Source organism: Pezoporus occidentalis, unplaced genomic scaffold (assembly GCF_034315485.1).
Source record: "Pezoporus occidentalis ecotype Australia unplaced genomic scaffold, CSIRO_AGI_Poc_V1 ctg81, whole genome shotgun sequence".
Taxonomy (NCBI): domain Eukaryota; kingdom Metazoa; phylum Chordata; class Aves; order Psittaciformes; family Psittacidae; genus Pezoporus; species Pezoporus occidentalis.
Genome location: NW_026916170.1, coordinates 2,760,480 through 3,006,132, shown reverse-complemented (window position 1 = coordinate 3,006,132; position 245,653 = coordinate 2,760,480). Strand labels below are relative to the sequence as shown.

At 39.4% G+C, this 245,653-nt stretch overlaps 2 protein-coding genes across 9 annotated transcripts; one reads left to right on the top strand and one right to left on the bottom strand.

Moving 5' to 3' along the window:
- The first annotated feature begins 5,899 nt into the window (after positions 1-5,899).
- GPR143 (G protein-coupled receptor 143) lies at positions 5,900-41,930 on the top strand. Of its 3 annotated transcripts, none has more exons than XM_062603642.1 (9): positions 5,900-10,158; positions 10,832-11,257; positions 12,951-13,060; positions 16,011-16,105; positions 17,545-17,637; positions 18,114-18,223; positions 19,466-19,574; positions 22,096-22,213; positions 23,544-24,204. In XM_062603642.1, exons 2-9 carry the CDS (start codon positions 11,014-11,016, stop codon positions 23,841-23,843), a joined length of 1,179 nt encoding a protein of 392 aa, XP_062459626.1. In that variant the 5' UTR covers positions 5,900-10,158; positions 10,832-11,013; the 3' UTR covers positions 23,844-24,204. The 3 variants fall into 3 exon arrangements, with proteins under 3 accessions (XP_062459626.1, XP_062459627.1, XP_062459625.1); XM_062603643.1 differs by lacking the exon at positions 5,900-10,158 and adding an exon at positions 41,790-41,930 and having other exon boundaries at positions 10,169-11,257; positions 23,544-23,784; XM_062603641.1 differs by lacking the exon at positions 5,900-10,158 and having other exon boundaries at positions 10,171-11,257.
- TBL1X (transducin beta like 1 X-linked) lies at positions 36,063-229,315 on the bottom strand. 6 transcript variants are annotated; one of them, XM_062603635.1, is made up of 17 exons: positions 229,176-229,315; positions 175,365-175,436; positions 126,000-126,107; positions 90,891-90,998; positions 73,555-73,700; positions 70,668-70,917; positions 64,368-64,500; positions 55,644-55,785; positions 52,759-52,822; positions 52,565-52,662; positions 50,957-51,017; positions 46,624-46,745; positions 45,101-45,175; positions 44,050-44,177; positions 42,725-42,890; positions 41,835-41,936; positions 36,063-40,500 (listed from the first exon to the last, which is right to left on the bottom strand). In XM_062603635.1, exons 4-17 carry the CDS (start codon positions 90,946-90,948, stop codon positions 40,474-40,476), a joined length of 1,572 nt encoding a protein of 523 aa, XP_062459619.1. In that variant the 5' UTR covers positions 90,949-90,998; positions 126,000-126,107; positions 175,365-175,436; positions 229,176-229,315; the 3' UTR covers positions 36,063-40,473. The 6 variants fall into 6 exon arrangements, with proteins under 6 accessions (XP_062459619.1, XP_062459620.1, XP_062459621.1 ...); XM_062603636.1 differs by lacking the exon at positions 229,176-229,315 and adding an exon at positions 201,966-202,088; XM_062603637.1 differs by lacking the exon at positions 229,176-229,315 and adding an exon at positions 186,151-186,266 and having other exon boundaries at positions 175,365-175,427.
- Between the last annotated feature and the right edge of the window lie 16,338 nt (positions 229,316-245,653).

Genomic DNA, 245,653 nt, shown 5'->3' with positions numbered 1-245,653 from the left:
GTTTTTTTTTCCCCCTCCAGCAGCTGAGAATTTGAAAGGAGAGGCTTCTGACTCATAGTCACAGAGTAAAGACTATGTTTGTTACCACTCCTTTCCCGGAGCTAACCACCAAACATCACAGTTTGGTGGAAAGACAAAGTGCCTCTGCCTCAGCCATTTGAAATTAAAAATTCATGCCCTGGGGCATGCATAGCTCATTGACAATTTGAGCTAAGATGCTGGGCTATAAAATGGAGCAGCTGATCCATGGCACATGTTCTGCTCTGTCAGCTCAGTTACAGGGATTGCAACCTCCAGTAAAGATGCAAAGCAGACTCGTACGTATCCTCAGCGGCACTGGCCAAAATAACCTAGCTATTTGATAACGGTACCAATGCAGCTTCTTATATGTAATCAGCTGCCTGAGTTGCTGGAGAAATACTATGGTAGTCACCAGAGGTGGAAGACATCTTTATAGATAAAAATGTATGTACAGTGTGTTCTCTACACATTGAAGACAAAAAGATTCAAAAAACTATTTTCTGAAGTTTTGTGCGAATACTATGAATCCAGTGAGAATACTGGCAGAACTCAGAGGAAAAATGGGTTATAGGATAGGAGTTATGGAGTTGCATCTTATTCCCAGAGAGCTCTTTACCGACATCAGTTCCACTGGCACAGCAATATTACTGTTGAAATCTGTAGGGCATATCAGGGTGAAGTTTCCTGGCAGGATCAGAGCCTGGGGGCATGATGCTTTCTGTAGCTGAGGTAACTGCTTCATAAACAGGCTACTTTTGATCGGGCAGCATGTAGTAAACACCAACCCTGAGGTTTCCTTTGTTGGTTTGGTTACCAATTTTTACCCATAAGCTCTTAACCTGTTTATTGCTGCTTTTCTAAGACAGCTCCATGCCATCAATCTATTATTTACGTATTTTTTACAGAAAGGGCAAGCCCCTCCTTCATTGCCTATCCCTTCTAAATAGTATTAGCCATCAAATGCAGCCCTCCAGTCATGCAATTCAGCCCACCACATTTCAGCAGTAGCTATTATTAGATCATGGCTTCCCACCTGTACAATGCCTTCCTGCTCCTCCCTCTTTGAAACTCTAGTGTCTTTGAAAATAACCATCACAAAGACCAAAACAATTGAAACAGTGATAAGAAGTTCCTTAGTGGATGGATTTTTTGATCAAGTAACTCAAGGTTTGGCAAGCTGCTGACAGTTTATTGTGGAGTCTGAAAGTCCTGAGAACCTGGAGAAACAGGTTGGGTAGCAGCAGACCGGGAGACAGACATCCTGGCATAGCTGGGAATTAGGAGGGTTTCCTTTGGAAATCTGCCATGTTTTTACTGATGGATTCAGCATAATCATGCTCTTCCACAAAACACTTTGATTTCAACAAATTATCCATTTTCCCAGAATGAAAAATACAATGTTGAAAAACTTCAGCAGGATGTCTCCTGTATGATTCAAGCACTTGTAAAACCTTTCCCAAGTGTGTCGTGTTTCTCCTGCATTGCAAATAGGGCTTCATCAACAAATAATTAGGGCTGAAAAACCTTCAGAAGTTCTTGACCTTTCAGATAAACGTATGTTGAATTCTTCAGTTCTTTAGGACCAAAACCCAAAACCCCCTCAATCCCAACCTTGTGTATTCACTATCTAGGATTTTTCTAAAGCTGATATTTGTGAAAGAATAGCATTTCATATTATACTGTGGTGTTTCTAACCCCATGGAATTTTTTATTCAAAATTTGTTCAGTTCTTATAATCCTTATAACATTACATATTGCTTTATAGATTTATATAAAATATATTTAATTAAGTAAATACATATTATCATATTTTATATATTATTATAATAAATATAAATATATAAATATATAGATTTTTTTATATATTGTATTACATATATGCTTTATACCTCAGAGCAATTTTTTGAGGGTGAGAGCATGCACTGCAGAACAAGCAGAAGCTACGAGTGACCAGGAAAAAAAAAGATGAAGATTTGCTAACAATAATATTCTTTGAGACCTGTTAGACCTGTAGCCAGAGAAGATGAGTCCAGCACAGATTCCTGTAATCCATAGCCTACTTCAGGATTTATAAATTTCATGATTTTGCATGATAACAAGATCGAAAGTCAAAGGAAAGGGTAATAGCAACTCCTCATGCGGTTATAGAGTCAGAATGCAACACTGAGGAGGTGAATAGGTAACCAGCCTTCCCTAGGGATGGGGTTTTCAGCCTGTAGTCAAAATCAGGCACAACTAAAGCCATGCCTTGGACCGTAGTCCCTCTGGTATCTGTATACCTGTTCCTTTTCCGGTTCCTCCATTAGGGCCCTTTGTCAAATCATATTACAGCATCTCAGACTATCACTTTTCAAATAAACGAAAAAGCAGAGTGAGAGCACACAGGCTGAAGCACTGGTACATAACGTCCCGTACTGTTTCATTGTTAGCAGGCTAACTAAACAATGCTTGGACACAGTTTGGGAAATAACATGGGACAGTGACTGTTAGTATGAGATAGTATGTGTGAAACTACCCTTTTTTATTTGGAAAAAAAGAATTCTGCTGTGTATGCATACATATATATATATACGCACACTATATAGCTGTATTTGGTCGTATGTATCTGTGACAACTTCATTAACCTGGAAATTTTTTTGCTTCATGAATTTCTGTTATTTCAGTGATGCATCACTTGTAATATTTATTCTCCCTACTGAATTTCTGGTCATGGTACATTACAGAGTGTTTCTCATTGTCCATCTTCTTAGATAACACATGCCATGTGGTAACATTCACTATACAAACTGTGCTATGCCACTTGCCCTTATGTGTCAAAAACCAGGTACTGGCCCATTTTAATTACATGAGTGACATAGCCTTGGAGGCTTACAAGAAGTCTTTAATGCATTTAAACTCCGATATCACTGCATGTTACGTCTAAATTCTGTACTTGATGAAGATGATTACTGGAGTAGGGGTGGCCAGGAAAAATGCCAAAGGGAGGGTTTCAAATGCTCTTTTTGCAGAGAATGCTCTGAAGACTTTTGAAAAGGTAGATAGACAGCAAGAGGCCAGAGTATGCATGAAAGCAGACAAAAGCCCTGTAATCTGGTATTTTTCACTTGGACTTTGTTTTCATTTTCTAGCTAACCCCAAGCAAACCTTCCTTTTTCTGTCTATCAGTCAGCAATGTCTAAATAAATCTCTCAGTGCATTCTATAAAGAAACACAATTCATTTATTACAAGTGACCTTTCTACTCTCAGCTTGGTTACACAGCACATGAACTGCATCCAGGTGGAGGTCATAGGATGTGGCATATTGTGAGAGTCCATCTATGCATGTGTACAGCATGAAGTAAATGTTGGCTGGGTTTTTTTTGCAGTGCTAAGGCAGTTTGCCCTGAAGTACCAGGTATACACAAGAGGCTATGGTCCAGCAGTGCCAGATCTGTGATACTACATGAATTTGGTGATTTTAGGGCTGATATGTGGCTGGTTTGAGCATGGCCAGAAGTCCAGAAGGCAGAAATTCTGTAGACTGCTGTGCCCCTTTATACTAAAGGTATAGGTGCGGTCTCCTCTCAAGGCAGAACAGTTAGCAGTTTATGGGATGTTTGAGGGAATCCAACTGTCTTACAATGAGAAAAAGTGCCAGATTAACTTTTTCCTGGCTTCTGTTGGACTTTAAAAGGATAATATTGTCAGAGGTACAGCTTTGTTAGCCTGAATTTTGTGTAAAGCATACTCATGTAAGTGGGGCATAGTGAGTAACATCCTGAGGAAACAGATGCCTGGGGCAAGGAAAGGAGGAAGTATTGCTCATCTTCTGTGATAATATAGGTCCTATTACAAACCTAGTTTAATTTCATAGAATCATAGAATAGTTAGGGTTGGAAAGAACCTTAAGATCATCAAGTTCCAGCCCCCCTGCCATGAGCAGGGACATCTCACACTAAACCATATCACCCAAGGCTTCGTCCAAACTGGTCTTGAACACTGCCAGGGATGGAGCATTCACAACCTCCCTGGGCAACCTGTTCCAGTGCCTCACCACCCTCACAGGAAAGCATTTCCTCCTTATATCCAATCTAAACTTCCCCTGTTTAAGTTTTAACCCGTTACCCCTTGTCCTATCACTACAGTCCCTAATGAAGACTCCCTCTCCAGCATCCCTATAGGCCCCCTTCAGATACTGGAAGGCTGCTATGAGGTCTCCACGCAGCCTTCTCTTCTCCAGGCTGAACAGCCCCAGCTTCCTCAGCCTGTCTTCATACAGGAGGTGCTCCAGTCCCCTGATCATCCTCGTGGCCCTTCTCTGGATTTGTTCCAGCAGTTCCATGTCCTTTTTATGTTGAGGACACCAGAACTGCACACAATACTCCAGGTGAGGTCTCACAAGAGCAGAGTAGAGGGGCAGGATCACCTCCTTCGACCTGCTGGTCATGCTTCTTTTGATGCAGCCCAGGATACGGTTGGTTTTCTGGGCTGCCAGCAGACACTGAAGCTGGCTCATGTTCATTTTCTCATCGACCACCACCCCCAAGTCCTCCTCAGGGCTGCTCTGAATCTCTTCTTTGCCCAACCTGTAGCTGTGCCTGGGATTGATCCAACCCAGGTGTAGGACCTTGTACTTGGCATGGTTAAACTTCATGAGGTTGGCATCAGCCCATCTCACAAGTGTGTCAAGGTCCCTCTGGATGGCATTCCTTCCCTCCAGCGTGTCAACTGAACCACACAGCTTGGTGTCATTGGCAAACTTGCTGAGGGCGCACTCAATCCCACTGTCCATGTCAGTGATGAAGATGTTGAACAAGACTGGTCCCAACACCGATCCCTGAGGGACACCACTCGTTACTGGTCTCCAGCTGGGCATTGAGCCATTGACCACAACTCTTTGTGTGCGGTCATCCAGCCAGTTCTTTATCCACCAAGCCAGTTCTTTATCCACCTTAATTTCTTTTCAAAGTCTGAATTATGGTGTATTAGGGTACACAGATTTCTTTTGGAACACTGCATTTTCTGAAGCTGTTTTAGGACCAACCAATATCTTGAAGTCGTGTTCCCAGGAAGGTGGCTAATGGGAGTGGCTGAATTAGCCAAGCTATAATGTAAATGTATAATGCAGTTGTATTGCTCACTTGAATGTAAGCTACTTTGGATATTTAGGGGTTAGTCTCATTACTTTGTCCACCCTGGACTCTGAAGTCCACCTTCAGCAATTCATGATCTTCAGTCCTGAAGAACAGAAAAGTCAAAAAGAGTGGATCTTAAGTGCTTTGTGCACTATAACATTTCTGCTGCTATTACTGCCTTTCCTCTTGATTACCTAAGCCAGCTAAGCCATGCTTTTAAGCTTTCTGCTCATTTCATAAGCTACCAGACAGCAATTTATGGAGCAGACAGTTGCAGATTTCCTTCACACAGTCCGGTGGTGCTGTAGGGTTGACTGCTGGCCATGTGGCTACTGGAATGTAAAGAAACTCATGGAAAGTGATGCTCATGGGACTTCAAAGGGGTGCAATGGCTGGTCTCTGTGGGCTGGACTGGGACTACACACTTTGTCAGAATTCCCTTCAGTACTTGGTTGCCATGTTCAAAAAGACCATCTAACTGGCCATGATACACTGACATTTTTAGCAATTTAATTAAGAGCCTTGGAGAGTTCTTGCATTGTAAGAGATGTGAAATTAGTGCTGTAATATATTTCGATTTGGTTACACAGACTGGCTTGGGAATAGAGGTTTTATGAGATGATTTTCTACTGCTAATGGGCTTTGAAAATGTATTTCTGGGTGGTAGGAGATATAATCTAGCAAGATGATCTTAAGGTCCTTTCCAACCCTAATGATTCTATAATTCTATGATCCCACAGTCTAACAATCATAACAGGGATGTAACAGTATCCCACCTAATTTCTCCTGAGGGAACCAACTAATGTAACCTATAAAAGAGTGCAGAAGTAGCTAGGCCTATGATACTTTGGAAAATACTGCAGACAGGATAGACATTCAACATCTTGTAGGGTACCCTCTACATGCTTACAAACATTAAGATCCAATTTTTAGTTCCTATGCAAACTGTGTCTCATGTAGTCTGTGTAGGTGTGGGACAAGGTCTCTGTATTACATGTATGCTGAAAGGAAGATATCTTTTTGTTCTGTGAATTAATGATTAATGGTGGAATTTGACCAGAAATGTGGCCACAAAATCTGTCTTAATGTGGCTTCAAAGACTGTAATATTCTTAGCATTGGCATAGAGAATTCAGGATTTTGTTCTTCCAATCCCTAAGCAAAAACTATTTTCTCTAGTTTACAGATGCATTTTTCTACTCAGTCATTTTGTACTTCATCCATGTAAACCTCATTTCCTAATTTAAATGCGTAATAGGCACAGTTTCAATAACTAATTTATGTACGTTTCTTCACAAAAGTCAAGTAGGGTAACATTTCCCCACAGAAGGTGTATAAAAAATCTGTAAAATACATGTAACACAATTGCATCAAATATACAGAATTACTGAGCTATTCATTGTACATACTTATGTTTTCATTCTTAAAGGAAACAAAAGAACTCAAACATTATTGTTTTTATGCAAAGGAGACACATTCATTCTCATCCTTTTAAATTAATGTTCAGCACACTTAAATGTAAATGAATAATTTACAACTCTGTAATTATATTAAAATCTCTGAGGGAAGGGAAGCAATACCTCTGTTTTTCTTCCAGTTATTTTTAATGGAGTCTGTAGCTGTTATGGCAGATGTTACCCTTTGAATATCACTATTGTTCCGATATCCCTACCTAATTTACAGAAAAATTGAAATCGAAATAATGGGGTGTGAATTTCCCCATTCATTTCAGTTAGGCATGAAGTGTTAATGCCAGTTTAAAATTAGCTTTAAAAATTAGTACTGATAATTATGGGAGGACACATCTTCTCTTTTCTTCCAAACTAAATATAATTGTGTAAAGTCTGTGTGGATAAAATGAAAAACCATGCTAAGCATGTAGAAGATTTGTATGTTAAGGTCTTTAAAAACATATTGTAGGATGTGTTGGGGAGATCATAACTGGTTTATTGCATCCATTTAGCTTGAAGACAGACTCAACTTTTGTCAATTTGGGATCTGTTAGGTAATGTGTAAAAAGACCATAAGATCATGAATCATTGACAAAATATAGTTTTTTACATTTGTAAGGTATCTAAGATCTTCATTTGGAGCTGTAAATTCAGTGAGTGATGGACTGGACTGTAAACACAAACAGAAATAAATTCTCCTCTGTCTCTATATCCATAAATTCCCTTCCTCTTTTTAAACAACTGCTGTAGTCCCAGATTTAATTAGAACAGTGATTAAAGTATCTGTAACTGCATGCTCAAGCACACTCCTTAACAGCAGAAATGCATGCCTGTCATATTTTTGCAAACCTGTTGCTTTCCCTTAGAAGCAGGCAAGCCCAGGGACTGGACTGAAACATTATGTTCAATGTCCAAGGAGAGCATGAGCAGGTATTTCTAAAAGCTGTGTGTATGGAGTACATGCTTATTCTTATTGCAAGAAGCACAGTATTTTTCCTGTTGCCAATGTACAAAACCAGGACTGGAATTTTCAGTGTTGCGCAATGTGGTACTTATGCTGTGAGCTTGATTGATAGGTATTTGCAATGCCAGGGTTTCTTCTTTTTTTTTTTTTTTTTAATGTTGCTTATATGTGTGCTAATGGTTGTCTGCAAGCTACACCGCTTGCTTAATCAAGATCCTGCTTTGATGCAGAAATGAGACATTCCGTATTTCTGCGTCTGTTTTGTACCACTGGGCAGCAGTGGGAACTGTGTCAGTAATTTCAGAGGCAAGGGAATTAGGACCTGTAGAACAATGTAAGTTTTATTGAATACTGAATAATGTTTCTTAGCAAGGCAAAATAACTCTTCTCTTACTTTCATTAATCTTCTGTTTTCTTTGCCTTTGTCCCCAGCTTTTATCCTCTTATTTTCATAATCATGAGAAGCCAAATTAATCTCGGGTATAAGACTGCCAAACCAGCTTTGAATTTGACTGTTCTGACTCTTTATACTTCTAGCTCAGCAGCAAGGGCCAGAGACTAGCTAGATCTTATCAGCTGAGATATTGGGTGGCTCATTAGTTAGACAGCTCCATCTCCCATTCAGCCTCAGATGCCCACATGTAAAGACACATCTACTCGTATCATGCCTGGTATCCATTCACTCATGACTCACTTTATTTTCTTTTTGTATTAGGTATGCCACAGGTCATATGCTTTGCTTCCAATAAAAATCACTTACTCCATCTGTAAGTAACTGCATAATCAAATCCTGAGAGAGTAGGAGGAAAGGGACCCAGAAGAGCACTCTTCCCCTCAGAGAAGTAAAGCAATAAAAATAGGTGGCAAAAGAGCCAGTGAAACTGTGGAGAGAAAAAGAAAAATTTCCAGAGTGTAAGACTGCAAACTGAGAAATGACAGTAGTTTTAAAATGGTGGAGAGAAGTTAAAATAATAAAGTGGTAGATCCAGAGGGGAAAACTAGAAGATCAGAGTCAGGATCAATGGAAACAAATGATAAGCGGAAAAAGCAAAACATGCAAAACATTCCCATCTGTCAGCCAGAACAAACCATCAGGGTAACAACTTGACATGCTTTTCTGATTTTTGAAGGAAGGAAAATGGCAGCAGAAATAGTGAGGAGGACAATTTAAAAACCTGATAGTGCAAATTAAAGGCTTCTCTTCAGGAGTTTCTGAAATAATCCAAGTTTTGCTGTTCTAATTGTAAACAGGACAATATAAGTTTGCTTTCAAATGAGAGCAAGCATAGTTTAATTTATATGTATTTGCATTGCATATGTGGTGTATGATGGCTTTGTTTTAATAATATTCTGTCTTTATAGAATTCTTTTAATTGTTCTTTAGTAGCCAGGTAGATTGCAATGCAGTATCTTGTCAAAGAGATGGCAACTCTCTGCACTGCTGCTCTAGTGGAGGTGGAGTAAATCCTGAGGAGTCCCAACCTTGTACTGACAACGGAGCTCTTTACTGACCACAGAGCGTAGGTACTCTTCTTTACCTCAACAAGAGTTTGTATTTCTGGAGCAGGCCAGTCTAGTGTGTAACCTTGCTGTCCCCTGCATAGTTTTGTATACATGCCAGTAACAAAACATAGGATTGCAACATCCGGGTCACTCCCCTGTCCTCATCCATGGAGCAAGAAAATCTCTTTATGCTGAAAAGCAGCAAAAACATCCAGCAAAAACATTCAGCTTCAAACTCAGATGCCTGGACTTCAGAGTCTTTGATGATGCCTATGCCTCAGTTCCCATTATAGTTACTGGAGCCTACTCAGTTCACCATGTGCATTTAATTTAGGAAGAGCTGAACAGCTCTCTAGACTGAAGTCTAGACTCTAAGCTTACCTGCTGAAGATCTTGATTGACTACGATGGGAGTGCAGACACCTTGCTGATGTATGGACACCTGCGTGTAGGAGTCTGAATCTGCAAGCTAACATCCTGCTCTTGAGGTGATATAGCCTGGGCAGAGCCCTGGGGAGTCCCTCAGGAGCAGGCTGGGTGGATGCACAATGTGCCTGGCAGCCTGGGCTCCACCTGCCCACCCAAGCCCTAACACTACTGTCCTGCATGAGGAGGCTGCATGGCCACCACCAGTGGTCAGCAGGCTGGTGAGCTTGATGGGTTTGGTCTTGTTCTGGGATCAAGTGTAAGGTATCTTGTATAGTGAAAAACTCAGCAGGTGCCATTTTACTCAGGACTGGTGGATGTTTTCTCTACAATGGGCAAACATACTGTCTGAAGACCCTGTTTTATAACACCTGCATGCAAAACATCCCACTATCATTCACCAGACCTTTACAATTCTGCTAAATTATTCTGGGCCATTTGGAATGAAAAAAATAAACTAAAAAAAGAAATAAAAGGTTTGGTTGTTTATTCTTACAAGGAAAAATTATAAAATCCATGACTGTTATTTAACATCCAGTTCACTGTAGTTCTTTGGCAGTGCTCCCTCCTGTATTTCCTGACCATGTTACTGCAAACAAGCTTTTTGGAGGGGTGACAGCTGACACAGGGAGTTTGAAATGCAGCTGAGACTGGAAGAGTTCCTTTTTGTGTTTATGATTGTATTTGCTGCTATGTCTAATAAGATCCCTGACTTACAAGATACTGTTTAGCTTATAAAGTAAAATCAAACATTACAGGTCCTGTTTTCATATTAAACCCTTACCAAATTTAAAAATAAAAAAATTCTTGAGAAGTCAAACGTTCTGGTATTTTCCATGTCAAGCTGATCCAATGCAAACAGTGCAGACTAAAGAGAAGAATTTTTGTGCTTGTGGTTTAAATAGGATGAGGTTAATATTATCTTCTTAAATGTAATCTTTTTCTACAGTGATAGGATATCATGTTTCTAATTTTAATTAAGAAGATGGGTGGGTTGGATCACTAAAACTGAGATTTGGGTTTAGGGTGTGGAAGTACAGCCCTGCTCCTTCCTATAAAGGCTGGGACTGCTTGTGTCTGGACTCACCTTTTCAATTAATTTTCAGTAATTAAAGGGTGCTGCGTGGGATGGGGATAAAGAGAAACACAATTAAAATGTAATGTTTCTCCTTTGGTATCTGCATCCTTATTTATTTTAAACTACCTTCAATGTTCTGAAGAGTTTAAGTTCCTGTATCACATACTATGCAAGCAGAAATATGTGAGTGAACTGCTGCCAACGACTCTGAGCAAGCATGGGGCATGATTCAGATTACACTGTGTTTTCTTGTTTGAATCTGATCTCCTTGCTAGGAGAGGCTGAGAAAGGCCGCTCTAGGGGATTTACTTCCAGCAGCAGCAGCACATGATCCGTCAATCGCGTGATTCTCACCACCAAGGACTAATGGGGAGGGTGAAGAAAAAGTGAACGCTGCTTTGGGGAAGCAACAGCATTTTCTTCTGCTCGTGGGGACCCTCCATCAGCCAGACGCTTCATGGCTTCTCCCAGGTTAGAAACCTACTGCTGCCCGAACCAGGATGCAGCTACACAGCTAGTGATGAACTTCCAGCCTGAAGTCTTCTGTGGAGTTTGCATTGGCAGCTCCTCCATCAGTCTGCTACTGACCGTCCTGCAGCTTCTGCCGAAGAAGGGACAGAGCCCACGGAAGATGCCCAAAGCCTCCTCCTCTTCCACCATCCTTCTCCTTATCTCCATTTGTGACATCCTTGGTAGCTTAGGTAAGTGCCAGCTTGATGTCCCTTACCCTTTCTGTAGCAGGCTCTTGTTGCTCTGAGGTACCACAACCAAATGAAGATGGTGAGTGAACAGTAGAGATTTCTGAGGGAAACATACTGCATGTATTCACAGGCAGATTTGGGCCAAGTGAGAGCAGTAGGTGATTGGCCTCGGGGGGAGAAAGATCTTGTTTGGTAGTTATATTTTAGAGGTAAAAGCTCTTGACAAATCTACACCAAAATCTGCTTTAAAACATATTAAAATTAAAAACAATGGCAGGTTCTCAGAGTACGGCATAAAAGTAGAGGCGAGGCAGCACATTCAAAACTAAAGCTGACATCAAACACTTAGCCAATCTATAGGACATTTGAAGAACACTTCCTATATGTCTTTAAATTGTCTCAGAAAGAGTTTGCCGTCTTGTTCGCATGCCAGCCACTTCTCTGGGCACATCACATTGACAGCAAATGAGTTTGAATTGCAGCTGTACACAGATCATGCTGGACACAGGCTTTTGAAATGCAAGCAGAGCTCCCTTATCAAGGACAGCCTGCTGTCGGCCCCGTGGCTGATAGGCTGGAGGAATAAAACAACAGAGAATAAAACAAAATTAATGAGTCAAAATGAAACTAATGTGTCTAAATCCGTCCTGTCAGTCTATGGCATTTACTGCCAAATTAGGTATAAATTACCATGACACGTGCTACGAAAAGACAGGATGAGTTTGTTTCTACAATTAACATTTTTTTCCCCCCTTACATTAGGTAAGAGAAGTAGTGCTGTTTTGTAAGTCTTTCTTGCTGCCTGGGAAGGGAGTGGAATTTCAGGTCTTTTCCCCTTTTATACCTAGCCAGGTTCTCTCATGGTACATAGTAAGTACTAATATTAAAACAAATCATAAAGGGGGAAATAAAAAAAGGAAAATATGGGAAAAATGTGCATTCACCTGGAAAAGGTCCTTTCAGTTAGATGAGGACAGCAACAGATAAAGTTATTTTCTCCCTTTCCCTTTCACTGGCAAACTAAAACTATTTGTCCATCACTGTGTTTGAATTAAACTCATTTTGGTGGGTCAGAAACCGTTCCCTCCTAGTGGGAAGCTTGGTGGCTTTGTTCTGCTATATGTTGGTGCTTCAATGCCTATTTCAAGCAAACCCAGAAAATCTCACTAACAAACTCTTAAGTTTGTTTTTTTTTTAAAAAAGTGTATTGTTCCCATGCAGTACCAATACCCTCTTTATGCAGTCCTGTGACAGAGAGGAAGAAAGCTGATTGTACAAGTGAAGACAGTGAAAAGTGGTCAATAACTCTTTTCTGCAATGAGGACTTGCAGAGAAATAAACATTAGTATATGACTGTGCTGGTAAAATTGTAGTTAGCTTCTGCTGTATGTCAATCAGTTAAATGACACCCAATTTATTTTAGGGAAGTGTGTGACAGTATCTGTAAGTAAGTGGGATTTTAATCTACATAACATTTCAAGTCCCATCAGCTTCAGACTCTTGGGTCTACTTTCCCTGAGCAATTACACTAGTGTTTAAATAGTGCAGTCGTTCCTGCTTTGTCCCTCTGCAGCCATAGCCTTCCTTTGGACACATAAAATCTGGGCTGTGATGTGAAATATATGGCAGGGGAGAAGCATGTGACTGAAATCATGCCAGCAGACTCAAAGCATTAATACATTTTTTTCTTCAGGTATGATCTTCAGATCAAGTGTATGGCTAGGCTTCCCAGGTTTCATAGCTAACATTTCTGTGGTGAACGGGACCAGCGTGTGGCCTTCTGTTTTCTGCGTGGGGAGTGCGGTAGGTAAAGAGATCGTCTCCCCTTCTTCCTGTTCCAGGTTGACAGTTCCTCCACGTGGGAAGTCTGAAAGGCACACCACTGCATATGCAAGGAAATTTGGCTGTGAGTCAGAGCCTGGATATGATAGTTTCAGCCTCTGCCACACCCCTGCAAGTGTGGTCATGCCTCCTTTCAAAAGCCTGGATCAGGGCAGGCAGGATGCTAGATGCCACACAGTGCACGTGAGGACACAGGGCAGCATCAGTCACACCGGTCCCAAGCTTTTTGTAGTACTCACTTGTCACAGGAATACTAGGATAGTGGAGGACACACCTGTACCAAAGTCAGGGCTATGGAGGCATAGGGTATGGGTATTCCCAAATGGGCTGTGAAGCCACTGGTTTGGTTTGTGCTGGCACAGCATCACCGATGTCCCAGCAGCTACACAGCATGAAGGTATCTATCATCTGCCCACCTTCTCCAGTAGAAATTATAGCCTGCATGGTGGCAGCAGGGACCAACTGAAGCCAGAAACTTGGGTAGCTCAAATTAGCTTTTGCAGCAGGAGTATCTGTTTTAGACACAGAGGGACTGAAGGATGAATATACCCAAAGATGCAAAGCTGTTGGCAGAAGGTCTGTCCCTGCCATGTAGCATTACAGTTCAGATTGCTGCTAATATGGACATTCATTGACCACATCTGGCCAAGTCTAATTAAGTATCTTCTGGATTAAAACACAGGAATAAGAAAATGTAAATCTGCAAAAGTGCAGATTGAAACTCAATTTCAAATATTACAGTCACAGTACAGTCAAAGACATATAATTTGAGTTTACTGTACAAGAAAAAGGCCATGTTATACCAAAAATGGAGAATGACAATTAAGACGGGTTATCACTTAACATAAAATCAATAGAAACTTACGGTGCCCAATGAATTCATGCATGAGCAGTATTAGCTTTACAGTCCAAAGTTTACAATGTAGAAGATGATATGCTGCATGTAAACAAAATTGTTTTGCCCCGTTAGTTTTAAAATAAAAGTGTGTGCCAAATTGAATTGACTGTACCTTATATGCCTATATAATAACAATTTAGACATGACAGTGTTGTTCCATAGAATTAATTATCAGCTGTATCTATCAATTCTCAGCTCCATCATACATGTTTAAGTTTTCTTATTAGATACAAATGGATTTTTTTTCCTTTGAGGAAGAGAAAACCAGTATCATCAACACCTTATAACAAGAATATCCTATTGAAAACCCATGTTTGCCTATGTCTTAAATTTCAGTTTCTGGCCCTTAACACAAAAAGTAGTATTTTTAAATAGTGATAAAGATACTGCATGCAGACTATTCACTTGTCATTTTGATCTCAGAGTATATGGTGAGCAGCACAGCAGACTACCACAGCTTTTATTTCCCTTTCCTTGGGCTCCAGCAAAGTACTGTAATTTGAGTCATTTGCTAAATTTAGATTTAATTATATTGGAATGAAGAATAACCCTCCTTCTACTCACTTCCCCATACATATTCTCTTCTGAGTTAGTAAAATGTTTCTGTTTCTATTTTATTTTTCTTTTAGTACTATTGTTTTATTTCATTTAACCATAAGCCAATACAGACTCCAAATAGGGAGGCCTTTAGGCATCTCCTTTGAATAACATCCTCTGGTTTGCAGAGGGGTACCATCTCAGGCACTGTAGCAAAATGTGTCATTTTGCTAAAAAGTGAGATAGCGTATGAAGATTTTGGGGGGGGGTTAGTGCATCTGGTTTATATTATTTTTGGAGGCATTCTTGTCTATGTTGGATTTTATGGGTGGAAATACACCACAGTTTATTTTTGTGTGTAAGTGTATAGTAAATTGTGCATTTTTCAACTGCAGCAAATACATGCAGGGGAAGTTACATGCTGAGTGCTATGGGTAAAGTGCATTAGAAAAAACCAGGAATTTTATTTTCTGACCCCTGTGCACTAGGAAAATATCATGGTGTTTGAATTAAATACTGGCTGATTTGTGCTGCAAATGTCTAGAGGAAGGGTCTACACCCATGGTGAAAGGAAATATTCCCCAGCTTGATTAGTCTTTGGAGGAAGGAATGGTAGATCTATATTCGTTGTGGTTTGGCTCAGTAACAAGTATGTTGGTTTCGAGCTGTAAAATAATCCTACTATGGAGCTGTGCTAAAGGATGTCCAGATAAGAACTGAAAGAGAGCTTGGAGGGAAGGTAACCTGAATATTAAAGTAGTTCCAGATTATTACAAAGAGCCAGCTCTTATTGGAAGAAATTTGGCATTGATAAACAGTGGCAAAGCAAGGTCCTTTATATAGACTCATGGGAAAAATGCCTAGGGTCAGCTTATGACCGCTGTGGAATTTAACTTGACTTGAACCTGTACCCTTTGGATTTTTATTGAAGAAATCAGTCAGGGAGTTCAGTATAGGTAATTTTTCCAGAAGGTGAGCGATATTTTTGTTAATGACCTTTTTTTTCTTAATAATCATTCCCTGAATTGGTATCTTGTACATGAGGAATATGCCCATCACATGCAGAACTCACAATACATATGCACACTGTGGTGATGACTGACCTCAGTGATCTTCTTATGCTTCAGTTACTGAGAAACTACTAAAATTTTAACCTAAAATTAAAACTTCCTCACTATAAATTTCTTTGGGCTTCACTCACAACAGTGAAGGTTAGCACTGGAGAGGTAAATAACAGGTCTTCTAAACAACAGAAAAAGCTGTGAAAGCAAATGCTTTTCAATTAGCTTGTGACTTGACCCATTGGCTGTAGTCATGCTGTTCCTGTGATTTTGAGTAAGATTTCATACTTTACAATTTTAGCTGGAAAATGCATTCTTAAAGAACAAATCACCAGGCTAAAGGTTTGAATCCCTCCCCTGTCCCAGGTGGTCCTTGAGAAGCAGCTATGACATCTGGCACTTTTTTCCCCTGCAGATGTGGATCCAGCTATTATATAGTGCTGGCTTCTGGTGGTTGTTTTGCTATGCTGTTGATTCTTATCTGGTGGTAAGAAGATCAGCAGGACTGAGGTACCAGCGTTAAAGCTCTGAATTTGTTGATTTCCTTCCAGCAATGTATATCCATGTTTGTCTGCAGTTATCTAAGTGTGTAAGCGAGGCTTGTACAATTAACTGATGTTCATATGGTTACCAGGTGGAGAAATGGATGAGTGGTGTGCTAAATGCTGAAATTGCCAAGGCAATGCTCAGATACTGATTTGTTTACTTCTAACTCAAATTTAAATGTAGCTGAGTTCATTCAACCTTTGGAAAAACGGGGAGCAGATTGGACTCTATAAACTTTATTGCAGCAAGATAGCTATTTCTGTCCCTACTCTGTACTTAAAATTGATTCTTGCAAGAAAAAAAAAAAAGTGTTAACCTGAAAATAAAAGTGTGTGTAGGGAGGTGTTGAATTTCATACAGTTCATTCCTCCAATTTTCTATCTTATCTCCTTCTCAATACCGTCATTATTACACTTCTGGTCACATTTGTAAAGTTTTAAAGAGGAATTTTACATATTTATTATTTATTTTTCTGCAATGCTTGTAACAGAAGAACCTAAATCCTTTGGAAAGTACCATGCTGGACAGAAAATATGAGGTGTTTCTAAGCTGGCTGTTAGAAGGGCAAAATGACCTTCAGTTGCTACTGCTAAACATGGAATTACGTGACTCTGTTCCCAGATAGTACTGAGCAATCAGGTGTTGGAGACATGGTTTTTCTGGCAGATGTTATCAAAATGGGGATTTTTGAATTAACTTCAGCCTGTGGAGAATAAACCTGATTTTGTGAAGTCACACAGTTCTAGTCTGAAACAGCTGGGACACGCCTTCTTCCCCCACACCTGTTAACCAAAAAACTCATCTCTATTTGGGCTTGATTGTGTTCAAGGCCTGATTGGACAGGGCTTTGAGCAACCTGGTCTACTGAAAGGTGACCCTGCCTGTGGCAGGGGGTTTAGAACTAGATGCTCTTTAAGGACCCTTCCAGCCCAAACCATTATGCAATTCTGTGGTCAGAGTAAACAAAAACTTTCTAACACATAGATCTGAATCTCCCTAAGATGGGAGCAATATCTAACTTGGAAAGTTAAACATAATTTTCTACAGATTACAGGAGAGTGGTTTATTTGACTTTTTAGCTTCACTCTTCAGTTTTAATCCCCTACTTTGCTCTCTGCAGGAGAAACAAAGGATGCAGGGGTTCCTTATGGAGATTTGGGGATAAGGGTTGGAGAATGTGGGACTTCTGTGTTCAAGCCTGAACAACCACTTTGGCTTATCCTGTTGCTGAAGGGACCCCCAGCCCCACCTGCTTTTCTCAGTTTAATGTACTGCTAATGTTGTCCTGCACCCTTTCACAGCTGTAAAGCTCTGTTTCAGTGAGTGTACTATTTTTATGTTGTCATGTGGAAAGTGTAGGGTTTGGTATCTTTAATTATGCCTGTCCTATTTGTTGCCTGCAGTACAATTGTGCTGTACCACATGATGACATGGGGCCTCGCGGTGATGCTCTGTGTGGAGGGAATTACACTGCTTTACTACCCTTCTCTCTCCAGGTAAGCAGGGCTCTGGGAACAGACTGAAAAATCATAGCACTAACTGGTCATCTGACTGTCTTTTGGTCATCTTTAGAGACAGATGTCCAAATGTTGGGCTTTTTTGATCTTTGAAAAGTGTTCCACTGAACCAGTGAGTATTCTAGAAATACCTGCCTGAGTTTTAGGGTATATGCCAGGCAATATAGGCACTTGGGCATGCTACAGGGCTGTGATACACCTTCTGCTAAGAGCCACTCTTCTCCCAGTCCTGGTTTTAGTTTTGCATTTGTTCCTTTGAGAAAAATTCACAGATATTGCATGTTAAAAATCAGCTTTGGGTTGCATGTGAACTGGTGGTAAAGGTCTGTGATTTAAAAGCTTAGCACCTGTTTGCTTCATTCCTTTTATTTTTTTAAGTTAAAGGTAACATAGAATAGCCAGAACTGTCAGCTGTGGGGAAAAAATACACATAAGCTGTTAATAATTTTTTTCAGCTGTGAAAATGGCTTGGAGCATGCAATCCCACACTACATCACAACCTACGCCCCACTCCTGCTAGTGCTGGTGGTCAACCCAATCCTGTTCAGGAGGACAGTATCAGCAGGTATGTTCCTAATGGCCAGCATCAATCAGAATGTGTTACTTAGCAACATAACAGTACTGTAAAGAGTCATGTGTGTGTATTCAGTGATGTGGGACAGCTCCTCATTAACTCATGAAGATACAGCAAAGGGTGGGAACGAGTTGCCTATTGAAATGAAGATACCATCTTGATGGAAAATTAGCCCTAGAGACACTCTGATGACATACTTAAGCTATGCTCTTAAAAACCTTTACTGCAGATTGTCAAAGGTGTTTTTATGTTACGAAATTACTCTTGATTTAAAGTATTGGAAGCAGTGTATAGTGGATGCTTAACTTCTACTTCTTAGCAGCCCTGGAGCTAAAAATAAATAAATAAAATATGATCAGAATTTTATCACTTTTGATTCTGAGATGATGAAACAAATGGGAATTGTACACAACTCAGATGGAATCTTGACGTTCCCATTTAATTTATTATCCAGTGCTTTGAAGAAATCAGACTGAAAAGAGCCACAGATTCAGTGCATTCTTTGCATGTAATATGACCCATGTTAGATGTTTGCAGTACCTGAATTAGTACTTATCTATGCATTGAATACATAAAACAGCAACAGAAGACCTTGCGTTCTCAGTTCAGTCTTCATCCCATGCATCCTGTGTTCCTCAGTAATACTAATTTTCAAAGGAGCAGTTGTTCCTTTAAAAAGTTGTTTCTATAAAAAAATTGCTCTTTTTGGGAAAATGCACACTGAGAATATTTGTGTTTGTGCATATATATATTCCTCGTGATATCTGAACAGCATGTAGCTTAACTGTCTATTTTGCTGACATTACTCCTTGAAGTTTTAGAGGTGTAGCCAATGCTATATCAATTACTCAATGAAATGTAATGTGTATAATAGGATAGAATGTATTTTATTTTACTCTAAACATCACATAATAAATATATCACATTATATAGAAGTTGTAAGCACTGCCTTCTGTTATAAAACGAAAGTGTGCTGACCATACTATTTTCTGTTTTCAGTGGGATTAAGAAAAACCATCTAGTGATCTAGTGGGATATCACTCATTTTAGAAATCCATAATGGATGTACTTTTGAGATTCCTTGATGATGGTCCTTCCAGCTTCTGAACTGCTGCTGGAGACAAATCCATCCATTCCTTTGTTTCTTCTTTATAGACATCTATCTTCTGGATCCTTGTGCCTATAACTAACAAGATACATGTATATTAATGAACGTGATTGTATACTTTCCAGTTGCCTCCTTACTGAAAGGGAGACAAGGAATTTACACAGAGAATGAAAGACGTCTGGGGACAGAGATCCAGATCCGCTTCTTCAAAATTATGCTGGTATTCGTTATTTGGTAAGAGGTGCATTATATTGTTTTAAACTGCCTTTTTTTCCAGCTAGAGTGGATCAGGGATAAGAATAGTCTGATGGGTTGCTTCATTTGTTTTTCTTTGTGCCTGAAAGGGAAGGTGTCTCCAGAAGGAGTTCTAATCCAGTTCACAAAGTAGCTGAATCGCTCCTGTAGCATCAGAAGGCTGCACGGAAATGATAAAAATGTTTAACCAGCAGGAAGATAATAACCCCAAGAAACAATAGCCAAAAAAAGGTTGGGCATAGACTAAAGCTGCCTGGAACAGCAGCTACCCAGCATTGTGGGCTGATTGACAGCTTTCTGTACGCAAGATTTCTCAGAGCTTCTGGTCACCAAACACATCACTGAAAACCTACAGTAAATAAGCTTGTAAGACTGGCTTCATGGCCCTGACTTTGATTATATAATGCTGTCACCTATGTGGTCTGCAGATCCCAAGTGCGTGAAAAAAAGAATGAATACTGACTGGAAACACAAGGTCATATGCCAGAAATCGCCATTTTATTGTGTGTGAAATTTCTGATAATTTAATGAGTTTTGATTGTTTGTTTTTTTGTTTGTTTGTTTGTTTTTGTTTTTTTTTTAAATATTCTATCTTCATTCATGAAAATAGTGCTTTGGGGTAGGACGGGAAAAAGATAGGGAGGAGAGGAGGTAAGGGAACAAGGGAATTGGGGAAAGAGGGAGGGTGCTGCTTCATTCCCATAGCCCCCACTTCTCTGCTTCAACTGCACCATCCAGTGTGAAAGATTCTGGAGTAGTAACTGGAACTGGAGGTTCTAGATACACACAGCAAAACTGTGAAAATGTGTTTTACTGCAATCTCACAGCGATAGATGCACCAGAAGGAGTGGTGGTTTACTCTACAAAGATCTGTGAAGTGATCTAGGAAGAAGCAGTCACTGCTGTGAAGTGTTTACTGCCTACGTGGGTATCACAAGCAGCAGAGGGAGGAATTATATGGTCCTGGAGTAGTGAAATAACTTGGCCAAACTGAACAGTCTCTACAACTACTTAACTTTCTTTATACACAGGGACATTAATGCATGTTACACTGCTTCAAAAGGATGAATAGGGAGAAAGACTGCCTTTTTAACTTCTCCTGGCTGCTGTATACTGGAGAGCTCTGGAGAGAAACAACTGACTTTTCTTGGGGAACATCAGAGTCTGCTTGGCTTGGAAGAGAGGTTTCTAGTGCGATGTGTGGGGTAACCAGAAAGAGAGGGAGACAGCAACAAAGGGTCCTGCAGCATGGCTTTCTGGAAATTGCTGAAATAACAAGGAGCACAGATTTAACCAGGCTTTCAGGGCTGTGGAAAGAAAGTGCCTAGAGGCACCACAGAAGTGTGTTGCAACCTAAGGAATGGTGGCCAGCTTGCTCGTCTTGGAGCAAACATGAAAGAAAAGATCAGTTCCCCAAGGACACAGTGGGGACATTTATTTCCATTATGTCTCGTTCTGGGTTTTCCTATGAAAAAAAATAGTCACAGTTCTAGTTTTGGATTTTGTTCTCACAGTAAAACATAAGCTTTAGAGTGTAAAAACTCTCTCAAAGCTTGCTGTAGGTTAAGACAGAGGCAGTCCCATGCCAGAAGCTAAGATGTCCTTCCATCCCAGAAGTCAAATATGAAATGAGTTAGTCAAAGACAGCAGGTTAGGGCAACAGGGGGTACAAGACATGCCTGCAGATTTAGGAGGGGAGAACAGGAGGTTTTACACTGTGATAAAAACATAATTGCACAAAGGACATGTATAAACCCCTTCAGAAAGTATAACATGGGTGCTGATGGTTTACTTTCTGAAGATGCAGTAGAACTATAAAAAAATGCTGGTTTAGAAGTCATAAGAAATTACAGGTATTTGCTATAACCTTTATTTAGTGTAGAATACCCTCAGTTTCTTTCACAGGGTGAGGCTTGATTATGCTCATCCTTCCTTAGATTACAAATTACCAAAAATATGATGGTATTTTCAAGGGTTTTAAAGTCAACTTTTGTTTTGCTTCACAGTTTTTTTACAGACATTTTTAAAAGCTGTCGTATTCTAGCCCTGAAATTCTAACTCCAGCTAGAGTTCCTGCAGCCTTTTACAACAAGCATGCATATATTTGGTTTCCTTATCTTTGAACACTTCCCTTTTAAGACACAAGCAAAAGAAGTCAGGACTCATGATGTTCCCATTATTGATCACAGTTGTTTATCATCTCAATTTCATCCTACAGTTTACTGTTCTGCATCAAGATCAAATGATCAGGTTCAGTTATTATTTTGGTTGGGTTTGGCTGCTATATTGGTTTCTTTGTCTATGCTTGGGCTAGTAGGTAAGTGTCTGGTTTTTGATCATGATCTCAGAGACCAACTAGTCCCTTCAGATTGAGTCTTAATATTTAAAAAAATCTCACTGTCCTTATTAGTGACCCTATTTTTTATAATTTGAAGTTAAAGCATATTTTACATATACAAAAATATATATATAACCGTCTTGTTCTTTACTCTTGCAATAGCTGGTCATCCAATATCATCAACGAGAGCCTTTTGTTCTATCTTGAAATGCAGCCAGATATCAATGAAAATCCCCTGAAAAACATCAGAAGTGCTGCACTGATCACGTGGATTATTATGGTAGGTCAGCTGTGACATTGCTTAGTTTTAGAAACTGCTTTTTTAAGACTGGTGGAGCAACACCCGCCTAGTGGATGATTCATGATTCTGGGGGATATAAATACCCTGAAAATCAAGGAAGAAAGGCAGAGAGTAAGAGAGAGGAAGGAGCAGTCACTGTGAGCTCTTTTCACGTATAAACTTTGCCAGAAATGTACCAAAAGCCAACTTTTTCTCACATTTACTAGACTATGCATTTTCTCTGTGAGTGATTCCTGCCCATTTTAAGACACATTACAATGATTTCTAGTTTAACCTTGCTGACCTCTGCCATAACACAAGCTGTGAAATTTTTGCTCACGATTCCTGAAGGTTCGCCAGTAAAACAGTCATTTTCTGGTAATTATCTGTTTGTAACCAAAGTTTTTGTTATTATAAAGAATAATTGCATCTTGTATCTTGATGTTTGGATATTTAGGGACAAATACATAAAATATATTGAAAGCAGTGAACCAAAAAATAGCTGTAAGGTGCTAGCCTCTTACTCTACCTTACCCTCTCTTCTCCTATTGGAAAATTTGACAAGGGAATTTTGAGACGCGATATTGCAGGTTCCTTTTCCAAAAGAGTTTATTCTAAAGCTATTGAATACCTGCAAAGCCTGAACATGCTTTGTGTAGTTAAGCCCCTGAGCAGTTTTGTCCTAAAGGGTTAAGAAGTGCTACAGATTTGATACAACCTCCTCCTTTGACAAGGAGAGAACACATCAATGTGACAGGGTCCTTGCTCTTGCTCACCTGGAGAGCAAGAGGTCAGGTCTCTGAACTGAGCTATTTTTTAAATTGGCTGTAAAAATAATTTGCTCTTTTCTCATGAGAAAAACGGTAACAGCTCAAGCCATTTACTTGCCAAGCATCCCAGTACACTGGGAACAGAGACAATTTTTGGGGAAATCCCTTGGGATTTTCTTTTTCAGGGTCTCTCCCTGTTTTTCTGTCGCACTTTGATGGACATTTTCACTGGTTCAGGAGTCTGCAGCAATTCCAGACGGATCAATTCCTGCTATTTTAAAAAACTTGACTGAGTATGCCAGTGTCCACTTTCATGTGTTTGATTTGGCTTCTAGTGAAAAATGTAATATTTGCTTTTGTGAATAAAAAATGTCCAGAGCTTGTGGGGAAAGTTAAAAACACACCAGGGGATTGACCAGCTAAATTAATGCTAGAAATCCATTTGGTGCTTATTGGTCGCTATGGTGGCCTCAGCGTATCAGAACAACGGGTCATCGTATTTTGCTGGAGTTGAAAATGGAGCCTTGCTGGTGTAACTCCTGTTGAACTTCCTTTCCTAGGCGGTTCTTAATCCAATGCAAGGCTTCCTCTTCACGTTAGCATTCTATGGCTGGACAGGATGGAAGGTGGACCTAAAATGGCGAAAAAGAGAAATACCCTGGGAATCAATGTCCTCATCCACTGTGGGTGAAAATACCTATCCCTCACCGGTGAACTACCAGAACAACATCCATGATTCAAAGAAGATAGCAGCAACTGAGAGCCAACAGACTGATGAGGCTATAAGCATGATGTCTGAAGGTAACAGTAGCAGTGACGACAGATTAACTAGGAGCTCTCCCATCTACCAGGGCTGGTAGTTTATAAGTACAGAGCTGGATCCCACTTCTGACATTCCCATGTCATTGTGTGAAACTGTTGCATGCTCTGGAATTAGGTTTGTGCCCAATGGCTTGATGTCATTTCCTATAACTTGTATGTGAGAGAAAGAGGGAGCATGCGAGGCCAAGATATTATGGTTTATATTTTCATTTGCCTTACAGGATATGTGTTAACAGGTATAAAGGCTTGATCCTTTTTCATCGGGAGTGTATCTCTGCAAAGATCAATGTTACTTATGATTGATTTTCATCCATTTTGTTTTAATCTCTCTTGTAACTTCCATGTGGTAGAAGAGTCTTTTGTTTAAATAAATAGACTATTAATATGCTGAGATTTAAATTTCTTGCCTTGCTTGCTTTGCTTAGCATTAAATTCCTCACCAAAAATTACAGCTCTGAGGTTTCTGAGACAATATTTCCAGCCTTGACACTCTGGTAAAACATTAGTGACATCAGCCTTTGATATAAGCACAAATATTTCCTGTTTGTGTAGAATATCACTTACATAGTCTTAATTTAGCTTGTGTATAGGAATTTTCAGTTTGGTTTTGTCTAGGGACCTAACAGCTTAAAAAAAAAGATAAAATCAGGCCCAGCCTAGACTCCATAAACACACCAGAATAACGGTTCCAGTTCACTCCTGGTTCAAGCAAAAATAAACCTTCAAACTGACTGTAATATGGATTCAATTTGATCCTTGTATGAGCCTGTCTACCAGGATTATGACTGTTAAGGGCAGCTGTATTAAGAGATAACATTTGCAAAGAAACACTAGATGATCTGAGTGCTCATCAAAAACCAGAGTAAGTCGAATCAATAGTCCTTTCTCTGAGGTGTGCTCTGTTTTATGTTTTCATCTCCTGAACAAAGAGATACTACATCCATTCTCCTCATCTTTTCAGAGGATTTCACCCTTTTATGGTGCAACACCCTAAGTACCTATATACAAACAATACCCCAGGTAGGTTGAAAGTTAAGAAAAAAATGATGACCACGTCTACCACAGGCTTGTAACTTCATGTCAGAAGTAAAATTAGTACCATTTAAGTTGTTTACAATACAGTTTGACTGATGGCATGGTGGAAGCCCCTTGAGCCCAGGTAGCCTCCCTCCTTTCCTTCAGCATGCGGCCAGGGCTGGGCATAAAACAAAACCTATTTTTAAAACCCTGTTCACATCCCCTTTGGCTGAACTTCACTGGCTGTCCACACCTTTCTTTTCCAACCCAGTTTGGTCCCAGCTATTGTAAAATAAATATCTTGTTAAAGACAGCTGGAAGTTTAGTGCAATAATACGGGAAGTTTAAGCTGCTGTGTTACTGAGGGGACTCCCAGGATGGTTTGAGATGCAGGATCATCAGAAACTATACAGAAAATATATTGATTTGCTGTTTTATATAAATTGCCTTTTAAACTGATCTTTTGACACAACAAAAAATGATCGGATAATTATTTAGGCAGATCATTACAATGCAGTAGAAACCTTTGTGGGTTTATGGCTTTATATTGCTGTTGTAGCTGTCAGAAATACTGGCAGATCACCAGATCTTTCTTTTCACAGTCATTTGTTTCCTAGCTAAGTATGGAGAGAAAGCACAGGGCCTTGGGAGCTGATTGTATCCATCCTTTTGAAACAGAGACCACATTTTCAGTGCAATACTCATCACAACTGCTTTTGAAAGAGCAGGAAAAAGGCAGAGATGGAATTGTTGGTAAACCTTTTCAGATGCTAGGGTGTGGGCCAAGCTACAAAACCCTGAACCCAAATGAACAGGCTCTGGCTTTACAGGAACAATCATGTGGCACAAAAGCACTTGGGAGGTGACAGGCAAGAGGCCCTGTGAGGGCTCAGCCACTAATCCCAGCTTCCTTTGGCCCCTCCGGGGCACACATGGGACAGGGACAGACACGGTGCCTCAGCCCCAGCCCCAGGGCTAGGAGCAGTCCCTGAGCAATGCCTGGTGGCTGCTGGTACTGGAGCACTCCTGTGGCTGGGAGAGCCTCTTGAAAGGTCGCTGCTTTGCTCCCCTGCTTTTCTTGTTCTTGTTCCTTCTAAGTTGTCCTTGGGATGTGTGTGGTGTGTTTGTGTATTAGTAGTCCATTGGGATGTCATCAGGAAAAATCAAGACTCACTTAAGAGCTTAAGAAAGACAATTGACCTAATTCTGATGCACTGAGAAAGTGATATGGGACACTGTAGAGCAAACCAACAGTGCTTTTTAACTTAGAAGTAGGTGTGAGGAGTTTCCTTACTTGCTGTGCCCAGTCTCTGGTGGATGCACATGAGGCATTCCTCCACAGCTTAAAATGGGGTGATAATTGATTCTGCTCATGTGTAACCAGGACCACATTTAATTTCACCCTGCACAGACCTTCTTCTTACCTCACTGTTTAACAGCTCAGGCAAAGCATTGTCTTCTCCAAGAGATGCCAGGGTTGCCCATCTCTTGCATCATTAGTGTGCTGTTGAGGTGCATCTCCCCATTGCCCCTGCTGCCTGTGCTTGCTGCTTGCACATGGGGCAGCCTTGGGCTGCTGCAGCCACCTTCATTTTTGGGGGAAATTAAGGGTGTGCTCCAAGTGTCAGCAAGGGTGCACTGTAGAATCGTTGAATCAACCAGCTTGTGAAAAAGCACAACCATTACGATAGGACTGTCAAGCCCACCACTAAACCATGTCATTAAGGGCAAACTGATCTCCCCTCATGACTGCCTGATGATCTCCAGCCACAGATGCACCTCATCTCCCCCTTCATAGTGGCCCCACACAATACAGATGATGCCCCTACCCCTCATGGCCACCCCTCACAGCCCATGGCTGCCCCTGCTCTCACCTCACAATCTCCCCTGAACTCTCTTGGCTGTCCGTCCTGTCCATCATGATCTACCCTCATCCCTCATGGCTGCCTTTCCTGTCCCCTCATGACACGACTGCACCACCTCTCCCCCCCATAATCTCCCCTCATGGCTGCCCCTTCTCTCCCCTCATGATCTTCTGTCATCGCTGCCTGTGCTCTCCCTTCACTGCTGCCCCTGCTCTCCCCTCACAATCTCCCCTGAACTCTCTTGGCTGTCCGTCCTGTCCCATCATGATCTTGCCTCACGCCTCATGACTGCCCCACATCTCTTCTGTAACACTGACCTAAACACTGTCCTCTGAAGTTTGTCATCCACTCACCACTGAGAGGAACTGTGCTCTTATCAGCACATAGAAAAACATCCATGTTTTCATTCTCATGACAGTTTGTGTCTGCATAGCCCTCATAGCATGTCAATTCCAGTATCTGGATTTCCAGCCTATGGTCACTTCAAATACACGTGTTTCTAGGAGTGTGCTGGCCTCTGCTCTGGTAAATGTGGGAAGTGCTTGTATCTGGCATGAATACTCATTTTCTAAGGTGCCTTTCAAGCATGGCTTGGGTTAACAAGGGAGAGATCCTGTCAATACTGAAGTTCATAGATGCAGTCAGAATCTATGGTCTTCATTTTCCGCTGTCTATGGGAAGGGCTCCCTTCCGCAGTCACATAGCTTGTCAGTTCATGAGCAGGAATGCAGCTGTTTCTGTGGAATAGCAAGGTGTGACTCAAAGAACTAAACAGGGAATGAGAATGAGGTCAGGTATTGCCTAATTAATAAAATACATGTGGCTAAAGTGCTGTTTTGAGAGTACAAAAATCGTCAGTTTACCTTCTTGTAGCTGGGTCATGTGAGAGCGCAACAAAGCCTTTTGGAATTTATTGACATTTAAAAAAAAAATAAAATTTAAAAAGGTAGCTGAATCCACACAGTGAAATAAAATCGCTGTACAGGAATCTCATTAAAAGGTCATCTATGCATACAGGGCAATGCAGCAGAATTGCTTCTGTTTAACACCCTCCACTCCTCCCAGCCAGCTTATCAAATCCATCCACACACTGTAAGTGTTCTCTGTATTCCCCAAAACTTATTTTTAAGCCCTCATGGGTAAAATGAAAACTTCCAGGGTAAGCGTCTTCTCATATCCTGTAATACTTTCTTATACGCTCCTAGCTGTTCTCTGTTGCTGGAAGAGGGCATATAGAACTGGATTTGACCTGCCAGCCTTGTACATTTAATTACCATTTTATTTGGCCAGATGTTCAGGCTAATTGCAAACCAGAACCATAATAGACCACTTGAATAGGCAGACTTCTTGCATACCAAAGCTCTGCATTTATGAGGTCCTCCATATGGCTGAATACCAAAATCCGAACTCCACCTCTCACTAAGCCCTTCCTCTGGTCTTATAGACCAAAGACATGGACAAAGCCAGAAAGTGAAATGCTAAATGCTATATCCCCTCCTCCCTGTATAACAGGACTTGTAATTCAGAAGTTGTCCTTGCGTATTCATTACAGAAAGTTATCTGATCTTCTAACATTTTCTTAATTTTCACAGATTCCTCAAATTTACAGTAATCCCCAATGTAAATCACTAAACCACATGTAGTTAGTTAATGTAATTTTGAAACAAGCCAGATGATGGCTGGCTCACTCATCATTTAAGAAGCAGACACGCATCTATAGGGATATTGAAGCTGACAGCTGAAGAAGATACAGTCCTACTGAGAGAAAAATAGAGAGCACAGTCAAATCGAGGGATGCATCTGAATCTGTTTTCCTGGGTTTTTCATATTCCCTCGGATACACTGTGAGCTGTATGGAAATTTGGTTCTCCCACTGCATCTCTCTAAGCAAACTCATAAGCATTCAGGGCTTTTGAAAGGCTGAATTCAGAGAGCTAAACTCATTGGAGCATTTGTACGTAAAAGTTTCAAAAGGCTGAGAAAATTCACTGAATAGCATTTGAGTTTACAGCAAAACAAAACCCCAAAGCAAACTAAAGCACTTTCTTCCGCACACCTCGCAAGGCTGGGTGCCCTTTTAGCTCTCTCCAGCATCTGTGTTCTCACACTGTACAGGATTGAAAGAGTCCTAGAGAAGAAATCAGACCATCATACCTAAAGAGAGAAGGACTGTAGCCATCCCTAGACCTTTGACAGCCCCATGGTGATGGTTTGTTGTGCGCTCCCAGCTAGCCTACCCTTACAGCTTCTCTGTATGTTTAAACATGTGCAGTGAGGATCTGCTGGGCTGTGAACCTGCATGACTCAATCTGCAGAAAGGACCAGCAGGCACAGGTATGTTTTTGTGTGTGCTGTGTAATTGAAAGCCCTGACAAGATGTTCTGCTTTTAATGGTAACATTAGAGTGAGGGTTGGAAGGGTGAGGGTCTGGGTCACCTTGATGGAGCCCTCCAGGGCCAACAGGGCTCTCTGAATTGGGTCAGACACTATGCAATGGAAACATCTGTGAGACCCAAAGGTGGCATCCACACACAGAAAAGCTTGTGTTTCTGACTAATACAGAAACATGTCTCAGGGGTAGAAAGCTTAGCTCTAAATCTCAGTTTGAATGCCTCCAGGATTAGGAGCTTTTAGAGCCCTGTAAATTAGTTCAGGCTTCTCAGTGTTTTGCAGAAGTGATTATTTTGTGAAGTGATTAGCTGATAACAAAAAAGTAAAGCTGATGGGCTCCTTCAATGCCTCATACATCACATATGTTTGAACAAGTTAGTATAGGATAAGACAGGTCCAGGCCAATTGTATTTATTGGAGGATTCGTTAATGTGATCACTTATAATGCCATAGACCCTAATTTGTTCTTAGTTCTATTTGCTTCTACAGGACTGTGTGGCTGAGCCTACATTTTTCTCATTTTTGTCTTTCAAGTACCTTTTATAAGCAGAATGAGAGGTGAAAATGCAACACTGTGTTAAAGAGCTAACAGAAAAAGGTATCTGTTATTTATTACAGTAGGTTCCTTTTATGCCCAGGTTAGTATAACACCCTTAGTTTTAGAAAAAGCTATAATGTATCTGGGAAGTTGGACTAATATAAAACCAATCCATGGAGTCAGAGCTAGAGTTTGGTTGTGTACAAGCCCAAAGCTGCACAGTGTGGTGAAAGTAACATAGGTGTGTTACTTCCATGTCTGTGTTACTTTCATAGTGAAATATCTGTAGGGAACATTTGTCTCTTTGCAAAGCCAGCACCTTGAGCAGGGGAGACTGGCAATGAGGCAGCTCACTACTGCATGTGGCTGTGTCCTGTCATGAGTGGTGGTTCCTGAGGAGACCATGGGTTTCTTTTTGTGTGCTGGTGTTGTACTGGGATGAGATTCAAGCAGCCTTGATTCAAGCAGCCTTCCTCACTTCTGTGGGAAGGAAACTGGGTCTTATGGGTTGGAGAAGAGCTGTGGCAGATTGAGATCATAGAAACACTGAATAGTTAGGGTTGGAAGGGACCTTAAGATCATCTAGTTCCAACCCCCTGCCATGGGCAGGACACCTCCCACTAGACCAGGTTGCTCAAAGCCCCATCCAACCTGGTCTTGAACATTGCCAGGGATGGGGCATCCATAACTTCCCTGGGCAACCTCTTCCAGTGCCTCACCACCCTCATAGTGAAGGATTTCTCCCTAAGGGGTTCCTCCCTTTGGAAAGCAGGATGATGGCACGTCTATTAACAAAGACAACCTGTGTCAATGAAGCCTTGTCCTGCCCTAGTTTTTCACCAACTTTCCTCTGCCACCCATGACCTACTGAATGCTTTCATACAGCATAGCCAAGAGGGACTCAGAGGGTAAATGGAGGCCTTGGATACCTGCTCTCCAGCTGCCTTTGTTGAGATAACCACCCATTTATGCATCTGTAAGCCTCTTGAAGTCTTGAAACTATGTAAAATCAAATGTGACCTCTTTTATCATGCTTATTAAAAGAGGTAGGTTTTAAAGTCAGGGGTTAAAACAATGCAGCAGGGTTTCTTGTGCAATGTGAGGAACCTGCTGTGTTAGCTGGGTTCTTCTTGCAGAGTCCTCTCCCTTTAGAGGGCACCAAGGCTCAGGACAGCATGAACACACTGGCAGCCATTCATTGCAGCTGTAGCCACATGATAGCATCTGCTTCTTTGCGTGCTACAGCAGATCTTGAATGGATTTCCTTGAGGAAAAGGAAGAAAAGCAACACCACAATTTTCTCTTTAGGCTAAAGCACTTGAGGGAGCACCACATTTTATGTGGCAATGAAAGGATGTTCTCCCACCATGCCCCTGGTCATGCGCCTCCATGTGACAGGGTGACAGGGAGCACAGCATTCTTCCCACCAGCTCTGTCCTCAAGGGACCAGACAGGACTTGCCAAGGATGAGAGGCATTCCCCCAGCCATGCTAAGTACTCTGGGTAACAACCCAGCTCTGCTAATGCCTCATGTCAGGCAGTCAGCCATCTCCTAGGAATGCAATTACACCCAGAACAATATGGCACAGGCTAGATAAGGAGGCTTTTTCCTAAATTCTTGGGATTTTACAGTCTGAAAGCTGGCGTACCTAGATTCCTTCAATGTAATGTCTGAATTAATTTAAAATAAAAAATAAATCACATCTACATTAACAAAATACTTTTTTCCCAAAGACTAAAGACGTTTAAGTAAATATCCTTAAATGCAATAGAGGGATTTCTCCTTTGACTGCTGGGGTCTGATGCTAGTGAGCTCCATGACTTCAGTGGTAATGAGGCTGATGTAGAATAACTGGAGACCCGTGAAAAGCACAAGTGCGTGAGTTGAAGACTCACAGGCAGCCACAAGGGTCTGAGAGTTGTTCCTCTCTTTTAAACACGTTTATCCTCCCACAGGGAGCAGGTTGGTGGGACATGCAGGTGCCCATGTCGCTGCTGCTGCTGTCCCAGTGGAAAGCAGTGACCAAGTGGCAATATGTAATACAATTATTTTTGTTTTCTTTCCTGCTAGAGGTGCTGCTGTGGGTTCAGTTCCTTCTCCCAAGTTACAAGCGATAGGACAAGAGGTAACGGCCTCAAGCTGCACCAGAGAAGGTTCGGAGTGGATGTTAGCAAAAACATTTTCACCAAAAAGGCGGTCAGGCATTGGAACAGGCTGCCCGGGGAAGTGGTGGAGTCACCATTCCTGGAAGTGTTCAAAACCTGTGTAGATGAAGCCCTTAGTGACATGCTGATCTTGGCAGTCCTGGGGTAATGGTTGGACTTGATGACCTTAAAGGTCTTTTCCAACCTAGTTGATTCCATAGTTGTATGATACTGGAACAGATTTGGATTAAGAAATGGGTCAGGGTTTTGGTGTTTTTTCTAAAGGTAAATTTTAGTTAAGGTTTGGCGGGGAAAGCTGTGGGATATATTCTCAGCTTAGAGCTGTGCGCAGACTATGCCCTTTCTCCTCACCCGAGTGCTGATAATTTCTGCTTGTTTCTCTGACACTGCAGAAACAAGAGAACAGGCAGAGATGTGCTAGTTTGTATTGGTAGGAATGGGAGGTTTTGTTGGGAGGGGTCTTCAATGATGTGGGCAGTAAATCTTCTGTTGTCTTCCCCAGTCTCAGGAGGGCTGGTAGAGCTTCTGCAATGATGAAAAATGCTGACTTTTCCCATACCAACACCTTCAATTTCCAAACTGGAAACTGAAATTCTGAACCTGGAGAAATACACCGGAATCTGTCAATATTTTACAGACTCTGGCAGAGAGTCCAGAGCATCTTTATTTATTTTTTTTTTCCTTTATTGACATATTTTTGAACCTCTCTACCCATATCTAGGATATTCTGCTAAAAAAAGCTGATGTTTCTTGTCTGTGAAAAGATTTCTATAGATGTTACTCCAGCCTTCAGCAATGTCTCTGTACTGAGCAGGCCTGGGTAGGAATCCCGTTCTAAAAGTTGGCTATTAGAAAGGGTTGATAATTTTTTAATTGCTTTGATCTGTAGTCTTTGATCAAGTCATGAGACCTGGACCTTTAATGTGGGTAAGAAAAAAAACCACAAGGGCTGTCTGTGTGGGCTGACTGCAGCACAGGCTCTGTGCCTGTGTCATTCTCCATAGAGGAAGGTGCCCGGGTGGAATGATCAGACACGGTCATTTGATTGCACAGGAATTTCTCACTGTTATCCCCAGAGTAGCTTCTGGGAATGAAGCTGCCATGCAGCAGTTGTCCAGGACTTAAAAGACAGCAGCACCATGCTGTGCTCATTCCCCATCAGGTTTCTGTTCCTCTCAGGATTCTGTGATTCTGTGCACACTAAGTGAGGGTGCTCTCTGCAGGTCTCTTGGCAGCTCTTTCAGTCCAGTGGGCAGGACACTGTAGCTGGAAGGATTGCAGAAAGTCTCAAAAACCATTCTAAGGTTTTGGCCTTTCTGTCTTTCCCTTGAAGAAAACAATCAGTTTTTCAGGAACTGCAACACAGCGTGCAGGGACGTGATGCTCCCTTGACTGTGCAGATTTTCAGGAGCCTAGAGGGATAGATTTCCATTTTGGAAGTGCAAGATGGCAGTGCTTCACACCTAAACCCATTCTCGTTTGTGGTGCATTTTTTACTGTGCTGAATTATTCCAGTGAAGGACAAGCATGCCAACTTTGTCCCGTACTTAATGAAAAGGACTTGGAAAGGGGTGAGCAGAATATTTTCTTGAGCATATTATTGAGATATATATTGAATGATTTACACAGTGAAGCCAAGGCTGCTTCTGTATAAGCAGAAGATGTCAGACCTTGAAGCAAGAAAAGAGGATATAGCTGCTTTCCTGTGGTTAGGTTTTGTATTCTTTTGGTTTTGTGACTATATTTGAAAGGAAATAGAAAAAACCTATCATCTCTAAGGAAGCAAAGATCTTCCTTCCTGTTGGGAAGGGAGTCAGCAGGGATGATAAATTCCTTGCCAACTGAGTCATTTCTTCACGTAAGAGACTTCAAAGCTTTAAAAATTACTTTTTGTACCATGGAGGTTAGATATGAAATTGCATAGGCTCTTAATGGATGAAGCTAATCTGTCCCTTGGTGGGTATAGATACATAAAAAGATGGCAGGGAACTAAGGGATTTTGCGTGAGATGCTGCAATATTACATCTTCCCAGAACAGAGCTAACAAATACCTGTTTATTGTATTGCAGGCTGACAGAAGTGAGAAGCAAGTGTTTAGGACTGCTCAATGCAGCTATCAGATACTTTATGGGCTAAGTAAATATTTATAGGATAAATAAAGGAAATCTAAACTACAATTTTGTTTGACAGCCCCACATTTTCTTGAAACGTGCCTGGAAATGACATGACTGAAAATAGTGTTTAAGAAGCAGGTAAAGTGAAAGCTGTTATACAGCACTACCTATTAAAGCTGTAGTCCCTTGTGGCTGCCTCCTTAGCTCTCATGTTCTTTATTTTGTTATGAAGACCGCTCTGGTTCCTGGTCTTGTGGGACCTGAACAAACGTATTTGTCCTACTGCTTGTACAGTTACAGGGAATTAATTGTGCATTAATGCTGGGCAAACTTCAGAGCATGAACTGAGACAACCGGCATGGAAGGGCATTACTTCCTCTTTTTGAGTACTTAATGACATGGTAAGGTGCTCATCAACAGCATATCAGTTTCTCTAGCATCTGAGTCTTCCCAAATGTTGTACATCAATCCTAACTTAATGCTCTAGGTCCTTAAACACCTAAAAATGAGATGATGTGACAGAAAAGACTGTTTGATCTGAGTGGCAATTCCTTTTGAAGGGTTTTCACAATCTTTCAGACTTGGTTAGGTGAACGGGGGCAGCATGTTACATTACATTGTCCCAAGGCAAAACCCCCATGTTTCATGTTTAATTCCCCACTGAGTACCATGTGTACCAGTTAGTAGAATAAAACCCAGTTAAAACCCACCCAACATAAAGCTACTCCCCCCCCCCCCCCAGTGTCCTTTGAGGTGCCAGTGACACGAGCCTCAAGCAGAAAGAGCTCTGAGATGGTTCACATGGGAGCTCCTGCCAGAGGGGATGACTGTGACTCTGCTGCACCAGCTGGAATACCATGAAGTGCTTAAAAAACCTCCATCTGCTCAAGCAAGGGTGAATTTAAACCTTCCTAGCTTAAAGAAAAACTAATTTATTTTGATCAGAACGACAGTCCAATACTTTTTATGTGGAGAAACCTCCTTTTGAGGAAACTTTTTAAAGGAACCTTTTTAAAAGTGACTTAGTTCAACTCAATTGGTTCCTTACCAAGCTGTATAAGTTTCCAATAAATGCATCACTGGTGGTGGGAGAATAAAACTGAACAATAAGCATGTGATGTGAGCAGCCATACAGGTGACCTGGTTGAAGGGAAAAAGTACTGAACAGAAGACGTCAGCTGAAATACTGAGAGAGAAATTGGCTGCCAGCCTGGGTGTTGTGAGCCTGGGACCCAGAAGCATCCTTGAGAAGCACAGCAAGCATCTTTGAAGTGCAGCTGGGTACCTAGAAACCAGAGACATCCTGAGACACCCTCGATGAGCACAAAACCAAGGAGGCTGGAAAAAGGGGAAAACACCCTGAGAAAGCAAGAGTTGGTAACTGACATTGGCTCTTCTAACTGCAAGAACAGGAAAAGTCCTGAAAAATAAACACTGGTCTGAGAGAACAGAAATCATCATCTGCTAGCTGTCCTAGGTGAAACCCAGAAGCTAAAACCATCTACTGGCTGCTCAAAACGGTGGCATCCTACACCCTCTTATGTCTCTATGACTCTACCTGTTGTTCCCTTGTTCCCTCATGGAGCCCACGTCTGGGGCCTATCTGCTTTGTCCTCCCATCTCTGGGATGGTTGGCGCCCTTTCCAGATCTGAGGAATGGGCTTGGTGCATCTAAGCACATGAGATAATCCATTGTATCTGCTGCTACATTATTGGTTTGTTTCATTAGTAGTAACTTTGTTGTAACCTGTAATATATACATGTATATATGTGCATACACACACTTCATAGCTATTATTGGGTGCTGCTATAATCCACTGTTGCTATAATTAACTGCTCCTATATTATAGATTGTTGCTCTACTGTCACTTGCAGATTCTACTTTATAATAACTTGCTATACGTATATATGCAGTTGCTTTCTTGATCATAGGTATACTTGCTAATGGTGGTATTTGTGGTCATCTGTAATAAAGAAAATTTAGAGGATAAAGCCTCAATGCCCTTGTGTATTACAAAACCCTATGAACCCATGGCCATAATCTTTCCTGTGGGCCAGGCAACCCTGGAAATCATGATACCACGTTATAGATTAGTCACTCAACCCCAGCTCTTAAGCACAGGATGCAAAATAGCCAGAAAAGAATAAGGAACAACACGCACAGAATTCTCTAATATCAAAATATAGCAATTTATTCAAGACACTGAATATGATCTGTTGATTCTCTCCTTAAAACAAATGAGCTACAATACACAAGGTGAATTTGAAGAAAGTGTGGGTGGGGAGAAACAAAATAAGGATGGATGTTGTTTCAACAGAACCTGGGAAATGCTGAAATGAGAACCAAGTCTGGCTGCAAGTCTGACACAGACAATAAAAACTGCAGAAGCCAGAATTCAGAATTTCAGTGAGTGGCTGAAAGAACATTTCTGCAATTGACAAAGAACCACATCTTTTAAAAAGGCAAAAAGAGGAAAAAAAAGGAGGAAAAATTAAAAAGGGGAAAGAAAAAGAAACCCCAAAACAAAGCAGACCCTTACATTTGACAAAGTGCACTTCACTTGGCTCTAAAATTAGCAATTTTTTTCTTTTTTTTTTTTTTTAAACAAATTAAAAGGAAATTTCTAAGATGTAGCATGGGGTTAATGTGTGTATAACCCTGTAAGTCAGGCCCTTTAGTGCCCCATAAGGGACCCAGTGTTTTCTACATAAAAGATTCAGTATCCTTCTAACCCACAGAAGTCTGTGGTTTTTCAGAACCATTTTTTCACTTCCAGGCCAGTTCCAGACAGCCAGCAATGACAAACACCCAAAAAATCCTTGGATGGCTTCAGAATCCTGTTTGGTCACACTTCGGTTTCTCAATTTCTCTTCTGTTACGAAGAACTAGAAAAAAACAATCAAAAATGTTGCATGAAAAAGATGATGTCCATCAGCCTGGTGCTTCCTGCTGCTCGGTCACGGGGAAGCCAGGGGATGCCCAGTGGAGGAAAGCGAGAGCTCCCATGAGGGCAGTTCTGTGGGCATAGGCTTAGATATCCACATCGAAGTACAGCCTGGAAAAGCTTCTCTCCCACTGCCCACCTCCTAAAGAAACCAGCTCCTAGGCTACGATTAACTTTCACAGCTACATCTTCAGCATTCCTTAACAGATGCCCTCACTTCAGCTGGAAACTCTCTACTACAGCATCTCTGAGGATTATGTCTTTAGGGTCTTGGGGAGGGGAAGAAAGGCAAACTTCCTTAGCTTCTCACATATGCTGCTTTCTAATCTGATGGTCTGTAGAGAAAACTCTCTGGAGCCTCTCACACGCAGGCTTTGCAAACCACCTGATTTTCAAATTCTTGTTTCTCTTGGCTTCTTACCTCCATGTAGGTAGGCAAAGAAACACAGAAAAATGAAAAAGAAACGGGCATCACAGACACTGACAAGTTATTTGCAGCAGCTATCCCAGGAACAACCATGAGACATGGTCCCTGTAGCCAGCCAGCAGTACGGCGTCATTGAACTCGAACTGAGCAACCTCATCTCTTCAAATCCTGAGGTCTGGTCTATTCAGTCGTTGCTCAAGGGACAGAGGCAAGGCCAAGGCCCATCCGCACTGCCCCCCGCTGCCTATAGCCCAGGAACTTCTGTGTATTACTCTCAGAAATGCCACCAAAAGCAGCGTAGGAAGTTAACTGTGTACACACAATGACTGTAACCAAACCATTGACCCAACCATGCTTTATAAAACCACATTAAACCTTTGTATTCAAATTCAAGTATCTCTTTGAACAAGGAGTCTTTCTTTCTGAGTAGCGACTTTAAATCAGTAGGTACACATGGTTATAAACCAGTACAAAACTGCCATGTGGTTATCTACAGCCCATGTTCTTGGAGCAGAAAATTAAAACCAATACATAAATGCATTCAACATCAAAAATAATCCTTGATGCCTTTCAGGGTCCAGTTCTGTGATATAAATTACAAACAAGCCTGTCATTAGTAACCAAAATCCCATGTAACTGTTTTCACCTCAGGATTGAGTAACCTTTCTAAGAGTTATTTCTTTTCATTCTTGTCTCCTTTCCAAATGTATCTCTAAGAAATGCAGCCGAAGCTGGCAGTGGCTAGTTCTACTGGAAGGACTAAGATACTGTACAGATACAAGCATAAAGAAAGGAAAACACAGGAGAAGAAATGCCATACAGATTCCATGATGCCATGATAATGCCATGGTTCTTGGCAGGTCTTATGCCACCAGTTCAGTCCTAGGGCTCTGGTTTTATGTTTGTTGTTCAGATCACATCACCACTTCCAACAGCTGTGGTCAGATCAAAGGGAAGAGCCTGTGTTAGGGAAACAGCGACTTCAGGCAGGAAGGTACTACATGATGTTAAGGCCGTTCTCTGCTTGTTTTTCTCTCTCTCCTACAAATCCTAGCCTAGTCTGGGGGCTAGAGAACACTCCTCCTTCACTTGGCCAGTTTTGAGGATTTGTCTAAGTAATGGCTGCCACCCCCCCAAGTTGCTTCATAGCTTACAGCATTTTCTGTACACTCTGCCTGTGCATCCTTCTTGGCATCCAGTGTTAGCTCTTAAGAGTAATGCAGTCTTCAGCAGGCATCACTGCCACGTCTAGCTTGCAGTAGGGAAATCTTGTCTGAAGTGAATAGGTTGGTGCTTCGGAAAACTTTCTTGCCATTCCACTCATTTCACCCACTACAACTTTAAGTGGTGTGTACGTTGAGACAGAATTTAGACATCCTTTATCATGTCCCCACCTAATGGAGAGTCCTATGTTGTCTTCTGAGCACCACACTGAGGACACTGTCAAGGCTGAACCTGTCTGGGCAGTGAGCAGAAAAGTGAGAAAAGCACAGATCCAGATGTTTCTTTGTAGCACAGAGTACACGTACAGCTGAGGGTGAGGGCAGCACCACATACTGCCAGATGCAGTGCACGAGCCTGCTTCTAGGTCTGTGCTGACCGTGGATGGAGAGGAGCTTGGCAAAAGTCCATTTTTCAGCTGTGACAGATCCAGTGAATGTATCTTGGTTCAACTGGTCTCCTGAAGTCAGTGGTAAAATCCAATTGACTCACTGGAATAGAAAAAGCTGAGTAGGATGAGTAGTGGAGGACAGCATTGCTCAGCAAAGCCATAGGCAGCCAGTCCCATGTTCTGTATGAAATTTGAGCTACCTCTAACAGAAAGAAGATACACAAACATTTTCCCCTGGTTACTGAGGGTAAATGAAAGCATGGACTCAAGAAAATGAATGCTGCATTTATAGTCTCAGACTTACGTATCCCTTTTAATAAGTGTACATCATCAAACAGTCACAAAAATGAAACGAGACTGCATATAAATGGCTGGCTGCTGGAAGAGGACTCTTAGTAAATGACTGGCATTTATTGTATCAAATGGCATTTTTTCTTAGAGCACTTTCTGAGAGACAAGAGAAAAAGGATACTGCACCTTTCATGTTCCTTGGACTGTGTCATTCTTTTTGCTTGAATTACACAACTGGTCTACATTTGGTGGCCATTTTAGGCTTTTAAAACTGTTTAACATAAAAAATATTTTTTTTCCAAAAATACACTGGGTTCTTTCTGTTAAAAGTCATCTTTCTCCTGTAAAAATCTTCCCCAGCACTGCATTCTTATATAAAGCACTTATTACACAATTTGCTGAAAGTGCCCTTGAGACGCTAAGATCTGAAGCATGGAGGATTTTTTTTCCTTTTAAATGGAGAGAAAGAGAGGGAAAGGAAGAGAAAAGAGAGGAGAAGCAGTCTGTCAAAAATTTTCATTGTCATGTCCACCTGGCTGCATCTACTATGGGCGTACAGGGAAAAAAGAACAAAAAAAAACAACAAAAGGGTAAGAAGAAAGAGGAGAAAAAGAGGAAGGAGAAGCTGGGATTGGAAGGGAGAAATAAAAGGAAAACAAAAGGTTCATCCTAAGCCTGGGATCCTCCAGGCTGTAATATTCCAGCTGATAGAAAAAACCACTGAACAAAAAAAGTAGTCTAGAAAATAGAAAGTGTTGTGATTACAAAGTTGAGCATTTCATCAGTACAAACTGGTCTTTGAACGTCCTTTGGGAGAGCAACTGTAGTGTCCAAATTGGAAGGAAAAAATACAACACCGCATGGAGGAGGATTTTTTTTTTCCCTTTTGGTTTATCACAGCATTTTTCTTTTTTTTTTTTCCTTTTCTTTTATTAATTTTTTTTGGCACAGCTTTTCTTTTTTTTTTTTTTGTTTTTTTGTTTTTTTCCCCAGCCATCAGAGCAAGTTCTCAGACGCAAACCAAACAGTGCAATGCCCAGCTGGTGGCTTCATGCTTCCAAGGCTCAATGTTCCAGGTGAAAACTATTCCCTCCCCCTCTGAAGTGACTGCGTTTTACTCCTCGATGAAGGTTACGGACAAAATACTAGACACCTGTGGCCAGGGAGAGTTCGTTTCACGGTACACTCTAACTTTGTTCAAGTTCGTACAGTTCTGGAGCTGTTAAGAATAGTTTTGAAGAGTGCTTCTCCCCACACATTCACTGCTGGTCCATTTGAAATTTCTTCTAAAACATTTCACTTTTACTTCCGCAGATCTAGAACACAAACCTGGAGAGAAAAGACTCAGCATTAAGAACCATTTCTGAAGGTGACATGAAGTCCCATTCATATACGGCCCTGTACAGAGCTGATCAGTATGTTACACTCACCAGCCTCAAATCAGCTCTATTGGGTACCTGTTTGCATGCACACAAGTACAGGAACAAACCAATGGGGGAGAAAACCCAAGGGAAAACCGTACATTTGACATTGAAAACCATACATCTGACATTTAGCTGGGCTTTCATTGGATTACAAGCAAACATTTTGGTGGCACATCCCAGATAAGACTATGGGCTCTTTTTGGTTGCCAAAATACAGCATCCACTTCCATTTCTGAAATATATCCAAAGTAGATGCAGGCCTGGCAGGCATGACACAGGACTGAGAGTGGACATGCGACCCTCTGGAGTGGCTGCTGAAGCCAGGCAAGGCACCATCTCGGATGACACAACTAAGCTCAAGTAACTGAACCATGTCATAGGTGCACCCTTTGTTAAAACCAGCTGAAAAGTACTGCTTTAAATAGTTATGCCAGCCAGCCATGTAGAAGAGTTATTTTAAAAGGCTGTAGAGTATATGTAACATCTGTGCATTGCCCAGAGAAGCTGTGGCTCCCCCATCCCTGGCAGTGTTCAAGGCAAGGTTGGATGGAACTTGGAGCAACCTGCTCTAGTGGAAGGTATCTCTGCCTGTGGCAGGGCGATTGGACCTAGATGCTATTTAAGGTCCCTTCCAACCTAAACCATTTTATGAGTCTATGATCCACAAGCTGATCATGCTACAATTGAATTTTTTTAAAAGTAACATTAACAAGAAAAATAGTAATGAATAATCAGTATCTATCTCTATGGCAATACTTTTCCTTTACCATGCAATGAAATCTTTAGGCATCATGCTGAAAAAGTCCTCCTTTTGGTACTATTCAAGGGTAAACTTCTGTGGGATAAAACTCCGAAAGCCCCAAGATAACTGTTTATTAGAGCATGGACTGCTGTGATTTCAGCTTCATTAAAAATTGACAGCTGAGATAAATAATAATAGAAACAACACTACTGATGTTCTTATCAAATGTGTATTTAAAAGTCATTCCCATCTTCAGCAACATTTACCTGTTCCACAAACAGTCTTCATTTCCAACAGGAACACCACCTGCTAGTGTATGCCAAACCTTTCAGAACAGGAGCATTTTTAGTATACCACAGAAAGCTACTTATTTATGTCTTGAGCTGCCTACACCTTCTGCTCTGTCCACAGGACTTAATATGGCATGTATGTTTTTTGTTGATATTTTCTAGAAGAGTGATCTCCATCCAGCATCTACAATGTGTAAAGCTCCTTACCGATCCATCTGATGCGCTTGCTCCCACTTTGTCTCCTCTAGCATTCCAGCAGACTTCAAAGATGCCCCCAGTGCCTCGGTAGCTATGTACTAGAGTTCCACTCTACAAAGCAAAACAGTATGCAAAGATTTGATATGGAAGTTCACTTCTTCTCTGTCATGTGGCACTACATTAAAAGAAGAGAGTGGTGGCAAGAGGGAGCTATCACATCACCCAGTTATGGTCATCTCCCTAAGGTGCCTACATTAGGAAACTGGTTGCTGATAATGAAAAGAAACAGGCTCCTCCAGAAAGCAATTTACAGGATTGTCAGATGTCTGGTTTTTGTCAACTCTGTAACAGTAGAGGCTTGGGGAGTTAGGCTGATGTGATCTTCTCTAAAATTTATTGTTAATTCTGGCTGTGAAGCATCAGTATACAGAATTAAATCTGCGGAATTATGATGTCCCACATTTACCCAGAATATCCCCAGTCCCCAGCCTGTACACTCTTTGTATCTTTCACCTTCTCATCACAAAGTATAAGCCAGGTGCATCAGCCTCACAACTGAACTCAGCTTGAGCTTGTTACTGAATAGAAGTATCCCTTATGTCTAAGAATCTATCCATGTCTTTGCTTCATAAAGCTGATGGCACATCACAATGCACCTATTTTACTGTATGCCAGGTGTTTTAGTACGCAAAGAAGCCTGAGCAGAAATGTTCTGGGCAGTCACCTCACTCCACCTGAGTGACTCAACTGCTATTGCTGGGATTAGTATCAGTCAATATGATCAGGTTCTCCTTGGCTGGCAGGCCATGTGCTACAAAGGCACACATATTTTCCATTTAAGCTTTTGTTATTAATGTGTCATTTGAACCAGATGTGCTTCACATGAAGCAAAACAATACCTGAGTATTCCATATATGGACACATTTGTCAAAGGACCCACTGGCTAGATATTTTCCATCAGGACTAAAAGCTACACTGTAGACCGGCTCTTGATGTTTTGTTAACGTATGGATGCAGACTCCTCGGTCAACGTCCCACAGCCGAACAGTGGAATCAAACGAAGCACTGCAAGAAGCATTCAAACACAAACATGTCTCAATTTGGATGTTTATCAGTTTGTAGTTTGATACTTTAAACTTCAGAGTACACAGTTGTTTTGTTTTTTTTTCCTTGGCTAAGCAATAAAAACCATTTCAAACAGAAAAGCCAATAGGCACTGCAGCCTTTACAGTTTTTATGACAAGAACTGTACCTACAGAACTGAATTCTTGTATGAGGACCCTTTGAGTCTACATAGGTGTGCTGTATATAGGATCAGATCACTAGCCCTTAGAGGCCCAAACTCCCTCCTTTTGAGAATCTACCTGCTATTATTCAGGAAGATCAAATATATATTGTCATTAATAGGATAAATGGTTCCAGAGAGATCTTATTCCTAATGGATTTGCATTATTTAATGAATTAGCATTCTGTAATTCCCTAGCACTGTGGTTCTTTTCACTTTGTTTCAGTGGTGGTTTTTGCTACACTCCATCTAAATCCCAAATTGTGGGCTTAGAGAAAGGCAAAGGAAATAATTAGTATTAAAAATGATAATAAAAGAACAGCTCTAAGAAAGTGAAGTTCTTCCCTGTCTACTCCTAGTCTAAGGAGTAAAACTCCTCCCCAGACTGCACATACCATGAACTAATTTGATAATCCCATGGTACTGCCATCATTTGGCATTCTACAAGTAAATGGACTACCTAAACTCAATGTATTCTGAACATTTTTCAAGTGGAATTTTAAAGAGTATCTCAGCTTTTCTCTGTTAGTTAACAAGGCTATAAGAGTTGTCAAGTCTCTGCCCAGGTGAGTTGCATGACCCTAGTTAGAACACATTCTGACTGGCTAACTGGGCTGCCAGCTGCCTCAGTAAGTACTTTCGTTCACAAAAGCACATGCCAGATGTGAAGGTGCAATGCCAAATTTAGAATCCTTTTATCAAGGCAGATGGAAAGTTAAGTATCACACCACCCTATGTTCTTTCTTTTTCTTCTTCCTTTTTCAAGTATGACTCCTTTCCCTTTGTATCCACCTATCTGATTTATGGGTGGATACAGGTACTTTACAGGTACTTTTTACTGGAATTGTCTGGAGGAAGGTTGATGGCAATGTGATAGTAGGCTTAGAAGTCAGAAAGATCCTTCTTCCTGGCAGCAACAGAAAGAGGTGTATTTTTTACCTTGCTAACATGATGTTGGAGTTTGGGTTGCTGGTGCCTGGTCCTGTAGGGCTCCATTTGATAGTATAAATCTCTTTGCTGTGAGCCTGAAGATCATGTACACAAGTATCTTGCTTCATACTCCAAATCTAATTACAAAAGGGAAAAATGGCAGCATTACTAACATGATCTCAGCTGAATTATTTCAGTTCTATGTTATTCTTACCATTTGTTCAAGACCTCGACCCACATTCATAATTTATTAATGCAACAGTTTGGCACACACATTAGACTAACCCCATTAGGGGAATGAGCAAAACATTTATTCAATAGATAAGAACTAAATAGTTGCTGCACTGCCCACAGCCGGTCACTCTAGTTTCAATACAGAAGCTTAAATTACTCTATTTAGAAAAGTTTAACTTCATCCCATGTTGTAACAGCAGTCATTTTAAAGAAAGAAGAGAAAGTTTCAATAACTGCTTAGAATCTAGTAATTTTCTCTTATGCCAGTAAAATTTTCCTTTTCCTCCTGAGCTCCATTTGTTTTTAACAGCATAGATGATGCAAGACTATCAGCTATTTATGCAGTGTTACATGGCCAGTTCAAATTTTTGGTGGGCTCTGAATATATATGTGGTGTTATATTGCTTAATCCAAGGCTATTTAAAAAAATAAAATCAAACTGCTCCAATGAAATTATTTTCAGAAAAAAAGACTGAAGAGAAAGAAAACTCTTTTATTTTCTTTTCAAAGTATAACCAATATAGAATAGGGATTATGCCTCTGTTGACAGGCAAGCAGGTGCATGTATGTGTGTATCAAAACTAGGACTCTTGTGTTACAGTGACATCAATCATGTAACACTTATTTGGATACGATGTCTCAGTTTTCCCACTGGCTGCTTCTCTGCATTCAATCTTTTAGACCGGCTTTAAGAACTATGGGACAAAATGAACTATTGTTCATGCACAGCTTTAAGTGATACAGTACTATCATTCTGAAGATGATTAAAAAATAGATATAATTTTTCTCTTTACTTTTTGAACAGCACAAATGGAAATGATATTACCTTTAATGTCATGTCATCGGAGCAAGATGCTAGTAGCATGCCAGATGGGTCCCATTTGATTGCATTAACCTCGTTCTGAAATAAAGAGTGGTTTTATTAACACGCACACATTCCGGGTACCTGCAATGTACTGGGCACCCAGCAGAGGGCACTCAAGGTTTGCGCATGCAACAAGTTCAACCATGAGTTAGAGCCCAGGTTGCTTTGTGAGTGAAGAAAAGCAGCGCTGCTTCCGTAACAGGGTATTTAAGCGTCACTTAGAAATGGTAACCATTTTGTGCTCGTGAACAATACACACAATCAGTCTTTTGATATGTGTTCTAGCACAAAGTCTCTCATACCCATTCTTCATATGCTAAGATTTAAATAAACCTTCAAACCACACAGATTGAAGATACAACATTAAATTATTTTTCTTTGGTTAATATTCCACAGAGCTTGGAGATACAAATTTTAGATAGAAAGTACCGGTGGGATGTAAAGTTCTGTGGAGTTTATAATTCTTAGTATTGCAGCTCTACAACAGTACTGGTCTCTCTAAAGAGAGGTGTATGTGCAAATGAAAACTGGGACAGAATACTGAATAGTTTATGATGCTTTATCTATCAACCTTTCTAGCACTTTGTAATTAACTGAGCCTAGTTGACTACCTAGTTGGTAGTCAGTAAGTTTTCTGCGCTTTTTTTGAGGGTCCATATATATGGAGAAAAAAAGCATTTAATAAAGAGAAATACTGTTTTTCAAAAAAATAAATTGGCTCAGGTTCTCAGAGAAAACAATTCTGGAAAGTATATAGATTTTGCTTCATCCATTTGACATGTTTCAGTCATAATTAAAGGCAACTATACAGGCATTCGAAATAAAAATTTGGATCATGTGCAAAATGGTGCATTTCATATACTAGGAATATAGGAATATACTTGCTAGGAACGTACAACCTGTCATGAAACATCAGTTTAACCACAGACCAGATAAAGGTCTTCAAATGGACAACTTTACCTCACTGGGGAGGACAGCAAGTCCTGGAAGTTAATTTCTAAATTGCAGGTCAGAATATGATAGCAGTTTTCTCATGAATGAAAGCCAGAAAAACTAGCTTTTGACAGTCATTAAATACCACCAGGAAAAGAGCAGGGAAACACATCTTAAACAGAACTTATTAAATTGATTCTACATCTTGAATAATGGCTGGAGATAAATTGTTCTCTCCTTATTCATAGTTCTCATTTACTAAAGGAAATTAGACAATGGAAAACAAAATCATATTTATTAATGTGCCCTTAGTCTGCGGCTCATGCTACATATAAACAGTCTCACTGTTTAAGCTGCAGTTTTTGTCTCCTATGGTGATTTAGAACAGTTTATCCCTTCTCACAGGCAGTGAATCACTCCCAAAGAATATGGTTTTAAGGAAGCAATGGGATGTAACACCTTTGGTGCTAGAACACACCCCGCTAACACATCATCTGCTGCAACATGCTGCTGCAACTTCACTGCTAACATTTTTGACTTCTTAAACTTACTGTGTGTCCTTGAAAGGTTTTAACGGGGCGATCACAGCCAAGTCTGCATACGTGAATGCACATGTCAGTGCTGCAGGAGGCAAAAGTAGTGTTGTTCTGCCAGTCTACATCCAGAGCAGGAGCTATGAAGTGCAAACAATGGAAGGAACATCAGGGAACACAGCAAAGAAATAGCTATCCCAATTAATCCTGTCACTTACGTGGATCAGACTAAAATCTAGTTCTTGGCCTGTCACCTAGAACCAATTACAGGGATGATAGAAACTGTTTGAAGGGCACAAACTATTTTTATTCTTGCAATGGGCAACCTCTATGTTTTGCATGGCATGTGTTCATGAGAACCTTTGGGGTTAAGTAACATACAAGGGGGCAAAACAATCTACCTCTACCCTCCCTGCTCCCAGCCACACATTTCTTGGGCCACTCTATATCATTCATTCCTTTGTAAACCAATTCAGTGAAGAACCTGGAAGAAAACTAGTAAGAAAAAAACCAACAAAGCCCTCATGGATAATTTCAGCTGTGTTTGAAAAAATGTTCCTGTGAATGCCAGACACAGTATATGGGGAAGCGAAGGAGCATGTGGCCATCTTCCTTTCCACTAGCTTTATGTAACTACCGATACAAACCTATCATTCTGTGCAGACACTTGGATCAATAATAGAGTTTAATTTGGCTGGGGATTGATTTAAGATAGGTACATTGATCAAGCCGATCTGAAATGAGAGGATGAGTTTCTGTAGAAGGTTTGGCATTAACCAGGACTGAACTGATGAAACTGTGTACATAGTTAGCACATGAACATTTAACTAGGGCCTGTGTGTAACACACGTGTTACAAGAAGAGTGAAGAAGAACCCCAACAAACTTTTACGGCATGTCACTGTAGACCAAAAGCATGTTCTGGTGTAGGAGGGAACTCCTGACATACAGCTTCATTCTGTTTCTAAGACTGCTGCTTTTTTTTTGCTCAGAGCTTAGCTGCCCTCCAGAGGATGACAGAAGATTTGCTAAAATACAGAAATCTTCATTCTCAGCACACTCCTGCAAGAAGCAAGTGTGCCAGAATGAGACCAGCATATATGAAGCAAAGTTGAATCTCTTTCTGGCAAGTTTAACTTTAAAATGTAACTAAGAAATGCCATATTCAAATACATTCAGAAAAATACTTTTGTAATATGGGGTGAAAAGATATCTGTTCTGTCAAGCCTATTATACTTAAATATGTTTTTTTTCTATTGTGATTTTTATGAACTGTAAAATGAGTTCCACCTTCCGAACCATCAGGTAGCTCCCTAAATGAGAATGGAGGACTAAAATTTTCTCATATACAAGTATTTTTCAGAATACTAATGAAAATGCTCAATAATTCTTTGTGATAGGTAAGGAATTTTGACACTGAAGAAATATAAAGGAACTTTGTGTGAGGAAGGCAGGTTACTTCTGAATTTTCCAATGAACATGAATGGGGGTCAGGAAATAGTAAAGTTCCTGTAATTGCCTGCTTGTCTTTCTTTTTATGCTGTGAGCTTTGTATTATGGTTTCAGAGCAAACAGGAATCTATTAATAGCAGTATGCCTTCAGGGCTAATATCTAGTACGATATGTATGTGTTGAAAGGTAATTTTCTGAGAGCTATTGGCACCTAAAGCAATGGATTTGCATTGCAGCATAATTTGAATCACGGAGTGTTGATAATTAATACTGATTCATTTACAGGTATATTTAATCATAAGATTACTGGATAAGTAACTACATAAAATGTCAACCAAAAGCGTTGTTTGATGCAAGTAATCAAATTGCTAAAGTGTCTCCAAACCCACAGTATACTAGCCAACTGCATAAAACCAATTAGAATGTCATCTAATAAAAGCAGCAACAAATCCTTAAAAAATGCAGCTAAATTAAATATCAACAATAGGAGTGTTACAATAATTATCAGTTAATTTAAGCTTTTTCTGAGCAAACTTAGAATTGGAGGCTCAGAAGGGGAAAGAGTTAAGTGACTGCAGGGAGTGACTCGAAGCACTTACATGTCTAAAACTGGATCATTCAAATACCTCTTATGGTATCACTTAACCAATTTGTTCTTGCATGAATAGACATCAGTCCACCTCTATCACTATATGTGAAAATCAGATTATTTCACTCCATTTTAAAGAAATAACCTTTGTGAATATGTATATTGATCAAATGCCCGATAATAACTAATAGTTTTGCAAAAAATAATGAAACCCTAGAAGGTACTTTTCCACATAAGTATTTTGACCATAAAACCTTAAAGTTACATGGGAACAGCAATGATACAGAGGCTTTTCAAGACCTAGACAAAGGAGACTTCCTCATGTATTTTAAGATGACAATTTTGTCCATACAGGTATAAACTAAGTAAGTTGTTGTAAAGCAGCTGAGAGTAAAGAAATTATGTTGTTCCCAGGCCAACTATCTCCAGACTTCTTTGAAGTATGCAAAGTACACCACACAAGTATGTGTTAAAGGAAATGCACTCTGCCTAGGCGAGACTTTTAATTGTTAAAATGCCACCTTTAATCCTTGTGTAGAAAAGGTTTTCAGATTCCAGATATGGAAAGGAACTTGCTGTTTGTTCCGGTGAATAACTGATACAAAGACGACAAGGTGAGGTCTTTGTGGCTTCAGACTTACGTAAGGACAATGACTTCAGCTGATTTTAAGGGGCTTTTTGTAGGACATATGCGTATCAGCAATTTCCTTAACAACTAACTGCTTTACTTCCCTATGAAAACAATTTGAAATAATGCAAAAAACAAACAAACAAAAAAACCCAAACCAGAACAATAATTATCCCCTCCACATCTCCTCTTCAGAGGTGTCTTATGGTCCAATGACAAACAGCATAGTAAGAATTTTTATCAAAGTTTATTAATGCAAATGGACATTAGCATATTGCATTGGAAGATGTTGTTAACTATTCAGCTTGCTAAAAGGGGAATGGAGCGGTGTCCTTAATGCACTTCACTGCTAAGACAGCTATACGTCAGTGAACATGATTTTGAAGGGGCATCCAAGTCCTGAATCTGCAACTACTTAAATCAATAGTTAGGGATCAGAAGGCTTAACAGTCTCATTAACTACATCACTACAGAGTGCAAAGTTTGCTTTTGTGGAACAGTTATGATTGATAGATAAATAAAAGCCAAAGTGAGAAAATATGAATAAATGCCACAGTGAGAAAATCTGTCAGCAGACAATGACTCCTCCAAACTGACAGTTGCATTAATAAGAGAAAAGATGAGTGATAAAAATGCAGAGTATGGATCCGCTATAAGCATGGACATGCTCTGTCTTCTGTTGAATAACCATTTCAATTGCTACTGCATATTAGTAACATCTGTGAAAATGTGAGAATGAGAACAGCTATAAATTGAGCTGAACAGCATGCTCAAATTAGTGTTTTAAAATTAGTAGTAAAATACACCTTTCTAAGTCATTAAGCACCTTGTGAAAGCCTGCTATATTTAGAAGTGGATTAGTTACACTGAACACACAGGAAGATGAACATTTCTAGCATCAGAATCTGAAATGTTTTGGTGGTTTTAAACTCTGTTTGACTATGCCCCTTAAAAATTCTTCACTATGACAACTTAATCCAGTTTGGATCATGTATTCAGCTATCATTTTACAAGTCTAGTCTCTAGGGTGAGTTTGAGATTATGTAAGTGATTGCCTGTTATTCAAGATTACTTAATATCTGAGACATCTCCTGTCTTCTTGAAGCAGACCAGATGTACAAATGACCACCCAGGTAAGGTTTTGGTGCAGCAAGGTCTTGAAATTGAAAGTGGCAACTGACTTCTGATGACTGGAAAATGCAAATACTGAAGAACTTCAAGTCAAAATTAAAAGCTAAGAAATTCCTGAGGACCTTCTTGCAGTGATGAATGCAAGTTGCATGAGAGATCCACCTGCTTCTGTGTTAAGTCAGCTTCAGTGTAACAGGAGCAGAAAGAGTTGGAAGAGATCCTAGATGCTTCCTTCTAAGTGCCTCTTCATAAATCACCACGTGGTACTATTCAAGCACATAGATAATGACAGAATCATTCAGCTAGACAGACATGAGTGCTGCATAAATCCTCTCCTAGAATCAGTTTGACTTTCAAAGCTGACTGGCACAGAACCCCATCTTTCTAAAAAAAAGAATAAACCCACAAGCCACAATACTCAGGATAGTTAATGCACAGCAAACGCAGTTCAAACTTCTCTCTGGCAGACAGGTTTTTTAGAAAAGTAGAAATTATACTGATGATATTAAAAAATGCATTTCATTTTACTAATAATAGTTACACAGAAATTACCTGAATGGAAAGGAAACTGCTGTTTAGCTTCTCCTGTATGAGCATCCCAAATTATTGTCGTCTGCATCCGAAGGAAGGGAGAAAAAAAGATGAGTGATCGTTCAGCTCAGAGAAAACAAACTAAGAGCACCCTCACTGTGGAGCAATTCTAAAAAATGGACTGATAAAATTGACTGCAGAAAGCCTTGTGTGCTGAACAGCTGAAAAAACAGAAATCACTTCCAAATACTACAGAATAATAATCTAAGTGTTGATAAAGAAGCATCATGCCTAAAGAGGAAGTAAAATAACTACTAAGACTGGCACATTCTCTCTGAATTATGCTAGAAGACAGCACTACACATTTTAATATGCATTTTGTTACAGCTGCTTCTTTTACCTTCTTCAAAGAAAACTTCTTCCCCTTTTCAAAGATGCAAGTTGAATTCTATTCCAAAAAACATGATACTACATCTCTAATAATTAAAAAAACAAGTGAAATGTTTATCTAGCAGCAGAGTACATAAAGCTTCTTGCCACTCTGATGGGATGGACTAAGGTGTAATTTGCTTACTACAGGTTTAATCCATACTCACAGCATACACAAGCAACTTCTGTGTAAAGCTCAACAATACCTTCTGAGTGAATTGTTAATTTATTGGGAATGCATGCTTCCAGAAAATAAATTAAGGATGCCTCATCTTGCTGATAATGAATGACCGAAAGAATCACTGCTGGAAATCTAAGCTGGCCACAATAGTGGAACTACCACTGGGAGACAACTGTACCTGAATATAAACCAGTATCAAAAGGAATAAAACTAAGTTTTCATTTTCAAAAGTACGTGAAAATATATGTGTGGATTCATCTAGTTTACAAATCAGATGTACAAGCCTCAGCTAGTTTCCCTAGACCTTCTCTGTCAGCTGCTGTAGAGAAGCACTGTTAGTGCACTGTAACACAGGCCATGCAACCATGCTGTTTTTCTCTCCAAATTTTATACAGGAGGCCAAGGACGACATACACATTTAAGTTTTAGACATTGAAAGTTAGGCAACATGAGTGCTGTATACTTTCCACTTTCAGTTTTAATGGATTTGTGCTCATCATCATCAGTCATCTATTAATTTTAATCTCTTAATATGCACGTAGCTGTAACTATGTTTTGCTTGCTTTTGAGTTCCTATTTGCATAGGAAGCCTTTTTACTTTTGCATATTTGCATAGGAAGCCATATGTAATTTATTCACATAAAGCTGTTTCAATAATTAAATGAGCTAAAAAGGTGCAGTATCTTTAAGATCACTTCCTTCCTGGAAATACTTAGTTGATAGAACTACAAACATAAGTACTGCAAAGTAGTTTTTCCCTTAACTGAGGCTCATTTAAGACACAATTTTAGGCAGGGAGAAAATTGAGCGTTTTTTTTTTTTTTTTTCATTAAAGTAAAATCTTTTACATAAAAATAGTACACATTTATCCAGTCTCAAAAATGCAATCCACACCACTAAAACATATTAAACTCTCTAGGGTGCCTGGAGGAGAAGAAAATAATCTTGTGGAATTCAGCAGCACAAGCTCACTGAATAAGCACATTCATATGTTAGAATAATGTATTTTTAAAACTCACTTTATCAACACCAGCACTTAAAATATAATTCCCCTTTTTGTTCCATTTCAGGGCAAATATTGGACCTTTATGTTGACCTAAGGTGCTTGCAAGGTTACCTGGAATAAAGAAAAAGTTATTACAATTTGTTTACAAAGAAGACAAATTAAAGTTCATTGCTGTTTGATGCTTATGAACAATAAATGTTGACTTACCATCTTCTGTCCATATTCTTGCAAAACCATCATACGAGCCTGTAGCCAATAGTGTTCCATCACTCTGTTGGGATATATATAAATGGCAAAGGTCAATACTAGATGAAATCTGTTTCAACCAACCTTTTTGATTTGCTCTCTTTTTTAAGGTTTGTGCATTGTGATTTAAGGGAATTCTGAGCCGGCACATTGAGACAGATTATACCATGATCTAAACTATAGGTTATTACTGCAGACATCAAAGAGGAAATACACCCCTCTAACATACTGTGAAATACTGGGCTACACCATCATATAAGAGTAATTTAATCAAAAGGATTAGGAAAAGAAAACAAGATAAAAAAGATTCTAGGGGATTCATCCAAATAACAGATATGCCTTAGACATTAAAAGCCTGCAAAACATCAGCAGATCACCTAAACCCTAAATCCCAGTTCACTAAAATTCCTGTACCTACACTACCTGAAAGAAGTACCTAAACACCTAAGCCACCAAAACTCATGGTTAACACCTTGAATGCTATCTACCACCGAGAAGTTGTTTCCTAGCTGTGTGAACACAGACTCTCACACATGCTCAGAGGCCCAATACCATGACAAGTATCTTGAGAAAAGCTGTATTCATGGGTCCCAATAGGAGAAAAAAAAATCCCAGGAATTGTAATCAGTAAATTACATGTATTCTGCTGGAAGGAGTCCTTCACTGAAGGGCATTTCCTGTGCAGCCAGCGATACTGGAGTTATTGGGCCAGAATGAGAATAACTAAAAAGAAACTTGACTCTGCAATCTGGTGAGACAGGTACTACTGGAGCTGGGATTTTCTTTAAACATTCCAGCACCTGGCTTAGAAGTGAGATTCACCCCGTTTATCTCCAGACACCCAGAAATTGGGAGTTAGTTTAAGAGAGTAACCTAGTCTCCCTCTATAATTAACAGCATCACCCACCACTGGCATGTAATTCACAAACCCATTTGCACTAGATTATACCAGGATGAAGGCACATGTTTCTATTTTTGCTGTCTTAGAAGGAGTCTAGATGACTAGTTTAGGTGGTTAAATCTAAGGGAGATGATTACTACCCTCTGTTCCAAAGGACAATCTGAATACAGCCTCTAGAAATAACCTTTCTTGTTATAACATAAATCACAGAAACTGGAGAAGAACAGATTTAATATCACCAGTGTTAAAATTTCACGGTGAAATACGATGATATTGTGGTTCTAAATAAATAATAAAGGCAGATGGCATTTCTAGTATCATGAAAACGAGGAAAAAAGCATAAAATAATTCTCTAAAGCATATGTCCATCCAACCCTCCAAAAACAGTGAGTTGGAGTAGTTGTAGATTTTACTCAAATATATAATGATGTAGTGGGAAAATACCAAAACCTAAGCCAACTTCACTATGATATACTCTTATTGGGACCACTGATGAGAACAAAAGTGATATGAGCAAAAAGAGAAAAGGGAAGCAAAGCTCAGGGACTAGATGTACAGTTTATCCAAATTTGGTGGTGGCAAGTCACATTGTTCGGAAAACTCAAAGTGAGTTGTAAGCACTCTAAATGTTTAAAGTAGGAATATTTCCTTACATTAAGTACTAGAACAATGCAAGTGAAGTATCTGATCAATGACATATGGAAAGGTAAGGAACTACTACAGGAAATACTAAGGGATGCCCTATATGTTTTGGATATTTCTCATAATTGTTCTGCACCTTTGCATGTCTTCCTCTTTCAATTAGTCTTTTTCTACTCCTCAGTTCAGTTTCTCTCAACTATTTTTCTTCACCATGATATCTACAGGAAACAAGTAATGAACATTCCTGCGTTTTATCTTTATTTGCTTTGTTAATCTACCTCTGCTTTCTGTGCCACTCACCAACTTCTTTCATTGTGTCAAATACAAAATACATAGGGGAAGTTGATTTGTGCAGTGGCTTTACCTTTCGTGAAACACCTAGATCACCTGAAGGAAAGTAATATTGCAGTAAAAATTAACTGAATCTTGGTCTCTGGCCAGCAACTGAGACTGTATGTAACTGCTGAGAATCCTTTCTAGCAATTTTTAATGTGTTTTCCTACAGAACCAAGCCGAATGTGAACACTCTATCTGCACTAATACCAGCAAAAAAGACAGAAACCAAGTGATCTTAAAATTAATAAAGGTCTTGCAAGTTCTTTTCACAATGTTTGGTGGTAGAAAGGAGATGTGAAGCAGCCTTAAAGCTGCCCAAAGACGCTGGTCCAACACTGGGAATTCTTAGCAATAACTGTCTCTCTGCTTACTTCAGTCTTCTCTAGGCAGGACCATGCTAAGACAGCAGGTTTTGCAAAATGAAAATAAAAAAGGGATCAGGAAAGACAGTTCCACCCAGAGGTGGTAGGTAAAGAGAGAATGACTACGCATGCTCCCACCAAGATAAAGACTGTAATGTGAACATGTTTTGCCATACATAATTCAAATGAGAGAGGATCTTGATAGTCCAACTTAAATAAAAAAAGCTTTGCTGGTGCTTGTATTTCTTTGCATGCCAAAATAAAGTAACCATGAGATGCAAATATCTTATTAATCAGGCTTCATTACTTGTAGACTGCTTGTTTAATCTTCATTCTTAAAGTTAGCTAGGTTTATTTTTGCCCATGCTCCCAAAATAGAGATATAAATACATCATTATTGAGCTTGAAGATAACAATAGTACTGGAAAATCATAGCATATAGGGGAAAGTTCAGCCTGTTATGAGTATTTAAAACAAGAGGTCAGTAGGTTAGGACAGAAGTTCTGGTCACCTCAGATATAAAAGATATGGAGCAGCAGCTGTAATTGCCTCTGAATTAAATTTAGACAGTGAAAAACCATGCACAGCCTTAGAAGTTAGCTTACATTCCAGTCCAGTGAAGTCACATCCTTATTGCTGGGGACATCGTGTCCTCCTTCTCTTATGCAGTGCCTCAAAACTAGTTGAGTGGAACCGCTGTTGCTGTTTTCATTGAGATTCCATATTCTGGCTGTTGAGTCTCCGGATCTATAAAAGCAATTGTGCAGAGATGAAAATTACTCTTGCTGTTGATGCAGCAATGTAAAGTCCCCTATTTCTGTTTTCATTAGAGAACATCACAGCCTTTAATTTTTTTTTCTGCCCATCCATTTTCCCGCACTCCATAAACCTTTTAAAAAATGCTAACACACATTTAAATTATACACATCATCTGAATCCACATTGCCATTTGCTTGACTCAGAAAAGTTTTACTTAAAATGTACTTGCTTGCCCTCTACATTTTGCACTTCATGCCTAAAGCTGGTATCACTATAACTGAGATAGTCTGGGGGGACTCAACATTACAAACATAACACTGTGGAGATTTCAATAAAGACAGAAACACCAAGGCTGTGCCCATGTGGCTCCCATAAGAAGCACGCAGTCCTACTAGCTCCCAAGGGCTCACCATGTCTCTGGTGCTCCCCAGGAGCTGCAGTAGGCTCTGGCACAGGACCTGCAGGGCCAGGCCAGCAGATGTGCAGAGTATCACCCTGGCAGCAGTGTGACAGAGGTGCTGTGGTGCCACCTCTCTGCTCCTGCAGGAGCAGGAGGTGAACTTAAGACTCCTTTTACGCTGGCCATGCCCCTTTCATAAGGTACTTCTGTTCAGGACAGACCTCTCAGCACAATATTAAGCTACAGCATCTAAAGATAAAGAAAGTAGAAAGGTAATTTAAATAAATTTTTAAAATTAATCTTTATTTTTTTTTAATTCATGTCTACAGGGTCCTTTGCTGTCTGTAGCTTGGCTGCTTAGCTCATGTTGATTGAAAAAGTGGCAAAATAACTACTGACATGACAGAGCAAGACAGATATCACATCAGGTTTTTAATCTATTTTACAGACTTACTTTCTAGGGAGATGTTTTTCCTGCAAACTGAAATCTTGATTTTGCCTAGAAAAGCTTGTGAGGTGAAACTGAAGAGTTTATCAAAATCTGCTCATAAGTAACAGTTTTTACTTTGTATAAATTCTTCTTCCAATGGAAAATGTCCCTGATGCCAGAAATAAATTTGCAAGGGGGGGGGGGGGGGAAGATATTACACTTTCTAGTTTATTGGGATTTACCTCCTGCTGCTTCTCCTCCCCTTTTTTAAAAAGCAATCAATAACAACAGCAACCAAACCAATCAAGAAACCTGGACTGCTGGATTTGTCCAGAGGGTAATTTCCATTTACAAAAATTCATGCAGTCTAGATGGAATTTCATTGCTGACATGTTAGCTCTTCTTTTTTTTTTTTTTAATTAATGACTAAAGCTTCTTTTCCTACACATTACCAAGGAGAAAAAGACTTTCTTCAAAGACTGAAAACCTGAGATCCATTTTTGCTTTGGTACGCTTTGTTGTACTCAAAAGGAAATTCTGCACAGGAGAATATTACATTTTCTTCTGGACTACTAAAAAAACATTGTAATTATTTATACCAAAAGTACTGATCAAATTTTAAACACTTGACATGTCTTCGAGCACAAGTATTGACCAATCAAGTACTGAACTTGATTGATCTTTGTGTCATTAATTTACCACTAATTTAGCCAAATTTCACACAAACAACAGTTCAGCTGTAAAAGCAAAAAGTTTTTACTGCTTTTTGCTGTATCAGTGGCTCTGAGCTCTGCTGGGTCATCACATGCCTGGGGAATGTGATCCTATCTCCTTTGAGCCTTTTGTGTCAAGCTGAGATGTGATGGCTGGCCAGGGCTTTGCCAGCCTAAACCACAAGATACTGCCGTACAGCCATTCTTTAACTTTTGGCATATATCTTTCACATTAGTGATTAAGAAATAATTTGAGTCAGGGTAATTTTTACCACCATACAGGGCTGTGGCAATAATTTAACTCCTTATTTCTTCAGAGGTCTGGAAAACAGAAAAACAATTTTGTACATGTTGGCTAGAAAATTAACAAAGTTAATCATGAGGCTCAGAAGGGAAGGGACTTTTTTAGTTGTGATAATTCACAATAATGGGAACATAACTCTTTCACAGGCTTGGGTTACTGGTTAACATCCTAAATAGGAAATTCCTTCGGTGCTGGCTTCTCTGCTATGTAAGGCTTCAGGCCAGGCCTGCCCTCATTGTAATAATCCAGTTTATCGATGGACCCTGTGAATAAAGTACTCTGTCACTTGGCTATCAAACACAATATCCTATTTGCTAGTCCTAAAAGGGTTATGTTTTGTTTTTCAACAGTTTTATTTAGCCAGTTTTCTGGCAATGCTTGGGCAATATTATTTTCCAGTATTTTAATTTTGTTTTTCCATTTTCTTCTTCCTAAGGCTACATAAGCTATTATGTGCCCCTGCAGAGAGGCTTTATAAGTCTATCAGTATGTGGCAGGGGTATTTGTGTGTCTTCCCTTTTGTTGCTGGGGAAAATAAAGTATTCTCTGCTCTGGAAAGTATTCTGATTTCTGTTGAATGATTCAGTGAACCCTGCCTTATTAGCAGACCATAGTTCAAGCACAATTCAGAAAGATATTTAATCTCCTTAGCCCACAGAAGCATTCCTATCTGCATGATAAAGAAGCTCATTCCAACATGCAAGTCATGAACACGAGTAATAGGTATACTGTTCCGCACTATGGTAGAGTACTACCAAATTTAGGAAGGCTAGTTCTGAAAGTATTTTATTTCATGCTCTCCAGCCCTGGTATAATCATGAATCAAGGTGGACAAATGTTAACAGGATTTTATTTGTGCCATATGAATTCTGCATTCCACCACTGTCACCACAGAGGTTAAAACAGCTGCAGCTGGGTAAAAAAATTTGCGAGATGGATGTTGAACCTTAGTACTTCTAATCTTTACCTGCAAGTCTTATAATCACTGTTATTTTGATACGCAATATTGCTAATGTGTATTTAATACTTCTAGCTCAAACAGGTTAGACTTTTAATTATTTTATTTTGAAAGAGATTATTAAAAACATAAAGGGAAGGAAACTCCTCACAATTTACATACCTAACTCTTCCTTAATGAAGCAGGTCTCTTAAAGTAAGTGCTTATGTTTCCTAGGCAGTCAGTAGAGAGAAGTGACTCAGAGGTATCCAGAAGAAGACTTCTGTCCCACTGATTCTACAGCACTGGTCCCTGCAACAGGTTATTCAAGTAGACCTCCCCTAATAGCTGACCTCTTTACATTAACGGATTTGATGTAATGAGGAAACTCTCCCCAGTAAAGTTACCTGCTAATGAATAAGCACTTACATTTAGCATAATTAACAGCTGGTGGTAACTAGGGTGGTGGTGTGTGAAATCAATCCCCTCAACCTGATAATCCAAAAGGATTATTCAGAAAGGTAATTCATAGTGGATCCTAAACTACTGATATGAGGAAGTACCACGTAACACCCACAGATGATGACAGGAGATGGCCTCAAACATCCTTTTTTGCTTCTGAGAAACAGTCACAACCAAAAGACCTTGGACAACAGCTTTTATGACTAATTATTTTGCTGACTAGGACAGCGAAGGTGCACAAAGCACTCTATAAGAGACAAAGTATCCCTATGTGAAAGAGGCTTGTGTAGATCAGCAAAGAAACCTACTGTTGGGTTTTGAGAATGAGGCCAGGTCCCTCTGCTTCACGGCTATGACAGTTGCTTGAAGGGCATGGCTGGATGTAACAGAACTGGAAGCAGCAGTAGAACATGCTTACAGAAGCATCCTAATTCAACTGGAAAAACTTTCAGAGTTCAAGGCTCTAGCAGCCTTGACATTCACAATCCATCCACTTCCATACTGGGAAATTTAAGCATGTTCAGGAACACTCTGGGTCACCAGACCACAATGACCTATGCTGGCAAACTCATAGACTATTCCCTGGCCTGTTTTAATTAGTACTCTTGCCTGGGGCCCTGACGTTCTCTCTGAATAACTCCTGGGCATGTCTTGGTGGTTACAATGTCCAGAGATGATTCCCAATGTGCAGTTTGTCTGGCAGCCGGGACAGTTTGCTAGCACAGACACCGGCCTTTCTGTGCCAGTTGGCCTCAGTGCCTAGGAAAATTCCCAGGCATGGTTAGATTAGTAATGTGGACGTAGCTGTAAGGGGTTTCTGCACTACCAAGGGAACACAAGGGAACATAGCCATCTGTAACAATTTATACGTGTCATAAAATTGAAACTTAGATATCGAAAGGTACCATGGAAGAAATAATTCTTTGAAGAGGACAATTGTCTTTTAAAAGCAAAACTGGAATTATGGCTGGGAATGGCCAAATCTTGTGATTTAGCCAAGCACCTACTTTTTTCCTTTTTTTTTTTTTTTTTTCCACCTGTCCAGAAAGAACACTACATGCAATTATTTGGTTTGGAATGCTGATTTCCTTCATAAAGGGTAACTAATCCTCTTACATGGGTGTACGTATGCCCTTTACTGTATTATTATAATGCTTCCATTCATAACATTTAAGCATTCTTCCCATAAGCATCTGGTGACAGTCATGCCTTTGGCAGCCTTTACTGGTATCTCTAATTCTTTATTGGTACCTCCTCCATCCTCCACTTTAAGGGATTTTAGAGGTTACAGGTGAGGTGGAGGAGGAAGGCCAGCTGTAGAATATATTTTTTCTATTTGGTAAGAGAAACTCCTGTCTCCACTGTTGTTTTTTGTTTGTTTTTTTTTTTTTTAATAGCCCCTGTAAAGTCCAGAGACCATACATATATTCCTCTACACCCTAAAAAAGTCAAAGCAATTGAGTAGATAGGCCATCAAATACCAAAATCCCTATTAGTGGGATGATCACTAAATCTGGAGATCAATGCTCTAGTTCTTGGCAATTCATTCTACAAAGAAATCCCTGACACAGATTGCTTCAGATTAGGCTGTGAACCTGCATTATTCTTTTACTGCTTTGAAGATTACATTACCTTGCTGCATAAACTGCTGTGAATTGTTAGAAAAATCTATTGCTTGTATAACAAAACTTGAAGAAAATACTTTGCCATGAATTGAGATTTGGTTGTGGTAGGCATTGTATAAACAGAAGAAATGTGTTGTTTCCTTTATTTAATAGTTAGGTTTTTATATGTATTTTTTAAGAAGACAACAGATGGGTACAACCAGGCAGATGGAAAACCAGAAGAAAACTGCAGACTGGGCAGCACAATATGGCTATTAGAGAATCTAAAAATTCAGTGTTCAAGCATCAGACTAACTGTGGTTTTCTTTTTCAAAGCATTACTTTGTAAAGGACAAAAAGAACTGCAGCGTACTGCACATCTCAAGGAGCTTCTCTCCCTCATTTAATTGGAGCTGTAACACATAGTTTACCTGTAAATGCTAGCTTGTACTATTATTACGCCAGACATCTCAAATCTTCTCTGTGCAGTGGCATCATCAGTTACAGTTCTCCTCCTTTGGTTTAATTTTATTCTGTGCATTCTATGCCATTTTAGTCATGTAAGCTTCATCAGGCACTCACTGCTGCATAACCTGAAGGCTAACTGCATCACAACCTTTGTTTTTTATAAGTAGGCTAAAATCTGATTAAGATCATTATAAATCTAAATTATTTATGTTTTCATTACAGTGCCATTAGTCTGTATAAGACACAGCACCTGAATGTATTGCTAACCATGCATGTATTTATCTACTTCCAAAATCAGTAGCAAAACTTATTGAGACCTATTACACTGAAGGGTAAAGCTCAGTTGAAGGGATAGTGAGAGGTTACTCCTCTATCTCAGACAGTGTCCCTAAAGAATAATTCTATATTGTACCCTTTCTCCCCACTGATTTTCCTTTACATAATAATGTGGGTGTGTGTCCTGGGTTCAGCAGTAGCAGTCATTTTCCCCCTTCTTGGTAGCTGGTGCAGTGCAGTGTTTTGACTTTCAGCTCGGGAACAGAGCTGATAACAAGGATGTTTTGGTTTGGCCAAGGACTTTGTGAGCCTCATGCTCTGCCAGGGAGGAGGGGAAGCCAGGAGGAAGCAGAGACAGGACACCTGACCCAAACTGACCAAAGAGGTATTCCATACCACAGCACGTCATGCCCAGGAGGTAACTGGGAGTTAGCTGGAAGGGCTGGGAGACTGCAGGGTTGGAGGAGGTATCGGTCAGAGCTTGGTCGGGCTGGGGGGGGCGAGTTATCGGTCGGCTGGTGGTGAGATGATGTATTCTCTTCCCTTGTTATTTCCTTTATCATTATTATCATTGGTGGTAGCAGTAGTGATTTGTGTTATACCTTAGTTACTAAACTGTTCTTATCTCAACCCGTGGGAGTTGCATTCTTTTCGATTCTCCTCTCCGTCCCTCCGAGAGCAGGGGGAGGGCAAGAAAAGGGGGGGAAGTGAGCGAACGAATTACCTGACTGGGTTTAAACCACGACAGTGTGCTAACTCATCACTTGCAGACTGTTCTCCAGAGAATTCAAATAAATACCATAATGGATAAGTTTCCTGATAAAAAGTATATTGTTTAGGATGACAGGGCTAAAGGAGATTGGACTTGATGATCTTAAAGGTCTTTGCCAACCTAAATGATTCTATGATTCTGTGACTGTACGAGATCTATTGTACCAACAAATACAGTCTCTTCATTTGAATAATCCTAAATATGAGAGCTATTGATCTCAAGACAGCCCATGAAATTCTAGTTAAGTTTGCCCCCACTATGGGAAAGATCTTTCAGATTGTATGAAACCTTCTCTAGATTTTCATCTTTAGTAAGAAACAACCATGAAAACAATTTAACGAGGTTAACTCAATTCTTCTTAGTTTTTTAGGTTTTCTTCACCATTACACCATGATTAACATCTACGGGTAGTCAAAACATTCAGGCGTACACTGAAAAGTTAGAGTAGCAGTGCAGGAGTGTGCTCATTCGGGATCAGCTGGTGTTGATTTACAGATCATTATGTAAGCAGTAGCATTTCCTGTACATCACAGATTTTTTGCGTTCCCTTGATTCACTTCTTTTAATTTTAAAACATCCTCTCAGATTTGGGCTGGGGATATTAAGGAGTATCATATGCTACAGTTCTTTCACATTTGCCAATCCTAATTTTTATTTATTTATATATCAAATAATTCTCTTTCTGTGGTTCACTCAACTGCATGCTGGGAAGAGAACAATCTCTGTGAAATAACTTTTATACTTGCCTATTTTAACTGCAGACTGATCTTAATGATCAGGACTTCCCTTCTTAATAATAATCATTTGCTAGGGAAAAGTAATGTTGTCCAAGACACTACAAAACCAAGTGGGTAGATGCTTACTGTTATTAGAAAACACAGCAAATGCATGGCATAGGAACGTGGCTGCTATTACTGCTCTTGCCTGTATCACTGCATCACCCAGGGACCCTATCACAAACCAGAAGACCCACTGAGGCGAAGTTTTTCATCCAAAACCCCTACACAGAGTTTTTCCAAATTTTACTGCTATAAACATTTAACATTACCAAATGAAGACATTTAGGGCAACAGATGCTGAAAGTACTATCAGACTTGGACATTCCAGAAACAAAGCATATTCAGCAGGATTCTCTTTCCTTGTTTGAAATTTTTCTTTGGAAACTTCTGTTTTCACTCTCAATGAGATCTTGTGCTGTTTATCCAACCTGGTATTTATTTTTCCTGTTTATTCTTTCCCATTTTCTTTCATGTATTAGGCTAACAAAGACATGATGACCATTTTGATGATCTTGCCAGAAGTTGGAAATAAAATAAGGATTCTCCTCTTTCTTCTAAGAAATGTGTTCTGATGCTGCTAAGCAACTGTAAGTGATGAAGACCCATTTATCTCCTCTAACTTATAGCAGCTTTCCTCCACATTCCCAGCTAGAGTTCTGAAATTTAACCTTCATTTTAAGTTTTAACTTTAAGCATGAACAAACACAGATTCCAACAGTGTCCGTATATACAGCTCTCAGGGTATGTTTACATTAGTATTTTTGTTCAAATCAAAAGTGCTTTTTGTATGTCAGTTTCCGGATTGTCCTACTTGCCGTGCTTTGGTTGTCATTGCTGAGCAGCCCTTTCAACACATGCCCTCAAATGACTCCCTAACGCTCATCTCATTGGACAAAACTAGGTCCAGCCTGAAATCTCCCCATCACATACAAACAGAGGTGACATAAGGTCCTGACAACAGTTTTGCTCTACAGGTCTGCTCCTGTTTGTGCACCATGCTAATGTATACACAGCAGAAGAAAACTCTGGTTTAGAGTCTCCATACTTTTAAAAAGAAAACATTGATGATAAAGACTTTCTAATGTGAACCATTAACTAGGAGCAGTAGCAGTAGTAGATTTCATGAACTTCAAATGCATGAAATTCAAATACTCTGAGGATTATCCATAGTTATTTTAAAAAGCCTTTTAAAAAATTCATGTATTTAGGGCCCCAGAGTGCACACTTTAAATGTGTAAATGTTTCATATTCTGCGTCACCTTATACTTACTTAACTGCAACATAGGTACAGTACTGCTGAAAAACACAGTTGCAGGCTGAAAAAACAGTAAAGAGAATACTCATTCATCTCCAGTATACATTCACAAGCTCTTGCATCCCTAAATACACTCTAATTGCAGCAGCTGCTTTCCGTCATGGTCTTACCCAGATGCTAGCAGGTCACTGACAGGGTTCCAGGCACAGATGAACACCTCTGATTCATGGCCCCGAAGGACTGTTGCTTTGTTAGGAGGAATTTCAACATCCCCATCAATTTCCATTGGCTTTGAATGATTATCTGTAAGGAGATATACCAGAATAAGTAGTTTGCAAGATGCTGCTAGGTCTGCTTTAAAAACAAGCTTGCTACCCATGGCCTAAAGCTTACAGTAACATATAAACTATAAATAATATTCTTTGCTGTGTCACTGACTATACTAATCTATATTCTTCCCTATGATGATTCAGATTTATGCTATTTCCTCAAAATGTAGAGCTTGCCAAAATATTTTGTACAAATGCATGTAGATTTTCTTCCAAAAAATAGTTAGCATTTCAGTATTTTTTTTTAAGCTGGCTTCATTAAAAATGACTTAAATATTTATTAAAATAGCAGACTGCCAGATTTGAGTAAAGCTTTATGCTGTTCTTTTAATAAAGTAACGTACAGCACGCATATTTTCTGTCAGTGTCCTGAAAGTAGTATGTGTGCTACTAACATGAAAAAAATACCACGTAAGGGTCTCATTGCCTGAGCATGGCAGGGAAACAGTGAGTGATCAGCTTACCAAGGGTATCATAATTTATGCAAAAGTACCAACTGATGCATACTGCATGCTGTAATGCTGGGGTTCTTTAGACTGCAGTGTAAACTAACTTTGTTTTTATAAAGCTCTTTTATTTCCTTAAGGAAAAAAAGTGAATTTACAATGATGAATTTCTCTTAGAGGCAGCAATTCATTCCCATTTGCATCATGAACGTTTTCACTCCAGATTTTCATTGCTTCAGTATATATCTTCTTCATTCAGCTCAAACTACACTTCCTGGAAACAATGCAAGATTATTATCCTCGATGAACAAGACACAACCAAGGACAGGTACCACGCTGAAACAGCAGACAGCAGACGTTAGAGACAGAAGTGTGGCCCATTTTGCAGAAAGCACATTCAAGAGTGGATAGCTGCCAGGCTAGGGGAAAGGCAGCCTCCTTTTACCTAATCGATGCCTTGGCCAGCTGATCTTCTCTGATCAAAATGCAAGTTCTCTTTCTGGGTTCTTTTGGTGAGTTATTCTTTAATCACATATGGAGATCCATAGGTTTGCAAGTGCAATAATTATGCTCCTTTACAGCCACATGTTTATGGCTTTTAAAATCAGCCATCTGTTCTGATACTCAAACTCTGCCGAGCTACTGCCCATCGAATGACAGAACACAGTGTGACGGCTGCCATCAGAAGGAACCTCTCCAATTTCTACCCTTACTCAGGCATTCAAATACAGTGTTTAGCTCTGCCTAACCTATGCGGAGTCCCACAAGTAGCACTCCTCATTGACTATTTGATTAGGTACCATATTAACTATGTCTGTGCCATATCTACGCCACAGATGGAATGGAATTTACACACAATTCAATGAGTGGCATAGCACTGAGTATCAAAATCAGAAAACTAACAGTAGTTTCACAGCTCACATTTCTAATTCAAAATGTCTATATTTTTAACTGTACTTATTACCTATGGATCATTGCATAAAACTAAAGATATTACAAATGACTCCGTGTGTTAGGCATTGTCCTAGATAATTTTCTTTGTCTATATAACCACTAAAATTAATACCGTCAAGATACACCAGTACTCGAGATTCAGCCTGACATTAGCAGCTGGGAACTCTGATATGGTATTTTGAGCAATCAGTGCAATGAAGAGCAAAACACTATTAAAACCCACCAGAAGACAGGAGTCCAGGACTCGCAATCTTCTATTTCTCAGCACAGCACAGAACTGCCAGGTCTAAAAACATATTTTCATGAGAAAAACAGAAGCACAGTAATGACTGTGCGTTCATCTGTGTCCTGTTCGCAGTGTGAGTAAATCAAGATCTCTGAAATGCTGCAAGTTGAAAAATTTAAATGAGATACTACTGTCACCATATATGATCCTACTGTTACCTGCCTGGCTCTAAAGGCAGAGCTGCTTTTCACTCTTGAATAAAACCAAATGACAGTTTGGAAGCAGCATTACTCCAAGGTCCCAAAGTCATGATGCCCTGTCAGAGCAAGGCTGTCTGACATGCAGAAACACTTTTTGTACATGACAAGATGGAGGAACCTAGATACACACTTCAAATGCTATCAACTGCTGTGAAAAAGCCCCCACAAATTATCATGCTGCAGAAAAGAAATCTTGATTGACTGCTACCTGCATTAGTACATGCAAGACTGACTAGCCTTTGGGAGCAATCAAATACCTGCAGGATTGTTTTCTATTGTCTCCCAGTAATGACTTTGACACTACAGCTTTGGTTGTTCAGGAGAAAAAAGAGGGAAAAATGAGGACTCTTCAAAAAATTGCTTGCAGATGTTCACATTACATGTGTCCTCTTCCTATTTTCATCAGTAGTCAGGAACATTCATATTTAGAGTATTACTGATAAGCACAAAACTTAAAATGCCCCATTGAACAAACAGGACAGTTCATGCTTCTGCGATAATGCTTCAGGCTCTTCTCAGACTCAGACACTAGCAATATAAAATGGATCTGATTACGGCAACAAAAAATTGCAGAAACCCCTGAGCACAAGACAGCACCGTCTGAAGACTGCTGAGCTCCTTAAACAGCACGAGCTCCTTGCAAGCCCTGGTTGCATCTGAAAACTTGGCTTTGCTATGGATGCAGCTACAACATATGCATGGGGAATGAGAATAAAAAGATAAGTAAGATGTGTATCAAGAATAGGCTTCTTTAAAAAATAAAGAAAAAAGTCTCTTCAGAGTGAAAGCACTCGGTTAAGACCTCATCTGCACAGAGAATGCCTCTGAGGGGGCTCTGAAAGAGAAGGCAATTCTACCACATGCAACAGTCCCTCATAGGTGAAAAGCTAAGTCTGCAGGACACATAGTGGAGGGCTCTGCTCAAAGGTTAACACAAACCACTTTCTAAATGCCACAGGATCTTTGGTTAAACCTACACTATAACAAACTTTTTTCCTCAAACATACTCAAAATCCCACGTCACTGGAAATTAGAAGTCATCTCCCCCAAAACTATTAGGATAAAGTTTGGGCTTTTTTTGATATATAATTCTTACACACCAATGAGTAATATTAACTATTTCCTTCAAATTAAAAAAGATACATTTTTAATATCTTACCAGTGCTAACTCTGTCTTTTCTCAGGAAACGCGGGGTTTTTTTTACTTAAATCTTTGATGGGCCTTTCACTGAAGTTGTTTTTTATGCCTGTAGTTACAATAAAGGAACTGGGCTCAGTCTTTTTCCAGAGATTTATTTTTCTTAAACCCAAGCCAATTCTTGCAAATATAATGAAACAAACCACTAAAAATATCTGAGTTGGAAAACAATTCAAAGCTTGGCTCCACTTCTACATGCCATTTTTTATCTTTTCTACTAATTTCTGAAGTGACTCAAAGCTGAAAACATTACTCAGGAAGCAGCAAGAGAAGGCAGAAATTTTAGTTATTTAGTATTTGAATCTGCACGTCAAACTGTTAGATTTCTTTTCTGTCTCTTCCCTTTCTTAAATCAAATCACCCTACCATATTATATCGGTAACACCACATACAATATATCATACCATATTAAATATATTAATACTTTTTTGGGAAGACTTATAGTGTCAGAATAAATGCCAACTGGGTAACTTCCTAAAGACATCTCCTTCACCTGCCCCCTGCATCTCACCTTTTTTATGACATGCTGATATATTGGTGACTTCCAGGTTATGACTAAGGACCAGCACACTGTTCAAACCCATCCTAGCATATGCCAGTTGTGCGGAATCCAACAATAGTGAAAATGAAGGTCTTGTAAGCTTCTCATCTTGCATACTAGCAGTCTTTTCTACTCAATAGGTCTCCTAGCTTTCACCTTACACATATTACACCATATCTTAAAACTTCTGTCCTACTCATCCTAAAACTTTTGTCCTTATCTGAGCCATTTTACATCCTACCCTAACCCTTTTGTTCTATGCTGAGCTCTTGACAGATCTTTTGTCCTAGTCTTTCCTAAACTAAACAGACTCTCTGAACATGGTGATAAGGGAAAAGGTAAGGCAGGATACAGTTTGCCCTGCATAAGCAATGAAAAGGAAGGATATGACCCCTTTGTTATTTCATTAACATAACTATTTTTCTAACATTACCATAAGAGAGGGAAATACAATTATAAGAGTATGAATCAGACCCATGCAGTGAATTGCCAGCTAGATTTGTTAGTCTTTACTTCTAGTGGTTTCTGATAATTATCTCTTGGAATATATTTACACAGGCCTCTTCAAGGGTGTTGAATACCAGTTTTGCAGTTCTGTGTGCATCTCCCACGTACAACCCTCCTCTGCAGTTGTGCTTACACCACCTTGCTGATACCCTCTGAATGCCTTAGACAGAAAGGCTGTAGCCTTCGCAAGGCAAGGGAGGCACACACCACAGAGTCGGCTGTTGCTGGACTTCTCAGCAGCTTTTCTCCAAAGCCTCTACATCCTTGAATTGCTGTGCTCACCTCTTCACCCAGGATGACCAACTGGCACAAACACCAGCTGCTAACAACACATGCCAGCTGGCCAGCTCTTCCTCAAGGACTTTGTGTCTTCCCATTTCCATTGCTCTGTTAACTTGTCTGTGTGGCAGGATGCTTAGCAACCATAGTAGTGCTTTGAAACTTTCTGTCTGGTAGCATATCTCACTGGTGGACATGGACATGTATCTTACCTCCATGAAATTTTACTGGACAACACGGCACCATGTTCTTGCAAACTGCTCCAGACAGAGCTACTGGATGATATTGTCATACTCCTCCTCAACACTCTAAGAAACCTCTGCAACTGCTTGCGAAAATCCTTCTATAAATTGCTGTGAGAGTTATTATTTTTTAATGCTAAAATGGCAGATTTGAGAAATCGAGGCTTAGGGTGCGATCGTACATCTGAACTGATCTGAAGGGCTTTTTTTTTAATACAATTGTATGTGTTTTTCTTCTGATCAGAAGAAAGTAAGTCTGGGAGGTTCTGTATTAGTGATGAAACAAAACCCAGGTCTCTACCGTAAGAATTTGGTTTTTCTTTTCTCCAGACACAGGAAGATGTTCCCCCCAAATTCCACAAATCAGCTGAAGCAAAGTGTCAGCAAACAAAATGTCAGCATACGATACATGTAAAAGTGCTTTCATTTCTGTTTGCACACCTTCACATATAAAATAAGTTCAATTTCAAAACAAAGCGTCAATTGGAAGTAAACCATAAGGAGCCCACAGTCTAAAAACAAATCAGTATTTTCAATTTTTTTCAGAACTTTTAAAAATTACTTTCTTAAATGAAAAACTTAATTTAAATAATTGCAGTTTTATTGGGAGAAAATATCCCATCTGACTGGAATTCTCTGAAGAAAAAAACTGGTTTGAAAGCATTTTTCTCACTGACCCACAGAGGAATTTATTCAGATCAAAGAGAAGATGGAGCCTGATAAAGGTATCTACACTGCAGAACAAATCAAATCTGTTACATTACTACAGTCCTGACCTGTTACCTCTAAGCCAAAGAGTTGTTGGGTCTTCCTGAAAAACCTGCCATGCATGTTCCTCTAGAATTTCCTCAGAAGGCAATCAGGAATTAAGGCCTCATTTCAGAAGTCAGCCAGTGCCCTAATATGGCTTGCACACAGAAACAAGAACCATTAATCATATCTGCCCCACAGTGTTAGCACAGTCGGCAAGACCTAGATACACAAGCAGGTATGTCCACTCCTTGCTTTGTATGCCTGACTTCAGATGTCTAAGGTATGAGCACAGTCTCTTGCCAACACCAATAAACAAAGGTGAATTCAGAGCTCTTGAGAACTGACTGTTTCCCACAGACAAAGGAAATCTCAGGAAGGTAGGACCTTCAGTTAAGACACCTGCAGTGGACTGTATGACTAAGCATGTGCTATTAAATAAAAAAGGTGGGGAACTCTTTCTTCTGTACCTTCAAGACAGGTTGTCTGCTTCCAAGCTGTCTGCTGGGAATGGTCCTTGGCACATACAACTCCCTGTCTTGTGCTTGGCAATGTTGTTCAAAATAGCACTGTGATGTGAAACATGATTTTTACTCAGCAGCCACAGAAATACCCCACCTGCCTGAAATGATTCCCCTTAGTTCTACGTCCTTGCCAACACCAACTAAGTACAAGAAAAGAACATAACTGAAACTCAAAGTACCCAGTTATGGCAAGCAGCCACATGGGTTTGCTTACTTATTGCATGTGCCCCATTCTCCTCTCCGTTCACAGTGGCTTCTCCGTTCTTTGGTGTGTTCTGCTGGGAAACAGCAGTCGTCGTTGCTCCCGCTGTTGCTGCCGTTGCTGCTGCTGCTGCCGCTGCACTGGCTTGTTGCTGAGCTAGTTTCTCTCTGAATGCTTGCTGCCGGGTCTGAACAACATCAGGCATCACTGCGTCTATCAGAGACAGGGATTCTATTGGCCTGCCATCAAATACTGTACCATCCTGCGGTGAAAATGAGCAGAAGAGAAACTGCAAGTTTAGGATCTTTACCACCGAGGTTGGCAAAGAGGCAGTGATATAAAGAAACAAAATTAGGTCGTGTGAAGATACTGCATTTAGACTTAACTAGTAGCACCACATTACTATGTTCCACTTAGAAATCTCTTTGGTGAGTAAGTTATTTATTGGAATTTTATGAAAAACTTCATACTGGGGAGGGAAGCCTGACTGATGACAGAAAGTTTCTCTTTGATTTGTATTTGGAAAAAAAGAGTCATGGCTAAAGCCATGACAAAGGCAAACAGACTTTGGCTGAACTGTCTTCCTGCACTTGCAAGGGCATAGGAATGGAAGCAGCTGATGAAGAATGAAGCTTGGCCAAAACAAAATGTATGCACAAAAAGTGATTTCTTACATGGTGCTCATCAGCCCAGCACTACCGCTTGTAGCTGACTGTACAGGACTCCTTTACCATAGTTTTTCTTTGATTCCACTAGTTCTATTCACAATAGTGAATTATGGCTTTCATTTTGATTTCTGTAAAGTACGTTTCAGGTTTAACAACCAACTGAGTTAACCTTTAAGGGCTGTTTTATAAGACTTAATAGAGACAGGTCAACAACTGCTAGATCTGCTTAGCTTTGCTTCACTTTCCTACTATCTTAAATAGAGGAAAAATGTTTTAGTAGCCTTGTAAAGTACCATTTTACTTATCTTCTGCAAAGTCCTTTTAATTCTTTGAAATAACCAACACCCAGCAGTGAAAGATTTGTGTTTGACGAACAGCACGTAAGATCAGGATATGGCCAGATGAAGTAGCTGGGAAACAATGTAATTTCCAATAGGTAACAAGAAGTAATGAAGAAAAATAACTTTGGCTAGCTGTTATGCTTCTGTTGGATGAGGCATTGAATTACCCCTTACAATTACAATATTAAGATAACACTTATTTGTTTCCTCATGGAGAAGAAAAGGGAGGAAGGAGTCATCAGGGAAGAAAAACATAAGCTCTCTTTCTCCTCCACATTTTTTACGTAAATGTCTCTACTGACACTTATTTGTAACCTGGCTCAAATCCCTGCTACACAATGGAATAAATATTTGCCAACAGATTTTGGTGTCTTACATTTTTAACTGTAAAACTGCTCACTGGGCTATTTCCTTGACTGCCCTTCAAAAGATCACAAACAGTACTTAAATTTTATACATGTTAGTTTACAGTCTCACTGATTATTTGTTGCTTTTAAGTAATACACATATAGAAGATTATACATAGCCCTTAGTGGCATTCAGATGCAGCAAGAATGCCATTGCTTTGCTCTAATGTAATTAACAACAGCATGTACTTGACCATGAGAGTAACATAAATCTTAATGGTGACAACATACATGTTTTTTAGGTTATTCTCTCAACTGAGGCTAATTCTGAAGCTAGATACACAGGAGCAGAACCCCATAGCTGTCATACAACCTGAAGATAGGTGCTGTTCATGGCTGAAAGTTTCTAACTGTGTTGCTTGAGTTTCAGGCACAGGGCAAAATGTTAAGTAGCAGCAAATCGGGAAAGATTCCTTATGCTGGTTTGTTATTACAACTGCATCAAAGTGCAGCTTGGCATGAGTGTCAAATGTCATTACCCCAATTAAAAAATAACACATACACAACTCTAAAACACGGTATCAAGTCATAAAATGAAAACAACACAGAATGTTAGTGATAAAAACAAATGAGTTTCCAAACACATTGCAAACAACACAATCTTTTCTCTACTTTACATTCCTTTGTTCTCACCCATGCTGTTAACATGCTACATTCAGCTATAGAGGAAAAAGCAATTGCTTTTTTTATGTATGAATATTTATTTCAGATCTCTGTCAATTATGAGTATCTATGGTAAATATTCTGTAATGTAGCACTTGCTTATCTGTCATGCTCCACTCCCTCTTGAAGCATCATGCTTTTTTAGAATGGCAGGGCAAAAATGCTGGCTTTTCCTACATCACTTCTTTGTTTCCACTGGCAGTTCAAAGAGAGCAGAGACACTCTGTGGCTGCTCATACAATCCCCACAGACAACCAGTGCCCAGGTAGGGTCAGAATTTACACACAACCGTTTTGCCATGTACATGAGAAGACGGTGCCTGTTCTTATATGATCTGAGCCAAAGTCACTGAAATCAGACAGCATCTCTCCAGCGACCTCTGTGGATTTTTTGATCAGGCTTCTCATGGCTTGCAAAGCCGCGCTGCCCGCTAGCAGATGTCAGGGAGTGAAGTTTTAACCTACACTGCAGGCTTTTCCTGCCAAATTCTGCTGTGACCTTGAAAACACAAGACTGTAAACACAGATGCATTTTCCTGTTTGTGGCAAGAATCCGTGCACTCTGGATTTTTGACTGGGGTAGTGGAAGCACCATTAATATCTGTTTAAGCAAAGAAGGCCTCAATGCCACAGCTAAGAAGTGAAATATGTATCTATCTCAGAGCTTTTCAGCTCTCTGCTAGGGCAAAGTATGAGGAACAAAACTGAACCAGATGAAGAGAAACCACGGAGCGGTGGCTTGTGTATCTGGGCTGCTGGGCCACATGGCTTTGCAAGCACCAGGGTGCCGGTCAGTGGTAGTGGTGGTGGGGACGACTTACTTCGTTGATGCTGATCTCAGCCTCCACATACTGGAGCCCCTTCTGGAGGATGGAGATGAGTGCGGCAGGTGGCACTAGCGTTCCGTTGATGTTGGACTGGCTGATGTGGCTCTCAATACCGAAGGTGAAGGCCGAGTGGGAGAAACCTGAGAGCAGGAAAAGGAAGCCATGACACGAAATCTAAATGCACCAGCCAGATACACCTCCACAGTCTAAAAATAATCCTGCTTTGAGATCTGAGAGACGCTGCCGTGTAAGCAGAAGGACGCGGGCTGGCTGCACAGAGTCAGGGAGGTTAACCAGAGCCATCCTGATCCACCCTGCCACCACCCATCCCCCTCCCCTGTAACGCAACGCTGCACATATAGGGGAAGCTGCATAGAAACGGAAATGCATATGCATGCAGAGAAAAATAACCTGGGACCTGCGCTACCTGAAAACAAAACCAAACACAGAAAATAACAGGGACTGCCACAAGGGCAAGTCCAGCTAAAAAACATCCTCATTTCCCTCACTGTATTTCAGCACTGGTGTTTGATGAAGCTAACTACTTAAACCCTTACCAGCACACAAGTTGTATAAAATCAAGGCATAGATGCAGCTGACACAGGGGAGCCATTCCCTTATACCAGGGAAGAGATTTCAAACCCTCTGCTCATTTACTGCCGAGTACAACATCATATGCAGAGCATTGCCATTAACATGTGAAACAACAGAAAAGCCACTCCTGCAAACCCATTTTCTGAAAGCGAACACTAATAGCAGAAGTAATTAACTGAGATCTGCCAAGCAGCAGACAACAAGCCAGTGTGGTGGCCTGGCCTTTAACCAGAAGTCTTTCTCCTCCCCATTTCATTTTTGCCACTGTCTGAGACGTAAGGGGCAATGAAGGTTCAGCACTGAAAAATAAAGAGTGTTGGTGGACAATTTCGAAGAGCGGTGCCTTAAATAATGTCTGAAGCTGCTCAGAACTGTTGCTGGGTATGAAAGTGAGCACTGCAGAGCGTCTGTATGTATGCAGGGGCAGATGCAGGAAGGGGGAGGGGAAACAGGATGTAGATATAACTGTAGGAACCCATTTATCACCACACTGCCTCCAGAGCATTAATCTAACATTAAAAGCCTTGGGGAAACCACCCATGCACTGTCTCAAACAGGAAGAACCCTTGCAGTCTTCCACTGACTAGACAAGAAAGAAAAAAAAGAGAGAAAAAGAAAGCAGCTCTCAAATGAAAATACTTCCGTTAAATATAGCTGTGCCTCTTCCCCTTGTCAACAGGAGTTTCATTTATAGTTTTGTCCGTTAAGGGATTTCCCCCATATCACTGCAACGTCCAATTGTGTGTGGGCTGGAGGCTGGGATTTTGGGCTCACTCCACCCTAATGCCTTCTCTTTCTCACTCAAATTGTTTTCAAGATCCTTTTCGCAGCTAGATCAATTATCATCATACATAGATAGCAAAAACAAGCTGAGAAACAGAATGTCTCCCACATTTGAAACCAGTGTCTGTATTTCTCTGTATGTCTATCGCCCTCCTCCCCCCGTTCCCCATTTTATTTTGCCACTGATTTTCTCCTTTTCCTGGTAACAGCCTCTATTCTCTCCCTTCCTGACCCTAACTTCCCTTCCTCACACTCCTCCAGTTTTTGGGAACACTTTTTGGAAGTGGCAGGTCCACCTGTGAGCAGAATTACATGGGTTTATGAGGCATAAAAATAAAGCACAGGAAAAAACACCTGAAAAACTGCAGTATCATTCATCTAATCCCTGGTCCAATTCTTATCCTGTATTGCTCTTTATGTCCTGGTCTAGTTTATGAGCTGCTGGACCTCCTGCTGCATCCAAAATAGACTGTGAGATCTGCAAGGCAGTATTTTTCCCTTGTTATTAGTTCTGTAGGACATCTAAGCACATTACTGGGCACCACAATGACAAACAAGTCAAGCACTGAGCATACACAGCCTGTGTTGGGGTGATTTAGGGCTTTATCACTGAACACTGAAATCTCTGTGTATATATAAATACATGGCATGTAAGTAACCAGAATTAGAAAATCAGATCCCACCTAATTTAGATTTATGTGTATTTAAATTAATGAACAACAACAATACCAATATCTTCTTGAAATGGAATGGACTTGAAAATGCATGACAGATAACTCAGCAAATCTTCTTAAGAACAGAGAAGAAAGGGAAGATTAAGCTGTTGTCCAAAAGCAACAAAAAGCCAGGAGCTAGTTTGTGACTTGGCAGATCAGGAAACAGAAACATGTCTTTGACTTAATGGAGAGATGGACGGCATAAAAATGGCAACCAACAAACACTGATAGAAAAGTGGAAAATTATTACTGTGGATCTACAATAGACTTAAATTTTAACTATGGCTTTGTACCTCTCATTACTGCACTTGGTATCTTGCAGACTTTTTAGTTGGCTGCTGGCATGTATCAAGCCCCCATCTTTGCCAGCAGACAGATGACTGAGGCATCTGCCTGCTGGGTATCCTCTTTGCCCAGTAGCTGCCGCATCCCCAAAGATCAACACACCTCACTGCATATGAGAGAAGGAACTTCTCAGCAAAAAACCTAGCTGTGTTATTGCAATGAATCTTGTTATTTCACTGTTTCTCTCCTCGCTAAGAAACTATTACCAAAGCACCTGTTAGATGAGGAAACACCAATCTCTTAGCTACGGTGTCACTGAAGAGCAATCTCACCCACACATCTCCAGCAGTTGTGGCAAACTTTCCTAAAATCTTATCTGTTAAGATCCAAACACTGAAAATCAATGGAGCAAAACTGCTTAAGTGGGTGCTGCTGGACACTGTCTTCCTCACCGCTCTGGGAAAAATCCTCCCATACAATTGTAATTAAAAGAAAAACAAACACAACGGAAATAAGCCAATGAGCCCACCAACCGACAGCTAATTACCCCCTGATTTCTTGTGCTTCCATAGCATTTATACAAGGGTCATGAAAGTACACTGGTTGTAAAAGTAACACACACAGTTAACAAAATCCTAAATGAAGCTGTACCCTCGTCAGGTTTCTGATAACACCGAAGAATCACTTGAGCTTTGCTTTTATAGTTACCAGATGTCATCAGTTCTTTTCAGGGCCCTGCATGTGAATACACTGAATTATATAGCAATGCTGCAGATCTGTAGGTGAGTCTTACAGAAAGGTGATTTCTATTAAACAAAGGCAAGGTTTTTTAAATGTTAGATTGTTACAAATGTTAACTTGGCCCTCCTCCTCAGCTCATGAAACCGCACTGGGGAACATGAAGCCAAGACACAAGCATTCCCCTTCCCTCAGTGACACTGTGCAGGCTGTCAAGGCAGCTGGGGAACGAGGACAGAGACAGAAGGTGCTTTGCAAGTGGGGATCTGAAGAAAGGATGGGTTAGGAATGACATGAAATTACAATAGATCTGAACTCAAAATGATGTAGTAGAAGTGAAATGAACGCAAGTTTCAAATCTGTGTCTATATGCATTATTTCTAATAAATGCTGTCATTTTGGTGACTGTAATAATCATTCTATAAAACAGTAATTTCTGTTCAAATAGCACCAATAAATGAAATCTTAATGGAATAAACCCTTGGAGGATACATGCAATGAGACTAGGAGCTTTTACAGTTAAAGACATGAACACAAAAGGACTAAAGGGAGAGAGCATGGCCATACTGAACCGGTTTTGTACCACTAACCAGACAGCCACTTATGCCGTGACATGCCATGACATGCCCTAAATAACATCTCTCAGCAGACTTGAGAGAATGGCTTCCAGGTTTTTCCTACTTCAAAAAAGATGGGGAAACATAAGCCATCAAATTACGTATAATCTGTAAAGACATTATCATACATGAAAAATAAAACCCAAATGAACAGTGCGGATCTTGAACTGATCACCTTAAATGGAGGTGACTTATCAACTGTGGAATAGTTGCTCTTGAGAGATTTTACTGAGCATAAATGCATACAAGAAATAATGAACATAAAAAAAAAAACACTTAAATGACACCATCCCAAACCCCAAAATTGTTACACAAGTGTTTTTGCCTTGAAAACTGAGTGAAATTCTGCATTAAGAGGTACTTTTCTGTGGATAATATACCACTGACAGTGGTAACAGGTCCTGGTTTTGTGCTGTATCTTCTCCCACACTGAGATGCCTGCATATATACTCTCAGTGGTACATACACAGTCACTTAGGAATTCTTGCCCTAGGCAGTGCCAAAAAATGCATACACAGGGCTGTGTTTTGCAAAATTTCACTGATAGACTTTGCTGTAACTGCAAAATGGAGATGATTGAGATTTTTTCCCCTTTGGCTGCTCCTTTTTCAGTTAAAAATGGCCTCCCCTTAAAACAAGATCTGTCATTGATCATAAAATGAGTATGTTTTATTTAATGAACATAATGCTGCTCTTTGCGTGCCTGTTTGATCTGCAGGCTATGTGGTTTTAATTGTTTGTAATATACTTGGCTTAGAGCAGAAATGCCTGTCGAATATAGGCAGAGGAAAGGGCGCTTGGCAGCCAGGCAGCCCGGGGAATACCTTGTGTCTTCTCCAAAGATGTGTCTCATGTCTTCTGGGAGTGAAGGATTCTTCCCTTCAGGCACACAACTGGGGTGCTGCTGAGTATTCCCTGTGCTAGTTCATCTGGCAATCACAGATCCAGCTAACTGACATTCACTAAGTGCTCCTTTCATTTTCTGATCCCTTTAGTACTGTAGAAAGCAGTCTTGTTTAAATTGGAGTCTTAAACTGTAACAGCTACAGCACCTACTGCTGTGTTTGTAGAGGTGAGGGGAATGACAAAGAGGGGTCTGTGGAAGCAATGACTTCTGTAGTGTTTCAGCCCTGCCCAGTTACTCAGAGTTACCTTGGGGATGCCCTGATCAGCAACAGTTAAGCGATCTGTTGAATATTGTGAATGTTTTCTGTTTGTGAACTAGCTGGACTTACCTTTGTCTGATAAATCTAACTAGCATACCGTTCAAATAGGTTTTTAAAAAAACAGATGTGTCTAAGCTACTTGCAAATTACTCAGTTTAATTATGCATACTGTAAGAGTCTTAACTGAAACATTTGCTACCGTAGAATGAAACAGAGAATAAAGAATTATGAACATCATATTGTTTTTCACACACATCTCTGGCATATCTTTATGATGAACAGCCTCTATCCCAACACTGAGTGCAAGTAACAACCCGTTCCTACAAATCTTTGCATAACTAATGCCCAGTGTGGCTCTCTATCCTGGAAACCAGTGAGATTTCACATGGAGGTCTGTGTCATGTCCTTCAATACAGTTTTCCGTTTCTTTAACTCAAGCAGTCCAGAATGAGGTTTTGAAATCCAGGGATCTCAGGTTCAGTTTCTGGAAATCATTAAATGAGAAGGAGGAGGCATAAACTATCTGACAACCCATCCTTGTTCTGTAAAAAGTTAACCATCTCCTGGTGGAAATAATCAACACATCTTATTTCATTGATATCTCTGACACTGTGTTGTCTTTCTTTTTGGAAATTCCCATTACCAGGTCTTCCAATCCTCATCTCTGAAGTAACACACTGTTCTCTTTAACTATTTGGCAAGTACTGGATGAGTACATGAGCAAGGTTTTAGAAATGATTAAAAGTACTGTCTCAGTAGAATCAACCTGCAACTGCTATAATGGGATCCAATGGCAATCTCAAGTTTTCTGAGGGTCTGCTTTCTTAAGGTAGTCTTGTACCTGGCACTACTGCTGAGACTTTGACCAATATAAAACTCATGCACGAGTGGAAGGCATGTAAGAGCTGACTACAGCTGTATACACTGCAGGGAAAAAAGCATGGTTGTGAGGGGGGTAAAGGGGAGTCATCTTTATGACCATAAATGGGTATATAGGCAAAAATACTGGGAGAACCATCAAGTAGAAGCATTCCGCAGCATCATGAGTCAAAAGAAAATCACATGCAGGAGGAAAAGATGTCCTCATGCGGTCCCATCAGCTGCTTTACCAGTTACCAAGCCTGAGTAACTCCAAAGCTGCCAGCACAACTGTTTACCAAAGAAACCAGATGCAACCAGTGGAAAAACATGTTCCCAAGTTTGACGTCTGGGTCTTGGGAGTGCCATCTAAGAAAGGCAAGAACGGAACAGTGGTGTAATGTGGTGGCCTGAAATGAACTAAAGCCCCACCACTGCAGTTTAAGAAATTTCCACTAAAAAAGAGTGAAATATGACCATTAGCAAAATCATTTCCTCCAAATACTAATGATGTACAAACAGCATAGTTAACGCTAAATGAAGACTTTTGTAAGTCTAGATTTACCAGTGTAGAGAAGTGAGGGCCACACATCACTAAGGTCATAACTGAGTGCAATTTCTGGCTGCAAAACCAGAAGCTAACAGTTTAACTTAGAGCAACTGTATTTTCTTAATCCTGGGCCTAACACATGGTAATCTAATTCCTGAGGTAAATGACATAATTTCTTGCCATTGCTTAAGCGAATACAATGACGCTCTTCACTGTACTTGACTGCAGCTGCCATTTTAGAGTCTAGCATTTCCCCTTCTGTGTGATGCACTGAATGAGAACTGAGAATGTACCACAGATCGCTATCCTGCTTCTCCTTAGATTTCTGTCTAAATGTCATTATGCATCCACAAAAATATGGCCATAAAACCCTAGCGTACACATGCAGAGGCCTCACAAAAGGACAGCAGTTTCTCTTAAATACACTTGGTTGAGCTTTATAAGAGTCTGGTGCCTTGGGCCACTCAAACGATTCCACAAACAGTTAAAAAAAATGGTGGGCAAAAATCCTACACCACATCTTGCTTATTATTCACAGAAGACTGAGATTCCTCTCCAAGCTGAGCTTTTTCTTTCTTGGTAATACATCCTAGAGTGCCTCTCTGGTTTTGGCAGTGTCTGCTTATTTTTGAAGACTTACCTTCACAATTACATAAAGGGTTTAACAAGGACACACATTAGCAATTTAAAGTAGAGAACTGCAGTTGAAGTATATTTTTAGAAAAATCAGCTGAACAATAGGGCTTGTACATTTTTTTCAAGATTAGGATTGCTGAACGATTAAAATTACTTCCAGAACCCTGAGAAATGTGTCCTGTATTACAGGCTCTTTCACAGTCCCTGGGTTAGCCTGTGTCAGTTGCTAAAATCACAGTGTGCCTGGTTAGCCCAAGTTTTGTAGAAGCGAGTACTCAGTAATACTAATGCTACACCCTTCTTTTTTGGGTATCTGACCTGTTCATATTCTGCCTAGAATTCAGAGTACCTGTCTGCTATCCAAAATCATATATACGTGCCAAAGAACGTATCTGGCAGGGTCTTTGTGGTGTTTTGTTTTGTTTTTTTTTTTTTTTTTTTAATTCAGGAAAATATGTTGGAAAAGATTAATACAAGTTGGAAATGATCTTTTGATGAGCAGTACTTGGCACTCACTGTTTGAGCCTTTCTGAGTGCCACAAATTAACAAAAAGAAATAAGATATGGAGAGAAAACAGAACATGAGCAATGGAAAGAGGAGCTTAAAGAAATCTTTTGAAAACAAGGTTTGAAAGAATCTCCCTTTTCACTCTGTGTAAATGAGAGTGAATAAATATCAACAGAGATCTAGCAATTTAATGCAACTACGAGCAAGGTTTAAAATAACTTACAAAGGCCAAGGCAAGAAAAAAATCATCTTTTCCTTCTAAATTAATGGAATGCTGTTATCTTTTAGCCCTGTCTGGGCAAGCAAACATCCAAAGAGACGTGCACTGTTTTAAGGACTGCATTTATAGCAGAGACTTCCACAGTCATACAATCTTCACAATTTATTTCTGTAAACTGTGTTCATTTATCAGTTGTAACCTACACCTGCAAGCGGTGGCAAGTAGGACACCACAGCTGACACTCAGTGGGTATTCAGGAACTCCAGCACCAGGATTATTTCTTCTGATGGCAACTACAAACAGAGTCCTAATGCTGCTAATGCTTGCCAGGTGTGAGGAGGGGTGATTTGTAACTGCTTTAGCGGTACAGGCAGGAAGTCCCCAGTGTGCAGGTGATTAGCAAAACTTGCAAAGCTGCAAGATACAGCTTCTTTCGCTGGGCCTGGAGAGTCACAAGGAAAACCAGGAAACTGCCAAATGTCTGCCACTGGGTTTTACTAGAAAGGCCATCTTCACATACAGGCATTTGCCTCAACCCAACATCCTATTTTCGTAACACCTCTATAATACTTCATTTCTGCAAGCTTTAAAAACCAGGACATGAAGTGGTCAGAACCAAAACCCATGCTATGGAATAAATTCGCAAAGGTGTAATTGTTTATGTTTGTGTAACTTAAGAATCACCGTGTTTGCTCAGTGTCTGAGATCCAACACTGCAGGGTAACTTTCAGGCCAAAATAAAATTAAAATAGCCAAGCTTAGAAAACTGTGGAAAGAGACCTAGAATGAAATATGAAGGGTTTGCAAATGGCAAAGGAACAAGGTATGCAGTGTATTTTTTTTCCTTCACAGGAACTTATAAAATGCTGCATCAAGCACTGCATTTCTTACACAGCATTTATATTGCTGCTGTTATGCAACGGGTAAAATGCACAGAGAGAGAAGTTTTCAAAAGGAAATCTTGAACTACACTATGACATATCTGAAACTATAATTTGTACATATGTATACAAAGTAGGTATCTAGTCACGAAACTCTACTTCTGTCCATATATACACACACAAATTTGGCTCTCATACAGTTTATGACATTCTTTTGAAAACACAGACTGAACAAAACATGACAAATCCAAATAACTTCCTTAGCTATACAAATATGTTCTGTGGAATTTGTATCTGGGGAAGCCAACCATCAAATACTGGTAGAGCATATTGACTGCTCTACGAAAAAAGTGCACAATGTGGTTTCGACTCACACAGGTGTTGCCAGCTTAGAAACCAACTTGCTTACCTTTAAAGGAAGGTGGGGAATGTATTTACCTTTAACTGATCAGCTTCCTCCTTCCCAAGATCTATAGCTTTGATAAATTCCCTACCTCCCCCTCCACTCCACCCCATTTTTGGAACTGCAGCCTAATAAAGCTGCTTGTTGTCTAATGCTGACCCTGATTTTCTTAAAATGTACTTAGTAATTGTCAGGAGAATAAATGATTACTAGCAGAGACAGAAACTATGCATAATAATACATTCTTTGAGAAATGTATTTGTCTTTTCAGCAGTCATCCATCCTCCAACTATGGAGTATAATTTCAAATTCAGAGTCAGTCCCCCTGTTTCTGGGATCATACAGTCACTTCCTCCCTCATTTACAAGAAATAGAGAAAATTGGGGAGGGATTAAAAAAAAAAGCAGCAGTTTATTAAAAACCCTATACACCCTTTCGATAGTGCACTATTTTTACTACGTAAGTATTATGCTGGGGGCTATATATATGAGGTTACATTATATGCAGTATATATAGCTACAGATGGTTTCTCATTAGATAAGAATGTTCATTCTGCGGCGACTTTTAGGGGACACTGATTTAAAACAAAATGTTGTTTTGTCAAATTTCTCAAGCATTTTTATCAAAGAATCACTTTAACACATATTTCACTCCTAGAACAACATCATGGCTTTATCTCAAATATATAATGAAAGGTCACAAATGTTGGTTCTATATAGAACTTCCAGTATACCACAGATATGGAACATAAGCTTAAGTCATTTTATTTTAACTGAGTAGGCTGGACCTAAAGAGTAGGCTGAGTTTAATTGAGTAGGCTGGCCCTAAATAACACAAATAGGGCTGCATGCTCACAAATCAGATCTGTGCTAAGCCATAAGAATTAACAGTGGAGTCTCTATTGCTCCAAAGCCTCACCATCATACAGCTGGAAAGGTGCAAGAATCCCTGCCTTCTGTCTTAACACCAATTAACAACAGTTCCTGAATAATCAAGTTAGCAATCTCATATGTAGTGCATTCAGAGATGCATATTCACCTATAAATTCATAAACAGTACTTTGAAATAAGAAAAAAAGAATGTCAAATATTGTCCCAGCACACCTGCAATAGTCTTTCCTTAGAGGATTTCAACACATATTAGCATTATAACCTTTTAGCATCTGCTTTTGAGGTAGATACTATATATAGTATTAACTTTGCTTTCAAACAGGAAAATTAAGGCACAACTTTAAAACCAGGTGTAAACACCCAGTTTCTACACATTTCCTTAAAAAATGTATTATTTTATTTACTAAGGAATACCTGTTCAACACCCAGTTACACTAGCACCAAAGTACCTGTGCAAAATGAAGCTAAGCAAACACACAACATCAGTGCAGCTGAGTCTCATCTATGAACTACAGTTACTCTATACTGCAGGTAGAATACAGGAGGACCAAGAGCCAGTGATAAGACTTATGTAGACACAAATAATGCAGCCATAGATTGTTACTGAAACAACACTAAAATGTGTGCTATATCTCTGGCTGGCAGGACGTCATTTCAAGGACATATTTTTTCCCTTGAGCAAACAAAGAGGTCTCCATCCTTACCATTTGAGCACGACTATGTGTAGAGCTTCAGGAGCATTCCAGTGACTATCTTGTTTAACAGCACCTTTATGTATAGGTTCTTCAAAAGATCTTTGAGGCTCTCCAGTGCTGAGCAGGAGATTAGCTGAATGCGAGCCAGTAATGTGCCCTTGCAGCAGACAGCCAACAACACCTTGAGCTGTGCTGTGAGGTGCTGCAACAGGTCAATGAAGGGAATCCTTGCCCTCTGCTCAACCCTGGTGAGACAAGCCTGGAGTACTATGTCCAGTTCTGGGCCTCCCAGTGTGGAAGAGACAGTGGCATACTGGAGGAAGTCTCAGTGAAAAGATCACTGAGATGGACAATAGATTGGAGCATCTGGCATAGAAGAAGAGGCTGAGAGAGTTGAGACTGCTCAGCCTGGAGAAGCAAAGGCCCACAGTGCACCTCATCCATGTACATAAATACCTCAGGTAGGTGCAAAAAATAGAGAGCTAGGCTCTTCTCAGTGGTGCCCAGTGACAGGACAAGAGGCAACGAGCACAAATTGAAACACACATGAAATTCCAATGAAACACTTTTTTATTGTGAGGGTGATCAAGTATTGGAAGAGGCTGCCCAGGGAGGGTGTGGACTCTCCATCCTTGGGAGATAACTCAAAATCCGACTGGACATAGCCCTGAGCAACCTGTTGTAAGCCCCAGGGCTGCACTATGTGACCTCCAAAAGTCCCTGCCAACCTGATCTATTCTCTGATTCTGTCCTCTCCTGAGATACTATCCAGCCTAAGCTCTTCTATGACTCTAATAAGGCAAATTGGAAAAAATCCTAAAAAAGGCAAAATGAAAACTGTTATCCACTGACTCTACCACCAGTGGTATGGTTTTTACTGTCACACTGGACAAGTACCTTTATTGATGATTCATTCTGCTAATGAATCATTCTTCAAGGTACAGATTTTAATAATTTAAGCAAAACCCATGCAGCGTACATTCCCCTTCTACCCAGCAGCAACCTTCCTACACAAAGGAAGCAGCTTTGAAGCAAATTTAGCTGACCTATATATGCCAATATTTTATGCTATGCTTAATCCAAAGTATTTTCAACATGCACTTCTGTCATCTGTGACTCAGGAACTCTGTGCCTTACACATTTGTTCCAAATACTCTAAACATACCTCACATGTAGAAAAAGTATAGACTTCATAGAAGAATTACATAGGCTTATGTAAGTAAAGACTGTTGTATAAGGCACAAATTCAAAGGAACAGAATACTGATCTTCAGTCATTCCCTACCGCCTGAGGACTCGGCGATATTTACATTTTGTATAAAACTCCTTTGTTAAAAAAGAAAATGAGACATAAGAAGGTATTTTCCTTCAAATTTTGTTGATTCCTTTTCCAAAAAATTGTAAGAGAGTACTGTTCCTACTACTAGTATATAGATTGACAACATCACAATGACGAAATCTCAGAAGCTTCAGAATATCCATATTTTGGATCTTGTCATTTCCAAAGGCAAAATAAGGTGCCCTGGATGTGGTTAAGAGGAAAGACCTATGCCTAATTGCACATGCCTAACCCTGCCCATGGCAGGGGGGTTGGAACTAGACGATCTTAAGGTCCTTTCCAACCCTAATTATTCTCTGATTCTGTAACTCCACAGAGGATTTAGTGCTGGGTTCACAGAAATGCTTCACACTCTATGTGCCCTTGAGCCCATGGCTTAAAAACTGAGAGAAAATCTTATCTTTCAGGAAAATAAGGCAAATCTGTCACCATGAACCAGACTAACGTGCTGCCACCATCCTGAATCTACAGGAGGAAAATGACGTTATTAACTGCCTTAATTTTTATGGTTTTGAAGAAAACAACATACAATTCTAAAGTATAATGGTAAATTGTCCCAAGTCAGCAGCTAAAAATGTCATTATTGACATCTTTTTAGCAAAATCATCTAGCTAGTGATTTTATTTTCTTGGACATGGTACAGATTGTACATTGAGGAAGAGTTTATCAAGTGTATGTCATAAAACGTGGAAAAATTCAAACTGAACAGTAAAAGTACAAGCAGAAAATGGAAACTGTTACACAATCTTAACTCTAACAAGTCACTGCCAGACATCCACTACAATAAGCGCCCTATTACAGAGCACATAAGCCACAGACAGGTGGGAGCTGATTTTCAGATAAAGATTCTATCCTGCAACATGCATAGCTAGAAAAGGAACAAAATTAAACTGATCAATGCATCAAATTTGAAAAAGCATTAATAACCTAACTGACATGTTGGCCTGGGTATGGAAGGTAATCTATTGTGATACTAGGACATACGACAGGATTTGTCACAACAGACAGCAGTACATTTTAGATTAAAATATGCGTGAGACATTTCATTTCCCTTGGTTTTGCCACCAACCTCTTTTCAGTTTTTCTTGGAAACCTTATTACTCCCATTGCATTGTACTGCTCTGACCTTCATTTCAAAGACAAGTAATTATCTGTTTCTCTTTTGAACAGACAAAACATGGGAAAACTCTCTATATGCTGAATTCCATATGGTTTTTTTTTTGAAACACAGCTCTTCACTCTTAAGAAAACTAACAGAATGAGTGTGCCAGCAGTGAAGATGGTGCAAGAAAAAGTGTACTTCTCAGGAGTTTGAAGAGGTGCAAAGCTGAATAAACATAATCCAGATGCCAGAACCGTGGCTTCCTTGATATGGCTTCTTTCACTTCTGTCACTGCACCTGATTTGTTGGTAAAACTATGTCCATCATAGGAGTACTTTGTGTACTCTTATCTCTACTGAGGCCAACATTTTCACTTAAGAGCAGTCTTTGAATAAAGATAGCTCCAAATAAGTATAACCCGACACTTAGAAGTTGACTCCTGAGATAAACAACACCTGGAAGTACCCAGCACTTTTAGTAACTGGTACATTTAAAATTGTGTACCAAAAAGCTCATATTCAAAAAGATACAAACTAAACATTGCAGGAGTTGACTTTTGGATAGGAAGTAACAATCTTAAATGGAAATTAAAAGACTCCATTTCTTTATACCTCAACAAGGGGGACATTCCTGGTCCTACAGTGGAACTGACAATACCTAGCCACCTTAGTGGTGGAATCCCTATGCCATCAATCCATGAAACCTAAACGGAAATTATGCCTGACTGCTCTGTTCTTCTGGGAAAAAATAAGCCCTGAGACAGTCACCTATGTGAAGAGGCAACTATTTAGCTGCTTATTTTAACACAGCTAAGCATTTAGAGCCTTAACTTGTCCAAGTCCTACCTTGTACTGGAGGGATTTGACTGCATTTGCCTCTGGACCAGGCATCTTATCCAGCCTGATTTCCCAGAAGCACGCAACTCAAAGCAGTCTCCTTGGCTGTACTACTGTTAAACCACATGATCAGTCGGTATAACTCAAGTGCCACAACTTACAATTTAATTCCATCTGCAAATGTACTCGAGAATCATTTTATATTTCCTTCCAGGTAACTGATAAAGCCATTGAACACTATTATGCCAAGAACAGATTCCTCTGAGTTCCCACTAGAAGCAACCTTTGAGCTGAATATTCCCCAACTCTAATCGCTTTTCAAGATGCTTCTGTTAGCCCATTTTAAATCCATTTGGTAAGCCTGGATTACACTGGTTTTACACAGTGTCATTTAATTTCGTTTTTAAACAGTGTCAACAAGACTAAGTCAATGTCATAAAGTAGTTTAAATGTAATTATTGTCACCACAGCTATCTCTTCATCTGTGATCTTGGAAAAAGCAGTATCAAGTTTGTTTGACATGATCTATTATCCATAAAAACTTGCTGGCATTAGGCATGATGTCATCTCTCCATTTTTTTGGTTGGAAATATCTAGTTTCAACCTTCAAATGATTTGACCTACAGTTACCTGGATCGTCTTGTTTGGCCTTTAAAAATTCTGGCACAACATTTACTTTTTCCAGTTCACTGGAACTCCCCTTGGTATGCCAAGATTTGTTAAAAAGCAACAATAATGGTTTAGACAGTTCACCTCCACTAATACACTCCTGTGAAAGCTTTCTAGACTGACAGAGAATTAAGAAGGAAACATAATTATTGAATTTCACTTCAAATTTAGAAGAGCTGAACTCCTACTAGAATGACCTGCCAGCCTTTTCATAATGAAGTGGAAAGCACCCATCAGGACCTTTGCCATAATGTTTCAAATAATCTCAAGTGTTTCTATGCTTTGCAGCCACACAATGCTTGAAATATTATAGGGACAATTTGCTTTTTATATAGTTTTTCCACCATATGTATTTCCTTTTGTTGTTTCTCTCTTCCTCCCACTACTTGCCTACATTTTATGGGAAAGCCTTGAAGTTTTATAGGATAAGATTAAAGGACAGATACCTGAAAAAAAAAAAAAAGAAAAAAGTACCTTTGTATGGTCCTCTTGGCAACCTTTATGGCTGCATTTGATACAATTCTTAGAAGCTTTGGGTTCAGCTAATGTTAGTAAATAATCAACATATCAACCTTGTTTTGGCAAACTCCTTAAACTGCAGGGGTTTGAATTTAAGCTGTCTTTAACATTAGCCCCATAAAATTGCCATGCATTTTTTCTGAAGCTATTGATTAAACATCGTTCATCTGCTGTCGCATCTTTTGGCATTTATACTAGCAGGTGGAAAGGCAAGATGCTGTATAACAATTTCTGTCTTATTATCCTACTTTATCTGAAAACAGAGCTATAAAAAATTATTTGGAAAAAACAATGACAATATGAAAGAAGAGTCAAAATAAATTTAAGAAGCTTTTAAAACAGATTAGTGGATTCATCACTGCTTATAGCTCTTACTTGCTGAATGGAGTTACTAGCAAACTGTGAAGTATACCTACTAAATCAATACCTAGCATCTAAATTTCAATATGCTCTGTTTCAAGCATATCTGAATATTTCTTCAAATATTTAACCTCAACTTCTACTCTCTTATATGGGTAAAATACAATAAAACAGTGGAAATATAATGCTTTTGTAAATTTAGTACGTGTATATTACGTAAGAAAACCATTTGTCCCTTTAGTGAAGAAGGTAAGAGCAGTACAACTTACATTTAATATAAAAATTTGTACTTTTTACCACTCCCTAAAATGGTAAAAGTGATTGCTTGCTTTTGGGAGACAGGTTACCTAGAAGAACTTTTTCTTGACTTTTGGCCGACACCACCATTCTTGACTGACTTTGCAAAGCCTCCATTGTGAATCACTACATAACACTAACCCATCTAATGTTGTATCAAGAGGAATAAAAGAGGCTGATTTTCTTTTTTCACATCAGGAAAAGTGACTGTATTAATTGTCTGTTGTGTAGAATCTCCTACAGTACAAATATAACACATAACCAATATAACCAATTTCAGGATTCTTCCATTATGACCATCAGTGCACTGCTTTAATGTTCAAAAGCCCCTTCCAGTGTGGTACCCAATAGCTTATTTTTAAAAATGAACTTTGGATGAATTTATAGTTTTTTAGTTCCTGCCTTTCTTACATCTAATTGTATGCCACAACTAGAATATTTTCTTATAAACTCCATTATTAAAGAGAAGAATGCAATGCGAGAAGACAGCTACTTCCACAGGCCATAACTGGACTCTCAAAGAACTATTTTAATCCTGAAAAATTATTCTAAATCTTCTCAATTTCAGTGATGAGTCTTTAAATAGGGATTTGGGTTCCTGGGATTGAAACAGTCTTGGAAGTAGAAGAAACAAATCAAAATAATGTACCTAATGGATGCTAGTTACAATGACCAACAGAAGCAGGTTAACCCAGTATCTTCTACCTGCTGGGATTTTGGTGTCCTGTCCAAGACATCTCTCAAGTCTGGAGGTCTTATACTAAAACTGACTTCAAGTCTTCTGACAGGAAGACATGTATTTTTCACAGATTTTGTTTGTTTGTTTGTTTCAGCGTAAGAAACACCAAATATTTTTAGTCAATTCTACTTTTACCAGCCCAGAACACAGGGTCAATCCCAAGTAAACTGGGATCTTGGCTACATATCCTTTGTCAATGTATCCCATTTCCCCTATCATCTCTCCACTAACAGAACATTTTCCACTAGTGAGGAGAACTTCTTGCAGTCAAAGAATGGAATCAAGACTATGAAAACAAAAGAGACCCTAAATTTACATTTCAATTGCCCTTTTTATTTTTTGACGAAAAGATGAAGCTTTCCTTCTAAAAGGAAAAGCCCTGTAAAAACATTATTTTCTGATATGAAAACGGCTAGACCTGGAAGTGATACTAAGACAGAGCCACACTGACATTGCAGCTCTGTTTACATACATAATTACCATAATGAAATTCTAAAACATCATGCACCCAAATTTCCATTTACAGCCAATTTAAAACAAACTTAGAAAATCCCTCTTTACTTCATAAATATCTGAGAGAACTGTTTCAAGCAGCTTAGAAAAAAAGATACAAAATCCATGCACATTGTGCCTGCGCTGCCAAAAATTACTTTGGCTGAGATGATGCCATTCTACAAAAACATTTGTTAACATAATGTTATTTATTTTCTTGTTTTGCTTAACTGCAATGTTTACTTTGTACCTGTGTATGATTGCACCTTTATTATGTTCAAGAGCATGATTTGAAAGAAACATAAGTTTGCACCAGAAATATTTAGTCTATCAGTCTGAAACACTCAACACAACATTCCTAAGGCAACACCATGCAAAAAAGCAAATTTTCCCATTTCTTCTATGACCTGAAGTTGTGAGGAGAGACAAGAAATTTACCTGACTCCTGGAGATAGCGATACACCAAGAAATTCACTTCGTCACTAGTTATGCTCATCTTAGCCCAACCTCAATATGATGAGGTTTACGAGAAGTGTGATCCACGCTCTGTTCAAAGGGAAAGAAAAGAACAGGGTTTGTTTTATCTTGATTTACTATGAAATTTGTTATTTGTTAAGTTATTTAAAGATCTCATATAGTTATTAGAGCTGCTATATCCTAGTGTGAGGCACAAGTTAAATATTGTGAATCAAGTACTTAAGCTGTACTGTTCCTTTTAGGGTACATTAATTAAAGAGCAGTATTTAACATATATGAGAGAGTCAGAGGGGGTATTTTCAATCTTGGAAGCCTTTGCAAATGTTAACTCTTTTACTTCTGTGGCTTTACTACAGGTTCTCAGGACACTCCTTTTTACTGTGTAAGCATTTTTTATTCAGAACTGCTGGCAATTACGATCATGTATAACACGCCGAATCATAACTTTTTTTGCAGCCCCGAATTTGTAATCTAATTTTCTGTCCAGAGTTCATCCACTGAACAGACAGATTATTTGCTTACTAAATCCTGCTATGTGGTAAACTTAAAAAGTTCCCCTAAAGTAGAAACAAATCTAAATTTAAGATGAGATTAGAAAGTTTATGAGGCAGGAGGGGGAAGAGAGAAAAAGAGAAAGAATGCCATATACCTTGTGCCAACAAGGAATACAAATATCCTGGCATTATATAAAGTTACAGTGTCTCTGCTGATTAATGGTGAGCAAGAATTAAACTTCAATTATTCACTTCAGGATGCGTAACCTTCAGGATGACAGTCTTACATTACTATTTTGGGACCATACACTGATAATAAAAACATTGGTTTTAGATGATAAATTTGTTTTGAACGTTTCCCATTAAATCTTGATGATTCATTTCTGTTTGGGAATCTGACTTAAGTAGTTTGGTTTTAAAAGCCATAAAGTACTTCTCAGACATAAACTTTGCAACTTTGTCAGCCACTCCATAGCTGTAACTAATCATGTAAAGATCTGGACGCGGAAGCACACACCGCGCTCCCCTTGCATATGACAAATGAAAGACCGTAGGCGTGTGCCGTTTGTTTCAATTTCCCGTATGGCTCCTCTTGGCAAGCGGAAGGGCCTTTGTTCATCGAAAACCTCTTCAGTAATTCCTGTTGCCTGAAGTAGCACCTGCTACTGCAGGCAATGCTGAACAACTACAAGTTTCCCCTGCTGATGATTCAAACCAGCAGGTCACTCATGACTGTAACAGATGTCTCTGCATATTTATGTAAATGGAGGTCTTTCGAACCCCGGTAAGCCTTTTATTCTCCTGGGCTGCTATATTTCATCAATGGCACGGATGCTGGTTTTCCATAAGAAACCATCGCTTGCTAATTTGGGAGACATCTTCCTCAACTATTCTAGTCTTTGTTATAACAGTTTGTACTTCACAAAGAACGGGAAGAAACAAATTACTGAAAATTGTGCAATCTTGGTGAGAAAAAAAAATCATCTACTTTGGAAAGGATGACTATTTTCTGCTAAGATTCTGGCCTAGGGCAACATTAGCTGTATCCAGCACCCAGTCCTGCCACACATGCCACGTATCACCCTGGGAAGCCATTCAGTCTCTTTTCGCCTCAACCCCTCATCTGTAAAATGGGTTCAAATTTCTTTGCCATGGATCAGGAGACTGGAAGCACTGGTAGCTGTGAGGGTTTTAGTTACCAAGGTTAGCGACTGCAGGCAGTGAAAGCACTACTTTCAGTAGAACTTTATACATACTTCTGGATAAACAGACTTGCTTCTGAATAATTAATAAATCCCTGTGCTTCTTTTTGCATAACCATCACCATACAATGAAGAACAACACAGACATTCATGGCAACAGTTAAGGCCATTTTTACCCCTGTCTGAGTACTCAAAATACATCTGTATTGCTGCTGTGGCCATGACAACAATCAATCAAGAAACTTTGATAGCTGTGGGTTTAAAAAAAAACCCCACATAACACTTTTAAAAGAATTTTTAAAATAGCAGTTTCAGAACTTGGCGGTAGGAAAGTTGGTAAAGATGAAACCTCTTACAAAAATTCAGTTTCAGCAATGACGTACTTTGTGGTAAACTGAACTTTATTGAAAAAAAAATCAATCAAGAAACTAACAAATGTTGTTTCTGGATGCATCCTGCTAATTTAAGACATTAACATGGTATTTCCCACATACAGACAGTTGCTTTAGGAAAGGGAAGGGAAAGGAGGGGTGCTGGTTTTTGTTTGTTTTTCTAAAGATGACTTTTCTTACATGAATTAAAACCAGAGAAAATCAGCCTGACTGCAAAATAAATAGCCTGATAGCCTCAGAAAAACCTCCACAGCAGCTACCTTTGTATCAGAATCCTGAGCACACCGAGTAGTTGGATCTACTATGCATTTTCCCTGAAATCAGTCAACAGGAATTACTCTGACATATGTGTCTGATCATATCTTCACACACATTGTTACAAAGCCACAAATAACCAGATGATCGCCACTCATACATTTAAGGTTTCTTCTCTCCACAGATGCCAGTGCAGCATTAAGACACACAACCGTAAAGCTTTTTTTTACTCGTCCAAAGCAATACACAGATCTTGGCACTGACCCAGAGAAATCTATTCATTAGAAATTTGGCTGAGCAATGAAAGACCATACTCAATTTCATTAGCGCTCATTTTGACTTCCTTCTTCTCCACAGATAAGCACCCCAAATAAAAGAGGCTACAGAAGACATAGTGAGGAGGAGAGGAATGTACTCATCTTTTTTGTATTTCCAAGTCTGACTCATAAGACACAACCAACAAGCCTCCCCGTCAATACAGTTATTTGTAATGTAGAAATATAAACTTACATAGAAAATTGCAAAAACCTTTAGTTATCACTGTGATAGATTTATTTCTGTTAATTGATGGTCTCCTTTTGTTACTGGAGACTGATATTACCCAGGTTAAGAGTTTTTTAAAAGAAATGTATTACAGCTTATAAAAAATACTAATATGCCTTTGGAGACACTTCATATTTAAATCAGAAATATAATCTTAATTCTTCACAGTGTCAAGAAGATTTACAAAAAGCATTCAAACATCTGCCTGAACTTTCTTTATTTGAAACACTTCTCCTGCACCCAATCACACATAACGGAAAGTTCTCTTTACTTTAATCCCACCTTAAGAATTTGGGTTGTGATCCTGCAGGTATGTGAGAGTGTCCAAACACATAAGCTGAGTCCATTAAGACATCCCAAAGTATAACGGATCCCAAAGATTCAAACCTTATTCATGGATGGGTTGTCAAGTTCATGCAAAATGAAACTTAATGCTTATTTTGAATAAATAACAAACTCTTAGTTCTGCATAGGATAGGCTTGCAGAAATGCTTGCCATACAGAGGCAGAAAGCTGGGTTATCAGCTCAGATGCAATCCCACTGTGCACTTAGGGCTGCTGGGTTTCTGCTGAACTAAGTGGTTCAGCTGGAGTTGAGCAGCTCCAGCGAAGCCAACTCTGCAGCACACTCCCCTGAGCTCTGGGCAACCAGGGCAGCTTACTTCCTGGAGTACACCACCATACTTGATTTGGCTCTGGGTGCCGACATACCACTGTTCTCAAATTAAACCTTCCTGGAACATTAGGAATCTTGCTAATGGGGCATGCAAGTGGCTCTGGAGAATGCAGCCTTGCATATAGCTGAAGGTCAGCACAGCGCCAGCCAGGTCAACTAATAGTTTATTTACATCCCATCACCTTAACTCAAGGATTGCTTTCCTTTCCGCGTTACATTGTAGCATTGTTGCCATAGGTGAGATTTGGCTGAAGAATCTAGGGAAAATAACTTCTTCAACTTTGAAATAGTCTCTAAAGACACAAATCTTCTGCCTCTTTTCTAAGTGATGTTCACAAGGGTAGCCCAGTGCCGTGCCCTGCCCTCCAAGCTAAGCCTGGGGCAGGGGACAGCCAAGGCTGTTTCAGGAAAGGCATTTGCATTTGCTACTTGAAGCATTGCCACCCACAGGGACTGGGAGTTACCAGTCAATCTTTCCCTCGGGAAGAAACAGGTCAGACATCTAGGGAAAACCACCTAAACTAAAACCTAAACCTGAAATTTAAATAGGAAGATGGGCACTTCCCATTTCTGCATCCAACCTGGTCAACAGAAGTTCATCAGGCGGGTATTCTGGCCCTTGTCTTGTCCGCTAAAGAAACCTGTAAGCTCCAGTGTCCTTTAACTGAGTGCTGAGCAGTCATCACCTCCTTGAAGGATTTTTTTGCAGGTCATTATTGTTAAATATAAACCTCATCTTCTCAAAGAAAAAACAAGAAAAACCCCAAGCAAAAACCCACAAATTTTTTATTTATCTCCTGGAGGTGCTGCACTATTTATCTACCTCTTTGACAAGGCTGGGCTGAAATGCCTTTTTCCAAGCAATGTTTTAATGAAAGTAACATTGTCATTAAAATTGTGGGGGGTGAACAGAAATTGTATATTTGCTTTGGGGAAAAAGAAAAGAAAAGGGAGGCAAAACTGAGAGGTTTCATGAAAATGAAAACATTCCAGTAAGTTTAACTATTTAATGTCAAATTGATGCCCTGCTGCCTGGGAACTGGAGTTTATGTACTTGTGATTGCATTTTCTTGTGCAAGATGGCTCCATGCATCACGACGTGTCTCTCAGGACCCTCTACAGACTTCCCATCTCAGAGAAGAGAATGTGAACATGAGAACTAAAATAGACTCCAGGAAGGCACCATGACAGCACAGCTGAATCAATGTGTTACTGTTTTGCATATGCTCTGTAGTTTAACGAAAAACAACATCTCCCAAAGCCAGAAGCCACTTCTCACAAAACGAGTCACTTGGGCAATCTCAGCTTTTTCTGTTGAAAAATGCCTTCATCAAAAAAATTTCAGTGAGCATCTGTATTTCTAGGATGTGTCTTACTATAGAGCCAGAACAGAGTCAACAGCCAGCAGCTCTTCCCAAAGGCTAAGGACCTCTGCTTGGCCCACACCACTGCATTCTTGAGACTTGGCTTTTATCGCAGCTGCCTCTTTTTGAGGAAGAACTCCAGCATGCTTCTTTCCCGAAATGCCAAACCCGAACTTCTTAAAAGAGCACACTTGGCTCCCTCTCCTCTCACAGCTTCTCCTGCCATTTCATGAGGCTACAGAGAGAAGCATGTTTCTTTAAAAGCAGTCTGACAAGGAAGTGAGACATTGCATTCCTGCTGATTAGAAGGTATGGAGCATGCAGGATGATTCTTTCCAAACTCCACCTATGCCAAAGAACCACCAAAATAACAGCGAGCCCTGTTCAAAATGCAGCTTCTACATGCATGACTTGCAGACTACTCCTTATAAGCTTGAACTTGACACCCTGCTTTAAAAGAACTTATATTATGAACAGTTGCTCCTTTTAGAGATCACGAACTTAAAGCCAAGGAAGATGTGCTCACAGTAAGACCTGCACCGTATCTCCCTGGCCTTTCTTAATGAGGAGGAAAACAGTAACTATCCTCATTCTGTAAATGATCACCATAGGTTATCCAAACTATTTAATGACAAAAATAGAGGGAATTCAAACCTCTCAGAGGTATTGTCCTAGGGTCTTTAGAGATGCTCACAAATGCCTTTGCATCCCTTACACTGTTAATATTTTGAGGTTTTCTTATAAGATGGTAACAAATTTGTTGTTTTGGGAAAGACAAAAGCTGCAATTCTGCAGAACAGGATAATCTCCTTCAAGAACGATTATTGCACTGTAGAGTATATGCTGTCTCACTTAAGAGATCTGTCACTGACATTTATAGCAGCTCAGTAAGGACAGGGACCTCCAAAAAAAAAAAAGGCAATAGGCTTGTCAGAAAACCTGTACTGCCAAATGTTAAAGCTGGCGCTTCCTTTGGTTTTGTTTTTAAGTCTATTTATTTACACTGACCTTCTGCTGATTTTTAAATAGGCCACATTCAACCAAAAGAAACCCAGGGAGCTCCAGCTAATCCCCTTTTCACTGCTGCCTGTAAGACCACACTCTGATGGAAACAAGTAACAACTATATTTGAGAGCTTCAGGAAAAATGGCATGGATAGAAAAAGTCTAGCTTGGATCCTGACATGTTAGGGTATCTCATACAATTAATCTGTGAAGTCAACCATATCAGCACTCAAAATCTGGTCCCAATCAAAGAAAGAGAAGGTAGAAGGAATGACGACGACAGACATGTGGCAGTGATCAATGAACTTGCAGTTCTGTCTTGAAGAGGTCACTCTTGATGAAACAAATGCTGTGTGGGCAAAACTGACAAAAATGGGCTTTCAGTTTAAATAAAATAAAAACGTTATTCAGGGAGAAGGTTGGTTTACTGTGCAATACCTATAAAGACGTGCTTTTGCAGAGATGTAGCTCTTCTTTACAAAAGCATAACTGTACCTATCCTTTTAAAAATCTGCAATAAATTATCAAAATGGTTGTCCTGCCCTGTAAAAAATGTTAACAAAATAAGACGTCATCCAGTAAAATATCAAAACACTAAAAAAAAAAATCAAACCAAACAGAAAAATATTAATAAAAATAACTTTGCCAGTTAAACACTTTGGTGGACAAGAAGTTTTATTTCCACACGATTACCGCTTTTCTTTAAATAATAAATTACATTTCAAACTGAAGTGCCATTTGGAACCAAAGCCACACCTATTTATTAAAAGAATAAAAACAAAAAAAAAGGGGGCAACAAGAGATACTCCAGCAATTTCTAAGTACTATTCAAACATTTTTCAATTAATCAACTATTTCCAGCACAGAATAACCAATTGTCAGCAAAAGACAAGCCTTTCATCACCAAATTCCCAGCAAACTCTATTTCCTCTATCAAAAGATGCAGAAGCTTGCATCAGGTCTTTCCTACTCACAATCTCTTAGTTTGATTAGGTTATTTTTTCAGTTCTTAGCTGGTTTACTTAATTACATCAGCCTCCAGCATTTCAGTTATAAGAATTCAAGTGAATCTTTTACAATTCCCTTTGCTGTGGAGTTAAATGGGTTTTCCTGCATTGATCTTTCCTTTTTTGGCACTTTGCTAAGGGGAAAAAAAAACAACAAACCAACCAAAACCAACCACTCTTCTTAACCAGCACAATTGTGTTATACCTCTTTCATAGCTTAGTTCTAAGAACAGGCAACTTCCAATCTTTTATATTATTTTTTTTTTTTACTAAACAAAAATATTGTTTACACTATTTTTGTATGGAAAGCTCTGGGAATCCAAAAGTAAGACTTATAGGAGAGTAAAGGTTGAGAGTATTCCTAGAGCTTGCAAATGAAATGAATGGTTTTAAAATAAAAAAAAAAAAAAAAAGGAATTACAGAGGCTTGAGAAATCAAAATACATTACTGGATTTATTTTGAGAATCAAGATACCTCATCACTCTTGGAACAAATTAAGTCAATTGGGAATGATGCCACTGAACAGAACCAGGGTTTTCTTCCTTACATGAGCACAAAAATGGCAATTAGGACAAACTAGGGGGCAATGGTATGTGTCCACTCATTTCAAACCAAGTAGGCCAAAACACATGATTGCTTGATTGTGCAGTTCCTTGCCTGTATGCACATGCATTTCCATGCACGCAATGCAATAAGAAATGTGCTTTAAAACTTATGAGTAGTGCTACACGCTCAAAAAAGTTAAGGAAGATTGCAACTTTAAAAAGATGGCACAATTGCCCTATCGATATTTGCTTTTCTTGAATTTTGGCAAGAGGAACAATGCATTAATACTATCTCAAATTTAACTTTTTACTTGATATACCTGGATATTTACTAAAACCTCAACAAAACCAAAAGGAGCAAACCTCAGTACTTACGTTCTTCATCTGTGCTTCACATTCACAGACTACTTTCACTGAGGTGAAAGGAATATGATGGAATAAGTTCCTATCAGAACTGGTAGCGTTTTCTTTCTGAGCCGTAGATGTCAGTAAAACAACACACCTGAACTTTTAGAATGAATACCCCCCCAAATATTTAGGATAAAGCACAGTTTCTATTTCTGCAATTGACAATTTCTCTGACACCTCACAGTAAAGATTCACTAAAATTTCAATGTGAGGTATCTGAGTCCCAGGCTGGCCTGTAAGTATGGACACAAACAGATACCCAACTGTGATGAGACAGGCCATGGTCCAGTAGAGAAAACATTTGCCTCTGAGGTGACACCATGCAGCTGGGACAGAAGAGAAGCTTCCAGACACCTCCACAAGAACCCAAGCAACCTGCTGCATAGGCAGTAGGGACTAGCAGTCGTGATGCCCATTTTAAATGAGGCAATGCCATAGCAAAGACCACAAGAGTGATGGGCCTGGAAGGATAAATGACAGCCAGCCTGAAGGCCTTGCCTGAAAGACAATATCTGAATAAGGCTTTTTTGATTATTTCTGATTTTTATCTTGAAACTTTCTTGTTTAAAATGGTGCAACTCCAGTAGCAGGGACCAAAATTCTGATTTTAACAAACACAACTGTGCACTTAACTAGGCTGCAGAATCAGGCTGCGTCTTGCACTTCAATTCTGAAGAGCAAGGTAAGGATAAACATCCAACTGTGGCTTTTACCATGTTCCTTACGTAAACTGCTTCCTATACCACCCTGAGGGTAAATCTTCGTTCACCTTACGGGTTGCAATGGTATTAGTGCTCTCTACAGCGGTAGGTACCTCCAACTACTCAACAAGTTATGGAAAGGCATGTTGCCTAAGCACTGCAAAACCAGGGAGGTGACGTGCAGTCATGTACATGTTAAGGGTTTAGAGATCTTTTCACATCTGTAAACTTGGTCCCCTATCTTGCTCCTTTGTCCAAGAGCTGTGGGGTGCAGGAAATACTCTCCAGGCATGGGTCAGCAACATGACATCATGCAGAAGGGCCTGTTTGTCCAAGTACAAGTGGGTTTGTGCGTTACTTCTCTCCCACAAGACCCAGATATCTAGTAAAACCACCTTTTCAGTTCAATGTACATATGAATTTGATGCTATTTTAGTTAAGAAAGGCTAATGTGAAAGCCATTCTGGTGCTACTGTCTCACGATAACACCTGTAACTTGCGTGGCAAAACCCATCCTTGGACTTAGCAAAGCTCTTAGAAGATGATATAAAGCAACAGGAGTCTATGCTGGGCTAACAAACCTGTATTTTTTTTCCATGCAGGCTGGCTCCACGAGGCTGCAGGGCCCTGGAAGTGGTGGACAGGAGGAGCAGCAGCACTGTTGATCACACGTGGGGAGAGGACAGGCACATCCCTGACCCCTCACAAGCTGGGGCCACATGGCTTCCCAGTGGCATGCTAAGGATCTGCGAAGGTCTACAGACCAGCCAGGAGCTGCAGCAACCTGGCTAGTTCACTTGTGGATGGCCTCAAGCAAAGGGAATGTGCAGCAACGTCATTAAAGGGGTGGGTTTTTATTAGTTGCTGCTAATAAGTTTAGCAGATGTTACTGGGAACAGTTGGATGTTATTTTTCCATCACTTGCAACATTTTTTTTCCTTATTTTTCCCCTCAGAGTGAGCAAAGGCAGTAATCTTACCACGTAATTCAACCTTAATTTGTTTTCCCTGTAGTACTGTTAAAAGTGTAGTAGGGATTTTCTTTATTATTATTATTGTACAAAGGGAAAAAGTATTTTCCCCACTGAGTATATTTCCCCATGAGAATTAATGAGGAAAAATATATTTTTCCAACTTGCAACATGGAAAATTTCACCCTCCAAACAAGTATTTTGTAAATTTTAGAATACGTGAAAATAAAGAATTATGATGGAAACTATTTCAAACTTTTATTATGGCAGATCCTAATATAAACTATTAATAAAGATATTAACTATGGCTATAAATACTTTATGTTTTCTCTTGAATAATTCTAAGAGAACATTAAATGCTGTAAGGACAAAGATTCTATAGGACAGCACAACAGAACAACAGGAAAAGAAATACACGAATTCAGGATATTTCACCGCTGTGTATTTCTCTTTCTACCTTCAACATTTAACTCCTCGTGGAAATCTGTTGTGGTTTTTTTTTTGTGTTTTTTTTTTTTTCCCCAGCCACAAGCTTCACTGGGTTTACTCCTGGATTATATTGGTTTGTGCTCTGGAGAAGGGTCACTAAATGCCTGCATTTTTATGGAATGTGTGATACTACTTTCCTTGCTGGAAGGTGGAGAAGGAAGGAAGAAGAATGGAGAGACATAATCTGCCTTCCAAGGATGCCTGCAGAAACCTCAAAGCAACCACTGAAGTAAAAGCTTATTCCTAAGTCACTTTTCTGCATTCACATTGCTAAATATTTCATAGAGAAACTTCCCATAAAAAAACAATACAAAGAATTAAGACTGAGAAATCTCTATCTTACAAAAACTACTTCAAGTACCAAATTCAGATACTGTTTTTTATTTCTTTTAACTTTTCCTCTGTACGCTCTACATCCAGATTGCAAACAGCAAAATAAAAATCACAGCATAGCCAGTACAATCCAAGTTGTACAACACCATTACGCATATTATCTGCCTTTTCATCCATTCTCCTTCTTTTGCATGCTGTAATTGGCCATCAGGGGTGCAGCAGTCTCTCTGTCATTTTAAGTTTTCCTGGCTTTCTCACTGATAAGGGCAATGAAATACTTCATGCTTCTCATTATCTGGAGAGTGTTTGACCATTTTCACAAACACATGACTATATGCGTATCATATGTAAAAAAGATTTTCCCACTTCCAATCTTCTATCACCTTTTGATACATTTCAAGACAGTGTTTTGCTGCTTCCTCCAGCCTAGGGATAGCACTTTGAAAGATTTGTGTATTCACATAGTATTTTAGGAGTGACTTGCCACTCCTCACTAGGTTGTGGCTTGGGTTTTTTTTTTTTTCCATTTGTAGATGGGTGAAGAATGCACAAGACAGAAAGATCAAGAATCGTATTTCTGGCAGTAGCATCATGAAGTCCTACACAGCCCTAAAAATATAGCAAAGTCTACAGATTAAAAGGCAACACTAAGAGGAAAGCTTTTTAACCTACTTTTTTAAAAAGCTAAACAGCCTAGAAACCAAGATGAACTCAAAAATCCTTGGGGAGTCAGAGACAGACATGACATAATCTAAGTTTTTCATTAAAAAAAAAAAATCAGCTGAATACTTCTTAGGAAGGATTTTAATATATTATGACACAGTTATTAGCTAGCTCAGATTACATTAAAAAAGCACTCCCTTGCTTTAAAAAAAAATCCTACAAGATACGGAGAACTGAAAACTTAAATCCATATATTTGGAAATATATATGGTTTGGAAAGCTTTTGACGGTTTTAATCCCTAGACAAGAGGTTTTGTTAGAGAATAAAAAGATTCTAAATGTCGACCTTCCCCCCAAGAAGGACTCCAGGGAAGACAGAGGTGATCAGAGGGGTTGCAATAGATGTCAACCATATGTTTGCTATTGCAAAAATATTGTAAAAGGCACTGAACATTGGGATTTTGGGTGCCTAAAGGCCTGAGTTACGGGCAGGACAGGACATCAGAAGGTCTCTAGTCCACCCTCCTACCCAAAGCAGAGCCAGCTCTGGGGTCAGACCAGGCTGCCCAGGGCTTAGGCCAGTCAGTGCTTCGAACCCTCCAGGGAAAAAGATGGCACAGCCTCCCAGGCTGATCCACTCCACTCTCTATGAGAACGCATAAAAAAAGTTTCTTCTGAACCCGCTACAACTTGTAGGTCTTGTCTCACTCCCTTCTGCCCTGCACCTCTGTGATGAGCCCAACTCTGTCTCCTCGGCGATCCCCTGAAGTTGCTGGGGGCCTGCTAGGTACAACTGAGGCCATCCCTTTTCCAGGCTGCAATTTTCCCCGACTGGAATGGTGTCACTCATCGTCCTCTTTACTAACTTTATTTGGAAAATAAAACATGCAAGAAGGTAGATGGGGTAACTCCCCACACTGTTATGCCTACTGGATCTTCTAAGGATACTATAACCAAGTGAGGATTTAGTCATTCAGCTCCTGGAACATATTTCTCAAAGGCTAGCTAGTGATGAAAATCCCTCTACAAGGGATGGGAAAAGTTATGTGGCTGTTTCAAAGATTGATGTGTTTTTCTGTAGCTACGGATTAGACAGTTGTCCTGAGACTGGGATTCACTGCTTAAAATTTCCCCTACAAATCTAGGCTCCAATTTTTGGCTGTAGAAAACTGACTCAGTATTTTTATTTGGAGAAGGAAAAAGCCCCGAACAAACCCAACCCCCAACAAAACAACCCCAAATCCAAAAAATCACACACAGAAAACTCAACCCAAAAAACCAGGAGAAAGGTGGCAGTAGAAGTGGTAGAGCTTTAAGAGGCTGAAGATTAAAGTATTCACTTAAGAATCAACAGGTTTAAACTTGCATTTCCTAGCTCCCAGGAGAACACACTTCACACCTGGCTGCAGGCTGCTAAAAACTGTAGAGCAAAGGATGTGAGACTCACAAGCCAGAAGGATGGTGAAAGAACAAGAGATCTGTAACTCCTCTTAATGATCCCTTGCTTACTGCAGGTATCTTGCAGCTGAATTATGAACCATAAACTTCCCCAGTCTTGCATCTGGGGAAGAACAACCCCATGTACCAGTACAGGTTGGGGGCTGACCTGCTGGACAGTAGTGAAGGGGAAAGGGACCTGGGGGTCCTAGTGGATAGGAGGATGACCATGAGCCAGCAATGTGCCCTTGTGGCCAAGGCGGCCAATGGCATCCTGGGGTGCATTAGAAAGGGTGTGGTTAGTAGGTCAAGAGAGGTTCTCCTCCCCTCTACTCTGCCCTGGTGAGGCCGCATCTGGATTATTGTGTCCAGTTCTGGGCCCCTCAGTTCAAGAAGGACAGGGAGCTGCTGGAGAGAGTCCAGCGCAGGGCAACTAAGATGATTAAGGGAGTGGAGCATCTCTCTTATGAGGAGAGGCTGAGGGAGCTGGGACTCTTTAGCTTGGAGAAGAGGAGACTGAGGGGTGACCTCATCAGTCTTTATAAATATGTAAAGGGTGAGTGTCAGGATGATGGAGCTAGGTTTTTTTCAGTGATGTCCAGTGATAGGACAAGGGGCAATGGGTGTAAACTGGAGCATAGGAGGTTCCATGTGAACATCAGGAAAAATTTCTTTACTGTGAGAGTGACAGAGCACTGGAACAGGTTGCCCAGGGGGGTTGTGGAGTCTCCTACGTTGGAGATATTCAAGGCCCGCCTGGACAAGTTCCTGTGTGATGTACTCTGGGTTACCCTGCTCTTGCAGGAGGGTTGGACTAGATGATCTTTTGAGGTCCCTTCCAACCCTTAGGATTCTGTGATTCTTAATTTTTTCAGTATCAGTGAAAAACATGCATAGGAAATATGAGCATCAGTGCATTTTTTACTCAAAGATGATGTTTCATTATTTTATTCCCTCTTCACCACTATTTTTTACGTAAGTTTTCAATATCCTTATGAAGAAAAAAAAATTTGGTCTCTTCTTATTTCTACAGGAAAGAGTCTTTGTAGCATTATGCAAGGAGCAGACATCAATACCTATATTTAAGTAAGACACATCATAAACTTGTATCATTGCTTATAATTTGACTCCATTTTCTCTATTTGGACTGTGAAGCTCCACTGTGAATGTCTGCCTCAGGCAATTTTTTTCTGGAAGGTCTAAGCAAAAATAGTTCAGTCATTTCAGAGTGAAGGCGGGGAAAACCCAGCTTTGCTGATATTTATGCAGCTGTTTCAGCGAGAATCTCTAGTGCTTCCACACTTCGGAACAGGGACTTGACGTTTGGCAGAGAGGCTGTTCTCATGGCAAAGTGCCTTTTCCATCACAGTGAAAAGCCACACAAATTTAACTAAAATAAAACCTCTTGAAAATATTGCATGTATCTGCCCTGCGCAGGTTTGTTAGAGGCCTGTAACTGAATTCTCAAAACATCTTCCTTGCATTAACTTTGCTTCCTTCTAAAGTGACGGGAACACAGAATCTTTTTACACAAGGAAAGCTGACACATGCTGATGCACAAGAAAGGGTGACAGGGACTGGTGTCTTGTATCTCTCCAGACAGCAGACAATACTCCTTCTTCCCAACAATTATTTGAGGGGAAAAATTATTATAGCCAAAATATAACACAGATTTGGAAATTTCTCTGCTGTCCTTCATGCTAATTTTTATCAGTAGCTTATTTCAGCACATTTAGACTGTACAATCTTTAATGCTTTGTAGCTGTGTTTATTAATATCTTACTTTTCTTATTTTTCTGAGTTAAGGATTCCCCTCCCAAGCATGCAATTATGACATATAACTAGTTTAGGAAATGATAAAAAAAAAAAGTTAAAACATTTTTTTTTCTCAACAGAAACTCGTATTTTTTTCCTCTCCCATTTGTTTTTTTTTTTTTTTCTCTCAGTTAAGAACAGGCTTAAATAACTATTCACTTATAAGCACCTGTATTTTACTGCGGTCAAATTTAATCTGAAAATTGCAATAATTTTTAGCTGTTAAACTGCAAATATTTAGTCAACTCCTTCAAACATCAGAAATGCACACAAACACACACTGTTCAGTGCATGCTCATTCTCAGGGACTGGATTCAAAGACAGAAAAGCAATATAAATTCTCGTCAATGCCACTTCTAAAATGCTGGGGTTTAAGAAGGAACATTTTTAAGGCTTTTCATGTGCCACTAAGCAATATTTTGGTACTATAAACTAGACAAAAGGCAGTCTTATAAAATGTATCAGTGAAAAGCCAACATTTATATTTTTATTCACTGCCAATTTGTACAGAGCTGATCTGGAGCTTGAGAAAAGGGATATTCTAAACTCTACTGTCTGCAAAGGAAGTAAACACATACTCATAAGGCTTTCACAACAATGCAAAAAAAAAGAAAAAAAAAGTAAAAAAAAAATAATTCCTTTCTCTCCTTTATACATAATTTAACCTGATGCTTAAGAATGCTCGTAACCTGCCAGGTCCAAAAGACATTTTATCCCCACCAAATACAATGACACAGATGATCCTCCCAATCAAATATGTTACGAAAGAAATGTCAGAGAGAAGGTTTCACCAATTCTACATTTCATTCCAATACATCACTATCACCTGATATGGCAATAGCTTTTGTCCTCTTTAAGGAAAAAAAAAATACTACCAAGGATATTTTGTAAAGAAATTTTACTTTTTAGCTGCTGATGCTTTAAATCCAGACCTATTTGCAAGGCTTCCAGAATTATTAAAAACTGAATATATCATGTAAGACATGTAGTCACTGAAATGCAATGGCAATCTATTTGTGTTAAATGAACCAGTTAACATTGTTTACTATGAAGTGAGCTAACCAGTAAGAGGGTAACAGCATGCCTCTTCTTTCTTTAATAGCTTCCTTATTTTAAGACCTGACATGGGCACACCTATCATGCACCCAGATCGAGCAACTTAAGACTTTTTTTTCAGGGGAGTAATAATTTAGGCCCCCCTCACTGACAAAGAAAACCAGTTATTATTAATAATACCTGCATTCCTTTTGGAAGGATTACAATATAAAAAACAGGAAAACAAATAAAAACACAATATGGGGTGTTTTATACAATCAATAATGATAGCAATAGTCTAAGAAAAACATAGTTTATACACACACAAATGCCAGTTCTCACATAAAAGAGATGGATATCCTACCTCAAGAGTTAACAGTGTTGCCATTAATGACTTTTTATTGCCCTGTGTTTTCAAACTGCTCTTAAAACACTACTAATACATCTTAGATGTTTCTGTGTAGATTTTTGGTGTTACGCAGAGCATCTCAAGCTCTCAAGAGAATGTCAGCAAGAGTTTAACCATTATGGTCCTAAGTCACCAGATCCATTCTATTCCAAAGTGATGGACGACAGTGCATCTGCAACAAACATAAATGTAAAGCACACGTTCTGCAAATTCACCTCTCTAACCTCTCTGATCACTTCAACTGTTAGTAACAAGCACAAAATAATTTCTACTGTTTCTCCAAAAGTAAAGCTAATCACAGCCTTTTTAGTTCCACCTCAACTTTTATTTTTTTTTGTTTTACTTCATGTGAGCTAAGCAATGAGAGAATAATAGCAAGCCTGAGTACATCAACTCTTCTAATCATTTTTCCAAATAAATACTCGGTTGCAGCAGCTTTGTTTTTAAATTGAGGCCAGTGGTTTATCTGAAGTGAAACGTACAAATTCCATTTAAATTTTTATAAGGTTCTTTTTTGCTTATAAGGACACTTTAATTTAAATTTTGTGCTCACATGGAGTAATTTAAAACCAAGTTGCTAGAATGCCTATGAGGTGAAGCTGAAAGGGGTCAACCATTTACACTTGATGTCTATACTCACTAATCCATAGGACACGGAACCACGTAACACACATTACCACAGAAGTGTAGCACCTCATGAAGTCACCTTAAAATAGGTGACTGTTAACATTTAAAGTTGCAAAGGCTACTAACTGATATGGCCTCTCCTGCTGGAGCAGTCACCTTTTCTTCTGTGAAGGCAAACCCATTTCCCGAGGTTCTCTCTGGAAACAGCCCCCTTAGCCACAGAAGAGACATCATGAACTTTCACATGCGGCAAGGTCTGAGCAGAGTTTAACCTGTGGGGCTTAAATTCAGGGGACTGATGGCAAATTGCACATTGAGAGAGCCGACAGGGTAGGACCACAGACATACATCTCTGGGCATACAAGAAAAGCTTCAAAGAAAGGGCAATGATGCACACACACTGTAGAAAGATGAGGCTGCCAAGTTGCGGGAAGCAGCTTAGCGAAAGCTGCGGCACATGAGGGTGCCAGCTCCATTCTTAGAGCAAATAAATGGTTTCCTAGTTAATTCCTGCTGTTTAATTTTGCCCTATAATGGCATCTAGAAAACCCCATTTACTTTGATTACAGGTGAGGCTATAAAACAGTAAAGCAGCACAACTGCTTCTGCCTCAAGTCAGTATTCACAAGATTTCACAACTCTTGAAACACTCACAACACATTCCCTTGCTGAAATAACTCAATGTGTTCAAAAAACCTGGAAAAAAACCCAACCTTAATTTCCCCCTTCCACCAAAATCACACCTGAAAAAAGACTTGTATTCAGCAAGTGGAATAAACAGGTCCATACTGGTGGAATTGATGCCTGTAACTATACCTTTAACATAAAACGTCATAGAATCATAAAATAGTTAGGGTTGGAAAGGACCTTACGATCATCAAGTTCCAACCCCCCACCGTGGGCAGAGACACCTCGCACTAAACCATGTCACCCAAGGCTTCATCCAACCTGGTCTTGAACTCTGCCAGGGACGAAGCATTCACAACCTCCCTGGGCAACCCACTCCAGTGCCTCACCACCCTCACAGAAAAGAATTTCCTCCTTATATCCAATCTAAATGTCTTTTTTGTCATGTCAAGAAATCATTCATATTCTTTACATATAAGCAGAATACTCATTCATGCCACTTTCGTAAATAAGGAATTACACACAGAAGAATGAAAAACTATATTGTAAGTAAATATTCCCAAGACAACATCTGAAATATTACTAATATTTGATGTGAATACATTACTCTGAAGGCTTTGTCTTCATTAAGATGTAAGATCAAACTATTTGCACAAAGAAAGAACACAGTCTTTCACACTAAATACTCTTACACCTCTGGAAAAAAGTTCCTCATGGTACTGAGTAAGCATCTCGTGTGTTCTTCTTCCACATTTGAAAGAAGCACATCATTTCTCTTTATACTATTGTAATATCAAAAACCACACAGGAGACCAAAGTGCTGTATATACATCTCTAATCTTGCATTAATTCAGAAATCAAACTCCCTCTAAGGTATGAATTCCCCAGCTGTTCCTGTTTCCCATATTTCAGCTTAAGTTTTCAACTGAATCTGGGGTAAGATAACTGGCTGACCAGCTCAGGTGGCTGTGCTATTTTGTCTGGGATAAAGTTAATTTTCTTTGCAGTATCTAGCATCATGCTGTTTTGGATTTGCACTGGAAACAGTGCTGATAGCACAGGGATGATTCCCTTATTGCTGAGCAGCACTTATGCAGAGCCAAGGCCTTTTCTGCTCCTCACCCTATCCCACCAGTGAGCAGGCTGGGGGTGCACAAGTAGCTGGGAGGAGACACAGCCAAAAGAGCTGACCCCAGCTGACCCAAGGGATATTCCATACCATACGATGTCATCCTCATATAAAGCCAGGAGAGGAAGGAAAGGGGGATGTGATGTCATTTGTCATCCCAAGTAACCATTATGTATGACACAGCCCTGCTTTCCTGGAGATGGCTGAACACCTGCCTGCCCATGGGAAATAGAATTAATTCCTTGTTTTCCTTTGCTTGTATGTGTGGCTTTTGCTTTGCCTATTAAACTGCCTTTATCTCAATCTATGAGTTCCAACTTTCACCCTCCCAATTCTCCCACCCATCCCACTGGGGGGTGGGTGGTGAGTGAGCAGCTGGGTGGTGCTTAGTTACCAGCTGGTGTTAAACCATGACAATGGCAATGGTAGGGAACAGCTTACAGACAAAATTTGCTGCGGACAGCACAGGGTGGACTTGTTGAATCTCCAGTCTCAATCCAAGCTCAGTCATAAGTGTGAAAGATAACAGGGAGAGTTTTTACTCTATTAACATGGCACATCGGAGTTTCTTACCTATACACACCACTCTTTAGCAGGTAATATAAGTAGAAGACAGAATGAGGCACTAAAGGACTCACAAACTATTTAATAAAATAGTATTCAGGTCCTCCACACTAATATTTTCTCCACTATAAAATGGCAGTTTGTAAATCACAAATGTTTGGTGTTAATTAGATGTTCAGTGTTAAACCAGATCAGGAAGGTGGATTACAACTATCTTATAATGGTATCTCTTAGGCTTTCTGAAAAGCATCTGAAGTAGTGCCTGAACTCCCTGATGTGGCTGGAGAACCTCAATAGCATATCCATTAACAATAAAACTGGGAGACAGACTTGTCACAGGTTACAGTGTTCAGGTTAAGGACTTCAACGGAAGTCATTTAGGTATGACACCTCATTAAAATTGGGCTCAAAGCTGTTACAGTGTCACTTGTGACACAGAAATGCTTGTCAGAAAACCAGTCATTATTATTTCTATTTTCTTCTCCTGCATGGAAAGGCTGCAATTGAGTTTCACTGCTTAGGGCTGTTTCTGTTGGTTTAGAATCGTTCTCCCTAGACTGAGCTTTAAAAAAAAAAAGCCAAGAACCTGGCCAATGTTTCCTAGATTTAAGTTGTATGTGCTGCACTCCTGTGTGTCAATTAAAAAAGATGGGTCTTGCCTTATTAACTATCTTCACATGGGACCATAGCAGAAACCATTTGAAAGATTGCTGAATAAAGCTGCCTGGCATGTGGCAGAATGTAGTAACTTGAATGACAAATTTGTTATAACTTTATTTAAAAACCATGTGAACAGATGTGAAGATGATTACTATCACTCTCAATCTGTTTGAAAAAATGCCAAACCTAAAATCTTAAAATATTAAGAAGAATCTTAACATTTCCACTGCCTGCACTGAAACACATCAGTTCGCACGGGCATTCAGAAACCGTGTGGTCCAAAGTCTCCTTATGGATTTCATTCCATGAGACACCAGGCCATTCCCAAGGATGGATGAAATGGAGGCTGGTTATTTCCCAACAAGCTTGACATTGTTTTGCCATTTACTGAATAAGCATATCAGTCCTTGGCCACCACACAAATCATCTAGTCAGGACAGACTATTTTTATATTTCCCAGATGGTCTTTATGTACTTTCATGCATGACATGAGCTTTGCTGGATACAACTACTCTGGCGACCTTAGTACATGTGAAACTGTTCTCACCAAGCAAAGAAAGGTAGGAGCTATGTCTTGCACATGGGTACCTCTACTCACAGTTATGTCAGGCATTTTAGGCAGCACTGTATTATTTTATTTTCATAATGTACCCTGGCATTTGTCACTGGCAAGAATTCAATGTGTGTCATAAAAAATATCCTGTCTCCAGTTTTGGCTGCTTCCAAAGGGGAATGTGACAAGCCATTTGCTTTTAAGAGTCAGCTGGTACTTTTGACCCCAGCTCCATATTCTGACAGCAAACACAGAGCAAAATTACCTGTTTCTGAAATGATACTGGGGATACTACTGAGATTCAGCATTGCTGAATAAACTCTTCCAAAAGATTCCCTTGAGGCTGTCTTCACACAGTCTTGGAAATAGTAAGGAAAAAAGTCCAGATTTAAATATTTTGACCTCGCCATTATTAAAACTACATGTTTGAAACATAACAACCAGCTACCTCTGAGAAACCCAACAGCAACTATGCCAGAAATTACTTCCCTTTCTGAGGATAACCAGTTATTCATATGGAGTGCTGCTTAACAAAGTGGGTAATTTACCACGTGTACAGCAATTCATGTAAATAGACATAAATGGTGTTACTCCATGCAATAAACTGATGATTTAGCCTCTTTCAGGATACTCACAGTCTCTGAAGGCTCCTTTCACACTGCTGAGACCCTAAAGCAAATGTAAGTGTAGTCTGGGAGACACAGAGAAGGTGAAGCCCACTGTACAAAAGTAAAGAGGACTGCTCATCTGCCCAAGAATATTATTTCAGGGGAAGAATCTGAAAAGTGTCCCTGGTGCTTCAACTGCCCTTTTCAGCTCATTACTGTGTAGCTTCAGGCCATAACTGAAACCCAACTGCACATCAACAAGGGGCAGACACACGACAGAAAAGGCTTGCGGACTTGGGACTTGTAACTAAAACAGCTAACAACTTTTGTATGACAGCTGTTTCTGGCACTTGCTAGACTGGTTTTCATATTCCGCTCCAGTTCTGGGCACTACATCAACTTAGAACAACTTACAAAAAGTTGTTGATTATGATGATGAACGACACATTTATTTCAAATAGGTTCATATATAGAAGATGAGAAACATTTTGTGGCGCTTCAAATATAATGAAAAAGTAAGTACACGTACTGCCACAGGACACACAACAGAAGAGATAAAACGTGCCTTTCTTCTCTCATTTGGAACTACTTCATAATTTTATAGTGCTATAGCAAAATTCACCAAGGAGCTTTGTTTTTTCTGTCCATTAGGGACTCTAGGGAAAACTCTGCTCTATGTGTCTGAAGTTCAAATTACACTTTCTAATATTAAACTCCTTGGCCTATACTTTGACAGAGAAATGACATTTTCCTTCCTTGTGTTCAAAACTCTCTACAATTTTAAAAGGAAGTCTGGTACTCGATACAGTCACACATTAATCTCTCTAACCTCAAAACTACGGAAAATAAATGGCCCTGAACAAGCTAAAAGAAGAAATGCCACTCTTGGTCAGCTGAACTGTGCTTGTAAAAATAGCAACAGACTGTTACTGGAACTGTAGACATATTTTTATTTGGTTGGCTTAGCGACAGAAGCCAGGGCTACAGGTAGAATGAAGCTCCCAGTTATGCAATCTAGGTGGAAGGAGACATGGGTCACGCTCCAGATCTGCAGCTGCCCTGCACTCAGGACAAGGTACTGTGACAAGCCTCCAGTCCATACTGGCAGGACATCTGCACCCCAGGGCCCCTGGTGTCACCCCTCAGTTGGTAAGTCTGAGTGCTACATTAGATGCTACCTTAATACGAACAGCAGCAACTGATTAAAAAAAGGGTAACAATCAAGATGTCTGGCTCTGTCACAGATTTCTTTTGTGACCTCGACTTACACCTGAAAGGGTGTGTTCTATCAGCTGCAGTCAGCAAGAGGTAAGGTGGCTTCAGTAGGTGAATGATGAAATGGAGGTACCATGACTCCTGCCATGGCACGCTAAACTACTGCACTGGTCCTGCCACTAAAAATGTCTCTGCTCAAGTGAGAATATGGTGCAGAGGCCACAATGCAGGTGTAACTCATACCCTACAATTAAAGCAAAAAAATTGTGTGATATATTAAGAGACAGATGTAGATACTGAATTAGTTTCAGAAAAACCCCTTTGTAGAAAGAATTTCACTACTGTTTTCCAATCTTTCTTCACCTATCAGCTTAAATAATGTAGTCTGACCACCCTGACAAGTGAGTTGGATGGTAAATGGAGCTCATGGTAAATCCAGTGATTAATTACAGATTGTTAGTGTGTTTACATTAGCTTAAAAACATGTGTTAAAAAGATACTTATTTGTTTTCACATCCTACACAATCCTCCTTGCTTTAAAAGCTCGGAACTATCCCAAAATTTAGTAACAGCCACCTGCACCTGCACCATAGAGAAAAACAGTATTATCCAGAGATAAAATTTTTGTTATTAAGTCCTATATTTTGTCTCGTATAATCCCTAAGCCATTTTTGTGCCAGAGAAAGAAAAACGTCTGTAGTACTGAAAATTACTACATTTATTTGGAACCACAAGATGCTTTGTGAATAAAACCACGATTTGAACACTGAAATTAAGAGAAAATATTTTAAGCTTGCTCCATATTGTCCTAATGCAGTAGGTTTTATAATTCAAAATAACAAGAGAAACTAAGCAGTTCAGGCTGAAGACTGATTCCTAAAGATTACATTTGATTCTCAATTCCAGCTCTGCAACCTTGGGAAATTCCACTTAATCATTTACTTACAACCCACAGTAAAGTGCTTTATTACACTTCACTCAGGATTCATCCACCTCACCAGGTGTTGCTGGTAATCAGCTGGACAAGAGGAAAAACTGGAACAAACCCCAAGATGACAATGCAAACCTTATCAAAGGCTATAAGCCACCACATACCTTCACTTTCAAAATTCCCTTCAAGGTACGTCACAATAATAAAAGAAAAACCCCACAACACTGACTTTGAATTCAAGGTTGATTGAATTTCATCACACTTCCAACCTTCCAGCTTCCTGTTAATTCAAATTATTAATTGGCAGATATCCAGAAGAAGAAGGGGAGGGGAAATCTAATTTGTGCCTGTACTTAAGACAACTAAAAACTCCCTTTACAACCGATCATCTCCATATTTCCTCTGTTCATCTTCTGGAAAAGCAAAAGTGCTTCCTTAATGGAACAGAATGAAGTGCTAAACATATAACCAATTCTTCAGCAACTGCAGAAACACACATCCTTGCCTTTTTTACTCCCTTGTTTTCATCACTGGTATTAGCAGTTATTTTTTTAATCGCTGCACATACATGGCAAGTCCCTCTGACAGGACATGCAAAGGCAAAGCCTCTTTCCAAAAGAACTTGTAGTTAAAGCTCTTGACTAAACTCACAGGAGTTAAGGGTAAGACTTCATGGTTCTCAAGTGAAGCAGGGTCATGACAGTGATCCTGCAGTACTTACAGAACCTCATTGCTTGCTGGCCTAAAGAAGGCACAGTTTACAAGAAAGAAGAGGAGGGATGCAAGGGTCTACATGTAAGTGCAGAAAAGATGGATTTCTCTGTTTTCTCAGCTCAATCTTTCTTACATCATCTCCCACAATTATTTCTGTCTTTTATCATTTCTTTGTTACGCTTTTAGAATTTCCCTATTTCCCCTCAGGACTTGGGGTATTCAGAATGAAGGTTATCTTTATGCTGAAACTTTTGCAGTTTTCTATTTCCAAGACACAGTTGACTAAACTTGGCAACACTTACAGTATCTGCTGAAATGAACACCTGACTTCCTCTGTACCAAGTAGCATTAATTAGATAACTGACATTAAAAAAAAAAAAATGATCACTGTCATCTGCCTTGTTTTGGTATCAGTCACTTATTACTGCTACCATTAAAAGAGAGAATGGTTAAATCTGGAAATATTTGTAGCATAGAGATATAAATATGTATAAATATTTATATGTATAAATATTTATAAAAAATATATATAAAAAAATCAAACTCATTTGCGCCAGATTATGTAGGCAGTAGAAGGGCTGGAGTTGAAAGTAGTACATAGAATTATTTAGGTTGAAAAAGACCTTTTAGAGATCATCAAGTCAAAGGATACAATAAAAGTATTTATATGCCCTGCAGTTTGGCCCTTACTGAAACCCCTATGAACACCTGATGGCTGAAGGCCCCAGGAGGCTACAAGGCCACTTAGGAGTGGGAGCACTCCACCTTGGGGAGCTCAGCTATGGTTGGGCAGATGTAATATGGCACCATGGCTCTCCGACAAGGTTTTCCACTTCTTACTGTATGGCCTGAAAAGCATTTAAACAAATGGCATTACGGACTTTGGATTTTATGTTGCTTTTCATTATATTACTCCTATAGTCAATGGGAATAAAATAGACTTTGGGAAAATGAAAGCCAACCTTGCAGATCTTTTTCTTTTTTTTCTTGTGCATTACTGCTAATAAGAAGATGTCTCAAAGTGAAATTAGCTCAGATCTTTAGGGACCCCTTTTTGCAGTGTTGTTGCTGTAGATAGTCACGTACAGCTGTATCTGAACAAAACTTATTCAACCATTTGACTGTTGCGCAGGAAGGGCATGCTACATCTGACTGTCATTCATCAATATGGACTCTGGCTAATGGTCAAAAATGCAGTAAACACTCATTTGGTACCATGTGCAACAGCACCAGTTCTCAGTATTTGGCAAAGGTATCTGAAAGATACCCGAGCTACAAGTTACACTGTTACTTTCCAGAATCTGCATGGAAATTAGAAGGCATAATTTAGCCTTTAGCATAATCAAATACCTTTTAAAGAGGTAACAGTTTATTTCACTGGGTTCAACACTTATTTCGAACATTTTGAAAGATGGCGCACCATTAAGCACAGAACACAGAAACTCATTCTGTTGCTTCCCCCTCCCAAATCTTTTAAGTATTTGGAAATACTTCAACAGTTCTGCCAGCGGCAAGAGCTAAATAATTTCAGTTGTTGATTCAAATGACTTGGAAAGAAGATGCATCCTGTCATCCCTTCCCCAAGCCCTAGGGCTCTGCAAAATCCAGTCACATCTGAACTGCATGCAGTAAGTAACCGCATCTTGGTTTTAAGTCTTGACCCCATCCTTTTACCTCCATTTCAGCTTAGGTGGGCCTAATTTCAGTAGTGGTTTACTAATTAGACAGTAAAGCATTAAAAATGCCTGTAAAACCAATCAGGAATCAAGTCTCGGGCTATTTCGCCTTCAATGGGATAACTTCCTTAGCTGCCAAATCAAAGGTATAGAAGACAGCACAGACACAACCAACAACCAACAGAATTCAAAGTTGAGGATTATAGAGGATCAAATGCTGTTGATGAGCAAACCCAAACTAGTAATTAGAGCTTTTATAAAATGCATAGGAAGTAAGAGGTTTGTAAGAATTCTACTGATAGCCCAATTCCTTTTTGCTTCCAGGTTAGTTTACTTAACATTTGCTGCACTGAGCCGGTGCAATACAAATGGGGGTGGGGAAAGCATAACATTGACTGGGTTTATTCCAATCCTGGACTGAGAAGCCCATTAATTATGTGAGATTGCGCACCATCCAGAAAGAAATCACTGTTGTTTTCAACTGTTAAATCAAAATTACTAGGAGAAAAAAATCTGTACTTTTAAAGCAATGACCAACAACTTTTTATATATTGTCTATGATCCAGAAGGAATATTAATTTTTATGTGATATATCTGTTAAGAACTCTACAGGCTAATGAAAAGCTATACTGCATTGTTTCTGCATTGTTCAAAACAAGAATGGCTAAATTAATAGAACTATTCAGATGAGAAAACATAGTATACAATAAATTGTCATTAGTTTTAGGGGGTTTTATGCCCAGTCTTTAGACTCAGATAATACAAAACACAACAGCAGCAAAATGTGATCATAGATGCATTAATTTATCTGTTTTATCAGTTCAGTTCTATTTAAAGCAGTTTAAATGAGCTTTGATAATAAAGGGCAATGGGACCAGATCAAATGGTACAAGTGATTTGATTAGCTCCATACTAAATATCATGGGTAGATTTAATTTAGAACAGAGAGATCATGTCTGACTGTGGTAAACAGCTCAGCATCTGCTTTCCATGGTAACACCTTCATAGAAGAGAGGCTGGGATCTGCTGTCTTTGCTAAGCTTTTAACTACATCTTCCATTTCAAGCTTCTGGTATCTTCTCAAGATAATCAATTACAATAAGGAGAATGATGCAAGTTTCTAGAACAGTAAAAAACCACTGCCATGAAAATGCTCTCTAAATCTACTGAAAGCATAATTAAAATTATATAAAGAAGTCCTGGGGCTGAGGTTAGTGGCCAAGTAGAGCAACTGGGAGAAAGCCACAGCAAAACCCACATACCTAAAAGATTTCATCAACACAACAATTCCAGAAGTAACAAACATGGCACCGTTTTATTTTCTCAATCCCTGTTAAAACAAGGATACTCCTAATTTGCTCTCTCTTTCAAAAGGACATACAGTTCTTCCACTGCATAGCAACAATGGTTTAAATCAATACAAATACAATCTCATTTGTCTCCAATATATTTGTGTCAAAATTTTAGGAATGCAAAACCACCGCAGACCTAAATGACGCAGACCATTACCTAGCAATGTGTTCCTAATGTTCTCTCTCCTGTGAAATCTTAAACCAAAATCAACTTAAAAGAGTCAACAGAAAAACATATGCAAAGAGGCTAGACTACAAAAATCTCCAGCAAAGTTAAGACAGTCTTTACTCTTAGCACTGTATGCAAGGTGAGAGCGGACACCAACTACAGGATGGGTGATCATAGTAAGAAGAGCAAGCTCTGAGAGACATGGCACCACGAAAGCTTGGGAGAATGACTGAAATATGCACTGCAAGAGAAATGGAGATTCTGCATAAGGAGACTTTGGAAATTCTGGAAACACTGACATTGATGGAAAAGTTAATATAAAGAAAAGAAAGATGGTCAGTTTATAAGGGAAAAAAACCACCCAAAACCAAAACCAAGCGAACAGTTTGCAAATTTGTATTTAGACCTACCACAAAGCTGGTAATAGAAAATAACAACAGGCTTAATCTACCACAGGTAGATACCAAATTTTCCCTCTTTTTTTATTTTGAATGCACTAGCTGATCAAGTACCTATGGAGTAGAAAATCTCAGAGCATCCCTATGCTCCACCCTCCCAGCTGGGGTTGCCAGACCATTCTTTCCTCTCTTCCACTCAACCTCCCTGACCCAACTGCTTATACTGATCCCCTTTCTCATCCCTTGGAGCACAGCCTCGAGATCGATGTTACCACTTCAACAGCTTTGCTTCCTTGACTTTTACTGCTCTGGCCTTGTTTATTTTTATTTTTTTAAATTTAAAACTGATAGCATATTTGTTACATTTTTATTTTTAATGAACTTTGCATAATTCTAGACATCTACTTACATGGTGAATTTTCAGTCTTTCAGCTTGTAAAGACTATATATATTAATAGATTCCCAAAACATAATCTAATTATGATGAGTTCAAAACATTTGGTCTTACCCTTAAGCAAATCATTTGCAAAGACCTATCAGTATCTTAGAGAGAAATCGAATGCATACATAAAAAGGGAAAACAGCTTCTCTAGCTTACTACTAAATATTTATCAGATGAAATTGTTTAAAACAAAATCATCCCATTATGATTTTGACATAAAGCTAGAATTGCTTAAAAGAAAATTGAAAATTGGAATGGTATTATATGATCTGGAGAGGTCTGAAGCAGTGCTTTAGGAAAACATGGCTGGACAGACCTCCTAGCAGACAGATGCCAAAACTAGCCTTAGTCATATTTTATCACAGCTGAACTTTGCTCAAAAAATACAGAATTTCCAAAAAAGTCATTACACTGGCAGTGTAAAATGAGGTTACCGCACTAAAACCTCAAGTAATATATTTTTAAAACATGGGGTTAATTTACATTTGAGGTCAAATTTTGAAGCAAGTTATTAAGCCTCAAATGACTGAAGATACCTGATATCTGTATTCACAGAATGGAATCACATAAGTAACAAGGAGACATGGTTTTGTTTAAGGTCAAATTACAATGTTTATTCAAAAAGGTGCACTACACCCTTCTTTTGTGCCAGCAAAAGGATTACTGTTTTTGTATGTTAATGCTCAATTTCTAATATAGAGGAAAAGACTCATCTTGATGTCAAAACATATTCATGTTAAATCTTTTTTTTGGAACAAAGTTCATAACTTGAAAGCTCAAAGGACAAATAGGCATATTTTCTGCATTTCCTTTCTCTACAGACATATAAAGTTTCTCTAATATTAAGCAAGTCCTTAACACTGAACTTAATAATAAGTCAAGATCATCACTGATTCTCAACGACTTCTTTGCCTCAGTCTTCACTGGCACGTGCTCCAGCCACAACGCTCAAGTCTTGGAAGGCGAATGCTGAGAATCAAGACCTTGCACCCACTGTAGGGGAGGATAAGGTTTGAGATCATCTTAAAAACCTGAATGTGCACAAGTCCATGGGACCTGATGAAATCCATCTGCAGGTCCTGAAGGAGCTGGCGAATGAAGTTGCTAAGCCACTGTCCATCATATTCGAAAAATCATGGCAGTCAGGTGAAGTTCCCTATGACTGGAAAAAGGGAAATATAACCCCCATTTTCAAGAAGGGGAAAATGGATGACCTGGGGAATTACAGACCAGTCAGTCTCACCTCTGTGCCTGGCAAAATCTTGGAGCAGATTCTCCAAGGCACACATTCTGCTAAGGCACACGAAAATCAACAAGGTGCTTGGTGACAGCCAGCATGGCTTCACTAAGGGGAAATCCTGCCTGACCAATTTGGTGGCCTTCTGTGATGGGGCTACAGAACTGATGGATAGGGGCAAACCAGTTGTCGTCATCTACCTGGACTTGGGACTGTTCAGCCTGGAGAAGAGAAGGCTTCGTGGAGACCTCATAGCAGCCTTCCAGTATCTGAAGGGGGCCTACAAGGATGCCGAAGAGGGACTCTTCATTAGGGACTGTAGTGACAGGACAAGGGGTAATGGGTTCAAACTTAAACACAGGAAGTTCAGGTTAGATATAAGGAATAAGTTCTTTACTGTGAGGGTGGTCAGGCACTGGAATGGGTTGCCCAAGGAAGTTGTGAATGCTCCACCCCTGGCAGTATTCAAGGCCAGACTGGACAAAGCCTTGGGCTTGTCCCTGCCCATGGCAGGGGGGCTGGAACCAAATGATCTTAAGGTCCTTTCCAACACTAACCATTCCATGATTCTATGATTAATATGTTTAAAGTCTAGTTTAGTTATATGGGCTGTATGATTCAATTGCTATATAAAAGCCATCAGCAACACCTGAATGAGACTGAGATTTCGCCGAACTAATTTTGTTTTGATATCAGTGCTCAGTAGAAAAGGCAGCAGCACCCTTAAGCTAAAATACAAGAAGCAGCATTTGAGTGCTCAGGATGTATTTACATACCATTCTGAAGAAACTCTTTGCTGAATCATGATGTGGAAGAGTACTTCTGAACTAAAAGTCCAGAAACTGCCATTAACTAGTATGGCAGGCATACTTTTTTAGACAGATGGTTGTTTTTCTAATCTTGTCAACTATATTTTATGAGACATATTCTGAACATGTGCTAGGATGCAAGTCTGCCTTAATGCCTTTTGCAATCACAAAACAAAGACTGGTTGGCAAAGGCAAAAGTACACTAAGTGGCTGTAAAATACTACTATAAACAAATTGCAAGTTGATCTTTCACATACACATTTTTCATAACTAGACAAAAGTTATTAAATGGGTTAATAGGTATTATACTTACTTACTATCTAGACAGTTTTTATTATATAGTTATTATCTAGACAAAAGTTATTAACTATATAAGGTTTTATATATGTATAACTAAAATACCATAGATAATTAATATAGAATGTAAATATATAGTTCAGCATCATATTATTTCATTTGCAGGTCAGTTCCAATTCTGTGTGGGAACAAAGCTTTGATGTGTCTATTCTGTTAAGGAGGCTCTCAAACAGTAACCTAAAGGGAAGCTTTAATTGTATTTTTCTGTTTTGCTTTGAGGAGTGGAAGGGGCCCCCAAAGGGCTTGGGTTTTTTTTTGTGTGTGTGTTTTGGTTTGTGCTGGTTTTGTTTTTTTTTTTTCTTTTCTTTTCCCATGGTATCTTCTATGAAGCTATCTCAGGCTCTGGTTGGCACTTTACATGCCAGTGAAGAGAGAAACTGCCTAGCCAGAGTCTTGGACTCACTACAATCAGTAAGAAAGGTGCCAGTGGCCTCAAACCAGCTGTATTACTCGTAAGTATGAATACAGATTACTAAAGTATAAACTCTTCAGAACATGGCATCATTGCCTTCTTGTGTATGAAGAACTCTCCAAGCCAGACTGCCATCTTTCCTGTGTTGTGGAGAATCAAAAATATCGTATGCTTTTAAAACTGGTTTTACAATGCTGAATGTAATCATCCTTTAAATATACAAACTAAAACATCTTTTTTATCCATTTTCATTCAAGCAATGTATACATTATTAAGTTGAATGATTATATCCAGAGACACTATGATGGGGGGATGGAACTGAGTAGGGACGAGAAATTATTTTACATTTCCTTGATCAGATATATACAATTCTGCTATAGAAGATGGCTCCTATGATTGATTATTCTGTTTATTAGAACTAGAAGCAGGCTAGATAAAAGAGAAATAAACTTGTGCATGCACCAGTTGAACTAAGCCTATTTAAGCTGATTTAAGTAGATGATAAAAACAATTCATATTATAGATATTTGGGACACTTGCTAATTTATACTGGAGCTCACAGAGTAGCCAATAAAAAAACCACCCCAAAATGTTACCTGTCTCACATATAACAAAAAGTACAAACCTGCTTTGTTTTATTACAACTGATGTATTATTTGGAAGGGTGTCTTCCCTGTTCCTCATGTATTTTCCGAGTAGGTGACAGCCATATTAACCCAATCTCCTGAACCATTTATGAGGACATAGAGCACCAAGATACAACCCTGGGAAGTCATCTCACATGTGAAGGTCTGAAGGCAATATGGATTATTCAAAGGGAATGGGCTTCCCTCAAGTCAATATAAAGGCTATTTTGAGACATACTGCTCATACGATTGCACCCATGGAAAACTGGGTGTGCTGCAGCTGTTTACCTCTGCTCTTTAACTGAGTTCACTGTCCCTCACAGCTGAACCAGAGCAAAAGTCTGACTAATCTGTCCTTGCATTCTTTAAAGATAGAACATCCTAGTACGTTTTAAGAGACTTCAGCAAGAGCTGGCTGGAAATGGACTTTGCACAAACAATCAGAGACAGTACTAAAGTGTGCTGCTCTTTTAGTTCAGGAGTGGGCTCTGTAATAGCTTAAATCACCACAGCTTTTTCTGTGGTGGTAATTGTTCACTCTCTAACTATACCACTATGACTTTACTAAGTCAGTATAATCACACTCACGAAAGAAAAGCTTGTGCCAAGGTACTCCATTACAAAGACGAGTGTGAACCTGTGACCTTGTTGTATAAGTAAAAATGTAGTATAAGTGACATGCTTATAATTCCATTTTGATTAATTATACCTGAAATCTCACCAGTTCACACTGATCTACACTGTAACTCTACCATTAAGTAAACTTTTGAGAAACAATAACTGTATTCCTTTCACTTGCAGCATTCAGAGTGAAGATTAGACAGTAAAATGCCATGTTCACAGGCCACCTGAAGATGGAGATTCTTCTGAAATTAACTGATTAACTGAACTTGCACTATCACATCTACTTTGTGGCATTCCCACCACACCTATTCCAAACTCCTTGAACAACAGAAACCTGTTCAGCAGATGAGCTGATATTACTGAAATCTCTTACACCCTATCCATTTCATTCTTAAATTAAAAGTAACTAATTCACACAATAAACATCAATCTAGTAAAGAGTAATCAGTTTCTTCCTAGGTATGCATCACATAAATACTCCGTTTCTAACTGAACTCCGCATCTAATTTTGCCACATCTCACTTTCATCTTGCTTTTTTACACTGTAAGATTTTCTAGTCAACGTACTGTAACTCCCTATGCAGACAACATATCACACATGATGCCAACAGAGTCAGCCTCGTTACCCCTCTCCTATCAATAATAAGCAATGATAACCCTAATAATCCATGGAACAAAATCGACATGACCATATTTTGTTAAAACTTACTTTTACTAGTCTTGATAGTGACTTTGGCCATGAGTTTCAAAAGCCACTACTAACTTGAGGAAGTATTTTTGGTGTCTACCTAGTAGAAATTACTAAAGTGGTCTAATACTCATCATGTAAAAACTGTTGCCCTAGCTTGGACTACTAAACCAGTAAAACACAGGACTGAAGAAATTTCTGGGGTCCACTCCCAGACACAAGGGAAGATCTGCCAAAAATGGTAAATATCTTTGCAAAATCCTAATGTTTTCCTCTGCTTTAGCATTTCCTCTGACTGGTTCAGATAAGCGACTGTTACACAACTGCCTGAGCAGATTTGCACCGCTGCTCCTAACAATTCTCCAAAATCCATCAAGGAGCTTCTACAACATTTAATGCCAGGATGTTACATGAAATTTTCCTAGAGCTTTTCTTTGAAACCTGTACCATTTTCTACAGGCACAGATTAACATTTTCTACCTGACCTCTTTGCCCTAGACTGGTTAGAGGCATTCTCCCTCATGGAGAGAAAAGTCCCAGTGTTACTATGAGATGGAAAAGTGGTAAACCACATACTGTCACTCCCCGTTACAAAATCTCTGGCTAACGTAAGACCAGCTGTATGTTTCAGAAGGAAAATGTAAAAGATATCCTGGGGATCTGCCTGATCTTCAGAGTGACACAAAAAAAAAAGACTGATAATCACTTATTGGCTATGTATCTGGTGAAAAGTTGGGATGTTCTGGCCTTCGGAACAGCAACTCACATCTATGGCAAGAAGGATCATGATTTTATTCCTAGAATACTTTTTCAAACACCAAAAGGATAATCGTACTTTGGGCCTGCACATTCAACATGTAAAGTTCAGTTAATGTGGAAGTTCACATCTGGAAAACCAGATGAAAATTCTGCACTTGGGAGCAAGTACAGAGATGAACATGCGGAAGTACTCCCCTACTCCACTGCCACGATTACATAGTCCAAAAAAGGCAAACTGGGCCACACTCTGATTCTGGGTTAAGGGCATAATTAGACTGAAATATAAATTTCATATTAAAAAATAAAAAAAAAAAACAACAAAGCCCAACCAAAATAAACCTCTGCTAGGAATTAATTCAAATAGGGCATTTTGGGCTAAATGAAACAGACAAGAAAGCAGATGACCTACAACTTCTGATTCATGTTTTAAAGGAATACAAACACGCTATGCAGAAAAAAAACCAACAACCAACCAACATATATTTTCTTCTCTGTAAGTAGAAAACAAGCGTTTTTGCAGATAAGGAGGCCATTAGTAACCAAAATGAATGTTAAGAGACAACTTTAAATTAGCACACCCAGATAATTTGTGCCTTACTATCCTAAAAGTGTTTGCAAGAGTATCATTTCAATGATGCTAATTTTCAATACATTTTTAAACACCAGAGAAATTTAGTAAGACTGCTAGCATTTTCTGCCAATATTTGAAGATGGTAAGCGGCATGATCTCTGTAATTATAGAGTTCTAAGCTGTTATTAATCTCAGGGAAAATCACCAGCAAACTGATAAATTCACTGGGAAATGACATGAAAAAACTGATGCCAGTCAACAATCAACAAGATTTTATAGAAATTTGGTCAGTAAGACTGAAAGTTTGATTTAATCATCTGATTGTTATCAGATGCTATAAACTGTGGTCAGCTACTCCATAATGAAACGTGCATACAGCCCCACAACATTCCAAGTGAGAAATTATTATCAGTATCATCAAATGTGACTAAGAGATATAGAACAGCAGCTATTAACAGGAAATAATAATTGAATAAGTGCTCTAATTTCTCCAATAAAATCATCCAGTACTAGCTCAACAACATCTAAGAGTACAAACGATACAAAAGTAAATGTCCTTGATAGCGTTATGAATGTCAGATTGGCTAATGAAGGTAGCAGAGTGGTTTTTCAGAATCATATGGATTGTTTTGTAAGACAGGGACTCTGCATTACAGCCAAGTGGACTTACAAAGAAAGAAGAGGTGAAGAAAAAAGGAAGGAGAAAAAAAACAAAAAGGGAAGGTGAAAAAAGGAGGAGAAGAAGACCAAGAAAATGGTGCATGGAAACTAAGGGCTAACAAAATAAATGCAATCTTCATGGTAAAGATTCAATACAAATGCCAGTGAAACCTTTACGAGAAAAAGGAGTAATAAAACCCACACACACGTAAGTGCGTAAGACCAGAGATACTACTTTTGTTCACAGCATTAGTGAATACAGTTGTGTAGCCCCAACATTGTTTTCCCAAGATTTCAAAGATCTTGTTTTCTCGTTTTCTCCATAATTCTCAAAAAAAAAAAAGGGGGAAGAATTCTCCTTAAGATGTTAACCAGAATGCTCCACATGCTGCTATTAGCATAACGAGGAATTTAGAAAGTTGCGTAAAAAGAGCACAGCAGCAATTTGAAAAGGCTGCAGAGTATCAATGAATGTTACATGAACACAGAAACAGTCTCTGGTCCATTCCAGTAGGGTAAGAGAGCTCAGGCCTAATGTTAGGACTAGGCAGTACTGACTGTGGTGTAAGCACAGTGGTAAGACAGATCTTACCACTGATGTGTTTTGGGCTTATTTCCTACCATAGTAATTACTTAACACCAAAGCCACTTGAAGAATCATACAATATTTCTTTGCTTTGATACTTTATGGTTCTTCAATCTGTAGCTTACAAGCCAACTCTGAATAAACGTAGACTTTTTGCCAAACATCTCTATTTGAGAGAGCTGGACTGCTGTTGCCTCAAACGAGAGCACGGTTAGAAGAACATCATCACATGTATGCAAAGGAACTGCTCACAAGGGAAAAACCTGACAGGCAGTTGGAAAGGAAACTGTGTACCCGAGGTAAGCGCTTGTTTGGCAATTACTTTTGGTTTACCTGGTCGTGAGACCCTTGAGCTGCTGAATGCTGCTCCTCGAAGGCTGCTGTCAAGAGTCTGGGGGTTTGAGTTACCATGGAGATCACCGCATCTGACAGCTGAGGGGGCTGCAACGACAGACAGAGGTACCCGTGAAGCCTGTTTTCATCACCTCATCAAAACACGAACATCTTTTTGCTTCTGGTGTTCACCAAGGTACAAGCTCCCACGTCAGGAGCTTTGGCAGAACCGTAAAGGAAAAAAAAAACCCAAACCCATCATAGAAAGAATTAGAAAGGCAAGGGCAAGCCCCAGTGCCTCACAGCATTTGAGTGCTTTGCAAAGCCTTGTGTTTTTTCAGGAACCTGGAAGAGTCCTAATACACCATGAGCTTGGTTCAAAAATTTTCAGCATCTTTGGTCAAGTGTAACATCAGCAAGCAATTCATCCAGAATCACTGCTGAGCATGGGACTGAAATGCCAGCACGTTGCTTCAGAACAGTGGGGGGACACACAAAGTGCTCCCAGAGAAAGCCTCCAGTGGGTATTGATTGAGCATCACTTCTGTGCAAAAGGAAGTAAGCAGGCCAAAGAAATTACCTTCCTCTATGTTTGGGGGGAAAAGTCTAAAGGAAAGCATTTATGAAAATCAGACATGAAAGACAGCCTAGCATTCTTCTGCAGTAATAAACTTATGTGCAGACTTCTCCATACCTGCCAACAAGCATGATGAATAAAGCCTTATTTTGTATGTCCTCTACCATTTGACTGCCATGTATCTAGAGTAGTTTCATGCTTGTGCACTTCAAACCTTAAGACTTCTGCTCAGTTTTTATTTATATAATTTAAGAATTAAATGCTGTTAGTGAAATGAGATATTCATTGGAGGGTTTTTAAATTAATTACACTCTTCCACACAAATGTCTAACAGCTTTTAAACCTATACATTAAGGAACGTTTTGCAATATAATCAATTTAATAAATAACATATTTAAACACATCATCAGGAGAACCTTTCATAAAAAACAGTTCTAATTCTGTCTGCAGTACTACAACATGTTCCCATTTACATCACCGTGAGACAAGCACACCATTTAACCAAACACAACTGCTCACCTGAGAGTTATACCTATTCTAATTGGAGACGACAAGAAATGACTAAGCAAAACAATTCATCAGCTACAGGTCTGTGGTTTTTCTGTCTGCTAAACGCTATGAACCTCCACCTACCTGACTGCCTATATAATTACCTATCTCATTCTCAGATGGCGTTCTGAGATGACCATTGTCATCTTTTCATCTTATTTTCAAATTGTCTCCAATTTCATCATTCCCTGGAGCATATTATGTTTATGCAAAATACAACATGCCCAAGAAGTGTAACTGTGTAAACGTAAAATCTGAAAATGCAAACAATAATTAAAGTTTTTTTCTGTTACAACTTCTCCATGTCTTATGGGAAAACTGTTGAGAGTATTATGTTAAAATCTTCTCTATTGAACACACTGGCATTATGCTGTGCAACAGTAGCTAATGTATCCTGGTGCTGCTCTGATGACAAACAGCAGGAAAATAACTGGCTCACCTGAAGGCTTTGGCAAGACTCATGGGGTTTAAAGGACACTGTAGAATACCAGCTACTCATATTGTAGCACTGTAGATGGAAGCACTGTTACTGAAGAAATGGTTTTAATTCTTTCTGGCATAATTATACTCTTAAATTGGTTGAGCCTTGTTTTCATTTGTTCTGCTTACAAATCCTACATACTGGCTCACTGGCATCTTTTATCAGTGACAGGATCACTTAAAGGTCATTCATCTTCCCATGTGCTACAGAGCAGGGAGAACGCATCAGTACAGGCAGCACTGGGAACACAGGCTGGTAGAGCTAATCGAACCCTGTAATAGGACTGGTTTTGGTTACCTTGCCAGACAACTTTTCGGTGAAAACATTCATGCTGTTTCTCTACCAGAAGAGTGTTTCTGTGTGAAGACTAGAGTCATGTAAATAAATTATTTTCAAGAATGAAACAAGGGGAAACAGACAAATTAGAGATTAAAAGATATGATTTATTATTATATTACCCGTGTTAGTGACATTTGAAAATTACATAGTTTTCCCTTACAACTGGGTGAGAGCACACATGTGGATGGTTGTAACAATTTGTTGTGGTAGCAGATGCTCCTACCCATAAGGCTTTATTCAACAATAAAAGTTTCTTAAAATCTAAATTTCATGCAGAAATCAGTGTTAATATAAGCTTTGAAATCAACAGTACACAAAGACACAAAATGCTTTTAAATTTTCATAGGCAGTACTAATATTATAAACTATGACTACCTACAATAGGATGAAGGTTTCCACAATTGAGAAAGAGACTGGAAAAAAAAAAAATGCAAACCAACCAGACATCACAGAATACAGCTGCAAAAGTGATTATTGTAGAAAATACTTTAATATGAAGTACTTGGAGAAATCAACATATATAGTTTATTAAAAAAAAACACCAAACCCAGATGACCTGATTATAGCACCTAAGTATTTTCATGGGGAGAAAAGTCTAAGTACCAACTAGCATGCTAATCTAGCAAAAAAGGGTATACACAAAACAAATCAGCATCTGAAAGCCAACATCAAATGCAGATGAGAAATAAAGCACATGCTTTTCATCACCTGTGACTTTAGTGTAGTTATCAAAAGGAGAATGCAGAGATCCTCCATTTGTTGATATCAAGGCTCTGTGGGACTTTTCTAGGAGAGGAATTTTTGTGAAAACACAAGTTATCCAGTAGTCATATATAGATAGGCAATGTTTGCAATATGGAGAAAAGGAGTACAGGTGATGTAGCCATCCCTTCCTGGTTATACACGGAGGATATATTATGATCCAAACCAATTCTCTGGCTTTATAACTAAAGCACTGGATGGCGCTGAGCACTGTGCATACTGAGCCTCTGGTGCTAGCACGTAGCGACATATGTATGCACATATACAGTGAAAGACTGAATGTGTGTTCAGGTCGTATGTGAAGGCAGAGAATTACAACCATCCTCACAGAGACACGTGGACTAAATTCTGCTGCAATTAATATTCTGGCTTCTAATTTAGGAAGCCTATTCTTTCCTTCATGATCTGAAAGGACTCAGTCACAGTAGAGTAGTAGCTGGAGCTCTCTTCACAAGGGTCATTTGGGGCACCAGTGAGATGACTGAAGGCAGGCAATATGAATGCTGTTTTCTGATGCTGTGTCTCCGCTTCACAGGTGCAGAGCAATGAATAACAGTACTTTGTGTTTTTAACCACTTGCCCGTCTTGTGTCTGCGGGCTGTAAGCTTTCTGGGCAGAAAAAGCTTTCTTCCAGTTATTTCAGTGGGTCAAGCAAGCAGTTCCCTGCCCTTGGTAAAACCCAGGTGCTGTCGCAGCCCCACAGCACCGTGTTTCCAGTTCTCTCCCTGCAACAGCAGCCTTCCTCAGGGTACAGACGTAACATGGGCTTCTCACAAAAGGGGGAATGGGAGAAGAAAAAAAAAAAAGAACAAGAAACGGCCTAAATGTTACACTGAAGTGCTCTCATAATTAGCAACCTTAAAAATTCCAACCCTTAAGCAAAGATAAGGAAACAGACTCAAAGTGTCAATTTAGCTCACGTTAGTACTCTTTCTATGCCTTGGGCTGCTAAGGTGCCAGGATATTTAACCATGTTTAAATAGCAACTGAAAATAATAGGTCAGAAATTTCATTCATTTTCACTAATTGTAAATCTGGGACATGCAGTTTGACTCTGGATGCTGCACTACTTTTGAAACAGAGAAGTCAGCCAGACAATGCAAATACATCCATCGATCTTCTCTCAGCTGCAACATCGGGCACAGCCTCTGTGAAGCAAAACCATGGAAAACCCTGACTCCAACTCACAGTCTGTACAAAACCCCCTGGTTATATCAGAAGTGCAAATTTAACTGAAGAGCACTAACACTGCCCTTCATCCCCATCCCTGCAGTGCCAGTTGGAAAGCAGCTGCCTGCCAGGACATGGCAGAGTACAAGCTCACAGTCAGTGCCAAAGCTGCACAGCACCATTTGAGATGTCAATAAAGTGACATTCTCGTAAGAGAGGCCTGAATTTGGTGCTGCCCTTAGTAGGCCACAGACAAAATACTGCATCTATCTACTCCTTTATATGTAGATTTCCTTTTGCAGGCATCTGCATAACTTTAGGAAACTGAAACTGGGGGCAAGATTTATAGGAGGCACTTGAAATTATCAGCTCTGCAGGTGGCCAGATGAAAGAGCACCTAAACAGTATAGTAGATTTCCTCTTCATTTAAACTCAGACTAATTAGTCACATCATTTAGGAAGATGTTTTTGCAACTCCAACTAAATTCTTCTACATAGATATAGATAAATATTTTTCCAATCTTATCTGTATTTAAATACTATTCTGCAGTTTCAACTAAATAATTTCATTTATTTTTACTAAACAATATAGACAAGGAGAAACCAAACTAATAACATTACTGTTCTCTTAATGCTGTTCCACAATAAAAAAGAAAAAAAAAGATTAATTGGGTAATAAAAGTATTATCCCTTTTCTTTCTGGCTTTTAAAGGCATGGGAGAGTTTAGATGATAATAAACAGGCCATCTTCAATAGACACTGACTTACAAAAAGCATTTTTAAGAAATTTCACTGTATCTCTGGGAAAGAAATGCAGGATACCTAGTACACAACATGAATATTTTGCTTTCTTTGAAATTGATAAACAGCTTTAGTATTTTCAAACAACCCCTGGGGGGATTATACTCATAGTAAACCAGAACGACATGGAAGATTCCAATAGGACATCAACAATTATGCCACCCTTCTGAAAAAAAAAACCAACCTACAATGCATTTTCTAAAGTGATTCCTAAAAAGTGCACGGGTTAGTGAAAAGAACATTCCAACTTTTGCAAAACTTTTGCTGATGTGCTGGGTTTTAGTTTCTTTACGGATTAACATTATATATAAATACAATCACAGTGGTATACCCATAGCTGTGGGTACCCCTGGGGTATGACCAGCAATTAGTCTGTACAAGGATCATGGATAAGACTGTAGTCACGTGGAGCCAAAACCAGGAGCACACAACACAGTGTGCTGGGTTTCTACAGAATACCTATGCACTGGAACTGCAATCTCTGTCCAGAAAAACCCACACAATGCCTACCTATTAATGCATTTGCCTTAAGGTCTTATAGAGTAAATGAATACTATTTTATGATCAAAAATTTATTCTCTAGACACTCTTATATCTCTCCTTCCATCATAGCTGCCTCCTCTAAAGGAAGTTAAGAGAGGTGTCATCTATCACAGATAAATGTTCAGATTTAATGAAGGAAACAAACTCATGAGTAAGTCAGAAATCAGAGAGTCAACTTTGAAATAATTATTCATTATAGTACTGGTGCAAGTTTTCCCATGGTAAAATCTGAGCCAAAGCAACAAAAACTTCTGAGAAATAACCCCTGTCTTCCCAGGAAAAACTTAAAACTACTTAGACTGGAGAGTTTCTCCCCAGAACATGTCAGTCGTTCAGGTACAGCTCATAGAGCCTGGGCTGCCACTCTGAAGCAAGTGCCTTGAGGAATCACAATACCCCATGTGGAAACTCTTTTCGTGTTTCATCTTCACTAACTCTCTCAAAGCTAGTGGACATTGTGAAATTAAGGATTTCAAAGGCACCACCTTGTTAATTTGGATATATTCTGACACCCCATTCATGTAGGCTCCTCTACAGATAAATTAACTCTTAGCATCCCAACCACTAGCTCAATACAACCAGTCTTAGAGGCAGACTGTAAAGCACAGTTACAACATCAACTCTCAAAATCATTTACCACAGTCAACACGTTGCCTGCACAGATGCTTCAACAGCTTTAGTTTTTTTCTGCTTCAGCTGTGCACTTCAGTGTAGATACTCTTTCTATCACGCGCAATAGTTTTGGAGACAGAGACAGATGAGCTATCTGCAATTATCTGATGGGCCGGTACTTTCAGCAATAATAATGAATTAATGGAAAGCTTAGCTGTTGGTAACCACGGCAGGTACCAATACCGAAACTGCCTAGTATTGTAAGAGGATCTTCTACAGTACATGGATTCATGGTGCTGTGGCCTACAGCACAGCAATTCTGACAATTTTTTTTATCAGGAAGACAGAACATGTATCAAATAGCACAACATTTATCTTACCAACCCTCAGGCAAACCAAATGTTATTTTTCTAATTAACAAGTCCAGATTAAAAAAAAAAATTCTCTCTTGACAGTAACTCATGAGATTTCTGCTGAACTTTTTAATACATGAAAGAAAAAAACATGTCTAGGACTGTTGTGATGAATACATAAACAAAAGTGGTTAATTATTAAATCTGTGATACTGCAGGTAGGTGGGAAAGAATTATCCCTTTCAGAAGCACTGAACTGTAATCCTCTCATTTGTCTATTTAGCTCTACCTCAGGCAAAAGCATAGAACAAACAGAAAAGAAGAAATGTAGTCTCCTTTGCATTGCCCTAATAGTCACCATTAACTGATTTAAAAGTAAGCGCAAGCTTAAAGAGAAAACCACATAATTTAGATTAATCCATGCAACTTTTGCTCTGAGTAGATATGTCATTCTAATCTAAGAAATGAACTTTCAAGTCTTCGCCCCTCCCCCCCCCCCCCCCCCCCCGTTGTGCAAATACTGCATCACTTTCAGCATGCACATTTTGGAAGCACCCAACTGCAGAGCAGGACGTGAAAAGATTTGTTTCCCACATTTGGAAAATGCAAAGCGTGTACAGTTTTCTCAAGGTGCATCAGTAATGTGAATTGCAGCCCATGACAAAGACAAAGCTAGTACAATTTTCTTAAACAAGATTTAATATGTGTAGCCAGCATCATCAACTTCATTTTGGATTAGGTATAGTTCCCAAGAAATTTTGAAGGTGGGATACAATGGGCACCATGGCAGTATAATCTTGATATTGTGGAGGCATAAACTGCCATTGCAAGGTCAGGTTTTATGAGAAATGACTACAATAGACCTACTAGGAACAGAGATGGAAGGCACTCTGGACATGCCACAGGGGATCTGGGGAGCGGCTTGTCCCCAAAAGACGTTTTTAACTTCATCTTGGGTGGAACTTTAGCTACACATCACAGTAACCAGATGTGCATATATGGTAATTAATGTATTTAAGTCACATTTTACTTTTACATTACAGTAATTGTATGAAACACTCTAGGCTAGAAGCTGCTGAATCAGGAAATGGATCAGAAGCTAACTAAAATGCCTTTCTAGTTATTGATTCCTGCTCTGTTTCATGTCAGCTTCCTAGAATCCATTCAACACAGGCACGAAAGGGTAATGAGTTTCTGAACACACACTCTAATAGTGCACACTGCATCAAAGCTTTCAGTAATTGCCTGGATGCTGCTTCCCAGCAGTACTAAACAACTTAAATATAATTAGCTGGAAGCCCTATGGGCTGCATTTCCCCACTGGAACACCTCTTACACTAATCCATTTATCAGGCTGACAGATGACTGAATCACTGGTACTATGGGCACATTCTACTAATAATACTTCTCAAGCCAACATTTTGATTTGTTCTTTATCTGGTACATCTTTTACAAAGAAAAAAGGTGCATTATTTCAGGTAGGGAGAGAGACCAGAAGAATACAGTACATTCGTCTATTCCCAGTACTGAGCAATGTTTTGTTTGATTAGCCCACTGAGTATAAAATGCTAGAACTATCAAGCGGAAAATGGAAACGAAATGTATACATTATGGAATTGTACAATGCCAAAAATAATAGGGAAACACACAAACACTGAAAGGACCTTTGGAAGTTTTCCAGCCATTCAAAAGTTTTCAGAAGTTTGGATATGAGGATAGTTTTCAGAGTATCCTGCCTGAAGATGGCCTGACTATAGCCACCAAGCAGAAACTTCTCCATACTACTTACTTCTTGTACATCCTTCTGAACAATAGGTGACAAAATAGATTTTAGAGTTTGTTGAATTAAATGCAAACAGACATGAAGTGAACATCAAGCTGCCACACAACTGTGCACTTTACAAACTGCTAGAGAATTCTCATGAAAGTACAAAAAAAAATTTAATTTCTTCGGCACAGTTTCCTGATGTAATAAAAACTATTTTATTGTCGTATCCCTGTGGCTTTTATTTCCAGACATGTTCCAATAAGTGGACCTCTGCAGGGGCTGAAATTTTGGGCATTGCAGACAAGGTCCTCCCAGATGTGCCACACTGTTGAAATGAAGTCACTGTAAAAATGCTAAATCCTCACCAAATTCTTTTAAATAATTTAAAAAAATATAAAAATCTAGGATGTTATACTCTTATGCTTTCTTTCTAACAAGTTATGGGACAGGAAATAAAGGACAAAGCTGGTGATGGGCAATAAGAAGATGTAGAAGAAGAAGGGGGTAAAAGGTGCCCTTCTTTTGGATCCATTATATTGCACTTAACAATCCATATTCTCTGGCTTAGAATCACCAAGCCCCAGCTAGAGTGGTAGTGTTGCTCCACCTGGTTATTACCCCTGGATGTTCTTATCACAAACACAGAAAATCTTGATGTCACAAAAACACAGATCATGAAGAAATGACTCATCGTACTCCTATGTGAACCTCACTAATATGCTTCTTGTAAAGTCAAGACTCAAATTCTCTTAAAAATAGTACTGCAAGTTAGTTATCCCATGGCCTCATCCTTTTACCTGGAAAGATGGCTATCAGTATGAAATCAATTCCAAAGACTGACTACAAAAGCTTTACTTAAAATACTTAACAATGAAAGAGGTAAGTAAAATACATTCAGCAATTATAACCTGATATAGCTTGTGAATCAAGCAACAGCAAGATGAAGTACAGCCAGTACTTCTCAGGACCAAGTCCAACCATACACCTCAGAACAAGGTCAAGGAACAGCACCTACTTGGACATTACCAGACTAGATTTTTGAAAATGCAATCCCAGGTACTTACACTCCCCAGTGAAGTTTTTCCTAGCAGGTTATTAAATGCTGAGCTGTTTGAGATTTCTTCATGTGAACCCAGGGCAGAAATCTCAGTTTCACACGCACTCTCCACCCACTCCTTCCCTCCGGCCTGAAACTGGAAAACTCATCCCAGAGACACTGACACTTGCACATCAGCCAGCCAACTTCCCTGTCATTCAAAGCCAGCCTCTTCCTTCCCAGCTTTATCTCCCCTGTTTAGTGCATTTTCTACTTCTACAAAAGAGCAGACAGTATCCTGAGCAAGGGCTGCCCCAAACCATATGAACCTCAACACTTGTCAGTCATATTTTCACATGAAATGCAGAATTTCACACTCCTGTTTTCACAGACTCCTTTCAAAGGCAGGGGTACTGAGTGGAACAAACACCAGATCTAATCAAAAGAACATTCTGAAGTAAAAAAAGTTGAAAAATCTTCTCCTGCTTTTAGCCATTTTTAATAAAACAGATCATGGTGATGAATTTTTCTAAGAAAGAAACCATCTTTGCCAGGCAGAGAATGTAACCTTACCTTCATTTGTATGCTTTACAAAAAAGCTGAATTTCCTGAGTATTATTTCTTATTTGAAAGAATTCTTTAATTCTTCAGGTAAATAATATCTCTTTAAAGTGCTCCCAAAATTATCACATAAACAGATTTGTCCCTTTATTTTATGCCAGGGGCAAATATACAGTGGCTTATGTTCAAATAGTTGCACTAAATACCTTGGGTTTTTTAACAGAAGCAGAAAAAAAAGTCAGAGGAGAAGAGAAGAATCACTGAAGAATAACACTTACAGCTGGATTCACACTCCCCTCACTACCATACTTCATATGGTAGGACTTGGCATGCTAGGCAGTTAGATACTGCAAAAATGCAGATGATTTTACAAGCGCAAATAAATGTCTGTTCTAAAAAATCATGGCAGAAGTGACCTAACTCACTGATCTGCAAACAGAATACTTGTTTGTAATATCTAGTTGAGAATTAGATTTTTATCTTCGGTAACTACTATCTTCAGCATTATAAAGGTACTGAATTTTCTTGCAAGACACCTTCTGCGCAAGTCTCTATCATTAGGCTCCTGACTGGACCAAACCCAGAACAGCTCAGTCTAACCCCAGAGCTGGCAGTGCTTTCAACCAGGTGTTGGAGTAGAGGTCTCCTGAAGTCCCTTCCAACCTGAATTAATTTTATGATCCTACAATAATAATCTCTCCATATTAAATTACATATGCTTGCTGTGCTATTTACATAGAAAATAAGGAAATAAACATAAGAGCGCAAACTTGCATACTGAATCCAGTTTCAAAGTTTTAAAGGTATCAAACACGAGATATTCTTTCTGATCACAGGAAATTTATGCTGGTTAAGCAAACACTAGAAAGCTGAAGACTGATGACTAAAGACTATTTTTGTTACACGGCAGATTACCTTCCAACATTACCTTTTCCTTTTACCTAATTCATTTGTAGAGCTATAGGAGTAAGAACTATTTATATTAAATTACAGTTTAACCATGTGAATTGTAATCTTCCCCCAATTAAAATGCATGACATGCAGTAATAGGTTATGCTGTCTGGATTATGAAAAATGTAGCTGAGAATATTGGCTAGAGAAATACACTAAGTGATAAGAGAAGGAACATGAATTTATCTGCAGAAAACAGGGCTGTGAAAAACCTAAGCATTTCAAAACATGAAGACTAAAAAAATCCTCCTCCTACAACTGTCACATAGACACTGTGGTAAAGGGCACTGGCCTGGCACCTTCTTGGTCTGAGGAACCCAATCTTTGCGCTCACCAGTAACCTCAGCATTTCACCACATTTGAAGTTTTTCATAAAATAAAAGTCAGCAGCAGAAGAGAAATTCCAGAAAAATAAAAATTCAAAAATATCATCTCCATGTTACTGGAAATAATTTCTCTAAATTTTGGTCCAGTTGATTAGTTTACCTGATTAGCCTGGTGGCTGATACTAGCTGTCTCATCATCCTATGCCTTATGAGTGCAATTAGGTATTTTACTTCTACGCTGAAACAAAATTCACCTCTTTTGACCAGTGTAAATGAGAATTTTGACCAGTATATATGAGAAAAGTTTGTTTTTATAACAAAATCAGCATAAATTCCTTTAATGAATATCAATAAAGTATTATCTCTCAACACATAGGCTGTCCTGTGCTTTAATGCAATTCTGATACCATAAATAGTATGATCTACCCATTGTTGGCTTGGTTTATTTCATTTTTCCACCTACTTTAAGAGGTATTTTAGCTAATAAAGCTCACAAATTTCTATGACTCTCTAGTATGTATTTTATAGAAGGGACACCAAGAAAGAATAATCAAGATCTTAGTAAACAGCTATGCAAATTATTCATCCAATACATGGTTTATATTCTCTATCTTATGGTATGTTCAGACAAGCTCATGAAGTATGTTACAAAGCTGTTACCAAAAATCTTAATAAAGTGTTGAAACTGAACTTTAAAAAAGACCAACAAACCAAATGCTAAACCACACCAAAGACTGAAGATTCAACTAATTAGTTAAACTTGTTGAGGAGAGAGAAGGAGTTTTGAAATGTGGAGGACGGAGAAGTTAAGTTGCTTTCCTTTTTCCTGAAGCTTCTTCTGCCTTGATATCCCAGCATGAAAGCCCAAAGGTCCTGATGCTGTTGCTTCAAACATAATTTCTCGAAAGCTTGCAAGGATGAAAGAGATAAAGAATGGAAATGGGAAAATGCTTGTTACTTCCAGCACTGTGAAGTGTCTTGCAGTGCTTAATACTTACCAGTGCATCAATTTTATTTAATAAATTCTTCTAGCTCTGTTCAGTAAATATCAGTTTGTTTTTTCAAATGCTAAAGTAAGAAATTAAGAACATCTGAAAGTGATACAGATCAGGACAATTACCTGAATCACAGTGCAGACGGCTTAAATTAAATTTTATATATATATATATGTGTGTGTGTATATGTAGATCTACACACACACAGATGTATGTCCTAACATAACACTACACATTTGTAGCACTGCACATTTTATAGCACTGAATTTTATGCAGCCGGTATGTGATGTTAGTTTCAGTCAGCATTAAAAGGTGATTTTTTTCCCAGGGTCTCAGAAGTGCAATTACCACTGACTTCAAAACAGAAGGGAAGCGGCCTGCAATTCCTGAAACTATGTCAGTCTTTTCATCTTTGAAACTGAACTCTCCTTTTGCAAATTGAGAAAACTATGAAAAGTGAGAGCAAGTGTTTGCACAGAAAGGTATCTGCTTTTATTGTGCTGTATTAAATGAAACAAAGGTTTTATTTCATGCCAGAACATGTCTGGGGTGTTCATGCCATTTAATTTCAATTCATGTATATGGATGCTGATGCCTAAAGCCGGGTTGTATGAATATTCAGTCTTCATTACCACGAGTGGCTTTTTTGTATTACATTAGCAAGAAAAGAAGGACATAAGAGCAAAAGATTCACTGAAGTCAAAGAAGAATTATTATAATGATAGCAGCTGATCCAAAAAAAAAGGATCATTAAGAGCCTTCTTGCATCTCTATTTGCAGACTTTATTTACTTTACATCTAAATGCTTCAGTGAGACGCAAGTTGCTACTGCCATTTTTTGAACCCAGCCTTTGAAATTATTTAGGAAAATTCTGAGGCAGGGGTGCAGAGGCTTAGAAGGTCTGCTTAGAAATTTTGAAGGCCAGGTATTGAAAAGTTCAATCTCATCAGCATAGAAGTAAGTCTGGCCATATTCTCCATTCTATTCACTGCAGTGTGCAATTTCAGGCTGCAGTCTTTCTGAGTACTTCTTGTTCTGAGTGAAGTTTCCCCTGGTGTAGCCTTGTTCCCTCGCTTCCTGCAATTACTCTTCCCTTCCTGCTGAACACTGCTACCCTCTATTCCGTATCTACGGAATAACTGCTTATGTCAAAATGATTCTCATTAAAAGAGTTCATAGAGTTGGTGTTAAAAAGCGTTTAAGCTAACCTAGATTATAGTGAACAAATCAGGTTAGGGAGTGACTCCATGATCAAGTAAATCTTGTGGGAGCAATGCTGAACAGTTAACAGCGGGGGACAGCAGCCTATTCAGCCAATTCAGCTGCTGCCAGAACAAAATGTGGGAGACAGAGAACTGCCCTCATTCTTAGGTTTTGTTGCTTTCTTTTCTTAATATCTGAAATCCAAAAATTCTTATTCCTGATTCAGGCTGCCAGGTTTCCTCAAAGTAATTACCTCTCCAATAGTACTTGTGTTCATACGTCTAGGGCACATTGATATGGCAGCTAAAAAAACTCACCTCTGCTAAAAGCCCTCTTCCCTCCCAACACCCCCTTCAGTAAACCAGCAATGAGTTTAAACAGAGTCATCTTGGCGTCCTCAATTCACCTTGTAATTGCACCTCCAGTTGCTGTAGCACAGATGGGATGCAACATCTCCCACTGTTTGGGGACTGCCCCTAAAGGTGAGCCATATGTTTTGCAATACCTAGAAACAGCAGGATAAGATAAAGAAATCTCTGCAGCCTTAAGGCAGAGTTGCTTTGATTTCATTGCTTTGTGTCCTGCCCTTTTTTTCTTTCCCCTCTATTTTTTTTTTTTTTTAAAGCTCTATAAAGAGCTTTTGCAATTTAATTTACCTGGGTTAAGCCTACAGGGAAAAAAAAAATACAAATACTGTGCTTGCATGCGTGTGTAATGTGTAGGAAATCTCCTGTGTTATCTGTCTGTGTAACATTTTACCTTCCACTAGACAAATATATTTTTAAACAGTCTGGAATCAAAACAACATTCTCAGCATTCAAGACATTCTGTCATCACTGCCCATTTGTTGCCCTCTAGGTTTCTCTCAGCTGGCAAATTTCCCATTTAAGGAATTATCAGATTCATCTGCTTAGACAAGGCTGCAAAATAAAATGAAAAGCTGGATTACTCTAGAGAACTCATATTTTTCTTTCAGGGCAGAAAATCCAGCGCATGAGGGCTGAACATTAACAGCAAATGGAATCAGTCTTTCAGACTTCACAATTCTAACTTACTATACTCTGCAAAATCTAATTTTGACTAAGGCGCCACAACATTTATTCTACATTTATCTTTTACGTCTTTAAATACATTTATTGCCACTTCTGATGTTAACCTATTTTGGAGCCCTAATATTACGCTCATAGGCAATGGGTTTTTAACTGCAGTTCTAGTAAGCATGCTGTTTGTGCATACTGCTGTTTCTGCGCCACTTTTTCATAGGGAACTACCAATTGCTTTGCCACCATTTTCCTTACTGCATATTTTCTGCAGAGAGAAGGTGTAAGAAAGAGAGGAAGAAAACATGTAAAAATGAATAAATTACCAGTTTTTCCACAGCAAGATGGCTCAGGATTTCAGTGAGAGAGTAGTTTTCATGTCAGAAGCTGCACTGCAAAACTGCGCTTCTTTCTCTGGGCCCACTGGCTGCAGCACCAATATTTCTGCAGGCATGTGCCATGGTTTTCAGTACTGCAATAGGCTAGAACTCTACACAACTTTACCTTTCGTATCAAAGTGTGGAATACTACTTTCTCTCCCTACATAGAAAGAAAACTGTGGAAAAGTCTGTAGAAATGTCTCACCAACAATTTTCCTTACTAAACAGCTAAAGCAGGTTTAATTTTCTTGCCACAGATCAGTGACTTTACATAAACTCCATCAAATTCAACACTGAACATAAGAGGAATCCAAAGTGGTCCTAAAGTGATTAACGTAACAGCAAACCTGTTACTGAGCCAGATGGAGACTACTGTCTTCCAGTATTGATACTAAACCTCTATTACACTGTTCACCCAAGTAAAAGTCTATTTCAAGGTGTTACCTTGTTATGACCCAGTGATTAATCATTTTTTAGAGAATCCTCTGAAAGCTTAAAAATTAATATTCACTTTATTAGTATTCTGTAAAGCTTTCTGTATTGAGTGGTATGATTAAATTTATCTGTGGTTGCTAATGGTCACAATATGGAAAGTCCTCCATATGAAAGCTAGTGTTCCACATACACCAAATGCATCTCCTTAAAACACACTGAATCTCAAACAAAGAGAACTGCAAGTGACAAATCTCTTCACTTATTCTCAAACAGGCTAACCTGAATATGCTGTTTGTGCAAAAGGCAGACAAGAGAGACTTGTGAAAAAATACTGCAAATGGAACAAATAAAGTAGCGATTATATTTGCCACCTTTTTAATTTGGAAATTAGTTCAAAACATCATTTGGGTTCAGGCCCTACTGACTTGCCTTTTACAAGATAAAAACCCATCTAAGATTTGATGACTACCAAAAAGCACGCTGAATTCAGAAATTCGATGTGTTCATCACTAAATTTAAAGATTTTCTATGAACTTTCAAGGATCTTCAGATTGTTTTACTTATTTAGACTGCCCTTTCTAGTAGTCTAGGCTTGGGCACCAAAAGGTATTAAGTACTACACTCGTCATTCTAGGCGTAAGTATTAAAAAATTATTAAAGAGATCAACTGTTAATAACACTGAATTCATCATCCATATAAATTGCCAGAGATATATACAAATACATTTTGATTTTATTGAACGTAGCAAGTTATAATAGCATATAATCTCATTAAAGAGTCAACCAATAAATAATTTTGTGCCATCCTAAAAAAAAGCCATGCACTGAAGAACAGTAAGATAAACTGTAACATAATAAAAAACAAGGTAAGAAAAGCAGTGTATTAAGGTATCTATTATTTAGTAATAACGTAAATCATGGTTGGCATATAAATTGCCTCTCTGTTATCTGCATTGCAATGTATACTCTGTAAGAACAAAGTTCATTATGCAAAAGTTAAATGATCATATGGTTTCTCCTTTATTTTTTTGTGAGCTGCTGAGCTATTCCAAGTTACTGAAAAGTGTTTTCAGAGGGAAAAAGTACCTTTGTTCCAAAAGGGATACCTGGTGTGACTTTTCAGAACTATCATGTTAAAAATAAACCGGCATAAAAATTGTTTTGTATTGACTCTGACTCTAAAAATGCACTCTGGACTGTTGTTACCATTAGAAATTATGAATATGTTCTAATTCACCAGTGATTTTTCAGGTACAGGCAGGCATCTTTCCACCAATACACTTCTTGCTGGTGAAGACAGGGCTCAAATATTATCACCCAGTGGCAATGCAGACCCACCACAGGGCTAGTGAAGGGACACTTCATTAGGAGTCTGCTGACAGATGCAAACATTCTGCAAAATTCTTTAAAGCAGAAGCATGCCATTAATTTTGATATTTATTACTTTCTATGAAAAGTAAGTGACTTAATGCTGGGAAGGGCTTTACAAGGCTAATATTTTGTCCCTGTCTAATGCCTTTTTTCTTTGTGATGTGCCTGGCCATTGAGACTAAAATTTATTCCAAAGAATAAATTAAGCAATAATATATGACAAGCAGCACATTTGTAGGCAATTTACTTACCACCTGAGGCAAGCTACAACAGCTCAAGGCCAAAGGCTGAGTAACTTTAAGCACTCTATAAACACAATAATAATCGAACAGAAATGCACAGCATGGGAGACTTATTTCTATCATGATAAGGAATTTAGACAGAGACCCAAGGGCTTCTTTGCATTTAGTGACTCTGCCTAAATAAATGGCATTGTTGAAAAACTTTTCCAACCACTATTCTGAAAAAGCTATCCAACACAAATTAATAGTAGAGGCTTATATACACTGGCCTATGACCAGACATCGCTTGTGGAATGACAGAACTTGTTACCCACCGGACTGTAGGTCCAGGATCAGCTTAAAAAAAAAAAAAAATCCATGCAGACATGTATTAATACAAAGGACTGAGCAGTGCAGGACAGGACAGATAGCAGCCACTCTAGAGATTTTGCAACTGGCCTGTGCTATTCTGATCACATACCAATTGATTAAGGTCTAGTTGTGGCAGCAACAAAGATTAATTTACAGTAATTTATTTTTTCTAACAGCTCTACCTCATCTCACCCTGACAAGACCATGCACAGAGACATGTGGCTGTGCTACTGGAACTTTTTGTTTACTTCGTTGCTCCAGCTTTAACGAGGAAAACAATGACATTATTTAGGTTCGTGATCTATTCACCCATCACAGTAAAGTTCACCTCTTAAATAAACAACGTGACAAGCTGGCTTTAATTTGTACTCGGCATACCAATAATTGATTTTCCCTATAAACTCGCTCTCTTTCTGCTCTGCTTTGTAACTACACGGTCTGATCTGGTTTAACCCTGATGCGGAGGGCTGCCTTCCATCCATTCTCCTAAAAGGCCCAAAAAAGTAACACAACTGAGAATAAAATATGTGAAGATCTACTCATGAGGTGGAAAGTCTGGGCAGTAAACTGCTCTACAAGAAAGCACAGCACCTGTTAATTTTGTCTTCATTCTGCTCTGATGAGTCCTTACAGGAGGGCTATTTTCAAATATTAAGGTAATAATCAACCCCTGAGAACTAAGCTACTGGATTCTCTTTTCCTGTCTCTTCAACCCTAGTCTCCCCAAACAGGTGAAAAAACAAAACATCTGTAGTTGAGAACAATGTGAACACACGTAAATAAAACCAAATCCCTTTATACATCAGCACACCGGCATTTTCTATGTTCATTAGCAAATGAATGGTATCACCACATCCAAGTTTTTGGTCATAAAAACCAGAAACATACAGCTCTGGGTGAGGCTGCCACTTCTAATGCTGAACTAAAACATGCCAGCAAATATACAAAGACGACTATTATTTTCTGATTTAAGAAATCATATTCTACAAAGATGCTTCTTATAGTTCAAGTGCACTTGTGTTTCAACTTACATAACTCATTTTTTTCAAGCATTTTAACCTTTTAGAGGTATTTTCCACAAAACACAATTTTGCATAATATAAACAATATTTAAGATTATTTTAAATACAAATTTAAAAGACCATAAAAACAGACTTACTACATCAAGTCAAACATTCACTTTAGCCAATATTTCTTTTTTAACCATGGCAAAAGTAGGTATCTAATAAAGAATGTCTGAACAAAGCAAGGAGATAGTGGTACTCTCCCAACCCCCAACAACATACAGCTCTGGACCTCCTGGTGGTTCCAGTACCAAGATGCACCAGGATGTGTTTTAGTGAAACATTAATGCATACGTCTTGCCATTTATGACCACAGAAAAAAAAAATCCTGCTACAGATTTGTGGCAGGTATCATTGTAATGTTATGGGTCAAGATAACGAACTGTGATTTTAGCTATCTGAACACTATTAATTGAACAACTCTGTACTTAAGTTTTGTATTTCTTGTTCCAAGTATGAAAAAGATTCGAGCATTCAATTCCTTCTTTTGAACTCATCCTTAATCCAAAACTAGACAAACATGAAAATTTTCTTACAATAAATTTGCACACCGAAGCTATGCATGATATCTGGGGATTTTCACAAACATTTATTAGACAAATGTGAGATCTTCATGTGCCTGTACAAAAGCACCCTTTGTAGAGGTGATAGATCTATCAAAAGGTTAATGAGAGAAACACTCTTGCATATTTCTTCCCTTTCGAAACTGACACCAGGAATATTGTGCCTCTGGTAAAATGGTGTTCTTTTCATGGGAGCGTAATCACATGGCACTGTGCCTAAGAACATACCCAAAGTATGCCGTGATTGTGAGGATAAGCCCATCACTCACATTCTGCAAACATTCAGTCTTCAGACTTTTGTGAATTTCCTACAAAACAGGGGGACAGAATTGCTGGGTTGTTACTGAACAACTGTATTTTGGAAATGAAGTGTCAATGCCTTATGTTACAGCTGCTGCTGCTGCACTGTCCTCTACTTTATCCTAGCTGAATAATTAAAGACCCTTTAGTCCTTCTGACAGTCCTAGACTCAGCATGGCTGTTAATCAATATCACATAAAAGGGAATTAAGCTTAGGCAACTGTTGCACAAGGCAGAATAGATACGGCAAAACAGAAAGAGATCTTCTCTAACATAACACTAATTTTCTGTATTTTACAACATGCCCTACCAAATGTGCACACAGAGTTGATAACACACAATACGTACACAGATGGACAAGGGAATCCAAATTAACCTCAGAGATTTTTTTACACCGTAACAGCAACCAAGAGTCACGTCTTCTTCCATTCTTTCCTTAATTCCCCATTTTCACATGTTTCAGGGATCAAAGAAAACACTCAGCACCAACACACTTAGAGTATTCAGTTTACAAGGAAAATTAGACTGCATTAAACCACTTCTGAAACTTTAACCACGTGACTGCGAAAAGGAAAGACAAGATACGTTTAATGAACATTAACTGAATTCTACTCAGTGCAAAACATTTAGGAAAACCAATGTTTCCAATAATTTGAGGATTTTTCTAGAATTCCTAAACTGTCCACAAATGACGTATTTTCACATTCTTTTCTTGTCCTGCAATGAATCAATAGGATGTTAAGAGCAATCCTGGGCTGAGAGTCCCAAGAAACAAAGGATTCACCTGATGGGGTGTAACTTTTCCTCAGGCTGCCCTGCCGCCATGCTTACGCTCAGATCTACCCTGAGAAAATGAGACGTGGCTCCCAAGTCCCTTCAAGAACTCTTCCTCTCTGATGAAATACTCCAGCATTGAATCTAGAAACACTTCAAACTTAGTACCAGGCTGAGAAATGAACTTGCAGGTCAAATAGCAACAATTTCTAGTGGTTAAATAAATAAACTAACAGTGATGACACCACCAAGCCAGTGACATAAAGGTGGAAGACTCCATGTACTCTTTACACTCCTCTGTTGTGAGCGGTCTCTTCTCTTTCACGTTGAAAGACTTGGTATTTATAAAACACAGTAATTTAACCCATGCGCATTGTAAAAGTAACAACTCTGAGTAATGAGGAATAGACAGCATTTCAAAAGGAAAACACTAAGTAACTGATTAGTCTTGATATTATAGTTTCTGATGCATTTACCTGAAATTCTATTTTGCAAGAACCTAGAACAGTATTCCCACCCCCCCCCCCCCCCCCCCCAAGTCCTACTGGTAACAGAAACAGAACCTTTATGTTCATTATCTAATTTATAACTTATTTCAACTTTTTTGTCTCACCAAGCTCTAGGAATTGTGCTTCAGCTAGCACTTCCTCAAAATGATCCAGGAAAAACATGCTTCATTCAGCACGAAGTCTACACTCATGAATCACAGAAAACTTCAGACAAACCTGGGCCTTTCTTCAGTTCCTTCCCTGGAACTGCTCAGCCTCAAGGAAGACTGGCCAGCTTCTGGCTCCCAAGCTGGAGAAGCAATGGTGGTGCACCAGATCTACACTGCTGAATCAGCTGGGGAAGGCACCAGCAGGAGGAATGGTGCAAAAGAAGGCAAGGCAGAAGGGGTGGCCAGGGCCAGAGCAGGCATAGTGTTCCGCTGTGTGCCTTGAGCTTTAGCTGTATGCCCAGTCCCACCTCCTTTGGAAGGGGTGTAAACGGAGCCTTGCTGCTGTTATCTCACCTTCCCAGAGCTTGCCTACTTCACTTCAGCCAACATCCTACATGTTTTGTGGATCTTGGCCAAAAAGATTCTGGTGCTGGACAACCATTTATAGCACCGATATTTTTGTTGTTTTTTCAGAATTTCTTAGTACATGCTGGTTAATGAAATACAATCTTTACACTGACTCGACGCTGCAACATGAAGCTATGCTACATACGCACCTATGAAGTAACTTGTGCTAACATACATTTCCTAGTTTTACACACCATTTAGCTAAAAAGAAATGAATGACTGACTTCTTGTACACAGGGTGATATTTAAAGAAAAAAAGGAAATTAAACTTCAATTAAAAAGTAAAAAAAAAAAAACAAACCCATCTTTCAAATATAGTAACATCTTTTTAAATGAAGTTTAGAACACATACAAAAGGAACTATCTATACGTAGCAAAAGCAACCGAGTATTTCTGGTCCCTATGTCCTCCAAGACTTTAAACCCAACAGATCTCAGCCTGTCTTTCTTGGTTTTCTAATGAAATTACTAACTGGGAGAAAGTAGGGGCTTTCCTGCCAAGTAATCTCCATAGCAGTTTCTCATCTTTAGGCTCTTCACTAAATTGATAAGCAGAAATGAAAAAAAGCCCTTCATTTGCTGAAAGGCTACAGTTGCCAGATGTAGTTTTACTACCTTGGCCAGGTCCAAGAGCATAGTTAAGTCTTCTCACAAAGGAGCTGACAGCTTTCTCCAGCAGCAAATACCATCTGATTATAATTTTTGTTAGATCAATTAAAAAAATAAATTCAGGATTTAACAGGTCCAAATTTTGCCAAGGACTTGATAGGACTTGCAGGTCATGATTTTGCATTTCACGCTAAATCGTAAACAAAATCTGTTCCATTTCTAGTCAGAATTAAAATATTTTATTTTGAAGAAATTGGAATTGACGTGTGATTCAGCAGAATTTCATGATGCAGCAACTGTCTGGACTGGATACAGCACGTAAGGCACTATTGCTAGATTTGCAGAACACTGATTAAAAAAAGCACATCTTTAAAAATGGAAGTGGTAAGTACAGCTATAATGAAAACATCCAGAGAAATCCAAGCAAGAGACTAAAGACAAAGACACAGAAATAAATGCACAGCTCAGTTCCTGAGATAGTTTACATTACCAAACTAATCTCTCCTTCTGCAGGGTCACAGCTAAGTGTCACTGTATTTGTAATCTAAACTGAAGCCAAAAATAAATATATACAGAAATAATATTTAAAGAGCACAAGTATTCTACCCTCAAAACTTGATTTTCTATGAATACTTTAAGAGATGTCTAATGTAATTTAAAAAAAAAAAAGTTTCACAGAATTAATAAATCTTGCTTTAAATTGGATCCACCCTGAAAGCCTTTATTCAACCCACTAACCATTATGTCTAAACAATTAAGCTCAGTGTACAAAGGCCTTATTTCTCCCTTTGATCAAAACAGACTGTCACACAGACCACTCTGTTAAATGGGCATGTTCACCCCTCCTCCAGAGTTTTCCTCTGACACCTTTCTCTCTTTCTGTAGTACAGAGGTTTTGGCTGGATAGGAAACTGCACGAGAGAAACTCGCCATGGATTGCTATGCCATGAATCAACAAATACACACCACCAGTGCTATCACTATAGTTGTCTTTGTCTCAAAGGCCTATTTGTCTGCCTCCAGTTTCCACCAGAACTCAGCTGCCTTAATCCCCCATATGCCACTCACCTTCTTATTTCACTGTGTGCCAATTCTTCATGCTAAAAGGCAGCCTGTACATGTATGGAATTTTTTTGTAATTATGTCTCAAACCTACCAGCTGTCAAACTCCACTTGACATTTACAATAGTGTCTGCAAAGTAATCTCTATCTACTCTAGTTTTCTTCACTGTGTACTCCTCTTGCTCTTACTTTTGAATTCATTCTATTGTATACTCCTCATATACAGCTTATCCTTTTCTGTACAGGTCTGTATTATGGTTGAATATGAAATTTTGAATAAAAAAACACACATTCTTTCTGATGAGGATGAACTGCATAATACGTATTGAACAACTTTTCAGTTTGGCAGGCAGAATGCACATTCTTCATTCTGTTCAGGCATTCAACTGCCACTGTGGACTTGGGGGAAAAAAATCTAAATTAAATTTTCAGTGAAGCTTTGCTATAGACTTCTGCTATAACGTAAAAGGTGTATCAAGCAACCAGCTTAAAGCCCAAATGTTTCATGTTTTGCATTTCAGGTTGGATGATAGCTTTGCTCTTTACTTTTACTGCAGCTCTCAATAACAATGAGCAGCCTAAAGAGATGAAAATAGTTTCTTAGTCTGAAAATCATATGGAAAAAATCAACTGCCCTTTAAAAAAGTTATAAATGTCTGGACAAACTTTTCCCAGATTTTCCTTCTTTAGTTATTTAATGAACATATGGTTATTTATAATGTGAGCTACACTTGTATTATTTCAAAAATTAGTTTTAAACATGCTCCTCCCAGCTGACCTTCCTCAATACCCTTTCAGTAATATTTCCTTAGGGGTCTCTTTGACAGTGAACCCATACTTTCACTTTAGTGACCTCTCTTTGCCTTAAAAATTACATTAGTTTTCTTCTCTTAGCAAGTACCTCATAGAAGTTTTATTTCAGAAAGATCATAACATCAGATACCAATTATGACAAATAAAAACCTTGGCTAGTAGGCATAGCTGATTAAACACATATAAAATGAAAGCAAGCTCCACTGTATTTTAAACCAAGTATTTAAGGGGACAATAAGGAGTCAAACTTTTGGGTCAGTGAGAAGGAGCAGAAGCTAATAGCAGGGGTGACGTCTCCTTGACAGGTAGCATCTCCTCTAAAAGTCAGGTTACAGGCACTTCTGGAGCTCAATACACCTGATAGGTGAGACTGCACAGAAGGAGAGAGGCTTTGTGCTGGGAGCACCTAAGCGTCATTCAGGGGTGGCTCCAAGGGAGACAGACACCTCTGTTATGTTATCTGACATCCAAGTAAGCCAAGAAGTTAGGCAAGATGATCCCACCAGAAAGACCCTATGTTAATAAGTAACAGGGATACAACTAAGAAACTAGAAATAGAGTCTTCTCTTCCTCATGTATGTGTATATTTTTTTCCCAGGCAAAAAGAGAAAGGCAGCATCACCCTGAAAATAAAAATTACTGCTTCTGTGTTTATACAGTTTATTTTACTCACTGTTAGTATCTATGGGGTTTAATGAAACTTCTCATGTAAATACACTGGTTCGCTCAAAATTCTTTCCTGTTTAATGGAGATTTAATTCAATTCAGTCTATCATTTAATTCAATAAATGGTAAAACGACAATTTTTTTCCTTTGCAATCAACATAAATGCAGATATAAAATGTGTATCAGAAGATGTCAGGATATTTACTCCAACTTTTAGCATTTCTACACATACTCGACTATTTTTTCTACTTTTGAAATATGATTGTACTGTAAAAAAAAAAACTCCAAGCAAAACATTAATTGAAAAATGGTTGTTGCATGTATCCATGGCTTCAACTGAAAAAAAAAACCCAAAAACAAAAACCTGCTTATTTCTTACATTTCTTCTTAAAGTGTACAGAACTACTTTTTGTTTTAAACGTTCCTATTCATAGTTAATTGTATTTTATACTTCATTTGGGGATTTCACAGAGCTCTGTCCTTGACTCCTTTATTCTCCACTCACAAGGGAATCTCATTCAAAAGTGATTTTAATTACCACTTATGAATGGATACTGTGCTGTAGACTTGCCTTTTCACCACTGAAGACCAAAGTCCTTATCCATTTCTGATGTGATCAAGACTTTTGGCTGTCAACTCCAGAATGATTTTGAATACTCTATGCTCTTTCTTCCCTTGCTCTACAGCCCTTCTTGCTACACCACTAATTTTGTTAAGTACTGTCAACAACATTGTTTTTTTCCTTAAGGACTTGCACAGTCCTTTTCTAAACTCCTTTACCTTATGTATGTTTCAGTGCCCTTGTCTACTTAGTACATTTTCAAACGGTAATCTTCACGTTTCTTTTCATATCACCTCTTTTATTGGGATGTTGACATACATCAAGCTACTGCACTAAGGTCCTTTATATTCTTCTTCAGAACTTTAGAAAAGATGAACATTTTCTATGAAAATGTTGCTCTGGTAAGAAAATCAAAATGTGCTATTCTAATGAGAAAAACAACCGCTTCTTAAATTCAAGTAGAATCTTAAGCCGTTTTATTCCTTTACATGTGCCTTCAAAAATGCATAGGAAGAACGGCTACCATTAAGGGACTCCAGTGACTCGTCACTAAATCTGTTCAGCCTACCAGTGTCATTCCAGATTCACATCCTGAAAACTCATTCTGGACTTCAAAGTCAAACAAAGTTTCTCTGTTATGGCTAACCAAAGCAACCAAGATTTTCCATGTAAAAATTTTTTGCTACCCCACCTGTTTTAATTCCATTAACATTACAGAGGCAGCCAGGATAAGGTTTGGCTCCACACCCAGAATTTAGTTAACTATCTAGTTGATGTCTGAACCAGAAAATAAAATCTAATTTACATTTCCATAAGGATTTTTGCTTGAGCAAAAGAGCAGTATACAGGAACTCAGCATATTAAAATACAAAGACTATGAGTATCTGATCCACAGAATAAAAGACAAATCAAGGCACAGGCCTTCATTTTTGCAAAATAAAATGTTAAGTGTTAAACTTTTTGTACTGTATGCTCTCCTGAGCACAACGCGATTTCTTGCTCATGTTCACTATTGTGTGTGATTTTACTGTATGCTGCTAAAAAAAAAAGCAAACCCTGTAATTATGTAAGAGTGTATTCAGGCAATGTTTTATGGCACAATGAAATCCTTTGAAAGCCCAGTCTCTCAAACACCCTTACATCCCCCTCAGATGCTTAATCCAGGTGACACCACTCACGGTAATTTCACATTTACTGCACAAACTCACTACAGGAAGGAAATTCCAAGGTGTGCTTCAAGAAGCTTTCCAAACAAAGAGCTCTTCTGACAGGTGTTTTACCTTTAAACATGTTTTCGTAAGAAAAGTTGCACAGCCTTGGTAACTCCAACTTGGGCGGCCCTGAGCCCTGGGTGAAATTTCTGCAAACTTATGCATGGCCTTGTGAAAAAGCCTTTTGATTACGGACATCAGAAATCCCCGGACAAAGACAACAGCCTGCTAACATTTTGTTATCTGCTGTTCCACAATAGCTAACAAAATCAAGATTCGTTAAACAGTCCAAAAAAAAGTAGCGAGACAGGTCACACAGTGAGGATCTAGGTAAACCTCTGAATGCTTTTATTAGGTTACACGGAAAACATCAAAGCAAGTTTTTAACATATGCACCACACTTCTAAAAACTCATTGTCAAATTTACAGCTTATTAAAAAGAAACCAGAGAAAAGGTATAGGAACAAGATCGGAAAGACACTACTGTGGCATGGCTACTTAGTTTTCTCTTTCCTCACAGAAGTTAGGGGTTCTCCTCCCAATTTGTGTATGTGCCCAAATCAGGAAGAACTGAATAAGCACCAATGCTGCACTATTTCTTCTATTCTTTCCTCTCCATACTTACAGATATATTTATAATTTATAATCAATTTATAACAAAGAAAGTGTATTACTCAACTGGCTTATGTTTTCCTATAATACAGTAGCCAAGACAGAGAAATCAATCCTTTGAAAAGAATGTCACTAAATTAAATGTGCTGTGGACATGACTAAATACAGGAGCATATGACAAGATTATCATATTTTACAGAATCATAGAATAGTTAGGGGTGGAAAGGACCTTAAGATCATCTAGTTCCAACCCCCCTGCCATGGGCAGGGACACTTCACACTAAACCATGTCACCCAAGGCTCTGTCCAACCTGGCCTTGAACATCGACAGCGATGGAGCATTCACAACCTCCCTGGGCAACCCATTCCAGTGCCTCACCACCCTCACAGGAAAGAACTTCCTCCTTATATCCAATCTAAACTTCCCCTGTTTAAGTTTTAACCCGTTACCCCTTGTCCTATCACTACAGTCCCTAATGAAGAGTCCCTCCCCAGCATCCCTATAGGCCCCCTTCAGATACTGGAAGGCTGCTATGAGGTCTCCACGCAGCCTTCTCTTCTCCAGGCTGAACAGCCCCAATTTTCTCAGCCTATCCTCATATGGGATTTTCATAGTTGTAACCCAGATATGCAGTTTGCTAAAGGTTACCAGAAAATGTGCATGCGGAAAGGAGCGGCTGCACTGAGGGCAGATTTTGTTTTAGTGTGAGGTCAGGTATGGGAGATTATACAGTGAGGAGAAGCACCGGAATGAAAACTTTCCTTACAATTACGACTATAAACACACCCTCCTGCACACTCCCCTCCCACCTCCTGGGACAGCTGTTCTATTTTTTAAACAGATCACTCAGGACTTACAGATATGAAAACACAGTAATTTGATGTGGGAAGTTCTGCTTTAATTTTAATTAGTTCTTTGTTAACTTCGGGAAGATTATTTCTAATATGTGAGTTTAAACGTTTCCCTTACAACCAAGCCATTTCTTGTTTTCAGCTGAAACAAATACTTTATCCTGTAGATTTACTTAAAACAACTTTTCTTTCTCTTCTAAAAATGTGTGTCATGTTTTTAGTTCATGTGTAAGACTCTGGTTAACTGAATTCTAACAGCTTTTAGCATATGAAAATCAAAGCTTTCTCTGCACTGCAGTGTAATTCATGACATATCACATACATAGAAAAATAGAAGAAAAATTAACAATTTATACCCTATATTGCCAGCTAATGGTTTCTTAATGGCACTAGAAATAAGAGAGAAGAAAGTTAAGTTTTAATGTTAAACTATGCATCAAAACCACTGAACACCACTGCTGTACTGGAAATGGGGAAAACCAAGGACTGAGGACATCCTTTTTTTCCTGCTTTGCCTCCAGCTCCCAGTGAGACCCACAGACATATGCCAGCTTCCTTTATTCTGGAATGATAAGAGCAGAAACGATGAGGTATCTGCTATCCATGTGCTAAGAATTCACTAGAAAAAAAAAAAAAAAAGGCTATCAGGTTCTTTCAGAAAAACTTGGGGAAAGTGTTTTTCCAGAACATAAACACGTTCTAGATACAAATTTTCCTTGGTTCAAACGGGGCTGGTACCTTATCCTGCTAACTTCTCACTGGCCAGTAACATTTTCTGCAATTGAGAGATGAACGCAGTCTAGGAACAGTATCTAAAACAATGTCATTTAATCCTGGTACTAACAGACTACAACAGCAGCACTGGTAACACTTGCAGTTTGGGGCCACGCTGATTTGTTCATTTGGATGCACTTGAGCACATGAATAGAGAGAGCTGTCCTAGTCCAACACAACTTCAAAACAACAAAACAAGCTAAGAAAAAACAAAGACTACAGAAAGTCAAACACTGTAACAAAGTACCCATTAGCCTTATCCTCTGACAAAACAACAGCTTAATCAAATACTAAATAACTTAATATCTCCTTCTGCCTTAAATCCTTCCCCATTCCTCACCAACCCCCACTTCCCCTGAAAACCAGATGGCCCCAGCAATATGCCCTGGAGGTCAACAGATGCATCATGTCTTTGCATGAGGAAAAGGTATATAATATCTTTAATAATATTTCCAGATGATAAAACTGGAAAACACATGCTGAAAAAAAAGGCACAAAAACATCTACAGCAAGGAAATAAACCAAGAGGACTTCCTGTGTTAAATATCCAAGACACCGATGAAAATAAAAGCCAAGTAGTAAACTTTTATAAATGCTATAATAACTAACAAGTGAAAAGAAGGTTGATTTTAAAAATAAAATTACATAAAGAAATTACATAAAGAAAGGATACTCAATAACTCTGGGGACTGGTAACTGATATGGCTTATTTGTCATGGCTCTCCAAAGTTACGAATTTCAAGATTTCTATGCTTTTATAAAACGTGCCTCTGTCTTTTGGCTTCTTAGGAAACTGCGTCAGTGAGTGAGGAGATGAATGCGTGCATAGGTAAATAAACAGGTGAACAATTTATCCTGAAGTGGGCTGGCTGTGACTGCACTCAGTTCCAGAAAAGGGTGTCTGGAGAAAATCAAAGGAATCACAGATTAAGCTATTCCAGATTTTCATTGGTGAATCTGAGTTCCAAATCCAGGTCTGGGAATCTTAAAAGTGAAAACTGGTTCTAGTACAACATTACTGTGCTCCACACTTTCTGTGTTCTGCTACTTCCAAATCAGATTTGTCCAATTTACTGGTGAAAACTTTCTAACTGCTGACTCTGTCAGAAACTCAAGTAAATATCCTTCCTCACCTTAGAACATCCTTGATAATGTATTTCATTCCTTTTCCAGTTACCACTGGAAAATTGTATATTCCTTATTGTTTGTGAATGTGTACAGTTGTGATTATTAATGACTGCAGTATGACTCCATAAGTTGGATCCTAAGACAGAACTCCATTTTAATGCTTAGTAATTTAGGTCCTGTAGCCATCCTGTAACTTCCTACTCATAGGAATAGAGAGGTGTATCTATGCATATATTCTAAGCCCATCGCACATAAAGAGTAGTGTATGTAAACTTACTAGTCTTTCCTCAACATGAAATCACTTGTTAGCCCATAGTAACTTGCTTATGGGCCCTCAGTTTCAAAATCTATGCTCCAGAAAAAATACAATTCAGTTTTATTTCCTCATAGGTTCAGGGCTAACAGAAGTACCAACAAACAAACAAAACCTCTCCCATGTGTATGCATCAATAAAGCAATCTGAGTAGCTCCATGACAATAAATATGGCCTCTTTTTACTTAGATTTATGCCACCTTTTGAAATAAATCTTTTTGTACTTGTACACAAACAATATAATAAAGCCTAATCCTGTCTGAAACCACAGACAGAAAGCCTTCGGTTACCTGCTGCTAATAGTACAATGCTAATGTGGATATGCTGCTGGGGCCAAAAGGTGTTAATAACCTTTTGCCTTGGACTGCTATCAGCCAGATGGTACTTCACCAACAAAACACACAGATAACTAGCAATAACATATCCACTTTAGCTTAAACTCTGGTGGCCATACTTTCTAAAGCAGATCTGACCTTCAGACCTGCCCAGAAAAGCTGTGGATGCCCCATCCCTGGCAGTGTTCAAGGCCAGTTTGGATGGGGCTTTGAGCAACCTGGTCTAGTGGGAGGTGTCCCTGCCTGTGGCAGGAGGGTTGGAACTGGATGATCTTCAAGGTCCCTTCCAACCCAAACCATTCTATGATTCTAAGATCTGAGGACATGTCTCCACTGGAGAGCCTCTTCCAGCCTAGCAGAGATGCCACACATGAGAATAGAAAGTACTTCTTCACCATCAAGGACACACCATCTTCCCAAATGACATGACGTACAATGATAGAAGCACCCAGTTTGGCATATAGGGCTTCTGCCAGCATTTTTTCTGGCCCTGAGAAGGGCGCTTTCTCCTTTTCCTGTCCATTCCTCATCAGTAAAACCCTATGGTGTAGACTAAGCCAGAATGGGCAGCCATACTTTCAGGGGACAGCAAACTGAACTGCAGAACAAGACAGCAACACAACATCAGATTGTGCTGTGAATCTCAAAAGCTAGGCTGAAGAATGCAACACAGGCACACAAAATGAAGAGCAACCGAAAAGCCCATAAACAAAAAATGAGAGAAAAGCAAACCAAACCACATGCACTTTAGAGTTTTCCTCTATCAGTTTAAAGAGATTAGAGTTCAAACTTGAAAGCTAGCTCTGTCCCTTGGGTTCTCTAACCTAGAACCACTATTTGAAACAGAAGAAAATCCATTTACAGCCTTCTTAAGCCACACACAGCCCTGTGCACACATGAGCACTGATATGGAATTTACTTGGTAATGTTAGTGAGAATACCCATTTGTGTGAGAATATTATTTAAGACAAATTCTGTTGCATGTCAGAGCTGTTGACATCCTTGTGACTTTTGGTCCTTCAAGTACACTTTACACTCCCTCATTTAAACACTCCAGAGGTGGTGCCAAATGCAGGAGAGAGGACAGTGAAATTCCCTTCTATGTGAAGGGCTTCAGCATTGTGCTCACAAGCTGTTTTTCAACAAATCATTGCTATTTAAATGCATTTGTTTTGTATTCAAGTGGGCATGCAAGGCCATCCTGACTTTCAGCACTACTGAAGATACAGCAATAATGCACTCTTGAAGAGGGTTCAGTCCTGAAGAGAGTCTTACTTTCCTCTTCCCCAATACCGTAACATGTACAGTATACTATTACCTCAAAACCCAGCTAACATAGAAGCCAGAGGGGATATATGTATTGGACAGGGAGATTCACTACATCCTAAAGTAATATTGTAAACACATACTCATTTCAATAAAACCTAAAATAATGTGCTAAGCAATTAAAGCTATTAATCTGAGTAATTTTGTTCATTTCCATAATCCCACTGTAAAGACTGTGGAATCTGCAGAGAGACTTCTACAGAAGAATAAGGAGTAACATCATTATGTCAATGGAACACCATTACAATCTGGGAAAAACCTATTACTGATGAAATTGAAAAATAAAGCAGCGTGCATGTCAGCCCTGCAAAGCAAGCAGCAGATTCCTAGGTTCGATTGTGTGTAAAGGGAGAAATTATATGAGAATAAAAGACTGTGAAAGCTGCTCCATTTTTAGAACACAGAGAACACAAAATTGTAAACATTTTACAGTAGGTCAGGTTCAGGGCCTAACACTGGCAGCCTAGCATTCACGTTGTGTAGCAAAACTGCCAGCAGAGATCTCTCCAAAGCAGCTCCACATTATTAGTCCATTGAAATATTTATTTGGCAAGACAGAACATCAATAACATTATCTCATAAGTTTTCTATTTTTTAAATATTTGGAATTACATCAGATGGGCCTAATGCTCAAACCACTTTGTTGCAACATTCTTTTAAAAGATAAATAAAAACTCCTAGCCTCATCTGAATTATTTATTCTTCTCTCTTCAGAATTACGAGCCAGTGGATATCAGTATAAAGCAGCTCAGAAGCATACATTCCAGCCAGCTGTTTCCAGGATACAATAGAAGACAAGAAGCCTTGATCAATAATAATATATCATTATTTGTATTAAGCTGCTGCCTAGAAATCCTAATCATGAGTCTTATATGCAAGATGATACTAAAATCTAGAATATTCAAATTAAAAAGAAAATAATTATTTTATTATAAAAATAAAATAAAGACAAGATAATCCTTATCCACAGAAGTTGTAATTTAAGAATAAAATCAGAGATATGGGATAGATGTATTCTGGTAGATGAGAAGTATTAATGAAACAATGCATACGTCTCCAGGCCACATTGCAATGGACATACTCATACTAGCTTGAGTACTCAAGACACACTATGTTCCACAGTATTTAATTTTTCCTGCAGTACAGTGTAACAGTCCCAGGTAAAGCACTGTCCTAAAGAAGCCGCACTGTTTTACTAACCATGCTAACTTGGGCTTCCGTACAAACCCCACACTGTGCAGTACTGTTACAGCCAGTAAACAAACATTGCTCAGCATTTTCAATGCCATAATTTGTTCTTCTTTGTTTTAAAGTGGCTGCCTCTTGGAGTCACCTGATCTGGATGTCACACTCTGCCCAAATTCATGTTGTCACAGACCTTGTGGGACCCATCCAAAAAATGGGGTATAATGAAAGCAGGCAGCTGGGTAACAAGCCTGCTCCAAAAAAGCACTGCAGTGGAGCCGGCTCCCCTCCTGCTCAGAGGGAAGGAGCAGCTCTGCCAGCTTCCATACTGGCACAGTGATATGAAACAGGTATTCTTTCCAAAGGGCTTTTCAAAACAAAACCTGCAGTTTTCCTTCCAGTTCCATTTTCAGACTCCTCTGCTCCAGTTGTTAAGAAATGAGTGGCAGAAGAATAAATGTGAAGCAAACCGTAACACCTACAAATCACATCCCTTCTTTTCCTTTGACACACACACAATTTGAATGTGTAGTTCCCTGAAAAAGCCCTTTCTTTACCCCCAGTACACAAAAAAAAAAAAAGGTATCTGGACAGCTCTAGAAAATACAAAGGAAACACAGTGAGGGTTTGACTGACAAGAACACATCATCTGTTTGCTATCAGTACAGCTAAAGTGATCTCTGAAGCATTTTCCCTGGGCTTGCAGTGACACTGAAGCATCACAGCTGACCTCTGGAAGAGGGAATCAGCTACATGGACACTCATGTTTCCAAATGATGTGCAACACAGCATTCACGGAATTGGAGGTGTTCTAGCACAGGTTTTACAGGACTATGTTTAACTGAGAAAAGGAGCCAAAACATCTCTTAATTACAAAATGGAGTACACTACCTTTTGCCTTCACCTGATTTGGACAGCACAGGTTGTGATTATGCTCAAAACCAACACTGGTACTGCAGAAAAGGCTTATTGCACTACTGTGTTAAAGAGATGACTGGGAGGAAGAGGAAAAGCCTATTCACGGGAATAAATGAGACCTCAGAAACACAACGTACATCAGAGCCACAATACTAGTATTGCTGGTAGTTATGTGAAAACAACACACCTTGGAAGTTGGTAGGAAAGCCCACAGTTCAAGGCAACATACCTGTGTTGTTTGTGTTTTTAGTTTTGTTTTTTCCTTTTCTCTCCCTTATAAACAGATGCAGATGATTAGGAGCAGATCACTATAAACAGATGCAGATGATTAGGAGCCTCGCTGTTAAAGAGCTCTGGTAGTTCCAGACCAGAAAGCCCCCCCATGCACAACCTACCAGGCAGAAAGGGTTACACAAACTCAGAGTCACATGCTTCCACAGGCTACCTTGCACTTGCTTGAGCAGTCAATGAAGGATTAAGCCAAGCAGATGAGTACAACAGATAATTGTCACATCTTAAACCACCACAGCTAAATCTCCCAGAGTTTATGAGACAGCTGTTTACATTAAAGGTCCAAACGCCAAAGGAGCTAATCACTCTTTTTGAAGACTTCCCATGATACTCCAAATAAGTTACTTTCTTGCTCTCCTAGAGTTCCTTATAGAATTTCTGCCTTTTCCAACTGGCTACTGAGAGAAGGAATTCATTAAAGCATTGATACCATTTGAAGAATGGAAGGAAACTGCTACAAAAGCTAGTACAATTTGCTAGAAATTGTTTTTATTATGCTACTTAATAATGGGATAATGCACTTGAATAGCAGAGAATTTTGTAGTGGGTTATTCAGAGTGAATTGTTTTGTGCAGATCATTTGTGCATTAATATTAAAACCTTCTTGGCCTAGAGATAACTTCAATGTAACGGTTATGTGCATTTCTATTTCACGTCACATAATGTCTGCTTAAAATGCAATGCTATGTCACTCAAAAGGTGAGAAAATGAAGAAAGTAATTTTTAGAAGCACTAAATACTTTAGAAAGCAATATTTCATTAACATAATCAGTAAAAAGCGAGTGATTACAGTACCAGCACATTAGGAGACAAATTTCAACCCTAATTCTCACTCTGCATATATATGCATATAGAGAAAGAGACACGCATGCACCCCTATCTTGCACACCCCCATCTCTGAAGGGTTCCCAAGGAGCCCTGATGAGGGTTTGGAATGGCTTCTTCCACCCCCTCCTCAGGAGCAGCTACCCTTGAAACACACCATCCGTAATGACAGTGCTGTATGGCAAGGACTGAAGTCAGGCAGCTACCTGGAAAGAAAAGGGATCCTTCATAGTGTATTTATGAACGCTAAATGGCCCGTGAAACTGCTGAGAGATTTCTCATGCTCAGATCCTCGTTTTCTCTTGCGTGGTCATCCCTGGGACAGCTCTGGAAAACAAGGCAGCCATTTTCTCATAAGCTGTTACACTCAGCAAACCAGATTGAAGTGCTTGATAAGCTGCTGTTCTCTTCCGTGCCTGCAGCAATCGAGGGGAAAAACAACCCATCACCCACAAACAGGTACAACCACAGCCATTTCTGTACTTGCCTGCTATGAGTCAGGGCACAGCCGCACAGATGGGGCCGGTGGAGGGGAGGGATGGGGAGGCCTGGATGCAAACACATCAATATGCATGGCAAGTGCCTGCCCTGCCCTGCCCCAGCTGCTGATCCTTCAGTTCATCCCTGCAAAGCCTCACAGACCCACAAAATAGTACTGCTTCCTCACAGCTCTGGGTTCCCAAAAATTAACAGCCTCTGTATGAAAATACCTTGCTTTTGCAGAACCTGTGGGTCTAAGGTACTGCCTTGTGCAGGTATGAAAAATGCCCCCAACCTTGGAGCCAGTACAGGAAGCAAGGGATTTTAATGTGCAACTGGCAGACACACATACATATGCACCTATATACACATAACTTGCATAAGCAACATGGCTGTAAGCAACATCTCTCACACGTAAGTAACCACTCTCAAATAAACTGTTAGGGAACCAGACCCTCAAAACCAGTGAGCACCCCAACCCCTGACAGTGTACAAAGCCGGAAATTCAAAATCACTTATCACTGGAGAATACAAATGTCTGTCCCTATATGTAAAGCAAGAAGCCATCACACCTATATTTGTGTTTACTTCTGTTTCCTATTACCATCCTCTTTTTCATAATCTTCCTAAAACTCCCTAATTTGCAGCAGTGTTCTGAAACTGGCAACAAGAAGCCCAGTCCCATTCAAAATGTGTTCAGACTTAGCTATGCTCAAAGCTGCTGGGGGAAAAAAAAAAAAAAAAGGAAAATCACACTTAGGTTTTGCCAGCAGAGACTACTGAAAACCAGCTGCTTAAGTCTCCCACTACCCCATGCATGCTGCTGTCCAGCCCTGGATCTTGGTCTCAGCACAAAGTCAGGATCCAGCCAGCACCCAGCCAGCAGGCAGCTCTGCCAGCTCACCGGGCTATAAAGAAAGCCCAATTGCGGGGGGGCCGGGGGGATGGACACATACCCCCATTTGGCCACGTGGGGATAGCTTCTGCTTGGCTGGAGTCAGTGTGCTGTGCTGGGCTCCTTCACCCAGAGGATGCACAAATGGAAGGCGATGCCCTGAAGCCACTCAAGTCCCTGTGCCCCAGGCTCAGTTTGATACACAGAGGGTCTGGCAGACCCGCCTGGCTTGGTTCTGCTGGTGCACAGGCATGTTTAGTTCATTATATCCAACTCGGACATCTTTTTCCAGTACAATCCTGCTACCTAATGCACTCATTTAGGTCAGCTTTCAGAGATTTTGTCAAACAGTGCCAATGCATGGGAATCCCCAAACTAGGACTGCTGTCATTCTGGATGCTTTTATCACTACACCTAGGAAGTTTCCTTCTGCTACAGAAAACAGTCAAACAGCCAAGGAGATGACACATGAACGGAAATGCTATTAAAACTGTGGTAACCCTAAATATGAGAAAAGCATACCCAAGCTGTCAAAACCTAAGGCACCTCCGCTCCCTTGCTTCCTCCAGCCAAAGGCACAATCTTGTTCTGACCTCCCCTTTCCTACCACCTCCCCAGCTTCTGGGCAGCTCCTGACACCACCTGCTGCTGCTCCCACACTGGGCAAACGGCAGCAGCTGAAGTCAGGCAACACTAACAAGGACGTTTCTTGCCCTAGTGCCTGCTCCAGCTTTTAAGAGCAAACATTAAGTTTGCCCCAGCAACTTTTGCATTTGCACGTTCACATGTGCTTGCTAAGCCCGTTGTTAAATCAAGATGGTACCTACCCACCATCCTTAATGCAGCCAACTCCGTAACTGTTTCCCAAAGTTACTGCATTACCTTACATGATGCTCTGCAATGGAGAAACTGTAAAGAATGGCAGAACTCCAAAGGCAACTCTCACTAGTTTTGCAGAACCCCCCGATAAGACAGAAAGCCCACATGAATGCAAGCAGAGCACCAACACTTCAAACATGTGATGCTCTCATCAGTCACCAGAAAAACTGAATCATGTTCTACATGATTAGCTGGTGAAGAACACATTTGTTCTGTGACCATTGATTTTTACTGGATAAAGTAGTGAGTCTTGTATTTCTGCCAAGTATACATGCACCAAGGCATTTTTTAATTTTATTTTGGAATGCAGGATAGTGTAAGAGTAGAAAGCCTTCTCACCCCACTAAAATTCAAAGTATGTAAAACCACAGCTCTATCAATCATGCCATCTGTGCTAGAAATGCCATTCTTTTTTTTTTTTTTTGCCACAGGACTATTACATCATGTGCAGGTGTAACCTCTAAAAATATATCACAGAAGAGATATGTAAAACCAGACTACTCTTGATAAAACAGTAAGCAGAAATAACTCCATGCTGATCTAGCACGTACCTCTTGGCGCTGGAGGTTTTCTCACTAGACCTGCAACCCTTGTACTGAATCTCAGTTCCTCACACCTGTTTCATAACATCAAACCAGACAAAATGGCTTGATCTCTTCCAGGAAGGAAGGAGTTCAGCAGCGGAGCGAGGAGTCAGACAAGCACCATATGGCCAGAAGGGAGGGAAGACAAAAGCGAGGGCCGAATCACCTCTCCCAGAAGCAGTGAGAGTTACGTTGGCTCAGCTGTGTTGTCTAATCAAGTATTCTAAATCAATTAAGACTGAAGCCAATTTGTACACATGGACCTTTGTATTTATAAATGAACCTAAATTTTTCACAGTAATATTCCATACGGTTTAACTCCTGTAGTACATGGACAGAAACCAAGGACTGGCTGAGTTCATTAGCATGAAACATTGCAGATTTATCAGACAAGCTTCTGTCCAGCAGTGCAAAAAATGAGCAGTAAATGAATGAGCCTCTTCCTGCCCTATAAAATAACAGTCCCCAGTGCAGGAATGTCAGCTAATGTCAGATAACAGTAAAGATGCTCTGTCACCAGGTCCAAGCTCCAGCCTGCTGAGGTTATTTCTATAACATCATCATCATCACCATCATGACAGTTTACTGACATCAGTCATCTGCTAGTGTTTGTAAATAACTCCCACCCATGTTCCCAGAATACTAGATTTCTCACAGGTTTTAAAGAAGACAGAAAACAAGTTTCTCTGCCTGAAGAGCACTTCCCTGAGTTTTTATTTGGGGGATGAAGCTCAAGCAGAGGCAGGGTGGCTGCAGACACCCACTGAGGTAATTCTTCATGCATCCCTACCTCACACCTCTCTGCACAAACAGCTGAGCTGCTTGTCATTCCATGGCCCAGGATGGTGATATATAGCCTGTTCTAGGCAGACCAGATCTGGCAGTACTTTATTTTCAAAAGGTGAACGACAAAGTAAAGCATTTTAGCAGTGACTCAGCATTGTGTATTAATAGCCAGACAAAGCTTATTTCAGACCCTACTGTTGCCATGTGCTGGGGACAGAGGCTGGATCAGACTGTTGATCTGACTGGAAGTTCACCTCACAAATACAACTGTTTTTCAGCACAACAGAGCCAACAGCACCCAGGGAGCACAGGTCAAGGAGAAGGGGAGGGAGGGCAGGACAGGCCCTTCTGGAGCCACTGCATTTGAATCAACTCAGGTCAACTGTGAAGAGTTGCAGTAGGAAGCAGAACATGAGAGACTGCTGAAGTTGTGAAGAACTGGGCCCTTGATTAAGTCTTTATGTGCACTATGTAAAGTGAACAGAATATAAAACAGTGTTTAGAAGAATCCTGTATGCTTATCCTGCATGCGCATAAATACCTGAGTGCAGAATTAAGATAATCAGCTCCCGATACATGCTTTTAGTCACACTGGAAAGCACAGGGAGATGAAAAACAAAAAGTCACCATAATCTGATTAGCTGTGTAATTAAACTGTGAAATCAATAAGCGAAACTATAAGGAGGGTTTTTTCGGCACAGTATGCTGGAGACAAAATGGGAAACCTGGTGGAAATGTAATGGGATAAAGTAACAGATGGTAGGTGGACACCCAGGAGACAGGGAACGTGTTAAAAAATGAAACTGGCTAATATTATGATTAAGAGTATGTGCAATATCACATGGCACCAAGTTGAACTAGAATGTTGAGTAGTAAGGCTGTAAAAACCTTATTATTCTAGGTTAGACTTTCATGTTCATAGACAACTACAAGACAAATGGAAGAACACTTAAAAAAAGGCTCTACATAACACAAATATCTGGGATGTTTAAGGGAATGGATCTTGACCTTGTCTTGAGAAACATGGCAAGCAACTGTCTACAAATATGACACAGGATATCACAACGAGGACAAGCGATTGAATTAATCAGCAAAGATATAACAATAAATAATGGACTCATTGTACATAAAAGAAAACATGAGTCACATTTCTGGAAACGTCTTGGAAAGTAGAACAACTACCAGTGGAGCTAGTGGAGCTGTGCAAACCACCATCATCTGGGCAACCTAAAGCCTACCTGACAGCTCCATCATTCTACCAGCCCTGTAAGGACTCCGGGGAAAAAAACACCCTAGATCAATCCCCATCCATTTTTTCAAACACAAATACATCAGTAACTTTCAGCAAAATCTTTCAAATAACTCACTGTTCTTCCAGTTGGCACACATGCAGATTACAGATTGTAGTCTATAAACTGAACACTCAAGCAGGTCAACTCAAGGTGGCTTCTCATGCTACACTTTCAGTCTTCTCTTGAGTACAATCAAGTTTGCTGTTGGAGTCTTATGAAACTATGGTGGTCCTGTACCTTCCAAATATTTGCCAACAATTAAATAATATCTATAAACAATACAGTCCAGCTGGAGAACTGCTTATGTCTCCATAAAATAAATAAACATTATATATATAAACTCCAGATATATAAAGATAGATGGATACATACATACATACAATAGAGTGTTAAATGGAGCAGATATAAACAAATGATATAAAAAGATATAAATGAATGCTGGATTATTATAAGCCAGTTATTTATGTAGATTTATTTTAAAATATGTCTGATTGCATTCATAGCACTGATGAAAAGAACAGTAACGCACTAAACATCATTAAACACTTAAACTAAAACTCCTCCTTGATCGTCCCTTCACAACCACTTTGATTCCACTTTGCCACCCAGGATAAGAATAATCACATGACCTCAAGGGCAGAAAATTCTTACTCTGTTCTGAGAGCAAACTAAATCATTTCCAAGAGTGGAGCCCTCTCACATGCACAGTCCTGCTTTTGGCTCTCCCACATCTGACTGGCACTAATTTAAATTAGGGGACTGGTAGCTTTAGCACTTCAGCTGATATCAGTTACCTTCATATCATGCAAAGCACTCCCTGAAGTAATCAGGAACTAAGCTGCTTATGGAAATAGTGTAAAAACTGCACCAGAAATGAAACAGAAGCCAGTACACAGCACAGACATAACCGGCGCTTCTGTAAGAAAATGGGCAGCTGCATTCTGCATCAGCAGAATTACAGCCATTTCCGTGAACAGTTTTAAGGTGCATGGAGAGGTCACTGTCTTCCATACATGGGGTTACTGCAAAGCCAAGGTATAATAGCTATAGCAAAGAGCAACTGGGTGCTCGCCTGCCTTAAAACATCCTAAACAGAGTAAGTCAGAATGATGCTATGACACAGCTTCAGAGCAGGCACTGTCCTCTAATTTACTCACAGCTAGCTCATGAAAACTTCCTAGTATGTTTACAGCCATTAAATCCAACAAGCCAAGCCTCCAAAACACAGATTTTTTTTTTTGATTTTTTTTTTATCCTAGTCCAGGAAAATGTCAAGAGGTAATGAGCTTGGGTCCAGTTCAGTGTGATGTAAGGAACCCTGAACAAGAAACACACAGTCAGGAAGCCTAAGCTGTAACAGACATCCTGTATTGTTGTGCTTGTGTCTGTGCTTGGTATCCCACCTCAGTGGCTTTTGCCCAGGCACAAAGTATTTTGTTTTAAGGATGCTTAAACCAGTACTTGTCACTCAGGGCAAGCTTGCTCAACTGAGGACCCAGCTAAAGTCATTCAGGGCCCACTTTACATGTGCTGGAAGGGCAGATATAGATAGGCTTCCTGGCACCCTTCCATCTCACAATTTCCTACCGCTATTACACTGATGATTCAAATCTAATTTTAACAAGCAAGCCAGCCTTCTGCTGTCAGCAACCATTGTTCCAAGACAGAAGGAAAATACTTTAAACATATTTTCATGCTTTTCAACATCTGCATTTTTGTATTGCCTTTGTTCCTGGAGAGGGGCACAGAAAAGGAAAATAAGGGAAGCACTTCCCAAGGTAGGGAGCTAGGATATCAGTGCTGTCACTTATCATTTCCTAAACAAGCCTCATTTTTCCAAACAATACATCGCTAGCAGAAGGGCATTATTAATTTAAGAACTAATGGTTTGAAAGGCTAAAAAACCTGCTACAGTAACAAAGGAAGTTTCAAAAACACATTCCCTAAGATCACATAAAAATAATGGGGTTAGTTTCAAAAACACAAAAATGTTTTCCATATCCTATGGTTAAATTCAGTCCTACACAGACACAATACTTTTTTTTCCCAGTAACTAACTATATGCCTCTCTTTACAGCTAAGTTTGCATGCAAATGAAAGGTCTCCACCATCTAAACATTTCCTTGATTGTATACAATCTCAGAAGACGAGACTACTCACCATGTTTCTAAGTGTTGGCATAAAAGAACAGAAAAAGCAAAATAATTTTAATATTCTTCTACCTATTTCCTGATGCCCTTCAAATGCAACGTCAACATACCATAATAAAGAGCTGAGTTCATTAGTTGTACAGCAAAATAACTCATCCTGTATAATATGCAATTGGAAAACTTGCAAGGGGTAAGATACTCACTGAACATAACTAGTTGAGGATTACTGGGGAAGTGGAACGTAAACATGGTTTCAGTAACCAAGGGTAAGACATCAACAAGCAGAGAAAAGTCTTCCTGAGAAGGAAGAAACAGCTCAACTGGTTTTGAGCTAACTTGAGTACAGTCAAGCTAGCTATGTGGCATATACTGCTGTTTATACCATACGATTTTAAGACCAAAAATCTGCAGGTCTCCTAAACAAAACAAATGCTATCCTGAAATATGTCCTGAAATATGTAAGGTGCTTCCATTACCTGGAATTCAAATCATGGAAGGTTGTTTATGCATTGGAATGGGAAATATTTAATAGCATTTAACATGCTAACAGGTACAGAAAATACTACCCGCGTAACACACTGCCTTATTTACACAGCCTGTGTAAAATACAGTGCTACGCTGTTGACAGAATGGCAGTAGTCAGAACATGGGGGATCAAGTGTCACAGTCCCCTTAGAGCTTATGGAACCTGCGCAAGGTATTTAATTTGATCTCTTTGTTCAAATCAGCAACATTTGATTTCATCCCATTCAGGAAGTTATTAATCTAAAAAAGCTAAGATTCTTTCCTTTCTTCTTTTCTCCCAAACGCACCTCTTCTTCTGTAGAATTATTACCCTAAGTAAAATATTTCTGTGATACTGACAGCCAATTGCACTGTCCAATAAAGGACACCTTGAAAAAGGCCAAGGTGTCATAGAGGTAACTTTTGGAGCAGCACAAATTCCTGAACTATTTCTTCAGTTTCTTGCACAGTAACTACTGTGTTGCAACTGTCTTCCAGAAACACGACCATCACCTTGGCTAAAAATTCTGCGTGTATGTAAGCCGTAATCTTGACTGGTGACCTTCATAAGAACAAAGGCAAAAAGAGGTCACCAGTGAATTATCTAACTGGGTTCCTCAACTGCACAAGTTCTGAAACTCAAACATGGAATTCCTGTATTACACGTGACTTTTGAAAAATGGAAAGAAATCTGAACAGGGTGTAAAAATTTCAGCTAACGGACAATTTCTCATATCAATTTCAGTTATTTTCCAGGTTTAAAATAGCTATCAACATGGACAGAATAACAAACTCTGTTTCCTGTTTAACTTCTACCTTTAGTTTACTTCCAGTGCATCTTTTTATATATATAACTTCCAAACAAAAGAGCCTCCTCATATCATAAATCTCCACACACTTATTACCACATGATGACCAACTCATAATTTCAGAGTCTATTTGACAAAATGCATTGGATTTTATCAGTTTCCTAACAGAAAGATGAGCTCCCAAACTTTCTCCGCAATACATCCAAACACTTTGAGCTCCAAGTTTGAATACTGCTTCTCCACACTGCACCTCCACAGCACCTCCATACTAGTTAAATACCATCCATTCCATATGGATAGTAAATACACTTTTTATCTGTTAGTCTTGCAATCCTACATCAAAACACCGTATCACTGAATGGCAGACTTACGTATAGTACAGCTACAGCACACCTCAAGATACACAAATGACAGCTTCTGAAGGAGCTTTAGGTAATATTGGCTTGCACAGATGAAAACAGGAAGAGATCACCTTTACACCATCTTTACAAGTGAGCAGGATAACATGAAATAATGAACGGAAAGCACAATATGAAAACTAGTGTCTCAAATTGCCTGGAAATCTGGAATCGGGAAGCAGAAGACAAATGCCTGTATTCAGCTCAGAACGAGGATCCTCTGAGCAGCTCAACGTAGCTTTTTCCAGTGACTACAACTGGAGCCAATAACTGCTGGATTTGCTTACAAATTCAGCCTTGTGTTTTAGGGACAGGACACAGGACAAGCTACTGCAAAAGTAGGGAAATACTTAAGCATGTGTTCTCATCATATAGCATTAGCACAGACACAGCCTTGCACATCTGGCTTCAAAGAACAGGAGATACTGCAGCCACTGCTTTCCTCAGTGCAGATATGCACATAAACCACTAGGCTATTTTGCACTGACTAGTAGAAGTTGGAGATGGGAAGGACTTGGGATTTAATGCAATGAAAACACAGAAATACAAACAGAAGTAACAAAGATACACTACTTAGGAAAATGCAAGATACAAGTTTGGTCCAAAAAAAAAACCCAACCAAAACCAAACAACCAAAACCAAACAACCAACAAAAAAAACACACACACACACAAAAAAACAAACAAAAAACCCCACAAAACAAAGCAAAACATAATAAGGAAGCAAAGGAAGGAAGGGAAAAAGTGCACTGAGCCATACCTCAAGTAGGAAACACTATAGGCAGGCAAGCTGCATAGTGGAATTTTTTTTTAGAAGAAAAGCATCAGAAATGATACTAACAGAAAAAAACACACATCCTTTATAAATTTAGGAGTCCCTGGACTCCTGAATCTCCTGGTTAAATGAAGGGTGAGGGAAGGTGTCTCTAAAAAGCAAAAGCCTGAAGAACTGACTTTTGAGTGAAGACAGATAAATTTGTACAGGTGAAAAATGGCAAAGTGGGGCAAAGAGAGAGTGGGGTAAGAGTTTACAAATATCTAAAGGAGGAATCAGCAGAGCAGAAAAAGGAAGACATTTTCTATCTGATATGTAAGCTCAAGGAAGGGTAAATGGGAACATTGGTGGGGATTTTTTAGATGGAAAATATTGAGTGACTAGCAGGAAATTCTTTTTTGGGGGGGAGTAACTGTTGGCATGTGAAAAAAAAACTACCAGTGGGAATGCTGGAAAGCTACTGCTGGACACAGTAACAGAAAATGCACTGATGGGAAGAGTCTTGTACCAGCAAGGAGGAGTGCCTTGGAATGTAAAAGACCACTTCCCAGTCTGCCTGTCCATACACTGTGCATACTGTAACTAAGATATATTAGCTGAAAAATTGTGCTTCCTTTTTAATATAATGTTAATGTGCTTTATTACTGATTTTAACAGACTTTAATAGGAGGAAGCATATATTCAATTATTTTATTACATGTGCTGAATACAAATGGCAAGCACCTGCACTCTGGTTTACTCCTTCCATCCTCACCCTCTCATAAAAAAGCACTAGCACATTTTAGAATTCAGAGCAGCCCTCCCCGGCCCAGCTGCTTTCTTGGCTGATTTGCTGGGATCTATATATCCAATTATTTTGATTCCCATTTCCAACCCTATCAGTGGTGTAGTGGTGCAAGAAATCAAAATGCCAGTCTCCCAGATGTGCTGGAACCTGAAAGCTAACAGCTACTCATTTGCAGAGGCATCACTGTGTGGCCCAAAGCTCCTGTCATCATGCAATTTATGTTCAGCGTTCTGGATGTGACTCGAGAGGGGTTTCCCAGTGTACCAATACCAAGCATTTCATATAACATTTCAGATATGCTACAGGTTGTTGCACCATCTTGTTCTGTCACAGTGTAACTAACAACCCAGCAACATTCAGATTTTGTCTCTTTTAAAGGCTTAAGTCCTTCTTTGTTATTCTTCCCTTTGTTTTCCTAAAAGGGAAAAAACAGGATCACACAGGCTTATCTTCCCTTAAGTGATCAGAAGAAAGAGGCAGCAACACTCCTGTCAAAACACCTACTAACCTCTCAAGTCAGGGGGATCATATGTTGCTCACTCACTGCATCCCCTTGGGGGTCTTTTCCCTGACTATATGCTTTCCCCCTCTTAAATTACCATCTTACTTAGATTACTAATGCCTCAGCACCACCAAAAATATTCCCATTCATTTCCCCAGCTTTTACAAATATGATAACATGACTTGTGTTTAAATATAAGCATCACCATTTTACTTTTTATTATGAATATCATATGTTTGGCAAGCTGTCTGACCTTCCTTATGATGATGAATGCCCCAGCAAACAATTTGCTCTATCTTTAAAGAAATGGCCAATTCAATTACATTATGCCAGAAGCTTTCAAATCCCTCTCTGCCAAACGTCTTTGCTATATCCTGCCACAGACAGCCCATTTGTATTCCAGCACAGTAGGACACTTGTTTTATTGAAGCACACAGTTCTAGTTAGGTACTATCAACAGAGCACTATTTCAGTTCTCCAGCTCTGCACTCCTTCCCACCCCCTCTAGACTGAGTTATTGGGGTTTTCAATTTTACTGACCAAACGTGTATGCATTACTAATTACATGCATGAAATCCAGTACTTATCGACTGCTAAAACAAAATACATTAGTGACCAATTACAGGAGTTCTTGGCAGCAATGGTTATCATTTTAGTGGATTTAATCATTGCACTTAAAGTGAAGCTTGAGATCCCCTTTGAGATTACACTACTAATTGCTTCTGTTTTTCCAGTTACTGTATGAGCTGGTTTGCAGAAAGGATCACTAAAGAGGCTTTCTAAGTATCGAAGAGCAGCAAACAGATGAAGCCTTCTGTAATGAGTCCCCCGCCCCCAATAAAACCACACCATCACTTCATTCATACCACAATGCCAGTCTTCGATACATATCCCCCTTGTCATACCCTCTTTCCTTCTCACTCCTTGCTATTTTAGCAGACAACAGAAATACAGCTGCATTGCTGTTCATGTGAATTGTGTAACACACTGCCATTTATTTGCATAGGTACTGAGAGTATTACACTTTAAAAAAAAAAAAAAAGCATGTTTTCCACCCTCCTCTATGTTTTTAGAGAGGACACAATTTGTTATTTTTATTATGATGGAATTTTTGAATGGTCTTAAGACCTTTAAGAAAAAAAAAACAAACAAAATAACCCACAACCAACCAAACCCCAACAACAACCTAGGCAAAGTACCCGATCTATTACATGCACAATACCACCATAATAGGCTTCCACTCTCCAGGAATCCCTAAAAACAAACACTCCCCCTCCTTAGGAATTTGCAGTATAACATACTGTTCTTTAAAAGCTCACATCTACCTCCAGATACCCACTAGTGATGAATTATCTGGTTACAGCTTCATAAAGCAGAAATGTCTATATATTTTAATGCTGAGGCCAGCCACAGAACTCTGGTACCTTTCAAATTTAGTGATATACAGCTTTCTAAACACCAATGAAATGCTGTGACACTTGGCTCCAGGCAAAACAAGGAGATATAATTTCATCAACATTTTAGGTCTGATCAAAATAAGCTGTCTTTCACAAACAGAAAGTGTGGGGGAGGGCTGTAACTACAGTTCTGTTAGCTGTCTGAAAACAAGCTATTTTAATAAATAAAATTTTCTGAATAAATGCTTGGGTCCTTTTATTAAAAATGCAGCTACTTAGAGCTTTCCGTTTCTCAGGCACCACTTTCCAAACAATGAAGAATCCTTCTCAAAAATATATATTAAAAAAAACAAAAATCCTCAAACAGAAATTCTCATCAGATTAAAAAACCTGGAATTATCTCATCAAATATCAACTTTTGGGGGATTTCAGTGAATACTAAATTGATACAACTCTAATTAGAAACTTAACTGTGAGAGAGACTGGAGAGAAAGGGTTTTAAACCCTCAACAACTTCTAAGCTATGAACAGCAAAGTGTATGGTATCTTTAAAATCTCAGAAACCATACACTATACTTTACAAAAATAATCACAATCTCCCTGAAATTAACTCCTAAATGAAGTTGAAGAGCTTCACCCTGAAGTATCAACAGGCTGTAGCAAGAATACCAGTTGGCTTCACTTCACCCTCTAAATATGGTATGGACTATTACCTACCAATCACCAAAAAAGAACAGAATGCAGTGCAGAGACGGTTGTGTCACAGATATATTTTATCTTGCTTCAAACCCAGATGCAGATTTGCACAAACCCATTGATCTTTCCAGAACAGGAGGCACAAAACTGCTACATGCAGGGTGCTCTCAAAAACAAGGCCAGTTCATTTCCACGCTTAACTGAGAAAATCTTGCCCCAGGGCACCCAATTTCAAGTCTGAATTAGAGTATCTGTAGGTGATGCAGTAACTACAACAACTGGCAAATAATGAACTGGATAAAACACCTGAATTAGAGTAGAGGTCAATCCTGTATTCATAAAGGAACAGCCTACACAATTCAATTTGGATATCCCCATCTCTTCGTTCAATGGTTCTAGACTTCTGCAAGCAACAACTAAGCACAATTTTCAAGAAAAAAGTAAGTTAACACTGACAAGGTATCTTTATCAAGGCAGAAGTCACCACACATACAAAATCCTCAAGCCCAGCAGAATGATCACATTTTTTTTTTGTATAGGCAAGCTCCTGTCTCATGTACACAGCACAAAATTTAAACTGTAACTCTGAAAAGACTGCAATTGCACCTGGAATTTAGTGCTGCCTTCCAAATGAGGAAATGGGAACAAGACAGGAGAAGAAAATATTCCCAAAACGAACAGCTGAGCTTATGTAGCACCCAAAATACAAACGGTCAGGAAATACCTGTCTTTCATCACTGTCAAAAACAATAGACTAAAATATGCAGAGTAGGACTGATAACACAGGAAATAAATGAAAACACTTGCTGCATGTTAGTACAGAACTTAAAAAAAAGAGACAAAAGCCTCTCTCAAAGGTCCCTGCTGGATTTAAAACAGAGCTGTTGAGCCAATTTTGATTTCAAAACATGTCATTATCATTTAAGAATACTGAACTTCTCTCCTTTAATAAACCTTACACCTGTTCACGAGTACACAGACCCCAGTTCCTAAAACTGTAAGTACGACAAGGCAGGAACCAAAACTTCAGTGAGAACTACAAATGCATGGGAAAACAATTACTTATAATACAGACTGGGGCACTATTTTTGATTCAGTATGTAACTTACAAGTCAAAGAATGATAATGCTAAAAGCTGCCATGATGCATTTCTGAATGAATTAAAAGTCTTATGTGTGTGGCTCACAAAGCCTGGCGTAGTTCTAACTTACATATTTAATTCTCTCTATTATTAAAAGCAATGAGAGACTTTTTTTGTCTAATACTTTATCGCAAAGAGATAAACACAGTAAATACTATGGCAAAATGAAATGTACTTTTTTACACAGTGACGTGACAGCAATTTATGAGTTCATGCATTCAGTACAAGAATATGATTAAACCACAGCACAGACTTAAGAGTAAAATGCACTGATAACAAGTTTAGACCAGATTAAATCAAGAGACTCCCAGCTGATAAGTAGAGTTTGTAAAATATAATGTAGATACCAGTAAGGATATTCAACAAACCGAAGCCTTCCAAAACTAAACATAATTCTTTTAGCATGATAAATGCCAGCAGGAAGAAAGACTCCAGCTCTGGCAATTGTTTCAGAAAACTCAATTAACTTGCCCATTATTAAAAATATGTTACTAGTAGAAAGATGTTTTGTGCAATACTATACTTATCTGCTCATTCAGCCCTGTGTAGGCTGGGTTTGGCACTTCAGACCTCCAGACACCCAACAATGCCTGCCACATGCCCTGTCAAAACTGATGGAAAAAAAGCTGTCTCTGTCCTATTTCAATGGAAGCTCATCTGACTATTTTAACAGAAACAAACCCAACAAAACTCGTCTCAAACAATGTGAAATTAGAGTTCCCCCTTTACACGACAACCATATTAGGCCTCCAAAGGTTGTCTGATCAGCCTTCCTCCTCTGATGACCTCATACATGACCTGGTGCCTTCCTATTACTTCAGTCCTGCTGCATCTCAGCGTGCTATTATGATCACAAACCAGCAAGATCATGTTTTAACTTTTAAAAATAAGAGAGGTTGCTCAAACTCAGAAATTAGTTTCAAAGAACTGAAAAGACGAACCACCAAAATACCAAGAAATCCTGCATGTAATCTACGTTTAGTTATACGGAGGCTTTAAGGGTAGCAATAAAAAGCCCTGAAGGCTCTATATAACATTCCCTCCCTTTAGCTAGCCTTAGTACTTCTAGTCTTTCTTCATTCAAAAGCCAAGGTATTGTCTCAAGTTACAGATTACAATTAGGCATGTAGATGCTGAAAAATATTCAACAGTTTTAACATTCTGTAAAGCTGATTTGCAGCTAAGCATTCACTTACTTAGGTGCAAGAACAGTCAAGCTCCCCAGTTTCCCACAGATTTCCCTTCAGGCCAGTTTTATCCTTAGGTACCTGTGTACAATAAAAAAAGGAAAAAAAAAATATCAATTTATGTACCTCCTCATAAGTTCATCTCTTGATTATATCAATTCTTATAGCCCACAGTTCTCAGCAATTACAAAATTCAGATCTCCAGCTTTTCTAATATTTCCCATCAATTTGATTAACCAGAAACAAACTCAAAGCTTTTTTACCCCTGCAAAAAGACTGGGTTTCATTTGACCAGTTCTACATATATATGTGTGTGTGTGTGTGTATATGTATCTCTGTCTATTAGACATAGGTTAACCTTAAATGAAAGTTTTCTGTGAGAAACCTCATGTAAATTTCACCTTGTAGAAGGTAAGATTGCATGATTCGCGTATTTTATCACTTGTTTTTAGGAGTATAAAACAGGGAGCAACGCAGTTAAGACTTTGTTAACAACAGATTTAAGCTACCTTAAAACTGTTAATGTGTGACAAGAAAATCCTACATACCCAATTACCACTTCAGAAATTGAAAGCAGGGTTTTGTACAGGTGCACTTGTCAGTTAAGGAGGAGCTCAAAAAATAAGGTTATTCTACTTTCTCCTGGCACTAGTATGAATTAAAGAAACATTTTCAAAATGTGCTATTCAAGCATATGGAATCAATTTTTTCAGACATATGGAGCTCCAATTAAGTAAGCGTGGCTTTGCTGACACAAAAGTCCACCTGCACACATTCAAATTTTCCAGAATTAGACCATCTAATTTAGAGCACCCCATCTAACAATAACAGAGTAGAGAAGCATTGCATTTCATATAACACAACCATTGAGATAGTCTCTTGAAATAGCAGTTGCTTTGACCATGGCCAGAACATAACCAGACAAAATGAAATTAGTTCCCCTAAAATACAGTTACATCAGATTGAAGGAAAATAATTTGTCATCTTCATCCCGCAAGTAAATATCTAACTGGAAAAGTAAGCAAGGTACATTTTTTCATGGAAGATTCTACCAGAAGTCAATGGAAATTAAAAAACTGACTGTTAACTGTGCTTCCTGGTTTTCAAGTTTTCTTTACATACTGCATCCAGATTTTCCCAGGATAAATATATGGAAAGCATACCATTTAACAGAAAAAGGAAAAAAAAAAACAAACACCACCACCCACAAAAACAAAACAAACAAAACAAATGCAAACAAATCAAAAAACCCCAAACAAAAACCAACACTCAACAAGCTACATACAAACATCAACCCCCTCAACAACCCTAAAACATTAAAATAAGAAAGAAGTCTGACAAGGCGGAAGCTAACAAATTTTTGAGAAAAGCACTTCAGAAGTCCCAATTTTTGTTTTTATTTTTTAAGGATTTGGAGTTAATTGGGCCTCCTTTTTCACATCTAGTCTGACTGGCTTTTTATTAGGAGACGACACAATTTTCTTCCAGAGGGCCCCAACCTCATTCAGTGGCTAGAAGTGAGTACTGAAAATCTACACATTAACTGAATTACATACATTCACAGCACACCTCTACACTTTATCTACTCCAGGTTATTCTGTGCTTTCTCAGAGCAGCACTCTGAGGACAGAAACGCTCATTCTCACACAGAGTGCTTCTTTGGTGCTCTCAGGATAACTACAGATTGCAGTCTCTACAAAGTATGTCGTATGATCCCCATATGATCTGAGAACTTAAAAGAACAAAACTTTTGAATTAGGAACATTACAAACTTCAGTGTTCAACCAGAGATTCCTAAAAGTCATTTATCGGAGTACCTAGCCTTATATAATACTTTAATTATCTAGGGAAGCTGTATTCATCTGTCTTAACTAGGCAACACATCTCTCCTTTCTTGTAGCACTTTACCCCCTACACTACCTGTCTCCATGTTTCTACAGCAAATAAAAACAAGTTTTCAAAGATCTGTCTCCTTTTTCGCATAGTCTTCATAAACTTCTGGTCCAGTGAAAAGAGTACAATTCTAAGACTGCATAACGTAAAACTATTACACAATGCATATGTCCAAGGGAGCTCAGTTCACATACTCTAGACAACCATAATTCTTCATTTTCACAGCTTTGCAGTGCTTGATCTCTGTAACTCTAACGTCATTCAAGACAGCTTTCTGAGCTTGGATTAATTTCCAGCTCTTTTGAAGACAGTAACTGTTGAAAAGGAGAAGCTCCATCTTGTTCAATACAGATATTCAGAGTCTCCCTCAAAACTTGGCCACTTCTCCTCCTCATCCAAGCTGTATCATTGCCAATCCTGCTATGGCTGCTACACTTTGTGCTGAACTCCCTTCTAATGATGAGCGTTAAAGAGATTTGTACAAGGGCTAATGAGAAGAAACATTTAATTTCAGGATCCCAGAAGGACTTGGTCAGAAGACAAGCCAAACCACCGGACCTGTCTGTGCAGAAGCAGAATTTCAGGCACATAAATCCCTCACTATCAAAAACCAGAAACCTACATATTTAGATGTCAAGGCAGCTGCATGAAGGCTTGGTGGACTGTAGAGACATCAGTCTTGATGTTAGATTAACACCATCTACTCTTTCAAATATCTTTTTTTAATCATTCTGCAAGGAACCCAAATAAAGTTAGAGCCTAAATCTCAATCATGCTACATTTCAGTTAACACAGTTACCATTACTTCTTTAAGCCATTCTTTGTGAAGACAAAACAGCCCTTAATTCAGTCAAATATATTAAGGATTGGGGGAGGGGGGAGAAATGTTTTTTTAATAAAGAACATGGTTTTCTTGGCACTGTTTACCAAGGGTAAGTTTGCTTATCTTCATTCCACTGGACAAAAGCAGATGATAGCATACCTTTACCTATTTTCCCCAGAAAGTATGCACCAACCAAAGATACTTTCCTGTCTTTTCTCAAGCATCCTCCCCACTCTTTTTTTTCTTCTTTTCTTTTTGGGTGGAAAGAGGGAGTGCAGAGGGAAGGGGAGGGAGCCTGAGGGTGTTAAGACTGAATTTAAAATTATTTTATGCAATCACAGAATACTAGGTTGGAAGGGACCTCAAGGATCATCTGATCTAACCTTTCTAGCCAAAGGATGACCTAGGCAAGATGTCCCAACACCCTGTTCAGTCAAATCTTAAAAATGTCCAACACTGGGGAATCCACCACCTCCCTGGGGATGGCTGTTCTTATTGTAAAAACTTCCCTCTTGTGTCCAACCAGAACCTTCCCAGGAATAATTTGTGCCCATTAACTCTCATCTTTCCATGTGACTCCTCTTAGAAGGGGAGTCTCCATCTTCTTTAATGCGACCCTTTAAATACTGGAACATGGTGCCGAGGTCTTGCCTTTTCTCAAGGCTGAACAAACTCACTTCTCAGCCTTTCCTCGTAAATCAGGCTTCCGAGTCCTTTGATCATCTTTGTGGCCTTTCTCTGGACCCTCTCCAGCCTGTCCACATCTCTTTTGTATAGAGAGAACCAAAACTGAACATTATTCCAGGTGTGGCCTGACAAGCACTGAGTGGGATAATGACATCTTTGCCTGTGCTGGTGATGCCCTTGTTGATGCAACCAGCATCCTGTTGGCCTCCTTTGCTGCAGCAGCACACTGTTCACTCATACCAGCTTGCTGCCTCCCTGGGCAGCCAGGTCCCTTTCCACAGAGCTGCTGTCCATCTGGGTAGATCCCAGCCTCTGCTGCACTCCCAGACTGCGTTTTCCCAGGTGCAAGACCTTACACTTGTCCTTATTGAACTTCATAATGTTCTTGTTAGCCCACTATTCCAGCCTAGCCAGATCATCCTGCGGGGTGGCTCTCCCTTCCAAGGTATCCACTTCCCTACTCAGTTGGTATCATCAGCAAACAAGCTGGGAGAGGCAAGCAAATTAAAGACATTTAATTGTTGAATAAGTCCTATTTTTAGAATAGTTTCAATATTTGAATTGGTAACAATAGGGTTTGTTACCAGTATGAACTGGTAACAGAATATGAATGAAAGCAACACAAACAGAAATCAGAAGCATAGAATAAATTCAAGTATGTTGACAATTAAGTTAGGAACATTCTTCCCACCTTTGAATATACAAAAACAGTTCTTTTGATTACCTCATGACTTTAGCCTTATTTGTAACAGTCACCTTTTGAAAAGGTCATATAAACCTTAATACAGATTAGTATAGGTCAGGTGATCTCAGCTACTTGGTATCAACGAAAACTAACAGCTAGCCATAGGATTGTTCTTCACATGGATTTGCATAGCAGTATCCTAAACCTGTCTAAACCTGTCAGCTCTCCTATTTACCTGCCCTTCTACTTTATTTCTTCTTTTCCCATATTTTATACATTCTCCTGTCTCACACAACTCCTCCTCTTTCATTCATCTCCCTGTATTTCTTCCTTTCCCCCATAATTTCCTCACTGAAACACAACCCAAGTTTCAAATCATGAAGAATGCAGTTGCCTTTCTACACAGTATGATCAGTACTTTGCATAACCCACATGTTCTGCAAATGCTGCAGGAGCTTTTCCTTAGCTTCAATACAGTCCAGTATTGCTGAATGTAAAGCAAAATACTAAATCAGCGTTAAGTGAAAGCTTTAATTTAATCTTTCACATTATCTTTGCAATTTTGAGATTTATAAATTAAACACCTAGAAGGGTCACACTGGATTTAAAACCAGAGCTGGTTTTGATTGTTATCCTGAGCTTAATCTCAGTATTATTCCCTCTTCCAGCCCCACCTCACTCAAATACATGTGACACTTCTATGGCACACTTTACATGCCATTTTGCTTCATGTGCTGATAAACTCCCCTGTGCTTAAGCACTGTATTTCTTTCTCATCTGCACTATTTCTAAATAGTGCAAATAGTTACATAGCTTTTCTTCATTTTTTTTATTCTGAGCCACTATACTTCACTTTCTCATGATGATAAAACCACCTTCAGTCACATCACTCCTTTTCTCTAGGAGAGCAGGAGATCCAGACTTCTCTTCCATCAAATGCAACCTCAGGCTGAGGAAGTTGGGGCTGTTCAGCCTGGAGAAGAGAAGGCTGCATGGAGACCTCATAGCAGCCTTCCAGTATCTGAAGGGGGCCTACAAGGATGCTGAAGAGGGACTCTTCATTAGGGACTGTAGTGACAGGACAAGGGGTAAGGGGTTCAAACTTAAACACAGGAAGTTCAGGTTAGATATAAGGAGGAAGTTCTTTCCTGTGAGGGTGGTGAGGCACTGGAATGGGTTGCCCAGGGAGGTTGTGAATGCTCCAACCCTGGCAGTGTTCAAGACCAGGTTGGACAAGGCCTTGGGTGATATGATTTAGTGTAAGGTGTCCCTGCCCATGGCAGGGGGGTTGGAACTAGATGATCTTAAGGTCCTTTCCAACCCTAACCATCCTATGATTCTAACCTCATCCCTTCAGGGTGACCACAGCGATCTCAGTTCTTTCTTGTCTACCTTTATGCCCTGCTGCTGCTCATAACTGACTCCTCCCAAACAACTAATGGGGTCTGTTCCTGAATCCTCCAATGTGCTTAAAGTCAGGAGGCTGACCAGTGTGTGCCTGTGTTTGCAAGTGCCGGTAAGAGAACAGGAGTGAATGCCCACCTGGGAGGGAAAAGGAGGCAGCCTCTCCTCAGAATTAAATATTCACATACTAAGTTTAAGCCTCAGGATCCTCACAGCCTGTAATAAAAGCTGTGCAACTGAATCTTCTTGATTTAAAAATCTCAACCTCTGCTGAAATGATGTACAGCCAGTGAAGGAAGCACATACCCCTCCTATGATGTGACACTATTACGGAGTGGCTATTTAATAACAGTATATTTGATTTACTGAGTATAGATGAATGATTTAGTGCTAGAAGGTGTCTGCTAAATTGGCATTTCTAGTACATCTTGATTCTTCCAATACTGAAACTAAGAAGAAAAAAAAACCAAACCCACCTTTCAGATACTGTATTATTTATCTGAAATACTTATATTTAAATAACAAATGACAGATAATATAGACTATGACAAGGCAGCCTTTCAACAGCACTTTTGTGTGCCCAATATATTGAATTGATACTTAATTTTATATTATTAATGAACACAGTATTTGCAAATAAATCACTCATTCTTCTGTTGAGCCACACTGCGTTAAGTACACTTTAATGCTGAAAGTGGTATCTAATTATCTTTATTTGACCCCAAATGCAACAGGGAAATAAAAATGTTCAAAACACTTAGATCTTGCTGATAAGCACTCAGGTGTGTGTCAGGATAATGTAAGATGGTATTTATTTTTATTTCTTCTGAAATGATCTCAAACCACCACATGAATGTATTAGTGTTGTATGGTCATTTGTTCTTCAAATTCATCTACTGCCTTTCAAGTGGTGTTGAGGTAGAACGAGATTCAGTTACCCTGTCTCCCACCACCACTATGGCCTGACCCTAAAAATCCACCACTGTCACATCCCATGGAGGAAGCAGGCCTGTCAATATGAATCATGCCCTCAAACTAGGCTTCAAAACCTAAATAATCCAATGGCTGTAACTCACACAGAAGCCTGTTACCACTGGTGATCCCAGACATTTCTCAGAAGTTGGCACTCTGAGTCTCTCCTATTCAGTGTGTTTGCCTTTGTTTGCCAATTAGGGTAACAGTAACGTAAATATCTGTAACTATTACTAATAGACCAGTGACATGAAAAAGACACTTGGTTCACCCACACATACCTCCTTGCCAGAAAGGTTACGAGAATAATCTACGAATGAAGGTCTCCCATTTTCCCCCAGAAATTACCCATATGAAGCCAAGAATGGCCCCATCCACATCTCATCACATTAACAAATGCCTGTGCCTCCCCAAAGCCCTCAAGGCTGAAGGAAAAGAACTGCTCTTACCATCTAATGGTTTCCCCACGTGTAGAATTTGCCAGTATAATGGTGACAGAATCAAATACTGCACTAGTTTAACTCTTCCATGAAGGAGTCTGCGGGGGATTTTGTGGTAATAAATCAGCTTTTGGCTTAACAATCTTCATCCAGCTCACCTCAAAATGTCTTTCTTACTAGAATAAGGATCCTAGCACAATCACTACTGCTATTATAGTCTGGCTGATGCTAGTTAACTTGCTCACACAGACAAGTTCCAGAACTTTCCAGCAAACAACTTATCTGGGTTTATGCTTTGTATAGCCTAAAGGCAATACATTTAACATTTCTTTCATCCATGAGCTTCACACTTCAGAGAGCTGTGGGAGAGAGGAGGTGCTGGAGGCCTGGTACTTTCAGGAACCATTAATTATAGGAACTCATCATGAAGGGCATTACTAGAAGTTTGCTTCAGACCACCTGAAAGGAGCAGAGAGAATCCAGTGGTTTAAATATAAACAGCGCAGTTGCTGTCACACAGTTGTCCATGAAAGATAAGGTCTCAGTGCATTTTTTCTGCCCCCAGATTGACGATCTGTAAGGTGTTGAACAGGAAAGCAACTTACCACCATGTAAGTCCCTTCCAATAAAATGCATTCCCTAGCATGTTTGTTTTTTTTTTTGTGTGTGTGTTTGACCTCAAAGTAAATTATAAATCCCTTTTCTTTTTTTAATGGTCTACTTTACTATAAATATTATGGCTAGCATTTTCAAACGGCTGACCATTGAATTTGGCCAGCAAAGTACACTCTGCTGAACTCAGAATTCATCCTAAATGAGAGCTGCATTTTTTTATGGGAAAAAACAGAAGTGATGTTCAACTGGCCCCAATTACAAAAGTAATGAGCTACTCAAAATCATTTGTCTCCTTTACAAATAACACGTGTAAAACTACACAGCAAATTACTGGCAGAAGCAGGAATAATACCTTAACTTCACTAGCTCATTTTCTTAAGGGTTCTCCACTGCCTGACAATGTATTTTATAAATATTTAGGTTTATAGTATAGTGGTTCCCTATCAGAATCAATTTTTATTATGACAATAGTCACCTAAAGCACAGGGCTCCTTTCACAGTCAACTGAATGTTTGGTGGCTTCATATGCCTTGTGCCTAAAACCCCCCAAAAAGATAATTTTACTTTTTCATCTGAGCTTCCAATGAAACACTGAAAAGAAACATTCTCTTTAAGTCCTCTCCAGAATAGAATCTAGAAAGCTGTAGCCCATCCTTTACCAGCTGCTTTTTCACTTACTAATTTAGGAACAACACTTCTTTCTGTTGCACACTTACCAGGAAGCAGCTATGCCATGAATGTGTTATAAACACTATGCATCTCTCAAGCCGCACAGCTTTCTGAACAACAAGACGACCTAATGGAAGCACTGCTCTTTATCATCCTCTACTTCCTGCCCACATTCTGGTTACTAAATTTAATAAGAAAGTTAGACCCTGTGAAAGAATTTCACATCTCATTTTCCTTCTGTACTTCCCCTTTCAAACTGAGGCCTATGATGAAGTGCTGATTTCCCTGGAATTCCACTTTCTCACAGAAATCCTGCCATTGCAAAGGCAGAGGGATAACCAAACTGCAAGACATCACTCACTGAGAACAACCCTTCTGCGGTGCAGGAGGCAAATACATATATTCTTCAGGCAACATGACAGGAAAACTTATCTGCACTGAACAGCAAAGTTTGAGCAGCAGGAAGAATACAACACATTGTCTGGATCACCAGCACGACATTTCACCATGTGCCTCAGTACAGTTCAGAGACACGGGATGGTCCCTCGGGATGGATGCGCAACTGCAGGCAACCACGTGATTCACAATGTTCAGTTCTGAAGTTTGCATCAGATGTCTGCTTCCATGCACCCTAAACACCACAAAATGCTTCTCAATGTCCTAAAAAAGGCAAAACAGCTATAGAAGAGGCTATAATTACAGATGACCATAGAGGAAGACATGGAAACATGTATGTCTTTGCAATAACTCCGTATTTTTTTAACAATTGCCAAGTAAGAACTTCTTCTAAACAATCACAGGAAGTGGATCACACATCAAAAACAGATAAATATACCTATTTTATCCTATTTCCCAAGGAAGAGCCATTCATTCCTGATCCCAGATCCTGCAATCGGTTCCATGGCAAATGTGAGAAGATGGGCAGTAGAACAGAAAATAAGATAACTTGTAATTAAAGGCTCTGGGAGAAGTGCAGCAAAAACACTGGAAATGCTGAAGCATGTTGTTAGTGCCAAATTAATGAAAATGAATAGTTTCAGTCTCCCTTTAGACCCCTTGGAGACCTCAATGCTTCAAATCCAAAGATTCATCCACTTAACTTTCTATAGTCGTTCTAGAATAAAAATTCCTGTGCAGCTTACTGGACTCAGGCTTAAAACTGTTCAGGTTCTTTGCCCCACTGTCATATCCAAAAGAAATGAGAAGAAAAGTTCTTATAATTTCCTATCTACATTCATTCACGATGAATTTATAATATCAATACCAGAAAAATTGGTTACACTTTAGCTGAAACATTTCTCATCAATGTGTACCCATAAATTTATTTACAAAGAATAACTTTATCACTTCTCCACCTTTGAGTATACCAAGAATGACAAAAGCTTTCTAATTTGCTCTTTGAAAAATAAACACTCTCTAACTCTGATCAGCCTTGTAATCTGTCTTTGCACCTGCTCCAATTTAAATCCATCTTTCTGTTCCCTGCAAGGGAAGAGTGTCGGACACAATATTCCAATTAAGGTCTCAAGAAGGCTCTCTGAAATGTTATTAGCATTTCTCCCTCTCTCTACAAAAATATCATGTCTAATGCATCATAGAAGCACATTAGCCTTTTTCACAGCTACATCATACTGGTGGTTTAGAGCCATCATAGTGGCATTATCACAGCACTTTACTAATCCAGACCGCTACAACCATTAAATTATCTACACAACATCCTATGATGTCAACAGATGTTCTTCCCATTTTAAAGATCTGCATATCAAGATAAAGACTAACGTGACCTATCTGAGACCAGACACTGGGGTCTTGCAGAGCTGAATGAGCAACTGAGACTTTCTTGTTCTTCATCCTAAATATGCACCTCCAAACACTAGCAGCAAACAGACGAACTACACAGCGTACAGTAACAAGGGTACTCCTGTTACTCCATGCCTGTGCCTGCACTCTAAAGCTATTTCTAAATGGATGGTTATAGATGGCCGCTGCTCCCCTGTACCATGCAATTGCATTAGCCTGATAAGAAACCACACTGAAGATACCCAGAAAGGCCAAACCTCCACCTACCTTGACAGAGGGGTTGCCTCCCTACTGCTTGCTTTCATCTTCATGTCCTCAGCTGATAACGAAAGTATCTTTTTTTGCGATGATCCCACCTAAATAAGCTTCCAGGTGCTAGGCCACCCTCTCTTGCACGTATTTGCTCTTACCTGCCACAGCAAAAGCTGCTCAGTTATAACCACTTCTACCAAAGCTCGTGTTTACACTGATTATTTTCCTGAAAAACATTTCAGGATTCTGAATACATAATCTGAATGATCTTCTTGTTATAAAGTTCAGGTCACACTGAAAGCGACAGCTTACAACAGAGACAAAAAGAAAATATCTAAAATTGCAAGAGCACAAATTCAAATAATGATGGACAAAGGAGCTGACTGGTACCAAGCAAACAGCTTGGCAGTTCCTACACAAGGTAGTGTGTTGCAGCTACTCGCATCATAGTGTTAATTTCACAGTCATGATATAATACTTCTAATGGTATTAATAAAAACCTGTCTTTGTGAAAAGATTACCTAGAACATGAACATTACTTGAACTAGACAGAACATGAATTATTTTCCCGTAAAGCTCAGGATCTCTTGCTTGCATGAAATTCCATGCATGTTCTGTAGTCACATTCCAAAAAAAAAAGCTTTTTCTTCCAACAGCTAGCAGAGCCAGAACCATCCCAAGCTAAGTCATAAGAGTCTTTTTCTGTAAATAAAACAAGTATTTTAGTCAAGCAATACATTACCACTTCTCAGAAAATAAATATCCTAGTTATACTTGAACTTGGTTTCTCTTTTTTGCCCGTTATCCCATGTATACCTTAACCATTTCCCATTTAGATCTGTAGCATAAGCTGTTCTCCACAGATGAACTTCTTGGTAAATGAAAAAGCTTACGAATATATAAGGCAGATGGGATGACTACTGCTACTGCCTTGTGTGTAAAAGTCAGTAACACTGCTTCACTAAAATGAGAGTGGAGCTGTGAAAAGCCTCAAGCATTACCTTACAGAAATTGCAGACTCATATAACCCACTACATCACTTCTACAGATGAAATATGAATACCTTCTAGATATTTACATTTCCAGAGCACTTTCATGCATCATTGAAAGAAGGTATGGAACACGAACAACTGAATTGACATGACCTAGCATGTTACCGCTGGTCAGCTGAGCTGAGTCAGTTACAACAAGCAGTAGATATTCTTCACAGTTAGCTAACTGCCCAGCAGTGGGGAAAAAATAACTCCAAGGTGGTTTAAGCACGTCTTTTTCTTTGCAACTGAAAACATGAAAAAGCCACCATACAGCCAGCGATGCCAAGCCTGATGATGACCCATCTCATATGAAGCTGCAGTAACACCCTGCATTTTATTAATCTGCAGTAGTACAATTTGCCCCAGGCTGTAAAGATAATTTTCTGTCCTCTGTGCCATGTGCACTCAGTGGCAAGATGTGAATGTATCAATTTGGCCCTTTTGGTTTTGATAATGGCAAAGGTTATACTTTACTGAAATCCTAGATGAGTATCAGGCATAATTCTGGTTCTTAGTCTATGACACACAGCATATGAAATACACACACTTTTAGCCAAGTGCATTTTTGACTTGCTCTGTAAAATTCAGTTGAGTAATCTGAAAACCAGGATAACTATCTCCTGATGTCTGCAGTTTGGATCTACATAAATACTATTTATACATTAAAATTTCAGAGTTCATAAATCTGGTAAAACAGAAGTGTGTTTTTTATTTCCAATATGGAATATCTGTTGAGAAAACCAGCACGATTTCAAGAAGACTTCAGAAATTATTTTTATTTAAATACAAATGCTTGTACCTCTTGTAAGGTCCTACCAGCAAAATTCATTTATATTCCTAGCTGGAAAACACATATGCCAAGATACATTTGCAAACAAGGCATACAGGTTGCATATATACATATACTGAAATCTTCATGTGCATACATGGTAAAAGAAACACTGCAGTTTGCAAGCAAAAATGAGCAGGCAGTGTTTCAAACTGACAATGTGGTTCAGTGTTATCAGGAAGGACAAGAATTAAAGTGATTTACAGTAAATTACCTGTACTGGCCAGGGATGATAAACAGTTATGAGACTAAATTAAAGAAGTTTGTGTTGCTGCCTTATGGTGCTTGATCTGAAAATATTGAATTATCTATATCTAAGCACTGTTTGGTTTTGATGTTAGCATGAAAGAAACAGGTTTTTAAAATCACAACACACTTGAACAGATTCAATTATCATCAATGCTCCATCTCTAGTCACTAAGTCCCACTCATCCCTTCTGACTGACCTTACCACTTTACCTTTTTATCTTTAGAATCTTATATACCAAAACTAGCAGAGTAAGAAAAAACATTAAGCATAGGTCCAACACAGAGACTGTGACTATGATAAAGAGCCTAACCCCCTTTAAAATCTGGGAAGCTAAATCCTCTAAATTTATGTTTATCTACAGCACACTCCTTTCTAATGGACAATGAAAAGTATTTTGTGATTGTATTTTGTGAATGCAGCATGCATGTATTTGTACGAAGTAGGATAAAAGTACAGGTATGACACAAGCTAAGGACCCAGCATATGCAAATGTTAGGTGGGATAGTAACCTCCAAACCAGAAACAATACAGTGTAGTTAACAGCCATAAAAAGGAAGCAAGAAACTACAGGAGGAGCACTCTAAAATTTTACTAGTATTTTACCAGGTTTGCTAGGGGCATAACTTGAGTGATATTTTTGGCTTGAGTTTCCTAACTTTGATCAATTTACAATAAATTTGAATTTGTTCAGAGGATCAAAAGCAAAACATGCAAGACCAAAATTACTTCCTTAGGTTTACTGTCCTGCATTTTGCATCAAAGCAACAGCACAGGCAATTAAGATTTCTTAAAACTACTCATGCCACACATATCCACTGAAGCTCTCCATACGGAGTAACCAGCTGGCCACTCAGACACTGAGCAGTGGACTATAAACTAGGTCTCCAACCTTTTTTAGATTGTTTATAACATCTTAGCAAAAATATTCAGTATTACCAAATAAATTAATATCACAGGTGACATTTGGTAAGGTTGTCCACATTCAGAATATGAGACTCAACCATGCTGAACCCCCATATCATGCAGATCTAGCCTCCGAGGAACACATTACAGTTGAGTATAGTGAAATACATTGAAAGTATAGACAAGTTTCCACTGAACAGAGTACCTGATATTTAACACACAAAGTTGGATGCTGAGATACAAAGTTACAGCTTTGTTGAAAGATCAGTAGAAATATTTGCATTACTTAGAAACTGAGTAACTCCTAATAGGAACTGGCTGGACCTAAATACCTGCTGATAACAGCTCCAGCCAAATCATGCAGTGCTTTTTCGTTACTGCATAAGAGCCAGACTATTAAACTAGGATAATTTAATGAAAAGCAGAAAGTACCAGTGAGGAAGAAAAAACATTTTAAAAACACAGTTTTATATTATTCATGTAGGACCTACTGATGAAGAAATAAAATATATTTAAAAAAGGTAATTTCATAGGAATTTTAATCGATGTATATTTTATTTAATAGACTCCTGTGGTACGTCTCAGACTAAACAGCCCAGTCAAGACCTCTGGAAAATCAGTCTAGACACAAGAAGAGCCATACTCTGCATAGCAAGACTCCTGAAAGGCTTTGAAAAGTAACACTTTCGAGAATTCTTATGCTTTCTGATAAGGCACATAGGAGTGCTTTCTCCTGAAGTAATACTTTACATAAAGATAAAACATATTTTAAAACATAATTTCCAGACACCTTTAATTCTGAGAGCCAACAATTCCACTTATGGATTTCTTACTACATGCAAAATCACCTCAGCAATCTCCATGTCAGTAAAAATGCTTATCTGAGCAAGTTTGGTGTTTGCAGGATTAGGTTTTTGGTTTGCGGTTACCTGATACATGGGTCAAACATCTGTTAAAAAGCATACTGGCCAGAAAAGTTTACATTACCTTGATAGAGGAACAGAAGAAGAATGCAATATACCAATTATTTACTTCAGGACATCAGCGGCATCCTGATGTCCAAGCATGCTAATGGCAGTCTACATCACAATTATCCTAAATATCAGCATAACAATCAATCAACCCATGCCATCCGAAAGAGCTACGATCCAGTTCAATTAACACCAGAGTATCTCTTGCATGTATTAAGTTCACTGAAAATATTGGTAAATAACTTAAGATACACACAGAAGGGCTTTCTAAAGGAGAGATTTCCAGTTTCACCCACACTCGTGACTGCTGGCTAGATATTGCTCAGAGTCAATTCCACCTGATCTCAGGTAGTAAGTCAATGTTAGAATACTAAAGTAACAGCAAAAGACAGAAAAAAAACAAGTCAATATATTGTTTTCAGGTAAATCCTGTTGAGATTCAGAAAGGCAAACGTGAAAAAGAAAGCAGAAAAACTCCACTCCAAATTACTTCACTGCAGGATACCCATACACTCAATTCAACATACAGAGAACACTGAAATTTTTCAAGGGAAACATACTGAAGTAAAAGCAATTACCAACCATATGATGATTTTTTGGTTTGGTGGTCTGGGATCAGGGTTTATTTTTTGCCATTAAAATTACTTCTTTTAAAAACTTTATATATTTTTAATGCATTACTTTTAACTGATTTTTTTTTTTTCACCTTTGGATTCCCATCTTCTAAGTTTCCTCCTCTCAAAGACACAAAGTAAGTGAAATGCTTAAAAACAGAGTAAGATAGAAATTTTAATCACGGGTTTAAATTTTCTATCCTATGAAGTCCCAAGGAAATTGGATTTTTTTTTCTCTTTTTTCAATCTTCAGCTATTTTATCCTTTGCAAGAACTATTATTGCATGTTCTCAGAATAGTCCTTATCAAAATATTTGCAGCCTCGGAGTCATGTTGCCCCTGTCCAGTTTGAAGGAAAGAATGAGTGAATTGACATGTGTGCAATACACAAGCAGAGACCCTAACTATGATGCAAAAAGCAAACTGAAGAAAGAAACGCCCTTATTAAACTGACGGCATTACCACGTGACATTATGGTTGCAACTATAATCAGTTTCAAAACAACAAGGGGATCTTCTTCACCTCAAAGAGTGCATGTTATTGGGATTAAGATGTTACTGGGAACGTGGAAATGGAGAATTCCCCATGATCTGATGCTCAGCTTTCCCCAGATTTTCATCAGGATTGCATCAAATCTACGTCAGCTATAGCCCTCTCCAGAGCTGCTGCAGAACTCCACTGACTTCAGGTTTCACCTTTTTCTAGTGTGGGCCCATTTATAGAGAACACTCTTGCAAAGGGCCACAGTTTCTGCAGTGACCTACTCTGAGAGAAGGTGGTTAAACTCTGCAAGCCATTGTTTTGATGTTATTTACTAACTCTTCACAACAACAGAAGTACAGCCATGGAGAGTATGTGGAGAGAAAATGCAGATTTGGTCATAAATTAAGAATCATATTCCAGCACCACTGTTCATCAAGACACAATGTGTGTTTATATGTTTAATCCCTAATGGACAGGGATGTACTTGTAAACATTGTTAACACTAGGGGCTGCAGCATAATGATTAGAGACTTTGAAAAAGCAATAGCGATTTTGACCAAAAGAGCTCTCCTGACACAAAAGCTTCTCTTTTCAGATCAGGCCAAGTTAAGGGCGTATCTTTGTCTCACAGCAACATAAATGTTGCATGTGCATACCTATATTTAGCCATCCCGTGCACTACAGATTAAAAGCAGCAGCTAGGTGACATGGCTAGATACTGCCTGTAAATGAGTAATTGTCTTGACCTTAACATAAAAGTAAACCAAAACAAGCCATGGTGAAGGGGAGGAGGTAAGTTTTACTCTTCCAGTCATGTAATCCTTTTTTTTTTTCCTTATTCTCCATTCCCAGTACAAGCCTTAAAAAAGGCAGTATAATAGCATCCCATCTTTTTGAGTGAAAGCTCTCAGTTCTTTTGGTAATGAATTATGGGCCAAGGGTTCAGGGAATTTTTGGAAACCGAAACACACATGAGGTTTTGCTTCCTGTCTTCTCTAATTAGCAACTCTTGATGGACCAAGAGCATACAGTTTCAGAACCATGAGAGCCTACAATATAAGCACATAATACACTAGTGATGCAGGATACTGAAATTGCTAGCCTGCTAGGGCAGCAAGACCCCAGTCCTAACACGGAGTTCAACTAACAGATAATGGACGGATTTCTAAGGCAACTAGGCAGCTGAAAACTCTTCTATCTGCAAGATGATCCTGCTAAAGCCTGTGAATGCTCACCTTAAACAAAACTGACAAGGCAGCCTTCTCCAGCTCCCCTATTCCCTGGCAGTGAGGACGGGAATAATGTAGAAGCTGGGCCAGGGATCTCCCAGGCCACCAGTCTTTCACCATGTTGCGCTAAGAAACATACCTTAGGGGTATAAATTAGAGTAAACCTTAGGCTGCCGTTAGTTATAATTACTAAAGAAACTGCACAAGAAGAGTTTGCTGCCTGGAACCCTTACCCTCCACACAGTATATTTGCTGCTCCAGTTGGGTATGCCTCATCAGCAGTGAAGTGTCTTACGTCAGTCACACTCATTTTTAAAGGGGAGGTTAGAGACAAGAAAAATACTTAAAAGAATGATGCTCATTATGAACTACTATAAATTTGAAAATATGTATTCAAATTGCTAAAATATAAATTAAAAAATAAAGGAAATAAAGCCACATTTTTTATTTTTGGAAATTCAAGAAGTGAAGAAATAGCATGTCCCAACTTTCAGCTCCAGTTTCATTACATGACACTGGGAAGTTCTAATTTAATTGTAAAAAAAAGCTGCTGTGAAATCTGTTTTCAATAACTGCTGGAAGCTTGTTCGTGTACGGAGGGCAGTCTTTCATAGATCCCTCAGTGAAGCAAAAAATAATTCTTCATTTACTTGCTTCTTTGTACTTCTATGATTCTCACTTTACAATTGCTGGCCCAGCATATGGATGTTCTTATTCTGGGGTGACAGTACTGTTTCTATTTCAGAAGTAACTCCCCTTTGGGCCAACAACCCATATCAATGACCACAAGCAGCTAAACAGCAATTGCTGTGCCAAAGCCTGCCCTAGCTCACAATCTCTCTACAGCTCCAGAAGGAGACATTAAGTACTCCCATACTTCTGTCAGTGAGCAAAAGGTCCTTGGCCATGTCACCGACACCAAGGGCCAACCGTGCCCACAAAAGATCCAGCACTTCCATTTTTCAATGTTTACCTGTTGTGGAAATCAAGATGAAAGAGCTTGTGCCTGCTTAGTTCCCATCTAATACAGGTCAGGAGGTAGCTGGTATATGAACCTGGCTACCATTGCATGGCTTGGAAATACTCCTGGCTCCACTGTCTTATTGCAGGAATTTCTTTCCTTTATAGTGCATGCCTGTGCGCTCTGTTTACTTGTTTTCACTCCTGTTTCCTCCCTAAATACACTTTTTTTTTTTTAGGTCTAGCTTCTTAATCATATCTTTCAGTTCATAACTTTGATTTCCTGTTCCTTGCCAAATGGAATGATAATTCCTGCCCAGTGCCTTTAGCTTCCATCAAAAGCATAAGTTTCAATTAAGCATCCCATTTGATTTGCTGAAGAAACAGTTCAGTCACTGAGTTCAATCTCTCCTGTCAGAGGCAACCACATCATATATTTACTTCCCTAAACTAAGCAGTTGCATCGTTACCGGTGATAAAAAGCCAAAATCTGAAATGGGAGTGATGTTAAAAAAATAACAAAAAACCACAACAAACAGAACAAAAAAAACCCCTGACATTTATTTTCAAGGTTTTAATCTAAAGATGACTGAAAAAGTATTGTGGCCAAAGGCATTTGATACTAGGCCAATAAGCTCTCTACACTGTCTCCATTTACTCCATTTCAGTGTCTCATTGTCAGTAGCAACAAGAGCTCCACTGGAAAAAAATACTGAGAAATGTCAAGAAACGTCTCAGAGCGGAGACTGTCAATTCTTTATTAATGAAGGCTGCCTACATGAGTAAATCTGTAAGGTATTCAGAAGCCAGAACAGCAGGAGAAAATACACATACATACTCTGAAGAGTTCCCAGTGACAAACACCAATTAAAATTATTTCATAAATGCAAATGGATCTATACCTTATACTCTCAGAAGCAATTATTACTGGTAAAACTCTAATTTGGTTATCAGCAGTAACAAAAAATATGCATATGCTGCATATTTTCAATGCATGAGACATGCAAGTGTAGTTTATAGCCATCGTATAACAAAAATGGGTATCAGCTATGTAGTCGAAAATGGAAGATAAACAGATTAAATAGAAATTATTTGGAATTTGTCTAGAAAAATATTTCCCTTGCCTTTGCACAACTTTTGAGGCAATAATTTAAATATCATTAATAAAAAGCCGCTATTTACCTAACAGTTATGAAATCATACTCTGAATGTAAAGTCTTTGAGACAAAATAATTCTGTCCTAGCATGGCAAATGCTTAGCGAACATCCAGAGCAACAGCAGAACACTTCACACCCAGAAAACTTTGGGATAATATCATTCTGCTTCAGTAAGAAACTAGAAGTAAAAAATTGAATATTTAACAAGCTATGCAGGATTTATTACCTTTGAGATGTAACTGTAATTTGTAAAATATAATCAGATTTTCAAGGAACAATGCTAAAATGTAATAAAGGATCCAGATCTGATTCCTCAGCAGCTCCTTCCATTGAATCACAAAAATAAGATAAATCCATTTTACCAAAAATGAAAAGATGGACTAGGCAGATAGGAAACCAATCAGTTAAGCACAGACATCAGAAGCTAAAGTATGAGATGGCATACAAATCCTGTGGTTGATTGAGATAAACCTGTCAGGTAAGTTCAAAAGAGTTAGAACCAACACTAAAACTAAAGCTTGAGCAGCAGCTAGCACCAGCGCACAACAGGAAGACTGAAGGAGTTATGTTTTGAACATGTCTCCTCTCTGAAAATCCCCTAGCTTTATTGATTTGTGTCACTACTACATCACCATTTTTAAAATGGCATATTTCAGAAAATACTATGTTCCTATAAACTGGGATTTTGAGAACTGATATTATTTGCATTGTCTGACAGTGCATTCTGAAAAATTACAATATTCCAGTGCTCCTGTGATATATCACACATATCAAGTTCAAAGGACACCTTACATAATGTCTGATAAACAAATGCAATACTTGCTGCAAACAAAAACAAGGGATGGCAGTATAGTTTCCTGTAGCTCAAAATAAGGTACTCATGCCCTATCAAATAGGGGTAGTATTTTATGTGTCAGAAGTACTAAGCAACTAAGAAGTAATACACAAATTAATTGTTATTGAAACTATTTGTGAGCCTCTTGCGCTTGATTTCTTGGGAGAGCATCAAGGTGAGACAGTTGCTGTTGCTAGTGGTTGCCCAAGAGGTGTTTTTCCACTGTCTGAAAACCATCAAAATGAACCATCCTCCAGCCACCCCTTTTCCCACTGAGCCTTCAGTGCACACATCAGCCCATCCTCACTCCCTTTCACACATGACATAAAACTATTTCTGTATGACTCAGAGAACATAAGACCAAAAATTAACACAGGAAGTTACCAACAAATTACACATGCAAAAAGGTCTGTCTTGCAGTATGCTTAACCATCACAAGGTATAGAATACAGTGGCTACCATATTTACTGTCTCACACTGTCATTGAATAACACCCTATAATGCTTAAGGTCAAAGACATAAGAGAGTAAACACCTAAAATAGTTTCTCTCAATACAGTCTGATGATCAAGGGAGATAAGGGAAGGGGAATTTAAGAAAGGCCCACTAACAATTATTCAGCAAAAGGTGGAAACCATCAATGCATGCAAAGAAAGAGTGAAAAACTAGATGTTTATGTTGATACACCTGATTATACATTCAGCATTTCTACTTCCTTGTAAACACCAGTTTTGTCACAAGCTCAGCATTTCAGCATACCAGAGGGACTAATCAAGACCTCATTATGTAATCTGTGCAATTTGCCAGACCAAAACAGGTACTTCTATACCGGACACTTTCTTCAACTAACCTTTATGTGGAGTACCCCTTTAGGATTTTCTCGGCACACCTCTCGTTGCAGTACAATCAGGTGATGTAAAGCAGCACTGAACATCAGTATTATCAAAAAGGTTTAAAAGGCCAAAAACTGCAACAGCACTAGTGCATATACTGAAACACGAATGTGCCACAGAGTTAATGCACTCCTCAACTATTTCAACTTACAATTGGAAACAACAGCCTTCTGATTATTATAATATTTAATTCAGTCTGAAGGAAAAAAATCCACCACATGCCAAGGTTTTTGTGTGGACAGATTCCTCCCTGTACCAGAGATAAACTTTAATTCAGTTCAACATCCTGTTTTCATTACAACAAGCTTACTTTCAGCATAATCATAACAGGTAAGGATTATGTTAAATCATATTCTCAGCTGACAGCCTAGTGTTTCTGTATTTGGAGAAAGTCATGACATCACTTAAATTAACCTATCAAGCTAACATGTTGACTTTTTATATCAAAAGGGAGAATCACACTGTAAATAAAGCATTATAGAAACATGGGTCAGCCGTGAACTGGCAAAGTTTAAGACTAATGCAAATATTTCTGGTATGAAAAATATAGAAATGCTGTAGGTGTGAAGAGGAAATAGAGCAGGCTGACACCTTAACACTTAGGGGAATACTGTAATTGATGACAATGCAGAAAATGGACTAAAACCTTCCAGGCTACTGGAAGTATAGTATAACTATGTTGGAAGTTTTTGGATTTCCAGGCCTGCAGCCTTCACAGTGGCAATGTTGTTTGGGCTGTTGGATTTTTTTTTTAAGATAGTTATTTCTCAATTTAGTTGTGGTAACATTGTGCCATACAACTTTGCAGACTTACTTCTGTAGAGTTTTAAACAGGATTTACAAAACACACTGTAGAATATCCTAACAAAGCCTGCAACTTCCAAAGTCACCATAGTGGCTCCTGCCATCCAATACACACGACACTCTATCCCGTGGCCACCTCACAGCCTGTGTGAAGTGACAGCACATGTTGTACCAGCCTGGTCTCTGGCAACACACCTCTCCACACACCGCTGTCTCAGGCAGCACAAAGGCATGCATTATAAACCCCAGGGCTAGAGCCATGGACAGTAGAGTGCTCCCAAGCAGGACTAATTAAGTGTAAGTCTTACTGATTTTACTTGGGGAACAAAAAAATCTGTGGTAATTTTCTGGTTTTCTTTTTCACACCAGTATTTGCATAACTGTTAAGACTGCAGAACAGCACCACGAGATGCAAAACTTATTCTAATACAGGAATTTTATTAAGAAGTTGAATTGGGAACATTATCTTGACACGTATTAATACGTTCCTGCTGCATTCCCACTGCTGTGAAAATCCTTTCCATCACTATGCAAGTTTTCATAGGCCCTAAATATTTCCTTTTTCAATTGAGTTTCACACATATGCTCCCTCACAAAATGGTATTTATTTATCTTTCACAGTGAACTCCTAACTGGGAGAAGATGCGGGGGCTCAAAATTTTGTAAGATCAGGTTGGATTAGAAACAAGATATTTGTTTTACCAAATGATCTTAGCTTTAGTCCAATGGATAAGATAAATGAGGAGTTTCTATTAGACTGACAGATTTTATAAATTTCAGTAGCTTGTGTGAATTTAAATGTATTTGTCTAAAACAGTCAATACAGATCAAAATGCCTAAAAATTTTAGGTAGCACTGCTACAGAATGCTGATTTCAGAAAATGCACAGAGTATTTCTAAGTACCCTGCTTCTGAAAGGATTTTCTTCTTAAAACAAAAAACCCACAAAACAAAAACAACACACCAGTAACTAAACAACAACAAACATCACACCACAACCACCCACAAAAGATAACTGACACAAACACTATTTGCTGTTTTTTCCAGGTATTTCTGAAGTCATGTGTTTCTATCTTGATTTGGCTGGAGCTGAAAACCCCACTGTAACTCTGAATCATACCTACCAATCTAAAAAGTAACCGACTGATCATTCTAAAGGCAGAAGGAGCAGATCAGGTTTCTTTTCTATTTTAACCAAAGTGAAACGCAATTCTCATCAGCAGTGAACAAAACAACCGTATGTAAAAAAAAAAATGAGGTAGCACACTAAAAGACATGTTTACCATTCAGCATGTGCGTAAGTCTTTCCCTTGCATTGCTAAATCTATTCAAAAATCAGAAATACCTGACTTAAAAAAAATAGCCTCTTTTTTTGTATGAACACACTTCAGTTTTCTCCTAACCCCCTTTGACTTTTGAACTCCTCCTGCGTGTCTATAACACACACAGCAGTTACAGGGCTGCCATTTTAGAGAGTGCAGTAACCTTGTTCCCTGCTGCAGCTCTCTGGCTATGCAGCAGTGCAGCAGAGATCCCTGTTATTCCCTGAATTCCTCACTAGGTATCCGTTTTGCCAACCTTGCATTTCCTTGCAGCTCAGATCAGCAGCTAACTGCACCCACACGCATCTCTTGCCTCTCAAATGATTTCTGTCCCTCCTCCTGTGGCAAAGCCTATTCAATCCCCTTTTTTTCAGACCAAGGACAGATGAAACGAGGTCAACTTCTCCTTTCTAGACGTGGAAGATGGAGGTGAGGCATAACAAAGGTCCCAGACTTGTTTATCTACCCTCCTATGCCTGCAATCATGCCTGAGGTAATGATCAGATAGTTAGAGGAAAATGTAGCAGAAATGAAGGTACTTATTTTTCATAAGAGAGAAAAAGAGGAAGAACTCCGTTTTCCCAAGTAGCTTAGATTGACTGTTCTCCCTCTAGTCAATGAACAAATGGGACATAATAGCTAAATCACAGGCACGTTCACCCTCCATCTGTAGGGACGGCTGAAATTCACAGGAAGCCTGGAGCATCTTGCATCATGGTAATACTGCTGGCTTCTGCAAAGAAGCAACACTGGATAATTCGCCAAGAAGGTTAAGACTGATTTCCATACGTGACATTTTAGTGTGCTTAGCATTTTACTCAATTCATTTCTGTGTTCATAGATTGAAAACAACTTGATATAAGCATACTTTTTTCCTGTGTGGTAGTATGTCTTCACTCAAAAAATTCATTTGTGAAAAGACTGCAAAATAGATCACAAAACGATTCCCCAGACAGCTGCACACAACCACATGTAGTAGCCATTTTACAGGTAAATAGAAAGATTGGAAAGATCAAGTTCTTCACGAGCACTTAAACTTGTTCTGCCAGTGACACTTCAGCACTCAGAAATGCCATAGCGCTGAAAGTGCAGTACTTCACTTCAACCTTTATTACTGTTACTATGCAAGGGTGAATGTATGAAATGTTATTCTCCATTTTGGGATTAATGGATCTAGAGTCTAGGAAGCTTTAGGCTTCAGTAATAGCCAGGCTTTGATGACCTGTGTTACGTAACAATAATGCTTTCAAATTTAAAAATGAGCTTTGCATGTCATAACTATAGAAATTTTATACATTGCTATGATCATATAGATTTTTATGATATTAATTCAAATGACTTTTTAAAGCAATAGCCAGTACACTATGATCTGACTTTATTTTCAGTTGTACATCACTGATGTATTCTGGAATAAGGATACATCTGAGACTTCATTTTGGACTAGGGCAAGAAATGAAACTGTAGCAAGCAGAAGTTTACAACACGTTGCCATTGCCACACTGTGTTATATTTTAGTAAGTTCTCCTGTTGTATTAGCTTTTTGTGCTTTAAGGGAACCACCTGCTAGAAGGAGCTGACAATCTCTGAACAAGCAGGAATAATTTCACTAGCGATTCCTGATAACTGAGCTGCACCTATATAGTCAGCAAGGATGAATAGCTTAAAGCTGCTTCCAGAATTAATATGGTTCACTGTTCAATCTACTGGGCACAGATAATAGTGTGCATGAGACTAGACAAACAAAATCAGAAGTCAGATTTTCTTTTTTTTTTTTTAAGTGCTGCCTACAGCAATTAACATCCACAGCTGTGCAAAAGCTAAGCACGTAATATTAAACAATCCATTTTTCTCTGTAATGCATTTTAATATGAGGGACACACATAAATCACAAGACAGCCTTACTTCCTTGAGAATACTTGTCTACAGCACTCAAACATACCAAGAGGCTCCATGGTATCATAGTCCATAATGGAAGCAGACAGGTTTTAGGAAAAGGTAGAAAGAAGGATGGTATGTGACACCTTTTGCTGCCAAGAATATTTTTTCTTAATTATTATTTCTGCTATAAATGCAAAGTAGTTTATTCAACGCCCATAAAATTAAAAATCATTTTTCTGGTAAAACAATTATAAGTACAGCTGGTTAGAAATTTTGACAGAAGAACACTTTCCATTAATAAATAAAACCCATTTATTTTCCTATGTACTGATGGATTATAATACTGCATTGATTTGACATGTATTACAAAACATTATATTTTTAATAATTTACTTTAATATTATACATGCTTCATATTGTAGAAATGGCCCAACTGAAGTAAAGAACATGACAACTGAGACTGACAACTTGAATGAGAATGAAGCATTTTGGTTGGCTCATTTTTACTGTTGAATTTTAAAATATCAGCCTTACATTTCAATTATAATAATAGAAAACAAACCCTCCAAAAGAAAACGCTAGCATTCCCCCCATGGTCAGTCTGACAGAATTTGTCGGGGGGGGGGGAACAACCAAACAAACAAAACCAAACAACTGAATTTTAAAATAAGGGCTGGGAGGAAAGGCATTCCTGACCCTGGCCCCATCCCTGCTCCTCTAAAAACATAAGGGTGGTAAGGATGTCACTAGATAACTTTCTATGTACTAAATAGTGATTTAATCTCCAAGCACTTTGAAATGTAGGATAGAGGACTTCAAGAAAATAATATGGCTAAAAATGGGATTTGTTTAATCTATGAGGATAGTCAGCTGTCAGGGGGACAATCAGATTAACACTTAAATTTTGACCCAGAAAACCACCATGAAAAATGGAAGAGAAAGTATACCAAGAGGAGAGATGGCAACAATTGTATACTATGTGGTATCATTAGGTCCTGCCAGTTTCTTCCTATACTGCTATAAATCACAGGACAGTTGAGAAGGTATCTTGCCCTCTCTTCCCCCAGGTACACATCACAGAAGGATGCAGACCAAATGAGACAGGTTAGCGCTGAACAGAAGTAGGATAGAAGCTAACTGTCAGCATTAAAATACACCTGCACCTGAGAAGTTTAGTTTCAAAATAGACACAACATCTAATTATTTACATCCAACTCTGCAGAGGTCTGAGAACATAAAAAAGGGGGAAAAAACAAGCAGATTCCTTTCCGGATTCCATCCCTCCCCCCCCCCCATCTTCAAATAATGATACAGACTCTATGGCACCTCCCTGGTTCCATAAATCACTCCATCTAAAAAACTGGGACTTTTTGCTTGTATTGTTCACGTGTTAAAAAAACATACTCTTGAGTAGGGGGAAAAAAAGCACGCCATATTAATTCAGAAGTATTACACAACAGAATAAGGTATTTTAGAAAAGACTTGTGCAACCACAGCAATAAATGTATTCACACATTCCACCTCTATTACCTGTTACGCTAATGAACAGTGACTTTTGTGACAAGTGCATAGCATACGCGCCACTTAAGAGTAAACTTCACTCAAGTTCTAAAAAACGTCTACACACCCAATCACCACCATCTATACACGAGTACGAATGAGAATATGTTCCCTGTTGATCATAGCAAACAGCAACATTACTGTACAGTTTATATTAAACATCTGGTTCTTAAAGTAACATTGAGAAAAGGAAAAAACAGAGCCCTGTTTCACTTGGATAAAGTTAGAAAAGCTCTGAGCAAGGACATAATTCTGACATAGTAGCTAAGTTAGCTCAGGTTTAATCAGCCACAACTTGTATGTCAGGCTGCAGGGCTGAACCCATTAACTTCAGCACTGAACTGGATTATCTGCCACTTTCATAAACATGTAATCTCAATATTCTCATCATTTGAAAGACTATTACCATTTGTAGTTTGCTTGGAACTTTTTTGCTTGGTTGTTAGAGTTCAGAAGAGGCTAAAGGCAGGACTTGGTGTTATTTGTTGGGTGTTATTCTAAACAAATCTGGTTTTACAGCTCTAGCAACACTGAAGTTTCAGGTGTTTATGTATACGCACACAGCATTGGGATTAATGGGTTTAATTCCTTGTCATGCATCTGTTGGGACAGTGGAAGGCTTGAGGGTTTAGACATTAAAAGACTGACCTAATTAAAGCTGATTCACTCTTCCCAGGTATAGAGTAGCCAAGTTTTGAAGCACCACACCCCATCATATCATGAGGGTGGAAGTAGAATGGGTCTTTGGAACATCTCCTGACAAGTTTATACCTGAAAAATAATTCAGTTGACACAGGATAGCAAGTACTCAGATATCCTTGAGAAAATTCAAATTGAGAAGGATTAGTCAAACTCTGTTTAGATAAAATGCATATATATTTATGCACCAATATGAAAATTGCTTATATACAAACTTTCAGGTCTTCTTTCCACGCCTTGTTCCTTTGTTTCCAGTCTTCCTCCCCCCTCCCTGCTTCTGGGTTTCACTTATATTTTTCCTGGTTTATGTAACCATAAGCACTTTGCTTGAAAACACCATACAGTATACTGCATTAATTATTTAGTTCAGTATTTGCCTCCTGCTACTTATATAGGAAAAGACAGTGCAAAATGAACATTTGCGCAAAATCGACAATGATAATTTAGGGGTTGTATTACTTTTTCTGCAATATACATTTTAATGGTTAAGAAAACAGCAATAAAACTTTCTTCCAACATCAGCATATGGCACTTCATACATAAAAAAGAAATATTTTTATTTCCACAGAAATAACATATATATTTATATATACATATATATATGCACACTGGGCGATATACTGATTACATTATAAATAAGACGAGACATTTTTAAAAGTTAAGAGCTGAACTATTTGTTCTTCCTTGAGTGTATTCCCAATGTATTTCACTCTGACCACACATTTCTTGACTTCACAGTTGTCCTGGGTTTAGCTTCCTCTATAATCTGCCACAGCCCATATAGTTACCTGCTTGATTTTTTCCAAATAAGCTATATGTGGGTATGTCATTGGATTATTAAATAAAGTTAAAATATTTTTATTATGTATGCTACTGCTCACTTTTTCTTGTTATCAGATAATTATCAAACCCCCTTGCTTTCACTTCCATCTTAATTTCCTCTGAATTTCAGTTTTAGGATCACAGGTACTAACACAATCCCTCACGACCACAGCTCACATAACAAATATAAATTTTCTTTACACAAACCCCAGAACACTTCATTACCCAGAATTTGGAAAATTCATAGAACCATTTCAATGGGCAACACAATTAAAAAATACCCTTACCCTGAGATTTCTGCATATGTACTCTATAAAAAAAAATCCAGAGGCAGAACTAAAGCATGTGACTTTATCCCAGTTTCTCCATCTATAAAATCAGGTAATTATATTTAACTACTTAGCTGAATACTCTTAAGACCTTATTATATATAAAATCTGTGAAGCTTTTAAAACTGTCAAGACATGACAGAACTAGAATCAGAATAGAGGGGCTCCATTATTCTCCCAGTTAGAATTAAACACCAGAAGTTCAGAGATTTATACATTATGAAGGCTCAAAGAGAATACCTTTTAGCTTTCTGTTAAGCTCAGTACCTTAAACTCAAAGAATCTTTTTACTTAAGGCTTGTTTCTACCCTTTAATCATTCTTGTGACTTTTCTTTGAACCTTCATCTATTTTCATCTTTACTTATGGACACCAGAACTAAAGAAAACTATAAAGCCTTAGTCCTCTCAGTGCCAGACAGAGTACCATCTGCCTTCTCATTCCCAAACCTTCTACCTCATGTACCCAAAGATCATGTCAGCCCTCTGGATGCAGATGTTTCACGCAGGCTGGAGTCTCTTGCTCTAAAAATAACTCCTATGTCTTTGTCTCTCAGAGCACAACGTTACATTTGCTATACTAAAGCAACGTCTCGCTTTGCCCAGTTTGACAAGCACAGCCACCCAGCAACTTGCTCTATTCGTTATTATTTTCTTAATCTTTGAATCATCTATAACCTGTGATTATTTTTACCAGAGCACAGGTGAAAAAAAGTTCAAGTGTGGAGGACTGGCAACCCACTAGTATACACAGATACTCAAGGACCTCAGACACAACTGTATTCATCTTCTTTTAGGTCTGATTCAGCTAACGTGTGTCCTTCTCACTGCGCAGCATTCTTGTTTCTTCATGAAAACACCAAATAGTGTCAAGGGATTGGCCTCATATAAGTCTAAATGTGTATTTTTACACCACTGCTGTGTACAGCTCGAAGTATAAGCACCTTGAAAACACGGCAATAGTAGCAGTGTAACAAGACCTACTTTTAACAAATGCATGATGACAAGTATTAGTGACATCATGGGATTCTCCTTTGTCCTGTATTAACCAAGTCCTACATCAGTTACCATTCTACCTGGATCAGTATCTGAGCTATAACTACTTCAGTCACCTGGTCTACAATGGTTTCTCTACTATCTTCCTGCAATGCCCAGACTTCAGTAAATCCAGGTCCAGCGTTAACTTCTTTGTCAGCTTTTTGGGGATTAAAGTACCTTCAGCTTGGGGGGGGGGGGGGGAAGAAATCCACTCTGCGAACTGGACTTCCATCCACGCACCCAGTTTTTTGGGCTATATGCCTCTGAGAGGCAACAATTTTATTTCCCATTATTCTACATTTTAAAAAAACATACCTTTCCTATACCAACCACCAAACTGCTCTCAAGTAGGAAAATATATATATATAACTAACAATGTGTGCTTTTCCTTCTCACCCAAACACTTTAGTCTATATAACCAAAGCTACTTTAACAGAAAGTCCTACTAGTGCATGAAATTAAAAATTGCAACACTGATATTCTTCTCATTGCAGGCTTGATTCATTTCTCTTATACACACATGATCACAACACAGGCCAATAAAAACCTTAACTGGACAAACAGAAGGAGATGCTTTAGTTTGTTTGTAAAACTATTAAAAAAACCCAAACAACCCAGCAGCGTTTCTGATCATGAAATATGTATACCAAAATAGAGAAAGAAAACTGTTTAAAATACATACAAGGAAATGCAAGAGAGGACTAGGCTGCTACCTCTCCATCTGAATTACTGCAGGTACCACAGAAAAAGGGGCAGAAAATTCCTTTTCTGTGATGCTCATCTTATCTGAGAAATGAAAGTTCAGATGGATCAGCTTTGATATGCAAAGTAGCCAATCTTCTGTGCTGGGGGGCATCAACATTTTAAAAATGGGGGGGGAGGGAAGTAATCTCAAAACAAATATCGATCAATCTTGTCAAGCTGATGCTGAGCCAATTATCTATTTGGTCTCAGAAATGTGTATGTCAAAATGCTCTGCTTCTGAGGGTTCTCTTGGATCTGTATTTTGCAGATCATTAGGAGTTTTGTTTTATTAGTGACTGGGTTTAGTTGCTGGGAACTGGGATGGAGGGTAAAAGAAGAGAGAAGGGGGAGATTTCATGCCTGTAAAAGAGCAATTGAAGATCAGACTAAAGCTCATTTAAAGACTTCCATTAAGAAACTGTGACCAAGACTTAAAACACACTAAAGAAGCAGCTTCATCTTGAACTTTGGGAGCAGCTGTGCTCTCATTCCCCTTCCCCCAACACAGGAAACAGACCTAGAAACAAAAATAAGACAGGAATGCTCCTGTGCAAGCTAATGTTGTTGGCTTCTTAAACATCCACCACTCTTGTGCCAAAAAAAATGAAACCTAGGAGGATTTAACACTTCAAAGGATAGTGGGAGACTGCTTTAAACAGAATTTTCTACCAGAGACAGATAGTCTTTCATTTTGTAAACAAGCTGGAAAAATGTTATCATGAGTGCATGTCAAGACAGATTTCATTTATATTCCTGTACTACTTATGCACAAATACACTACTGCATATTACACTTTTACCTATTTTAGACTACAATTAATGTTGTAGCAATGTTATCTCCCATATCAGGGGAAAAAAAAAAATGCAGCAGTTGAATCTTCAGATACCTTCCAAAATGTTCTATTACAATATAGAGTTTGAAAGCTTAACACTACAGAGAAATGTTTGACAAAGAAGTTCTCTCCTTATTAAGCAATGATACATAATTATATGTTCAAGGAGAATGTGAATAACATCTTGCCAAAGGAATGTACGGCCACATATGCTACTTGCAGTATTCCCAACTACAAATTATAGTTATGCTTTCACTTGTGCTATTAAGAACTTGGCCTTTGTTCAGAGTATTATATTTTCTGAACAAAGGTAGAGAGAAGGGAAGGAAAGCAAGTGGTAGGCTAAGTTCTCAAGTCTAACTTTCAGAAAAACAAATGGCAATTTAATTTTGACAAGCACAGACCATCTCTGTGGCTTGCTCTGCTTCACTCACAAAAAACTACACGTTTTCAAAACTTAATATTCTGCAGGCCAATGGAAACTCTACATAATGCATTCTCCCTCATAAAGTTAAAATGTCAATGCAGATGGCACCAAGATCTTGATATGGAGAGAAAGCAAATGTTATCTTTTCAAAATCTTCAGCCTAATAAACATGATGTGGAGGATGGGATGTTATGAACAAAAAAAGGAGGGGAAAAATAATCTTACTTATTTTAGAAGAGTGTCTGCATCTCTGAGTGCAGCAACCCCAGCCATAGCCCTCTCAACAGTGCTTAATGTTTTATTAAAATAGTTTCGTGATCCCTCCTCATTCTGCTAGTGTCCTCCCTTTGGTAGAAGATGAAAAACAGATAGAAAAACAAGAGCTGATGTGACTGTTAACAGCTATATTTCACTCTCACTTAAAACCTAGCAAGTACTGTCAGATTAGTCCTCAGTCACAACGAATTCTAACTCCAGTAGTTTCCTTTTATTAAAGAGTATGTTTGATCTTTGTGCACTGAAAGTTAGGGGCCATGCAGCACTTGTGCCTTTAGCACCTGTTAATAATTCCTCAGAGGAACAGAGAGAGAGCAAAAGCAGGTGAAAGGAGGCTTTTAAGTTTTAACCATTGCATCCACGGATCACATCCCACCCAACCACACAGTGCAGTCACTTAAAGCACCATTTCTTCACTGCTGTACCTAACAAGAGGGAAATAGCTTGCTGTGGGTGTAGCATTTCAAAAGGAGTACAACTTTTCAGTTTCAAGGAATTTCATTCTAAATACAGGTAATTAAAGCCAAGCACAATGAGGAAACAAAACCAAGTACTAGTCACACCCTTGATGTGTCAGTGGAGGGAAGATCATGATAACAGATGACAAGCTTAATCCTGGACAACCAATTTTTCTCTTCCAGCTACCAACATAATCCCTTGTCTCCAGAATAAAAGTCTGGCAATTTTTTGCAGGAAGGTCTGCATGCTTTCAGAACACACTGCTTATTATACTTGAAATGGAACAAAAATGGCTGCTGAATCGTCCACTATATTGCCATTTCACAAACCCATTCTCCCCCCCAACTCTGAGTACAGTCATATATTTACATCTATTACATTTTCTGTATGGAATCACTGCTAAGAATAAGCACCTCATTACTAGAGAGGTGTTTTATAATCCAATATAACATGAATCAAACCACTTGATACTTGCTGTCTTAAAAGCAAGGGGACAGGTAAATGGACCAAGTTTAAACAGATTACAACTTAATTAAAATCAAAATTACAGACAACAGCACCTCTCGCAGAACAGGCCCATCTAAACAGGTGGTACGAGGCTATCACACTGTTTTTTACATTGTCATCATTACTAGAGCATAAAGCTTCTTATGCCTGGAAAACAATATTGAGAACAGACTGTAACAAATTCTTTGACTTGACTGCCAAGAGTGGATGTTCCAAAATGCCTGAACTGTCACATCGCCACATTCAAAGCAACCTTTCTATCAAGACCCAGTCTACACGGATGCCTGGGTGGTTTTTTATTGTGCTTTGTGTGCTTATAGGACTTAGCCTCATCTATGAGATCCAAGCTCTACAGGTCTAGTAACAAAATTAATAGGAGCTCCACAGCTAAAGAATGCTAAAGGACAGAACACACTATTTCACTGGGAAGGGACCTAAAATGATCATCTAGTCCAACTGCCTGGCCAATTCAAAGGTGACCAAAAGTTAAAGAATGTTATTGAGCGCATTGTCCAAATGCCTCTTAAACACTGACAGGCTTGGGGCATTGACCACGTCTCTAGGAAGCTTGCTCCACTGTTCTATTACCACCATCGTGGTAAAGAAATGCTTCCTCATGTCCAGTATAAACCTGCCCTGAAGCAGCTTTGAATCATTCCTGCCATGTCCTATCACTGGATTCCAGGGAGAAGAGTTCAGCACCTCCCTCTCCACTTCCCTTCCTCAGGAAGCTGTAGAGACCAATGAGGTCGCCCCTCAGCCATCTCCACTCCAACCTAGACAAGCCTAAAGTCCTCAGCTGCTCCTCACAGGACATTCCTCTCAACCCTTTTACCAGCTTTGTTGCCCTCCTCTGGACACATTCAAGGACCTTTAATATTCTTCTCAAACTGCAGGGCCCAGAACAATACACAGTGTTCAAGGTGAGGCCACACCAACACTGAATGCAGTGAGCTAATCACCTCTTTTGGCAAGCTAGTGATGTTGTGTTGGATGCACACCAGGGTGCGGTTTGCCCTATTCGGACCAGCCTGGACAAAAGCCATATCACAATTAATTTCAAAAAATGTACATACTGATGGAAATAGGCATTTTGCTGTGTGCAAGTTGTATTTTCAAATGCCATCTGGGCCATAATAGAAACCAAGTGGGGAAAAAAAAAAAACAACAAACATACAGAAATTTCACATACCTATTGAGGGCTAGGGTGAAAATGCCATCTAAAAACCAGGAAGTCTTTATGTGTTGCACATCACACACCGACTTCTCAAAGGAATTTATAGATGCTTTTGCACATAGCTTAATAAAAGAAAGTCCTCGTGCAAGAGTTAAGAGTAACTGACTACGTAAGATGTCTTAATTATATATTTTGTTTTCTTGGTAAACAATAAATATCTAATGATTATTCACTTCAGCACAACATTTTTACAGACATTTAGAACTTTGTTACGTTTCTATAATGGTACACTACATGACAAATTCTGTAAACCATCAGATTTCAAACATCATATTGTAAACACAAGGCTTTAAACTTAAAACTTACAAAGCTGCTTCATACCTCTGGCATGTGGTATATCCTCATTTAATCCATCTAAAAATATCTCATTTGTTAAAATCTAATCTCTGGAGAAATGACTAGATGGGCTTAAAATAGTCAGTTCAATGATGGATTTATAACTTCATCTGCATTTCACAATTACAGTCAAAAACGTATTTTAAACAGAGTAAGTTCATATCCCTTCTGCAAATAGGCGCTTGCAACAGCCTTTGAATTAAGTTCATACCAGACTGCAGCCCACACAATGAATAAATATGTTGCTCTATAAGCAGCAGAACTGAAGGTATCTGCTTTTTTACACTTTCATATTCCATGTCTGCTGAAGAGCCCCACAAACTTCTACTATAACCCAGGCAGTTATGCCACGTACTGCCAGGCTAGTCAGTACACACATACTCATAGTCGCCTGCCAAACTGGTGGTTGCCCCACAGAACGAACCAAGAGCTGCACTCTTCTCATCTTGTGAGGGAATAGTGTGACTTTGGTCTCCATCACCTCAACCACTACTTCTCACAACATCTGTAGGAATCCCCCATCTTTGAACGTACTAACACTGCTGAACATGGCTGATGCTGCTTGATAGAGCTACGTGTTCTATTATGGGACGGATAGACAGAGAGAGACAATGCTAGACTGGACATTAGGAAAGGGTTCTTCACTGAGAGGGTGGCTGGTCACTCAAACAAGCTCCCAAGGCAAGTGGTCACAGGACCAAGCCTGCCAGAGCTTAAGGAGCATCTGAATGACACTTATGGTTTAGTTTTAGGTGGTTCTGCAAGAAGCAGGTTGCTGGACTTGATCTATATAGGTCGTTTCTAATTTGAGATACTCTGTGAATGCAAACCACACAAAGTGTGTTTCTTGGGGAAACCTCTGTAACACTTAGACAAGTGATGCATACCAACTCGAGGTCCCCAAGATCATTAGTACTGCACCATGAAAGTTTATGGACTGATTTACCATTTAGTTTTCACCACACAAACTCAAGCTCTCCCGGTAAGTGCTGAAATCAAGCGGAAGTCACCCTAGCCCTACCCATCAACGTGCCCAGGGCATACAAACTGATGATTTCAGTTTCTTTTTCCTCTAAACCTGTACATACTCCTACATTCAGGCAGTCTGAGATAACACCCAGTGAAATGGCTATACTTGTCAGCTGAACAAAACATCTAAATAACGTACCAGTTCACACCACCATGGACAGTCAGGGGAAAAGCACGGTGCTTTATGTGTACTCCCTCACTGAGGGGCAAAAAATGGTTACTGTCCTCAAGACTTCATTTTCAGCTATTCAGTTTCTACTACTGGTTAACAACGTACAGGTTGCGCAATTCAAACCAATGGGCAAGAAACAAGTCTCAGAGAAGTTGTACTAGCATCTTACACTAAAGACACTCTATTTTTAATAGACAACTGGATTTTTAATTTTAAAGGTAGTAACACTGAGATTTCAATTAACGCTTAAATAGGGTGAATCCATAAAAATACAAGTTATTTGAACTGAATACCATACTGGGCTGGTGACCCTAACATGCCTATTCCTCAATCAGTTGTCATTTTGAAGTTACAAAAATATAGGGTAAATGAAGCTCTGGACAATGATATTTAGCTGCCTTGAAATTTCCTTTATGTTCTGCCAACTTCAATTGCGATTTGGACAGTAGATTTAGAACAGTAACTGGTAAACAATGATCTGACATGCACTCATTAGCAGAAAAACAAACAACATATTCTGAATAGTACAGTAAACCAGATAAATTTTCATCTCAAACCAGAACAGTTTAGCCTCTAGTTCAATGTACTGCCTTTATTCTTTTGTTGCTGAATGCAAAAATGGCAGAAAAATATTCTATTGCACATTAGGCCTTTAACTATAAGCCCTTTCATTTAGCTATTGCTATTTCTTCTCTTTCCCTTTTCCCTCATTTTCAGAGATACCATCAGTGTGAAATCTGCTAAATTTTAAACAAATGGGGTAGAACAGTTTCAGAGGGTAAAGTATCCTAATTCTTATGTTTGCTTTTATGGATTTGAAAATAATTTCTGGTTATTCTTAATATTTTAAAAATAACTTTACTATTGGGTAAAGCATCCAACAGACTGGATGGGAAAAACAGCAACCCTGGTGGCCTGCAATGAAACTGACTCTGACAAGTGTCTCAAATATGAAAATAAAAAGGGAAGGGGAAAAAAAAAACCCTGAGAGACATTTACATAGATTATTTTTTTTTATAGTAACCTCAACTATCATTTGTCTAAACATTTTAGCTGTTGTACAACTCCAAGATTGACAGTGCAGTTTTAAATGCATACATGCATTAAAAAATGAGTAAAGAAAATGAAATATTGTTTTAAAGCCTTAGGTTCCTTTTAGCTTCTAATTAGTATTATCTTTGTTATTTTAAGAGCCTCCTGAGTATTTAGAGGGCTAAACTGCAGTAAAACCAAGGTACATAAATGAAACCTATTAAGGTCATCTTAGTCAATAAAAACTAATTGCATTAAACAACAGCCGCAGCCGACAGACAGCCCTTGCTGGTGAGCAGGAAACAAGAAGGGCACCTCACGCAGTCCCTACTTCACAAAGAAGGGTGGTCCCCACACAAAAAGCATGACACCTCCCACAGGGTGCACCCCAGCCCTCTTTAACCACCAACAGGAAGCAATTTGACAGTTGCATTTCAACAGCCATATGGCTATGCCATGCAAATTTGGCCTTGCTGCCTCATATTGTAGCTGTTAACCTCCTCCCTGACTTCCCCAAATACCCCCCAATAGATGCATTTTGCCACATTAAACATCCGTGGCACAGGTTTTCTTCCTCAGTCTTTGGGGAGGGGCACAAAGGGTCCATCAAACACGTTACGCTGTGCCAGGAGATCCTTTAGCCAAGTCAGAGGAGACCTGCGTGCACCAACATGCATAAGCAGCGAGGAGCCAGCTGTGACACTAGCAGGTGGCCTGCAAGGCCCAGCAGCTTATGAATATGGCTTCTCTCCACCCCACTATGAGGGACACAGGAAAGAGCCCAGCAAAGCGGCTTCAGAGCAATTTTGGAAAATATTGTAAACAATGTGTTTTAACAATATGAGAAGCATCTACATTTTTTCTCAAAGCAGCTTGGTAAATGAAGTCTAGTGCCCAACTCAGGCAGAAAGCCTTTGAAAAAGCCTGTGTTCAATGCAAGAGGGAAAAAGTACCCCGGATATTTATAAAACACTCAAAACTCCACCTATAGACTGCCTGGGAAGTACACAAGTTTCTTCTGTCCTACATGATGAACTAAACTGCATATTTACAACTGTTTCCTTCATCTGACTAAAGTTTCATCTGTGATCTCCACACCTGTTTTTTCATTTTATCCTTTGAATACCACTACAATTTATTTCATTCCTTTGGTGACAGGCCTCCATCTCCAAAGCAGAGCATTAGCTTCTCTAAGGACTGTAACAGGAAGAAGTAACTGTGACTAGACAATGTTTGGAATATGCATTTTTTTGCTTTCAGTTGCAGAATGAGGCTACATTGCTACTGGATATAAAAATTCAGCCTCAAGATAGAGAGATTACTTGAAAGAAACTTTCAAAGGACAGTTCTACATAGGTATGCCTCATGAGCAATTAACAGAGTTGCCAACTTTCCCATTATTAAATGCCATGTTATTTACATAGAAGCCTCACAGACATTCTTCCTTAAGAGCCTTGCAGGTGGCAGCCAAACATCCCTTTACCCAGTCTTGGCTGAGAGGGCACTGAAGTACACAGATAAAGATAAAACACAAACCACAAAGATAAACCAGAAGGCCCAGGAACTGGTTGTTCAGTGTCCATTGAAAGTTTTCATTTACTGAGTACTGAATTAAAAATCTACGAAGTAGAAGATGGACAGGAAATTCTTAGAGATTATACACTACCAATTAAGGCCACGTCCTAAACATACACTCATATATGCACACACTGAACTTTCTGCATACGAGTACTGCTGTTTATTTGGTGAAATTACTACGTATGCATTCAGCAAAGGCATAATTATTAAATACCTACTGTCATATCTTACATGAAAGAAACGTCTGGCCTACAATAGACACACTCACAAAAAGAGTATTTGTTTAAGTGTATAAATACATTTGGAAGTGAAGCCTCATAAAAAGTGAAACTTTTTAAAGATTCAATTTCAACATATTGATCAAAATGCAGCTAACAGCACTTTGATTTTGATGTTTAAGAACTGGAAGGCTAAATACTAGGGCAGAAATGGCTTTATGAAGTTTACTTCTACACTGAGGACAGTTCAAGGAGGAAAGAGACATATTTGTAACTGGCAAGAAGATCATTTCTCAGCTCTAAACACAGCTGCTTTTTAGATTAGTGTCAACCTGCACAGTACTGGCAATCATACAACACCCGAAATGCGCTGCAAATTATTACAGACAACTAAAATAAAGGCGTACATGTCCATGTAAGGAAGCATGATGGAGAACATCCAAATTTTGGCCTAATTTTGATCCTGTATCATCAGGCATAATCAACTCCTTTACATAAATACTCTTTTTATCATCAGCATTTTAATTAAAATACTTGCAATTATAATGACAAAATTACAGATTTGTAAAATAAGAAAACTGTCTTTAATGGAAAATTCAGTATATCTTTCCAGCAGCCAAAGAACTGGATACGATCTAAAGATCACTGCTTCAAAAACGTGAGGCAATTCTTTGATTTAGAAGACTTGAAAACACTGCCATTTCCCTTCTTCCAGTCACCTTAGTGTACCAGAAGAACGATGAATAGCAACTGTTCTTGTGAGAATGTTTTTCATGAAAAGTTCACTTTACCTCCCACACACATCAAGTTGACAACTGAGAATCAATTCAAAATGTAAGCACCTACCTCCTAAGGTAACCCTCAGTGCTCAGTTAACAAGTCTGTTATCTGCTTAATTTTGGTTTGGTGAGGGTTATTGAGGGTTTGGTTTTTTTGATTTTTTTTTTTTCCTGAGGTTTACTTCTGCTTGTTTGCATCCTTTTTAAAACAGAATCAACAAGACAATTTCTAGCAATTTCTTAACACTTGCAGAACCAATTTCCTCTTTCACAAAGGCCACTTCCCAATTAAAGGTTGAAAACCAGTGCTGTGTAAATGCTTACCTTCCAAGAGATCACAGCCTCTCTAAGCTACTGTTTTGCTACCAGCCTTAGCCAGACCTACCACTGATAAGAACCTGGGGGAAAGGTGGCATGCATGCATCTCTCTCTCTCCAATAAAACCACGCTGAAACAGCACTGTTTGCTTCTCTCTCTCGCCCTCTCCACCCCCAGGAACACAAAGCTCAGTAAGTGAAGCAAGGCCTGCAGGATCAAAACACAATTTATTTCTCACCCGCACTATGTAGCATATATGAGCACCTCACTAATTATCACTCTTCACAGGAAGCAAGCTAGCCTAGAATAGGCTTTGAAACTATCACATTCAAAAATCATGAAACCAATCATGAGAGAAACCCTTCTGAAACAGCAGTTGCAAAAGACAAAAAAAACCAAACCAACAAACAACAACAAAAAAAAAAAGAACAAAAAAACCATTGGTTGGGAGACATGTTCCTCCTGCAAGGACTGCACTATAGTCCTTTTCTTTATTATTATTTAACTATGAAAGGTCTATTGAAACTATACCTTGCTGACACACCACAGACTGTTCACATTTACGGGGAAGGTGGGGTTCCTTCCTAATTTGAACCTATAACGATATACAGTTAAATGTTGTTACAACTATGTAAACGTACCTATTAGTCATTGATCAGCTGGGGTTGAGGAAAGAAAACAGGTATGATAACGGCCCCTTTTCATCACAACCTGCATGCTCCTGTGACAAGGCCCCACTGTCCACTTGTTTTTTTACTGCAGACAGATTCATAAATAAGATTCCTAGGAAATTTTGTGAAACAAAAAATAATAAGTACTAATTAACAACTGTAATCAAAGTAAGTAAGTAGTATCTGTACTGTTTAACAACCCCAGGCTGCTTTGCTAGGTCAACAAAGAAAACTTGTTACATTATAATCAGCTGCCAAAGACTGTTGTTTTTAGCCAAAAAGATAATAGAAACTTTAAATGTATATCTAAAAAAAAACAATAATAATCATATTTTCTGTGGCTTAAAATTAATTGTCGATATTTACACAGCCTAGAATACGCTTCATACAAGCCCACATTCTCAACCTAAACAAGAAGAAAAAGAAATTAGAAGGAAGCCTGAGCTACTATTTTACAGGTCCTCAATTGTCTGTGGACAAGAACTGCTCATCACATCAGATTTCTTTTAACGAATATCTTCCACTAAATTCTCCTCAAACATCTTGATTATATCTAAGCTACTGAAAAAATAAGAAAAAAAAAAAGAAAAAACCCAACCACCAAGCCTGTGCAATTTGCATATAATTCCTATGTAGTAAATTTCATAATCTGGTACTACTCATTTCTAGATATTTATACACATAACTGATACGTAAATCTGTTTAATTTTCAGAAGCATTTGGGGGTTATTTGCACAAGGTCACTATACCTCATATTCTTATTTCTTTAGGGGTTTTATTTGCTTAAAAAAGAACAAGGTTCCCAATTCCTACTATTCCAACCACAAAACATGTTTTCATGTTTTTTAGGGAAGGAAATATTTGCAATAATACTAAATCAAACCATCACTACAATAATAATACATGTTCCCACTACATTTGTTAAATAAAACTAAACAAACTTTTTATCAATTTTATCAATTTTTTATCAATTTACAGTAAAGACCCTCCAAGTTCAATAAAAACTATACACTACCTTGATAGAGTAACTCATATTTTATATGTGAGGAGCTGCTTCTGAGTGTCACAACCAAATTTTGCCCTTTGAAGAAAAAATAAAGATTGAAAAAATAAAATCTATATACAGATTGGCAGTACTCACTTGGTAGGATCTTCTTCTTTAAAACACTTTTTAAAATACTACTTTAACATGGGTGAAAAAAAGAGGGAGGTGATCATGTGTTGTCAGAATTTTACAATGCACCTCTCCATTAAGACTGATTACTTATCCAGGCACTAAGCAGCCACTAATTCCTCTCATTTCAGCTGGAACTGTACCTACCCAAAGCTTCTGAAAACCAAGCCACTTTTTTTGATATCTATATTCAGGAACGTTGGCCTCTTAAAGCATCCACCTAGCACATATGCTAGAGACACAAGTTACTAAGAACATGATCAGCATGAGCCATAGCCAGTGTACAAACAGTCTTGAGTGTGTCATAAAAGCACAGAAATAATGAGGTGCATGTAACCTTATGTGTTTACTTCTATTTAGGTTAAACTCAACAGTCTGATCTCGCCTGACAGCGACCCCAAACAACCTCTGGCTTTAGATCCAGGTTGCTACATGACAAGAGCACTACTTTGTTCCTGAAAACATAGTCAAGAGAGAGATATTACCATGTGTTTATCCAAGTTGCTGGTGGTCTAGCTGCAATAGCCTGAAGCTTTTCCAAAGCAGTTTAACGCCGATAAACACCAATTAGATGACAGTCACAGCTATGCAAGGATGTTTTCAGCAATTAACTGTCTTAGGGAAAAAGGCTGTACAGTCTGAAATAGTTTTTGCACTGCATGTGCTAGTGGTCTTAAGACTGAAGGTAACAGCTGATATCTCCATGGCACTCTCTTGTTTTTTGTATCATAATTATAAGGAAGTATTTCTGGAGGGCAACAAATTTTATCTAGAAAGCAGCAACGCTAAAAAGTCGAGCCTTGTCAAGTCCCAGCAGCAAAGCAAGCTGTTGGAGTGACACTGGCATTACTGCATCACTTGGGGAAAAAACAATAATGGCACAGAGCATACAGCTTTAAGAAACCCAGGAAAGCAAGCTTCAGGGAAGGAAATCACATGTATACAAACATCGATAATAAATAATAATAAACAGAAGGTCTATTCATTACATTATGCAGAACTTGGAAGAAATCGTTATTCATCTGCCTGTCTGCTCAGTCTGTTAGTGAAGGCTGCAGGAAATTATTTCCAATATTCACAAAAAAAAAAAAAAAAAAAGGAGACGTGCAGGTGGATGGCTTTGTGTATCTGATTTCATCAGAACTCTGAAACACAAGTGCTGGAAACCAGAATAATCAAATGGAAGTCCACAAAGCAGACTAAACCCACCTCAAAATAAATGAAAGAAATGCATGTACATACACACAGTACATGGAAAGAGGAACTTGCCATCAGCTCCTTGAGCCAAAGGTTATCATGCCGAAAATAGAAAATCTAGTTAGCAAAAATATTTTGATTATGCAACTTTCCCTTTGGAATAAACTAGTAAGGAGAAAAGAGTCAAATTTATTTTATCCTTTTATAGGCAATTCTTGAAGAAAGTATAGCAATAATCACAGTTTTTGTATTTCTAAAAATGTCATTCTAATTTCAAAGTGCTGTAAATCATTAAACACACACACAAAAAGGTAAAATACAGTTTATTACATTTCAATCTAAGAGATTAACACGTAACTATTTATTTTTATTGGCAATGTGCCCAAATACCCCAGATCTGCAAGACTGATAGTGAAAAAGAAAATATTTCAGGCCTCAAAGAGAGCAGATCTATGGTTGCCTGGAATGTGTAAACAGCCAGAGCCTGTTTTACTTCCCACCCCCACTCTCACCATACACACCTCCTGTCCTAACCCCTCCTAACATTAGCAAGGAATGCTGCTCTCAAGCAAAGGAGAGAACAGATATGTAGTAACATCAAATAACAAAATTCCTGACATTTTACGATACAAAAATTTGGATTTACTAAAAATGCAGTGGTTCCATACATACATGGCTGGAGTCTAAAAACAAAAACAGTACTGCATAAACCCCTCCCCCCGAAATGAAAAGAGCAGGCCTGCTGCATGACAGACGTGATAAACACAAACTAAGGGAATCCTAATGCTTCTCTCTAGACTGTTCTTTGTGCAACTGAGTATCAGCCAGATCTGTGTTCTATCAGAGAACACTGATCACACACGTACAAAAGCGAAGGGATGTTTTCATAAAAATCTATACAATGTAACAAAACTGATGCCAAAATTTAATCTTGGTATAAATTACCTTCTGTGAAAACAAAGACTATTACTTGCAGAATGATATATACACCCACAAAGCACTAAGTCATAAAAATAGATATCACATCCTCAAGAAGTTTAGAATATAATTATATTGGTGGGGTTTAATCTATTTAAATTTGTGGACCTATAAAGATACCTTGTACAGAGAATTTGAACAGAATTACAATGGACTTCCTTCCTTCCCCCTCCCAAGACCTCTCAAAAAACCAATCCATGTGCTCCCTAGCAGCTTGCAAGCCACAGTTTGAAACTACAGAATTAGAGAACTGCTGTTATTTACCTAGTAGCTTTAGTCTTGAAAAACAAACTAAACAAGAATGTACAAAAAAAAAAAAAAAAGAAAGAAATAGCAATTAGAAAATGAGAACATCCCAGTAAATGGCTGTGTATGATGGGAAGCTCACAGAAACACAATAAAGGAGGAAAACTTGAAAAAAATAGGAGAGTCAAACCCTGAAAGGCAGTTTCATAACACTGTTTACAAATAATAGGTCACACAGCTCTCCTCCTTTCTTTTAATCTTACTGGTTTTATGAATGCATTTGGCTAACATTCAAAAGAAACGTCCATAAACTAGGGAGGTAAAATGCTGGCTCAAAGGAGACACAAGCAAACCGTCTGTCAGTAGAATATTTGCAAACAGTTGAAATCAATATTAAATTTAACCTAACCAAATGCAATGCATACAAGCAGAAATTAAAAGACTGAGGCAATTGGCAAATACATAAATGATGTTTCAGGCCACAGGGCATACTTTCTCACATACGTTAGCACGTTAAATAGGCTGGCAAGATATTCACTCCACTTCAGACACCAGAGAAATAACCATACATATTTCCAGAGACAAAAATAACAATTAAGGCAAGGCTAACAGCATAAATAATTATATATTTATGTAAAACAACTATTTGTACAATGTTTGAGTCATTAAATGAGAAATGTTTGAGTCAGAAAATTTATTTTTAAGGTTAGAAAAGTAAACTTAATGTCCCTTGTGTGTAATTTTCCTTATCCACTGTTGACAAACCCAGACCAACCACCCCAAAGGAAAAAAAAAAAGTAAAGGTGTAAAAAACACATACACATCACCAATATACAAACACACTCATTCTAAGTTGTGGGGTTTTTATGGGCTTTTTTTTTTGCGTTTAGGAGCTAAAACCTTCCTATTTCTTTCTATAGCCAGCATCTAATATGAAGGATGAAGCACTGTGCTACACACTGTCAGACTTCTGCCTTCCAACTGAGCCTCCCTGGTGTCAGCCGAGCTAGCCGCAGGACGCCCATCTCCAGAGGCTTTGCCCAGCTGAGGTAGGCACAGTGTTGCAGTCTGTACAAAGCAGTGAGAGACAGACTGCTGAGACTCATCTCAGAAGGGATTAGAGAAAGTACATCTCTGGCCTCCAGCCAACATGAAACTCACAGGGTATATCTATTCCTGTGTGGGAAGGCTGGCACATGGTCTCAATGGAGTGTATGGTACTCGTCACCCTTACACAAAATGCAAGGATCAGGTGCTGGACTTCACATGTTCGGCTTCTTATATGGTAGGCCACAGCTGGCAACATAATTCTGAGACTATACATGATCTAGACTGGCTATGATGAGAGCGTGCTACCACTGCTTGCCAGCTGCTTTAGATCTGGCTGCTGCTGGCTATTTAGCCCTTTTCATGTGGCTGGCCTGAAAAACTAAGGGCAGTTGACTGAAAAAAAGTCATAGTTTCCAAGCATCCACTTAAGCTGGTCTCTTTTCGATGTATGTGTTTGCAACCTCAAATTGCTATCTCTTACATTATACTGCAAAATATTAAGCCTAAATCAATTTCAACATAAGACAATGCAGCTCCTGCACATTTTAAAGAAACTGCGCTCTAAATCTCAACTTCATGTTTATCAGCTACACAAACTTCAAAGAACCTTGTGAGAATTCAGGTGAGAATGGCATTCCAGATAGATTGTGGAAGTTATGCCATACAAAAAAAGACTACTTATGTGGGCTACAGGAAAGGAAAGGGACACCACAATCTGTTTCATTACAAAAATGTTGACTGTTACGATAAAAGCTAAAATCACATGTCATGCACAACTTTAAAAAAGGCTCAGAAACGTTTACTTAATCAGTCAAGAATCTGTGGTGCTATCATATAAGGCCTGATCCTAGAAGTCTTCTGCACACGCCAAGCATGTTTTTCCAGTACCAGGCCATAGCTGTAATAGGATTTGTTGAATATTCAGAACATAAATGTATCATCAATTCTGTTCTTGCTGGTGCTGCCCATGTTTTCATGTTGCTGACAAAGAACAACTACGAAACACAGAAAATATCCATTAAAATGAAATCTCTTAAACTCCACTGGAAACTCCAATAGGTTTTCTGGGACTAAAGGTGGGAAGGAAAGAAGAGTTTAAACATTTTAAAAGCAATTACAAAAAGGTTGGAAAACCCCAACAGAGGCTTGTTCAGAGCCAATCTAATACCCTATACTGAACTGATAGCCAAGAAATTAATGTACAGATTAACAGAAGATTAACAAACTAGAACAATAATTATTTCTAACTCCAAACTTTATTTCTTCATTTTCTTTTGATACTTTGCTATCCTAATTTATAATCTGATAGAAAATGGAATTAGACTTGAATAAACAGAATTTTACATTCACACTTTTTAATGAACTAGCAACAAAATAAATGGAGAACGTGCTTCTGCCTTTAAAATTCTTCAAAACTAGTCATTAATAAAATCTTCATAGTAGTTCTGTAGGATGGTATGCAGATAAATCACTTACATTCCACTATAAGCAGAACGTAAATGATTTATCTGGCTGTGGAAAGGAGTGCCCTATCAACTGCCTGGTAAACATGCTAAGGAACAGATTTTTTTCTTTTAATAGATAAATACTCAAAAATTCAAAGGAAAACTGTTTTATTTTAAAATAATCTCATGCAATATAAATATAGGAACAAACAACTACAAAAGTATTGACTGTAATTATCTGAACACTTTTTAAATATGTACAGGATACAGGTCACTATATTTTTGGTAAGAGGCATTTAAATCTCTTTCACGCTGGACTCCATATACACAAACATCTGCTATGCACAACAGACCTTATTTACAAAGCCACCATTCACCAAATATGATCAAATTGACAATGTATAATTGCATTTAACATGTTGCCATTAGAGAACACAGAACCCTTCCATGTTTCAAGTGTATTTTTAAACCAAAATATATGCTGCTGCTAATGTAAAAGATACAATGAAGAATTTCTTGTTGACGTAAAGCAAAATTTAAAATACAACATTCAATCCAGCAGTGAGCACATATGCATACAAACATAAAAAAAAATAGAAAAAAACCAGACACAAAATGCCATTGTTGTAAACACAAAACACCATTAACATATTAGGAAATACCCACATACCACATACACTACCATCATGACACTGAAGAAATGCATAGGAATCAGTGTTTTGAAGGCGTATCATTTTAGCCTACACAAAAAAATAAGTTCAGAAAATTCCTAAAAACAATTCATTGACTACTTGATGGTCCGCAGGATAAAACTTCCGAGATAACCTACTCCCACTCTCCTTCCTCCTCCTTGTAAACTGCCCATCAGGAACAGCTCATTTTTGTTTTTTTCCCTAACCTCTACCCAGCATTACCAGACTAGGTAGTAAAAACAAGATGGTGGTCCCCCAGAAAAGTTGATTTCATTCATCAGCAGTGAAAGTAACCATTATGGTAATGTGTTAGTAAATTTGTGCTGTGTGTAATAAATAGGTTCTTTCCTTCCACTCTAATATCACATTTAGGGCCATCCTTTCAACTTATGTTTTTTTCCAAGCACATAAAATCCTGAGAGAAAGAAGCTGGATGAATTTTTATGATACACTGTCATGCACTAGTTTTAAACTAATTGGCTCATTTAAATTAACTGGTTATGTAAGATACTTATGGAGACAAGCAAAAGTATCAGAGCCAAGCATTTGGGATTTTTAAATATCAAACCAAATTCCTACAAATACAACTTATTAACAATGCTAATTTATAAGACCATCAACACAAAAAGCAGTAAACAGTCAAAATGGAAATGAAGAAACCTTGAGTAGCTTTCACAGAAAGACACAAAATCTGCCTTGTGAACACCATAAAATGCTATTAAAGATATACATGCTCCTGTTCTTTACTTTCATTTTTGAGAACTTGGATAGGAAGCAAGAAGTGTTCCTCATTAGAATAATCCTCAAGCCTGCCTTTTATCTGTGCCTTCCAGATTACATTATTTTAAAGTCAATAAATTAAAAAGTAAACTGTATTAACTACATAGAACTACAAGAGCTCTTACATTAAAAGGACAAACCTCATTGAAAAAAAAAATAGCAAAGTTAAGCTACAGTGAAAGAGAGCTGAACACATGCAACTGGAAGCATTAACTCCTGAAAAAAAAAAAAAATCAGAAAAGATTTCGTAAGTTTCAATCAATTCTGTAACCGAATTTATTCCTAGAAGTCTAACTCATGCGTGCATGTAAATGGGCATGAGAAGAGTTAAGTTTGTTTTGTGACTGTAAAAAGGACCAGACAGATATCGTTGGAAACTAATCCCCCACAATATGAACAGGCACTGTGCTTGGATTCTCTGTCTTACCCTGTCAGCAAAGCTCTACCCTCACTATGGAGAATGGTAGGGAAGAGGTAATTTTGCCTCAATCTCTCTGTTGAGATCAGGGTTGAGATTTTACCTCTAAGAGCAACTAAAAACCAAAGAGAATAAAATAAGAAAGAAGGAAAAAAAAAAAAAAAAACCAACAGAAAAGAGATAAAAAAACTGAAGATATTACAACTCCGAAGTTTGAATGCATCCCTCAGCTACAAATGGTACCCCAGCTGTCGCCTCCTGCTCAGTCAGATGCATAGTATCCTCTCCTGACTTTGCCTCATTTCAGCAAGCACATAATTAAAGGGTGCTGCACCTCACTTTCTCCCAAAACCTGAATCCGGCCTGGCCCAGTCCTACATGCATTTCACTGGCTCTGCACCACCTCAGGTGTTGGTAACTAGAACTTGAAGCCTGAGCATATCCCAGTTCAGGGTTTCAGAGCCTATCCACTGCATCCAGCTCCATTCTCCAACCTCAAGGCGGCTCCTTTTATTCCTCCAAAGCTACTCATCAGATGACCTTAAGGCTGTCTATGTACATATACATATATGCACATATACACAGACAGGCCAATTTGTATAGCTCATTTTAAATAATTAATATTTGGGAAATTAACTGCTGGTCAACAATCCCACCTGAGACTATGTGCTAACAAAAGTCTTAATACTAATGGGTCTCTGGATACACACATACCCTCTGCCAGCAGCAACTAGACTAAACCTACTGGCATAGACAACAAGCAACTCCTAGCTGCTAAATGGCACTCCATCATATAATCCAACATGGATTACCAACATACATGGACTTCGGGGAAAAAAAAAAAAAAAAAATCCATATTTTTACTTCACCTTATGAAAATCTCATGTATATATTAACAGTACGCTGTGAAGGTCAATTCTTTTGGAAGAACATTCTTACGATTATTTTGCTGTAGGCTACAGGGTTGTGTTGAAATCAGCTCAAACTCATCAGTGGATATTTCTAAGCACAAAACAACAACAGCTGTATACATGCTAATCCTAACAGTGCAACAGCTTCCTTTCAGCGGTGCTACTGTAACATGATTATTCTGTTCAGAAATATAAATCATAAATAGTTGGCTTCTCTCTTGAACTACAGAGAATATTCTGCAGGGTTTTCACTTAATAGTAAAGGATTAATGAAGAGCTGATAGTGCTAAACAGCATAATATAGCGGAAGAAAAAGTTGAATATCCAGTGCAGCTTGCTGCCTTCAAAAAGGAGCACAACAAACATATTATTCTGCAGAATGACAAACTGAATCTATCCACCAAAAGAAAATCCCCTTTGTTTTTTTGAACATAGTGTCAAAGGATATTTTCTAAGTATTTTTAATGCCTAAGCAAAAAAACATTGCTTCTTTATCTATAACTTACTGCAGTTATGGGAAAGTTGTGTTTCAATAGGAAAAAATAAAATCACATTTGTTGTTACCACATCTTTCCACCTTACGAAATTATGGCTTTATGCAACAAAACACATTCTAAACCCACTACATAGTAGTAAGAGGTTAACCTGTAACTAAGAACTAGGAGCTTAAATGAAATTTAGTCAGTAAATGCAATCATGTTTTGAATGGTAGAGTGATGTATAGAGCAACCGTTACATATTAATGGAGAACACCGCTTTTTAAAAAGCCTTGTTTCACCCTCCAATGGCAAAGTCAATAAAACTCAGCACTTAACTGGACAGAAGTATTTTGATGAGTGTATACATATACAGTTATTACACGTTATTAGTGCTACTCGTCTGTTCATAAACAGGCCACAAGTCGTGTCACCTAAGCATCAAGAAGCACTGTTTTGTCCACGTGTTTAATGCACTGAGTAACTTCTCACAGCAAATGAGTAAGACCCAACACCCAAGCCAGACTGCATTTAGGCAATGTGCTTAGCTAAAGTCTCAAAATAATTGCTTCTTCTTACTACAGTACTATTGTCATGATGCCATACTGCATGGGTACTACAGGATTCTTGGCATAAAATCATGTTGTAACTTCATATAAAATTATGTATCTTTACATGCACTCTAATTTAAACAGGACAAGCAGACATGCATTGATTGTCTATGCTACAAATAGAGAAGGTTGAGAAATGAGGTTAAACACTGTGACGCCCTTTTCATTGCGTAAAGTTAACAAGATTATAAGAAAAAATATAAAAATGGAAGCTAAATCATCAGATATGCCTAACTGAAGCCTCTTTTCCTCCTGAAGGCGTACTAGTAACCTAGAGTAAAGAAAGGGAGTGGTGGCTGGGATCTAGACAGAGGATTACAGAGGCAATACACAGATTGCATGAACACCCCTACACTCAACAAATGAGAAAATTCAGTATCTGCTGCTAGGGTCCAATATTTTTAAGGCATCAATATCACTAAAACTAAATACAAATAAGCACAAGAAGAGTGATGCGAAAAGCCATGTATCCATTGTTTATCTTGCTTTTAGTTAAACTAGCAGAAGAAATTTTGTTTCCGTGGAATTACTAAACATTAGTAACTGTAAGATATAAATCTCCACCTAGGATACGATCTCTATGCAAGAGGAAAATGGATAAGAAATTATGACCTTTTCTTAGGAGACTGAGCAACCTTCTTTGATTTCCCCCTAGCTTTTACACAGCCCTAACTTTGGAGAACTTGTTGTGTTTGTAAAACAAAACACTGTCAGTCATTCTTAAAGAAATTCCATTATGTTAATGACCAAACTGTCACAAAAAGCAGCCTTTAAAGTATTCTCTTGTCTACCAAAGAAAACCTAAAGCCCATTTTTCACCTTTGGATGTTTGTTTCAGTACCATTAAAATGACAGATTTTGTACTGACAGGAAGGCTGCTATTCCATGTAGAGCTGTAGTTCCAATGTTTTTGTTTAATTTCAACCAACTTGTCCAAGTAGGCCATTTGGTAGAAACCTATAAATGGCACCCAGGGGGTCTGGGTTCTTGCTGTAAAGAGGTCAACTATTTCCTCCTAACTAAAAATAGGCAAGATGAGGGAGGGGAAGAGGGAATGGAGTTTAATTTAGCAGCTGAGAAAGAGTTTACAAAATTACTTCCATCTTAACTCATACTAAAGATTATGAAAAATAAAATAAAAAAAAAAAGAATATGCCCTCAAGAGTTACAAAACCTTGACTGTTTTGTAGGCAGGCTTGTATATGTAATCTGAAATAATGATAAAAATTAAAAGAGGAATAGTAAAGAGGACCCAGCATACGGATCACACATCACGAAGTCAAAGGGACGCCAGCACCCTCTTTGCACAGAGCAGCAATTTATTGGCAGCAGCCCTGCCAGGTGTTAACAACTCTCATCTCTCCTACCAGCTGAGGTCACACTGCTGTCCCACAGACAAGGCACTACAATCAGCTGCTGTTCCCGAGTCATTTTTTTTCCACCATTTACTCTCCTGGCTGTTTGTCTCCCTCACTTACCTGCATTACAACCTTACCAGGGCAAGAACCGCTGTCCACAACATCCCCCAGATATCCCTGATTTGCAAGGGGGCCCCTTGGCACTACTAAAATATAAACAACAGCAGTTCAACACCAACTGTAGCATGAATTCTAACACTGGACTCCAACAGTAGCCAACAGAAAACAGCCAGAGCTAAAGGCACCAAGACACGCACTCACACACTATCTACAGCAATTACCAGGCTGAAGCCCTGGGATGGGCTTTCCAGCCTCATCTCCACAATGAGCCAAATTCAGCATAGCGCTAAATCCTAAGCATATCACACTGCTGACTTAGCTACCATGAAACAATGTCCCATCTGCAACGAAGGACATTCTCTGCTCCTTCCAAGCTCAGGGACACAGGCCTTTAACGACTGCTGCTGCCGGAGGAGTCTCCGTTCAGGAAGCTCTTCCAGGAGGCACAGCGCAATTAGTTAGGCACACCAAATGGAGAACAGGTCTACTTCTGACCCTGTCCTCAGATATGGGAAAACCCCATCTGCAAACCAATGACATGACTAAAACTGGGCAAACTGGCAAAGCCGAAGCCTGACAATTCCAGGCGCAGACACATCCCCCTTCCCCATGAAGGATTTAATGTATTTTTGCTCCACCAGTATGCTTATTGCAGAGATTACCTGCCACCTGCTGAACAACTCACCACACAACTCAGTGTAGCAGCATGGCAGAGGACATTGGAGTTATCTTACTTCACTGGCCACGGAAGGGCAAGCGATGTATTCTGATGAAAACTTATCTTCAAAGGGTTTTGTTTGGTCTTGTGAGACTTGGATAGTCATGCAGTTGCCAGTGTTTACATGAATCTGTATTTTTTAATCCTTTTTGCTTCTCAAATGCCTTTCTTCATCTTGGGGGGGAAATTAACCTCGGTTGCTGCTTAACTCACTGAAGGTGCTAAACTGAGAGGACTACAGCAGTTCTGCTCATATCTCCACCATGCAGCCCAAGAAAGGTGTAACATTTTTAACCAACAACAAAAAACAAACCAACAGTGAAACACACCAGGACAATCCCATTCTCTTGCCAGTATCTGCTACCACAGAATGAATTTACTTCAAAACCTGCCCAGTGAGTCTGTATGTGACAGTACACTAACCATGTGTAGTTAGACAGTAAGAGGCCCAAACCCAGCATGTGCAGTCACATGGTAAGCAAGGTATATTATGTTGAATCTTGTACGTGCCACTCCAGCAGTCTCAGTTAAAGGATCGCAAATAAATGGGCTAGGGAAGAAAGATGTGACAACATATTTGTCACGAGCAAAGACCTTGTATTTATTACCTACAATCAGATTTCCCTCTGGCACAATATGCTTATTTTTATACTATTAACCTAAAATACCAGTCTTGAAATTTTAATTTTACACTCCATTTTATCCAAATTATCGCTTGAGGAGCACCCTTTTCAACGGAGTAGTTCAGTTTTCTGCAACATTATGCTGCAATATTTTCCTTTTCCGTGAAACACTCAATGAGCTCCACCAGACAGACCACTTCCCCTCCCCCACCAACATACACACATCTACACTTTAAGACTTGTGCGTCAAGAAAGGAAAAACGCTGTACAAATCCTTGTGGAGAAGAGCAACAGACATGTTAAGACAACATAAAGGAAAGCCTTTATTCAGCCTACACACCGAGTTTGAGAAATTAATATGCAAGCCTAAATTCTAGGGTGTGGCTTTGTGTTTTTTCCCCTTTTTGCGCTGTGCAGGATGTCTCCTCGAGCACCCAACAACATATAATTAAATAGGTCAAGGGTCATTCGCTTTACATCACACCACACCAGTGCTGAGCCGCGCACCGCACCGAAATATCAGACCAACCGCCGAGATTATACCAGCACCACAAAATGGGGAACAGGCTCTGCCGGATGACAGCAGCAGCGAGAAAGGTGTCCACCAGCTTCCCGCCCGGCGGGTGGCTGCACCCACCGCCTGCCCCCTCCCCTGCGGAGACCGCACCGACGCTGGCCACTCCGGCCTGGAGCGAGCAAACGGGCGTGCAACGGGTGTGCAACAGGTCTGCAGCCTACAGCGTCCAGTACCCGTGTGTGTCGTGTCGTTCCCCCCCCCCCCCCCCCGCCCGGGGGCTCCCCCGGCAGCACCGCCGCCCCTCCAGCAGCCCGCAGTGCCGGGGCCCGGGTGGGCAGCAGCACACTGCACCGGGGGAGGTGGGGGTGCTGGCAGGAGGCGGGGGCCGAGGGGGGGGTGTAACTTGTTTACCTACTTGGAAGTAAACTTCGATGTACGGAGCGACCGGCCCCTCCGCCCGCTGCTGATTCAAGCCCTGGCGATGAATGGGATCCCCTCCCCCACCCGTGCTCTGCAAACTCCACACTTGAGCGTGAATACCTCGCATTTCCCACCCCCACCAGTTCTCCTTTTTGTGTGTGTGTGTTAAGAAAAAACACATTTGAACACTATCTCAGAAGTAGGGAACCGCTCCAGAAACTGCCCCCACCCGGGGGGGGGGGGGGGGCGGTGGTGTGCTCGGGGGCAGATGAAAGCACACCAGCCGCCGAGACGACAGCCCCACACACATCGCCTCAGCCCAAGGCTCCCCACCCCCCAAAAAAATAAACCAACAACCAACACCCCCCAAAACGCCCAGGTCCAAAAAACTTCCTCATAACAGCTAAGCGACCCCCCCGTCCCACCCCATCCCCCCCAGGCCAGGGTGAGCTGGGGCGGGGGGGGGGGGCCGGGGCAGCGGGACCCGGCCCCGGGCTGGGCTCAGCTCGGGGGACTGCCGGGGAAGGACGTTTGTCACCTCGGCGTGAGTAAGAGAGAGAAAAAAAAGAGAAGGGGGGGAAAAAAAGGGTCCCCGGGATGAATAATCCGCCTCGGAAACTCACCTCGCTCAGCGGGCGTTAAAGGCACAGCTCTCGCGGGCGGCGGGGGAAAGCCTCAACTTCTGCGGGCGGCGCTGGCAGAGACTTTCCCCTCACTTGCCGCGCATGGTGCAACTCCTCTTCCCCCGGGGTCCCGGCCAGCCTGCGAGGAGACTGTAAATCCCCCCTCGCCGCCGCCGCCGCCGCACACGCCTCCTCCTCCCCCTCCGCGCGCACAGGCGGCACAAGGAAGTCCCGGAGAGTGGGAAGGGGAAAACGGAAAGTTTTGGGGTGGAATGGCGGGTCGGGAGGTGCTGCCGCTCCGCGCGGCTTTACAGCCGGCGGGCGGCCGAGCGGTTGGCTGGATGGGACCCTAAGGGTGCGCGGCGGCGGCGGGAGCGGCGCTGAGGGGAGCCGGCCGCGACCGGGGCCCGCCGCCGCCGCCGCCGCCACCACCACCACTACCACCACCGCCGACAAACACCCCCGCCGCCGCCGGGAGAGGGAGGGAAGAAGGGAGGCAGAGACACAGGGGGCGAGCGGGGCCGGGGTGCGGGGCGAACGTGCCGCGCCCTCCCCAACCTGTGTCCCGCACGGGGGTGCCCCGCGCCACCAACGCCCCTCGAGTGTGTGTGTACGGAGGGGGGTGTTGCAGCGCGCAGGTGATTGGCGCCGCTCGCTTCCACGCGCTGCTGCCGGTGGTGTCGTGCGTTAACGTGTCCCGCAACCACCCCTAACCCGCAACGCGCGCGGGGGAGCCTCCGCCCTCCCCGTTAACCTTGCGTGAGACCAGCAACGGAGCCGCCTCGAGCGGCCGCGGACACGCGCTGCCCACCACCGCACGTACGCTCCCCCCTGCGCCCCCCCTATGGTTGGTGCCATCGTTACTATCATCGTTATTATTATTGTTGCTATCGTCACTACCAACTTCCAGGCTGGAGGAGGGGACGGGGGCGCACAGCCCGAGCCCTCGGTGGCGAAACAAGCCCAGCACGTCGCTATTAGGTCCAGTGGCGTTCCGCCTCGCACACCGGGGCGCCTGTTTTTTCCGCCTGGCGGGTCACCCGGCGGCTGATTGATTCTCCTTTCGCCCTGCTCAGTCATTCGGGGTTGGAAAGTAAATAACAAGTTGACATCATTACCGCGCTCCGCAGTGCCCCGCCGCGACAAGCCGCTACCGTGCCGCGACGAGTAGCTGCGCACCCCAAAAACAGCGCCGCGGCGCGAACGGATCCCCTGCACCATCCAGCGCCCGGCTCTGCCCATCTCGGCTCCCAAAGCCGGAATGGGGTCCCGTCGGTCACAAGGGGCTACCGAGATTTTTTGTGGCCCTCGGTCCCCCCGGCCTCATGGCTAGTGTTATGGAAATAATAAGATTATCAATGTTTCTCTGGGTGTCTGCCCTCGTGGGCTCACCCGAGGCCAGGCTGGATGGGGCTTGGAGCAACCTGGTCTAGTGGAAGGTGTCCCTACCCATGGCAGGGGGGATGGAGCTAAATCTTTAAGGTCCCTTCCAACCCAAGCCATTCTATGATCCTGGTGACAGCAAGCCTCATTTGGCCCTGAAAGTGAGATTTGTTATTGCTTTGTTTTGTTTATTTGTTTCTTCCCAGTGACCTTTCCACTTTCTCCTTTTTCATCTTATTTTGTCATTAAGGGAAATTTCATGCTCCTTATACATTTAGCCCAAAGCCTATGTATGTGCTGTCACCCGGAGTTCTTATGGAAAAATATGTCATCCAAGGCAGCATAACAAAGATCGTTGCTACATATGTTCATGTATGTGTTGAAATGAGAACTCTCAAAATACTGGAAAATGTTGTTACGGCTGATGTGATCCATTTTCAGATTCAGAGCCCAGCAATTGCAGTGTGAGGCCATCAGCACTTCAGCAAGCATCCGTACAAATGTCTCCTGTTTGAAACAAGCTCCCATTGGACTGGTGTTTTGTTTTGTTTGGGTTTTTTTTGTTTTGTTTTGTTTTTTCCAAAAGCAAAACCTACATTAGATTTTTATTACTCAGCAATGTAAACAAACAACAAACCCCTCCAGATGTATGGTGAGATGGCATTCAGTTTCTAGTTCCTGTGCTATTTCATAGAATCACAGAATCACAGAGTGAGTTGGGTTGGAAGATTTAAAAAGATTATCCAGTTCCAACCCCCTGCCATGGGCAGGGACACCCCCCCCCCCCCCCCCAGTCCAGGTTGCTCCAAGCCCCATCCAACCAAGCCTTGAACATTGCCAGGGATGGAGCAGCCACAGCTTCTCTGGGCAACCTGTGCCCAGAGATGTTATAAAGAGGTTATACAGCCCTCCTATGATCTTCATGGCCCTCCTCCGGACTCACTCCAACAGCTCCTTGTCCTTCCCATGTTGGGAGCCCCAGAGCTGGACACAGGACTCTAAGTGTAGTCTCAGAACAGCAGAGCAGAGCAGGAGAACCACCTCCCTCGACCTGCTGGTCACATTCCTTTTGATGCAGCCCAGCTTTTGTTTGTCTGTTTAGTTGCTTTTACAGTCTGGTGGGCTTACAGACAACCTCATCACAAAATGGCCATAGGTCAAGCCTTGGGTAGCTTTGGAAACTTGATTGCCCAGCAAGGAGGCTGGGCCCACTCCCAATCCTTCTGCATTCTGCAGGGAGCAGTGAAGCTCTCACCCCTCCGTCAGGCCCAGTTCTCACTGCTCAGCCCGGCTAGACCAGCTAAGTGCAACCAGTGGCACGGCAGCAGCACAAGAGGGAGGTGAGGGCCACGAGGACATCCCAAGCAGCAGGCTCTGCTGAGGAGGAGGAAGCATTACAAGTCTTCCTTGTAATCAAGCTGTGTGTTTGGTTCTTCACTGCTGAGGAGCTGCTGGGATGCCTACCACAGCAGCCAAACCTCCAGCTCAGAAGCCATCAGTACAGCTTGTCCCAGGTGGCCAGAGCCCAGTCACATGCATTCCTCTGCTGAGCAGGTGGGGAGGCAGGGGTGGATAAGGACAGGCAGGGTGGTGGGGCACTGAAGGTACCGTGACAGCAGGGAGATCAAACTGTGCCCTCATACAGGCTCAGTGAAGAGTTTTCCACTCTTTATCAGCTGGGCACAACTGCTGCCTGTTACCAGTACGGCAAGCAGGACAAGCAGAGGAGGGCAAGTCCAAAGGAAGGACTGTGGCTGCCTGCCTCTCCTCACTTTCCGAACCAGTTCCTATCGCCAGTCTGAATTGCCTGTACCTAGCAGTATCTGAGCAGTGGCAGGCACGGGCACAGCTACACCGGGAAGCCAGGCATGCTTCAGCTAGCCCCCAGGGAGATGAGGTTAAATATTGATGCAATGCTTGCTGAGAACTTAAAATGAAGTCTATCAAGGAAGGCACTTTTTTTTCAAGCAGTGCTTGGCTAAAGGGAGCAGCACAGAACCCATGAGAAAGAGTTATGTTATTTTTCACTTAAAATGGGAAAAAAAAACCTCCAAAACAGCTATAAAGTGGTGGTAGAGTAAAAGAAGAGTGAATCGCTGCTCTGGCCATTACAATAATTTTGGTCTTTATATAACAGGAGACCCCAAAGCAATCACACGTAAAAGTAATCACAGGTTTTTAAGAGCCTTGGTTTTTCGGTTTCATAACCTGTGACACAGGGACGGTGATCAGTGGCAGTGCTGCGGCCCTGCAGCTCCAAGGGAAGCAAGCCGGAGCTGTGGTTTCTTACCCTCATTAAAATGGAAACGCAAACCTGAAACAATCAAAGCCAAGGGCTAGCACGGTTGGCCTACTGGGGAGATAATGAGATCATGAGACAAAATATTTTGCATTTTAAAAGATGAAAGCCATTGTTATTTTGTTATTTTTTCTAGTGCTTCATTGCTGTGTATTGTGTTGGTAACTATTTCTGTTTCCACACACACACAGTTTTCTGTTCTCTGACTACGCACATAAAAGTAAGTTCTCTTGAATAAACGAACCATTCAAAAAGAAATAATTAGTTCTACTTTTACATAGCTGTAGTTAAATAATTCTCCTCCCAAAAAGTCTGATGTATGGATTGTTTATTCCTGTTATTAACCTTAAAAAATGTGGATTTGCCAATCTGCTAATTACGTTTTTAAGAGAATTAATATGCAAACTTTTGATATAATGGTGAAAACTGAACTGGTGTTTTAACTTGGATAGATGCCTCAAGACTATTTGGATACAGGTGAAGTATGCAATTCTTATGTTGCAATACGTAGATATTCTATGAACTGAAACATGACATGGTAGGCACTATTTCTGCAACACTTAGAAATGTTAAATATTAAGGCCTAGCTTTTCTATTATGAGTTGTCCTGCCAGACAATTCGTGATCGGAAAGTAAAGACTATTAGTAGTAGTAGTAATAGAAGTAGTATTATTAGTATTATTGTTATTATTGTTGTTATTATTATTATTAATTATAGTTGTTATTATTTAGCACATCTGTGGTGGCAAGTTTTGCTTTCTCTTCTGTGAGCATTGTTTCAGTATTTGATATTTTTCAGATAAATGTTCTTATAGAGTCACTCATGAGCAACTGCTCTGCATTACGAAAAAAACAGTTTTTCTTTTAGCCACTTGTTAATACCAAGAGTTTCAATTTTAAAGGGAAATTCTGATTGACTAAAATATTTTCAGGAATTGAGACCATCGCTGGTATTTTTTTCTCTTCACATATTACTTCATTAGTATCTTTGGACTAGACTGAAAGCCTTTGCTTAATTCACAAGCACTTGTGCAAGCAGATCTCTTGAGTAAAACAAGACTATCAGAAATGAAAAAGCAAAGTGGGAGATCTTGTTTCAAAGGTTTTTGAAGGTAAAACTGTCAAATTTTGCAAAGCAAGCATGTTGTAATCCTTTGTCTATCTTCTCTATGCTTTTTCTCCCTATGGTTTGCTTCATGTGGTTTGTAGTATCTGCACTTTCTACTGGTATTTTTTCATCCACCTTTTTTAAATGTGAAGAACTAGATTCCTTGGGCTCTAACAGGAGTTCAATTTATCTAACAGAAATCTAATTGTTTCTGATAATAATTTTGATGCTATTACGCTGTTGCAGAGATTGCAAACCAGGATAGTTTCATAGTTTCTTCCCTGTGCCATTATACAATAAATACACATCTGCTGCTGCTCAGGAACACTGTGTATCAGGTAAACGTTATGCCAAGTGTATTTTTGCTTCTTTATGTAAGGTGATAAGACCGTATTTGGCCATTCTTCTAAAGTGCAGTTGGAAAAATCTGAATAAGTTATAGCAACACTCCTATCTGCTATATGGAAGGTATTGTTTAGTACATGGAACATGTAATTGTTATTACTTAAGGTAAAATAAATCAGAAACTTTGATGTATGTAATCTACACTTCTCTGATCTATTTAGTGGGCTGACACAAAGGGCTGAGCTAGCTATATGGGTCCCTTAGGATCCTCAGATGGAACAGAGATTTTTTTTATGTTGCTCTAATTTACTCTTAGAGACAGTTTGGCCTCCTGCCAGTCTGGGATAGAAAGAACAGGGAGGTGATCATCTCTTTCCTTGTCTTTCCTGATCCATGCAGTGTTGCATGGCCCCAGCTGTGCAGAATTAATGCCTGGGACAGATTGTGATTTCAAGCCTTTTTTTATCATATGAAAGATTTCAGAAGGGAAAATAGTTCTACCTAGAAGCTGTCTTCAGAGAGTGAAACACCTAGAGAATTAACAGGATCAGATTTCCTGCAGAGAAGCCAGACTTATGCAGAGGCTGTGCTATGGTCCTGAGAGGTGTTAGGCATGTATCATCTCCCTTAGTTGCTCAGGTATTCTGGAGATATATGAGTCCTGAGGGCTGTGACAGTGCTGTCAGATGTCTCCTCTTGTCCTCTGAGGATAATCGTACCCTCTGAGGCCAGCAGCAGGGGCAGCCCTGCTAGCATACTTCTCAAAGTGCCTAAAGTGAGATGGGAATCGGCAGCCTACCCCTCAAGAAGCCTCATCTTCCCAAAGAGTCCTTGTTAATGCAGATCACAGAAAGAGCCCAGTAGGGATTTTGTGTCCTGGTTGTGGCTGGGTCAGAGTTAATTTTCTTCCTAGTAGCTGGTACAGTGCTGTGTTTTGGCTTTAGTCTGAGAACAACGCTGATAACACACTGATATTTTAGTTGTTGCTAAGCAGCGCTTACCCTGATCAAGGACTTTTCAGTCTCATACTCTGCCAGTGGGGAGGGGCACAAGAAGCTGGGAGGAAGCAGAGACAGGATACCTGACCCAAACTAACCAAAGGGGTATTCCATACCACAGCACGGCATGTCCACTATCCAAGCTCTGGGGGAGTCACCCAGAAGCCCAGATCACTGCTTGGGTCAGCCCAGGTATCAGCCAGTGGGTGGTGAGCAATTGTATTGTGCATCACACTGTGTTTATTATTGTTTTTTCCCTTTTTGGTTTTATTTTTTTTCCTTATTTCTCTTATCATTATTATTATTATTATCATTAGCAGTAGTATATTGTACTTTAGTTACTGGACTGTTCTTAACCTGTGGGGTTTACATTCTTTTGATTCTCCTCTCCATCCCGCCTGGGACCACGGGGGAGTGAGTGAGCAGCTGCATGGCTCTCAGTTACCAGCTGGGCTTAAACCGCAACACTTTGTCAGGAAAGCATCAAGGAGAGCCAAGTCCCTCTCATGAGTAGAAAGCGCACAGAAGAGCAAGCAAACAAGAGTTTCATGGAACAAGATGTGTCTATGTCTAGATAAGCAAGTAGCTTGGCACAGGTGCGTAAGCTGAAACAGTGATTCTAAGGACCAGACATCTGCGCGGCACCAACACCAGCATCCAGGTGTCTAGCCCCAGTGCCTTGGACACACTAATGAAGTGTGCCAGCTGGGTTAGTTTCACGCAAAGGTAAAGCAGTTCTAATGCTCAGAAGCCTCTCTGCTCTGTGTACCAAAGCACAGCATAGGGGGAGAGTCATGAGATCAATTTCAGAAGTGCACTCCTGATTTAGATTGAGTGGTGTAGGTGCAATTTGCGATAGTTCCCTGTTTATATTGACATTGCATTGTATAATATTTTACAATTTAAAAGTTTCCCCTTAATTCAGTGGGATTACTCAGGATTTAAAGCATGATTCACTCTTGGAAAATGTAAGACATATGGATTGTTTCCCTTGCCAAATGCAAAAGTTTTGGTTCAAGAGTTCTAAAATGGCTTTTCTTTACACAATCTCTATGGCTACTGAAGTGCACGCTGTATGCTGTATCATTTCTAGATGTGAGCTGCCATTTTGGGGAGCAATGAATTGGGGAGCTGAAGGATTCTGAAAATGTTGCTAATGCTGGCAGGAAACTAACCTGACTGTGAGTGCCTCATGTGGTGCCATGGCCAGAAGAGCTGCTGTGATCACTGGTTACACAGAAAGGGACATGTGAGGAAGGAGAACGGAGGTTATACTCTCACTCTGCTTGGTAATGCTGGTGTGACTACTACTAAAGTAGTCCCATTCAATTATCTGCACTTCAAGAAGGATGATGGTAAATTAGAGGAACTATAGAGAAGAGTTCTGATAATGATGAAAGAATTGGAAAATGGCTTACTTGTAAAGATTGTGATCTGTTTAATTTGTCAATGAAGTAACTCCAGCCCCTGGAAGAATCAGCATGTGGGGAAAGAGCTAGCAGAGGACTCTTCAGTCTGTCACACAAACCTAGGGAGATCTACAGCTCAAACTTACAGACAAAGTAGCAGGTTTTTAAGGACAGAAAAATTAACCATTGAAAGAGCTGGTGTGAATATTCTCTAAGTGGAATCTTAGCTCCATCATGGCTACTGAGTCTCAAAAGGCAGAAAGAAGTCCTATGGCCCATGTTGTGACCATATATGCTTACAGCAGGCTATCACAGTGGTGCTTTTTAGCCTTAATATCTTCAAACACAGCCCTGTGAGAAGTGACATTGTGGAGAAGCAGGAGTATGGCTGCCTAACTATTTATCTATCAGTGTATTTAATATAAATTTCCAGTAAAACTCTTGTTGATATCCTGATGACAGATATTATTTTGACTTCCCAGTTTGCACACACATTATTTCTACAGGTGTGTGCAAAGTGACTGCCCTATTTTTAGCAGTAATGGCTTTGTATAAAACAAACATTTTCGCATTTGGGAGGTTTGGTTTTTTTTCGTATTCCAAAAGTTTTCTTGAGGACCTTATCCAAGAAAGAGAAGAAACAAAGGAAAGTGCAATATTCAAAGCCTTCATTTTGTCAGCAAGACAAATTATTACAAGGGTAACGAGTCAGACCTGCTTTTTCAGTCCTAATTTCCATGTTTGTAAAGTTTACAGCCTCTATTCATAGGGTCCAGTGCTCTACACGGACATGAATAAAAATGCATGGGAGAAGGAAGGTAGAGGGAAAAGAAAATATGCTTATTTTCTATGATTTTATTTAAAACATGGTGCTAGTAAATGTTTTAAAGATGGCATTATAGTATTCAAAATGCAGTTAAAATTAATATTTAAAAATTCAAAAAATACTTCCTAATTCCACAATTTACCCAGCTGTATTTAAAAACTGTGTATTTAAATTAATACATTCAGGTACCAAATCTATTTTTAGTCTCAGTCTTGTTCCCCTTGAAATCAACAGTGGTCTTGCCACTACTTCAGTGGGAGTATAATAAGGCCCTTCATTTTCAATGCTTACAACTACTGGAAAAATAGTGGCTACAATAGGGATGAATGCACCTCTAATAAATAATCTTTTTGTACTATTGCAGTTCCTAAATAACATAGAAAGTAATTTGAAAGACTGAGCAGCAATGGAGAAGCAGTTTCAATTAATGAGTACAAACCTCCATTACAACCAAAATGATTCCTTAATTCTATACTATCCTTACTCTCAAATCATGTATTCTTACTTCATCTCTCCATACTAAGTGAAAAGTTCCTTCCTTTCTGCCTTCCTGCCTGCCTGCCTCCTTCCAAGTCACAGCGTATATCCCATTGCATTAGCTCCCCAGGTGGCCCATGTTTGCTGCAGCCCCACACACCACAGATGCTGTGGTTCCTCCTTTTCACTGAATCCTGCAGTGCTGATTTTTTCTCACTAAATTCAGCACAACCTTAATGTTGGTGTTAGAAACACAAGTTAGGAAAGGTAATAGGAATGAGGTAGTTCCTGTATGCCACTTCACCGTCTCCCTTCAATATCTTCCCAATGTAACTATGTTTAACTATGCATTTTGAGACTTCCAACATCAGACTTGAGAGCTTGGGCTTCAAACTATAGCTTCCTCTGCATTGTGTCATGGGAAATTTGTGGCTGCCAATATTTTCACAAGCTGAAGTTGCTTATGATCTATCTGTGTAGGCTGATGGCTTTGTTTGTTTTTGTTTTTGTTGATAAAGAGGAGAAATATTAAGATGACATCATAACATTACATTGGTTTGTGTTTTCTGTACAAACTTCTTTTATTTTCAAGACTTTAAAGATTAAATTTAAATGAAATTAAAATTTTTGCATCATGAAGGATGCAAATCTGTGAGTCAATTTGAAATATTTTGAATTATTTACATAAAATTCCTCATTTAAAAATTATTTCTTTACTTAAAATGATTTCTTTACTTAGAATAGAATTAAAATACTCTTTTCTCTTTCCTTTCCTTTCCTTTCCTTTCCTTTCTTTCCTTTCCCCCTTCCCCCTTTCCTTCTTCATGCTAACTAACTTGTCTAAGTTACAATTTTGTCAACCATGAAAGACTGGAGAAAACATCACTGAGATATGCAAGGTAAGCCCAGAATTTTCATAAATATACCAAAAGTGGAACTGAAAGTACCCTTGGGTATATAATGATTAAACTTACCACGTCTCTTTTTTTTAAAAAAAAAACAAAAAACAAACATTGTATTGAAAATCACCATCGTATAAATTTTCAAAAATAAAATTATTTTAAAAGTAAGATTAGATGGAAAATCAACATTTTTATAAGCGTTCTAGTGTAACACTAATTGCAATATTTTCCATTTCCATATGTTAACAAATCTAGATCAAACCCTCTATGATAAGAGGCACTGTCTTTACATATTTGCCATGGCATATTTGTTCATTTATTCACTTGCTTCCCTATTAGAACTTGAAGGAGCCTGATACTGAAATTACCCTGAGGCAAAAATACTTAAACCAATATGCAATATACAGAGGACTTTTTTGCAATACTGGGATACTATGAGGTTAAAAATATAGCAACTAAAATGGTGTCTCATTTCAGCATTGTGTTCACAGAATCAGCTTCAAGATTAGGGTGAGACCGTGCTGTCATTCCAGCTGATTGCTCTGTGACTTTCCAGGTAGATAAAAGACTGTTTTGTTTGGGTTTTTTTACAGACTCTCAGTTCTACAAATCCCAGTCCCTCCAGATGAACTTGGACTTGACTGGGAGTAAGAGCAGCTGCAAGATTTTCATATATCACACGATTTCCGTAGCAGTCTACAGTTGCACTCATCAACGTTTATATTTACTACTGTAAGGGTAATGAGTAGCCCAGCCAGAAACATTTATCTACAAACTAGAGTCATGTGAACATTTGCAACTGGAGTGTGGTCACTAAATAGAACATAATTGCTTTTCAGTCTGTCCTTTGCCCAGTGCCAGGAGAAGCTAACCAGGTTGACTGCCACAAGGGTGAGCTTCCATGGAAGCTTCTGGATTGCTTGCAGAGGCACAGATTGCCCATGTTTTTCATAGGGGGTGTGTTAACGTTGGTTGTTATTTTCTTTTACTAAGTCTACAAACTGCTGTAAACCAGAAAAGCAATCATCTCATTTATCAACCAAAAAATGCTGTGAAATTACTTATTTTACAGTATTATTTGAGGGCTTGCAACCATAAATGCATATTTATGTATATCTATTTGCATACATCACAAGATACACAAACCATGCTTTATTTAAAAACCCACACTTTGGACTCATCAGCTAAGCCTTTGCCTCAAAAAGAGTCCAGCTGAAGTCAACGGGACCAACATGCCAACAGTCCTTTACTGCGTCCTATCAGTTCAAAGAGAAGGCTTTGTTATTCCAGTTGCTTCTATTGTGTAGTGTTATACTAGGACCCTTACTAACATCCATCCAATTATGGCCACATGCTCTTTACTTCTCAAGAGTCGTCACAGCTTGAAGCTTGGGATTAATCTGTGTTCAGTCCCTGATCTACCCAAATCCAGAAATGGAGCAACAATTTTTTCTTTATTCTTTTCCTTCTTTTTGAGGGTAGCAAATAAATTTTACCTTGAGATTTCTTTTTATCTCAGAAGATGCTCTAGTAACAGAATTGTAGAGAAGCAATTTCCCCTTTTTTATTTCTAAAACTAAAAAATAAAAAATAAAACAACCATCAACAGCTTACTTCTTTATTTAAAAAGCCCAGCACCTTACTAAAACTTGAAATGTAGCTACACGCTCCAATCTGTACATTAGCATTGTTGATCATACCGTTTGTTGCTGAACCCAGAGAAGACTGTGGAGGGGAGGGATGGTGTGCATGTGTGTGCAGAGATGACAACACGCATTTATTTGCCTGAAAGAAAGGTGTGTTGCCACAAGGATCCTCTCATGGAGGATCAAATGGTAAAATGAACCCTCCAGCTTGGTGATGCAGTGAGTAAGGACAACAGGGCAAGTTTCCTCAAGGTCTGGGTCACTGGTGTGGAAAGTTGTGCCGCCACCCATGCCCCACTCTGTCGGTCAGGTTAAGGTCCCCCACGCAGGTACTAGCGAACAAGAATTGCAGCCTTGTTCATGCAACAGTAATACATGACTCCCAGATGAAATACTACCCTACTCATCCCTCAAAGGCATGCTGAAGCAAAGATAAACAAGGGGCTTGCCTATACTGGAATGGCTACAGGTTTAGTTTTATTATTAAGTGTAATTTTAAGTGAAGCTTTCACTGTGTAGAGGTAGTTGCAGCAGTATGTCTTTCCCTCAACAAGAGAGCAAAATAAACTATATTAGGTAAGGAACAATGATTTATGATGGCATAAAAATATATAAAAAATATCACATTCCTGATGAATGTAATTAAAGCAGTATATTTTTTCTAATGTGGATCAGTCTGAAGTGACTGCTTAGAGGCAGCAAAGAGAACAGGTGCCCAAATGGTGTCCCAGGCCCTCTTCTCCAGCTACTGGAAAATTCCCCCTCCCTTTTCCTCTGCATCAGAAATGTTTCAAAACGCAGGGAGGGTGTCCAGAAGTAGTGCAGTGCAGCAGAGCTCGATTAAAGCCAATGGAGTTATTTCCATTTACAACAGCCAAGGGGCTTGCCCCTGATTTCTTTCTGCAAAGCAGATTTCAGATATTTATTAGGAAGTAGTGGGCTGGTTGCAGGCTTGACGTACTGCCTAGGGATGGTCCCAGAGTACAAAAGAATGACCAAGAGAGAAAAGGACATCTTGTAGCTGATACCTAATTTGCTTTTTCCTTTTATTTTTTTTTTTTTTTTTTGCAGTGAATGTAAACATCTCACTGGCAGGATTGTATCATTCCCAAAATGGGTTGCTAATACTCCAGAAATGCTGTCAAGAAAAATATAGGCACATAGAATGCTTGTAATTATCTCTAAAAATTAGTACCCCTTTAAAGAGAGTGTATTTACATGACCCATCAACAGATCAGCTAAGTGCTTTCAGTAGGCTTTACGTGTATCTGGCAAAACAATTTCCTTGCCAAATACACCCAGGAGTAGGAGAGATTGCAGCTAAAATAAATTGGAAATAAACGGTTTAGGATTTTTTTCTTCCTACACTTTGTGTAGGATTTGGAAAGGAAAAATGATCAATGATCTTCTATTCCAAGTTCAGAAGACCTCACCTTACTCACAGCAGCTGCCTTTCCGTTTTAAACCACAAGCCTCTACAATTGTGAAAGAGCATGAGCTCAAAAAGAACACCAATGTAAAATCCAGGGGGTTCTATAGACATTTCCCTGGCTTCTGAAAGTTTAAGGGTGGAGTTCTGGCTTTATTAAAATTCATGGTAAAATTACTGCAGGCATAGCAATGCACTTTTAACAGTGTTTTGTTTTTTGTTTGGTTGTTTGGTGGGCTTTTCTTTAATTAATGGAAGTTAGCATATTAGGGAATGTATGAGATTTCCTTCCACCAAAAACATCAATAGACAAAACAAAAAAAGCTTAGGAGAAGAGAGTAAAACTAGGTACGTCATTAGAAATGAGCACTTTTTTTTCCTGTCATAGTGGCCAATGTCACTATTAAAGTAAAATGTGACATGGGGGCAAACTTTGCCAATGAGGTATTTAAAAGTCTTTTCACTTGTATATATATATTTTGTTTTGTTTGCATTTATGGTTTAGGATTCCTCCCCTTCCTCTCCCCCTCAGTTAGGAACTGTAAGCTCAGTAGTACCAAAACCTTTGGTTCCTTTGTAAGAAGGATGTACAGTTCTTGAATAATTTATATTGTATTTATAAGATCATTCATAAGTGCTGATGCTTTTCACTCCCCCCAAATCTGAATGCTTTCCATATCAATAATGCATTTATCCTCCTGATCCTCTGTGAAATAAGGTGAGGGTTTTATCTTACAGAGAAAGTGCCAAGCGCATAAAGCAGTAGGTTTTTTTACTGTAGTTAAAACAATACAATCTTGGGCAGGACATTTTGATGGTGAATCATTAAGTTTAAAGCAGGGTACATGTGGTGTGAATGTAAGCAGTTACTGTGGATGCAGATGGCATGAACAACCATTTGGGAACACATCAGAGAAGTATAGACTCAGCTCACTCATGTGGATGAGCTCTTTTATACCTCAGCAAAGGTTATTTAGATTTTAGTGGCACTTCCTATCTACCTGCATGTGAAACAGGCAAAGAAATTGAGCTGGTATGGGACGAATTGGGTATGACAGGGGTGATGGTCAATATGCTGGCAGGCAGAGCTGCTGCTCAGGGCACCTGGGCTGGCTGCAACAATGTGAAGTTCAAGGGAGGCAACAGCACAGCCGTGTCCCAGGGCTTGATTAAGCCACTGCAGCAGAAACTGGGGCAGGACAAAGTCAAAGGCAGAGAGGAGCAGACCCACAGAGCTGCCCAGACGTCTGGAGCCCACCACCTTCAAGGAGAGGATGGCAGCATGGCAGTAGCTTGGCCTGCAGAAGGGGACACCCTGTCACTCCTACAAATACCCGTTGGGAGAGGAGGGAGAAAGTAGCATCTCAGCTTTGCATTTGGCCCCCGTGCTGGGCAGAGGCTGGGATAGATGATACCTTTTCCACCCAAATTTGTGTGAGTCTGTGATTCCAAGCCCACAGGCTGACCGTGCTGGAACACAGGGAATGGAGCTGTTACAATAGGATATCCTCAGGAGCCTAACTTCTGAGACTCTTAAGTGGTGGGAAAGTGTTTTACTTCACTCTAAGAGTCTGCTGAAAGGCAAAACCATCCTACATATGCCATAGGGGAAGGCAGGAGTTCAACAATTCTAACAACAAGAAAGAATGTTTGTTTAGAAATCTGAGCATGATTTTAAGGGCCTAATTTTAATCAGCCAGGTTTGAAAATGATGGTCAAATTATAAATAGAGCTGAGAGGCACAGTGCACAAAAATACGCTTGTATTTGCAGTATAAATTTTATATAAACAGAGGGGGGAAAAAAGCCTGAAATGTTTCAGGCTCAAATTCCAGCTGCTCTGTCAATGTGAAACCTGTTCTTTTCCTTGTGATTTTTCATTCCTGTGCCTGTGAAACCCGGGTTGAGACTTGCCACCCCTCTCCCACTGCCAACTCCCCCTTCTCAAACATTTACAGCCCTGTAACTGCTCATGTACTTTGTGTAAGAGAGATCAAGAGCAGGTTCAATGTTACTAACTGCAATCTGTCCCTTCCCATGCTTAAATAGAGTACCGGATCATTAACGGGTGGGTTTCTGAAGAGGTATTTGGGTCTAGCACAGCCACAGCTGTCTGCACAAATATGTTATTTGGTTAAACTTGTGCTTATCTGTGTGCAAACCGCAGCAGCTCAGAACCCCGGTAGTTTGGAGGCAGATACCACTGGCAGTAAGACCCTGGTTTTGCTGTGCAGTTGCTGTTCTGTGCAACCCTTCACACCAGCTGAATTTGTAGCCTGCTTGTTACTTAATCAGTCACCGAAGAAACAAGTGTGGAAAATATTTCTTTTTTAATTCTGGATTTTTTTTTTTCACTGAGTTTTATATGCTACCTGTTAAGGGAAATTTATCAGGTGTGATATGAGCTCTGCTACCTACTTACCCTTTCCTACCCATTCTCCAGCTTGCCTTTTCCTTCTTATTTCTTTCTGCTACAGCTAATATAGCATTTTCTGCTCCTGTGGTCCTCCTAAGGTGAATTGACATTTGTGGATTTATTCCCTAAATTGTACCAGCATGTCCCCACTAAGAATAAAGCACTGTGTCATATTGTTAGAATCGTACAATCATAGAATAGTTAGGGTTGGAAAGGACCTTAAGATCATCTAGTTCCAACCCCTCTGCCATGGGCAGGGACAGTTCACATTAAACCATGTCACCCAAGGATCTGTCCAAACTGGCCTTGAACACTGCCAGGGATGGAGCATTTACAACTTCCCTGGACAACCCATTCCAGTGCCTCACCATCCTCACAGTAAAGAACTTCCTCCTTATATCCAGTCTAAACCTCCCCTGTTTAAGTTTGAACCCATTACTCCTTGTTCTATCATTACAGTCCCTAATGAAGAGTCCCTCCCCAGCATCCCTATAGCCCACCTTCAGAAACTGGAAGGCTGCTATGAGGTCTGCACGCAGCCTTCTCTTCTCCAGGCTGAACAACCCCAGTTTTCTCAGCCTCTGCATTTTCAGCTTCTTAAGATGGTCTCGAAGCACATCATCTCCTAGCTCCATGTTCTTCTTACACAATACTTCACTGAGGGTTTTAAAACTATTCTACAGAACTGAGTCACTTGTGTTTCATGAGTGTTGCAGGGAAAACCTGCTTGATCCAGACAGTTTAAACCAAATTGGGATCAAAAGGCTTTGTTGAGCTTTTGAGAACGTGGAATTAGGCAGCAGTCAGTGAAGTGTTGCACTCAAGTAGTAATGCAAGAGGTAAATCCCCAGACGAGACACATGAATGTTAACAAACACAAGCAAACACCTAAACACCCTCTGCTACAAATGTTGAGCTGTGTAACAGACGCAGGAGAGATTTCTTGAATTCTCCGTTCCAAGAAGACCTCACCATGAGCAGGGCAGTCGCAAATGCCAGTTCGTGTATTGATAAGGAATGGTGAGGAAATGCTGTACGCTCTCCATGTTTCTGCAAAGTTCATGCAGAGGGAACCCAAACCCTTTTCCTTTCACCTTCGGGATCGCCACTGTCAAATGACTGTACGTGCTGTAAAAGCCTTTATGGGTACAGCCCGAACACACAGATTTATTCCTGAAATCACTTGGAGTTCTTAGGTTATGCTGTAGGTATAAGAATCAGTAGCACTGCCACAGGTGCTC

Bases quoted from the DNA above. Each gene is read 5' to 3' on its own strand.
- GPR143 (XM_062603642.1), top strand. From the start codon at position 11,014: ATGGCTTCTCCCAGGTTAGAAACCTACTGCTGCCCGAACCAGGATGCA. The intron at 18,224-19,465 runs GTATGTTCCTAA...TATACTTTCCAG, and splicing joins CAGGAGGACAGTATCAGCAG to TTGCCTCCTTACTGAAAGGG. The intron at 19,575-22,095 runs GTAAGAGGTGCA...CTCTTGCAATAG, and splicing joins ATGCTGGTATTCGTTATTTG to CTGGTCATCCAATATCATCA.
- TBL1X (XM_062603635.1), bottom strand. From the start codon at position 90,948: ATGAGCATAACTAGTGACGAAGTGAATTTCTTGGTGTATCGCTATCTC. The intron at 51,018-52,564 runs GTGAGTTTTAAA...CTTCGGATGCAG, and splicing joins TAAGTGCTGGTGTTGATAAA to ACGACAATAATTTGGGATGC. The intron at 45,176-46,623 runs GTAAGTTTAAGA...TCTTTATTTCAG, and splicing joins AAACCTTTCAAGGACACACA to AACGAGGTTAATGCAATCAA.